The sequence below is a fragment of the Motacilla alba genome, chromosome 1A, assembly GCF_015832195.1.
Source record: "Motacilla alba alba isolate MOTALB_02 chromosome 1A, Motacilla_alba_V1.0_pri, whole genome shotgun sequence".
Taxonomy (NCBI): Eukaryota; Metazoa; Chordata; class Aves; order Passeriformes; family Motacillidae; genus Motacilla; species Motacilla alba.
In genome coordinates, this window is record NC_052031.1 from 70099921 (window position 1) to 70386333 (window position 286413).

Genomic DNA, 286413 nt, shown 5'->3' on the forward strand with positions numbered 1-286413 from the left:
TTCGCAGCGCTGCGGGGCGAACGATCGCGGGGCCGGGGCGAACGAGAGGGGCCGGGGCGAACGAGAGGGGCCGGGGCGAGCGATCTGGTAGCCGGTGCGAACGACCACGGAGCCGCTCTCCCGCCGGGCGCGGCCGCCTCGCTCCGTCCGTCCCTCGCTGCCCCTCGCTGCACATCGGATCCCGCCCCCGTCCCCGCGGGACGGCCCCGGCCGCCTCCCGGCGCTCCCTCCCTCACGGCCCGCCGGAACCCGCCTCCGCCGGCCGGGCGCGCCCCCGCGGCCCGCGCGCCCCCGCGGCGGGGCGGGGCGGGGCGGGCGCTGCGCCCTCCCCTCCCCAAGGTGTTGGCGGCGGCGGCGGCGGGGACGCGCTCGCCGCTCGTGCCCGCGCCGCCCCCCCGCCCGCGCTCCCCTCGGCTCTGCCCGGCGCTCTCTCCCCGGCTGCGGCGGCTCGGCCATGGCGGAGCTGAGCGCCGAGCGGCTGCGGGCGCTGCCCGGCAGCTGGAGTTACGGGATCAGCCAGGGCGGCCGCGTCTTCTTCATCAAGTGAGCGCGGGGCCGGCCAGGAGGGGAGCGGGGCCGGGCCGGGAGGGGCGTGCGGGGAAGGGAAGGAGAGGAGAGGAGGGGGGGAGCAGGGGGCGGCGGGGCTGCGCCTGCCTGACTCGGTCCGTGTGTCCGTCCCCGCAGCGAAGAGGCGAAGAGCACGACCTGGCTGCACCCGCTCACCGGCGAGGCCGTGATCACCGGGCACCGCCGCAGCGCAGGTAGGACCCTGCCCGGAGCCCTGCCCCGAGCCCTGCCCGGAGCCCCCGGCTCGGCCGCCCCCGCCCGCCGCTGCCCCGGGCGGGCTCAGCCCGGGCTCCCCGCGGAGCCGCCGCAGCCCCCCGGGACGAGCCCCGGTCGCGCTGTGCCCGCGCCTGGCGCGCTTGTTCCCCGCGGGGCGAGCAGCGCTGCGGCCGCCGTGCGGTCCTGCACGGCCAGCCTGCTCGCCGGCTTCTTCTCCCCCTGCCCCCGAGTTGTGCCTGTGCAATGTATCTGTCTCCGCTCTCCCTCCGTCGCCTTGTGTCACCCCTGCGAGGCTGTAGTTACCATTAGAGACCGCCTCGTTCCTCCCGTGCTCCTCGCTGGCTACCCCGCTTATCCACCTGCATAGCATCCTTCCCCAGTTTAGCACGAAACCACTCATCGTATTTCTATTTCCAGCAGTGCCTAGATTTAACCACGATAGGTGTACTAGAAATGTAGGGGCTGATTTCGCTAGTCACCTAGAAACCCTTTCTTCTCCCTGCGCTTCCATCCAGGCTGGGAGTCTGTGTGGTTTCCAAGTGACTGAGAGAGGTGGAATAGGTAGGAGGAAAAGGGGCTTGAAACATTAGAAATAACTTGGAGGGAGGAGGGTGGAATCAAGTCTTTGCTTCTGCTGTTTGTTCCACTCTGGAGAAGTATCAGCAGGAGGTGCTGGAGGAGGAGGATTTACAGCAGACACTCCGGAGACCCGGAGCCAAACTCTTGGCTGCTGGAGCTGCACACAGGCTGCATATGCCACTGGGAGGTGGTGGAGTGTAGGGAGTGTAGTAATACGTGCAGTTGTTTTTATGTATATAAGCACTTGGATAATCACGGGGAAATAATCTGCGAGTGAATTGGTCTCTATCAGATTATTTGCTTTTTATGTTGGGTTAATACTTATGCATTAAGGAATCCAAAACAGCCTTTTAGAAAACTGTGGGCAGCCTTACTTTTCTTCTTTTTTTTTTTTTTTTTTGTTTTTGTTTTTGAGTTGGGAATAGTTTAAAAACCACAGGTTTCTGGCTATTAGAACCCTGCAGTTTGGTTTGCAGCGAAGGTTCTGTTGTTTGTAAGAAGTCATTTAATGCTGGGAAATGGAACTACTGATTGCTATCAGGCTCCTCTTGCTCCTGCTCTCAGTGCTCAGATTGAGAGAGTGGCCTTCATCTACAGCAGTATGCATGGGGGCAGATGTGTGTGAAGTGCTTTTCTTGTTCAACACCGGCATTAGCTGAGTATTAATTATTTTTTTTAAACTATTCCCACTGTCCCTGTTGACTGATGATGATTTCCCAGTGATTTTCCGAGGGTCTCATTTGTTTCTGCTGTTAAGTGCCTTCTAAAGGAAATGCAGTTTGCTTTTGAGGGAGTATTGTGTGTAACAGAGCAGAGTTATCCTCAGGTAAATTAAACTTGTCTCTGAACACAAGGCTGAGGTATGCCCTTGGATACTCTGACCATAGTTCATCAATCAGATACCGAAGTGTCTAAAACCAAAATCTGTTCCTGTAGTTTTCCTCATTCATGTGTATGTTAATGAATCTCTCCACACACAGATATAATCAAACAGAATTATTCTGGGGTTTATCTCTTCCTCTGCTCTGACCGTTGTTCTGGAACCTAGTCAAAATATGTTCAGAATGCGTCTTCCCTTAAGAAACAGTTTTTGAGTGAATGGCACTTCTTTTGCAGACGTATATTATTGTAAAGCTCTCTGTTAAATAATTCTGTGAGGCATGTTCTAGACGGTGAGGAAAGCTTTGTCCTCCATTATGGCTTGAAGTGCTTTTTATTCTTGGAGCTATTCAGCATTGGAAGGGTATTTTTTGCAAAGTTCTTAGAGCAGCCATAAATACTTCTGCTGGAGACACTTCCTGTTTGCTGTACTTTGCCCCGTGCCGTTATCGAAAGACACCTTGATTTTTGTTCCGCAGAAGATGGAAGTGAAGAAAGAAAGCAGCCAGAGCAAATAAGTAATGAGGAGGATAAAAACCACCGCATAACCCAGCCTGATTCTTGTTTTCTTTAGGAAATGCATTCTTGCTTTTATAATTCAATGGGAGAGCGCTACATATCAATCATTGTTTTTATTGATGGGGGCAGACTTTTAAGGGTGGAGGTGCCCAGCATCTCCAGAGCTTCCATCACACCAGGAAACTGAAATTTTGACCTTTAGTGATGTGGGGTTTTTTTATATCTGGACTCCTGACTCTCAAAGAGTGGTAATAGAAAGGAAGAGATGCACCCACATCCTCCACTAGATTTACATGGAAAATGATTTTCATGTAAAATGCAACAGAGTTGTAAACACTGCAGGAGCACTTGTTAGTCACAACAGTGGTGGAATTATGCTAATACAATGCTAATGCTCTGTGGTGCAGTTGATATCGTGCCTCCTAAGGAGCTTGTGACTTGCATGGAGTTGAGCTAGAGGGATTTTTGCTCAGATCTCTGCCTGCCAGGTGAGCTGATGCTGCTGAAGTTCAAGGCAGGGAGATCTGGTGATGACCCTGAGCAGCTGGGCAGAGGAAGGAACCTTAAACAGGGGCACACATAAACCATCCTTGTTACTATCTGAGAACCAGAAACCCCAATCAGGTTTTCAGGTGTGTAGCTTCTCTTGGCTTACAGAATTCACACTTAGGCAGTCTTGGGAGCCAATGCTGAAATCCTTGTTTCTGGGACTAAAGGTTTTCACATGAGGAGTCAGACACGATATTTTAACTACCTTAGTGTTAGGGAGTAGATCAGGATGGCTGGCATCATTTCTCATTTCAAAAGGTAATTGGAGTGTTTTGCTGCTTCTTTTCCAGACTTACCCACAGGTTGGGAGGAAGCCTATACTTTTGAAGGTGCAAGATATTATGTAAAGTAAGTTGAATGTTTGTCACAATACTGTAATTTTCAATTAGCTTGTCTAAATGTTGCTGTAATTCTGCGTGCTTTCCATACTGGACATCAGTGTTGGGCTATAAATCCAAAAGGAGCATTTAAATTTGTCATAGGGTATGTAATCCTTTGTTTACTCAATTCTGCACAGCTGAAACAATTTCTTGACTGTTTGTGCTAATTAAAGCTGTTTGAGGATGCAGATTCAAGTGCAGTTTCTGCTGTGAATGCAACCATCTAGCAACAAATGTCCTTGCAAGCCAAGAAAACATGGAATTTGTCTGTTTGCTTGACATTTGTGTGTGTACCCTCTTGTGCCATAGATGCTTTCCCAAAGGCAAGATCGTACTTCATCACTGGCAGAAGAGTCTTGATTTCAGCCCTGTTCTCTAATCACATGGTTTGAAGCCACGCTGAAGGTTTAATTTGGCCATTTTCTTTGCAGACCTTCTGCTTCTAGCATTGATTTCCATTATTTTTTTGTGTTCTGGTTTTAATATATTTTGAGGAGCACATTCACTGTGGTAGCCTTGCTGTGTGTATTGTCTTTTTGGATGAGAGACATGAAAATCAAGCTCTTGTGTAGAAGTCCAGAGGGTGTATTGGTTGGATCTCTCCAAACTTCTTACAGGCTTTTCCTCTCCAGATAGTTAGACCATCCTCACCTGGAAAATTTTTAAGTGGCACCTATGTATATTTGGTTAATTTGCATATTTTTCTTCTGTTTAACAATTCATGGGCTTTTCTCAATTCATTCAGGAGTTTTTGCTCATTGCACTTTTTGGTTTGCTGTCTTTAAATTAAAAATGTCATTAGTGTGATAACTTTTATGAGTGAAGGTTACAGACAGAGTTTATAGGCTGCAGGTAGGTTTTTTCTGTGTTGCAGTGTTGAGCACAAGGCTCAAAGGTGCATTGTAGACGGTGTAAGGTGGATGTTATGTGTGTGTTTTCATGGTTTATTTTACCACGAGTGTGTTTGATTTGGTTCTAAACATTTAAAAACATATATTGAAGCATAATGCTCCTAAAAATGTGCCCAGAATAGGCGCTGACCTGTCTAGGAGGGCAGATTGTTTGTTGATAAGCAGCATGTTTGTTTTTCTGTTCTGTTTTCTTGCAATTGCCATTGCAGGAGCTCTGAGTAGCAATTGACAAGAAACCCACCAGACTGAGGACAGGGATCCATTGAGAGTTTTACCTCTGGAGTTCTGTGCAGATTGTTCAATGAAGACAAGTGAGAATTAAAGAAAGCTGTGTTTGTGTGTGTATACAATGTGAAAAAAATCCTTCTAGGGTTTGAGATGGAACCTTTTCTTGTAGAATGAGCTTGTGAACAGTGTGTTGGCCAGCTGTAGTAACTGGAAAATAGCAACTCCAGTTCTCCTGGAATAAACAAGTGCGTGAACAGCTGTTGTAGAGCTCTTCTGGGCAGACTTACTGAGTGCTGGGTTGTTTGTGTACCCTTGTCCTTCCAAGATCTTGTGTTCAAGGTGTTACCATAACTGTGAGGATGCACACGGAGCTGATTGCTTTGCTGATAGCCAGCACCAAATAGCTCCGTTTGTGTTTGGAAGTTGTGCTGTCTTTGAAAACACGTTGCACAAACCTTTCTCTGGGATTTGACAGATGTAGGAGGATAGCAGGGATGGTGCTGTCAGGCCTGCTGAAAGGTTCACGTGGTCTGACCAGTTTGGCATCCTTAGTTAAATACTGGTTTGTTGTGTAGAGTCTCGGGCTGAATTTGAATTCCTGCCCAGTGATAGCTTCTCCTTTTAAAGCTGTCTCACATTCAGCCCTGCTGGTGCTAGAGAGGATGTGAGAGCTAACGTAGACAGGGTGACAACGTTATAATCACCATCTTCTAATCCTAGGCAGTGTAACTCGGGGTGGTGTGCTGATTATGGTGATTCTGGTCGTCTGAATTTTAACTACTTCTGCATGAGGGGCAAACAGCACACGCTGTTGTGACCTCCTGCCACGCGAGCACCCCCACCTGTGGATTTTCAACCATAACCTGCTCATTTGTGTGTACTGATTTGCTGAATATTAGCGTTTGTTATGTCAATTACAGCGTAATAAAACCATGTCAAAACTATAAATATTGAAAGCTTGTTTGTGGTCTGAAAGAAACATATTTTATGTTTCATATGAATTACAGAGTTACAAGGAAATTAATGTTAATGTCATGTTTTTGATGCTTCAGCCACTGAAACCTGTCTGTTGGATTCCTGTGTCCAGTCAGAGTTAGACAAGAAGAGCAGTCAAGTTTAATAATAATTTGACCTAACTTCTGAGGCACAGCTTCAAATATGTGGGTTGAATAGAAATGTTTAACAACCTTCCTTTATGGTAAGATCTTATGCTAGACTGTGTTTGAAAATAAAAACCTTTTGAAAATTATTCTTCTGGTTCTTTAATAATAGGTCTTCAGTGCTCCAAGTGGGTGTGTTGCTGAATCTATTACTGTGCTTTTTTTTGGCTTTGATGTAGTAAACACTGTATAATCAAATTGGGATAATGTCGAGGAGATAATCGTCAGCTAAATCTTAACATTCCTTGCACTGGCATTTCAAACAAATGACTCAGGATACAGACTGCACTGAAATGTGATTCTTTTTAAAGGACACTGTATTTTTCTTGGGACGTGTGCACTCGGTTTCAGAATAAGTAAATACCAAACAGTGACTATTTTACGCATTTTTTTTCTCTCCCGTGGCATTGAATTTGTTCTACTTTTAAAGTGGAAAGATACACTTAAACAGGGACAGATAAGGAGTTGTTCCCATTGCATACTGTGGTTTTCTGTTGGTGTAGGGTTGTCATAGTAAGCTGATGCTAGCTAGGACTTTGACCTTTTTGGCATGTTATTTTTTCTGGGTTTTTTTGAGCAGTAGAATATTTGCTAATGACAGAATCATTTCCCCACATCCTCCTCACTCGCCTCTGGTAAACCCGAATGACAAAAGGTGTCGTTTACTATTTGGAGTTTAAAAATGTGCAGTGCTGGGATACCTTGTACGGGAGTGGTTACATTGTTTAGGGGTTTTGTCTCTTTGAGGATGAGGAGATCTGGGTTTATTTACTTTACATTACACCTGTGCACTGACATCCCTTCATTGGCACTTGGTGGAACTCTGGCAGTAAACTTTGCTGAAATAATGCTTGGTTTGGTATTTATACAACTAAACTTTTACCCAGAATGTAGGGCCCTTGACTGTAGGACTGATAACATTCAATCACAACATTTGTTACTTTCAGTTAAGTATTGAATCTTCTGTGTTATGAAGCAAAACTCCTGAGGCTTGAAAATAGCAGCAAGCTTGCCATTTTTCTATTGTCCTTCTTAGGGTCCTTCACTGGACTGGTTACTTGTGCTGAGTGTATTGTGCACTCTGAAAAGTTAAAGGCTTTCTCCCCGAAACACACCTAAGCTGGGCAGTAGTATGGGAAGCTTAAGTTATTTATGTTATTTATGAGTGCCTGAGGAAAAGGAGCCCACAGGAAAATCCCATTAGGATACTTCTCAGTAGAGAAGATACACCTGCTCGTGGGCCCCAGACTCCTCACCTGGTGAGATCATTGAGAATTTCCAGATTGATGTTTTTAGGACTTTGTGATGGCTTCATAATCTTTAGGACCATAAAATGACACAAATGTGTGTGCATTTATGCGTGTGTTTGAGAAACCCTTATCAGTGGTTAAAATGACCCAATGGTCTAAACTCAGGCATTTGCTTACTTCTCTTGCATTTTTGGTTCTCACTGCAGTGGTTCTAAATATATGTTCAATTTTTAATTTATTTTGTTTTCAAACAAGGGTTATGCTGTTTAAATTACTAATTTATGAAATAAGGTTGTTCTAAAAATCAATCCTAAGATGATATTTGGATTTTTGCATCACTCTGCCTAGGTTGGTTTCTGCAGAAGTACTATTAGGTAAGCAGTTTGCATGTTGAAATTTGCTTTTTCTTAACTTTGCTGTAGGACTGACACTTTTTGGTCAGTACAAAAGCTGACTGCAAAAGTTCTTAAAAACTCACAGAATTAAGAGGGTTGAAGTTTCATTTTTGGGGTTTTCTCTTGAAGTTTACCTTTTCCTGTGTTCATCAGAACAGTCTTTGCCTGTTGCTGGCTGAATCAAGGTATTGGCAAAACCAAGGTGAGTTCACTGTTGCATCAAATAGAGGTTTTGTGTGCTTTTATAGAGACTTTTTGCCAGTGCAGGTTTGTTTATTGTAGACACGCAGCTTGAAAATTGGGAAGGCAAGAAAAATTTATTAAGTGATTAAAAGGGATAAGATCTCATTCAGCTCCGAGTTTCTATTGTTTACTAAAATAAACCTGTGCTCATTGAGAATTCAGCTTTCGTTTGAACCTTTGTCTTTTATGTGCATTCTAAAGATCCTTTCCCATTCTGCTGAGACTTTCTCCAGAAAAATCAAAGAACAGCCGGTGGTGTTTGCAGAAAAGCCCTTTCTTGAAAGGAAAAATGCAATTTGAGAAAAATACCAGCAGATCAAACTGTTTTTCTCCAAGACTAAGAATTGCAGATTTCCTCCCAGAAATTTAGTTCTTTGCTTGTTACCTCTAACCTTTATTTTACTAAAATGAAGAATAAACTTAGTTCTTTTTCTTACATGGTGAGACCTGTAGGTCAAATAATGGTGTATGGGTGAACTGGAACTTTGCTACCAGCTACCCTGTGCCTTTTGTAGTGAGCAAAGCTGTTCAGATAAGGAAAACTTTTTTTTGGGAAATGCCTGCACATTTATTATCTGTCTTAACATTTGCTTCTTTCTTCCCCTGAAATATTCCAAGAACCAAAAATACCGCAGAGCTGGAGCTGGGTGTGGAGGTGGAAGGATTCTAGGCGCAGGAAGAAATGGGTGTGGGTCAGAGCAGAGGTGGGACTGCATCCAAAAAGCAGCTCCTGATGGGTTGGATGTGGAAGGACAGGGCTGTAGGTAGTACTGGGCTGCAGGAGAAGGCTGAAGGGGTGGGAGAGACAACCAGGCAGGAAGGAGCAGTCAGGAAAAGGAGTGGGAGCTGATTTCCTAGGAGCAAACTTAATGGGATTTCTCCCAGAGGGAAGGGTGGCAAAAGTTCACCCTGCACAAACAAGTTGTCTGACTCGTGTGCAGGTCTGGGAGGGCCCATTATCCCTGGCTAAGGAGCCTGTTTCAGAGTTAGTCTGGGAGGTGGAATATCAAATGTGAGCGTTAGGAATTGCTGTGCTTCTTAAGGATCTTTTTTGCCTGTGACGTCTGTGGTTGATATTTTGAGCTGTCTCTTTCCTGAAGTGTGTTTCTAAATTGGGCAATACCTTCAATGCTTCAGTTTCACTGAGAAAGACTTGAAAGCATGAGGGAGCTTACTGATTTTTTTTTTTTTTAATCATTACCAAGTTTTTCAACACTTGTAAGAATTAATGGATAATTATTTAAAACCACAAAAATACCTGTACATAAGTAGTTACATGAAATATTGAAGTCCGTGAGAAAGATATTGAAGACACTCAAAATTTTTGATATTTGTGACCAAATTAGTAAATTAGCCTCCATCTTTAGAACCTTGTTTTTGAAGTGGAAAGGTCTTTTCCCTAGCTTTGGTCTCTTTTGGTGATTAAGTACTAATAGAGATAAAGTGGATATACTCTACATTTACTACAGTGAAGTGAATTCTTACATGGTCTTTCATTTTTGGTATTCACATGTGAAGGATGGCGAAAAGCAAAGGAAACACTCATCAGTCAAAACTTTCATCTAGGTGGTTGCTGCAATGTTTTATAATAATAAAAGTGGTGCTTCTTTTTCCCCAAACCCTGCCCCCCTTTGCAAAAAAAGATAATTAATGAGAATGATTAATAACCTTGAGAATGATTTTGGGGCACATAGCAGTATTTCATCTTCCTCTTGTGTCTGGGTGCTGCACAGGTTCTCTTTCTTTTCCCCATCTTGGTACCCATATCCTGCAGCACCTGGAGCTGAGGGACACTTCCAGAAACACCTCACCTCTATTGTTATACAATACACCTCTGTTTGTTAGAACTTTCACAGGTCCAAATTCCACCTGGTGCCTTTTATGTCCTGCTTTTGCTTTAAAGGAGTTGCACCCACTTTCTTTTTTTTTTATCCCTGTGGTCTGACAGTTTTGGTGTGCTGATCAAACCTGGTGTCTGTTGTGGTGTTGCACCAAGCCTGTTTTTCCTGCACATGTTTATGTTACCCCAGCTCCTATTCTAATGAATTACACTTGAATTAAACCTGAGATACACTGGGGCTGGCAGTGCAGAGCACTCCTCAGTTTGCTCCTGTGAGAGGGAGAGAAGGCTCCTGTGGAGCTTCAGGCAAAGAAATCCTTGCTGGAAGCCAAGCTCCACAGCCCTGACTGCTGGGACTTCTGCCAGTGTGGTGCCTGGATGTGTGTTCTTTTCTGTGTTTCAGTAAGTAAAAACCTAAATTTAAACTCTTTCCCTCCTCTCTCTCCCTCCTCCCTTGCCTTTTTGCTTTGGGATGTGTGAGATAACCATGCCTTTCAGTTCTCCTGCATTTGGTTGAGGGGAAGGGGTTCTCTGACAGTGATGTTGAGGGGGGGAAGGAGCTGCATGAGGAGCCACCATCAGAAGCAGAAATTTGGGGGTGGGAACTTGACAGCAGAGGCACTCCAGTGAAACTCTGCTTCAGTGCTGGTCTGGCTGTATGCTTGGTTGTGAAGTTGTGTCTTTCTACTCCAGACCTATGAAACTTGAATTGAATACTTGTTTGAAATTGTGGGGTAGGGGAAAAAAAAAAAAGGCTTTTAAGACAGTATTTTGAATGCCTATGTGGCCTGTGATTGTGCTGAAGCTTTGTATAAACAACTAAAAAGACTTCTGCATATTCAGGAGGCTCCACAAAGTTAGTTCTTCATGGCTTTCTCCACTGTGATTTAGTAAGAACAATTATTTGAAAGGAAAGGTATATTGCCAAGCAACCTAACCTTTAAAATTGGCTCCCTGCTTTTTCTTCTTCCAAAATCTATTAGAAATCATGTTTAATAGAAACAAGTGCTTTAAAAACAAATTTTGTGCTTTATTAACTGGAAATGTTTCAGTGTGTCAGACCAGGCAAGAGAGGTCCTAGTAAGAAAAGGTGTTTGAAAGCAAAATGCCTGGTGAAAGTTCTAATTTCAAATGCCATCTTTCCATTCCAGTGTTTCCTGGAAGCTTTTATCATGTTTACTACTGACTGAATAAGCAGGATACTGTAATTGCACAAATCCTGCAAAAATACAGCTTTGGATTTTGTTCTGAGCTGTGCTGCTAGCAAAATTCTCTCATTCTGGTTTTTTTTTTATTCCCTATTTTTTATTAAATCCTGCAGATTATGCAGCTGCTGACCAATGCCTGTAACATTTATCATTTCTGAGAATCTGTTTTTGAGATGAGTAAAAACATGTGATGTATAATCTTTAAAATTTTTCAATGAACTTGGCTTATGAAAAGGACAGAAATCTCTCTTTGAAATAAAATTTTGTGAGCCACAAGAATAAACACATGGTGCTCTGAAATGCTTATGGTGAAGAAGAAAACCTTTTAATCTGATTTACTTGAATGCCTAAAAGGGGAACTTGGTTTCCTCATGGCTAAGACTGGAGGGGGAGAGTTTTGTTGTGGATTTTAGGTGTTGTTCACACCATTTCTTAGGGTTACTTTTGTATTTTTTGATGAACAAGGAAAATCCTCTAGATGAATATAAAACTCTGTTGTTGAAATCTTTTGTAAGGTTTGATGCAAAGGTTGAAAAAGAAAGTTGCAAACAAGAAAACATGTTTGAGCAATCAATGTCGTAAGAGCAAGTGTTCATTTTAATGATGAATTTTAATCAGAAGAATGATGCAAGCTAAACCTCATTAGATATTCATATCATCTGTTCTGATCTGAAATCTCTTGTGGTAAAAACTCAGATCTTCTCTGCTTGATGTGGGTATCAGTTGCTTACCTGGTCTGAAACATTGAAATATTTTCAGTTTTTAAAGCACAGAAATGTTAATTTCTTTTTTTTTTTTATTAATAACATTTCAGCTTCTGCTAATTGCTCCATCTTCTTTGTTCTATCAGCAGAGTTCAAATAATTTAACTTTTGAATCAATAAATTTCAAACTCGTTTAATTGAAACCTAAAGATATCCCTGTTTCAGTGAATTTTGGAGGAGTAGGTCACTAAAGCTACCCTAGGTCAGACAGGAGGTGGATGTGAGCCCTGTCCTACAATGAATGGCCAGCAGGAGCAGGGAGGTCACTCTGCCCTGTCCCTGGTGAGGGCACACCTCGAGTGCTGTGCCCAGCTCTGCCCCTCAGTTTGGGAAGGACATTGAGACACCTGAGCATGGTCCAGAGGGGACAGCGAGGCTGGAGAGGGGCTGGGAGCACAAACCCTGTGAGGAACCACTGAGGGAGCTGGGGGTGTCAGCCTGGAGAAAAGGAGACTCAGGGGTGACTTTATTATAGGACTCAGACCTTTCAACCCCCTGGAAGGTGCCTGTGCTTAGCTGGGCTCGGGCTCTTTCTCCAGGAACTGACAGAACCAGAGCACTCAGCCTCAAGCTGCACCAAGGGAAATACAGGTTGGATATTAGGAAAAAGTTTTTTACAGAAAGAGTGATAAAGTTCTGGAATGGCCACCCAGGGAGGTGGTGGAGTCACCATCCCTGGGTGTGTTGAACAAAGCCTGGATGTGGCACTGGGTGCCAGGGTTCAGTTGAGGTGTTGGGGCTGGGTTGGACTCGATGATCTTGAAGGTCTCTTCCAACCTGGTGATTCTGTGATTTTGTGAATTGGAAGAGTTTGGAAGCCTAAATATTTACACTCAGCAATGGGAGGCTTGTGCTGTGCGTTTGTGCAAAGCACTGGGTTGGGGTTTCTTACCTGGTTCCACTCCCATCACTGGGCACTGCGGCAGGATGTCCTGATCCCTGCCAGGCAGCCTTGGCTCCTGCCTGTGCCCCTCCTTTTGCTCAGCTCCAGGTAAAAATGAGCTGACAATCCTGCAATCTGCAAGGTCTCTTCATCAACCTTGCCTTGAAGTGCTGTGGATGAAGCTGGAAGGAAGCAGGGTGTGAACTGTGCCAACACTGCTGCCAAAGGTGCTTTATTTCCTCTGTACTGAGCCTTGTATTTCTTTATCTGCAACTCCTGTCTGTCTGACAATTCAATAACTAAATGAAAGAGTTTTTTCCTGTAAACTGAATTTAAAAGTTTCCTAGATTTAAACTTCCTCTGTAGTGATTGCCACAAAGAGGAGGGTTTAAGGAAAGTTTTTTGTTCTTAAGAGCAGATAAACTGACAACAAAACCATTAAATTTGCCTACTTTTCTAGCTGAATATATTACACAGTACATAGTAAAGAGCATAAAAGGTGACATTTTAGAATTATTTAGATGAGTGATGCCTGATGGTATGGTAAAGTGATATCTGTTGAAATGCAAATTTAATGAAAGCTTATCCTTTTGGTCTTCCTGTTACCACTAGTGTTTATTCCTTACATATATATATACTCACACACATATACAGAACACATTGTTCTTTATGCCTCTTGTGCAGACCACCCACTCCCACGTTTCTTACTTGGAATATTTTCATTTTGCTTCACTTTCAAAATATAATAAAAATCCGCACCTTTTCCTGAAGTGCTCCTTATTCTTGCATTCTAAGCCAGACACTTTGCAGTGTGCTTCAGAGTCGAGCTCACCCTGTGGTTTTCATCCAGCTTCAGGTGAGAGTGCCAAACCTGTCTAACAAGAAATTCGGGATTTCTGGTGCCTCTGATTGCTCATGTTGCGGTTCAAAACAACAAAAAGTGCTATCAAATTCAGCATTTCAAATGCCAGTGTTTTATCCTGTTCATTAGAATCTTTTGTTTGGGTGCTTGCTGCCTCAAAACACTTTCGAGTTCTGATATGTAAGTTCCTTGAAAATCTTGCTATTTAGTTGCTGGAAAAGAGGTGAGACACAAGTAGAAAGCAGTCTGTTGATTAAAGTGCTGCTGCCCTGTTAGGCTCTAAGTGGGGTTTGCTGTGTCTCACAGCCCTCGATGATTTAAGCAAAGATTGCATCAGGCTGAGGAGTTGGAATTATCAGTTCTTAAAGAAGAGGGGGAGGAAGCCTTTTGCTCGGTAATGGAGTTGTTTTTTTCTTTCTGACTTTTAGTGGTGCTGTTTTGAAGTCATTAGTGCAGACAGAGACTCCTCAAACTTTTAATGAGGATTGAAGGTACCATCGTTTTTGACAAGTATTGCAATAATTAACTTGGTCAAGAGTTTATGCTTTTATTATTTTCGTTGAGAAACTGCCTTGCACAATTGTAAACAGGGTTTAAAAAGACGTTATGGTAACTTTAGGCTTTTATTTATTTTTTCAAGGAGGTGAAGAAATGAATCTGGCACTGTTTCAGAGCCTGTGTGTCTCATACACTTTCTCCAGGCCTGGTATACAGGAGATTATGTTGCTGGCAAAGTGAATCTGTAAAGAACAAACAAAATGTTTCACTCGTTTGAAAATGGGTCTAAGAAAAATTGAAGTAGAATTTGTGGAAAATTGGCTCTTGTATTCCTGCCTAATTTCTTTGCAGCAGTAGGGACCTGAATTGTAATGAATGGAGGTGAATGGGTTTTGGATTTGATTTAACAGCTGGGTTCACCAAGTGTCTCTGTTAGGATGTAGAGGGAATGGTCAAAGCAAAGTTTATGGAGGATTTTATGGTTTGGGGTTTTTTCTGTCTGAATTTGACATAGATACGTCAACCACAACAAAAAATCAAATGCAATGCAGACAAAGCTGCAGTTGGCGGCTGTTAATTTGTTTTGATCAGAGGCAAATATTTCAAGTCTTCTGATCAGTTTATTTTCCTTGAGCTGAAGTAATTTGGTTTTTTAGTAGTCTAAAAGCCTCTCTGCACCACTGGTTTGGAAAAAAAGAATAGGGATTTATTTCTATCAGAAAAACAACTGTCTCCAGCTCTTTGTCTCTTCAGTTCTTCTCTTCTTCTGCTGTTCGACCTTCTCTTTCTCTTCCTTTTTATTTTATTTCTGTATACGTGCCCTTATTGTTCACCCTACTATTTTCACTGTTACTCTGCTTGCTTCTAGCACTGGTAGCTCAAGGAGTGTTAGACATGATCTTCCCCAGTTGGACTGCATGCCAGATTTTCCTAAGGGGAATGTAAATACTGCGAGGTCAGTGCAGTATCAAATGCCTGCAGCCTGAAATGAACCCAGCAGGATTTTCTGCTATTCAGTCAAAATTAAAACCTGCTCAGGATACCCTGCTAAATGTTGAAAAGTCAAGGCTTTGAATTATATATTAAGCTTTAGAGATTTTAATTTTTTTTTTACTTTAATTAAACTTAATTTTTTCCCCCTAACATGCAAGAGTGTGCACTAGGGACTACTCACTAGAATTGTGGTAATTAACAGATGTGTTAAGAAACCTCTCTCTGTACACTGATGGATTAGATTACTTGATTTATTTCTAAAAATGAGGAGGAGGAATGTGTGTGTGCATGCTCACCTGAAATGTATTTAATACAGTGACACTTAAACGTTCAGCTCATGTGCTGCAAATAGCAAATAAAATCTTCAGCCTGTCCATTCCTCCGTGTTTTCCTCACCTCCTTCCCTCCTCCCTTTCTGCCTGAAAAAGAATGGGCAGGGGTAAACTCACATGGCACGGCAAAACCAAATTGCTGTTGATGACTTTCTCCTGTGCTCCAAACAACCTGCTGGCCATTCTTTGAGGGAGAATTGCTCCCTGTGATCCCTTCAGCTCAGTGATGCTCTTTAATTTGCCATGTGATAGTTGGAATTGCTTGCATCTGTGTGCTGCCAGGGACCAGAACTTCTCGTTTTACAAGGAGGGGAAGTAGAGATTAGCAGCTGGACTCCAGGGGGTTTTGCTGTGTAGGGCTGCTGTCAGTAAATTGAAATACTTTTGCTCTATTTGCCTTTCAGACTGTTGTCCGTGAAAGACTGGCTGCTGTTAGTTTGGGGGAGAATGCATTCAATTGATGAAATTAGAAGAAAATAACCTTTGAATATTTATAGACAAGCCAGGAGTTGAGTTGTTCTTTGGTATTTTCTGGTGGCCACACCATGGCATGACCAATTCTTTCTCCAGGTCTCTTAAGATGTCATGGTAATGTCACTGTGAAATGACAACAGAAAAATACAGCTGGTGGTCAGGGAATGTTTGCTTTCTGTAAAAATCAAAGCTGTTTTATTTTTGTGAGGAGATAAATAGTGTTGTGGTTGGTAGATAAGTCCCTACTGCTCCACAATGTTTTTGTTATGTTCCTGGTCAAGTTTCATGGTTTTGTCTGGGAGACTTCATGATGCTGAGATGAAGGAATATTTGGTTATTGAATGCTACACTTTGATTTTCTCAGTGGATTAAAGTGGGTATTGAAAATAACTGTTAGAGGTATTGATGAAAAACTACAGTGCTGAACAGAGAATAAAACATTTTAAAATGAACAGCATTAGTAGCTGTCATGTAAGCAAAGTAATGTTAAGTTCAAATGAATACATAATGAAATACTCATTCTGAAGCAAAGATGAATGTATTACGGAGTATAAAACTATTTTTCAACAATAGCACTAAAATGCATTCCTTGAACAGCTTTATTAATACTTAGTTTTATGCCATTGGGCAGCATTTTTTACTAGAAATTATTTACTTGGGAGATGAACATTTCGTACCTTTTCTGTCTAAAAATGAAAAGCACAAACACTTGTGTGCTGGTAGGCCATTGCTTAAAATATTCAAGTAAAAAGTGAAGGAGTAGGAGCAGCTCATCTATCAGTTCTGCTCTTTTAAAATAAAACGGAAAGCAATTTTTTTACTCAATAACAGAATGTACGTGTGGGGGTTTTTTTGTTGTTGTTTATGTCATGATGTAATAGTAATACCCAAAGTCCATTTGAAATTTGGGGATTTCATCAGCAGGATTGCAAGAAGTCTGGCGTGTGACTAGCTGTGATTTGTGAAGTTTCATTGTTTGTTTTTACAACACTTTGCAGCAACGTTGTTAAATTTCTAAAGTCAGGGATTAAGGGTGTTTTAAACACCAATAAGTGCCTCACTTCTGCATCTGGATTGGTCTGGTTTGGGTTCTGGAGCTGCCTGAGTGGAGCACACAAAGTCCATTGAGCTCGTCATGGCATTGCTGGTTTTCCTGGTCCAGTTCTGTAACCCCAGCATTTATTTTGGGAAAGATCCAATATTTCTGGCTGAGATGTCTACAAGGGAATGTAGGGTTTGTTTGGGTTTCTTTTTTTCAATCAAGTAGAACACTGGTCTTTTTTAGAAGCTCTTTTTGAAGTGTTTAATGATTCCTCCTCGTGAGGTGTGATGATTAAACACAGCATCCCCGTGCATCATTAAGATTGAAAAAAAAGTGCTGATACTTGTTTTTTATTTCAGTAGCAAAGGGTGGTTGCATCTGCTGTCTTCTGCACAGCTCTGTGCCCTGTAAGACACTGTTTTATCCCATTGCTGAGTGAAAATAAACCACTCTGAGAGCAGCAGTGCCCCTGAGCCCACTTGGAGATGACTTTGGGGTGTCACCTCTGCAGTGTTGCCTCTCTGCGAGCCACTGGCAGCTCTGACATCTGCATTTCTGCAGTTTGTCTGCACCCCTTTTCCATGGATTAAGCTTTTCCCAGTCAGTGAAGATGGATTCTGAGTTTGGGGAGTAAGTTCTCATCTGCAGGAAGGCAGCTGCAGCACCTCTACTCCAGGTGTGCTTACAGGTGGCACCTGTTAGATTTTGTCATTTTAAATAATTGAATCCAAAAGCAGAGGAATTCGTTGGCAGCCCTAAAATTATGTGGAGCTTAGTGGCAAATGCTCTTTTCTTCATACACAGTTTTTTAATAACTATAAACCTAACTTTTTTTTTTTTTGGGGGGGGGGGGGGATGTGGGGAGATTAAACTGAACACAGATAATTGTTTCAAATCCTGATCACACCACAGACAGTAAAATCTTATGTCTGAGCAACCACTGGAATATAATCGTGTAAAAATTAAAGTTACAGGAAATCATGTTGCTGTGGAAAAATAATTTGCTTTATTCCCACAGGCACTAATTATCAGGGCTCTAAACTGAAACTTGTACTTTTCTACAAAGGATCCTTGTAAGGAAAACATCATCAAGAGCCACTAAAATCTCTGGTCTTATTTTTAGAGATAAATTGTGCTATTTCACTGGTTGCTTTCCAAGTTATCTATTGAAATGGTAAAACAAAAAAAAAAATTGCTTGACTAAATTCCACATAATGGTACATTCTTAGCACTCAGCACTCAAATAAAAGAGGTGGGAATGGAGAAGAATGTAATTTCATAATACATTTCCGTAATTTAGCAACTTGGGTTGACTGTGTTTTTAAATACTTCTTTTTTTTCCCCCATACAAAACCACTGCTCATGTTTGTTCACTTTTCAAAGCATCTCAGCTTTTCATGCTCTTTAGACCGTGTTTTGTACTGCACAAAATACCATGGAAATGCTAGTTCTAGAGCTCTGTGGTGACATTGCTTTGAGCTATTTCTGATTGCTGTTTTGGTGATTCTTTTGACCACCAAAATTATATAAGACCATTGCTAGTTTGTAAGCTATACTTGGATATTTAATAAATGTGTATATATTTACTTGCTGGAGGCATAGTAAAGAAGAATATATAAATATTGTGTGTGGAATGGTCTTTGAAGGTGGGATTTTGTGTTCAGTAATTTGCTGTACTCCTCTTCCAGTGTTCCTGCTTTATGATTCACCTGGTGCTGTGGTAATGGCCAGGGTAATAATTTGGGGAAAACTGACTCATGAAAAGCTGGGGAGGTGCAAGTCCCAAAAGAAGATAATGGTACAGCGTGAGAGCTGATGTGCAGCAGCAGCTGTAGGGATGTAAATATTTAGTGAGTTTCAGCAGTAAATAGGGAGCTCTGTGGGAACAGGCAGCATCCCTCTGAACGGACACATTTCTGCAAAATAAAACTTTTAATGGAGGTAAGAAAATATTTACAAGAAAGATTGTTTCTCCAAATGCTCAGGAGCAGGATTGATGTGCAGCCCTGGCAGCTGAGGAGAGAATGATGAACACCCTACATGAAATTAGGACAGGAATTTACATACAGGAGCTGCTTCCTTTGAGCTGAGGAGAACAGCAATGTTTTCAAGATATGACCTGTCTTGGCAGGAGATGAACTGAATAGTGTGGATTCATCAGGAGTTTATGTATCTTTGTAACCTGTTTCGAGGCAGCTGAAGTGGTTCATGTTAAATATTTTACATGGCTCAGCTCTCCCTTTTAAAGGATTCTTTTTTAATCTAACCAAAATTAACCATCTCCTTGTCGGAGATCGTTTTGCCACAGAAACGTATTAAAGGTTTTCTTTGTGGTGCAAGATGAATAGGTGGAAGAATATGAAGTTAGAGGCCAATTAAAATATTTTCTTGGTTACTCTGTGTAGGTAGTCAGCATTAAAAAAAAAATTGTGAGATGCTTAATGGCATTCTATAGAGAATTCATTTTGGTAAATATTTTTTCCTCTATATACTTGCTCATTTTGAGTACTTAATTGATTTTTTTTTATTTTTTTTATTTTCCTGGGGAGAGGGACTTTTCAAAATTAAACTAATAACCAAAAAAACCACACATCTGTGTAGTGTTAATACTGGTTCAAGGTTTTTCTCTTTTTAGCTGGCACATAGTGTTCATTCTTTAGGTACCAACTTGAACATTGAAATCCCTTTCCTTGCAGATTTTACCACTGGTTTCTTTAAATAATAAATTTTTAAAATATAACAATCTGTTTCTTATTTAAGATAATTCAGAAGAAAACTTTAAGTGTGTCAAGGTGAATACTGAATTCAGCAGTAGCACACAGTACAGAGGAGTACAAGCTCCATGTTCTTTCAGAGATTTTCAAATATATCCCAACTCTTGTGAATTGTGGTACAGATTTTTGTGAAGCAGGCGCTAAAATTAAAATTTAACTTGGAGTTGAATAACAGCCCGATGTGATTTGAACCTCTACAAAAGGCAATCTGCAGATAATAGATGCTATTTTATCACTTCAGCTTATGGAGCCACCAGGTCCTAAATTTTAGTGATGACTTTCCAAAGTTGGATTAGTTGGTTGTTTGGGGGTTGTTTTTATTTGTTTTTATTTTTTTCCTCTTTATGTCTCCTTTTGAGCCAGTATCTTAATTGAATCTTTTATTTCCACTTTGCTAAAATAAACTTGGAGCAAATGTTGCTTCTTGAATGGATATTCTTGTGGTTTGAGCAAGGAAACTCTGCATGCATTTTAAAAAAAACTTACATGCAGCTATATCAATTTGTTTCTTTATTAGTATTTCTAGTGCTTAGAGAGTCCTGAGCTGTTTAGGTGTGGGGTTTTTTAATAATTTCATTTGGGAAGTATAAAGGAGATAATTCTTTTTGATTTTTAGGTGCGCTCTTTTTTGTCACAACGCCACTGCTTTTCACTGACCTTTTCATGCCAGGATTTCTGTCTCTTTTTAACAAGATTTCCTTTTCCTATTTGAAAGGCAGCGCTACTTGCTCAAATTCGATTGATATCTTCATGATGCTAAGCTTATGAATTGACAGAATTGCATGCCCTCAGGATAGGAAAAAATGTAATCTATTGATATTTGGATTATATTTTATCACTTCCATTTAGGAGAAAAAGCAGAAGCTGTGGCCTTCATCCACAGTGCAGAGAAAACAGACTTCTTAAAATCAAATTGCAGCTGGAAAAGTGGAATTTTTAAAGGCCTGACATCTGAAATAATATTGTTCCAGTTCAGCATGTCTAGAAGTAGGAGCATAGTTCTATGCTAAAGTAGTACTGGTTGAACAGGAAAGTGATATAATGGAACTGGAGACACAGAGGAGTTTGACAGGGGTGCTCAAAGATGGAAAAACTTCATTTGGGGAATGCCTGGAATACCTCACTGAGGGCTGAGAGTGCACATCTCCAAAGTTAGAAATGGTAGAAAGGCAAGTGAGGAACTGATTTGCTGCATATTCCAATAAGAGAGCTACCAGGAGGGATCACAAATCAAGGAGAGTGGCCGGAGTTCCAAAGGTCTGAAAGAAATGCCTGTCGTTCAGGAAAGTGGCTGAAAACGCTTTCAGGACAGGAACAAATTTGCTGTATATTCCAATAAGAGAGCAACACTTTCAGGACACTTTGAGGACAGGAACAGATTTGTTGTATATTCCAATAAGAGAGCTACACTTTCAGGACACTTTCAGGACACTTTCAGGACACTTTCAGGACACTTTCAGGACAGGAACAGATTTGTTGTATATTCCAATAAGAGAGCTACCAGGAGGAATCACAAATCAAGGAGAGCTGGCCCTTGTGGCTGGAGTTCCAAAGGTCTGAAAGAAAGGGCTGTCATTCAGGAAAGTGGCTGAAAACACATAGAAAGTGTTTCCGCATGCAGTCATGGAACCCTGTGCTCACTCCTTTCATTTGGTAGCCTGTGGCATTGACATTCTCTGGAAAAATCCCTTCACCCAGGATTTTTCTCCTGGGAAGCTGAGAAGCCTCAGAGAAAAGGAAAACTTTTATCTCATTTGTTTCTCCTGTGTTTTGCTCATTTGGAATGTGTTTGGAGATTTGTTTATCCAACAGGTGATTGTTTCATTGAGTTTCTGCTGTGAATTGTTTTGACTCAATGGCCAACCATGGTCAGGCTGTGTCAGGACTCTGGAAAGAGTCACGAGTTTTCATTACTATCTCTTTAGCCCTCTGTAAGTATTCTTTCTGTATTCTTTGTAGTCTTTAATATAATATAGTATCATGAAATAATAAATTAGCCTTCTGAGAACATGGAGTCAGATTCATCCTTCCTGCCTTTGTCGGGGCACCCCACAAATACAATAGTAGCCCACTTCTGAACCTTGTCATGGCCAAAGTGAGGCATCCCTGTGCATCCCCCCCGTCCCAGTGTTTGCTGCTGATCCCAGCCCTGCTGCGTGGCTCCAGCCTGCTTCAGCAGCTCTGGAGAGCAGCATTCATCACCGGGGTATACATTTTAATTTGCCAGGAGTCAGTGAGAGGAATGTTGTTTTAATTATGGTGCTGCAGGTACTTGGAGAAGCTCTTGCAGAGTATCTCTGACTGGTATCTTATCACTAAAGCTTTGATGGGTGCTGTGTGTGCACAAAGCATGGCTGCATGGGAAGACTTAATAGTTTGCTTATAGTGATGTTTTGGCTTTAGTTTGTTTTGAAAATAAACTGTGTAAACATGAAAATCTTACTGATCTTCCTACTGAAGCTTTACTAGGCACAGAGATTTAATGAGAGCAACATAAAAGTTATGAAATCATTAGATACTGTCTGCTGGCTGAGTATTGATTCACACTGGTGTAATTGACTTTTTGCACAAGGGGGTTTGGGTGAGTGAGTTGGAACCTGGTAAAGAGATTTGAAAGCTGAATTGTTTTTCAGATTATAAATGGATTTGAAGTATTAAACTTGTACCTGCTTTCAGAAATCCTATAAGATCATTTTAGAGATAGCAGATTAATTTAGGTGATACAAGCTTGGGGAGGGTGGAGTAAGATGCTTACAACAGTCTAAATGACAAAATATTTACTTGAAAATAAAATCTTCTCTTTCTTTCTCCCTTTCTTCCCAAAAGATCTGTTCTGTCAAAGCACATGGGCTTTGAAGAGTGATTTTTCTTCAACTCAGTACTTGGATTATTAGGAAGTAGCTACCTTTTCTATGTTATTCTCACAAGAAGTAAGTTCTTTGGAAAATGTAGCAAGTGGGATACAAATGTAGTAGAGGTTTAATCATAATTTAGACAACATTTTTCTCTAAAGTTATGGATTAGGGGTTTTTTTCCATTTAACTAGTGAAATTAAGAATTTATTTGAGTAATGAATCCGGAAGCTTTTTTACATATGGATCTCAATGTTGATCAACTCTGATCATGAATTTCTGTTCTTCAAGGGCAATAATGTCAGAATATAGAGCTGCATATTCATAAAATCTGAAAGCCAAATACTTGCTAATAGTAAATCACTGTAGGTTGTATAAACACAACTCCAAAAGGGTTTGGAGGACAAGAACTCTCTGTTAGAAGGTTCTGTGAAAGGTTTGGTGTTGTGGGCTCAGTATTATCTCATGTTATCAAACAAAACAGAAAGCCTGTGGTGTTGTTCCTTTTCAGATGTTTGGAAGAATGGAAATATAGATTACTGGTCTGACACAAATGATGGGTTTTGCTGTTAAACTGCATTTATGGGTTGTAAACTCTCTCAAAGGATGGGAATCAATTCCTAAATTTGCTGGATGTGCCACTGGAATATCTTTAAAATATGAAGAAAATGCTGTAAAGAGAATTTAGCTGGTGAAAGCAGCTTAGTGTACCACCAGCTGGATTCCTGCTGTAGGATTTATCTGCTTTTAATGATTTCTCATTTGGGCTGGGAGGAGCAAGATCAGGAATAAGTTATCTAATAGCACTGGAAACCTGGGTTCTCATGTGATAGTAAACAAGGGAGAGCTGAGTAACAAGAATTTGGAAACTAACACTGTTTAAATCAAGTTTGTTCATTTAAGTTGTTCATCACCAGAAATTAGGTTGTGAAGTTTCTACCAACACTGGCTGAATTAAATCCTACCAGGTGTTCTGCAAGCTTTTAAATGCATTTGGTGGCTTTTTTTGCATGGTTATCCATTTCTGAAGAGAGAATAAGGAAATAAAACTGAAGAATAGTTGAGTGAGTTTCCAAATGCTGATAAAGATCTTGCCATGCTTTCCCAATTTTCAGGCTCTTTAATTTGGACTGGTTTGTGACTACTCCTTTATCCAAAAAGAAGTCAGTTTAAATCCTGAGAAACAATAGAAGAATTGTTTGGCAGAGAAGTCAGCAACCAGTATCTTGGCACTGCCTTCAGCTTTTAAAGCCAGGTTGCTGACAGCAAAAGCACGAAGAGAACTATGAAAAAAAAAATTAAAAATCTCCAGTCTTCCAGAAGCAAATCTAAATGGAAAATGGAGTCCACTCTAGAGGGACTGCAACAGCTTTTTATGCAGTTACTTTAAACTTCTTCTGCATACAATAATGACACTTGAAAACTATTTTTACCTAGAAATAGTTTTTGTTTTCTTTGTAAGCTTTTTAGCTCACATAATTACTTGCACCTAATCTACTGTAGTGGCATGTCCACATCAAAAATTATTGCGTTGCAGCTTTCTAATTTTCTATCTCTTACAAAAACTCTTGGGTCCTAATTCCTGCAGAGCTCTTTGTAATAGCTGAAGAAATTGAAATACAGAAAACAAGATGAGGAATTTGACGTGACTTAGAAGTTATGTCAAAGGCTGCATTTGTCAAAGCAGCATTTGCTCTCTGCCACTGTTTGATGTGGAATTTTTGAGCAGGCTGGAAGCAATGGTGGATTGAGGCCGCTTTAAGTGCTGACAGTATAAAGTATGTAAGCAGAATAGAGGAAAGATGACAGTGGATCTCTGCTGTACAATTTTGTATTGTATAATGCCTTGGCTTGGGGGGGACCTTAAAGATTATCCATGGCAGGGACACCTTCCACTGTCCCAGGTTGCTCAGGGCCCATCCAGCCCGGCCTTGGACACTTCCAGAGATGAGGCAGCCACAGGGCAACCTTTGCCAGGGCATCACCAACCTCACAAAGAAGCATTTCTTCCTAATATCCAATCCAAACCTACTCTCTGTCAGTGTGAAGTCCCTCCAGACCCTTAGAAATAACCCCTCTCCATCCTTCCTGCAGGCTCCCTTCATGCACTGGAAGGCCACAATTTGGGGACACCTAAGCCTTCTCTTCTCCAGGCTGAACAATCCCAGCTGCAGACACAGAATCACACAGAGTGGATGTGGGTTTGCCAAGCTCAAAGTCCATGGCTCACTCCAAGGAGAAAAGCGTTCAGGGGTTTTTATTTGCTCGTGTTTTCATGGTACCTTTGGAGCACTTTGCCAGGATTGGCTCATCTTGGCTGAGACTGGCTTGGAACTATAAAAGTTATCAGTGCCACAGATTCCTTTTCCTGTGGTCATGAAGTCTTTCCTCTCTTTCTGTATTTTTTGCAGCCATGCAGCCACAGGGCAAGTCTCATCAAACTGAACATGTGTCAGTTGTAGGACTAATTCACAGTGAGATATGAGCTGATGTGAACCTTTGCCACTTTCCAGAAGAGCTGCTGCAAATACCAGCTCCTCAGACATTTTCAGCTATTCAGGGAAAAGACTTTTATGCTGGCATAGGCTCCATCTGCCTTAAGAGGGTTTGTTAATGCTGAAATGTTTCTCACTAAATATCACATTGCCTGGTGCTGCTGTATGGGGGAAAAATTCTGACATGTAGATTTGCTTATAGTTTTTATACAGTGTTTTTATGTGCATACTTAAATAATGCCAGCTCAGTATTTCCCTGCAGTTCACTTGTGTTTCTATTTATACCTCAAGCTTTCTTTGATTAACTAAAACAGTAAGTAGGTGCTATTTCTAGCATAAGAGGCATATTGAAATAAAGATGTGAAGATATTCTTTGAAGTCTACTTTTATGGCTGCCTCCAAAATCAGCAGAAACTTTAGAACCCAGCAAAATTGATAACTCTGTTTATTGAGTTGAACAACTTGCCTGTCTGTTCACAGAAGTTGAAAAATTAATGTTGTTGGGTATAGCTGAAATGGAAGATGAGTCAGGTCAAAAAGTAACTGTACTCACAGGAATTCATCAGAACTGTAGAATTAACTGCTCTGGTTTAGCAGTGTGTGTTGAGACCTTAAATAGCTAGAACTCTCTGACAATGCTTGAAGGTACAAGTCTGAACTTTCAGGAACATTAAAGAGTGACTTTGGGACTGGGGTAAGGCTACTTCCCCTGCATGATTTCTTTTGACTGTCCTGTGTATGCATATGAAACAAATGTTGATATTTAAGTTTCAATATCAAAAATTTCTCTCTTGGACTTCTAGATCATATCTAGAGACTAAACTCTTGAAGTTAACATAAGCTGACTGAGCAGGTAAAGGTTTTTTTTTCAATCAAGGAGGGAAGCACCAAATATAAAATAATGGCAAAAAGAATGTTTACCTTGGCTACAAGTTCCTGGGGGAATTTGAATCTTTAGGTTGTCTTTGACTCATTACTATAATTGAGTAAAACTAAACAAAACAACAAAAGAAGTTGAGTTCAGAAGTGATTTAGCAAATCATTCATCACATTAATAACATAAGGGAAAAGACCATTCATGCAGCTGACTTGTTTGTAAGCACTGTTTTTTCTCCATTAATTATTTGATGTGTCTGCTGGGTTTAAAGGCAGAAAACATTTTCTGTATTTGATCCACCTGTTAGCACAGCATAGCAGTAAATGTATGGACCTCTGTGCCTAGAAATAGAGGGAGTATTTCTGACTGTATACTCAAAGAGTTTTGTCAGTTTTGGCAAGATGACTTCAGGAAATGATTGTGCTTTGAAAAATACTGTCAGAAACAGTTTTCAATGCAGAAACTCTATTATTGGGAATTGACAGCTGCTGCTGCTGTTGCTGCTAACTCTTCCAGGGCTATTTGACACAGCAAATACCATTTTGTCAGCAATGGCAGGGGCTTTTGCCAGCTCTTGATGATAAGGAAATGTAATTATCCTTGAGAGGAGCATAATCTGTGACCTGCTTCATCTCAGCTCTTGACCAGAAAGGCCGTGGGGGTCCCTGTCTTTGAAGATTGTTGAAACTTGACTGCACAAGGTTCTAATTAACCTGAGCTAGGTTTGAGGCTGTTCCTGCTTGGAGCACGGGGTCAGAATAAATGAGCTCCAGAGGTGTCTCCCAGCCTAAATCATGGGGTGATGTTTTGTCAGTGAAGCAGTGGCTCTTTGTAAGATGATAATGTTACAATATTTTTTTTCCCTGTGGACATCAGCTGTGGCTGAGATGGGGAAGGATGAGCACTAAGCAAAAATGTAACTGCAAACACAGGTCTCTGTTCTGAGAAGTCAGTGGTATCAGGGTGAGTGGAGGTTGGGTTTTTCGGATGCTTTTGTGGTTGTATACAGCTGTAGGTTACAGAGAGTTGGAAATGTCTCTGAAATTGCAGTTTGCTCAGTAATGATGAAAACTGGGCACTTTTGTGGGTCCCAGGACCAATGAGAGGTGATGTTCAGTTTAGTCCCCCTGAACTAAAAGAAAAAAAATCAAGACCCACCTTGAATGTAGACTTTTAAATCTTGGCTGTGTGTGTACCTGGGAGCTCAGACTGAGGTGTTTGACTCAAAGTTAGTTCAGAGCTGACTCTGGATTGGGATGAATACTGGGAGCAAGCACTGGGCCCAAGCTCCTCACAAAGCTGCAGTTTTATTTTATTTGCAGTGCTGGAGTTTGCTGGGATGTTAAGAGAATGCTTAAATACCCCCTTGTATAGATATCTGAGTGGATATCATGAAAGATCAATATTTGAAATGCAGAATAAAAGCTAATGGAAGTGGGTTAAGGCACCAGTGTGGTGAACTGTGAAGGAGAAATTTATGATGCTTTTAACTTGTTTAGTGTTTTTAGTGGATTTTATTATGTTTATAGATTTTATTAATTTTTTTTTGGTTTTTTGTAGCAAGGATTATTTCTACTCCCTTTTAGTTTGTATGTTTTGTTTGGAGGTGCTGAGTGCTACAGTAACTATTAAGGAATATCTTCTCTATACTACATTGAATTTGGAATAAAGCACTTTTCAATTTATTAAAAAAAAAAATTGAAATAGGTCTTAGTAATCAAATTATCTCTTCTTTTAGGATGCAGACCTGTCTAGGACAAGGCATTTTTCCTGAGCTTGTGCTTTACTGACATCTCAGGAATAAACAGAACAGCAGAGGGAGCTTGGTAGTGTCTTTAAATTGTCTAAAAACAGCACCAGCCAACCAACACAATCCAGCACTTGTGTATGTTCTTGGGAGAGCTTTGTGGTGCACACATAAAAATATGCAGTGAGGCTGCAGAGAAGTGTTGTAAGTTGTCTCATTTCTGGTTTGGTCCAGTAAAATATTGTGTAAGAGAGAGGAAAATCTCTTATGCTTTTTAAACACTTGAAGTCCCATGGATGATGATGATGATGATGAGATAATGTTTCTGTTTGGTTCATGTTGTTGTTTTTTTCCTTGTGGACAGACAGCAAAGAACTCAAACGTTGTTCTTTTATGCTCTTTTCTTAAACTTGTAATGTGTTTTTGTGCTTTTATATGTGTTTGTCCACGAGGCATTTGAAGCTAAATCATTTAAAATTAAATTGCAGGATAATTGAGTGTGACAGCTTTTCTGGATGTTATCACACAAACTAAGTTTGATTTGATAAAACATAAATAAGTTGTTTGATTTTTGTTGTTTTTGCTGTTCTTGTTTGGTTGTTTTTTGTTCTGTTTTGAATTCAGTGGCAGTTGAATATTTACTTATAATTGTTAAAGGCACAATGCTTGCCTAGATGTTTCTGGTTTGCTATGTGTGTAAAATAAATTGAATTAAGCAATGCTAATAAGAGTAGGGCTCCAAGCACTTTACCAGTGCAGATGTAATCTACCATTATATATTTATTATCTGAATTAACTGTTTGTTGATGCAGTACCTTCAAACAAACTGTATGTTATGAAGTCTCAGGTGTGTATAGGTTTTTAGGTACTAAACATCTCTCTCCATAACATGATTGTATTTTATACATATATATATATATATATGTATGTGCTTCAATCTTTTTTCTTTCTTCTTTTCGAAAAGACCTATAAGTCTAGAAACCAGTACAGTCTTATTTTTTACATTTAGTTTCAATTTATGTGGTGTAGCTGCGAATGTTACCTGTAAAAATGGTTAAAAAAGGCAGAACTTCCTTCAATTTGGGGAGCTTGTTGTTGGTACTTGCACTATTGAGGGGTTTTTTGGTGCTTTGAGTCTGTTGCAGTGTGTTAGAAGTAATCCTAGTTTAATTTATGCTTCAAATCTAATTTAAAACTTTACCAGTTCCCTCTGTTAAGTGGCAATCCAGAATGGGAAGACAGGAGCATGGACTTCTGTAGAAAATGTGTGCTGATGGACTCATCTTTACTTCTTTGTTTGTACAAGAGCATCCTTTATGGAAGCTTGATAACAAATGCACTTATTTTGGGAGTTTAGTTTTTTTCATTTTTACTGATTTTTCATGCCAGTAGGTGAATTCCATGATCTTATTCCACAGGTACAAGAAATAATTGTGGGGAGAAGCTTAGGGCATGTGGCTGTGGTCACACACAGGCTTGTAACTCAGTTGAGGTCACTTTTTTAGATTGACTGGGTTTGTGCTCTCTCTGGAAGCATCAGTTAGTGGAACTTTTCCTGTGGCAAATGCAGATCACCTCAGAGAAAAAACAGCTTTTCCTCTTTATGTGGGAGAAAAGCTACAAGTATGGGTACAACTACTGAGACACCTTCTTTGTCTCATTGCCTCTGTTTTCCTTGTGCCTCTTCCCTCTTGCCACTATTTAAAACCTCAGTTTCTCTTGTAGCTGTTGTCACCTGTGTCAGCTTGAGAGCACTGTAAGGTTCTCACTGGAGGAATGTTGATTTAGGTGGTGCTGTCCTCAGCCTTGATTTCCAGCCCAGGGGAAGCCAGGCAAGCAGGCACAGGGTTCAAATGCGACCACGAAGGGATGAATTTGTTACATGTTTATAATGGCATTTATCTGCTGTAAGTAATTTCAAACGTGCCTGCTGTGGGTTAGAGCTCAAACATGATTAATCCCTACAAGGTTTTGTGTAAACAGATAGAAGCATTTATTCTGTGTGGGGAAAATATTATGGAGAAGTTCAAAAATTAATTTCTGTGCAATACGCTAGAGAATCCACTACTTAATCAAGAAATCTTTCCTGAGTGAATTTTCTGGAGCATAAAAAGGTTTTCAGATTGTTTGTTTTTCATCTCTGGCATACTTCTGTGCTAGCTCCAGACCAAAGCAGCACTGCTGCATAGTTCTGTGTTGTGTGCAAGTATTTCCAGTTTGATGGCTGTCAGAGATTTCCACTGTGCTTTCACATCTTTAACGTGTCCTAAATTTCTTGCCATTCCCTGGTAGAGCAGAGAGAAGGCTGCCTAACCAGATGCTTCCCAAAGTGTGGTGTTTTCCAGCCTTCAGAAAATAGAGCAAGCATGAACTTTGGGCACCTCCTCGAGCGAATCTGTGTTGCTGAGCTCATCGCTGCAGTTAATTTTAGTTCATGTGTCTGGAAAAAATTTGGAAGCAGAGATGAAGAAGTGGTACCATGAGAAATAGATTGGAGGAAATTCTGACTTTTAGGGTGCATGGGCAACCCCAGCTGCCCACCCTATCATGGCAGTAGCTGCTGTGAATAGTGTAGGGGGAAATAAGTCTAAAAAGACACTGGGAAAAGTCAATTTGTCTGCCATGGTTTCATCTGGACAAGACAAACTATGTGCAAGAGTAACAACGACGCTGTAAGCAGCTCATTTATGGAGCAGGATATTGAGAACACCCTACATGCTGAGTCTGCAGCTTCTTCACTTGGTCAAACCTGTTTCTTTCAGAAACAGAGCGAATGTGAGTCATGGCTGCAGTTGTGTCACCTTCTGGGAGAAGCTTTGATCTTTTATCTAACTCATGCTAATTTCTTTGGCAGTGGTTTTGGAAGTAAAATCAGTGTACATTTGTTGTGGGGCTTTTAGGGGGTGGCTGTTCCTTGTGGTGGGTTATTTTTGAGCATTCAAATAGTGCTCTTCTGTTAGAAATGTTATTTAGGGAGAAAACTGCAAGAGTTTAGCACAGAACAAGGAAGCACTGACACTGTATTTAAAAGCTGTAAATTATGCAGGGCTGTTGCTGTTGAGGCTTAATGGGCTCAGAACCTTCCTTCTAGACACAGAGACTGTAAAATGAAATTGCACACACCTGTTCCTGGTGGGAATGCTGTCCCTGTCCTAAAGGAGTGATCCAGTTCTGACTGCATTGCTTTGGGTTTGCTTAAGTAGAGACTGCTCCTAACTTTGCAGCATGACTGCTTAAGGAGGGTGCTAATTGCCAGGATAGGCGTTCAGAACTCTGAGCAAGAGTAATTTGGGAATTTAGGACGTGGATTTTTGACTCATAGAAGCAGAAGACAAACAGAACTCAAGCTTCTTGTTGAAGTGACCCACATGTTAAACTGTAGCCCTCATAAGTGGACCACATGTTAAGTGTAGCCCTCACTTTTTCTCTCATAAGGTAGACAGGTTGAAATGAAGTGGAATAAACACTTGTATTTTAGACTAATAATATGCTTCAAAGCAAAAAGCAAGACTTTTCATCTGTGGGAGAGGGAGTCCTGTTATTATGTCTGTTGCGGCAGTGTGTGAAAGTGCCTAATTTTTTTGAGCTTCAGAGAGCTATCTTGTAATATTTTCCTCTCTCTGTTTTTATGGCATCTGAATGTTTAATCACTTTTCTTTCCAAATTAGGAGAAGATCCACCAGATATTTTTCTCAGACACCTGTCAAAACTGGGCAATCCTGTGTCCAAAGCTTCAGTATCTCTCTCATCCGACATCATGAAATAACAAATGCCTGTAAAACTTCTTCCATAGGTGCTCAGCATCCCTTTTGATGAGCATTTGCTCAAACATGAGCGCCTCATCTTTGGGAGCAAGAAGAGCAGTCAGTTGCTTTTGTGTGAGTCCTTTTTACCAGCACCATGTGGAACAGTGGAGGACGTTCATTAGCGAAGTTCATTTATTGCTTTAAGACCCACAATGATGTAGCTATCAGAAATGACCCAAGGAAGCTGTGCTGAACGTGGGGTTGAGATTTGTATTAAGTTTATTAAGTGTATTGCACAAGGTTGTCCATGTGATCGTAGCTCTCCTGGCTGGTGGTGCAGGTGATGAACTTAGAGTTTACAACAGTTCACAACCAGTTTAGGACCTCGTCTTTCAAGGGTTGTCAAACAGGTAACAGCAATAAAATGCTGGCTTAGCTGTTTGTGTTCTTGGATTTAAACACAGTGTCTCCTAAGCTTTTCACTGTTTTGTTCTACTTCTTGCTTAAAACATGAGTAATGCTGGGGTGGAGGAGCCTTGGCAATTAATTATCTTACCTTGATTACAAATGAACAAGGTCTAGCACAGAAGGAAAAGGTAAACATCCTTTCTGTACACCACTGCTCAATTGGAGTGTGTTCTTCCATGCTAAACTATGAACTTTATGGTTGGTGTGGTCAACAAGAAAAACTTGTTTTAGGCCCCAGGGTGAGTACCTGCTGACTGCTGTGAAGTTCTTCAGGATTTTCTATTCTTCTTGTTTTATATATATTTTTTTCTCCATCTTAAAATCATTTGGGATTACGCAAACTTCAGTGCTGGTGATGAGTTTTTTGCTTTGTTGGGAAATAGTGTGTTATGCCAATGTGAAAGAAGGAACAAGTGAGAACTGCGGGACTATATAAACACAGCTTTGTATAACTGGGATTTATAATTTTCAGACCAAAATATTTAAATAAATTTGGCTTAGAGAGATTAAAGTTTAATCTTTTAGGAAGAAGATTCAACACTAGGGCAGAACAAAAATCCCTCAAGGCAGGAAGTACTTTCATGAATGTGAGTGTGTGTTGATTTTAAACATGGAAAATGGTGTATCACATTGGTACCTACCATAAAATAAGTATAAGCTGAATTTATTGCATGACAACTCAGAAATTAAAATAAATGAAAACAGCAACAGCAAAACTAAGAAAATGAAAGGTAAAGAGCAGAAGGAATGACTCAATACAGTGCTAATAAAAGTTGTTCAGCATTAAGGATTTTGAGATTTTGGATTTGTTTCCTGGGCAAAGGGGCAGAGTCAAGCATCTTCCAAGACTTTTGGAGCTTAGAATTCACCAGTAGCAGTGATAAGAACATCAGAACTTCTGAAATAATGAAGTTGAGTCGCTGTCAAAAGTGGTAGGTAGTTCAGAACTCTTTTAAGTCATTTTTCTGGGTGAGGAGGTGCTTGAAGTGGCAGATACACCCCGAAACTTTTCTGAAGGGAGTCTCCAATCTGAATACAGCAGAAAATGGACTGCACTGTGTATGTTACATAAATAATGTAAAGAACCTATGCAGAGGAATAATGACTGGAAACTTGCAAGACATGGAAGCTGAGCTGATCCCTTAATGAGTCTATTTTCAGATAGACTTCAGGATTTTACAGGGGTTTAGGAGGTTTCCTTGCTTAGATGTTAAGAGGCTCCTTTACTTCTCCACTTCTACCAAAGGTATTTTTGTGTCATTCTCTTAGGAAAGACAATGCAGCAGGAGATGTTCCTGTTCTTTAATGCACATCATAAAGAAAATCTACAGCTTACAGTTCACAAATTGGCACGTATTTTAATGTGCCTTAGTTCTTGTACTGCCAGCGTGCATCCCTGAGCTGTCAATTATCAATTTCTAGATATTCTGAGGGGAGGGGATGCACAGAAGTGTGTTTCAAAGTCTTCTCATAACCTCAAGTAACCTGATGGAACTAATATTTCCATTTTTTCCCAAAAGTAGACAGGCATGAATTGTGTATATAATGTATGAGAGGATTTTGCTCATTTGTATTTTATCTTTAGTAGATATCAACTGGCATCTTAATCAATTAGTTACAGATCCTTATCAGCCCTTAATTCAAGTAGCTCTTACATGTGAAAATACTGAAGTGCCTCGCTTTTTTTCTTCTGAGAAATGTTAGGAACATAATTTTGCCTCTGCGAGAATTTCAAGTGCTAAAAATATAAAATCCTGGTAATTTTGAGGCTGGTAGCTGCAATATGCATGCATGTTATGGATATGATTAACAGCCACCTTCTTATCTTCCCATCTACTTTAAAGAGAATCTCTTGGAAGCCTTCTGTCAGTCAAAAAGTAATTTATAAATGAAGCCAGGATACTGAGGTCTGCATTTGAATTTTACTGCACCTTGGGGGCAAGAGGAAGAGCCCTTTTAATTTAAATCCACATCAAAGGGTTCTTTCACAAACTGTCCCGAGTCAGGATGGTCACAGCTTGACATCCACTCTTGTGACAATGAATAATTCCCTATCGTGGTTTCTTATGCAATTACAGAAAAGGAGAAGATTTAGCAGTGCTCTGGATTTTTAGCAGCTTTTAAACCCAGAAAAAAAAATCTTCTAAACTTCTTTTTTTTTTCTTTTTTTTTCCTTTCGCTTCCTTTTTTCCCCTTTTTTTTCTTTTTTTCTTTTTTTTTTTTTTTATGGTCTTACAGTCATGGTTACGCCTTAAGAATCCCATTTAATAAAAACTAGTGTTCAGATTATTGGAATCATTCTCAGCTGATTTGCAGCTGCCCACTGGGCTTTAATGGTCTGAGGGTCTGTTCATGACCTGTAAGCAGCCTATTAACTGGAAAATATTACAGATTTTTTTTTAAGTGCCCATATTCAGCTGAAATGTCTCAAACAAAACTAAACATCTTGCCACTTGCTTGTCTTAACATATTCTGGGTGGGGTTTTTTTTGTTTGGGTTTTTTGGTGGTGTTGTTTTTGGTTGTTTTTTTGGGTTTTTTTTAAGAAACAATGTGACATTTCCCCATTTTTATATAGCCTGGCTGCTGACATGTTTAAATTCTGCTTCCTGCAGAGGTGAGAATAAGTCATTCCATGTGGTTGGTTTACCTCTGAGTTTTATTTTGAGACTATCAAGTCTACCATGCAAGTCTGGCCAGCTCCCTCTGTTGGAAACTGGGGAGATTTCTGTGCTGTGCCGAGCATCTCTGAGCACCCTTTCTTCCACAGATCCTTCCTCCAGGAAATGAAAGACTACAGCTCAACTCTGTCAGCCAAGAGAGGCCAGGGAAGCAGAAATAATAGCTTAAATTTTATTTTCCCTGTGCTCATTTCAGGTGATAACCTATGGGAGTGATTTGTAGCTCCTCAGGTGTTTTTGGAAACAAAACCAAACCTACCTGAAATGTGTCATGTCCTTGGCACCAAAGGTTTTGATTTCAAAGTTCTCTTCCTGTTTCTTCTACTTGCTTCTGTAGTCAATTACTGCAAAACGTGCTTGTTGTGATCTTTGAATTGCTCACAGGATTTTAAAGGAGGCTATTGCTTCTTTATCAGCAGGAAATGGACAATAGTCAAAATAATAGAATCAGTTTCTGATCTGTTTCCCTGCTTGTTTTCCCATCTGTTCAAAAGCTTTCATTGACTGTGACTGTTGAGGATTGTAAATGTTTTGTGATGTGCCTTCTTTCAATTAGTGAATCTTTTAATTGACACTTCTTTTCTTTACAAAAATCTGATAGTTGTTGGTCTTGTAAGAGTGCCTTCCATGATGTAATCCCTTGCTGCTGCTTTCTGGTCAGAAATCTCCTAGTTTGGAAATGCCAATTAAAACAGCAAAGTAAAAATTCTTAATTTTTGTAACATTTACCTTGCAGACCATAAAAAATTTTCATGAAGGCCTGCTTTTTATCCCTTTCCTGTTTGAGTGGATCCTAGGGGCCTTTTCAGCAAAGGTGGTCACACAGGATGCACTGCAGTTACACAGTTATTATATTAAACACCGAATATCCATAACCTATACATTTTACACAACCTCTTGCTGGATGTGTTTGCTTCATTTGAATATTTCATATAGAAATGGAGAAGTAATCCTTTTTATTTAAGTGCATAAAGACTGCCAGCATTAGTTTTAACTGTAACTTCAATGGCAGAAGTGACTATTGTGGCACAGCTGCAAAAATACAGAACAAAAATATGAAATATCTCCTATTTTTTTCTCATTTCATTATGAACCGAACTGCTGAAATACATAATGCTGAAATATATAATTAACATAGAGTTACAGATATAATTTATATAAAAATATATGGTGTTCATAGTATATATAGTCCATAATATCTATGGACTTCTACTGTGCTTCACAGTAGAAAATATTTATTTGAGCCTTTCGATTTTGTAAATGAGAAAATGGATCTGTGTTGGGAGTTTTAAATGTTGAGAATTTTAAACTTTTTATGCAAACGAATTTTAACTCTTTAAGGAGCATTATATTTCACTTAAAACTGTGGGATAGCTTTCTAAAATTAATTAATAACACTAAAATTACAAGAGTGTAGCTAGAAGTGTGTAATAGTACAAAGTAAAAAAAACTTTGAGTTTAAAGTTTTAGAATATAGTAATAAATATGAAACAAAATAGAAGTTTTAAGGTAGAAATAAGTTGTTTTTATTTACTTTCATTTTCATTTTTTTGCCATAAGTTTAAGTAATATTTTGTAATTAAATAAAAAAGTCCACAGTGCGGACTTCGAAAATTTAGTTGGTAAATTAAAAGTAAAAATAATTTAAGTATCATTTCTAAATTAAACAGTTTAGCTTTAAAAAAGACTTGTAACAAAAAATAATTAGTTCTGGTTTCAGCTTTCTCGATACAGGAACTGGACTGAAATAAATCCAGAAGGGAAATTTCTACATTATAGCCCAAATACTGGATTTCCACCAATTATTTGCTTGTACTGTGTGCTCAGCAATTACTCTGTGTTTAAGTTTTCCCTGTAAACATTTGGATTCAGTGACTCTTCTGACAGGAACAGTATTTTCATCTCATCAGAAGTCCAAAACATAGGAAAGCTTAAAAATAACAATTCTATTAAAAAAAAAAAAATCTCATTTGCTAAAGATGTAGTTAAGGCACATAATCTTAAGAACTGAATCTAAGCTGCCTTGTTGTCTGGGGATATTTTTCTCTTTTTTTCTGCACAGGAATTAGAGCAGGCTTAAATGTGAAGAGTTAAGTTCAGGCTTAAATCTGAAACTGCTTAAATGTGAAGAGTTTGTTAAGAAAGGTACTAACTCATTGACATCTCTTGTCTAAAGCATGCAGGGAGATGATTACTATGGGTTCTGTAACTTTTAGAAATTTATTATTTTCCTGAAAATTTGTTCCCTCAAAAAAAAAAAAAAAAAAGCAGCTTAGTTTGTACTTCTGATCTTCAGGTGTATTGCATGTGCAGATTTCAACTTTTTAGACTTGGAAGGTAGTTGGAAATGTAAAGACATTCTGCAACCACATGGTGAATACTTTTATTTTTTTTAAAGCTTGGATATTCCTGCCAGGTGTTCGTCTCTACTTTATATCCTCAGTTATCCTACTATGGCTTCCCATTCACATTCTAAGCATTTCTCACATTTCCTTACCTCATGTGAGCCCATTTACTTCTCTGTAACCCCCAGATCTCCACATGAAAACACTTGCAAGAATGTTATTAGTTGTTAAAGCAATAAGGAGTTTATGAGGCTCACCTCATCCCTCATGATTTCAGTATTTATTCTTGCCAGCAAAACACTTTTTGTTAACTTTTTTCTGTGTTTTGTTTGTTGACTACTGGAGAATCACAGTAAATGAAAATGTCATTATTTGCAGGGTTGGGCTGTCAGTGTGTTTGGGTGTTAAACAGCTCCGGTTTGTTATAAATGGAAATTTTAAAGAAGTGATAAACTTCAAATGCATAGCAACTTGTAGTTGCCATGGTGCCTCAACTTGAAGTCATTTTCTCTGATATTAAAACGCTTTTGGGGTATCACCTTTGCTTTTAAGTAGTCACTGTTTAAGAAGGAAATAGCTCTGGGGAGAGGCAATGAGGAATTATTTTGGAATATTTAACGTGACATCCAGTGAAGACGTGTGAAGAAAATTCCTCAGTGTTCTAGAGTGTTTGGGGCCTGGCTGTTTGGGCCTCTGGGAGGCTTTTATGACACAACTTCACAACACCAAAGACTGCCCCCCAGTTAGAGGGGTCATGAGTCAAGGAACAAATCAAGGAACAATTCAAGGAAGAAATGTGAGGTTGGGTTTGTCAGATATTGGGTCAGGGACGGGGTCAGTCCCCAGCTGTCCTGTCCCCCCTCGTCTGACGTGTGCTTCTCCTCCTCCTCCCTTCCATCCCCTCTGTTTGCATACCTTTAATTCTTACTTCTGCCATAATCTAAAAGATGATTTCTCTGGATCTGCCACTTTGGAAAGACTTGAGACATCTCCCAGAGCTGTGATGCCTGGGTGGTTTTCGGTGCTAGAGCTGTTGAAGTGTTAGGCTTGGGTCCCCCATGTGGACCTGAGCTGCACTACGGCTCCCTCCCTGGGTTTACTTTTTCTTTTTGCTGCCTCTCTTTGTTTCAAATGAGCACCTTCCACATGTTCTTCTTGCATGAGACCTTTGACTTTTTAACGAGATAAAAATAACGAAGAATTCTGTGGCTTACTAATCATTTTGTCTTGTTCTTGGAAACAGCAAAGGCTTGCAAAAGCCTCCAAAGTGGTGCATGACTTTAATACATAAGTAGTAATAATCCCAAACAGGCAGTATAGAAACTAGCTGTAGATGAATTTGTATTGAATTTCATTTAAAGAGTGCAAATACTGAGCATTTCTCTCTGACTCTTCAGCTTCATTGCATATAAATATCAGTAAAATGTGTCTCAGGAAATAACTGCAGGAAGTTGTTGGTTTGGTTTTCATATTTTATTTTTTTCCCATAAAATACTTTCTATTTTAAAGGCATAACATTTAATTTTAAAAAAATAGAGTTGAAATCTGCTCCTCTGCTGTAGTCACAAAAAGATTGCAGCTGGTGGAATCTTCCTGTACAGTGAACAGGCCAATTAATACAAGTTGCATAATATGAACTTCAGATTGCAGCACTGGCTTCTTTAAAGAGCTTGCATCATGTTTATTCAAATGATCAATGCTGTGTGAACCAAACATGTCAGTTAACTCAACATGACCATGTTCAGAGTTAATTTGTGTTTTGACTGCTGCTGTATAGCTCAGAAATTCGAGGTATCTGCAGGAAAAAAAAAAAAAACAACACTGTAGCTTGTAGGTTAAAAGTCTTTAGTTAGGGTTCACTCTGATTCTTAGGGAATCGTCAGTAGAGAAGTAAAATAACTTGTTTTTCTAGGAGTAAAAATAGGTTGCCTTGGGTGGTTTTTGGGTTTTGGTTTTTGATTGGGGTTTTTTTGGCTTGTAAGCAACAAGCTTTTTTCTAATTAGTCACTGAAAACATAACAAACTAAATATAAACAGCACAAACTACATATAGCATATGGATGTTTTGAATGCCATTATTTCAGGCTGAGGCCTAGCAGGACAGTGATCTTCTTAACACTAAAAGATGACCTTCAAAGCAGCATTCTGCAGCTGTTCAAAGCTACCTAATGGGCAAAGCTGAAATTCAGTTGCAGCTTTATCCCTGCTCCAGGACAGCAGGGCAATGCATGGTTATTTACTCTTGCTAGAAAGCTCTGTGCATTCCAGCAAGGTTTTGCACAATTTCCTCTCAAAAACAGGCAATAAAAGTTTGCATATTTTACATCTCCATGTTGGGGAGCAATCAGAAAAGCTGTAGTGGAAACTGTCTTGTACAGAATGCCTTTCTGCCCCTGTCACATCCCTGCACTGCGGGCTGTGATGAGAACCAGAATGTTTACGTTCTGCTGCTCAGTCTAATGCTCCACCAGCTCAGGAGCTCTGTCCTGGTTTTTGGAGTCAGGAATAAATCACATCACTTCAGACAGCAGGTCAGTTTTTGAAATGTGCCTTCCGATTAGTCTTTCTGTCTGTCAGCAGTCAGCACAACTTAAGTTGCTTTTTTGCTCGATTAAGGTGACGTAAGCCAGCGGCGCGGTGGACGTAGCTGGGCAATGGGATAAGTTTGAGGTGATTTGCCTGCCAGCAAATCCTGCTGGAACCTCCACATCAACAACACTCAAATTGTTATTGTAAATGGGATCGTGTTTGGAGCCAGAATTCCTAAGGGGTTTAATCTTGTAGCTTCAGGCACCTCAGAAATTATTTCAAAAGGGATGCCTGTGTTGACACACTGTGGTGTAGTGATTCCTGGGCTGACTTTTTTAAGGCTTTGCTTACGCACCAAAAGTGGTTAAACCTGAGAGAAAGATAGAACTTGACATGTTTTTGAAGCTTTCTTCCCACTGTCTCTGCTCTGCTTTTACCTCAAAATCCTCTCTACAGTTCCTCACTGGTAATTCCTATGTTTTTATAGTTTCATGTGTTTTACCTCTATTGTGGCAGATTTTAGGAAAGGCAGTACAAGGCTCTTCTGTGCTGCTGCTGTTATGGTGAATGAAGCTCATAGTTATAAGAACATTTAGCAGCTCCTTCATTACCAGTCTGAAACTGTGTATTCTGCCCTGCTCAATTCTAAATGCTTCTGGAGCTTTTAGCAAGATTGCTTTGTGTCTTGCACAGTAGAACTGTAAATTAAATCAACTCTTTCATGTAGCTTCTCTAGTTGAATACCAGACTCATCCAAAAGGTGCTGCTTACAATGAGCATTTTTCAGTCTGTCTCTTGTTCCTCCTCACCAGCAGGTATCAGTGCTGAAACACAACCTAAAACTGGGAGACTTTGAGCTGCTACCAGACTGACCCCCACCTTAAAGCAGTAGATTTTACCTACAGAAATGTCAGCTAGGATGTTAAATCCCGTGAGCTGGAAACTGTGGATCTTGCTGTCCCTAACAGCTGTGTAACACCCTCATGATTGGATATTCTTTACCAAAACAATCTGCACTGTTTAGTGTGCAGTGTGTTGCTGCTTTAAAATCATGCAGAACTTTTTCAGGTCAGGAGGTGAGGGATCTCTTCACATCAGCATCAGAATCACCATCAGCTCCAGGTTTTCATCTGCTCTTTGGATCCCTGTGGCCCTCTTGTGTAACTTTGTGTAGACAGAAGCCTGTTCCCACATTTCCTAGGTGTGTTCAAACTGGCTTTTGAAATAAAAATGATGCCTTGAGGAAGCTGCTCCCAAGTGCCTCTAGGCTGTCACCTTGGATTCGTTCCATGTGAAGTAAGACCTTGTAACTGACTTAGGTTGATTTTTATTTGTTGTTTGTGAGGTTTTGAGGTCCCACCTTAGTGTCAGGAAAGGGAGATGGTTTTTATGAAAGTAGTTCCATTTCTCAAGTCAGCAGCAATCATGATCTCTTAGGAAGTGTGTGAGGAGTAATAGTCTTGATCTGTGTGAAATCAGAGGCAGTTTTGGATGTTTTCCAAGGAAGATAACTTTAAAATTAAGTATTTAATTCTAACCTTTATTTCCTTTGCAAGAAACCTGTAGGGATTGTTTGGATTCTTAATTTTTAATATTAGGGTGGTATCAAGAGGACTGAACCTGCTCTAAATGGAAGAGAAATAAGAAGAGGCAAATAAATGCAAGAGTTTGTGTGACACAAAAAAGGATGCCCTTACTTGGAAGAAGTTAAAGCAGTTGTGGAGACGTGCAATGAAAAGTGAGAATTCAGAATATAAGAAGAGAAAGTGGAGAAAACCAGAATGGAAGTGGGAATACCTGTTATTTTGTTAAGGTGACTCTTACAGAATATATAAAAAAACAAGTATTTAATATCTTACGAAATACTGGTAGGGGAAACCTAGACAAGGAAGTCTCTAAATCTGGGAAAGGTCTTTGAAGAATGAAATAATTGGTTAGTTTGGCTAGGGTAGCCCCAAAGTGTTCTGACAGTCTAATGCAGTCTGAACTAATTGGTAGTTTGTGAGCTTGATCTTTGTTCCAGTTGAGAGGAAGGACTGGCATTGAGTGAATTGTCTTTGGTAATGCTTTGAACTGCTTCTGTGACTTGCTGGAGCTCTTCCAGGTTTCCTCCAGCTTATTTCTTTATAAGTACTGGATCATTTTTTCATACTTGATCTCTTCCTCTGAGACCCCATACATTCTTATGACATTTGGTGCCTCAGCTTGGAATTAGTGGCAAGGCCAGGTTTGCCACTGGTGTAGTCTGGCACGTCACCCATTCTTCTCCTTTTGTGTTCATTTTATTCTTCTCTTGCTCTCCCTGCCTGGCATGTCGGGCAGGAGAAGGGCACAAAAGCTTTCCAGATGCAATGGATTGCTCAAACTCCAGCAGGGCCGTACTGTTGTCCTTTTGGAAGACTTGATCTGCTTCCTTGCTGAGGATGCTCCTCTGACATTCTTAAGAGCATCCTGGAAATTGACTTCTCTGGTCAACCTTGCTTACTGTAGAAGCTGATATCCAGTCAACTGATAGTGAAGTCCCATTAAAACCAGCCCTATCTGAAGTGCTTTTGGCAGCAAAGGCTCTCTCAGTGCTCCAGGGGTTGGTACTGAAGATTTCCATGTCTAATTTTGCCTTGTATTCTGGGATTATGAAGCACTCACACAAATATGCAAGTATACATAGGTAAGCTGTAAAATATTGCAGTAAAGAGGAAATAGCTCATCATTTAAGGAGATTGCAATATTATGTTGTTAATAATTTATTCATTAATGTGTAAATTGATCCTACGTTGTTACTCTCTCCATGGGCAAACTGTTCTCTTCCTTTTTGTTCCAAAATATTTCTTATTTTTTTTCCATACTGTTGCATTGGTAAAATGGACAAGTTGGATCAGTACCCCTGTTGCTCCTTTCCAAAAATACAAATTAATATTGGAAAAGCTTGATTTGTTTCGTGCTCATTACAGTTACTTAGTCTGGGATTGACAGTAGTTATATGGGGGGAAATTATTTGCTATTAAAATGTGTAATCAATGTACGTTCTAATTAAAAAGATACACAGGATGAGTAAAGAAATAGATATAATCCAATTAATGTTTTTGATGCCACAGTTAGGAAGCAGTACTTCTGTATAGAAGTTGGAAGCCCATTTGAGTGTGGACCATTGCCAGTCCATCACATGCACAAGCATCCTGGTGGCTTGTTTGCAGTTCTCCTGCTGCATGGTTCTTCATTCTCAGAAAACAGCAAGGAAGGAACCTCAAAAAGCACTCTGTTTGCCTCATTAAGGGAAGAATTGGAGCTGTGACATAAGTGGTGCAGATGAAGACACTCTTTTCAATGTTCATACGCAATGATTGTTGCTTTGGGGGGAAATTTGAGGCAAATTTTTGGGGCTTGTAGGATAGGGTAAGCACTTCTGTACAAAAGGGAAGTTTATTCCCAAGTTGTAAATACCGTAGTGACATGTTTGCTTTGGTTTAAAGAAAGTGTTGGTGTTATTCTAAAATCAACATGAGATTTTTCTATAAAACTCTTGTCCAGTAAGGTTTCCTGGTTGCAAGATCACTTTCAAGGCCATATGTAATTAACTGGCTTACAAAAGCATCTCTATTTCCCTGTCAGCAATGCAGTAACTTTATAATAAGAATTTGCTATTCTTCTGTCCTTGCTGGAGGACAATCTTGTTCTTGTTTTCTCTCTCACCAGGATTTGGTCATCCTGGATAGAACTGGTAACTGGATCTTGCTCTACAATTGATCTGTTTTATTGTGAGAGTGCTGCATAGGAGCATCCTCAGCCATAGAGATGAACTAAAAATACCCCAAATCCTTAAATATTGAAGATATGAAGTGTGTCTGTTGAGGATGAGCAGTGCTGGTGATTTCATCTGTGCTAGGAATCTTGGATTGGGAAATCCAGGTGTCCCCAGCTCTGTTTGTTAGAGTGGGACCATGGTTAGGGTGGATGAGACCCCTGTTAAAGGCAGTAGTGGCTTTCAGAATATGCACATTTCCACTTTCTTCAACAGTCACATCAGATATTCAGTAGAAAATAGTGAAAGAGTTGTAGGTTCATGGGTGCACTATGTTTAAGTGTTAATGGGGTGAAATCACATCCAGTGATTGACTGTGAGATAACCAAAAACAGGGAAGCACAACCTGTAAAGAGAGATGATGTGGTTTACAGAGCAAGAGGCTGGAAGGGAATGGACCTCCAGAAATACACTGACAGCTACAGCAAAGTGAGAGTAATTGCTTTTCTGTGTCTGGGAGTGGGGATGAGTACTAATGCTTTGAAGCTGGAGCTGGGAAAAAAACCAATGTAAAGGAAAGAATGTTCCTGATAGTTTCAAAAGCCTTGGTGGGACAGATGACAATTGCAGTCTGTGTTTGTAGTCATGGTGTTAACACACATTCAAAGGTTGTTTTGTTTATTAAACATGTGATGAAAGCATTCAAATATCTGGCTATAGCCTAGATTTATTGGCTAAGAATGTGCTGTGCATGAGCATTTTTGTTTTTATTCTGAAATTATGATGTCACTCTGGGCATGTGTTGAACTTGCACACTGATTTTTGAATTGGTGTTTGTTCAGCCTTGGGATGGTTTTATTTTGTTTTTTTGTTTGTTTTTTTTTTTTTTTGATGCTGCACTCTGCATTCTGGAAGACTTTATAAATGCATATTATTGGATGGATTTGTTAGCTTTCCAGTAGTAATTCATCAGGTATGTTCTGTTGCAGATTGTCTGCATTTTTGGTCTGCTTTTCCCCTCTGTGAATGTAAATCTCTTTGAAGTAAGAGGTTTTATTTTATGCTTTTATGGCTGATAAGGTACTGGTCCTTGACTGAGTTTTCCTGTGTCATGTAGTGCACAAATCAAAACACCACTGGGTTTCTGGGCCAAGAAAGGGATTTTCTAAGTTGAACCTGAGGCAGCTGCTGGCCAGTATGTGTTTGCAGTGCTATCAGGTATCAGAGCAGCTGTGTTCTGTGGTGTCTATTCAGTGGTTATTAAAGGCTGGAACCAGTATAATGTAATTTACTGTCACCTTTAGGAATCTGCCTCCTTTGTGTGCTAAACCAAGTGTTTTCTTTGGGGAGCCAATTTTTTTTTTATTTGCCTTTGTTCATCTGGTTACCAAGATTTTACAAGTAAATGCTCCTGCAGGGGAATTAATTTTGTCTTTTGGGAGTTAATGCTGTGTTCCTTTAAAATATCTGTGTAGCAATGGCTGAACAGGCTGCCTGGAAAACAAAAATAATGGGGGTTTTAGTGCTTTAGCACTCTGGAGTTGCTTTCTGAGATTGCTGGCAAAATTCTTGATGGAAGGTGAAGTCAGTTCACCTGAGTTATAATGTTAACCTTGCTGTGATGTAATGTAGGGATAAAAGGGTTAGGCTTGAAATTTGGTGTGATGCCTGAAGTGCCATTAGTAATTGAATTTGTTATGGAGTGTGAAAATATTCTTGTTGGGAGTAATAGATTTTTTTTATTTGTTAATAAACCAGTTAACTGGGAGTGCAGGTTCTGTGCTCTGACATTAATATTGATTAAACATATTATTTTTTAATAAGTGGAGGGGAGAAAAGCCCCGCAAGCTTCAGTTTGTTCTCATAAAGGATTATATAGTAGTTTCAAAACAATTCTAGTGCATTCCCGAAGTGCATATTCAGGGAGGATTTTATTGAAATCTTAAGTGTTTTATTTTATTATTACACTGATACCAATGTTCCTATGCAAAAAAAAACCCCAGAAAAACCAAACAAAAAACTTTAAGTCTGCCTTTGGGACGTTTTGTCCAAGTGGTTGAATTTTATAGCTCAATTTTAATTGTCTAGTAAATGGAGGGTTGCTTTTGTTTTTTGTTTTAATCAATGGTCATCTCGAGGATAACCTCAAAATGGTTGTACTAGGCAGACAGACCAAAGAGACCTGTGTGTGATGAATGTTGAGACATCTAGGAAAAAATATAATAAAAATAGGGTATCTGTTGGGGGTGTGGGTGTAGCTAAATGCTGCACCAAAGCACGTTGTGATATTTTAGTACTTTCATTCTGTATATGCACGTGGGTTTTTTTCTTGTCTCCAGAATACTTTGTGATGGGAGGGAAAGAATTTGTTCCATTTGTTTATTTGATGAACAAAACTTGCTTTTCAGTGAAGCCACTATTCCCATTGCCTCTCCTTCCACTCGAGAAATGATGAATGCTCCCTAGTGCAGGAGGAATTTTCAGTGTCACTTCCCGGGATTGCTCCAGTTTGGCTCTGTCTTTTGTCTGTACCGTTTTCCTGTGTGCCCACTCCCCACTGTCTGAGCCTGAGTCCAGTGAAACCCCTGAGTGAGTCCAGTGAAACCCCTGAGTGAGTCCAGTGAAACCCCTGAGTCCAGTCAAGCCCCTGAGTCCATCAAACCCAGGCTCTTGGAGACTCTCCCTGTTCCCTGCTGTCCCTCCAGGAGCACCCAGCTGCAGTAGGGGCACAAGGCTGGATCTCCGTGCCCGTGGGGTTCCATGGGGACACAGCTGGCTGCTGTTCCACCTTTTTTTGGGTTTTTTTTTACTGCTTCTGGGTTGATGCTTTTTGAAACTTGAAAAGAGTCTCCAATCCTTTTCTGAGAGGCAGCACCTCATCCAAGCCTGATCTTTGGATTAATGTCCCCCCTTTCAATTGCTATCTTGTGTCTCAGGCACAGGCTATTGTGGGTGTTCTCAGCAGCCCTCTTCAATCAAATTTCCCTGTCCTGAATAATTTTCTATCGAGTGCAAGTTATTCTATGCACTTCACTTGCTTTTTTAGAGGGCTTATGCGTATCTTGAGTATAATGGGTCTCATTCTGCATATTCCTGCCCCTACATACACAGGGCTCAGGGTTTGTTTCATTACAGTGAGGCTTCTTTAAGAGATCTGGATGAAGGACTTTAAACAAAAAAAATCACATTTTTACAGATAACCATGTGGCTCTGATTAATATGATTCCATGCAATGAATGTGCAAGGTGAGGCTTTCCCCTGCAGAGGTGATACCAGTATTTTCACAGTATACTCTATGCATTAAAAGTTCTATTAATTATGTTCTTCTCTGAATACCTGATGATGTTGTTCTTAATACCTGATAACCACCCAATACAGAGGCTGAATTTGGGAAAAAGTGGAGAAGTGAAGAGCAGACAAGATCACCACATTGTTCTGATAAAAATGTCAGCTCATATGCAAAGCGCAGCCATTATGTCCTACTACTAATTTTTTTTCCTTATTTCCTTAGAATAATTAAATAAATACTGATTTAACCAGGTGGTTTTACTGCAGTTCACTTACCAGCTCTCTAAAATAAAACTTCTGTAGTGACCTTGCTTTGGGACACTTTATAACTCTCTCACCTATAAAGAAACTCTTCAGTGCTTCTAAAGGGAGCTTGGTTTTTCCAGTGAGAAAAATGTGGCTGGCTATTTTACTGTGGTTTTGCCTGTCTTGAGTGCTCTTTCTGCCTCTTCAGATCAAACCTCTCCTTAAGATTCTAAGAGAATTCAGTCTGTTTGGAGCAAGCCTGGGTTCAATTTTTGTGCCATATGCCACAGGCAGTTTTTCTTGGCCTGCTGAATTGTGGCTTTACATTTTTGCTTTCCATGCTTGGACCGGGTTCCGCTTTCTGAAAGGTCTTTTTCCTTGTGGATTTTATTTAGTGGCTTTTGTGTTTTAAAGATTATGACTGGATAAGAGCTGGCTGCTGTGTTTACCCAGCAGCTGCCCTGCCTTTCCCCCCAGCTCCCGCTTTCCTACTGCCAGCTGAAACAGAAAACTCCTGAATTTCTGGTAGATGGCAGCATTTACTGCCTGTTCTCCTGCCCATCCCAGCAGGAGCTGGAGTCATTTGTTTCGTGGGCAAGGGAGGGAGATTTTTGTCAGCTTTCTCCCACATTTGGAGCAAGCACTGCCAAGGGTGCAGAACCTTTTGGGACGTGGTTTATGCCAGGCACCTTGGCTCAGGAGTGGAATTTCTTTTTATTTTTCTTGGTTGTGTGGAGTTTCTCAGAGGAGATGGAGTAGCTCAGCTTCTGAGAAAGAGGTGATGCTTCTCTGTTGCACAAATCTAAGTACTGGATGCAGTATGCACTAACTGTAAATACAGTGTGCATATATAGCATACTGCATTAAAGATTAATTATGCTACATTAAAGATTAATTAAGTTGAATTTGAACCTAAAGACTAGGATTATTCTAGAAAGAAACCTGTCATTAATATTGCCTTGCTTCAATAGCAGAGATTATTCAGGTGGTATTTTCAGCTTTTCTTTCAAGCTCTCAGTATTCCTTCCTACCAGAACACAGTTGATGTCAAGTCTTAACATTTTACTTTGGCATAAGCTTAGAAGTGGACTAAGAGGACAAAAAGCAGCGTTGGGGTGGGATGTGGAATAAAATACAACAGGACACAAGTGAGGATGGTGTGGGAAAAGTGGGTATGTCAAGGGTAAAGAGAATTGCAATATTTGGTGTTTTCATCTATTCTGTGGAAAAACAAAAATAGCATGCTTGGCTTCATTGGGTAACTGTGCTTTCAACCAGTTAGTTTATATATATATATATATCTAAAGGGGAGGGAAGTGTCAAAATATTTTTAAATGTTGCTTTTTATGTCCTTGAAATGATTGAATGTAGGGGAGGGAATGGAAATAGTTCATTGCATTATGGAAGTGTTGACTTTTGTGTCCAAACCCCTTCAAGGAACATATTGAAAATGCAGTTAAAATCTTTTTATCGTGTTCTTTCTGTTAACAAAAACATTTGGATATTTTTTGCCAATCGTATCAGACGCTTAAAGATCATCAGAGTATGGATGGAGAATCTCCTAAAGAATATGAAATTCACTGACTGGTAAAAGCATTAGCCTTTATGGAAGAACTTCATCATACCTGTGCTGTGAATGTTAAATAACGTGGCACTTTTCTAATGAAATCTCTCACTCACTGCATTTTTGGGTTATAAATCTGCTGGAACTGACCAAATCCTTGTGTGTTTTGAAGACACTGGTGGGTTACAAATATATCAGTGTGATTAAAACAAATCATTGATTCAGAGGAAGAAAGAGTGACTTTTGTAATGATAAAAGATTTCAAAGGTAGAGTAATTCTGTTATCGCTGGGAGCAGAAATTTGTGATTGTTTAATCCATTCTTGCTCTCTTTCCTTCTCCCTCCTCTCTATCCCAGCCCTGAGTAGATAGCCCAGAGGAAAAAAAAAAAGAAGTATTTTTCTCCAGGAAACTTACTCTTTTTATTTTCCATACTCTGAAGGTGAATTCTGTTATTTGTATAAAAATTTATGTAAAGGATTTAAGGGGATAAACCACAGCAGTCCTTTCTCAGCAGCTTTGAAACTTGAGATGAATTCTAAAACAAACAAACAAATGTGAGACTGTTTGAGTTTTGAGGGGTTTGGGGTTATTTTTCTGAAGAAATTTACCTTTTACCTGAAGAAAATTACCTTTTACTTCTTAAAAGGCTTTTGCCTAGGGTAAGACCCATTTCTGTGGAAAACTTCCTGCTCTTGCTGCTCAAGCCAAATGGATTTTTTTGTATTTTAGAATATTTTAGGCTTATTTTAATAAATGTTGACATTATGAGCTTCATTTTTTGGGGGGACAAGCTAAATATTTGGATGGAATTTAGTTTTTATTTGGTGGGATATTGTTTTTTTTTTTAAAGTTGCATTTATATTTTAGCTTACACTGGAGATCAAGTTACTCCTTTCACATGCTTCTGTGACTAAGCTATGTGTGTTCCACATTAAAATATTAATGCAGGATATATTTGACTCCTTGGCACGAGAATAAGATTTTCCAGGTGAAGTGACTTGAGGTTGCAAAAACCATGCCAAGTACTGCAGTGCCAAAGAGGACTAGTTTATATGTAATTATTCTCAGATGTACTTCATACAATTAATAATTACATTGTACTTACCATCATGAATAAAACCTGTTTTTCCAACTGTTTAGGTTATGCATGTCTGAATCACTTAAATATGGGCTGTTCTGGGATACTGGTAAGAATTCTGGAGAAGGAACTTGGCATCTAAGTCGAATTTCTTAATGGTTTCAAGAGTGAAAGGGGAGTTTGGGAATGATTTTTAGAATGGACCTGTTGCCTTTTGTGCTCATCCAAGAACAGGCATAAATGTCCTGTACACAGTTCAAAAGCAGAAAGCTGCTTTTGTGAGGATACAGGGTAGCAGCCAGCTCACCTTCCTAAAGTTGCTTCCCAACTTTAAAACTGGGATGAAATATTTGAGGGTTAATGCTGCTTTTGAGTTAATTAAATCAAAAGCTTTGGAGGAAATGCGTGACACAGGCAAGCATAAATGCTGACACTTCATGTTTGAGTAGCTTTAACCGAGGCTTAGAAGAGCAGAAATGCTATATATTGTCTTTAAAATAAAATCAGAGGGTTTAAAACTCATATCCAGAAGGAATAAATGTGATAATCATCAAAGGTGACTTCTGTCTTCGCACTCAACAGGAAATTCAAATGTCTGTCAGTCAACTTGCACAAGTCATTTCTCAAGCACAGAAAAATCTGAAACAGTTTGCCTAAAGAGATTAAAAAGAAAAGGGAAAAAGTAATATTCCACAATGTAACACTAAAGAATCAAAATACCCCTGCATGAAAGAAAAACAAGGCAGTTTGCAGTTCTTTAGTACATTCTTTTTAGTGCATTTGGGACATTCTATATCACGTTTGAAATGTGAAGTGGTGGTGCAATTTTGATTGATTATACAATAATGGCACTGAAATATCTGTATGTATGCAGTTCAGATACTGGTGTTTCTAACAAGCTTTTGGTAGCATTTTTTTTAATCTGAATGTGTTCTTTGGATGATTTTTATTTACATGGGTTGGCAGTGGTCTACTCGATTATTGCTTGTGGAGATGGATTTTTTTTTTTTCACCTCCCATTATAAAGCCTAAAGGAAATTATCATTCTAAAATCTGGGAGCAGGTAAGTAAAGGGTTTCTCTGAATATTAACCTATTACCAGCTGTATTAAAAAAAAAAAAACAAAACAACAAAAAACCAGGAAACAAAGTGACAAAAAACCAGCACAAACAAACCCTGCAACTCCTACACTTAAGTTATTTAGTAATACACTGAATAATACCAGCCAGAACAAAAACTTACTTTCAGAATATGGCAGTATTTTGCCTTAAATACATTTAATAGGAACAGTTGTTTTAAAACTTGGAGCAGAATTTGCTTTTTTAATACTGCTCATAGACTATGTTGATGTTTTGGTGCAATAAGAGCACTGTGAGTATCTTATTTAGGCTGATTTAATCTTAAAAACCCACGAGTCTGAACACACCTTGTATCAGAGAGAGGGATTAGGGTTCTAGCACATTAATTGAAACTTACTTTTTGGAAAAGCACTTTTTTCTTTGTCTATCAAACTTCCAGTTATGAGGAGATTACTGAATTTCAGACCCTGAGTGGGGATTGTTTCAGTGTGGAGTTTGGAACAGGGGTTGTGTTTTGTTTGTTTTCTTTACACATGTTAATGAATTATTCAAAAGAGGGGCAAGATGTCAATGAACCTTCAAGCCCTGCTGTGCAACCCTGTAAATCCTGATGGGCTGTGGTGTGACTTCCTTGGAGCTGGAAGCTGCAAGTGTGTGCCTCAAGGAGCTGCCCTGGTGTAGGTGGGCAGATAAAAACTCCATTAACACTCAATTAATAATCCTCAGTTAATAGTTGGGGGTTAGTTCACGCTGCTGTCTCATTAGCCCTTGCAAGTACAAGATTTGGCAGGTGTCAACACCTGTGAGACACCCTTTGCTAAGGAAATGAAACAAATTCTTGCTTTTCCTCCAGTGGCAGGATGCTGCCAGCCTATTTCAGCTCTGCTGGCATGGCTCTGCAACTGGGAGCACAATCATTCATTCTGTAAATACTGTAATAGCTCAGCATTATAGTCTTAGCAGCTAAGGATTTACCAAGAAAGAGTATTAATCCATAATTAATGCTCTTTCATAATTATTCTGCAGTGCTACATGTTTATATACAGAGTAAATTAGATTATTGTTTCAAGGGTTTTCAGATATAATTTGATACGTTCGAAGTGCAGCATAGGCTATTGCATGGGGATCTGTAGCTCTACATAAATTGTTTAAAAGCACTTTAAACAACAGAGATTTTTTTTCTTAGATGGAGGAATTCATGTGATAAAAATGTTAAACTTTTGTTGGTGTGGAGATGGTTTCCTGAGAATTTTGTAGCAGCAAGATGGTCCGAGAGGGTTTGCTGTGTGCGTGGTTGAGTTTGCAGGTCAAACCAACACGGGGACGTTGGTCTAGAAAACCATTGACTGCAAAACTGCACATTGCAGGCTTCTTTGTGTGCAAACTCCACTGCAGTAGGCTGAGCTGCTGTTGGGCAGAGAAACTTGCAGGCAAGTTGGAACAACCACATTTACAGGCTTTGTCCTGCTGTTTGCACACTGATGGTGTGCTTGAACTGATTTCTGCTGTTTGCACACTGCTGGTGTGCCTGAACTTGCACTGTACAAGCTTCTGTTTCTCAAACTGTGTTACTGAAAGTAATTTGGTCTTTTTATACCATTTTCTTTATTTTCAGTTAAGACCAAAACCATATTTTCTTATTTTACTTGAATTTATGCAATTGTTTAGGGGATTTTTTGTGAGTTTCAAGAAGTTTCCTTTGAAACCTTGAGTCACAAATGGCTTAAAAGGTGCAGAATCAGCAGCACTTTCAAAGCACAAGCAAATTTTGATTTGTTCTTCTCATCTCCACAGCAGAGGATTAAAGTAATCATGTTCTCATGTAATAATCAGTGTAGAATAATGCATTTGATCTTTCTTTTGTTTTTATGGTTTCCAAGTAGGATGTCAAAACTTTTTTTTTTTTTTTCACTTTCAATGCTGCTTTGTGACTGTTTGTATTTCGGTTTGTGTGTGTGTTTTTCTAAGCAGCACCTTAGTCCTAAGAAAAACCCATCAGAGGCTGCTTGAAAGAAAAAGTAAAGCTGTGAATGAATTGCCTCTGGCTTGAATTGAAGGCACACATTTTGGCTATCTTGCTCACTAATTTTTTTCTTTCCTTTTTGGACTAAGTGGGGTTTTGTAGTTTGATTTCAGCATGTAATATACCATGCACTTCACCTCTCAGATTTCCTGTGATTTTTCTTTTTTTAAGTTCTTTGGATGATAATGAGTCTTTTACTTACAGGAAGCCAAAGCTCCAGTATTTACTTTTCTGTTCTTAAAGGTACTGTAAATGCACATGACTGCATGTCAGTGAGAGTAATTTTAAAGATGGGTATTCTAAGAAAGTATCATCACCTTGCAAAATATGCTTGGTGTATACTACCTTAAAAGAATTTGGACTGGAGGGTTCAAAACTGAAGAGACTTTTATTAGTCATGTAAATCCAATTGAATTGTAGATTTTCTTCTTGTTTTGTTTTTAGTTTATTTCCTGTGAATCATGTTAGAATGGTATCCTGAGAATAAACTGTGTACTTTTTGAAGGACATAAAATATTGGAGTGCTAATGAAACTTTATCCCTGGGCTGCTGTCCTGAAAACAAAAGTCAATTAAAAAAGCATTTCAAGTGTTGCTCCCTCTAGTTTCTATTGATGTATGAAGGCTTTTTCCTATTGAGAAGAGTATAAAGCTCATTATATCAGTGAAATCTATTTTAACAAAGGAGAAAGCCAGAATATGATGATTTTCATCTGTGCTGGTTTTATTTGAACTGTCACTGTGATTAGATTTGCTTCCAGCAGCTTTAGGAGGTTGCTGTCTGACGTGGACTTATTGGGGAGGGCAATGCTGAGCTGGTGGCAGCTTGGACAGAAGGAAAGCCTGTGCTATTAGGGGCTAATCCACTCTGCTGGATCCAGTGATTCAGCTGACAGCAAAATTAAACAGCTACACCCTGGCTGGTGAATTCTGTTGTCCAAGTATAATAAATAGTATCCCTGTTTCAGGCATCTGCCTGTGAAAACCCCCTGACAAGGACTGGTATCAAGCATCTGATGGAAATTTATAATTACAGACCTGTGTTGTGTAGGGAAGTTGAACTGCAAATTAGCTGTGGATCGTTCAGAGTTTAATTATCCTGTTCACTGGTTTCATAATCTTTCAGTGTCTGTGGCTTGAGAATTACTCTGCTCTCCCTCCCACAATCCATGCTGCATCAGTTTCCAGGGAAATAGGGAACAGTGGGTAAAGCTCTGGCCTGCTGGGGGGAGAGGTTCATATTTGGCAGGCTTGTGCAGTTTGAACTGCAAGTCAGCTCTGTGCCACAGGTGGGTGGATCAGGCCCTACCTCGTTGAAAAGGTGAAGAAGCCCGGGGAATAGAAAAAACTGTTAGAAGTTAGTTTTAAGTTTGAAAAGAAAAACCTTAGTTTCTTATAAATTGATGCCATTTCACCATTCCTACTGGGCTTCTCTTTAGCTGAGAAAAGCAGCCAAATGTAGGAGAAACGACCTGCAGCAGTTGGACATGTGCTGTCTTCATGGTTTCTTGAACAGTGCATTCCCTGGGGTTTGCTGCATTTGCCAGAAACAGAGATTGCCAGAGGTGAGGATTTGTTTCAGAGGTTTTTTTGGAGAACCTGCACAAGAATTCCTGGCCGCCAGCTGTCTGTGGTTCGGTGACTTCAGTGACTTCATGTCTTTGTGTTTAGCTGCACCTGGTGGGTTTCTGTATTCACCCTGACCCCACACCAACTCTCCACGAGCTGTTTCAAGAGCCAGCCAAAGCTCTCTGTTGTTCTGCAGGTGCACACAAAACTTGCTGTGAGTTCTCTGAGATGGCCAGTCTACCAAACAGTGTCTATTGTAATGCTAAGGTTTTGTTCCGTGGTCATCTCAAAGCCCTCTGAATATTGTGGAATCCTGGAATGGTTTGGGTTGGAAGGGGATTTAAAGACACTTCCCGCAAGACCAGGCTGGTCAAAGCCCTGCCCAGCCTGCCCCTGAACTCTTCCAGGGATGGGATGTCCAGAGCTTCTCTTGGCTAATTTATTCCAGTGTCTCACCACCCTAGAGCAAAGAATTCTTTCCAATATCTCACGTAACTCCACACTCTTCCAGTTGGCAGTCTTGTCCTGTCCCTGCATGCTCTTGTGTAAAACACAGAGGGTTTTTTTTCATTTGTACCATGTTACACTGGCACTGTTAAATGTCATTTGCTATTTTACTGCATGGTTCCTAATCCTGTGTAACTCTGTGATCCTTCAGCTGGGCCCTTCTTCTGAGTGGCACCCTTGGTCCGGGGAACAGTGGTAAAGTTTAATTTCTGTGTTCACTCCTTCTTTGAAATCAGGGTGAGGAGTTTGTAAGCTCAAGTCCCTGCAGGTTTATGAATTTGTGTCCTTTCATTGTTGTGAGCCCATTGCCATCTCTTAACCTCTGGCACCTTAGTTTCTTTCAGGAGCTTTAACAAGTGACCTTATAGGCTATTTTCAGGAAAACCAGATTTTCTGTGAGCTGAGAGCTCTGTTAGATTCTTTTTTTCCCTTTTTCTTATTTTTTATTTTTTTTCTCTTTTTTTTGTGGGTTTTGTTCATTTGTTTGTTCGCTTGTTTGGTTTATGGGGTTTTTTTGTTGTTGTTTTACCTGATAGTTCTCTGAGCTATGGCATTCATTTTCAAAAGGTGTTGTGAATGTTTGGGGTTTTTTAAAATTTTTTTTGGTTGAAAAGTTTTCTGATTGTGAAGTTTGAAAGATGAGCTGTGTTAGGTTTGAGATATGGGCCTGTCTCTCCTTTTTGCTCTCTACACATTTGCAAGTGATTCCTCCCAGCCTGCAATGTATTTATTTTTTGACCTAGTTTTTGTTGAACTTTGTATTCCTTTTTGCATTTAAGCACTTCGAGAATTTTTCTTTGTTTCAGTAAACTTCTCTTACTTTGCTATTTAGTGATGCTGATCCGTATTTTGCTTTAATTTATTTTGAGTGTTATTCACATTTCCCTTGCAGTACATTACATTTTCTCTAATGCAGAAGATTTTTTCCTCCACTCTTTCACTGCAAGCATTTAATCAACTTAATTTTTACATATTGAGAGGCTTGGGAGATGAGGCAGAGATCTTGTGCTTGTTCAGATTGCTTCATGGTTGTAATTCTGCTCTGGCTACACAGTCAGCAAGTTGTCAGAATAGCATGTTCTTCTAAGTAGTTAATTTTAAATTCATTCTATTTGTTTTTATAAACTGGTAACTTTACAAAAGGGTATTTTTACTGCAGTTCCTGCCATTAATAGAAAGAAACAGCTTAATGAGCACATATGTAGCTGCAATTCAGAATGAGTTTAAGAATGTTGCAAAGAGCTTTGGCTGACTGGAAAGTTACTTTGAGAGGAGAACTGAGATATTTTCCAGATGGGATTGCAGCAGTTTTAACTCTGAATTTATCAGTTAATAAAAGGGGTTTGTGCTTTGAGACAATTATTGAATAATATGTGTAGGTCTTGCAGCACAAAAGAGCTGCTGAGCTTCAATGTTTCTTACACAGAAACTTGTATTTGATGGGTTGAAACTTTGATTTTTTTTTTTTTTGATGAAACTTGATTTGAAGAGTTGTTTCACTTCTGTGTTGCATCAAAAACTGGGAAATATTTTATAGTATTTTATGCTGCTTTGGTTGATGGCAGACAGAAGGATGTGTTCTCAGCTGACCAGCTCCATGGTGATGTTGCCCTAAAACATTTCCTTTGACTTGGACAATTCTTGCAGTAGCAACATTTTGTAGAAAAATTAATTGCATTGGGCATTAGGAAGAAGGGTTCAGATTGGATTCCTGAGGCCGTCAGTCTTGCAGCAGAAGTAAACTTACTCATATATGGAAGAGTTTCCTAGATTTATTTTAAGAAGAATTCTGGGAATCAGCATAAAAAGGAATGTCACCAACAGGTAGAATTTTAGAAGCAGCAACAATTTTACCTCAGCAAGTGCAGTTCCTTTGTCAGGGACTGTTATTTTCTTGCCCATATTGAATGTGTTTCCAAATCTAATGACTATTTTTAAAGATAAGCAAATTTATTAAGAGAATAGTGGGTGAAGGGGAATTGTGTTTACTCTGAGGATAGGCAGAGGGTTGGCTGGCTAGTTAGAGCTTGTCTTTGGGACTGGCACATCTGTACCTTGGATTTATTGAAAGGTGCTCAGTTCAAACCTGGTCTTAGTCTCAGACACTTTATAATATAAATATATATACTTAAACTTGGGAACCAACACTAACAGTGTGGGCAGCAGTGGCAGTTTTATGTGTTCTGGCACATTGTCTGATACAATTTTCCAGATGAATCATTATGGTCATATATTAAAGACCAACAGGCAGCCTGCTTTTATAAGCTGTGAACAGCAGATACAAACCTTATTTTTCCATTTTACTTCTTCAAGAGCTTGAGCAAAAGTGTTGCATCTTGAGCACGAACCTATATTTAGAAATGAAATGACAACAGAAATGGGAATGCTCAGTTCAATTGACAATTCAATCTAATTGTGGGCATTTGAGGAGTGAAAGACTATAAAGAATCAGACTTATCAGGAGATTGCAATAATTTAAGGAATAAAATCCCAGGCACTTATCAGCTGGTGTACTTTGTGGGTCCTTTGGTTCTGTTTGCCCCATGAGAGATTCAATATCTATTTCATTTTTCTCAGTATTGAAGACATTGGGACGTGGGTTAACAGGGAAAATATGAGAAAAGAAAGTTAAAGAAGGCAAAAATGACATGGGATGGAAAGAAAAGCTGCAGACCACGACAGTATTTTCAAGTGAGGTGCAAAAATAATCAGGCAATAACAAAAAAAGGGAATATACATTTCACAACAGAAGCACTGAAAAATGTAGCAGAGTCAAAACTATCAATAGAAACAATAATGTAAATTATACTATAGAAATAAGAAAAAAATAATCCTCTTTTGAACTTTGCATAATTTTCCCCCTGTGGTTGTCTAGACACAGATATATCTTTTTGTTTTGTTTGAAAAATGTTCTTTCCACTTGAATAGGTCAGCTGCTAGATAAGATATAATAACATAATGGCAAACAGATTTGAAATTGCTACACATTTCTGGAGACTGTAGCTTTATACAGAAATGGAACAATTCTTAAATATCTGTGATGTAGTGTTTGAGAGAGACATCTTGGGGTATTACTGCTAGTAACCAAATTCAGGAAAGCTGCTTGTGACATCATGCCAAGGCTGAGAGGAGAGCTGAAAGAGCTCATGTGTAAGAGACATCCTTGTGGAATTCTTTTTGGGATGCCAGAAAGTCTCCTGAAACTCAGCTGCATATAATTTACTGAAGAATTTATCATGTTTAGTTAAAAAAGTCAATTGCATAAGGCAAGGCTCTTAATAAAATCCATATAAAGCCAAGGTATAACCCTAAAAGTGCATCATATTTCATTGTGAAAGAGTGGTGAGTTTGATACTAAGACTGAAAATGAACTTAAATATACTGTGAACACCCATCTTATTAAAATGAGCTGCTCTGTTGTCAGAGCAAGTGATCAGAGCTGTTTGTGTGTGAGCTCTTGTGAAGAAGCTGTTGGTAAGAAAGATGTTTAAAGTATTTGCCACCTGATTTCTTGTTAAATACATTAAATATATAAATACATTAAAATACATAAATACCACCACCATTTCAGTCATTAGGCATTTTCCAACTCAGCTTCTAACTGTCTGCAGAGAGTTTATTGAAATTAATTGTGTTCCTGCACCACTCTCTGAGGCTCACTGTCTTTATGACACAGTGGTCTGGCATGGTTTTAGTGTTTTGTGTGGCTTGGTTTAGATATCAGTGCAGAAACTCCAGAAAAATGTTTCAGCTTCCAGGGCTGTTTGATTTTAATCCCAGCTTTGTCATGTTCAGATGAATTGTTTTCTTAGAAGTTCTGTGTACAGGCTACATTTCCCTACTTAGGCATTAATTCAATTATTTTTTTTCTTTCAAGACATGTTTATTAGATGGCAAATTGGCAAATTTACACTCGCTATAAAACTTCCTTATCAAGATTTTAAACTCAAATCTGTGTCATTGTAAAGGAACCCTTTCAAGGTCAGCAAGAGACTGCTTTGCAACTGTTCTGCATTAGTTGTGAAATCAAATTATTTTGGCTTTATGTGCTACTCATAACCCCCTTGCATTTCATTATTGTGGCTACAATTTGTAGGCCATTAAAACAATAAAATACAGATTCATCAACAGAAAAAAACAAAACTGTCCTAAAATTTCCTTATGCTTCTGTAAAGTTGGGCACTTGTCCAGGAAGTGCAGAGGATTTTGTTGGGGTTTTTGGGTTTTTTTTTCATTAAAATTTATCTTTTGGGGGAGAGTATACCCACAGAAATTGAACTTCGGAGCAGACCTTTTGAACTTGTAAACTGCTGTCTAGCTCAAAGAAAATTCTTGTAATTTGTGCTCAGCTGGATGGGATTTTGGGAAGAGAGGGGGAATGAACTTGAAACAAGAGAACAGTGTTTGCTTCAATTTTAATGTTTTTTTTTTTTTTAGCAGTTTCTTTCCCCCCTTCCTCATATTTTATGTGTATAAACTGCAAACTACGGATTAGGTAGCTGTGGATTTGTATAAGTAATACAGAAAGTAATACTTTCCTCAATAGCATTTTATTTATTTATTTATTTTGGTTTCAGAACGAAGCTAGAGCAATCCTGCCTGGATGAAAACATTTCTCATTCAGGAAGCAGCTCTTATGTCCGTGGCACTTTGCATTTTGAAAATAAAATTTAAAAATAAAAATAAACTTTTTTAAAAAAATAAAATTTTGATTTACCAGTCGTGAATCTACGTGGAACTTCAGAGAGCAATAACAAAGCAAATGATGAAAAGTTAAAAGATGAAGGAATAAAAGCTTAGGTAAAAATGTGAAATATGATTTAGTGCTTGTTTCTTGGAAGTGCCCACTAGCTGGCAAATGAATAGTGTAATTCTTATCAAGAAGATGGCTTTTCATTGCTAATGGTAGACTGCAGAATTCATCTGAATTTTGCAATGTGGACATGTGCTGTAGCAAGGATTCTTTTCTTAGTAAGAAAATTACCTCCCAAGGTATTATGTGATTAAAAATCAAGTGAATGCAGTTAGTGCTACATGACTATAAATGAACTATTTTTTGCAGTGTCTCTGGAATATGGACTGGGATGTTTGGGTGTGTTTATGAAATCAGGTTCAGCTGTGCCACAGCTCTGTTGTGCACCTTGACTTCTGGGTTTATGGCTGGGAGGAACTGCTGAAGTGGAAATTCTTCCTCTCATTTTGTGTGAATTCAAAGGAAAGGGGCAAGGATTAATGTTCAAATAATTACCTTAGTAAAGAGAATTTTTAAGCCATTGGAGTGAATGTCTTAGACTTGAAAACTCTGTGTGTGAAGTTGCAGATCCTTCTAGTAAATATAAGCATTTTTGGGTAGATACAAAACTTCAGTTTTTAAGTTACTTGTAGACATTGGTGAAGCTTAAGAATAATTTCCTGCTTCTCTGCCAACCATTGTATTCACCAACATCCACCATCCTGGAAATGGAGGATTTGATGGTAGAGTTTATTCCAAATATTTTTCTTATGCTCAGGTGTGGTACAGACCAGGAGGAGAGCTGTGCTGCTCTTTTATACAGCATCCTTTAAAATGCAGCATTTATAAAGTAGCCTGCCTGGCTCTGCTTTCAGCTTGAATGATAAGCAGGAAAGCATTTTAAAAAACCACAAGTGCCTGGGGCACAGCTTTTTTCTTCTCACAAGAGGAGGAAAACTTTGTGTATTCATTTGAAAGAAATGAATATACAATAAATATGGAAAGAGGACTGTGAGATAGAGAAAACCAAAACACGGAAGACTTCTGTTCCACTTGTCTGTGGGTGTATTAAAGGATGTTCATCTCCTGAGGGGAAAAGGTTTGAATATCTGCTTCACAGGATTTTTGCATGTGAATAACCTGACTTCTGATATCCAAATAAATTGTTTCATTAAGAAGCTAAGTGGTTTCTTTATGTATAAAGAGACTTTAAGTGGAGGTAAATGGCTCTGGAACATAAATCATTTGCTAGACTGTTCTCAAGCAGACACTTGTTAGACAGTTCTCCAGCCTTTTGTCTTGCCTCCCTCACCCTAAAAAAAAAAAAAAAAAATTAATAAATAATTAAAAAGCCTGCCCAGAAATCAGCAGGTAGGCTAATTCCTAAATCAATATGGACACTATTCAGCAGATCTGTGTCTTTGTCTGATTTATGAATTGTGCTGCTGAGTGTTCAAACCATATCCTATCCTGAAAAAGGTTTTCAGTCTACTGCAGTGGCATCATGTAATTACAGTGGAGCACATGATGATAGTGTTTAAGCCTCAGGATGCCCTTCAGGGAAGTAGTGCAAATAATTATCTGTGCATCAGCCCAGATTTAAAACAAAAAAGAGAGGGGGGAGGAAAAAAAATCAGTGCTGCTTGGTGGCTGAGTTTTGCGTATTCCAATTAACGATTTTAGATTTGACTTAAAGTTCTGAAATTGTTTGGAAGTAGGCCATCTCCTGCTGAGATGAAGCATCAGGCCATTTTAAATGAGGCACTGAGCATGCTCTCTCAGGTCCCCACTGTTTGAGATTTTGCAGTGTGTGTCTGGGCTGCCTGTGAGAAGAGCTGTCACTCAAGGGGGGTGGCGGAGAGCACAGCATGCCCTTTTGTCATCCTTCTATCAGTGCACATATGATTCCTCTTGGAACTGGCAAGTGGAGATGTGAGACAAGCCTTGCTGCTTTTGGTGAGTTGATATTCATCTCTCTTCCTTTCTGATGCCTTTAGATATCTCAGATAAAACTCAGCTTCACACTTGGCTCTCTGCTCTGATAATGGGATCTGTTTGAAATGGCTCTGCCGTGCTTCACTTCAGTGAAATAATATGTGTATTAATTTCTTTACTGCAGAAGAATTGCTTTTTTTAACAGGAATGCTGGGCTGGGCAGAAAAATGGGCATTTTTTTCCCCCTCTGACTTCAAATTAGCTAACTATTCTAAATATAGCAACAGTTCTTCAACCATCACTTCTCAGTCATTTTTCATTATATTCTTTTAAACCCATTTTGGTTTGAAATCTGGATTATTTTGTGCATCTCACATTTTAGAGGGAGCTCGAGTAGTCTTGCAAAAGAGGATTATTTAAGACAATGCTGAAAGATATTTACAGTAGTTGATTTCAAGACAAATTGCTCAACAGGGTAAGTTGGGTGTTGTCATGTTAGTTTTGCTGCTGTGCATGTATTCCCTTCTTTAACCAGCTAAGGAATAGAAAAAGGCATTTCCTAGTTCTCTGTTACAACTGAGATTTGGCACCTTGGTAAGATATAGTAGTAATTTCTGAACAAATTTGTAGTCTTTGTAGTAGTTAAGGTGAATGCTTGATACGGCTTAGGATTTAATTAACTTCTAATTAACTATGGGGAAGCAGGATTTATGATTCAAAGTATTATCAGGGCTTACTTCTTGCACTTGATTTCAAATCTTGTTTTCCTCCAAGAACGCCTGCAAATTATAACTTTTAAATTCTTTAATGCAAGGCATTTAAGCTCCAGCAAAAAAATCAGTTGGCAATATATTTTTAAAACCTCTAAACTGGGGTTGTAAGAAGCAGGGAGTGAATTGACAAACTGACACCACCCACTTCCATTCCCAAAAAAAAAAGTTGTTTCCTGATTTCACTTACCTGTGGGTGAATAAAGATGATTTTATGTCATGGCTGCACTTCATGTGTGTTTTGAGGTTTTGGTGTGACAGAGTTCATCCCTGGATTGGGATTGGAGCTCTTAATGCAGTCACAAATATTTTGGGGTTGGGAGAGGAGCTTGTTTTTACAAGTGGATAGCCTTTATCCTGTTGTTATTGTGGATATATACTTCAGCCTTTCGGATAAAAGATTTGAATTACAATGGGAAAAGCTGCTTGTCAGTGAATTTGCTGAGTCTGACAAAGAGGCTCTTGCCAAACACAACCCCTGTTATGATTCCAGCTGACCTGATTTATAGGAGTGGAATCAATAAGCCCTTAAGCTTCATCACCACTCTGACACTCCTGGTTGGAGGAGGGAGGGGAGGGAGGCTGATCTGTGAATCTTGAGTGCTTGAACATGAGTTTGCTTGACCCCCTAATGTGGGGTTTCCAGGGAAAATGATCTAAATGGGTGCAGGAGTTAAGGTTTTTGTTAAAGCCTGAGGATAATGCGTTTAATTGAGGCCTCGTGGTGGCAAAGGGCTGTCATAACCCATCAGAAAAGCTGTGCCTGGGCTGCCAGAACGGGATTCTGGATTGCTGCTCTGACAAATGATGGAAGAGGGGCAGCCGGGGGAACCGCAGACCTGTGCTGAGCAAAATCCATCACTCTGCTGCTGGTGGGGTCCTGGGTGCTGAGAATTGTAGACTTTCTGTGCTGGCAGACTCTGACCCCTTTGAGAGCACTGCTTTGGACCCGAGGCCGTGGAGAAAGCTTCCAAAATTAATTGATAGCGCTAAAATTACGAGTATGTACTTGGATTAGGAGTATGTGATACCACAAAGTAAAAATCTTAGAGTTTGGGGTTTTAGAATATGGTAATACATATAAAACAAGATAAAAGTTTGAAAGCAGAAGCTAGTCCTTCTTCCACACCTTCTTCTTCATAAGTTTACGTAGTATTTTATAATTGAACAAAAAAAGTCTGCATTGCTGACTTTGAATTATTAGTTATTAATTTAAAAACAAAAATAATTTGTCATATCTTAATTAGATAGTTTAGCCTTAAAAGACCTCATAAAAAAAGACAGTTAACCATTTTGTAACTTCTGTAACAAATGAATGTTCATTCCTTGTAACTTGTTAGTAAAATACTACAAAACTCAGTGCTTGTGACACTATAGCATAGATTTAAAAACAAACATTTAAGTCTAAACACAAAATATCATCTAAAAAACTTTCAATCCTAACCTCAACAAAAAAAAACCAACCATAAAAGAACCAACGTTTACTTGTTACACTAACTTCAAAGCATTACTTTCAAAGCATTATTAGTTATTTCTAATATTAACTATTATTTTTAATTATTAGTTATTTCTAATAATGAGTTTTCACTCATAGCTGGAACATGTTGTGTGATAGTGGTGGTGCCTTGAGCTGTGTCTCACAGAGATCTGGAGGAGAATGTGAAGCTACACAGATTTACCATAGGGCAATTTCTGGACAAACAGCAGTCCTAGAAAACTTCAGACCTCTCAGGAAGTTGTATTTCACAGGTTTTGTAAAAGAACAGTTTTTAGTCTAAGGGAAAGCAGAAATTTGCAAGTGTTAAACATCACAAGCTATTTTTATAACCTTGATCGTGTCTATTTTACTCTTCAGGATAATATTTATTCTTTCCTTTGAAGTAAGTGCTGACTCTGGTTAGTTTTCCAAAAAGCTAAACTCTTACATGATTGTTACAAAGGTTAGCTGAATTTTGTAGGTAAGATACTGTCTCTTCTGCAGAGCTTCTCCAATTTTATTGAACATTCAGGTCCACTTTGGGTCATGAGAACCCAAAGTTCTTGTGGAACTTTGGCTTGTGGAAAAACAGAAAAAAAGAGCATAAAGATGTTATTTTGAGAACTCAGAAAACTTGACAATATATTGCCATTTGTTTTGCTGCTGTTTTACTCTGTGCTAGTTTTGCTGGTTTCTTTATATTTCTAGAGGTATATGTCCATAAATATATACATATATACATACACAGAGAACATGCAGAGAGGGAGGTGAATGTGTGTAAGGGCTGCTGGCTGAACAAGATTATTCAAAATGCATTTAAATGGCACAGAATGGAGGACTGAAATTGAATAAAGTGATAGTTTCCCATGCTAAGGAATGTTATTATTCAGTCATTTTAGACATGTCAGAATTTTCTTATATTTTATTGTGGATCAATATATTGTAATTGGCAATAACATAGCAGGGTGAAAGGTTTAAGTTTCTAGGATTGTGGCATGTAGGTGTTCTGATTTTTAGAAACTGGAGGTCTCTGGAAGGAACTTGAGGAACTCACTCATGCGACTGAAAATGTAAGGCATGTAATTCAACCTGTTGAGTTATTTTTTGAAGAGCATGAAAAAATAATTTATTTTTTTTTACACATCAGTAAGAAGTCACTGACTTCTGTGGCACTGTTTCACCAGGAGAGCAGTGAGAATGTGGTTGTGGCTTTAGACCTTTTGAGGGAGCACCACTGCTGAAATAATGTTTGAATAAACTTTTTGCTGAATGTTCATAAATGTAATTGTTTTTATAGGGGGAAAAAAGGAGTTAAGGATGTGGTGAGAAGGGGAAGCTTTGTGTATAACCTTTGTATCACTTTAGCTGCCTGCCAGCTGTGTTTTGAATTATTAAAATCTTCTGGACAGTGAAGGCTCGGCCTTTTTCCATTCACACTGTGTTCTAAATAAGAGATTTTACTACTGCTGACAATTGCACATACTCAGTTGGTGTGCCAGATGGAGAGGATGGAGAGCCTGTGACAATTTTAGGCTGAAGGTTGTGTCTAAAAACCTTGTCAGCGTTCTGCATCAGATATTGACCTATTTTAGACAGTTTGCTACAATCTGATACTGCCATTTATTAGTTTTTGTGGATTTTTTTTTTTTTTATGAAGTGGAGGAAGGAGTGGAGCTATGTTTCACAAGCGTGAGCTAAATTTACTTATCCAGTGAAAAAGAAAATGTACACCAGTTCTCGTTTAAAATAATTGGCTCTAAAGTCAGCCATGTATAATTGAGTCTGAGATTTTATGGAAAAGTAAAGAAGGCATTATTAGTTCTTTCTATATGTGTCTGGTATAAGTTGAGAAATGGGTCTGTTAAAGTGAAAAATGTAAATATTTGGGATTGTGTTATTTTTAAAAGATTTTGGCCTTTTTTTTTTTTTTTTTTTTGTACCAAGAGAGTGGGAATAATTAGCTGGCTGAGTCCTTGCTGAATGAGCTAAAAATTGTCTTCTTTTTCAGTACACTGAGGTTTAAAATGTGTATTAAATACAGTCCTGTGAATTTTGGCAGATATTTGCCACGAATGCACTAGATCATTGCAATTCAACAGTGAATAGGTATTTATTGGGAATATCTGCCAATCAAAATTTAGCAAATGATTTTGTGCAGAGAAATTTTTTAGAACTTTAAATTTCCTAAAAGATGGGAAATAATTTCTTTTTGTAGATCAGAATTTCCATCCCCACCCCAAGAGCACAGAAAAGGGGAAAAACAAAAAGAAAAAAAAATATTTCTCTAAATTATACAAGTTTTAACAATACAAGGATATCCATACAAGTTTTAACAATTTTACTCAATAGAAATTTGTCTGATATGAGACATTGGTATCTTGCCTGGGAAATCTGTGTTAGAATTTTTTACTGTTCTGAGAAATAGGATGATTTTTTTTTTCCTCCTGGAGAAAATAGCCCAAGCCATCAAGGTTGTCATGGCAGAGAAGGGAAGGCATGACTTAAACAAGGCCACTTTTGGTAATGCCATCTGCTTCAGCCCACTCTGCCCAGTGCATTTGTTCTCTCCATGAGCCAAGACAAGACAGATATCCTTAGTAGCCCTCAAACTGAGGCTGTCAAAATAAGTTCTTTATTGCTGCCTCTGAAAGTGTCTCCAAGTGTGGTTCTGGCTGTGATGTGCTTCCTGCAGGAGCAGCTGAACTGAATTTCCAGCTGCCTAAATGATCAGAAATAGGTTGGGAATGTTCCCCACAACCTTCCACTGCAGCATTAGTATCTCCCTGTTGCATTTAGCTGTTGCATTTTTTAATGGTGGGGAGTATTTTATATCATGACAGTGCAAATTGGGAATGGAAACTGAGGCTTACTTAACATTAAGTTGTTGTATTTAACTGTTGCTTTAGTTGTATTTAGCTGTTTAATTGTATTTATCTGTTTTAATGGTGAGGAGTATTTTATATCATGGCAGTACAAATTGGGAATGGAAACAGAGGTTTAGTTAGCATTAAGTTGGTGTGTTTACCTGTTATTTTAGTTGTATTTAGCTGTTTAGTTGTATTTATCTGTTTTAATGGTGAGGAGTATTTTATATCATGATAGTACAAATTGGGAGTGGAAACGAGGTTTAGTTAGCATTAAGCTGTTGTATTTACCTGTTGCTTCAGTTATATTTAGCTGTGTAGTTGTATTTATCTGTTTTAATGGTGGGGAGTATTTTATATCATGACAGTACAAATTTGGAATGGAAACAGAGGTTTATTTAACATTAAGTTGTTGTATTTAGCTGTTGCTTCAGTTGTATTTAGCTGTTGTTTTAGTTGTATTTAGCTGTTTAGTTGTATTTATCTGTTTTAATGGTGGGGAGTATTTTATATCATGATAGTACAAATTGGGAGTGGAAACGAGGTTTAGTTAGCATTAAGCTGTTGTAATTACCTGTTGCTTCAGTTGTATAGATGTAGATAGATGTAGTTGTATAGACTGTAGATAGATGTATTTATCTGTTTTAATGGTGGAGGAGTATTTTATATCATGACAGTACAAATTTGGAATGGAAACAGAGGTTTATTTAACATTAAGGTGTTGTATTTAGTTGTTGTTGTAGTTGTATTTAGCTGTTGTTTTAGTTGTATTTAGCTGTTTTAATGGTGAGTATTTTATATCATGGTAGTACAAATAGGGAGTGGAAACAGGTTTACTCAGCATTAAGCTGTTGTATTTTATTTGCCTGTTGTATTTAGCTGTGTAGTTGTATTTATCTGTTTTAATGGTGGGGAGTCTTTTATATCATGGTAGTACAAATTGGGAGTGGAAACATGGGTTTACTTAGCATTAAGCTGTTGTATTTACCTGTTGTATTTAGCTGGTGCTTCAGTTGTATTTATCTCTTTTAATGATGGGGAGTATTTTATATCATGATAATACAAATTGGGAATTCAAACTGAGACGTACTTAACCAGGATGACAGAGGAAGCCAGGTGAAGCCAAAGGGCACATCCCTGATGCAATTAGCTTGATGATGACTGTCAGTCAAATGCCTCAAGTGCATGTCAGTGCAAAGCTGCACCTGGCCCCATGGGAAGAAAAGCCAAATAGCCCCAGAGAAACTTCTTGCACATGAAGCTGGATTGGTTTCAATATCTTAGCTACCAGCTTTGCATTATTCCATTTAGAAATTCTGTTCTGGTATCTTACCGTGGTATTGCCCTGTAATAGGAAGTTTAAGGTCCTAAATTTGTCTTCTTAGGGCCCAGAGCAGCAAGATGTTCTTGTCTCATTGTGTCCTGTAATGATTCACACTCACAGGACAGATTCAGATTGATAATTTCATCCACTGGATGCAGTTTTTTATTTCATTACCTTGTCTGTGTTGAAACCAAGTAAGAACAGTTTCAATTTTGTTAAGACAGGACTATTAGATGTATTAATCAGTGTGGGACTTCAACAGAATTAGATTTATTTAATTTCTTCATTTCATGTTATAGTGACATGTCTAGTAGAGTGGTAATGTGTCATTTTCTGACAACATTTTCTGAAGTGATGTTGAGAATCTCTGACTGCATTCCCCTTCTCCATTTTCACCCAAAACTTTATGAAAGCTTCTGCTGCACCTGTGTAAAGCTGGAACAAAGTCAGAGAACCATGTGGAAAAGCAATAGCCCAGCAGCCAAAAGCAGAGAAGCTCAGAAATGTCAGGGTCATGTGAGTGCATGGGGTGTGCCCATACCTGTACATAAGTTTAGTCCCTGCTTTACACTAACCACAACCATGTTGTAGTTCCTCTAACACTTCCAGACTTTCTGATCCAGAAAGCTCTTGAGCTTCCCAGGCTCAATTTTTTTTGTCTCTTGTTACCTCCATAGTTTTATATAAAAGATTAAATGAAAATGGCACAGCCGTTTCCTTGAAAAGTATTAGAAGAAAAATACTTTCAATAGTTTTAAAATGTTTTCCAGCTGGTTCCCTGCAAAGCTCTGATATTCCTGTGGCAGTGTTCAAATTTACAATGTGAACACTGAAGCAGTGGACCCTTTTTCACTGAAAATCATTTCAGTGTCTGCAAATTGCCTACACTTTCTTTACTTTTAACTTGGGGCACCTCATGCACACACCAGTAGCATTCTTACTGATAAAAATGTACACACTGTGACTGGTGAATGCACTTCCACCTCTCTGCAGCCTTCTCGTATTGAATGAAAATAGAAGAAACCTTTTAAATTAAAGAATTACAGTAATAAGGAATAATAATCAGTGAGACCCTGCTTCTCTTTATCTAGAAAAAAAATTGGTTGAAGACAATAGCTTCATATGCTGATTTTGTTGACATCACAGTCCTTGCTCTAGAGGCAGAAATTGTAATTTACAGGTTTAAAGTTATTTATCAATAACTTTGGCATGTCATCTATGTTAGAAACCCTGATGTGTAGAATAGAGAAGCTTATAACCTCTAACCAGATGTTTTTTCAGAGTGTAAGAAGTCCTTCATGACACTGGGGATGGTTATCAGTAATTCTGATTCTGTCCAAACACTGAATTCATGTTTTCTGACAGGCAGTGTCCAATAGATGTGGATCATCAGAATTCATTCTGCAAAGAGCTGAACTGTTTGTAATGTGAGTCTTGTTGTAATTATTGGGGGAAATGTGTCTTGTCAAGCTCAAGTAGTGAATATTTGATATTCTGATTATTTTTGAGATATCAAAATGACTGACCTAACCTGACTGGGATATGCTTACAGAAACCATGCCAGTGAAGCTAAGCACTGGTATGAACATTTGCAAAATCATTAAAAGACAGTGGAGAGAAATCCTTAGAAAGCTGCTTGTCACATTGTCCTCTTAATCCTCAGGGAAAGTCTGCAAAATACATTTGACAGACAAGCATGGAAATGAAATTTAGAAGCTGTTAGGTCTTAAAAACTCATGAACTCAGTGGTTTTAAAGCACGTAATTCTCTGGACCACTTCAGCCAATCCCACCGATTTAGCACCTTCCTTTTTAGGGAGAGGAAAAAAGGAGGAATAATACAGAATGAAATGAACAAGTCTTGCTCCCCTTTACTGGAGTCTAAAACTCCTTTTCTCCTCGTTGTTGTGATGAGCACACCTAATTTCAGCTCAGCAAGGTGGGTTTCAGCTCTCCTGACTCAAAGAGCAGATGCTGCCTTTAAGTTTGGGCAATGGCTCTTTGGGGTCACCCATTTCCAGCGCTGTCCGTGGATGTAATGAAAGATCCTTGGGCAAACCTTGCCTTGCTGGCTTCAGTGCAGCTTGTGGTAATGCTGGTATCAACGTGTCTTGGTTTGAAAAGCCAGGTGTCTGCTAAGGAAGGCAGGAGCCTCCCTTGAAATGGAAAATGTAAACCCCCTCCCTCCAAATAATTGTGATTTTGAAATTGAGGGGCTCTCAGGCAAAGATATGGCAATAGGAATAACAGTTCTTCAGTAGGAAAATTAAAAATACAAATGTAATAGTACAAACAATCAAACATAAAAAAAGCAAGAACCCACTGACAGAGTCAGAATAGGGTCTGACCCCCTGTGGGTCAGGGTGGTGGCAGCAGTGCCATTCAGTGGTGGCTGCAGCCCTCCTGCAGTGCCAGCTGTGGCTCTGCTGGAGCAAGTGCATGAAATAAAAAACATCCCTGGTGCTCTATTCTTATCATTCCTTACTGAAGGTAAGGAATCACAGGTGCCACTAATATAAACCAAAAAATATTTCAAGTAACGCCATTTATCAGTCAGTCTTTGAATATAGAAGATGTAAGATATATATCCTCAAATTACACTGTCAGAATTATTTTTTACATAGTCATTTGTTTCATCTTTCAGGAAATAGTATTCTTATTGTGCTCACTTTTTAAAACTTCTTGAAGCTTAAGAGAAAACATTAGAAGGCTGATCAGAGTAGGCAAGTGATGTCTTAGTGGCAGCAGCTTCCTGTGACTTTTGTTCAAACAGAAGATCGCTACTAATACTTGTATCAAAAATATTTTAAATTTTTTGTTTGTTTGTCATAATCCAGGAAAATTGCTGTCAACTTTAGGATTATAGATTAATTTTAAATGTTTTCATTACCAACTACTTTATCAATTCCAAAAACTTTTTTCTTTTTTCCCAAATCAAGGTAAATGTTGATTTAGGCTGTTTATTTTTTGTAGAACAAAAATCCTTTGCATACTGGAAATTTTGAAGAACCTCTGAGCAGTACTGTGTGAGTGTATGATGCTGCTTCAGTGGCCTCCTTGTGGATTATATTTGGGTTTTTGCCACTGGGGGGAGCAGAAGACTGTCACAGGCTTCAGGGAATGGAATAAGTGTCCGTCTTCCATCTCGGAAGGTTCAGGTCTTAATGCTGAGTTGTGGGAGACTGTGGGTCCTTCATGTCCGGCACGTGCTTGAAAATCTGTTTTCCAGTGAATAAAATCTCTCACCAGGTTTCCTGATTGCTGTTTTTTGAAGAGTTGCATCCTGGGTTAAACATGAAGTGCATTTTAGAAAAGCAAGGGAAGGAGCTAAAGGGGCTCAGAAAAAGGAGGGAGAGGAACTTACACGGGCAGAGTGTGACAGGGTGAGGGCAGTGGTTTTAAACTGAAAAAGGCAGGTTTCGTTGGGTATTAGAAGAAATTATTGCTGGTGAGGCCCTGGCACAGGGTGCCCAGAGAAGCTGTGCATTCTTCATCCCTGAAAGTGCCCAAGGCCAGGTTGGACAGGGCTGGGAGCACCCTGGGATCATGGAAGGAGTCCCTGCTCATGACCGGGGGTTGGAACCAGAGGATCTTTCAAGTCCCTTCCAACCCAGACCTTTCTGTGACTGAGTGAAGAGTAGGTTCTGACTGGTGTTTGCTTCAGCACTGAGCTAAAATTCCCTGAAACATTTTTGTTTCAGCTCCTGCAGCATGAGAGTGCAGTTTGCTTTAATAAAAGATGCTGTAGAAGTGTATATGTGTTAGTAAAATGAATGCATTCTTTAACCAGACATTTGCTTTAATCTTGGGTCTTTCAGCAGTAAATCTAAAAGTGCTGTTCCCTTCCTCTGAAAGCATTGGGAAGGAGGAAACATTCACTTTGCTTCTTTTCACTTTCAACGCATAAAATCAAAGGCTGTAAATAAACTATAAACATGTTATTCTAGAAAGACTGCAACTCTGAATGCTGCCTGGCTATTCCCAAGCTCATTTAAGGTTCTCTGTCAGTGTCTTTGTGTGTCATGTAATTGGGGAAAATGCCCCGTGGGCTGTTGAGGGCTTGCCTTGCCTGCTGAGGTTGCTGGACTGGTAATGTTCATGCTGCATGCACTTTCCATTTCGTGTCTTTGACGTCTTTGATGTTTGGGACAGAACAAGGCATTCCAGTTGCAAGCCAAGGTTGGGCTTTCCCTTTGGGAAAACTTGTTCTGTCTGTACTGTCGACAGCAAGCAGTCGAAATTCCTGCTTTCAAATTCATTATCCCTTTTGCTCGTGGTGTACAGAGCTTAAACTAAGCAGACAAGCTTAAAGAAATGTTTGGGTGACACCTCAGTGCTCTCAGTAGAGGGATTTACAGCAGGGTTGTGGGTACAGCAGAAATACCAGGTGGCAGCTCCCGGCAGATCCTGGAGCATTCCAGCAACCTGGACTAGTGATGTGTTTCCTATGGGGTCATTTGTTGTTCCACCTCTTTTTTTTTTTTTTGTTTGTTTTGACACATACAGGCTGCCTTAAGGCCCTTACCCCCTCCTAGGTTGCTTTTTGTTTTTCTGGTTTTTTTAATACGTCGTTCACTTTAAAATTATTTTTGACTGATGCTTGAAACAGCCCTGGATTCTCATTCTAGGAGCATAAACAGCTGAGGGTGCTGAGTGAGCTGACAGATGTCACCACGAGAGTGATTTTTATCAACATGGATAACCCTGATGGCTGCAAATAGACAAACATTGCTGTGTTAAAAAAAAAAAAAAGTCAAGAAAGAGAATCCAGGGAATTAAACACTGGCCAGCTTCACCTCTTTCCCTGAGAAATTAAAGAGCAGGTTCTCATTTAAACTGTTCCTAGGCAAGTGAAAGACTGGAAGGTAACTGGATAAGCCAGCAGAGATATATCAAGGAAAAATTGCCTGACCAGCCTGGCTAGCTCCTACAGTGACTGCCTCTGCAGCTGGGGGGGAAAACAGTGGAAATCACATAAATTCAGCAAGGTTTCTGATGTATCTTCGTGTGGTACCTTTGTGTGTGAGTGTGGGGTGTGGATGGGATGAACGGTGAGGAATTGACTGCATCAATGGTTTGAAGTTTCAAATCAGTGGCTGTTTGAAGGCAGTCTTCCCTGGAGTTGCTGGTGGGGTGGAACTGTTTTGTCACTGATCAGTTGCTCACACAGGAGTGAGGCTCATGCAGAAATGTCAGATGAACAGGAGTGTTGGTGGTCATCGTTCAGCCTCATGCTCAGAGGTAAATCCAGTGCCACATCAGATTGGAAAGGCCCTTGTCCAGTTGAGTCTCAAAAATCTTCAAAAAACCTTGGAATTATTCTCTGCTCAAGAAGCTGAAGGAGATTAATGTATTCAGCCTGAAGAGATGACAAAAGCAGGGACTTAACTGCAGCCTTCATTAGCTACATGGGCTTCATAAATGAGACACACTCTCTTCAGAACTGTAAAAAGAGCAATGGTCATAACCTGCAATAAAGCACATGCTAACAGATTAAAATAAAAATAGTAATAAAAAACCCAAGCCTCTTGAGCAGAGAATGATACCAAGTCTTTCTTGAAGATTTTTGAGACTCAGCTGGACAAGGGCCTTTGCAATCTGATCTGGCATTGGATTTACCTCTGAGCATGAGGTTCAGCTTGATGGCCATCAGGAGTCTTGTTCATCTGACATTTCTGCATGGGCTTCACTTCCATGTGACATCTTTTTGACCTAAGGTTTTTGCATATTATAGCTTTTGTACTGACTGTCCATAAGGCAGCCTCTTGAACTAATCAGAAGCATGTTCCCTAAATCAAATGTCTAAAAACCTTAGTAAAATAACTTAGTAAAGGTCTTAGTAACTTAGACATGAACATAAACCCCTAAATTCTGTGGAAAATACAGGTAAGATTGCCCTGTGGTTGCCTGTACATATGTGCCCAGAGGAATTTTATGTTCCCCTGCTCCTTGTGCTCAGTTATGTTGTTTTGTCTTTGTATTGGTTTGGCTGAAAAAAAGAAAATTTTTCTTCTTGAAAATAGCAAATTATGTTAAGTGGAACAGTCCATAACTCTCTAGTTCAACAGTGACAAAATGTGTCCTGTTGTCCTACTCTGATTTAGACTGTTAGGATTAGTTTTAGCTGTCTTGTATTTTTAGGAAGTTAAGCCCTGTTGAAAATTATGGTGCTTCAGCACTGACTGCAATCCCAGTTTGAAGGCCTTCAGAAATAGCTAATTTTTAAATGAAATGCAAAACTGGACAAAACCAGAAATTCTGTGTAATTAAAAATTAAGATTTTCTCTTTCAAAATCAGCCCTTACATTCTGGTAAACTTGTGTCTCTCAGAACTGGTAGATCTTTGTCTTCCAATGTCATGTGCTAGTGCTTCATCAAATCCGAACACTGAGCTCGGGGCTGGAGGCTATTAATGAAATTTAGATTCTTCTGGAAATAGCACAGCTCTTACAAAGAGAGGCTTTAACGCCACAGAACTAACAGGAGATTAATTACCTCTGTAAAACTTACCATGTGCTGTCAAAAAGAGGAGGAGAAGATTGCTAACTTCATTTCAAGCACTGGATCAGTGTTGTAAATTAAATGTGCCAAGCAAGAAAAGGAGGCACAGTCTCTAAAATTCTCTTAACACATATACTATAATATGTATAATACCTGTATATACCTGTATAATATGTATATACCTGTACAATACCACAATTTTGAATCCCACAATTTTAGTCCACCTATGGTAATTTCTATTTATTTAGGTCTGAAAAAAATTAATTTAAAATAAATATCAGATTAATAGAGCTTGAATTTATCAATCCATCCAGTCACATTTTGAAATACAGTGCATGGCTTCGCATTACCATAGACTGATGGTAAAACACTTATATTTTCCTGCTAATTTCTGCATTGTTAATACTTGGCTCAAGTCTCACATTCCATACTTTTTCGGAAAACAGCATTTCACAGGTTTTCCACTCCAGATTTTTGCTATTCTAAGTGTGACAGGTGAAATTGTTTCAAAATAGGTCACTTGCCTTCAGGGTTTAGCACTTGTGCATTCTGGAGCCAGCCTTTTTCTGACACAGGAGGGTTTGATGATCTCACCCATTAGCTCTGAACAGGCTCCTGGCAGGAGTGTCCTGGGCACTGGTTGAGCACTTGGCTGCTTCTCTTTAACCAGTTCCTTCCTGGCCCCCATGGCAGCTTGTACCCTGCGTTTATTTGTAGTTCATTCTGCCCCCCAGCTTCTGCTCTTGATGCTGCTCACACTGAAAATTGAGGGATAACTCAGGTTTCAATCCCCATTTGAAGCCTTTTTCTGGTTGCCTGCCACTTTTGGGGTGTTTTCCCCATTCCTATCAGAGGAATGTTTTCTGTTCTTCTCACTTGACTTGCCATTTCTTTGCTTTGAAGTCTTCTCTGCTCCCTCTAGTTGGTTACTTAATGCATTCCTTAGAATTTCTCATCTTGCACGTGTGGGATCATTTTTTTTTTAAAGCAGCGATTTATCTTGTGAATTTGATTTTTTTTTCCTGCAAGACTTGTCTCTCTATAGCTCACATATTTTCACTAATAAATGTACAAAAATCCATGCCTTCTGTGACAGAAAGGCTGGCACTGCCCTCAGTGCAGTTGACTGAAGGTGGTGCTTGCCCACACAGTGCCCCTGTTGGTTGCTAACCAGCTCTAATTTAGGATGGTGTTGGCTCAGGACTGTTGGAAATCTGTGGGCTGTCATATTTAAAGATGTGTGTGACAATAATTTGAAAATATTCATGAAGATAATCTCTGATGCTTAGGATTTTAGTATGAAAGATCTCTGCACTCTAGTCTGAAATTTGGGGTTTTGTAGAAGACTCCAGACATCCCTTCAAGGGCAACTCTGCTTTTTACTACTGCAAAAGTGAATTTTATGCACCAAATAATTTATTGATGTTCTTCATCTCCTTCTTGCTTTATGTTTCTAAAGTAGAGTATTAGTCCCTGGTTTTTCTGTCCAGTATAGAAATTTTCTGAAGTACCTGTTGTGATTATTTCTTTCCTTTCTCTGGTGTTCTTCACAGTGTTTATGGCTTCACTTGGTGCATTAGCAGTTTGGATACATCAAATTCAGTATTAGAAGTTCCTGGTTTTAGCAGGCATTAGGGTTTTTTGCCCATTATTAATTTTTTTTCCTTTCCATCCAAAAAAAATGTTTCCCAGTGGAGTTGGGCAAAATCCTGAGGGTTGAGCTTTCATTGTGGGGCAAACCTTGGGGCAGAAAAGTCAAAAAAGGGAGAAGAGTGACCTGTCTGAGGGCCACTCTGCCAGGCCAAGAGCTTCTCAGCTGAATTAGCTGGGGCTTTGTAGAGAGATGCCCAGTGCTGTGGTGCCAGTCTTTGCTCTTCCCCTTCATCTCATGGAGGGTTTTCTGACTGTTGCTGCCAGAAAGAAAATCTTTGCAGGTTAGAGATAATTAGAAGAGCGTATTTAGATAACATCTGTGGCTTCTTTTGTGTTTTGGGGTTTTTTTTTTTCCACTTTTTTTCTGACTGTAATAGTTTGTCTAAGCTGGAGATACGCTGTTAAAATCTCTGCTATTATCTCCTGCTGAAACTCAATCCTGTAGTTAAACGTTTTGTTTCCCATCATCTGGAGGATGAGATTTTATTGGTAGGAGAGAGTCAATAGTTTGGAGCTGCAGGAGCATTTCAGGAATAAGTGACATCACTCCGGGATCAGCTTTCTCAGAGCCTAGCAATCCTGACAGCTAAGTTGCTTTTCCTCTGGGTCAGGGCTGTGCAGTACTCACTGGGAAACAGCTTCCAGCAGAAAAGGGTCGTCCCTCACCTCCTTACGTGTGCTTTCCTGTTTGTGTGTCAGGTTATGCTAAAGAATTCCTGTCTCTGGAGACTGGTGAGTAATTCTTATACATTTTAATGATTGTTTTTTTCCTAAGACATAAAGCATTTCCTCCCACTTCGGAAAAAAATGCTCTTTTTAAGATTTTTTTTTTTTAATCCAGCATTCAATAACTGACAAAATATGCAAAGCAGAATACAACTTTGTTAGAGTTCAAGTTAAAATTTTAAGTAAAAAACTAATTGTGGGTAGAGGTTGTGTTTATTACTGTAACTGTGTCTAACTTCCAAGATTTTTATTTAGACTTGCTTGTCTGCTAAATCACGTCCTAGGGATTGAATGTAGCAGGAATTTGAGCTTTTTTTAATTAGCCTCCAGTGCTGGATGGGAAGTGCTTTCCACACAGACACTTGTAAGGTACCTGATGTTAACACACAGCTCATATTACTGGATGCCAGGTTTCAAATGTGATTTTGGAGGTTGTAGGTGATTGTGGAGGGCACAAAACAGAAAGCCAGGTACATTTCCAGTCAGTGTGTATATCTGTGTGTGTATCACCTGCAAAGCTGGGTCTTTATTTCTGTTGGGATGTCCTGTAATGAGCTGCAAAATCTGTCAGCATAAAAATTATTTCAGGAAAAAAAAAAAAACCAGCCAACCCACAAAGCAGTATCTGGTGGTAGCTTAGGATTTAAATAACTGAAAACCACTTCAGTTTCCACTTCATGCTAACTGTTTTCTCTTCGTAGGAGAAATATAAAATGCATGTCTTCTTTTCTCCTCCCTGGCAGTTAAAAGTCTAATTGTAAAAGTGCTGCAGTCCTGTGACACTTGGAAATCGTGTCAGATTCCAGTTTTGAGGTTTTTATTTTTTACAGCTAGAAAATTACAGCACAGTTATCTCCAGAGAGGCATTTAGCAAGGCAAGCCCAGGGTTTTGCTGTGTCACTTTGGTTTTGGTTTCTTCTGGTGTTCCTTTAAGGATGACAAGTCTTGATGGATGAATACATGCCAAAAAAAAAAGTCTTATTCGTCTGTTTGAAGATTCTGGGGAATACTGCAGCTCATCTCAGTAAAAGTTAGGTATTGATTTTCATCAGGAAATAATTCCAGACTGGATTTGGATGGTCTGAATCAGAGCTGTGGGTGGATGTAATACATCAGCTTCCAGAGACCTGTGCTTAGGGTAATTTCATTAATGCAGCAATTGGCAATTCTTGTGGTACAGTGGTGTGGTGGTGATGTATTGCAGATGCAGAATTGATGTAATATTTATGATTTACGTGATTTGGAAGATGACTGGTAGCGTTGAAGTTCCTTTGTAGCTCTGACTCTTCATGTAGGTGGTTTGGCTCCCAACCCAGAACTAAAAACAATGAGCTCTGGGAAAAGCTTTTTAAATTCTGTTGTCGTGAATAGAAAAACTATTTTCTGTGTCATTGTAGTTCCCAAATAAATTCTAATGTTGAATTTAGATAAATTTTAATGTTTCATTTTAGTGAGATGCTTATCTTACCAAGTTGGTGCCTTTTTTTTACTTCTCTTAAAGCTTGATAAGTTAAATTTTAATGCAAGTTTTATTACTGGTTTGTTTTGGGTTTTTTTTTTTAGTGTGATTTGGGCTTAGCCATAATAGTTTTTTATAGGCAGTTATATCAAACTGTCTTCAAAGATGTTTAAAGTGTGCTGTGCTTTTTGGTTTATTGAATGTACTATTAGATGGAAATAAATACAGAGGCTATGCACAAACATGAAGTGCTGGTAGCATTTTAGGTTTGGAATTGTACAGATTGAATGGCACAAATAGCTTTTGTGCTGTTCTGTTGACAGGAATTTAGGATTGTACATAAACTTCTAATTTGCTGCTTTTCTTTAGCAAAAAAAAAAAAAAAACCATGCAGCTATACATTTAAGTTAATCAGTTAAGCACATAATAATGTGCTTAAATTCTTTCCAGAAAAGAAAAGAGAATGGAATGAGGGACCTTTACTTAAGTATAGGTCTAGAAATGCTTACTGCATAGCTTGATCATGGCTGCTAATATGAAACTCTCTGGCTTTCTTGGTTAGCTGAATGGAGCCACAGTTGGTGTGGTGATAGCTGGAATTTTCCAGTTGCTTTTTCCAGCCCATTCTAGCTCATAAGTTTCCCATTTTCTTGCAGGATTTGGGTTATTGGTTTTTGAGATTCGGTTTTTGGGGTTTTTTTGGTTGGTTTTTTTTAGGAGAAAAGGATATTGTTTAAACATAAGCAAGGGTTTTTTTAAATCTTAAAATATATCTTCATTTAAATGTGTGGCTGCCTAACATAAGCTAGAAGAGGAATTTATTGATGTATTTAAAGCTTTGTGTCACTGAGCTACGTGACTGAAAGAACCTTCTGGCTTTGCCTCTAAATTGAGCCAGGTGTATCAGTCTGCCTATTTTACTGGTGAAAGGGGGTTACATGTGGTTCTTCTGCTATTGAAACTCCTGTTTTATCTAAATAATGTGATCCCTACTGGAACACCAGGTGTGAACATTCAGTGTCATCTGCAGATTCCCTTACCTAGCCATAGGAACAAATTTTTTTGGCAGTAAACGAGTGAAAGCTGTCAAGCAGAGAAAAAAAAAAATTCAAAAGCTATAAGTGTGGTGTTTATTTTGGGAGGTGGAGAGAGGAAGGGACAAATTTCTGATCACCTGTAGTTCAGAGCCATGATCATGGAACAAATTCTCTACCTCGAAATACCTTCTGCCTAATGAGGAAAAAATATGAACAACATTCATGGCAAGGCACTATTGCTTGTTCACACTTGTTTTTGGGGAAGCTGATGAATTCATTGCTTGAACTTAACATTTTTTTAAATTTGCCTCATACATTGATCTGTTTTCACTTTCTAGAATGTTCTTTTTTTGCAAAACGCTTATTTTGTGAAGACCATGTTTGCTTTTATAACAGCATACTACGAAATCAAGCTTTTAGCTTGGCATTAAATCATTAAAAACTTCAGTTATGAGGCAATGCCAGTCATTTCTCAGGGTCGGAACTCTCCAAACGAAAGTGAAGATAAATTTCATCTGAAGTTGTTTGACCAAGTTGTATTTTGGCTTGTGCATTTTCTGTTCCTTTAAAATGGATGAAGTAGGCTGAATGGTTTGGTTTTTGGGTGGTTTTGCCTTAATTATCTCCAGGAAGAAGGCATGAGGAGGGAGGAGACCATGGCAGATGTTTTTTGCTGACTTGTCATTGGCAGAGCATCCTCAGAGTCTCTGCCTGAGGCAGGCATGGATCAGGAGTGTGTTGGGTGTTAGCACACCCTATAAACAGCAGGCATGGAGAAACCTCCCAGCCCAAGGCACCAGCATGGCCAAACTCCCGAAATTCCTACTCCATGGAGGAGTTCTTCAAGTGACAGTTTGTTTTCAACATGTAAAACATACTTTAGCCCCATTCTTCACATGGAATGAGAAATTCCTGGTGAACTGATTTTTTTTTTTTCCCCTCTCCCAGCTTCTGCTGTTAAAATTCATTGCTTTTGAAATCCAAATTGCATATGAGGAGAATAATATTCAAAAATACTTTCAAAGGCTGTGTCTTCAAGGGACTCTTATTGTGATGCCCACCATTGAAGAGTAACATTGTTGTCCATACAGCTCTTGCCAATAGCCTGTTCTAGAGGTTTCATGGCCACCTTCATCAGAGCAGGATGCACAAAACCAGGCTGATGAAGAGTTAGACACAGTCTGTGATTCCTGTTCCGTGAGCTCTGTGGTGCCTGGAGCTCCAGTGGGCACCAAGAATCTGGATTTAAAGCAAAGAAACAAATAAAAACTGGTATTTTCAGCCAGGAACGCCATAGGTTGTTGGGTGTTTTCCCTCTTTGTGCCAGTTCTGAAGTATTGTGCTACTCCAAACCTGCTGGCCATAAATAAAAAAAAAAAAACCAAAACCAAACTTGCCAAGCTTTGGAGTTAGGAAGGAGAGTACACAATAGGGAGGCTGGATCCCCACAAAAAATGTAAGGAGATTTGGCATGCCAGAAGAAAACCATTCAGAAACAATTGAATATCAGAAGGTACATAACAAGTAGGACTGTACTGAGTATCTGGAGAGCTGTAAAAATTCTGCATAGCATAGTTGCTTTATAGATCTGGAACATCTCTGAAGTTGCTGATTCTGCAAAGAGGATATAAGGTGAGAGATACTGTAAAAACATATTTCTTTACAAATCCTCTGTTTTACAGTCTTGAAATGTAGCCTAAAATCTGCTTTCCTGATACAATGTGTAATCCAGAAATAAAAAAAGTGGGGGAAGGAGTTTTCACTTCTGGGTTTCATAGGAATATTCCCTGCCTTGCAAATCTCTTCCTTATGTTCATGTTTTCTGCTGGTAAAAGGAGAATTGAGTAATACTCCATATGGTAAACAGCAGTTAATTTGACTGCTTTGGATAGGATTTTACTAGTCCTTTAAAAGTGTTTCCAAAGCCAGATTCAACAGAAGAAAAACTTAAACAAGTTCCTAAAGAAGTCTGTAAAAAATAATGTTCCCACCCAATACAGAGGGTTTTTTTCTCTGGGGTTTTCTTGGCCATTTTAAAATCACATGAAATGACTGATGTTGAGTGTGATCCCAGTGTTCTTCTGTCCCTGACCCCTTGCTCTGACACAAATGAAATAAACTGATTTTCACTTCCCATAAGGAATTTCTCAATGAACTGAGTCTTCACCAGGATATTTTTCATTACCACATGGTTACACTCTTAGAAATGCTGGGTACAGATGAACTGCTCTCACATTCAAAACACTTAAAACACATTAAAAAAATCATTTTTGCCTGCTTGAGGCTGAGGATGTTCTTACACAATAGTCAGCTGTTGCCAAAAAAGCCAGTTCCATGTCACTTTGCTGTAGCCTGAGCTTGAAAAAAACACCTGAGAAAGAAAAGCAGCTCCCAGATCCTGGCTGTCACTGAGGTCTGAATTTAATGGAAGGTCATTGGGGGCATCATGTCTGTTCAAGAGGTGTTGTCCTGTAGTTTTCTCTGCTGCTGCAATTTAACCTTGGAAGGAACAACCTGGCATGCCATTTGCTGAAGCAGAATGTGTTGCTGGGTCAGCAAAAGTCTTTAATAAATATTAATTGTTATTTCTGTTGTGTTGTGAGATCAGGATCCAGCTGTGAGATGTAGAACTCGGGGACTACTGAATTATAATGTTTTTTGCTGGGTATTTTTCCTGCAGAGCTGTCAAATGTGCTGACAGTTCACTTGGTAAATAAAGTGTAGTTGTTCCTCTGCATTCATGAAGTAAAAGGATAATGCAGATCAGTCTGTGTAGGTGTTGAAATCGAAGATGTGAAAATACAAGGGGAGACAGCCAAGAAATACTTTTTGTCAAATGGAAATTTCTGGACTTCTAGAGCCAACAGTTTGATTATATGAGACCAACAGGCATCAAAGTGATTGACAGTCTGCATATAAGCAGTGGGTGGCAGACGTAAACTCTTGATCAGATGGGGTTCTAAAATCTCGTCTGGTAAATTAAATTATGATATCTCCTGCTACCCAAATGCTGTTTTTCTTGTGGTACTTACTTTGGCCAAGTCACCTTTTAAAACACCTGGCAAGAAGCACATTCTAAAAAGCAAATCTGTTTTTTTTTAATTTTTTTATTGTAGTGTATTTATGATAGCACTTTAAATAATTAGTTTGTGTTTACCCATTTTCCAGATTTTTGTTCTTAATTTAAAAAGGCCAGATTACTTTAATTAGAGAGAAAGTGTTACTCTTCATCTGCTCTGCTTCCTTACCTGATAGTGAGTATTGGTGTTGCTGCCTCTTCAACCATCTGTCTAAATTGTGTTTTTCATTTATTTTATAAGAACCTTGGCATTGAGATGGAAAGAAATAAAACACTACTTAAGGAAATTGGATTTAATCTTTTTGTGTATTCAGGTTGACTTGCTTTTTTTGCTATTTGTTAGGTAGACTGGTTCTAAAAATCAATTTATTTTCTCAAAATAACTTTTATTGTGGATATTTTATATAGGGGAGCATCCTTTTAACTGCTTTTCTTTAGGATTTTTTTTTAACTAAGTTTGCATTTTTGAGATAATTTTGGGGGAAGATGTTTGAGTGATGTGAAAGAATTCTGCACAGCTAGGAATCTGGAGTATTAGCACCATTTGATTAACACTACTATAATGTAACTAACTTTTTTCCTCTGTATTCTGAACTAGCAGAAGGAGGATCCTGCCAGTTCTGATAATGCATATAATAGCAGCTCAAGAGAAAGCAAACTAAAGCTGTATTTGAAAGAGGGTTTGTTATTTGAGTTTTTTGCATTTGTTGGTATGAATCTGACTGTTGCCTGACCTTGGGATATTTTCTTGAAGACCAGTGCTTCTGGACTGTAGAACCATAAAAATCACAGAACGGTTTGGGTTGGAAGATCCTTAAAGATCATCTAATTCCAGCCCCATGCCATGGGCAGAGACGCCTTCCAGCAGAGGCAGAGCTCCATTAGAACTGGCCTTGGACATTTCCAGGCATGGGGCAGCCACATCTTCTCTGGGCAACCTGTGCCAGAGCCTCACCACCCTCACAAGGAGGAATTCCTTCCTAATATCCAATCCAAACCTACTCTCCAAACCCTTGGAAACAGTCTGTCTCCATCTAGGTTCCCTTCAGGTGCTGGAAGCCTCGTCTGGGTCACCTAACACCTTCTCTTTTCCAGGCTGGGCAATCCCAATTCTCCCAGCCTTTCCTCATGGGGCGGGAGCTCCATCCCTCTGACCAGCTTGGTGGCAGAGCAGAGCAGAGGGGCAGAACCACCTCCTGTCTGTGCAGCTTTGGGTGCAGCACGGGATGCTCTTGGGGAGATGCTCCCAGCGTTCCATTTTGGGGCTGGTAACAGAGGGGAGGGCACCAGCCTGCAGTTTCAGGTGGAATTTGGCTCTGCCTGTTTCTGTGTCACATTTCTCAGCCCTTTTCTTGTCACATAAAACCGGGGGTGTCCACTGCTCTCCAATCACACACATCAAAGCGAGGAGTTGATGCTGCAGATTAATAGCATTAAGCATGGAATTCAGGGCTGGTTTTGCTAATTGCTGACACCTATTAGCACCAACAATTAATGCAGCCACTCACTTGACTCTGACAATCCGAGTCAAACTGTAGATCAGAAGGTGGGTCCGTCTGGGCTGACACTCTCTGCCTGATAAGGATTTGTGTTGGTGTTTGAAGTTGTGAGAGCACCACATCAAAGTATGATACTCTTTGGTGGTTTTCTGTGGTTAATATAAGGATGCTTTTCCTGAAAAGCAGTATTTTTTTTTTCCTCAAAAGCAGTTGATGCCTGCCTACTTTCTATAAGTACTTGAAGTTAACAAGATGAATAATTGGCAGTGATGACTTTAAAATGAAATAAAAGAGGGGATATGTGTCCTCTCTCCAGTTAGATCAGTTCTCAGAGTTCCCCCACGAGCCTGATTGGTGTCCACACCTCTAAATTAAAATACATTCTATCTGCTGCAGGATTGTTAGTTCTGATGTAGGAGCAAAGGAACATTAGGTGTGGATGTTTCAAGAAAACAGTGTAGGGTCTGTTTTAAAGGATGTGAGGGTTCCGAGAAAATCCTGGGATAATTTCTGATCTGCTTGTGATGTCAAATCCCAAACCAATTTGATTTGTTGCTGACTTTTTAATCTTTTGGAGACTCGTAGAACAGCTTGCTGCTGTTCTTCTAAGGCAATAATATTACTATTTTCCTGAGATGATCAGCTCCTGAAGCTGCACCCAAATGAACTGAAAGAAAGGAGAGCTCAGCGAGGCTCAGCTGTGCCCTGGGACCTTGGGGATGACAAGTGACACGTTCAGCGTTCCAGTTCAGTGCCACACTTTGTACCCTGTGTGTCTCTGGGCTTGAACTTCACGTCACAGGCAATGAATATTTTTAATAGAGTTTGTAGTCTTTTGTCTGAGATGAATGCAGGCCCACACATGGTGTAAGCTTCAATTAATTATCCTCTGGGGTCTGCTGCACGTATTTGCATATGCTCTATCAGTGGACCACCAAGATTATTCAATTAAATCCTCACAATGGCTTTAAGAAGGCCAGTGATTAAAGCCTTAGTGATGACTGTTCATTTATAAAATAATTATTTTTTATAAATTTCAGTCTCGGCGCTTATTTCTTGCAAAATAGGATCTGTTGGGAGGGGCAGCTTGAAATACAGGATGTGCCTGAATGGGTGCCACAGTCACAACTGAGAGACAGGTGGGTGCACCAACATTTCAGCTGCTTTCTCCTCTCAGGTTGCTAAAAGAAAGATTTCTAATCCTTTCCCAGGTGACAATGGCTTTGGCAGAAGTTCATTTTTCTCTCTCAGCAGACTTGGGAAGGGTGTAGTTGTGAGCTGGTGTATTCTGATGAAAGTGCTTGATGAGCATGGTTTTCTTTTAGAACTTCTGCTGAGTTACTAATAGAAATGTGGTTTTATTTAATAAAAATGGCTGTTTACCAGAGGTGTGATTGTGTGGTGACTGTGCCAATTCTCAGGTATCTGAAGTGGTCAAGGAATGGAAGTTGTGTAGCTGTCTGGAGACAGGGCAATGTTGTTACCCTTCTGTAGAACCTTGACTAAGTTGAGTAGAGGATTAGTGTGATTTACACCACGTTAAAAAAACACCAAATAAAAAAAAAAAAAAAAAAAAAAAAAAAAAAAAAAAAAAAAAAAAAAACAAAGCAACCCACCATTCATACAAAAAGAAAAAAAATCCCAAAAAGCAAACGTGCCTGAGTAATGATAACTACCAAATAAGAGAAAGAGAAAAATGTGACCAAAGGTAGAAAACTTAAGATAAATAAGGTATTTAACTACTTCTGTTAATTAATATGGGTTTTTTGATCCCAGTGTGCTTAGAGAGATTTGCAAAGCCACACTGCGGTTTTACCAAATGTCTGTTGAAATTCTGCTGTTGAATTTGAGGCAGTAATTCACTGAAATTATACATATTTTCTGTTTTTATGGAACTGTTAGATTTGTAATTCAATAAACTTGGGAGCTTTACTTCTTTGCAGTTCTGTAGGAGGAGTTTGTTGAACAAATGCACGACTGTTTCCACATCAATAGGCATTAAACTGCTTAAATTGTCTGCATTCACTTTCCTTATAAGTCTAGGTTTTTTTTTTCAAAATACAATTACTGAAAACATGTTAAAATTGATAAGAGGAATTGCTATTAAAATTGCTTTCTCTTGTAAAATATCTCTATTTTTCATACAGTGAAATAGAAGCATAAATAAAGCCTTTTGAATTCCTACTTCTGTTTCTAATGCTTGCTCAAGAGCACATCTCACTTAGGCTTTTAATAAATGAAATAGGCCCAGGCTTGCATAACTGACCTTAGTGGTGTGTGGTGAAGATAATTTTCTGTCTAGTGAGCGTTGAAAAGAGTAAAAGTTGCTATGTAGCTATAAAAGTTATATTTCCTAAAAGTTTTTTACTGAATTTGGATCTTGTTGTTGTAGAGGGGGTGACTAAGAGAGCTCAATTATCTCTAATTTACTTGGTGTGATGAATTTCCTCTGGTAGTGTTGTACAGTTGTGCTCATGCAATCTGTGTTCATTTGTGCCTTGTAATTCAAGTCAGGTTCATTTCTTGTTCTGAAAATCTCTAATATTGTATGTGTAATAAAATCCCAATTAGTGGTTTCTCATTAACCCCTATTAATGAAATGTCTCAATTTATTTGTGTGCTAATCTGAGTGGTCAGACCCCAGCAGCAAATACAGCTTTTTCTTTGTTTTGGAACAGGTTTTTGGTTTTTTTTGTTTGGGTTTTTTGTTTTGGGAGCATGTTTGTTTGTTTTAGGGGTTATTTTTGGTGGTTGATTGTTTTTGGTTTTGTGGGTTTTTTTAATTGAATGTGGCTTTTTGTTGCCCTCTCTACAAGTTAGCTTTTCCCTGTTCTACCCTCTCTACCCCTTCAGGAGAGGCTGCAGTGTCCCTCCTGCATCAGGGAAGCAACGTTTTGGAGAACATCTGCTGCCAGTCTGCCCAGAATGCCAGAATGCCACCATGTGGGCATCTGGTGCCACCTCCCTACCCAGGCAGGGTCATCCTGGGATGACCAGCAGTGTGTGCAGATGGTTCTGGAAGCTCTCCAGTGAGGGAGATGACCTCCCTGGGCAGTCCTGGTCTGCACAGTCCACAGGGTGGAAGTTCTTGCTCGTGTTCAGGTGGAACCTGGGCATCAGTTCTGCCCATTCCTCTTGTCCCACCGTTGCTGGGCCTCACAGTCCATGCTCTGAGCCCTCCCTGGAGGCAGGGACAGACAGGGATGAGGGCCCTCCTCAGGGCTGAGCAGCCCCAGCTCCATCAGCCTTTCCTCCTGAGAGATGCTCCAGTCCCTCACCATCCCCAAATCCCTCACTGGATCCCTGTCACCATGACATTTTTATGAAAATCCTTTGCTAGGATTTTTTTTCTCCTGAGAAGCCTCAGGAAAGAAAAGTAAACAACAACTATCTGCTGTGGAATGCAGCAGGTGCTTCTTTGATTGGTCCATGTGAGCTGTTTCTGCTTAATAACCAAAGATCCAGCTGAGTCAAACTCTCAAAGATCACAAACCTTTATTATTCATTTCATTCTATTCCTTTCCAGCCTTCTGATGAACCCTTTCTCTCTATTCTTTTAGTATAGTTTTAATACAGCATTTTTAATATAATATATATCATGGTATAATAAATCAGCCTTCTGAAACATGGAGTCAAGATTCTCATCTCTTCCCTTGTGGGAATTGCCTGCAAATCCCACAGATCCCCTCCAGGAGCTCCATGTCCCTCTTGTCCTGAGGAGCCCAGAACTGGACACAGCACTCCAGGTATGGCCTCACCAGGGCTGAGAAGAGCAGGATGACATCTCCTTCCTTCCTTCCTTCCTCATCTCAGAGATGATGATGAGTGTCCTGTCATCAGCAGGAAGAGGCAGCAGAACCAGACTGGAGAATCCAGTGGTGCTTCCTGCTCCTCAAACCACCTGTTGGACCAGGCTGCTCCAAACCCTTCAGGTTCTCTTCAGGAAACACATGGTGGGATTTCACTTCAGAATTCTTACTCTAGGTCTTGGAGTCTCTCCAGGGAGTTAACCATTGAAGGATCCTTGGATTCCAAGGCTGAGGCTTACAGACAGTTCTGCCTTCTAAAACCCACTTCACTATTCTCCTAAACCTAACCTCAGATAGCAAACAGGGTGTTAGTCATTTTTACTACAGAATAATGCTTACAAAATTTAACATTTTCTTCATCTGCAGTGCTGCTGTCAGGGTGCTGTATTAGACCCTGTGCCAGAGCTCAAAATGTAGTGAAATGTTGCATAAATTGATGGCACCTGGCAGGTGCATCTCACTAATTACCACAGTGGCTTTGTGGCCCTTACTGAGCCTCAGTATTTTACAAGTTCCCAGATATGTTACCCACAGAATGAAAGACAACTCCCACAAAGTTCTGGGAACCCTGAAAACAGCAACTTTTCCTGACAATGGAGTGTTTGACTAGCAAGAGGAGTTTCTTATTAAAACCTTCTCAATCTGTAATAGTGTGCTGGCTGTTTTAGCAAGTATTTCATCCTAGCATTCTGAAAAAATGGATTTTTTTTTTAAATGTTTGCTCTTGCTTACGTAAACTTAGTTTTCTGTTGGAAATCTGAAACGAGAGCATGTTAATCGTATCTGATCAAGTGAGAAAAGGCTGTTTTCATATGAATATTGTCACTGGAATATGAGCGTGGATTTAGAATGGTCCCATTGAGAGGAAGGCGTATAATTATGGGCCAGCATTGCTTATTCTTTTGGAAAATAAAAATAAAAGCTGGAGTACAGTCAGTTGTGTAGTAATGTCCAGATGCTTTCCACTACAGCACCAGCAAAGATACCAAAGCTGTAATAACTGACCTGAGGAGGACTTAAAAGGAAAGTCTACAGACCTGGCAGCTTGCCTGACAAAATAAACTCGGAGCAGCCCAGAAAAAGTGGTGGCAGCAGTAACTACAGTTTAGGTGTTACACTGTCTGCCAAGAAAATGAGTAGAATTTTGTCTGCACCTTCCCAAGAGCGTGTGCACACACAAAGGGTCAGAACCACTTTGTTCTCAGCAGCGTATGGGACGTGTTACAGGTCTGTCAGCACTTTGGGACTGGCTGTCTCCTCACCCCCACTTTTCCTGGGGCTCCCTGATGGTTCAGTTACCACACTCAGATGTTTCCCTGTGGAGCCACGCAGCCCCGTTTCCAAACTTGTTGTTGAAAAACCTTAATTGAAAAAAGGCTTGTATAATTCTGGGGTATGACAGCACAGGCAAAAAAGTGCTTGCATTTGCTGTTTGCTGCAAAATGTGGCATCACAGATTCAGTAAAATAGAAGTGGCAGCATAGCCACAGACCACATCCTTGCTTGCTGTTGTGTAGGGACTGCATTTACTTAATTTTTTTCCAAGTTCAGGCAATTCTTGGTTAGGTAACCATAACTGCATTTCTTGCTGTTAGAAATGAGACATTGTTGTGCTGCAAAGCAAGCACACAAGGTAGAAATGGCTGATTTCATTCAACCCCCCCCCAGCCCAGGTGAGGAATGAAGGTTTTCATTCACAGAAGCCAACAAATCTGCCCTAGACTTATCTTATGTTTGTTTCCAGTTGAACCTTACCTTTAAATATCAGTGAAGAAATTCAGCTTTAATGCAGAGAGAATGACTTTATTCCTCTGGTAATCTTGGTCTTCTTACCTTATTTGTCATCTTTTCAAGTATTTTGCCATGAAAAACGCATAAAACTGCTTCTCATAAGAAATATCTCTCAGCATATTTGTGCTATATAAGGATTGTGTGTATCCATAATAGAGATTAGATTGCCAGCCTGTGAATCTTAAGACCTAGAATAAATGTTAGGAAGCAGATATTTGGTGTAGCATCCTTCTGAAATGTGTTCTTCAGTGCTCATCTGTCAAAAGGAGCAATGTTTCTAAATTAAAGATGTGGAGGCCTCTTAAAAGTTGTGTCCTGGTTTGTGATTTTGTTTGCGTTCAGCCTTTGCTTTGATGGCCCCACTGACAATAAGCAAATGAGAAGGCCTTAGCACTGAGGAACACATAAATAAAGGCTACAAAGAAAGGGCATGAGGGAAGCTTTGAAGTGGCATCTAGCTTTAATTTGAGTGGGAGAAAACCAGATGTGTCTTTGGGAGCTCTGGCCCAGCTCTTTTTTTTTTTTTTTTTTTTTTTTAAGAGGACAGGGAGCTCAACCAAATCATTCAATGGAGAGACCCCAAACCAACTGTTTCCACCCCGGTCCTTTGATCTTTATTGCCACTTTGGAGTGAACTGTTTTGTTCCAGAGGAAAAAATGGTCTAACCCTTCATTTTAACTGTACAACTGGATTACATATCTCATTTTTCCATTCCAGCTGCAGTTATCTGAGTTAATTTCCTATGCAATATACTGACAAAGATGATGGTGAATTCAAAATGGCAAAACTGATCAGAGTTTTGATTTGGCTGACTTTTGTAATGTGTGTCAGAACAAAACATTGGTAACGCAGCATTTTGGGTCAGCAGTCCTGAAAACCCAAGACAGAAAACAAAGGAACCTGCTTGTGTAGGATTTCTGTTGGCAAGCTCTGCACCTGGAATGATGTGCTTAGCTGCTTCTTACAAATAGAATAATATCTCTGAATGATATATTAGAGGTTTTTTTTTTTTTCCAGTAGTCCTTGGATCACATTAAACCAACAAAAAGATTGCTGTTGACTGTACATTTAGTGAGTATATTAAAACTACACAACAAAGTTGGTTTTTTTTGAACATGTCTAGGAAATAAGTAAAATAATCCTGGCTTCTAAAGAGATTAAGAGTCTCAAAGGATGGGAAGGGGAGAGAGAGAGGAGATAAGAAGGCAAATAACGTGAGTCAAATTCAAGGTTGCTGTCACTTCTAACCTGAGCAGGATAAATCCTTTTGCTCTGGGGGCTTGTCCATGTGCCAGAACTAAGCTACCTTATAAATGATGCCAAAGCTTGCAGCTTTCAGAGGAAAGGATTGGAAAGGAGAAGTTTGAAAATTCTGGAGAAAAGGGGTCAAGTTAAGTTGGTGCTGTTAGCTTGGTACCAGTTGTCCTGCACTGAGAGATGTAAAAATGGAATTTCTACCCATGTGAGGCTGGTTTTTTTGTGGTTAGGCTTATGTGTTCTCACATTTATAGTTGGTTTGGTTTAATTTGGTTTTGATTCTTTTATGGCAGGTATAAAACCACTGCTGGAATCAAGCACAGAATATTATCTTGATACGTGCAGGAATTATGCTTTATTTTGCATTGAATTGCTTCTCTTGTGTCATCTTAGTGTAGATTTCTGGGGCCCAGCACATTCCAGTAGCAAATATTAATGAGGAATAGTTTGTGCCACATACCAAGTCTGGAGAATATGCTCATGAAGTACACAGGGAATTTTTCCTGTCTTGGTCTCCAGTGTTTAGCATGGCATTAATGCAGATCCTAAAATAGTAAGGGTCAGTTGGGGCCTTCAGAAAAAGTGCAAAAGACTTTGTGTGTGGTTGTCCTGTGTTCTCAAAACATGGGAAAAACTGGCAGGAGAAGGAAGAGGATGTAATTCTGCACAAGAGAAAAGTAACACACTGGCTGTGTCAAAGTGAATCGCTCTTGTTCCACATAATAAAGTACAGACACATAAATATGCAGGGTTGAAACTCTGAATTACACATTGGACTTGGTATAAAACTGAAATTAGAATTCTCAGTAAAAAAAAAAAAATAGGTTCTTGCTTTATTTCCCCTGAGATTTATTGATGATGTATTGATTATTGTAGTATAATAAATTAAATTCTAAGAGTTTGTGTGTGTAGTCAGAAATTTATGGATAACTGAACAGCTGTCTAAATTGGATGTTGAAGATTGTGAATATCAAACCGTAGCTTGGTTTGAATAAAACTCTCTGTGCTCTGCAAGATAGAGTTTGAAACCAATGCCTTAACCTACTGTTATGTGGGAGGGTTATGACAATAATTATCAAGCTTCACTACACCTTGCACAATTATTTTGTGGAGCCTTGTCAAAATACCAGGTAAATTACTGCCAAAAATGCAATAATTAGATGAGTAATGAAAAAGTTTTCAAATGGAAGTGTTTAAAATCTGTTCATCCTGTTAGACATATTTACAGTCATCACTCTTAGTTGCACAAGCTGAGTTTCCAGTGTTCACCCATGAGATTTCATTTGTGTCTAAGCTGAAGGGATAGAAAAACCTGTTTTCCCTTTGCCTTGAAGGGGAAAAAAGCCTGTTTTTTCTTTGTCTTGAAGGGAAAAAAGCCTGTTTTCCCTTTGCTTTACCCTTTTAGAAGGAAGTGACTATTCAGGTTTAGAAGGAAAGTGCTGTCCAATCCTCAGGAGCATGGTTCATGTCTGTGATGTGTTTTCTGCCTTTTTTATGTAATCTCAGCTACCTTCCATATATCTTGATATCTGTGTGACTAGTGGGGGAAACTGTGTTTTGTTCGAGGATTTTTTGGTGCTTTTGGAATGCTAACTTGATATATGACTCAAACCTGAAGGAAAATATTCTTGAGCATTGCTTCCTCTGCTCTCCTCTCCCACTTTTCTGCCCTCTCCCTTCTTTCCCCCAGATTTTGTGTGGTTTCCCCACTGCAGTCCTTGGGTGTGGCCTCTTCTTTATCATCAGTGAGGTGCACTCACACAGAACATGGGATGTGCCTCCTCTTGGGTGGACCTGAGCATTTCTGGTCCCTGAGCAGAAGTCCTGATCCACTTATTTCCACATTTATGGGTGCAGCTGGCAGTCACCTGTCAATATTTAATGAGAGCAAGAAGGCAGCATTTGGGCAAAGCATTTTGGCCAGCTCATCTCCATAAGTTTGTTGGGGTTTTTTTTTTTTTCACTTTGGTATGAGAGTTTCTGAAATGTCAGAGGAGGGAAAAAAGGTTTTGGAAAGGGAGAAAAAGAGGACTAACAAAAAAAACCAAAAACAACCTAACCAAAAAAACCCCACAAACAAACAAGAACACGCACAAAAAACCAACCAACCAAAAAAAAAAAAAATCTCAAAAAATCCCATCCAACCAAAGAAAACTGGATGCTTCCTCAGGGATGTTTTGGACCCGAATTCTCTTTAATCTGATTTCCTTGAGAGGCATTGTATGACCAAGGCAATTGGGAATGGCACAGACTGTCCTCAGAGTGTCTCTTTCCTGTCTCTTCCTTGTAATTGATCCATTTCTGCAACAGCAGCTCCTTCAGGGGCTAAACTTAGAAATCTGCTGAACTTAGAGCAAAGATAAAGCACTGGCAATTGCCAGCTCATCATTAAGCTCTGTAACACGGTCTCTCCACTTAGGCATTAGTTGGTTTCTAAAATCCCAGTAGAGGAAGTGCAAAGAATTGGGTTGTCTTTCTAATCTTACTCTCTAGGTTTATGAAGGCTTTTCCATTCATTCACCATTAAAGTAGTGTGATTTTTTTATTTGACTTTTGTTTGGAGGCAACTTTTAATCAATAATGCTCTGTAATTGCAAATTGTTATGGCCCGAAGAATTTTATTTTTAAAGTGGAGAATATTAAGATGGTCTTGTTAAATTCAGGTTGCTTTTACAAAGCAGGGAGGGTGCAAAGTGTGGCATTCATGAGATGAGCTGTGCTTCAAAGTGCTTGAAAGTTCAGATGGTTAAATGAACAGGCAGAAAAGAAGTAGGTGTTCAGGATGAAGTGACTCTGGAGATCATCTAGTCCAACACCGCTGCTAAAGCAGGCTCACCTGGAGCAGAGACACAGGCTGGTGGCCAGGCAGGTTTTGAATCCCTCCAGAGGAGCTTCCACAGCCTCTCTGGGCAGCCTGCTCCAGCGCTCAGTGCTTTTTGCTCACATTCAGGTGGAGCTGGCTGTGCTCCAGTTCGTGCTCCCTGCCCTGGCACTGGGCTCTTGTCACTCACCCTTCAGACATGGGGATGCCCTGATAAGATCTCTCAATCATCTTTTCTCCAGGCTGAACAGACCCAGCTTTCCCAGCCCTTCCTCCCAGGAGAGACGCTCCAGTCCCCTCATCACCCCTCAGCCCTGTGCTGAACCTTCTCCAGCAGTTCCTTGTCCTTCTTGCTCTGGGGAGCCCAGAACCAGCCCTCCCTTTCTCTTCTTCCTTCAGAGGCTGGAGGACTCAAGCCCAGACATTTCTTTCCTGTGTGGCAGCAGTTGATAGTTGTTGAATTTGGGCGATTTCTTCCAAGCTGTGGGAGCTGCTGTGATCCATCAGGATCTGCAGTTCAGGGGCTTGAGGTAATGCCAAGGGAGCATTTTTGTGCTGCTGGGGATGAAGCTCAGCCTGCCAGCCCCTAGAAGACACTTCGGAGCAGCACCCTGAATTAAAAAGTCACCTGCAAAAGTAGAACTGTGATTGCAGCCCCTCTTATTCCAGTCACTGGGTATTTATCTGTAATACTGGAAATTTTAAACTCGTACCTTCATGTCCTGAGGATGAAGACAGTTGCTTTTACAGTAGGGTTTTATCCTTACAGAGCAGTTATATGTGTCTCATGTTCATCTTGTCCCTGGTTTTGAATATAAAGTCATAGCTGAAGTGAATTATCTATGTTCATATATGAACTCAAAACACTTTTACTGGTTTTGTAATTCAGAATATTTACCAACCCAATGCCAGTGTTTGGCAGTGCTAATGAAGATTCTTCAGTAGTAGTTCTCATCCTTTTCCTTTGTGTGTGTGTATATTTATTTATTTGTTTATGCATTTTCGAGTGCGTACACTTACATTGTTATATGCCATCATGAAATATTCTTAATTGTTTTCACTGAACTGATACATTTGATGTACTGGATTTACATAATTGAGCTGGAAAGTCAAAACTTATTGCCTAAGACTTTTTTTTCTCTCTCTTTCACAGTCATAATGAACGAAAAGTAACCTGCAAACATCCAGTGACAGGACAGCCATCACAGGACAACTGTATTTTTGTTGTGAATGAGCAGTAAGTGCCTTCTGTTTCACTCTATAAAACACAGGTTTTAAAGCCCATTTAAAATGAAGTAAGATTCAATGATTACTAGTGGCAGTATTTGTTTTTCCCAAGTCAGATCAACATGTAGTTTTACTTGTTTAAATTACTCGAAAGTAATGATAAATATTTTATATTAATTGTTAAGATAGAAAACGTAGCTCAGATTAGTTGAATGATAGAAATGCTTCACATTTATGCACTGTATGAATTTCCTCTTGTCACTTTAATTACTCTGTAATTTTAGTCAACAGCCTAGATTTTATATAACAATCAAATAAACTTCCAGAAAGGGATAAATTTTACAATCACTTAGGGACAACCACAAGCTGTTAATCTGTAATGTTTTGTTTGATAGTTTCTCCTCAATTGGTTATTCCCTTGGCCAGTTGGGACACTCTCTGAATCATTGGCTAATAACTCAGGTTTGCTGTCTGTGCATTAGTTTTGTAGAGCAATACAAGGTCTGCGTGGTGCTCATGCCTGACCTCAGGATTTTGTTGGGTTCTGGGTTCTGGGTGTCCTCCCCACCACCACTGCTGTAACACATTTCATGGTGGCTCCAGTGAAAACCACCAGAACTGGCCAAATTTCACCCATGTGAAAGGGAGGCAAAGCCAGAGGGGCCTTTGGAGAGCATTTCTTCCCATTTCCATCTCACACTCATACCTGCCTTTTTCCCTCCCACCAACACCTGGTGCTAAGAGAGAAATTCTGCTTTTAAGAACATCTTCAAATTCATCTATTACAGGTTGGAGTTTAAAACACAGTGCAGGTAACTCTGCAATGAAGTGGGAATTGCTTTCAAATTTGGAAAAGTAGGACACAGGCTGTACAAAGCTACATCTCGGGGTGCTTTTTATTAGCAGGCTGCACACACAGCATGTTCTAGTGCTATTACATATTCTATTTTCAGGACTGCTGCAGCAATGTCATCTGAAGAAAAGAAGGAGCGACCAGTAAGCATGATATGTGAAGCAACTAACTATAATCTGGCATCAGATTATGCTGCTCATCCAATGAGCCCTGTGGGCAGAGTAAGTCTTTATGTCCAAATAAATTAGAACTAAAGTGATTCAGCTGTTCCACAAGGTGCTGGACAGTGCTGTGTGTTAGTGTTCCACTGAAAAAGAGAATCAAAGTTGATGTATTTTTCAGAGCACTCCTTCCAGGTTTAATTTGGAAACTGAGCTGTCTCAAATTGTCACTGTAGCTGTAATTTTTATCAGGTGTCTCAGGTCTCGTGACTTAAACTGACCTTTCTGATCTGTGTGAACAGCAAAACCCTGAGTGACTGATGAGGCATCTGGGCCAGCCCTTTTGCAGAAATTGCTCCATCAAAAACCTGGATTTGTCCAGGTAAAACAGAGAGAGCTGGGATTGTGTACAAAAAGTAGTTGTGAGAGAGGTGGGAGGTGACGTTGGGCCAGAAGCAGAAGTCCTGGCTTCCTAGAAAAATTCCTTTTTTAGGAGATTGTTTAGGAGAATCCTAGGGTCACCCTAATTTCTGTTTTACTTCTCCATTCACCCTGTTTCTCAGGAGGTTCAGGTAAATGCCCAGATGTTCTTACCAACTTCTAGGTTTATTGGATAAAGCTGATGAGCCAGTTTTGTGCATTTTATTTATTATTTTTTTTAATTTTCAGCTTTCCTGAGAGAGAAGTGCACTTGCTGCAAAATTAACAAGTGCCTTAAGTTTTCTCAGAGACCAGCTTTGATCAGTGATGACAGACGAGAGCTGTCATCTCTTCTAGCCAGTAGTTAACAGTTAAACAAGGGGGAAAACCCTGTACTTTAGCTAGTCATTGAAAATGTTAACCCTGAGAAGTGCTTTTTCAGCAAATTAATCCAGCCTGCAAGGGGAAAATAAACTTTGGAATGTGTTCTAACTGAGCAAATTCCTTAATGTCAGAAACTTGGATTGAAATAATTGACTTACCATGGGGTAGGAAACGTTGCAAGGTTCCTTCCAGTGCATTTTGGAAACTTATTTGTTGTTTTAAATATCTCATGAGACAGGCAGAACCTTTGACCTATGTTAGAAAACTGTTATTCAATGAGAAGAGTGTCTTAATCTATTAATGTTGCTGGGGGGAAAAATAGAGAGTCACGGATGTATAATGGACAGTGACAAAATCCATCTCAGCTTTCATATGATCATGTTTAAGTCCATGCAGGAAAACCAGTTTAAAATACAACAAACTAGGAAACCCCCAAACAACAACAGTAAAAAATAAACTCAAAACCAGCTAAAACAACCAAGCAAGCAAAAAACCAAAGGTAACTTCTTGTTAGAGTCATAACAGGGACATAGAATGCAATAATTACATAGCTAGCTCTCTCAAAATTCATTTTCTGGGAAGCAATCTCAGGTCAAATATGCAAAATTTATTACAATTTAGGAGCATGTGTCTTACTTTTTTTTTCACTTCCCTTTCAAAAGAGAAGTTGAAAATGCCCTTTTCTCTAGTGTTTGTTTCATAGACCTCGAGAAGGAAATTGAGATTTCTCTGCCCCAGTTACTGTGATTTCTTTTACTTTCATTGATTAATGGCACTTTAGTTTCCTGTGAAAAATAACAGTTTGAAAAAACAGATTGTTCTACTTTTCATTCCTCCTGTTCTAGTTATTTAAACGCGCTTAAAGCATTAATGTGATTATTGTGGCTGCATGTGTAATTACTGTGCATCAGTTTTCAGATGTGCATTTGTCTGAATTAGTGCAACACCATTTAAAAAGTGTTGTTTTTGGGGAGGTGAAGGCTGGGAAAGCAGAACCACAGGTAATATCAATCTGCCTTTTCTGGCAGCTGTTCAAGGGTAATGAGTTGAACCCTTTCTAAAGATGACTATAGATAGGGCCTATGGGTTGTACCTGGATACAAAACTGATTTTCTTTAATTTTTTCTACTCATGTCTTCAAACAGTAAATCCTGGAACTCTTAGCTTTTGAGTATAATATATAGTTTGTAGTATTGTGTGTGTGTGTATATATATATATATATACACACACTATAGAGAGAGAGAGGGAGTGAGTGTGTATATATATTAATTTAAATGTATATATAGTGCATATATGTATAATAAAATGTAATATATATAATTATATATAATATACATATATATGCATCCTTATATTATTATAATATTAGTATTGTGTATTGTAGCCCAGTAAAACAGGAATAAAAATGTTGGTGAGGGAAGTTACAGAGAATTAATTACAGGGGAGAAGGATGCTTCGTGTGGTTGCCAAACCAAATTTTTTAGGTGGTTTTTGTTTCCAGAGGTAACTCATGATCACACCTGATACTGGAATATAATGAGGAATGGAAAAAAAAAATTTGGGGTACAGCTGCATTTTCAGACAGTTAAGGGGTACAGGAGAAAGTTTTCCTTGCAGTAATGTTAATTGATTTCTGATAGATAAGGAACTTGGAGAAGTTTCTGTTTTGTGTCAGAAAGACTCTCTGGAGTCTATTGCTGTTGCTGACCAGAGGCTCACATGAGGTGAGGCAAGAATCAGCTCCTGCCCAGTAGAAGTCTTAATTCTAATCTTCCTTTCCCACTGTATTCATGAGGGGGGCCAAATTGCAAATTGCAGCTCTGTTAAGTGCTGCTTATTTCCTGTAGCTTGAAGTGTGTTTCCAGACATGAAGGCACTAGCACAGACCCCTGGCTGTGGAAACCCACAAGCTTCAGATTGCTACAGAAGTATTTATTTTCATCTCTCTGTGGCATGAAGAAATTGTTTTTGTAGTTGTCTTTTTTTTTTTAATCTTATTTTTCTCCCTGCTGTTGAAATCACTACCTAGACAAACAGGATTATGTGTCATAAATTGCTTTTTAATGCGTAAAGTCAGTCACATTTCCAGCCACCCTCCACAGTTCAGATCTGCTGCTCTTCATTGCTGTCCTGATTATCAGCAGAATAAGGTGAACACATTTTTCTCACAGAAAGTGGCGTGGAGTGTTAGCCCAGGACAGCTCCTGGTGACTCCAGTACAACTGGGATGTTCCCCAGTGCTCACAGATTAATCAGTTTATTAATAGATGTTTCAGTTCAGCCCAGCTTTGAATGGCTAGTGTAGGTGCAGCCACACAGCTCTGCTCAGGATCCAGGTTAGCTGGAAATTCTGATTAACAGAAATGAAAATTATTGTTTTTATTTATGATTAAAATTCATTAGCAAACAGCACAGTGAACAGGAGGGGTGTGAAGGGCATTCCTGGTGCTCAGAGCTGGATCTCTGCTGTGTGTTTTATTATTTATGTTCAGACCAGCCCAGGAGTGCTCCTTGTGCATCTTATATTTTAGTCCTGCCTAAATGGAATCCAGTTTGCTTTATTATGCAGACCCAAGCACACTGGGAGTGAAAGATGGGGAGGTTTGCTTCAAGAGCAACCTCCTGGCCCAAGCTGAAGTGCTGAGGCAGAAATCCACTCAGCTCATGGAAAACTGCAGCATTGGAAGGCACCAAAATTGCCTGCAAAATCCAGAAAGCAGCCTCCTGTTGTTTTGTGGTTTGGAAGATAATGGAAGCCTTGAACACTGGAAACATATTTTTAAACAGAAGTTGAAAGTAACCAAGATACAGATTTGTACTCTCTGAGTTTACATGGAGAAAATTTCCCTATTAGCAAGGTTCTCAACCTGTGTTTTTCAAATTTACATGCAATAAATTAATGTTAATTAATGACTTCTGTGCTAGTTCTGAAACTGGGAAAGAAGCCTCACATAAATTTAATGCTAATTAATTACTTTTGTGCTAGTTCTGAAACTGGGAAAGAAGCCTCACATAAACCCTGTGTTTTTCTACCAGCTAAGCAGTGAGAAAAGCCACTTGCAGGGTGCTGGAATGTGCAGCCCCAGATGCTGCCTGCTGTGTTGTCCAGAGTTCAAAACCCTGCTGGGAGTTGGTTTTTTCACCTTTGGAAAACAGTGAACATGGCAGGCTGGACATCCTTCTTTCTCAGCACTGGCTTTGTGCAGGGCTCTTCCCACAGGATCTGATTTTGCAGGGATCAGAGTTGCTGTGCCTTACAGTGGATCAGATGGTGCCAGGGGTGACTCTGCTTGCTCTGTTACCTTCTGCTCCTTCCAGCCAGTGATGAGTGGTTGGATCATTCCTTCACTTTCCTCTCTTTCTCTTTGCCTTCTCCTGGAGCTAGGCAATAATTTTGTCCTGTAATTTTTTTTTTTTTTTTTAGTGCTGTGGGATAAAAAGCACTTGAACCCTTCAGTTCTTTATTTTTATTTTTTTCCCCATCACAGTTTGAGATAATTAGTTATGAATGAAAAACCAGGGATGGCCAGAGATCCCAGGCATAACAAGAGGATCAGTAATCTAAAGTCTGAGAACCCCTAATCTATATACTCACCTACAGTGTTTCAGTGTCCCAAAATACTCATTGTCTTAAGGTTCAGAGTTTGTTGGGAAGTTATTCTCTTTATGCAGCTTGTGGCAAACTAATTACAAGTCATCTAAAGTGTTCTCTGTATTAACTAAAATTAGAAAGCACTTGTGATGCTGCATTTAATTGAAGGAAGTTTGCATTCTCAGTTGGTAGGATGCAACCCATTAAAACTCTGCTGTTAGCTCAGTGAAATTGGAGTCAGTATGGGTTTTTATCAGGCCCACCTTAGAGACAGCTGTCTAAATAATCTGAATTTGTTAGGCTTGACATAAGTGCTTGGTTGTCTACAGAAGCATCCTCACTGCATTAGCTATTTTTACAAGTGGAGGAATTCTGGAGCACTCTTGAGGGGTTTTGAACCTTCAGTACCTAATATTAGAGTAGGTGTGAGTGTTAGGAATTATTTCTGATCAAAGTGTTAGCACAGCTTTTGTGTGATACGCCAATACAGCAGTCATACAGGTTAACAGAGAGAGCTGTGGTTCACTTTATAACTGTATTTTTACATGTTCTTTGTTATGTATTCCTTTTTCACAGCTGGCTGTCATCATTCTCTTGGCTTCTTAGATATCTTTGTCCATTTTGCACTGATAGAACTTTTTCAGAAGAAAATGTGGAAGTTTTTTTACTTTTATTCCTAATTAGGTTTTCAGTTGCTTGCTTTTTAGAACTGAATCAAATTTCTGTATCTCCAAGGGAAATTAAAAGCACTCTGATTGTTTTTTATATTCCCTGATGATTCTTGCAAAAAAGAAATATAACATGTATTTTGTGTTGCAGGCTGTAGGCAGGCACACATAGCTTTTGTAATGTTTTTTTAGGGTTTTTTTGCCAAACAGTGTTGTACTTTTCAGTTAATGGCATCATTGACAAAAGCTGCACATAATTTTAAATCAAGTTCTCAGTTTATGATTTTTCAGCTACTGTGGGATTCTCTCTGAGGCATGAGTAAAACCCAGCTTAGTTCTGTGATGAGTGCTGAGAGAATTTCCGTGGAGAAACCCCACACCTCATTTGCAACAAAACCTGAGTGCTTGTCAAGCTTTCCTCCCTCAGGAATTTTGCATAACCTCATGATTAGTCCCAGCAGCAGAGAGAGGGAAGCTGAAAACACAGGATTATCATATTGTCTCAATCCAAAGGGTGGGTTTGAAATGCAGCTTTAAAAACTTACTTGAACTTGACTTCTTCTGCAGAGGAGTGCACTTTGCTGTATCTCACGGTGTCTGAGGCACCAGTTCTTACAGGGTTTAAAACACAAGTAAATGTTCAGCTCCTTTAGTTGCAGGGCAAACTTTCTAAATGTAGGTGAGAAGAATGAAGTGTGAATTGGCAAAGCACTGCAGGTTTCTTTGTGCCTTTTTCCAATTTCTTGTGGTTATTCAAGTAGAAGGAGGAAACCTAAAATGCTTTATTTTGCCTACTTAATCATAGGTGATCATTGCAAAATTGTAAAAAGTATAAGCAACAGCTGATATGAGCTCTGGAGTTCCATGGAGAGGTTTCTAAGTAGACTTTAGTGCAAGCAAGTAAAATAATGAATATTCAACCAAGACGTCACAGAACAAAGAAGGAATACAAAAAAATTATTTTAGGAAAGGGGGAATTATACCTTGTTGGAATTTGAACAAGTTTTCATGTGTTAGGTCAGTGTTGGAAGCAGAAAAGAATGGGATTTCTTGCCCAGGTGATGTCGTTTTTCATAATTAAAAATAGTTCTGAGAGTTTACTTCTCTTCCTGCAGCTCAGCAGACATTCTACCTACCTTAGAAGAAGATCAGATATGTATAAGTTGGGTTTTTTTCTTGTTTGAAAAAACCCCAGAACATCTTTTAGTACTTGTCTTGGGATTTATCTTTATATTCTCTGCAGAAGAAAAGAAAGAAATGCTGAAACCAGCAGAACCATTGTAGTAATTATTTATCTAAAAAAAGAATAGAGTTTGTGTTCTGCAGTCCCCCGGAGGGGCACATATAAGAAAAAGATCTTAGAGAAAAGAAAAGCATTTTGATTTTTGTACAGTTATTGATGTCATGGTTTCTGTAACGTGTTCAATTCAATTTAGACATCACGATCTTCAAAGAAGGTTCATAATTTTGGGAAGAGATCCAACTCCATAAAGAGAAATCCTAATGCACCAGTTGTCAGACGAGGCTGGCTCTACAAACAGGTACTCAGACCCTTCTCACTTCCTTCTTTTTTTTCCCCCCCTTTACTGTGTGGTACAAAAGACAAGCATTTCTATAAAAATACAATTCTGCAATAGAATGAAGCTATGAACTGTGTTCTTCAATTCATTAACTCCTTACTGGATATCAGTCTGATACAAATTAGGACATTAGACAAGTAAAGGATGTTGGTAGATTATATATATACATGATCCTCTCTAAAAAATCTAAGCAGATGTTAGTAATAAATAGCTGATTTCATTTCAGGTATGTAGAGATGATGGGACAAAAGGTGTATGACCCAGAATATTGGGGGTTTTTAAGTTTATTTTGTTAGACTCTGTATCTTTTTCTTTTTTCTAAAAGCAATATTTTCAATAAAAAATAGTAAGTGAAGCCATTTCTCCATATATTTCACATATGTATGTCTATTTGCTTTGTTCAAAGACAATAATGTTAAAACAGAGATTATTTTAGGTTTTCCCATGGAGTGTGAATTAATCTGAAGTATGTGCTCTTTAATACTGGGACAGTGTTCTAGCCTGCTGTATATTTGCTGTTCTGGTTAATATTACAAATCTGTTTTTAAAATCCACCGAGAACCCTTGAGAACTCATTAATTTAAATTCAGCTGAGACAAATGTGTGTATGTAATTTTGATCTACATTGTCATTTACTGTGCCTATGCAGATAGACTGGAATGACCTGCATAGATTTCTGAGTGCTGGTGATGAGTCAGTTTTTAAAAACTGCTCAGATATAAGAAGTCTCTGTTTAGTGGAAGGTTTTCCCAGTTTTAGACAATCCTGTGGCCTCTGCTCTGAGAGGGAAGAGAATTCTGAGATGTGAATGCTGAGAGTGAAAAATTCTCACAAAGATGATTTTGTTGCTGTTTTTTGGGGCACGGAATCACACAGTTGTCTTGGCTGGAAGTGACCTCATGATAATCTAACATGATTAGCCAGGCTCAGCTAGAGCAGGGTCATAGAATCATGGAATACCATGGGCAGGGTCATAGAATCATGAAATACCATGGACAGGGTCATAGAATCATGGAATATCATGGGCAGGGTCATAGAATCATGGAATATCATGGGCAGGGTCATAGAATCGTGGAATATCATGGGCAGGGTCATAGAATCGTGGAATATCATGGCAGGGTCATAGAATCATGGAATATCATGGAAGGGTCATAGAACCATGAAATACCATGGGCAGGGTCATAGAATCATGGAATACCATGGGCAGGGTCATAGAATCATGGAATATCATGGAAGGGTCGTAGAATCATGGAAGAGTCATAGAATCATGGAATATTGTGGGCAGGTTCATAGAATCATGGAATACCATGGGCAGGGTCATAGAATCATGGAATACCATGGGCAGGGTCATAGAATCGTGGAATATCATGGGCAGGGTCATGGAATCATGGAATACCATGGGCAGGGTCATAGAATCGTGGAATACCATGGGCAGGGTCATAAAATCGTGGAATACCATGGGCAGGGTCATGGAATCATGGAAGGGTCACAGAATCATGGAATATCATGGCAGGGTCATAGAATCATGGATTATCATGGAAGGGTCATAGAAGAATGGAAAATCATGGGCAAGGTCATAGAATCATGGAATATCATGAGCAGGGTCATAGAATCATGGAATATCATGGAAGGGTCATAGAATCATGGGCAAGGTCATAGAATCATGGAATATCATGAGCAGGGTCATAGAATCATGGAAGCGACCTGTCAGGATCATCGAGTCCAGCTCCTGGCCCTGCACAGGACACCCCCAGAATCACACCACGTGCTTGAGAGTCTTGGGCAGGACTTTGTCCAGCTGGGCTTTGAATATCCTCACAGATGAAGACTGCACCACAACCTCTCTGGCAACTTGTGACCATAAAATTTTTACCTCTGCTGAGGTAGAGTTTCACGCTTCTTAATTTGTGCCCACTGTTTCTTTTCTTGCCCTTGGCAAAAGTTTGGCTCCATGTTCTGTTTATACTGATAAGATGCCTGCTAAGCTGCTCTCTCCCCAGACTGAGCAGTCCCAGCTCTCTCGCCCTGTTTCCATGTGAAGATGCTCCAGTCTCTCAGTCATCTCCATCCTTTGCTGGGTTCCCTCCAGTGTGTTCGTGTTTCTCCTGCACCAGTGAGCCCAGAGCAGGAGCAGCACAGCAGCCAGGCCTCTGTGGTGCTGAGCAGAGAGGAAAGGTGTCCTGGCAGCACTGCTAATGCAGTCTGGGATGCTGCTGCCCTCCTGTGCTACAAGGTGCATGCTTGGCTCATGTTGGTGCAGGGGGTTGTTCCTCTCCAGGTGGAGGACTGAGCATTTCCCTCTGTTGAACTCCAAGACATCCTTCTCTGCCCAACTTCCCGGCCTGTCCAGTCCCTCTGCACAACCATCTGGAGTATGAGGCACTCCTCATAACTCTCTCTATGTGCAGACTGGCTCAGGGTGAGCTCTGTGTGCAGCTCATTAGTGAAGTTATTAAATTGTCTTGGCCCCGGTGTCGACCCCTGGGGCACGCCACGAGCCACTGGCCACCCATTCCCTGGGGCTGGCACTTCAACCAGTCTTTAATCCACCTCAGGGCTGGAGATGGTTTATGTGGGAAGCTATTTAAATGCTGTGATGTTTGAGTGGTGTTTGTAAGAAAAGGTGCTGCTGTGTATTTCCATGTTGGAGTAGTCATTGAGAGCCAATTTAGTCAATTTTATCAGCAGACATGATCTTCAGAAATGTACAGTGAAAGCTTGAGCAGGTTTCTTTCTGGTAGTAAAATAACATTTATGTAATCACAGAGAGTGGCAATTTTTGTTTAATTCAGGGTGTGCTGTCTCAATATATGTAGTGATTTTCTTCTGTCATTTTTCTGCTAATTTTTAAATCCAGAGACAGCTCCTTTTTTGGAAGATGTTTACAGTGAACATACTTTCTCTGAATAATGTTTCCTAGCTAATGCTTGGTTTATCCTTTCTACTTCTTTCAGCTCATTTGCCCCACCCCAAAAAGAGCAGAGCTTGAAATACAAGGCTAAAAGTCATCCTGACTTTTCTTGGGCTGGGAACTACCCCAAAAACAAACCCACCTCACAGTTTTCCATTAGAGAATCCCTGTTCTTCATTGTCACAGAACCTATTTACTACAAGAATACTGCAAATTCACACATACTTTTCTTCTTGGAACAGATTAACATATTTATTAAATCTGATTTTGCCAGGATGTGTGTGCTGCAGTGCTCTGGCTTATTTACACTGCAGCAGTGGTGGCAGTCTTTCATTCTGAGTTGTGTGGTGTGAATTGGTTATAAGCATAAAAGAAAATTAAATTGCTGTAGGAATAAACTTTATTTGGGAAAGAAATTTGCTCTAGATATATGAGTGGTAATAGAAGATAAAGTTCAACAGAGCGTTCTTTAGAAAACAAAGGAGGATGTACCTGAAGTGTTATCTTGCTCTTTAAGAGAAAAAAAAAGTGTAGGTTTTTTGGTTTGTTTTTTTTTTTTATTAGTTAAACTGTAGATTGTAATCTCTGGCATGCTTGGAGAAAAGGAGGCTCAGAGAGGGCCTCCCTACTCTCTACAGCTGCCAAAGAGGAGACTGTAGTGAGGTGGGGGCTGGTCTCTTCTCCCAGGTGACAAGACAAAAGGAAATAGCCTCAAGTTTTAGGTTGGATATGGGAAAAAATTCTTCACCAGAGGGGTTGTCAAGCAATGGAACTGGCTGCCCAGAGAAGTGGTCAGGTCACCAACCCTGAAGGTGTAATTAGATGTGTTAGTGTGGCACTTGGGGACATGGTTTAGTGGTGGACTTGGCAGTGCTGGGTAACAGCTGGACTCGATGAGCTAAACAGCCTCTTCCAACCCCAACAATTCCATGACTCCCTGTTCACCTCAGGATTCCTGGGTCACAGCCTTTGTTTGCCGTGGCAGCTCAGGATGAGAAGTCAAATACTTAAAATAGCCAAGAAATTGAGCTGGCAGCACACGCAGCACAGTTGTGTGTCGAGTTTTTATCTTCTTTTTGCCAGGGTCAGGATTAAATGTGTGAGATGGCATTTCTTGTTGGGACTCAGATGTTTATTAGTTCTTATCTATGTCACAGTCTCACAAACTGTGAGTTCTACAGCACTTCACTGTAACAAACTAAAAATGGAGCCCAGTCTCTCTCTGCAAGGCCTTTTAGGGATAAACTGTCCAATTAAGAAATGACACCTGAATTATTTTCACTTTTAACCCAATAACCAATCACTCGTGTCCTGCAATGTGGACTTTTTTATCCAATTACACAAAACCACTCAGTCCCATGGAGAAGAAGGTGAAGAGGGACCAACTTCCACCCTAAAAACCTCCATCTTGGTTTAATATTATTATTATGTTCTAAAAACCTTAAACTCTAAGTTTTCTACCATGTGATATTACACACTTCTATTCAAACTCCTCACCCACAATTCCAGTGTTACAAATCAATTTTGGAAGCTTCTCCATGGCCTCAGGTCAATGCAGTGTTCTCCTGGGGTCAGTGCCTGGCAGCAAACAAAGTCTGGAATTCTCAGCAGCCAGGGTTCCAGCAGCTGTGCAGTGCCTGGTTTGTGCTGGGAGCCAGAGCTGTCCCCAGTGTGTGTTTTCTGACCTGAGCCCTGTGATTCCTGCAGGACAGCACTGGGATGAAGCTGTGGAAGAAGCGCTGGTTTGTGCTCTCAGATCTGTGTCTCTTCTACTACAGAGGTAAGTTCAGCTCCTGAGAGCTTCCTTTGCTGGTTTTGCTGGGAGCAGATCAATTTTGACACACCAGTCAAATGTAAGAAATAAGCTGCTGCTTAACATAATGGATTAAAATAGTTGTATATCTGTCAATATCCAGGCCTGCTACTCTTCTTTCTTCCTTTTCCTTTTCCTTTTCCTTTTCCTTTTCCCTTTCCTTTCCTTGAAATTTCCTTGAAATTTCCTTTCCTTGAAATTTCCTTTCCTTGAAATTTCCTTTCCTTGAAATTTCCTTTCCTTGAAATTTCCTTTCCTTGAAATTTCCTTTTCTTTCCTTGAAATTTCCTTTCCTTTTCTTTCCTTCTTTCCAGTTTCACATAATTGCATCCCGCCTGCCAGGCTGTGCTCAAAGGGCAAGCCCATTCACAGCCACCTCTGTTGCCAAATTCTGGGTTGTAGTTTTTCTCACAGCCTCTGTTGCTAGAAACTGAGTACGTCAGGTTAAATCTGATTTTTATGTGAGTTAAGTAGCTGAAATGGGGATAGGGAAGGGATGTTGTGCAGGGCAGCTGAAACGCTGCCTTTAGAATGATAAAGAGGATATATATGCCTTTGGAAACTCTAATCAGTGTTCATGAATCCTTATAAAATGGAACGTTGTCCAATTCCATATGAGTCGAAGTCTCTGCAGTATTTGGAACAAAAGAACCTGTTAGTGACCTCATGTAGCTAGATCAGACTTCTTTTACATGGGAAAAATGATTCTGCTTTTCATTCTAGTCTGGAGTTACATGGGTTAGTGACCCCTTCACCCCTGCAGATTATGAACTGGAGTGCTCCTCCAAAAACAAGTGGGACTTGGGCACAGGGAGACATGGACAATCCTGAAATAAAGTGTACATTTGAGTGTAAAGGAGAGTGAGGAGGATTGTAGGGCATGGCACAATGGAGGAATGTAAACAGGGCCACCTGCAGCCTTAACTGTGGGTGAAGGGCAACACAGGGTTTCAGTTTGGGATAAAACTTTGGAATTGGTAGGACTGGTGCTGATGCTGAAAGCAGGGGCTGATGAATTTAAAATGGTGTTTTCTGAAAGTGCAGCACAGATCCAGTCAAAGACAAATCAGGTCTGAAACACAAGCCCTGTTTGCAACTGGTTTAGTTAGCAAATTCTGAATTATTCAAATACGATCGTGAGGCTTTGTTTCTCTACACCGAGTGGTAACACATAGTTGGATAAACCCCTGCTGGGTCAAAAATCAGGCTGAAATTCCAGTTGTGGAGGCATCAATTGACTGATGCAGATACACTGTGGTTGCCTAAGTGGTCATTATGTATTAGGTGCTTTTTACATGTTTTAAACACCTCTTCAGGCTCCTTCTTCAAAAAGCTGTAAAAAAAGTGCTACATTATAGCTGCCTTAAGAACAGATTAAGTTGGATTTAAGTACTGCACAGGAAGTTTGTCAAAATAAAACAAAAAAAAAAAAGCAATAAGCAAAACCAGCAACAAATAAAATAAATATAAACGGCTCTATTATTTTAATTTTCTACATGGCCCAACATTCTGAAGTACAAGCAGAGTAATCTAAATTGTTTTTGTGATAAACGTAGCTTTTAGCTACCACTCACTAAAAAGTAGTTCAAACTGTTAAACTGGAATTAAATGTGTGCAGTGATAGTTCAAAATGTATTAGAAGTGGCTGATGAAATACAAAAAGCTTTTACTCTAAACCCTTTTACGTTTCTGTTCATTCTGGGGTAGTGAAAAAATAGGAAAGGGAGGGTCATGGGCTTGCTCCCAGATCAAGCCACAGACCTGTTTGTGGTTGTGCAGTTGTGGTTGTTGGGTTTCTTTGGTTTTGTTAGTAAATCTTACTAAACTTCCAGAATTGTGTTACAGTGTTAGCAGCTGAAATCCAATTTATCGATGAAAAGAAAAATCACGTCGTAGTATTTTCTCCCAGCATAGGGAATACTCTTTTTCTGTTGCCCCAAGGCATGAAGCACCATCCATTTTCGTACTGGAAGGTTGTTGTTGTTGGCACAAATAAAAGCTCTTAGAACTGGACAGAAGATCTGCTCCTTTTCTTGTGTACTGCTCATACACTGCACCCAAATAAAGATAATACGGGGCAGTGGGATGTGTAGATAAAAGCAAACGTGATTGGGAACAGATTTTTAAAATCTGGAGCTGGAATGTGGCAGTATGTCTTTAACAAAGACCAAAATCCTCCAGACATGCAGCTGTTGAGTGGAACAAAAGTGCTGAGTGCTGTTAGGTGGCACTAGTGGGGGATTTACTCAGCCATGAGTCAAAATATGATCTAGGAAAAGAGAACTTTTCCCCCAAACAGAATTCCAAGTAAAGTAAACCCCAAAATTTGCCATATATGTGTTTGGGGGCAGGGCACATTTTTGTGTGTGGCTGGCAAGGAGTTAATACTTGAAGGGAAGGTGGGATGTTTTCAGTCATATTTAAAGGTACTGTTGAGTTGCTGGAAGTAAATCCACTCCATTTCTTTTCTGCCTTGTAATAGGAATGAATTTATGCTCAGCTCCCAAAAAAAGCATAGTTTTTACATTTATTCTGTCATTTGATGCTAAAGTGGCTGGGCACAACTTTCCCCATAGAAATAACTTAAATTAAGGTTTGGCTTCTCAAAATCTAGGAGTAAATGAGAACCTGGAAAAGATTCTAAAGTCCACACATAAGCAATAGTCCTGGCATGCTGTTTAAGTGTATTTTAATTGTAACTGTTAATTTTTTATTGAAACTTTGCCATGCCTGTTTTCATCTTAATTTCATAGATTTATTGTGGGTACTATCTTCAGCTAACAGCTATCTTCAGCTAACAGAAGTGTTATGGGGGACAGTCTCTAAAATACTGATTGTGAATAGAAATTCTGTTCATGAAATACAATTAAGAGAGACTTTATGAATTGCATCCAATTATCCCTTTATTAAAGTATAACTGGATTTAAAAGCTGATTGTGGCTTTCAATTAAAATGTCAATTTTTTTAAGTATGATCTGTTGATCTAAAATTTTATGTAAAACAAGGCTGTGGGAAAAGGGTGTTTGTTTTGGGGGAGAGCTAGAGCTTTTTTTAGAAATTATCTGAAACGTGTGCATTCTTACAAATGGGATGTAATTGAGTGTAAACTCTTTGTGGGAATTAGAACGATAATTCATAATTAAATATTATAATGGGGATTATGTAGCATAATATGCCTGAGATCAGAAGAAGAATGTGCACATTTTCTCTAAAATGCCAGCAGTCACAAGCAGTGTTTTTAACCACTTGTGTTGTCAGAGGTGTTTTTACTGAGCAGGCAGTAGATGTGTGCTGTTCTGGTTCCTTGCCACTGAATTAGGGGCTTGGCTTCCTGTCACAGACATATTTTATGAAAATCCTTAGCTGGGATTTTCTACTCCTGAGAAGCTGAGCAGCCTCAGGAAGGAAATGTAAACAACTCTCTGCTGCTGTGGGATGCAACAGATGCCTTTTTGATTGGTCCATGTGAGGTGTTTCTACTTAATAACCAATCAAAGGTGCAGCTGGGTCAGACTCTCTGAGAGTCACAGCCTTTGTTGTTCATCCCATTCTATTCCTGTCCAGCCTTCTGATGAATCCTTTCTCTCTATTCTTTTAGTATAGTTTTAATATAGCATTTTTAATATAACATATATCATAATAAAATAAATCAGCCTTCTGAAACATGGAGTCAAAATTCTCATATCTTCCCTCATCCTGGGACCCCAGCAAATCTCAGAACAACTTCCATCTGCTCTTCAAAGTTAGGCTGGATTTCTGGTTCTTAATGCATTCTGCTCTGAGCTAAACCTCCTGCTCGTGCTCCTGTGTGGCTGAAAGACTTTCATGGGGTGTCAGAGTGCAAGTGCTGTGTGTCCAAGGGCAATTTTCTAATGCCAGTGTGCATTCCCAGATGAGAAGGAAGAAGGAATCCTGGGGAGCATCCTTCTGCCTAGTTTCCAGATCTCTGTGCTGTCTGCTGAGGACCACATCAACCGCAAATACGCCTTCAAGGTGAGGGGAGCAGCTTTTCCATCTGGTTTTGTGTCTGAAAGCACAAGAGCCTGGCCACAAAAACTCATTTAACAGAGTTGGTAATAGTAAATCAGTAAATAATAAATAGTAAATAATGCATTTGTACCCTGGTTAGTTTTGTTTAGTTCTAGATCTAAATTATATAATCGCATTCTTCATTCTCTGTAAGAAATGCCTGGGTGACTTCTCACAACAGATGTGTGGAAGTCTCTTTTATTAGAATTTGAATGGTTATTAATAAACTATATTATTAATAAATAAAAATGGCTTTTTGGGTGATAGAAATTTCCCTGTCGTAGCGGGGAGAAGGTGTCATCACTCATAAAAATTCTTTTTCCACTTAAAATCTGCTCTTGAAATTGCCCTCTCTTCTGCATTTGAGGACTTCTCAGAACAGATGCATGGAAGTTTCTTTTATTAGCATTTGAACTGATTGACAAACATCTTCTGAGGCTGATTTTTACATAATAGAGCAGCAAAAGTTTCAAGTGCTTAGCCTGATGTAAATGTAGACAGAATTACTAGAGTGGGGAAATGGATGGATATCACTTAATAGCAGTATTTATTTTTTTTTTTTTTTTTAGTTCATGGGTCTTAAATCCTGTGTGGTGAATTATAATTTAGAATTATAAACCAGCATCTGCAGCTGAATTTATCCCACTAATGAAAGTTCATTCATTATTTAATACAAAGTATCTTTGCCTGTAAATTAAAATAAAAATTTATTATCACTTAAATCACAATATTACATGAATCACTCTTAGGAGTGTTTCGTGACAATCTTAAATCATGATATAAATTACTTTACTAAGCATTTTGTCCTGACTTTTTTTTATTGTTGTTTTATGAGCTCCTTTTGGCACTTTGTTTGGTCTCCTAACCAAGACATCATTTATTTACTATGGTAAGTACAAATTAAAACTTCCTGTATCATTCAGACTGCCAAAATCTATGCTAAAATCTTATAAATAAGAATTATATTAATCTACATTAATGAATGCTCAGTATAATTTTTGGTAGATTGAAGAAATTTAAGAGCTTTTTGTTTAATGTATTAATGAAGAAGCAGCTGTAATTGGAAATTACAGGCAGTTAATTTGAAGATATGAATGCAGTGACCAAGAAACACTGTCGTGTTCCTTTTGGGTTTTTTTTCTGAGCATATTATTTTAAGAAATCTTCTTAGATAAAGCTTTGGAGTGACTATGCAGTAACAATATTTGCCTCTCTTCTTTTACAGAATCTTACATTTTTATTGCAATGACCATGTCATTTCCAATCAGGCAGCTCATCCAAACATGAGGACCTATTATTTCTGCACAGATACAGGGAAGGAAATGGAGTTGTGGATGAAAGCCATGATAGATGCAGCACTTGTGCAAACAGAGCCTGTGAAAAGGTAGTGTGGATTGACAAAACAGTGGGACAGTGTATTGCTTTCTCTTGTTTAGTTTGATTTGTTTAATGAAAGACTGGTCCTTAAAATAGAATGTGAATTGGCTGAAGTGATTTCTCCTTATATTGAAGACCCCTTAATAACTGGACAGTGTAGGATAAAATTTTGAAGTAGCAAAAATAAGCTAAGTTCTGTTCTGAATATTGCTTGTCAGGGGCTAGGAGAAAAAATATGAACTATCCCTTCAGCCAGTGGCATCAGAAGAAGTGCCATGACAAATTCTGTGTGCAGGCATGTTTGACTTCCCTGCCCTCCTGACTGAGCAGCAGCAGCAGCTCAACTGGTGGCAGCCTTCGGCTTAAAGCTGTCACAATCCTCAAATTCACAGCTGGAGTTTCTGGCTAAATTAACCACTTGTACCTGTGGGCAACCTGTGGGGAGCCACTCTTGTTCATCATTAAGCTGTCACCAAATTTATGCTTACCTGATCTGGACCCTCACCCTCCTGTGCGCATGTGCTGACAGTGAAAAGCAAATTATCACCAGAAGCTTTGTGCTCTCAGAGACTGAGCCCTGTCTGCTGCTGTCTCTCCAGTGAGAGTCATTTGCTCTCAGAATGTGGTCCCTGGGGTCAGCTCCATGGCATCTGTAATGGAAACCTCATCAATTGAAAGTTTAAAAGCTCCTCGTTATTGACAGCGCTGAAGTTATTGCTGATGGCTGCTGTCACTTGATCTGTTAGTTCCTGCTACCCTGGAGCTAAATAAAGTCAGCAATGCTGAGGAATTTTGAGTTTAAAAAAGTAATAGGGAAAAATCTCATGGACACAGGTACCAGAGAAGTTCAGTAGTAATGGACTTTATCTGAAAAATCGGGTTTGTATTGCGGATACAGTGGTCATTTACATATGGAGAAATTACTAAACCAAATCAAACCCACTTCACTTCAAACAAAAATGACATATCAATTGTATAAACACTTAGTAGAGGAACAAAACTGAAGGGGGTCATTCTCAATCTTCTGAACTGGTGAAATGACCTTCATTTGATATTTGCAATACTGTGAATATCTGCCTGGATATCACAGGCAGAACAGACTTGCCAGCAGCCAAACAGTTGTCAAAAAAGCAACTTATATAACACCATCTTGTTGTTTTGATTCAGGCAAGAAACCTCAGAATGAAACAGAAGTAGATGTGACCTCTTTGAAAACTTTATTGGTAGCCTTGAAATAATTACTTCAGAGAAAATAGATTTCAAGACCAAATCTCAAAAAAGTTAAAAATCTGTTAGCTGTAATAAGGAAGAAAACCCTTAAGACATCTGTTTTCTAAAGAATCCATCTTTTGGCTGTTTTTTGAGTTCCTGAAATGAAACACAGCAGGATATGATCTTATGTAGAAGAAATACTGTTCCTTCCCTGTAAAAATCTGTTAAGTATTAAGTGTCTTATTACCTCATCTCTAAGTAACCTGAAGTTTGGCATAGATGGAGCTTAAGAATAAATGGTTTTGGTTCAGTCAAATTTGGCAGTGCTTTTTTTACTGAGTTCTGTTTTTTTCAGAGGTTCTGACATTGCACTGAATGCAGTTTCCTAACAGACTAGATACTTGCAGTACAATAAATGAGTGATTAAGAACTTGCTTCCTTAAATATCCATGTAAACTGATGTTGGGCCACTGTTAATTGCCTGTTAATATAAAATGCCCAATGATAAATCAAGAGGTTTTTACAGGGTAATTCTTTAAACATAGACATCAAGATACTTAATCAAGATATTTCCAGAGTACTGCTTAGGGTACTCTGCAAATCAAATCCAACTGTCTGTTAAACTGAATATTTTAAATAATTTTAGCACATTTTTTTGTTTCTGTTTTTCTGGAGATGTGAGTTCCTTGGAGAGGATAAAGATAAAAGGAATATTTGAAACATTAAGTTGGTGGGAGGGAAGGGGTGCTGCCAAGTTTTTTCGTAAACTACGCTTTTATTTTCCACACATTGTTAGCCACATTAACCACAAATGAGATACTGAAGTGAGAAAGTAAAAATGTACCCATTTCTCTTAGAACTGGTCTCTGTTAGCAGCAGGAATGTTCCCTTCTGATGTTTAGCTGCAGGGAAGGACAAGCACTATTTGGCCCTGTTGACTCAACTGTAATTGCTCCTTTCTAAACAGTTTTGATTTTACCTGGATAGTACATTCAAGTTTAATAATGTACTGAGAGACCTATTAAAATAATTATACCAAGTACTTTAGTCAGTGAGGAGCTGTTGAAGCTTATGACTCCAAATATGATCTCAAACCCCCTCTCTGAGTGCTTGCCTGTGTTTGTAGATGGTGGTGTCCACCAACACACTCATTGACCATTTTTCCCTAAATGCTGATTCTCTGCTCTCCCAGGTTTGAGTGCCATTTTCTGCCCTTTCACTGTCAGCTTGTGTGCTGCAGCCTTTGTTTCTTCTCAGTGATGCAGCATGTACTAAGAAAAGATGGCTTTTTTCCCTCCTGTGTGGTTACTTTCCCTGAACAGCATAAGCCAGGCTGCCAAAAAAGCACTTGTTAGCATAGAGACATCCACGGTGGGGGCTGACTGACGTCAGTGTGCTTGGAAAAGATGGCTTTTCCTTTTCAAATGCTTCTGCCTAGCTTTGTTAAATCACAGCCCTCCTGTCCATCTGATCATTAATCACATGCTCCCCCCTCTCCAACCCTTTCAGAATTATTTCTTTATATAAACCAGCATAAAATGGTACTTCTCCTGTACTGCATATTGTACATATTGTTCCTTTTTGGTTGCAAAAAATATATAAATTGCATTCAGCATATGCTGAAAGGCCCATGTTCAATGCTCATTCTCTTCCCCTCTCCCTATCCCATCCTCAAACAGCCCGCAGGCTTTGTTGAATATGTCTTTGAGAGCTAGTTATAAATATGGAGCCAAATATACATATGGATTTATGTTTCTTACATTTGTTTCTGATAATTTTTTCCCATATGGATCCTTCAGTGTGGAAAGACATCCCTTGCTCGCTCAGAGTTGGCTGCTTTGGTTTCACCAAGTCGAGAGAGCCCAGCAGGCTGTTTGAATGTCAGCCCTTCAGCCTCTACACCATGCCAGAGAGTGTAAAATGTGAATGTTTGGCTCTGTATAACCATAGTAATGAGGGATACAGCATGAGGCTGCATGGAAAAACAACTCTGTGATTTTGGGAGTTGCTGGTTTTTAATTAAAACACAGTGGAAAGTATGAGAGTGTGAACTGAGCACAGTGCCAAGGCTTGACTTTGCCACATATATGATGAGTGTCCTAGAGATGCCACTCTGCCTCTCCACCGTGGATTTTCCACCTTTTCCTCTGCTCTAAAGCCACCTGAGAAAGATTTATAATAAGTTTTATCTTATATAATGGGGTAGGTGGTGCTATTGAGACATGCTGCAAATATTAATGCTCACATTCAGGATTATTTGCAAGGTAGTCTTTCTATTCATTTGTAAACTCCAGAGTGCTGGCTGAGAACTGAAATCTTAACACCCTTTTTTTTACTTGATAATTGTGGGAAATGGAGTTTTTAATTCACATTCCTGTTGGGAAATTCCTTTGGTTTCTGGTAGAACACTGGGTAGTACAGTTTTGAGGTGGGAGTGAGGAGGTGATCCTTTTCTTTTCCATCACCTTGAGAAGGAACCTAGGCACAGATGTTTGGTCTTGGGAACAATTTAAGATCTTGGGGGGAAAAATGAATGGCTTTTTTCCTGATGGGGTAAGCAATAATGCTTACAGCTGTGTGTGTAGTCAGTCTTCTTGTGCTCCTGGTAAGTTGTGTGTGTGATGGCCCTTTTACAGGCACTTGAACTGCATGCACTTATAAAGATGAATAATGCATTTGTTGGAAAAATCAAAGATGCAAAACAAAACAAGAAGTTAATTCGACATCCTCTTAAAATAAATTGTTGTTCTTAGTTTGGTTTTATACAGAGATGTAATCTTAAGAAATTATATCTCTTCCTCTTCTTTCCTCCCATACCAAAAAATGTAGAGCAAAACATTTTCAAGTGGTGGGGTTATTTTTCTAGTGAACTAAACCCAAAAGTCACTTTTTCAGCTGGAATTGAAATTCAGGTCCTCCCAGTATGGCAAAAGATAGAGCCTCTTGACATTTTGGAATTTTAAAAAGAAGATCACTAATAGAACTGCACACACTGAGTACTTGTGTAAATACTGTAAAGCAGTAGCAATTCCAAAAATATCATTATTTCTGTGCTACAGTTCCTTAAGTCAGCAGCTGTTTTCTCCCCTTAGAATTAGAAAAAGCCACAGTCATTTTCTGCAAAATGTGTGCCAGCCAAAGTGATAACACACCAGAGAAACCTAATTGATACCAGTGACCATGAAAAGTCATTTGCTTTCTTGAAAGCAGCTCATTATATGCTAAATTCAGCAGTGTTGTGAATCACAAGCTGACTTTGAAAACCATCTGAATTTCAGGCTGTTGACATTTGGAAGCTGTAGCTCTTGGAGAGCCACTGAATATTTTCACCCTTTGAATTTTCAGCCCTCCAGGAGCTGAACATCCATTTTTTCAGACTCTGGCTTTATTTCCTGTTGTGCACATGTTTTCTAGGGGGTTAATTGGCTGTTGAATTTTTAATAAATTACCTCATGTTATAATTGTTTTTAAAACAGCACATAAAGTGAAAAGTGTAGAAGAAAACAATACTCACGCTTGCCAACCAGAAAAAAACCCCAAATCAGCTAACCAAAAACCAAACCCATCAAGCACTACCACCAATCCCCAAACAAAATTAAAAACAAAAGAAAAAGAACACCAAAACAACACCAACATAACCCCCCAACCTCTCCTTGATTATTGTGAAAACGTCCTGATTTTTTTTTCTCTCAAAGTCAAGATATTGTTGCAAAATAAACAGTCAGGGGTTTGCTGAAATAACTTCCAATTTTTAATTGCTATTTGTAAGAAACATTTTTTTTTGGTGTTATAACTTGTCGTATGTTCCCTTCCAGAATAGAGAAGTTCACTGTTGAAAATACATCACCTCGAGAGGCAAATAACATTTCAAACCATCGGGTGCTAATTAAGCCAGAGGCACAAAACAACCAGAAGAACAGAGAAGTGAACAAAAACGAGGAGAAGAAAGCTTTGGAAGCTGAAAAATACGGATTCCAGAAAGTCGGGCAGGATAAACCATTAACAAAAATTAACAGCGTGAAGCTGAACCCTTTGGGATCCGAGTACAGGACTTTGCCCATAAGCACAATTCCAGGTGGGCACTTCAGGCCTGTCCATTTGAATGGATCTGAGAGTAAATCCATGGGAGTTGTGCTGGCGGATGCTGGGGATGGAGCCCATCACAACGCGCTGCCGGCGCACGCGGAGTCCGAGCGCGTCATGCAGAGAACCAACTCCATGCTGCAGCTGGAGCAGTGGATTAAAATCCAGAGGGGGAAAGGACAGGAGGAGGAAACAAGAGGGTGAGTACTGGGTAATTTTATTTTTAGACTTTCTAGTAAATAATGCATTTGTACCCTGGTTAGTTTCTTTAGTTCTGGGTCTGTATTATATAATCGCATTCTTCGTTCTCTGTAAGAAATGCCTGGGTGACTTCTCACAACAGATGTATGAAAGTTTCTTTTATTAGAATTTGAATGGTTATTAATAAACTAAAATATATTAATAATAAATAAAAATGACCCTAAACCCTTTTTGGATGTTAGGCATTTCCCTGCCCTAGCAGGGAGAAGGTGTCATCACTCATAAAAATTCTTTTTTCTCTTAAAATCTCTTATTGAAATTGCCCTCTCTTCTGCATTTGAGGACTTCTCAGAACAGATGCATGGAAGTTTCTTTTATTAGCATTTGAATTGATTATAAATTAAAGTGTATTATTAATTTTTTTAAAATGGCCAAAACCCCTTTTTGGCTGTTAGAAATTTCCCTGTCCTTGCAAGGAGAAGGTGTAATCACTCACAAAAATTCTTTTCCTGTTTAAAATCTGTTTTTGAAATTGCCCTCTCTTCTTCAAGGACTTCTCAGAACAGATGTGTGGAAGTCTCTTTTATTAGCATTTGAATTGATTAATAAACTGAAGTATATTAATTACTCAGTAAGTAAAAATGGCAATAAACCCCTTTTGGCTGTTAGAAATTTCCCTGTCCTAGCAGGGAGAAGGTGTCATCACTCACTAAAGTTCTTTTTCCTCATAAAATCTGTTCTTAAAATTGCCCTCTCTTCTGCATTTTCTGCTCACAAATTCTTTTAATAATATTTTATTTGAAATTTAAAAAAAAAATATTCCTGGGAGCTTTTAAACTTTAAACTAGCTTTAAATGAAGAGAAGGAGAGAAGATTTATCTAAAAATAAGACCCAGAATCTAACTTGGTGCTTAAAGCTTCTCTTCTCATGAAATTAGCTATCAGCCAGTTATAATATTGAGCTCTAGTGCTTATTCATGAAGCTTTAAATTGATGTGTGAATGATTGGCAATATTGAATGTCACGCCAATAGCAATTTCTCTGTCTGACAGAAGGGTAGGGACGTTGCTTCCAGGCTGCCTTACAGACAAGCAGCTCTAGCAGGAAAATGCAAAAGGTTTTTAATATCACATTTGATGGGAAGTATGGAGATGCTATCACAGGAGATCCTTTGAAGGGCTGGAAATTAGGGATTTTGTGTATAAATGGATGGCAGAGCAGAGCTTAAGATGAACCAAGTTCAGAAAATGTGTTTCCCCCACAAATTTTGAGATGTGTACCTGGGGGCTTCTCAGTTTTTGCAAGATCTTGGAACTTTTCCATGAACTTGGCTTCCACTTGCCATGCTTGAACATCTCCTCACTGCTTTTAGCCTTTCATTACATATAATTAGGAATTGTTAATGTTTTATATCATGAAATGCTCATCATAAGTAGTTTGATCACGTTTGAACTTGTAATAGAGACAGGGACTTGCACACCCTGACATTTATCTTATTATTCAAACTTGCACAATGAGAACTCAGAAGGCTCTTTGATGCAGTTAATTTTTTTAATTGGACTTTAAAACTTGCAACCAAACAGAAAAAACTAGAATAGCTGTGCTATTTTTCAGTTCTGAACAAGTATAAAAACCCTGAAACTGATTTCATAGTGGGAATCAAATAGAGGGAAGTGCTACTAACAATATGTTACTAATTAACAATATTTTATTCTTGAGTATACGGAACACTTGTTTGCCTAGATAAGGGTGGCACTGATAATACAAATGCTTTCTAATGCAGTTCCACATAAAAGTAGCAAACTGAAGGAGAATTTGCCTTGAGCTATCTTTTTTGCTTTGCATGGAAACAGCCTTGAATAATGATCCAAATTTCTGATGTATATAGTGATGTCTTTTAAATGGGGCTTCATTTAAATTTAAAATTTGATTTTTGTTCAGGTTGCCAGTTTCTGGCTGGAGACAGAAATTTAAGTAGAATCAAAGTTGGTGAATGAGAGTAGAAAAAATGCTCACTAAAGCTTAAGCTTGGGGTGAGAGGATCCTAAGGCTGTTTAAGACCTGTTAAACTCATAACTAGAACTTTTGAAAAAACTAGTCTTTACTTAATGGGGGAAAGTTGCTGACTCTCCCCCAAGCTGCTTTCCAGTGCATCTGTATCATTTTTTCTGCATTAGAGAAATCATGGAGGACCCAAGTGAGTATCTCTGGTGTGTCAGACTGAAAAAAAATTGGGAGAAATGGTAAAATGTTAACAGAGATTTTCAATTAAATGACTAAATATGAAAGAAAAGAGGATCTCTTAGCTGTCCTCAATATAGAATGAAAAAGGTTCACTATACAGCTGCTAATTTTTTAGAGGAACAGTCTTGACCCCTCAGTAGATTGATTGCACAAATAAAGTAATGAGTAAGACAGCAATGTAGATTTTAATTCTTGAAGCTGTTACCTGTTGATTCCATCTAGATCTAGACATCGAGTTTGGCAAAAGCCACATGAATAAACTGCTGCCTTAAGGAAGGCAAACCTTTTTAAAAGCTGTCCAATACAAAGTGGGAATAATTCTTCAGTAATTGCTGAAAAGCTTCAGAAACTGTAGCAGATTTTGTACATAAAGCTCTTTATAGCAGTTTTCATCTTCAAAATGTTGCAGATGATCGTAAATACTCAGCTTAACTATTTTCAGAAAAGCGGGCTTCACCATCATCAATTTCCCTGATAGTTATTCCATGAGGATCTCACATGCATAATGCTAGTTTACCTTGCCATTTGAGCTGCATAATTTCTTTAATGGCTTTTTTTTGTGGCACTGAAGTAATTCAAAACCATCTCCAGGTTCTGGTGCTTCGTGGTGCAGGGATTTTAGTTGGGATTAGCGTGGGGTGTAGCTGGAAGCTGCTGCCCTCTCATGGCTAAATGAGGTCCAGTTTGAGCCTGGTTTTGGTGTCTGTGAGCAAGCATCAATCATATGCATGCTCTGTAGCAAAAGAGGTGCTCATTTACATTTTAGATAAGGGATGAATAAATCAATGTTTATGACCTAGATTTTGTCCTCTGAAATAAATGAGCAAGAAGTGATTTGTCATACTTAGGCATGCATCAATCCTTGGCATAGAAAATTTTTTTTTAGTATTTCAACTCATGATGAAAGTTGCTGAATGACTGTAGAACTCCAGAATTTTAATGGGGCAAAAAATTAAGGAAATAAGCCTTTGAATTCATATCTGAGCTGAAAAGCAATAAAATAGTATTATCAAACAAAGACATGTATTGCTCTTTGTTTCACTTGAATGGCTGGTATGGAATGGCTTGTCCTTGACAATTGCAAAATATAATTTCTTCAGACAATTACTGCAGTTTTCCCATGGACTGCTGTTAAAAGACTCTTTTTTTTTTTTAATGTCCATAATAATTGCTCAGGATTTTCTTAGGGAAACAGGATTTTTTTTCACTTTTGAAAAAAGCGAACATTTCAAATGGAAATATGGAAAGCATATGGAAACAGTGTAGAACTTTAAAGGCTTAAAAACTTTGACCTATCCAGCATATAGACAAGTTCCAAGATTTGATCAAAACTTGAAATCAAGTAGTAGGGTACTAGACTGGCAAACTGGTAAAAAGATGAAACATGGATTATAACAGCAAGAGCTAATCAGAGAGAAAGGATCCACTTTTGGCTGCTGCAGTGCATTCAGTCAGCATCACTGATTCTTGAACTGTTGCCTTTAGTTTCTTGACCTTTTTTTTAAATGGCGTTCAAAGCATTATAAAAGGTGAGAGCTGGATAAACCCAACCCACGGCGAACAGCTTCCTATTGCCGTAACATCAACGCTAACAAAAGAAAACTTGTGTTCCAGCATCATCTCCTACCAGACGCTGCCGAGGAACATGCCAAGCCATCGAGCCCAGGTGCTGCCCCGGTACCCAGAGGGGTACAGGACACTGCCAAGGAACAGCAAGACACGTCCAGAAAGCCTCTGCAGCGTCGCTCCCTACGACAGAGCCGTGGGACCCGTGAGCGCCGAGGACAAGCGGCGCTCCATGCGCGACGACACGATGTGGCAGCTCTACGAGTGGCAGCAGCGCCAGTTCTACAACAAGCAGACCACTCTCAGCAGGCACAGCACCCTGAGCAGCCCAAAGACCATGATCAACATCTCTGATCAGACCATGCACTCCATCCCCACGTCCCCCTCGCACGGCTCCATCGCGGGTTTCCAGGGATACTCCCCGCAGCGGGCGTACCGCTCGGAGGTGTCGTCGCCAGTGCAGAGGGGAGATGTAACCATCGACCGCAGGCACAGGACACATCACACCAAGGTAAAAAAAGCTTCATCTAGAAGTTAAAACTCTCATCTACAGGGCTCCTCAGTAGAATGTGTCTGATCACTGGAAAACTCATGTTGCACTGGAGTAGGTTTTATTATAACGGATATTATTACGTCACTGTTTTCGTGCAGAAAGGTTTGGTTTTTGAAATGGCTGGAAAATGTAGGGGTAGTAAAAAAATGTATTTTTTTAAAACACTAGAAGATGAAAACATGTCCTGAAAATTGCCCATGATATTGTGTTTCCTCTATAAAAAATAAGGAGTCAGTAGGCAAATTATTCAGAATACCTCATGTGTTAGAACTCTTAACTCCTTTTTGGCACCAAGAGGACTCAAAATCCCAGGTTTCTTTACAGATGCTGCTTTCTGTCCTTCAGCAACAAGTTTGGCTGCCTTGGGCTCCAGCAGCAAATCGAATTTATTGTTCCTTTTTATGCCCTTGAGCTCTTAGGGGGATCACTGAAAATCAGTCTAAATGCACACAACCTTAGTGCTTGCCCACTGAGAGGGAGACATGAAGAATTGTGAACTTGGGTGCCACATGTGCCACTCTGCTACATCCAGCATGCTTGTGTTACCATGGGTTATAATACATTGGAAATAATTAAATAAAAATTACTCCTTCAGTTGGATGTAAAATGCTTCTGAGCATTTTTCTGGAAACTTTATCCTTGGATGTCTTTTTTTTGATGCAGGGAAAGAGAAAATCTATAACTACAACTTAAAGCAATTTGAACAACTTAGAGTTGTTTATCAGGTGTTGAATTTTAAAGTTATTAGATCCCTATCACCAAAGGTGTAATTTTGCTTTGGCATCCTTTATGTCTCAACTGCTCTGGAAATACAATAATCAATGCTTCTCACCTATGTGAGAAATACCACTGGGTCAGTGCTGCAGAGTGTGTATTGCTTGTCCTGTCAGCCATGTTTTGCTTCCTGATGTTTTTGTTTCTTGTTGAACACTTTATGCTAGTCTTTCATTTAGTATTGAGTATCTTCTATACAAACTTCCTGTTTCCCTTGAGGTTTTTTTTGAGTTTTTTTGGTTTTTTGAGTTTGTATTTAATTAGTTACACAACCAGCTTTTGCCATTAACTTTAAAAACACCCCTGTCTTTAAGAGGTGGGTAATTAGAAGACTGCTTATTTGAAATCAGTAGGGTAAATTTAATGTCTAAACCCCATCTACATAGAGGTCTTAGTTTTTTTCAGAGGTTTTCAATGGTTGGCTTTCTATTTTTAGGTTCTCAGAATTCTCCTGAAACCCCTCTATGAAGTGATTTGAAAATGCCACACTGTGTCTCTCCAGAGCTCAGTTCTATCTATGCACATTAAGCACTATCCCAAGTTGAGAGGTGGGATGGATTTTCCTCTCCAGGGCTGTATAGCCAATATTTGTCATATCCAGTGCTGCACTTCTGCATAGATAGCCATCCAAACAGAACATTCTAGAATTTATCCAATATTCTGTAATTCTTCTATCATTAGAAGCTAAAGCAGTTTTCCTCATAATATGTCTGTTGTTATAGGCTGGAGCATTTACCCACAAGAAGATCAGTTTTTGTCACCAATATATTTTTCTCCATGTGCTACAAGACTGTAATCTCATCATCCCAGGCTGGACTCTCACATTTGCAGAATTCCTGCTAGCATTTGTTATCCTTTTAAGCCATTGCCTTTTTTAAACTTGTTCCCAAGTGATGAGTTAGAAAGAATCTCTGGAGAAGGACATAAAGCAACTCAAATACTCTTTATTGTGTACAAGACAGAAAGGAGACTAATGTCCACTTAGCTAAAATCAAATTGTTAGAGAACAAGGCTGAACTTGCAGGAGCTGCCTCGTGTGTTGGGATTGGAAAGATGAAGAAAGTCTTTTTAGCCATCCAGCAGTTTTATAGGAAAGTGGACATTTACTTTGAAGAAAAGGCCACTAAAGAAAGCTAAAGTCCCCTAGGAGGAGAGAGGGATGCTTTTGTGAGTGGGACTAGAGGTGTCTTCCAGCAGAGTCCAGGAGCCCAAGCCATGTGTACATTTATCCAGGCATCCTCCTCAAGCTGGGACTGTGTGCCTCAGGAGAAGCTGCATTGTGTGCCCAAGCCAGGTCACTCTGGCAGGCAGAGGATGCTCAAGTTGAGCTGCTTCCCAAGAGAAAAGCATCCAGAAAGAAGAGCTGGGGTTTCGTTGTGGCTTTTGGTTTTGTTCTGCTGATCCTTTCTCACCTCAAGGGATGAGCAAGGGTGGTATCGCAGCGCCTGGCAAACATGAAACAGTTGTGCTCACATCCACATGCCCATTTGCACAAATCCCCTTGTGTGTGACCATTTCAGTTTGAGAAGTCAATGAAGGCATGGTTTGAGAATTCAGGAATGAGAAGCATTGTGAGCAGATGACAAAACTTCCTATTTTTTATGCTGCTGTTTTTTGGGGTTTTTTTTATGTCCGTAGTAATTGCTCAAGATTTTCTTAGGGAAACAACAGGATTTTTTAACTTTTGAAAAAAATATTTCATTTTGCAGCACGTGGTTTTGAATTTACTGCTTGTATGTGTTTAAATGGCATTGGCTACTCCAAAGTAGCCACCCTGCAGCTTAAAAATTTTATTTGTTATTTCTTTTCACGTCAGCTAGTTTTCTGTCCTGTGTTGTGTCTTTCCTTACTATTCCAAGACCTTCCCTATTATTCTGGAAATGGAAATGACATCTGCAGCCCCAAGAATGCTGCACGACACCCACAGAATTTACTTTATCTAGCAATCTGCCCCTAATATTTTGAGAGAACAGCAAAACAGAAAAAGACTACCTCCCCAAACTGCTGTTGTTCACCTGTCCTTAAATGAACTGTGTCATACGAGTTCCCTTTGCAACTCTGGTAAAGGAAAAAAGTCCTCAATGTTTTTTTTTTTTAATCACAAATCATTGTAGATACACTTTCCTAAGGCTTTTCATGGCTGTGGACTTTTTTGTGCTAAAACTGTTGTTTTCCAGGCTTCCTTAAAAATGGCTACAAAACATTTCATATTTGTGACTGTTTAATATTTTTCAATGTTCCTAGCTAATGTCTACGTTTATTTAACATACATTTAAGTGATAATCATGTACATTTAAGTGATAATCATGTACATTTAAGTGATAAACATCCACTTTGGGGAACATTACAGGTTATATTGCTTATGCTTTGGAAATAGAACTGTAGTGGCAGGCTCTTGGTGTCATGACTGGCACAAATCATAGCAAATTTCCATGAGGAGGAAGTTGGCTTGACTTTTTTGTGTTAGCATTTAATTTAAAGTTTTTGAGTCTTTGGAAATAGCTGTGGGTCACACTGTGCTATTTTTCTTTTGTGCAGCATGTCTTTGTGCCTGACAGAAGGTCGATGCCAGCAGGTCTGAGTTTACAGCCTGTTACTCCTCAGAGCCTCCAAGGCAAAACAGTGAGTTGGATTTTTATTTGGTACATCAGGGGGTTTTTTTTAAGAATAATCCTTTAAGTATGAAGAGGCGACATTGAAATTTTATTCTAGTTAAAGCTTGCTTTAAATGTAACCTTTATTTAAATTATCAGGGGAAGGAAGTACTCTGTGATTCCACAGAATTCTAAGAATATCGTGTAGCTGCTGAGTCAAGGTTTTCTTTGGGAAATACAGATGTATTATTTTTTAATCATTGTTGATACATTGCTGAAATTCCTGGGAGAGGGTAGACTACATCACCGAACACTTATTTCTCCATTAATTATTTAGTAAATCCTGGGAGTAAAGTTTGGCTTTTTTGGAAATGTAAATGTAAAAGGATGTTATTTCTGACACTGTTACTGTGGTAGAGCTGAAATCCTCATTGAAGATATTTCATCAAAGTGCTCTTGGTGAATACTCTCCACTTTCCTAATTGAAATATGACTCTCAGCCAAAAAAATTGCCCTAAATTTATGTCCCTTCTTTACCAGTTTTTGTCTCCTTTTTTTGTCATCTCTCTGTCCATCCGAAAATACCAATTGAGAGAGCTATGAACTAAGAAAACAGATTTTGATTTTTTTTTTTTGGGTCACACTGTGGGCAGCCAGTCCTTCCACTGCCTGGAGCCCTGTTTCCTGCACTTCCCAGCACACATCTCTGGCACCTTCGGCGACTTTTGGGGTTGGCCTTTGGCAGCTGGAGCCTCCCAGACATTTCTTGGGGTTCGTGGCCCCCTCAGCTCTGCTGGGCTGATCTCCAGAGGGACAAGCAGGTCCAGGAAACCAACCAGAAATCCACAGCAGAACAGGGCAGGGGCCAGAGGAGGAAACCTGTAGGTAACCTCTGAAAAGTTGGTGTTATGGTTGCTGCAAGAGTCCCAAGACCTGCATCAAATGCACAGCACCTGCAGCAACTTCATGAATGTCTAGAGAGGGGTAGGAGTTCTGGTTTAAGGGCTCCTCTGTGGAGAGAAAGTTTGGGTTGGAGTGCCATGAAAGAGGTTATTCCTAATGCACTAAAATTGGGCTTTTTCAGAATGTACCAAAAGGAGTTTTGATCTTGAAAAAGTGGATCATTGCTCCCTTTGCTTGAAAATGCCACATTTTGTTCTCATGTTCCTAAAAATGAGACTTCCTGTGCTTTGAGTGGATGTTACTTTCCAGGCTGAAAGCACTGCTGCCTGTTTTTGGAGAGAGCTCCAGAATGCCTTGTGTGGCAGTCTAGATTCTTACACTTGCTCTCTGGAATTGAATATTTTAAATCCAAGTATTGAAGGAGAGCCATAAGAAGGAAAACTGCCATTGGACAATTCGTGTTTGGTGTTGGTTTTCCCTCAAAAGCAAATGGTTTTGCCACCTGAAGCTGTGTGGAAATCCCTTGCTCCCTCTTGTGGGCTCCTCTGTTCTGAACTGACAGAAGTGCTGGTGCCATGCTGCCTCTCAGGGATTTTTCCTCTTTATTCTGAGAAACTGGTCTTCACTTTGAGCATTTTTAATGTGGGGTTCTCTGGAGCTCTTTACCTCTTTGCTTTGGGGAGGTTCTGTGGCTGTGGGAGAGGGCAAGCAGGGGTTTAGGAGCTTTTTGTGTCTGGGCTTTGTTTGACTCACAGGGCTTGTGAGAAAATCAAAATGCTGGATGAATATTTAACCTCTTGAAAGGCTGACTTCTGGAGAAGTGTAAGAAACAGAAGCAAACAGGAACATAACAAAAATACTTATGAAACTCATGGTTTGTTTTCTTTGGAGTATCACTGATAGGAATGGTTCCCAGGAATGGCTCAGGTAGAGTTTCCCAAACTCACCTAAGCTGATCTGTGTGGAATTACCTGAAAAATGCCCATTTGAGGTGGATTTTATTTCCATAATACATATAATCTATAATAAGTCTTAAATGCTTTTCTTCATCCCTTCCTAAGGCTGTATAGTACAGCTTAGTCATAAAAGTAAAGCAATAAAATAACTGGAGGCCTCAGACCTGTGAAAGGTGGGATGGAAAATTATTTTTGTCATGCTTGTGCAGATTTATTTTGTGGAAGGTGATAATTTCTGAGGTAGTTCAGTAAACATGGGATTGTCATCATTTTTTCCTCTCTATTTTGGCACATACATTTGAAGAATTATTTTAAATAATTGTCTGAAGAATTATTTTTAAAACTCCATTTTCTTGAGGGCATGTTTTGATTCTTTCACCAAGCTCAAATGGCTGCCCACCTACAGTAGGTAAAAACATCCCAAGGGCTGGAGTTGTCTCCCCCTGACTTCAGTCAATATTATCAATTTGATATGCACGTCAGGAAAATCTGAGGACTGCACAGACTTTGCCCTGCAAAATCCTCAATTATTTTTGTCCTTAATACAGAACATTTGACTTACATGGCATTTGCTGGCTCGAGCAGTCAAAGGCTAACCCTTCATTTTATATTTGTAAGTGTTCAGTTGGGGGAAATGTTTTCTCTTGTGTTGTATCACTGCCAGAGTTTCTGCACGGCACTCGGGGCGTGCACCTTACTTTACTTTTTAGAAGCAAACCTTTTATAAGGCGTGCCTTATTTTTTTTTTACTGAGGTGTTGTCTGGGGTACCAATTAACCTTTTCTCTGCTCTTTGGCTTCTCACACTGCACTCCTTCAGCCGGAGGAGCTGACTCTGCTGCTCATAAAGCTGAGACGGCAGCAGGCGGAGCTGAGTAGTATCCGGGAGCACACACTAGCACAGCTCATGCAGCTAAAGCTTGAGGCCAGCAGCCCAAAGGTCAGCCACCCAGCAATGTGTGTCCTGCTCCATCCTCACTAACCCACAGTCATTCATTAACCCAAGTCTGCTTTGTGCAAAATTCCCTGGCTCCTGTGCGAGTGGAGTGGAGTGGCGTTAATCCTTTGTGTGCGTGGTGCTCTGCTATCAACCCTTTGAGGTTTTGGGTTTTGAAGTAAGCCGAGTCAAAATCACCTGGGAATATTTTAAAGTGCCTTGTGGCTCGCTGGAGTTCTGGGCTAAACAGACAAAAGCATCATAAAGTCACCCCAGGACATTCAGGTTCAAAATGAAGTGGTTTTCATCTGTCGTTTTGCATTACAAACAAAATTAGCCGGGATAGATTGAGATTAATCTGCTGTTTCTACAGCCTCCAGTCGGATTCCATCTTATTTGTGATATATCTACGAAAAGCAGGACATGTTTGGAACGTGGATTTATCAAAGGGTTCATAGTTGCCTGTGTAGTGGACGTTGACATAAGCTTACTGTGTTTTATGTGTAAACCAGAATGAAATGTAGTGGTTCGCGGTCTGATTCCTAGCAAACTTCCATCATTTCTGTTTCGGGCTCAAAACTTGTTAACAGTTCACTAAAAAAGGCAGTTAAAAACAGCATTGCATTTCTCCGTAAAACAGAACTGTCTGTCACTGTCTAGTTTACATCCTTTCAAGCTCTTTTCATGCATTCTGCACCTTCTGTCCTTTTCCTTTTCCCCTCTGACTGCTGCCTGCTAGAATGAGATTCTTTCACATCACCTCCAAAGGAATGCCATATATTTGGATCACCAGGTGGGATTTGAAATCTACTTGTGCGTTTATATTTCTTAATGCTTTTTGCCTGCTCCTATCAAAGCTGGAAATATTTGGGGAGAAGGATTTTCAGTGCTTTTTTGTGAAGTTGGATGATGCCCACAGCATCGAATATCTCAATTGATCACAAATTTGAGCTCTTATGGGGAAAAAGAATCCCTTAATTTAAAATTTGTCAGAAAAAAACAGTAGCCAATCACCAATTCATTTTTCTGTTCTAAATTATGTTCCTAATTTCCTTTTCATAGTAACACTAACTGTAGCATTTTACCTTCTTTAACCAGTCCTAATATGTTTCCAAGCTCATATGACACACATGCAATTTATAAAAAATGGGTACTTCTGAGAATTTCAGTTTTTCAAATTAAAAAGAGTTAGATGTTTGTACAGGACATTAAATGAAAAGGAGGTCAAACATGAAGAAATATTTTTTAAAAATCATAAATAAATGGCTCCTTTTCTCATTTTTCTCAGTTCATTCTGAAGGATTTATATAAGAATAAGGTTTTAATTCTTTCCAATTTCTGGTATCTTACAGAGTGAGGGTACAGTTCTGTCTTCACTAACATAATTGACTGCCAAGTGAAGAATTGCAATACCTCTCTTTCTGACTTCGTTGCACGACCAAATGGGATTTCTGTACAAGTTGTGTTTGACAAGTTTTGAAGTGGATTTTGGTTGGTTTTTTTTGCTAGCAGTTATAAAAGACAGTCATAAGTGCTTAGAACTAAAATAAGGAGCTGGATGACCATTGGTTAAAAATATAAAAATGGCTTTTTGTAAGAATCTTTTATATTTATTATGTCTTTTATTGAAACTTTGAGCCTTACACTTAAAACCAACTGTTAGAACTTGTATATTTTTCTCTACAGGGGTTTCAGTGAGTCATTGAAAACCCCAACAGTGCACAGAGACACACAATACACACTCTCACGTGGGCTTGGTTGACTTTATTTTCCTATTACCTCTTGAAAACAGGGTGGGAATTGTGACCAGTTTGAGGAAAATGCATTTCCAAACATCTCTGTATTGTTTTATTTGAGGGGCTGCAGCAGGTCCAAAACAGTAGGGACACACTGCTTGCTAAATCAGACCAAAATATTTCATCCAACTCAAATATTTCCAGTCTATAATGTTTTGGAATAAGGGAGTGATTCTGTCTTCAACAGTGTAATTCATTGTCAAGAAAGGATAACTGTTGATGTCAAGTGTAAAATTGTTGTTATTGCTTGGTTAGCCAGGCTTGTGAGTATGATGGGGGGATTGGCTATGTACAAGATGCAAAACAGTAAAAATTATTTTCCTTTCACTTGCACCAGGTAAAATCTAGAAATGTGATGTTGTAAGCATTAATTTAGGGAAGCGTGTAAGTCTTATAGTTGTGCCACACCAGAGATGCAAGGAATCAGTACAACTTAGAAATCAAGTCTAAAATCTATTACCTTAATCACAAAATCAGGGAAGAGCAGGTTGGAATACTCATTTCTCTTGTTTCATAGTACTGTCATCTACCTGTAGGACATAAATCTCCCTGAAAGTCTTTCTGCTTTGAGTACCACTGCTTCTAGGAGTGGTATCACATTCATAGTTTTTCATTACTTTGCCAAATATCAATTTCCCTTTATGTTAAAAGCATTAAAAAAAATCAAAATTTCTTCCAGTGCAATTGAGGCCTTTCCTCCTTGTTACCAGCATCTGTAACCAGCGTGCATTAATCTCCTACCCTCTCTGGATTTTAAATGTCCTGTGTACTTAAATTAGGTATTTCCACTTGTGTTTAATCTCTGTAAATAGTGTCAGAACCTACTTTGTTTACAGCTCATGGTGGGACTCCAGTCCCTGTATCCTCAGCTCTCACCTTCTTGGTCACAAAGAGCTCAGTACTGCACACAACAATAAATAGTACATTTATTTAGTTACAGGGTTGCACAGGTGACTTTTCAGGCAGACTAAAATTCATGTGTAGGGAAGGTAACTTTTATTCTGCTGCAATAAGCTGGCTGCTGATTAGGTGGTTCTCTTGTCAAGAATCAAGAATATTCAGTCACCTTTTTGAAATCATGCTTTGTTTTTGTACTGCTGTTTCCTTTGGCCACGCTCAGTAATTCTCACCTTACACTTTCTGATGGTTTTGTATTATGCTCTCAGAATTTTTGTTGTTGTTGTTGGAGTTCAGAGAGAGAGAGGGGGAAGAAAAGCCTGAAAAGACTTGGCCCACAGATATCCAGCCATATCATTTTTTCCAAGTCCTAGGGCTAAATAAATGGTTGTCCAGAACCCTTTTCTTTTTAAACCACTCTGCTGGCTCAAGGTTTGCAGAGTTGGGAGATTCAGGTGCATTTTAGGAATTTTAGGAGTTCTGGGCATAGCTAGCAGCCCTAGGCAAGGATGATTTGTTCAAGCATGGGACATTGAGTTCAATAGGATCTCAGTCTTCTGCATTAGCAGATTTTTAAGAGTCCCTTCTTGCGTGCTACTAAATGCAAGGCAGCTGTCTCCTTAATTTATTTGTACGCAGTAATTGCAAAAAGAGTAACCAAAGCATAAGGTTGGGGTTTTTCCCCAAGTAAAAGCTAGACATTCTCTTTTACAAATAGCCATGGCAGAAGGTCCCACTTGAACCTTTTTGTTCAAGAATTCCAGCACACCAGTCTTTCATACACTTCTGAATTTTTTCTTGATAATAAAACTTCCCTTTGGCTGAAAAACCCTTTACTATTGAGCTCATGTTATCTGTATAAAACTCCTTATCCCAGGCTGATTGGTCACAGAAGCTTTACTAAATTTAATTTCATTTAGTCTTTTGTTTTGTTTTGTTTTTCTTTTTTTTTCCCATTTTTAAAAATAAATATTTATTTAAATAGTTTTAGATGTTTAGGAGTTAAAATAATTCTGCTGGGACTTTAAATTTCAGTCCCTTTCCATTTTCAAAGTGTGTCTAAAAATAAACAGAACTTGAACAAGAAGTTGTCAAACAAAGGAGTGAAGGTCCCACAGCCAACATCCTCACAGTCTTGGTGTTTTGCTTCTATTTTCTGCTCTTCATCTCCCTTTTTCTGAGATGCTGAAAGTGGCTCTGGGAACAAGTAGTGAATTAAGGAAGGCTGAAGTCATACAAGGAGGTTTGGATGGAGTTGACGTGCTATTTTGTGTTTCAGCCTAAAATTCTATGTCCTGTGTTAGCCCCTTATAGGGTACTAGTTTTATTTGTATTTTCCAGGTTATCTGGAAAAGGTGAAGTGGCTTTTTTTTTTTTTTTTTTCCTTCCTCAAAGGAAGAAGGAAGGCTCAAGGATAGGGAGTCTGGGGTGAAAAAAAACTGCAAGGAGAAAGGAGAAGTGCTTCCTCCTTTCTTGCTGGGACAGGGAACGGAAGAGCAGAGGGAAGGTGGTGAAAATACATGAAACAATTAATCTGAGTCTTTTGTCACCCAAAACAAGCAGTGTCACCTCAGCAGTGAGGTTCTGGTAGGCAGCCACTGTCCCAGCTGGTCACTAGAACATTCTGGGATGTCAGCTGTGTCACCAAACATGGAATCCTGGAAAAGGCAGGAAGAGGAAAGCTGCTGACAGCTTGGCTTTGCAGCTTAAACCACAAAATACCCGCTCAGAAATAAAGCAGCTGTTCATATCTGCACCAAGAATTCACATAACTAGCTCCAGTTACTGCTAATTAGACCAATTCCCTTAATTCCTCCATTACATCTTCCTGCATTTTTCAGTTAGCTCTAGTAAGAAGAGCTATATAATAATAATTTATTATTAACTATAAATTATAATAATATTTATGAGTTAGATCATATTTTGTTATTAATTAGAAATTATAACAATAATTATAAGAGCTATATATTAAAATTATTATTAAATAGAAACATACTTGATCACATTACAAGTACTGAAAAGTACAGATCAGTGCACTGCTACTTTATTCTAATTAAAACCTTACAATTAGCAATCTGGTAGACTAAATAAGATACCTGAAGCTACTTCACTGTGCCAAATCTGTCCACCAATTTTGGAGCTTCTGAAGTATTTAAAGCTTTTTCCCCCCATCCTTTTGCCATGCAAGACCTGCACAAGTCAGACAAATGTGAATTACAAGGGAAAATTGTCACGTGTCAAGGAGGTGGGGGTTTATCTATTTTGTTTGTACTACATCAGTACAAAAAAAAGGAGAGATGAAACATCACTTCTTCAGAGAAAGAGATTTACTTGAAGCAGGAAGTGATAAAGCCAAGACTGCTGTATTTTATTTGGATTTGTTGCCGTGTGGCAGTTAGCACTTCTCTTTGCTTATGCAGACATTAATTCCAATTTTTGTGGCTTTTCCAATTGGAGAGAATCTCTGAGTATAACACTTTTAGTGTTACATGGAGGGTCTAAAATCTGTCCTTTATTGTAAATTTTTCTTTTCCTTAAATAAGTGCAAACCAAGGCTTGCCTCTGTTATGAGCAAGCCAGCAATTTTCCCTGAGCCATTTATTCAGTGTGAGTAGTGTCCAGCTTCAGTTTGGGAGTAGCTTTATGATCATATTTGAAGACCACAAAATAGGTATCCTCATCATCTTTTCCAGCATGGGACTTGCCACTGTGTCCCAGGTCACTCTGATTTATCTGTGCACTGGCTTTACCTTTTGCAAGGTTTGTGACACATAGCTGCTCCCTCAAGATCCAAACTCCTCAGTGCTCAAATGTCACTATTTTTCTGGAAACGTTGATCCCAAAGGGGAAAAGCACTTGTTGTATTTATCTGCTCTTTGATTGGCAGTGCTTTACCAATTGCCTGCTTTTTGATCTTTGTTCCACAAGGGGTTAAGGAAATCTGACTTTTCCTGGTTATACCTGGCCTTTGGAAACAGGGTTAGATAAGTGTGGTTAGCATCAGCAATAGTAAAAATGTTGGAAGAACTCCTGTAAATCAAAGTTGGAGCTTCTGGAAGACAAAACATTACTAAAAAATGTCTTTTGAGCAAATACACATTGCTTGTTTTCTAATCTGGATTTAAACTTTGAGCAGTTGAACAGAAATTAATTCTGGCACTGTCTGTTATTGGTCAGAAAAGAAAAAAAATTGAAATATTGTAGGAAAGGTATTAGGTAGAGGATATGGAGTGGTTGAAATCCTGATAATAAAAATGCAGACAAATCTGTGTGTTCCTAATAAAATATTTGAGCCTCAGAGAAATTTTTCTATTATTAATTTATCAGTTGGCTGTAGTTTAATTGCTTGGCTTTGGGCCTTATTTTTGCTCTTCTTATTGAGATCTCTCCTAGTATCACCACTCTCTGGAATGCACCCACTCTGGGGACAAAATTTGAATGTAGAGGGAGAGCAACTTCTTGTGTCAGTTCTGGTTTTCTTTTTACATGTGCTGGAGATGATGGAGTGAGTGCTAGGGGCTGCTTGTTTAGGGGCTTTTCCCTGCCTTGAACATCATAAGCTTCTTAGGGAACCTTTTATTGGCTGATTAACTTACCAGCTGATCAGACTTTGCAATGGATAAAAAACAACAACAACAACAAAAAGGTCCTCTGTCTACAACAAGAAAAAAATAAGATGAAAAAAATACTCCTGCAAATGTAAAAGTTAGGTTTTTCCTAAATAATTTTGGGCAAGAAATGCTAGAAGGCATCAGAAACTCATTCTGTTGTATTTCCATCTGTGAAAGAAAACCTTGCTGTGCAAATTCATGGAGAGGGCATATAAATACCAAGTGAAAGATCATGAATGCTCCTTCACACACTTTGTGTAACCATACCTGAAGCAGATATTGCTGAAGTTTCCAGCAGGTCCTAAAGTTTCCAACAAAAATAGAAGGAGAATTGTGCATCAAATTACTTTTCAGTTTTCTTTTAGAGAAGAAAACCACCTGTTTTCCCCTCATTGTTAGGAAAGTCTCCTTTTAAAGACCAAAATCCCATACTTTTTTCCTGTGTTGCAGACTTTTCTGAAACCCTAAATGTATGCAATGTGTAATAAAATACCTGATTTTGACATTTGCATGCTTAGCAATAAATACTAATCATTCTAGAAGATGTCTGGCCAGTTCCAGAATAGTTTCACTCCTGTGTATGGGGGTGGATAAATGCAACAGGCAATGATTCAGAGCTCCAAAGGATATAAATCAGTGCAGTATATAAAGGCATATTGTGATACGTGACATGAGTCTGTTCACAGGCTGGGAATGCTTATATCTTTTTAATGTACACTGCGTTATTAAATCTATCATTTAAAAGGTTTTCTGATAAAGGTTTGAGTGTTCCTGCTGCAAAATCCAATAATCCTGTTCATTTCAATACTGTGCAAAGCCAAACTTATTTTAAGCTGTTTTATTTTTAAAAAAGGGAGAGTGTTGGTGGATAAATATTACATTGGTGTTGAGCATTTATGTTACTTTTGATATATTTGTTTGATACTATTAAACTTTTCAGATGTTGCTATTACTGAATGATGGAATATATAAAAAGCATGGGTTAAAATGTAATCTACTGCATTATTAGAAAGAATTAAAGTAGAGGCTATATTTTACAGTGTCGTCTTTCAAATCTAGCCATGCTGTAAACTGATGTTTGCTGTATGCTCCTCCTGATTTGAAATAGATGAAAGAGAATGAACCTTTAATCACCATGGTTCACACTATGATTGAGAACTCGGCGCTAAGACCGCAACTGTACCATCAAGTAAGGTCTTGGAGAGTGAATGAAATTGCTTTATCATCTGCCAGAATTTTCCTTAGTGACAGTTTTGGTTGTCCCTCAGATTTATTCATAACATCGGTGTTTCTCTCCTTTGCTTTGGAAACCCACAAGTCATCCATGCTTCCCGAAGCGCTGCAGTATCGTTGGCATGGCTTCCGCTGCCTTTTTGTTGTTTACTATTCAGTGTACACTTTGGAATAACTTCTCTCTGTCTAGACAATTCAATTAGCCGGTGCTTTATGCAGGCGTCCAGTAAAATCCATGAATCTTCCAGTGAGCTTCCAGCATTTGTCTTAGCATGATTCTCTGCAATTAGTGTTCAAAGGTGCTTCTTTCTTTTGACCACTACAAAAGCATGTGAGCGGTGTTTTCCTGGTCATTTCTGGCAATTCTGTTTCGTTCTAGGAAGTGGATTTACAAGTTTTTGTTTGCACCTACCGGGCCTTTATAGCCACTGAAGAAAGAAAGGATCAAAATTACTTTGATCTGGGGCCTGTAAATCCAAAAGGCAGTGTGTCTGTTCATAAAGTCACAGCAGACTTTACTGTGCACACTTACAGAGCACCTGGTGCTGGTTGGCAATGGTAAGATGGAAGAAGAATCAGAAATGTGAATGGAAATATTGTCTGGGAGTTGAGACCTGCACTAACTTATGAGCATGGCCAATCCCTCTCCGTTGGCACCACGGTCTCTGTCGGGTGCTGGGGCTGAACTGAACAGCCCCTGTCATGTCAGGGGGTGTTTGAGAAGGTTCTTTTGCCTCAACTACAATGAAGGTGTTGTTCTCACAGGGGAATATCTGGCCAAGTCCCTTGCATTTACATTTTTGCCCTTGCGAGCCAAAATTATGCATAAAGGTTGCACAGTTTGAAGAAAAGGAGATGTTCTGCCATGTAAAACAGATGTTTATTACTGCCGTGTTTCTAAAATTGCTGCAGCTTAATCGAATATTTAATTTATTTTTTTTAAGCAATTCCACATCGTAAGTTTGCTGCCGATCCAGAAATGCTGCCAAAAAAAATCTCAGCTTTCCAAAGGAAGTTGGGATGTGAGTGACTGATTTCATGACCATCCAGTTTGTGCTCCAACATACAAAACAGGAGCTTTAACTTGGAACCTGGAGAGGAATTGGAATATTTGGAGGGGAATGAGAGAAGTAAGGTGCCCTGGAGCCCTAAATGAAATTTTAGGGGTTTATTGTAATTTTTTTAAGGAGCCTGAGTGTTAGAATTTTTTTAAAGCAAGTCAGTTTTGTGTGATAAAAAGTATGTAAGACAAATAAATCAATGGGTGTATAACGAGCAGAGGTGTTTTAGATATGTCAGGGGAAACTAGCCCAAGCTTCTAATATTAAATAGACATTTTTGAGGGATAGCTGTGCCTGGGCTAATCTGCTCCTGCCTTTGGGGATGCCAATAAATTCCCAAGTGCTGCCCTGGCCAAGCTCTGCTGCCAGCTGCAGTGTCTGCCTTCACCTTGCAGGCACATCTGACACTGAATAAACATCTTTTTTGGCATTCTTGTCAGAGAAGCAGTGACTCTAACAGGTCCTGAGGACTGAGTAACCTGTTGCCACTGGAGATGTGGTCTCTTCGGGTCAGAGGGTTTGTGACATGCTGAAGGCTTCTGCAGAAGCTGCCTTAGCTGAGGAGTCACAACATCTTCTGCATCCATGGATAAAGTTTTCCTATGTGAGAGGTGGCATTAACTGACTTTCAGGAGAGGCTAAAAATACACTCAAAATTTCACTGCCTAAATAGTCTTCTAAACTTTTGTAATGCAAAACCAACCCGTTTAAAATCCTGGCAACTTTATTTAAATTCTAAACAACGTATAATTTCTTATTCAAATGAAATAAATTGGTTTAACAGTCATCTTTCCTGCTGCAGTTTTAAAGACATGTAAATAATTGGGAGAAGCCTCTGTGCAAGTGACTGAAACTTGTTTTTGTTGTCAGGATGCTAAAATAGTTTGTGATGACTGCAGCCATTCCCGTGGATAAAGAAAAGGATCTTTCTCAGCTTCAGTTTATTCAGTTCAGTTTTAGGTCTGAGCTCATTTAGAGTTAAGCAAAGGAAAGCAAGAGAAGTTTGTATTTAATTTGTCTTGCTTCCTTTTTGTGATGATTAATGGTTCTTTAGCAAAACAGCAAAAGCCTCTACTATTTCAAATGTGTTATTTATAAGGCACTTTTGCTTGTGATTTGTTACATCTTCAGAGTTATTTAAATCACTTGAGTTACATCAGTCTGCTCTGCAGACTGTGCTATAAATTCACAAGTACAGGCCATGGAAATTATTCCATATGTAGAGACAAGAAAAAAAGGATTTTTACAGACTAGACCCATTTCTACCTTGTTTTGGGGTCTTTTGCTTCTTTCTAATGCTAGATGAGGAATGTTAATCTTGTTCTCCAATCTTTTTCTCTAAAGCAGTACAGGCTGACTTTAAAAAGCAAAATTTTCCTCAATTCCCCTTATATGTGTGAGTTCCCTTAAGGACGAAAAGTTAAAATCTGAGTGCAACAAACTGACATCCAGGTCTTGCCATGGAGAGTTGTTCTTAAGACTTTAAAAACCCAGAAAAATAGCCCTTAAGTTCTTTGTTCCTGTAAGGATAGGGAGGTTTTGCCTATGGTTTGTTATTAGTGTTATAGGAACTGCATACATTTAAATTGTTATGCATGTTAGATTTTGAGATGTTTCAGGTTTTGTTATGAACACAAGGTGATGGTGTTTGAGCTAAAAAGCTTGTCTTTCCAATTTGTATTTGAAGTGTTTTAGGACCTTGCTTAATGGGGCTAAATGCCCATTTGCTCTGCTTCTTGACAGCAAGAAGTATTTTGAAAAGCAAGAAGTGAACAAAAGAGCCTTTTGGAAGTCTTGATTTTAATCTTGGGCTCAGCAAGAAAATGTCCTAGGTTGTCCTGTTTTGATTTCCTAAGTGCAGCATCCTGCAGAGGTGCATAGCATGCTTTTGGGCTGTGAAACGTCCTCCAAGATATTCATTGAATCAAAACAGCTGGTGGAATCTGAAGGTAGCTTACAAAGTCATGAAATAATGCTGCCACTTCGAAGTTTTTCATATCAGCTACTTAAATAGTTCAACCACTTGTGTCCCAGGGTGTCCAGCACAGAGGATCTCTCCCTTTCTGGGAATCATCTGCTGCTGGTGTGTGACAGAGGTGGGGATTGTACAGATGATTACAAATGATTCCTGAGCCAAGAGGGAGATTCATTTAAGTCATTTTGCTTTTTCACACGCAAGATGAACATATTTGCCCAAACTCTGCACTTGCCTTTGAAAAAATGCTAAGTTCTGTTCATGGCTGTCAGGGTGCTGCTCCCTCAGGACTGGGAGGTTTTTGGTGTTAAGAGGAGTGGGTTTGGTGTGTTTGAGCAGGCAGAGGGAGGCCAGCAGCAGCTCCTGTCACGGGTTCAGTAGATGGCACTCTTGCTCCGGAGTTCCTGCCCTGGCAGAGCCTTTGCAGGAGTGATTTGGCAGGAAAGGCCTTGGTGGAACGGGACACGAAGAACATTTTGATAACTTGGTCGCTCTTCCAGTGCGTTGTCCAGGGTTGTGAGGCTGTTGTTTAACAGGGTTCCGAGGCTGTTGTTTAACAGGGTTGTGAGGCTGTTGTTTTCCAGGGTTCCGAGGCTGTTCTTTAACGGGGTTGTGAGGCTGTTGTTTAACAGGGTTCTGAGGCTGTTGTTTAACAGGGTTCCGAGGCTGTTGTTTAACAGGGTTGTGAGGCTGTTGTTTAACAGGGTTCTGAGGCTGTTGTTTAACAGGGTTCCGAGGCTGTTGTTTAACAGGGTTGTGAGGCTGTTGTTTAACAGGGTTCTGCGGCTGTTGTTTAACAGGGTTCTGCGGCTGTTGTTTAACAGGGTTGTGAGGCTGTTGTTTAACAGGGTTTGGAGGCTGTTGTTTAACAGGGTTCTGAGGCTGTTGTTTAACAGGGTTCTGAGGCTGTGGGCCTTGCCCGAGGTGTGTAATTGGGTTTTGTCAGCCTCAGCTCCACCATCCCTCCAGCAGGACGCGATCCATCCCGCACCTCTCGCCCCCGGCGCGCGCTCCCTGACGGGCTGTGAGAACCAGAGCTGCTGTTTTGTCAGGGATGGATTATGTTATTCATTCTATTTGGGGCGTTTTTGTGCTAAGCCTGGGCAAAATGTTGGCAGTGGAAATGTTAGGATGAGGTGGCTCTCCAGCAGCGCCTGGTGTGTGGAGCTGGTGCTGCTGACCCAAGCAAGAAGTGGGTAGCAGTTTGAAAAGTATGATAGGATTTTAATAAGAAGAATTAGCACGGCTAAAGTGTTCTTTGAAAAACCGTTTTTCCTTTCCTTATAGGAGTTCTTTTCTATTTCCTTTCCTTTTCTTAAGGAATACTTAAAATGTATTCCTTTCAGGAGGTGCAGAGGGGTAGGGGTGCTGAATTGGCAAACTGTTTTAAACTCGGCTGTAATTAAGGTTGAAATGTCAAAAAAAAAAAGTCTTTCTTTTAAAAAAGGTATAAAAAATACTGGCTTGAAAAAGCAATATATTCTTCCAGCCAAGCCACATAAAGTGCTGAGCAGTGACTTGGAAATGTGTATTTATCTAATAGTGGATAATCTTCTTTCTGTAAATCTTCCTGTTGTGGAATATAACTAGGTTTCCTCTGTAAGTTCAAGACATTTGGCCATGTTTATGAGTTTTATTTAAATATTTCCATTCCTCATTTTTCTCTCATTGTGATCAAATCTACAGAAAAACAACACAACTCTACAATAGGGGGAGCTTAAATAGCTACCTTAATTTGTGTGACATTCATGAGGTGCAAAAGTGCTGTGGCTTTTTTCATATTCCAACGTTCATTTTCATGAAATGTCCATTTCAAAGAAAGTTATTCTGTGTTTTTAATACACTATTCACACTTCGAAATTGTCACCAGGTACATTTGCATGAGGTATGTGGGCATAATATTGTGAAACTAAACACTTTAGTGTGTTGAAGGTTTATTTTATGTTTGGAATGCTTGTCTCATGAACCCTTCCCTAGTCCTTTTATTTATAAGTGTCCCTTAACATGGATTTGTGTCTCAGTCGCCTTCCTTGTACTATTAAGTCACAATAACCTAATTCTGACAGACACATGGAAGGAACGCATCTCTGTTGGGATTCTGTACACATAATTTTTTTTTTAATTAAATAGAATATGAAGGTTGATAGTGTTACGTCCTTACTTGCTGTGTAGGATATTAAGTAGTTACTCTGTGTGACAGTTCACTCTAAAATGGGGAGCTGCCTTTTGCCTTGTTAAATATTTTTAAATCTTGTTCCTGGTCATTAGTAGATTGAAAAAGAGCTTTATGTGAGGAACTGTATGAAAGTAATTTGTGGTACTTTGCATCCTGACTAGCACAAGGACACAAGTTTGCCTGAGATAAAATAGAAGTTTCCATTTGTGGCATTTCTAGTGGTACTCTGTTGGAGGGGAGGAAATCCTAGGAGAAGTAGGAAATCCATATGAAAATCTGTGTGAAAAGTGGTGGCACTTATTGGACTTAATCTCTAACAAAATATTTACATATATGTTGTAAACTTGGGTCATTCTGCTCTGGTTTTGGCTTCACCTCAGATCACCCTGCTTGTGAAACACCTGACCTTAGTGGGCCTAGAATGGTTAATTCAGAGTAGAATGAGCCCCTCTGTTTAGAATTCATGTGACAAAACTTGGGCACAATGATGCATCATTATTTAGATGTACTCTGGCAATTTCATCTTCCTCCATAATCCATCTCTGATTGAGTTGTACATCTTTGAAACTGCAGTTTGCATTAGAAACAGCCTGTTAATTTACTGCAGCTCTGCTGACAGTCTGCTTGACATTCCATTTAGTTACCCTCATTAATGTATATTGGCTAAATATGTATTGTTCAATGTGGCAGGTTTACCTTTCAAGCAAAAGCTGATTTCTGTGTTAAAACTCTTTAGTAGTTTTCATTTTCACAGCCCAACTAAGTTGTTTTATGGCAATATTATTCTTCCTTATAGTTAACACAAGAAGAATGTAGGGGTACACTATACAAATATAGAACTGAAGAGCTGGACATTGATGTAAGTCATTTGTATTCCTTCTTCCTTGTAAATGTTGGTGTTTGTCTCTTTCTTTTGATAATAATTTTCCTCTTGGCTTTTGGGTTTGAAACCCCACGTGATTGCCAACAGAAATTGCATCATGACATAAAGGGACATGTGTCTGTAATAAGCTTCTGACTTGCAGGAAATATAAATAACAAAATTACATTTTAGGCTGAAATTTTAACTATTTGATGTAATCACCTGAGAAACCACGGGACAGGCTGTGAATGTATAAAATCACCTTTGTAATACTAAGCAATGTATAAATTAAAATGGAATTTAATACCTGTTATTAAGTTATAAAGATTTAGCTGTAGAATCATAAATTACATGTTTTGAGCCATGCTGCTTCAAGCTATAATAGCACTTCATAGTTTCTTAGGAGGATTTCTGAAGTAATTTGAAAATGCAAGACTGATGCCTACATACTTTTAGAATACTTATTTTAATAACATTTTCTGTAGATTTGTGTAATGATTTGATCAAGTTAGATTTTGATTACTGAAGATGCAAATCACAAAATGCCAATGGTGGTGATTTTCTGTTCTGCCCTAGGCTAAGCTTAGCCGTTTGTGTGAACAGGATAAAGTTGTGCAAGCACTGGAGGAGAAGCTTCAACAGCTACACAAGGAGAAAGTAGGACAATTGTATTTATTAACCTAAAGTGGATGTTATTTTACATGCTTATTATCAGAACACTGATAGCTGAAATAAAAGGAAAATCAGCCCAATGATGCAGCGCATTAAAAATAATTCTTTTTATTACAATAGTACACGCTTGAGCAAGCTTTGCTCTCAGCAAGTCAGGAGATAGAAATGAATGCAGATAACCCAGCAGCCATACAGAATGTAGTCCTGCAGAGAGATGACTTGCAGAATGGACTGCTCAGCACTTGTCGGGAGGTATCCCGAGCCACTGCAGTAAGTACCACCTTCTTTCCAGCAAAACTTCATCAACTGTGAAATTATTTTGTTCCTAGTCCTAATTGCATTGGTTTTGCTTGTTTTTTTTTTTTTACTGAATCCCAGCAAAAACTCTGCTGTCTTTTACTTGCTTGTGTTTTTGTCAAAGGTGGATGGGAAGTGATTTTTTCACTGCATTCATCCAGTGGTCTTTCTCTAACTGTAGTTTTTTTCTGACCAGGAATGGGTGTATACTGTCTTAAATGGTGTGGCAATTATCATCTTTGAAATATGAGACATTGATAACAGAATTGATAACAATTTCTTTGTTATCAAGAAATTGATAACAGAAATTGATAATGAATAATGCAAATAAGCTATTTCATGTGCTGGCAAAATAGTTTCAAGCACAAATTGTATTCAACTTATTTTAAGCAAAAGCAGCTGCAGGACTGCCATAGTCTCTCTCTAATATTGGGCCATTACATTTAAAAGGTCTTCCAAATTATTCACTTCCAAAAGTGGTTTTTTTTTTAAAGGGATAGGGAGGAAATTGCTGTTTACTGTCCTTTTCTACTTTGTGATGACAACGAATCGTTTTTGCCTACTCACAGATATTTCCAAAGAGGTGTCAAATTCACAGTTACACAGGGGGTAGCTGTGGTAAAAGCTGTCGGGATGTCAGCCCTGAAATCCTGGTTGTAGCCTGAGCGTTGGACTGCCTTGTAGCAGGAATTGGTTGGACACAGCAAAGGGAACCAGAGGAAAGGAAATCCTCCAGACACACTTCCCCTCATTAACTTTTCAATTTATTCTAAATGAGTAAATTGCTTGATGTCGGCTGCAAAAGTGAGACAGTGGGGCTGACCTCAAAGAAGAATAATTTTTTTTCCACCTTTTCCTTGTGTTTGCAGCTGCTCTCGTGTAGAGCAGTGGTGTGTTGGCAGCCTTGCAGGCAGGGCTGGAGGAGTTGCATTCTTCCTGCATACTGCACTGCCTGTGCACACACATGCTGTGCACTCACACATGTGTATTCTGGGTGATAAAAGAGACAAATTTGCATCCATTTTTGTGGCTTTTCTGCCTCGCTGGAAAGACAGCCTAAGATCCACGTGCCTGCTGAGTATAAAGGCATTTTCTGAAGAATTTGCCTTTGCCTGTCTTTTTTGTTAGTGCTGTTTGTTTGAATTTTCAAAATGCTGTTTGTTTGAATTTCATTCAGTATCATTAGAAAATCAAAAACCTGTTTACACATTGCATTCTCTAAATTGTGTATCTGTTTATTTATTGCTGCTATCTATTTATGTGTTACTTCCTGAAGTTTCATGCCACTGGAAAAAGAAAAAAAAATACTTTTTTTTTTTTTTTAATTGAGCTGCATCCATAATTCTTTACATTTGTTCTATACTTAGGAACTGGAAAGAGCTTGGAGAGAATATGATAAATTGGAGTATGATGTAACTGTAACAAGGAACCATATGCAGGAGCAGCTCGATCGGCTTGGAGAAATTCAGGTGTGGCAAAGATCTTAAAGTACACTCAATGCACTTGGACTTCCTATTTTTGATTTGAATAGTTTCAAATAAAATTGGATTTCAAATAATTCTTTTTAATTTGAATAGTTTCAAAACTATTCAAATTTAAAAAGGGGGACAAATTGTCAGCTAACTTACAAACTTTTAATTTCTTTTTCTGTCTTGGAAGTTCTGAAGAAGTCTTCAGATTTTCCTTTTTTTTTTCATTATAACACTGATATTCCTGTGTCTGGGAGCTTCCTTTTTTTATTTGTTTCAGTGAGCAGGTTTGAAACAGGGTGGTTTTCTCAGACCTTAGTTGCTCTGACAGTCCTAATACATCTTCACACAAATCCTTCCATTTCACTGAATATTTTAAAATTAAAATATTTTATCGAAAGAAATTATTACAGGAAATGCTGTAGGTATTGCTTCAGGCCTTACAAACCAAAGGTTCTGCTGTGTATTTTAGCACTCAGGAATGGGTTCTGAATTCCCAAGGAGAGCTCTCTGTGGCACTCTCACAGAGATAGGGACATGCAGGTGTGCACAGGTGATCTGGGATGGGCACACGGGTGTGCTCTGCGCTGCAGGATCTTTGCCCCAGGGGTTGATTTTCTGTGCAGCTACAAAAGAGATTGCAGAGAAGCCCAAAATGTGGAAAACTTGCATTGATTGGTGCACTGTAAATACATTTACATGCAAACACTGGGTTCATCTCCACCTGCTTTGGTTCCTTTTCCATGGCTGTGTGTGGGTCTCCTGTGCAAAGTCTGCCTGCCTTTCCTTTGGACACCGTTGCTGAAATTCTGTTCTTGAAGTGAAATTTGTGTGAGCAGATTGCTCTCAAATTGACTCATTATGAAATGAGTCAGTCTTTCACTTTTTGTTCCAGACAATATCTGAATGCTTCATGGGAGCATAATCATTAGTGTATTTTATTTTCCTTCACCGTGGAAGGATGTGCAGTGTAGTCTGAAGAGAGAGAGAAAGGTTTTCCCTTTTTTTGTTCCCCTTGCAATGTGTTCTAATGTCGTGGCCATACATGCTGTTTGTTTGCTGCCAGACTGAATCAGCAGGGATACAGCGTGCTCAGATTCAGAAGGAGCTCTGGAGAATTCAGGATGTCATGGAGGGTTTACTTAAACATAAACAGCAAAGAAGCTCTTCTGAGGCAGGTGAGCAGCAGGGGATGAAATTGGATCATATAAATTTTTTAATATAAGCTCCATCATTGCTTTTGTATGTTTGAAAAAATGGCAGAATGACTGAGAAGAGAACAAAGCAAATGCTACTTTAAGTTGATGCTTAAGTTAATATTTGGTTGATAGCAACAGGTTAGAGTTCATACTTTAAAAGCTGTTTATTGAAAACCATTTTTCTCTTTTTTTTTTTCCCACACCTTTCCCCAAACAGGCATCATGGTATCAAGGACATTTTCTTCCATTAAATATAAAAATGAGGTATGGTTTTAGCATATTTCCTATTTTAGCATTATGGAAGTTGTAACATGGCTATGATGAAAAGAAGTGTTATTGTGAATATTTTAAGGATGTCTGAAGGATGTATTCAGTATGTTTCTGTAAAAACACCTTATTATGAACTAGTTGTAAAGCCTGATACCTCCACTAGTAATTCTAACACTCATTTGTACTGTGTCTCTGTATTCTCACTGGTATTTCTCTTTTCCATTTCTTACCTTTTCCTCTCCCTAGGCTCTTAACATAGAAATATAAACCCTGATTTATGGATATGTTTTCTACCCACCACTTTTCATGGGAAGAAATACATTGCTTTATATGTTTATTCAGATATTGAGCCTGGTTCTCAGATGGCCAGAGCACCCACAAGAAGAGCTGAGACTGTGGGAGCTCCCAAATGTTCAATTCCTCTGAAAATCTGGCTAGAAGTTACAGTTTTAAAGGGACATTGTCATGGTTGTCTAAAGTGTGTGCAATATACATCTGGCTTACAGAACTTTCTAAAAGTCTCATTTATGTAAAAATCTTTCAAAAGATAATGGATTTAATTCTTAAAAGCATGATTTAGAGAGTTTGCATGTGTCCAGCAGAAAGCGCAGGTGTTAGATTCATTTTATTGTTTTTTTTTTCCTTTTTGTTAAATATGACATTGTCCCTTTAACTGCAAGATCTATAGCTGCTGTAGCCATGGTAATATATTTTTCTTTTTAAGTTATAAATAACTGTACCAGGTGCACACGTCTAAATAAGGTGACTATTCTACAATCTTTAGGAAGAGGAAGTAGTCCCACCTCGTCCTCCACTCCCTCGGTCCTATGACTTTACAGAGCATCCTCCCATAATCCCCCCTCTGCCCAGTGATAGCAGCTCCTTGCTCTGTTATAGCAGGGGCCCAGTACATCTGACAGAAGAAAAGAAGATGTACCAAGTTCAAGGATATCAGAGAAATGGATCTTACTGTGTAAGTGGCTTAAACTGCCACGTTGTTCTTGAAGCATCCTCCCTCCTTTGCACAGCCACCGTTTTTGTTTACTCATCTGGCTACTTTTGTGTTATGGTTTCACTTTTATTTGGTTTTGTTCATAGCTGCATCATTTGCTCTTCACATTCTCCTGTCATCTGTTCTGTGCATATATAAAATGTCTTAAGACTTAAATTTCAAAAATTTAGATTCTTCTCCCTGCTAGTTCTTTAAAAAACTCTGGGCTCAGCTTTTGAAGCTTATACCAGTTTGTTTCCAGAAGATCATTAAAAAGACCCCACAGCTCTGCCTTTTCATGGCAATTTTTCCCTTTAGTTTCTGATTGTCTGCAAATGTTGTTACCCAAATTAACTACCAGGAAACACTTCTGCCATACCGCTTTAAGGATGGAACACTCTTCAAGCGAGAGCAGAGTTATCACGAAATAATTGCTTTGAGTCTTAAGACATAAATACTTGGGGCAAAGTGCCTGTTTATTTACCTCATGCCTTGCTGTTCCTCAGGGTCCTGATTATAGGCTTTATAAGAGTGAACCCGAGTTAACTACAGTAGCAGAAGTGGATGAGTCTAATGGTGAAGAAAAAACAGAACCAGTTTCGGAATCAGAGTCTTCTGCTAAAGGTTTGTCCCCAGGCACGGTGTTTGCAAGCTTTCAGCTTTCTCACAGGGAGTGCAGAGCTCAGCTGTGTTGTAGAAGCTGCCTCATGGTTTGTGCCTTTGCGGCCTGTCCATTTCTCAGTTTGATGGAACAGCTTCCACAATAAAATAATGATTTAATTATATGACGAGAGAAATTTCAGTCAATTACACCGCAGAAAAATCAAACATTACACTCACCAACAAGCCTGAAATCCTTATTGACACCATGTCTAATCACATCACTCACATTCCCCACACACCATTCCCTTGAACAATTACCCATTTTATGTTCTTGCCCTTGAACAATTACTCAGTTTTTGAATCAAGCTCCCGATATTATGTCGCTGGAACGTCCAAAAAGGCAGCACCACAGAATTTTCAGGCTCTCATAAGGCAGGGAAACAATGTCTTTTTCTTTTTTTTTAATCTTGTAATTGTTGAATTGCCTTCTGTCCTCTGATATAATAGGAATAATGATCGTGACCTTGGAGTGTACAGACAATAAAGGTCTTTGCAATTGCTAAATGCTTTAGATTCTTCTCTTCATCTAGCTCCCATAAAAGCTACTAATTGCTTGGTAGAGTCTTTTACCAGGAAGTGCTTCTCAATTCTGTTTGTTAAAACACACAGAATAGTTTGTTAAAGGTGACTTCAGGAAAATGCTCAGCTTTAGCACCTCCCAAAAACCATATTAAGAGCTTTGAGGAAAACTACCTAAACTTAGGTGGTTTTTTTTTTTTACCCTAAGGATTGATGTTGCCAGTGGCAGCAGGATCACTGCCTCCTGTTTTGGTGCTTTGAGCATTTACAGGGCAGGCTGATGCAATGGTAACAGGATTTAACCAAGAATTATGCTTATACAAAGATATTGTTGTCATCAGAATGGTCATAGAGGTTTTTGAAACTAAAGTTAGCATACAGTGGCCCTGTGATATAATTAAGCTTGCACTTACCACACAGTTTGTCAGTTCAGATTCTCTGGGGTGTTTGCTGAGATACAATGTTGAGGCACATAATTAAATTGCTGTTAACTTGGTGGCAGAAAATGGAATATTTATCCTGAGATTTGCTAATCATCAATGACCTAAATTGAGAAACTTGTCTTTCTGACAACATGCCTAGGTTTCATTGACCTGTGATGTTTTTGATAATCCACAGTAATTTATGTCAAGAGTTGAAGTAATGATGAAGACAAAGTGAGAAAAATCTACACTGTAAAGAAACCCAGCACTTTTTAAGCACCCTCATCTGCTTTCTGTCTCAAAGACAGGAATTATTTTATTCTGTCCATTTGTAGAACAACAGTCCTCAGTCAGGGAAAGCAGTAGTGCAAATTCCTCTAAGATAAATAATGTTTAGAGGTGTGGAACAGAATAGCTGCAGTGGTAGCAAGCAGTGAGAGGCTCTGTACATTCTGGAACTCCCTTCAGTGTGTTGTTTATCATAGCTGGGTTTTATCATGTGAGCAGATGGATGTTCTAACACACATTTCTCGTTCTGGGCATTCACTCATAATAACAATCCCCGTGCAGTAGGAAAAGGTAACCATTTCTGATTCTTTCATTTCTGTTACAGTGTGTAAGCCACGACAGGAAACATTTTAATGCCATTCTGTCTTAAGTTTTTAAGCTGATGAGGAAAAAAAACTTGAAGGCAGCTCATCTCTGAGTTTTTTCTGCCTTGCTGTTTTAAGAAGTACCTCAATGTTTTAAGAACCACCTCAACGATGGTAGTTTCTTACTGAGGGTGGTTCTAAAAATAAATATTTTCAGAGGAAATTTTAAAAGGTTTTTCTAGTGGTTGTGCACTGTGGTTGCAGTACTGAACGCTTCCCATGCCAGCCATTCCCCTCTCTTTTCAAACATCAGCAATTAAAGAGAAACGGGAGCATGTCAGATACGAGAGCAGAGGAACATTTGTGACCCGTGTGGCACATAAAGGCGACACAAAAAGAAAACAGAATTCTGCTGCGTTTTATCCTTTTTTATTACGTCTAAAGGAGAGCCAAACTGCTGCTTTACAGCAGAACATCCTCAGCTCCTCTTTTCCCTCAGCAGCTGGGCAGGCTCAGGGCTGGTTTCATTCACACACAGGCAGGAGCATGGCTGGCACACACAAACCAGGCCATCCAGGAGCTGGCTGCACTTGCAGTATCTGCACCCACCGACTCCCAGCACCACCTTTTGCAGAAGAGCTCCCAGGGCTGACAGCGCGTCTTTTCTAGAAAACAGATCAGCAGTTTCGGCAGTGTTCTGCACAGCACTCAGGTTGCTTTGCTGTTTTGCAGGCTCACATTTCCCTGTGGGAGTTGTGCCACCCAGAACCAAATCCCCAACGCCGGAGTCCTCAACAATAGCATCCTATGTCACTCTGAGGAAGAACAAGAAGATGGATCTAAGAACGGTACTTTAAAATGACCTTTGAGCGTTGGACGTGTTCATGCCCAAGTTTGGGAAGTTGAAAAAAGAGTTGAAGTTATTGCAAAAAAAAAATTGAAGTTATTTGCATTATCTTTACAAAAAAAAAATGAAAGAAAGAAATAAAAATCACTGTTCTAGAAGCATTATTTACTAGATTAATTGATAAATTTTTAAGTTTGGTAGTTACTCCAAAAGTTGAAGTTGTTTTCATTATCTTTACCCAAAAAAGGAAATAAATAAATAAATAAATAAATAAATGAAAATCACTGTTATAGAAACATTATCTACTAGGTTAAATTATTCATTTTTGAGTTTGGTAGTTACTCCAAAGGTTGAAGTTATTTTCATTATCTTTAGAAAAAAGAAATAATGAAAGAAAGAAATAAAAATCACTGGTATAGAAGCATTATATACTGATTAATTGATACATTTTTAAGTTTGGTAGTTACTCCAAAAGTTGAAGTTATTTGCATTATCTTTACCAAAAAAAGAAAATGAAAGAAAGAAATAAAAATCACTGTTCTAGAAGCATTATATACTAGATGAAATTATACATTTTTAAGTTTGGTGGTTGCTCCAAAAGTTGAAGTTATTTTCATTATCTTTACAAAAAAAATTATGAAGAAAGAAAGAAATAAATAAAAATCACTGTTCTGGAAGCATTATATACTAGATTAAGCATATATACTTAATGAATCATACTGGTTGGATTCTTTTGGGGTTTTTCGTGTGGGTCAGGGTTGGGATTGAAAGCACTCGAGATGGTATTTTGTGTTTGGACCCAGATGTTTGTTATTTCTTATCTGTATTACAGTCTCACAAGCTGTGAGTTCTACAATATTTTGCTAATTTGCTAATTAAACTACAAAATGGCTCTGTATTTATCTCTACAAAGTCTTTTAAAGAAAAGCTTTTTAATTAAGAAATGACAATTAAATTGTTTTTACTTTACTCAGTAACTAATCACTTGTGTCCCACAATGCAGACTTTTCTAATTGCAATATACCACTCAAACCCATGAAGAAAAAAGTAAAGAAGGTGAAGAAAAAAGACCAGCTACGACCTTAAAACTTCTATTTTAACTTTATGTATATTACTTTATTCTAAAACTTTAAACTCAGAGTTTTCAACTGTGTAATATTACACACTTCTGTGTAAACTACACACTTACAATCTCAGTTTTATCATTCAATCTAAGAAACTTTCCCCACAGCATCAAGTCAAATGTTGTGTTCTCTTAAAAGTCCATACCTAAAAGCACAAAAAGTCTAAAATTCTGAACTTGGAAAATTCTTACAGAGACAGCTACAGAAAGAATGATAAAATAAAAATGCATGTTCAGCTGCATGGAAACCCTCAGACTGGGAAGGAGCTGAATGGGAAATGATAAATCTTCTGAAATTCAGGCTTGGAAGCACATGAAGCATCTTTCAAGCATTTCTGTTTGGCAATTGAACCAGCCCCTTTGTAACAAACACAGGCTTATATTGGTTTCAGTGCTAGAACAGTTTGGGAAATAGCTAAAGCAGAGCCAGGAAATAAGGATGTAGTAAGCAGCGTGCAGGTAATGAGCCTGACATTTCAGATTGGACAGTTCTGTAGTCTCTGGGTTAAAGACACACATTTGGATGTAAAAGTTTGTGCAAAAAAGAGGAAGACTTTTGCCAGAGTTGCAGCACAAATAGTAGAGGAGAAGGTATGAGAAAACATGGAGAGGGAAACCCCCAGATTGTCGACTGGAGAAAGAATGCCACTTTTCATAATCAGATCAGTTCCTGTAAGTGTCCTGAATGCACCTGATTAGCCTGAAGTCACTTTTGTCTGTCATAAAAAGTACAAATCTGCCTGAAAACCAGTGAATTTCAAGAAAAGATTAGGTAAATGGGTGTTATTTTGGGAAAAATATAAGGCTTAGAGTTACAGATTTTTAAGTGATAGTAAATTCACTTCGTTTCAGCCTGCACTTGCAGTTAAATGATGCCCAGCTGTAGTTTTTCTTGAAATAAAAAGGCAGAAATTACTATTAGATCAACTGGTATAAATGTCCTGGATCATTAAATTTCAATTATGGTTTTGTCTCGGTCAGATATCTTGTGTTTGCCAGTTTTATAATGTCTGGTAAATTGTTTCAGCTTGAGAGGGTGGCTCAGAGAGCATCTACCTATTCTCCTGATGTTTGTTGGTGGTGATGGCAATGTTATTGTTCAGAAGAGCAAATCATTCCTTCCTTTTATTTTGAATTTCAGTGTTCATTTATTGATAATTGGTATTTGTACATTTTTTTTTTCCACATACATAGGAGGTCTTTATTTGCCCACTATTTTTCTGCTCTTTGGTAAATCGTTAGGTGATATTTTCTGGCAAGTTACCAGTCTGAAATCTTAGTTTTGGTGAAACACACACATATCTATACAGATATATTTTTTCTTTTCCATTTCAGGAAAGACCAAGGAGTGCAGTGGAGCAGCTGTGCCTTGCAGAAGGCTCACGGCCTCGAATGACTGTGGAGGAGCAGATGGAAAGAATAAAGAGGCACCAACAAGCCTGTCTGAGAGAGAAGAGGAAAGGACTCAATATTATTGGGGTGTCAGAGCAGTCTCCCTCCCAGAGCTTGTCCTATGTCAGGGATAACCCACTCAAACTGGCACAGGTGGGTCCTACAGCAATCTAAAGCTTTGATGTGTCCAGTTGAAAACCAGAGGAGTTGATTTGAGACCATTTGTGGGGTCACAGACTCAAAAGGACAACCTTCATGCTTACACCTCATGGTGGAAGCCACTTCTTTGCCTTTTTGGGAAGCAAACAGCAACACTTCACAAAAATGACCTCGGGGCTATCCCACGGGTCAGTTTAGCCAAATTATCTGTTCCTGACATGGGAACACCAATTAGCCAGAAAATACCTTTTCCTGACCCAGAGATGGGGCAACTGAGAGGCCTTTTAAAAACTTCCATTCCATTTTCAGTCTCACGAGAAGGGTGAGACACTACAGATGTTATAATTCACACCATCACAATCAGAGTCCAGCCATTCCTAATTACAAGACATCATCAGTGTTTCTTGGCCTATCAGCTTTTGTCTGATAAAGCGATCTAAAGCGATCTAAAGCTTTGATGTGTCCAGTTGAAAACCAGAGGAGTTGATTTGAGACCATTCGTGGAGTCTCAGACTCAAAAGGACAGCCTTCATGCTTACCCCTCATGGTGGAAGCCACTTCTTTGCCTTTTTGGGAAGCAGTCAGCTCAAACCCACATCGATTTGATTGTGCACTGCGATGTTTGGGAACAGGGCGGGGTGTTTTGGTCAAATTTAGCAGACAAGGTGAAATGGCAAGGTTTGGGACTGAAAACAAGACCAGAGAGAATCGTGACTCTGTTGATGTTGAAATGGAGTCAGTGCTGATTTTTCTGCCTGTGATGTGTTCAAACATTTTTAGCTAGGAATGTATATTTATTTATGATCAGAGCTCCTAAGTGGTGCTCTTCTGCTGTGGTATTTGAGCCCATAAATAGAATTAAAATAGAACCCACACTTTTGTTTTCACCATTCTTAAACTTGTTTATTTGCCTAAAAAGTTTATTCAGGGGTAAAGGATGGGGAGAGAAGAGGAAGATATCATTGTCATTAACCAGGAAATATTACTCTGAATATATAGCTAAAAAAACCCCAAACAAACAAACAAAACCCAAAAAGCCAAACCTACTACTTTCTAGATATTTAAAATTAGTTTTCTTTTCCAGTAGCTTAATGGACTTGATTTTTGGTTGGTTTTTGGTTTCGTTGGGTTTTTAATCTTCTGAAATACTTTTTTCTTCAGGCCACACTGTGTAATGGCATTTTTTATTATTATTATTTGCTTTTCTACTGGTATGGAAATGCCCTTTTTTTTTTTTTTTTCATTTTGTAGGCATTTAAACATCTGATTTTCCAAAAGCAGATTCAATATATTGCAGTGTCAGGAAATCAGGTATTCCCAAAGATGGTTCAGCTTTGCATTTTGGGCTGGGTTTTTTCCCCTCTTGGCATGATAAGCTGCTACAGAGCTGTACAAAAGTTACTTTTTCTTCAAGAACTTTGCATCCCCAGAAGGCTCCAAATTCCAGTTTAGCCTTTGCAACAGAGCATCTGCCTTTGGGCTGACATCAGGAATGCTGCACGGGAAGGGAGTTCCTACAAATATTTCTGTGATTAACACTGCCTTTCTCTTGAAGAGGCCGTGCCAAGCATAGCTTTGCAGATGTTTCTTTCAGTATTTTTTACTGGAAAGGAAAGTTTAAGCTTCGCCTCTTCCCTGTGGTGTCGTTCCATACCTGGGGGGCAGGGAGCTGCAGTCCTGTGTGTCACACCTGGGCAGCAGAGTGGGGCCAGATCTGGGCCAGAGCTCAGAGTAATTCTGTTCATTGCACCACGTTCCTCAGTCTCCTCTGCAAAATCAGGCCTCTGTGGATGAGAAGAAATTTATAGAATAAGTGAGAAGGTCTCTGAATTGAATATTTAGCTAATAGTCCACGTTACAAAGTCACTTTTTCTACCATATCTTTAATTCCTCCAGAATGCTCCTCGGCTGAAAGCCCCAGGATGAGGCATTAAGCTGAGTAATAGCTTTTATTTCTAAAAGCATCGTTTTTATGTCTATTGATTTTTAGAAAAATGGTGCAGTGGCATTAACTGCTGGAAGTCTTTTCGACTGTGGTTTGGTTATTGAAGAATTGAAGGGGGGAAAGGATTTTATAAGTGGCCTGCTGGGTAATTTTGAAGTGATTACCATAATCCAAAAGGAAGTTGCTTCACAACTGTTGCTGGGACGAGCAGATGATAAGGGGTGCACACTTTAATTCAGGAGAGCAGAGACACTGATTTATGAACTGACTTAGGTGGAATTTCCTCTTAATAGGGTGCATGTGTTAGATCACAGGAGTTCAGCTCCGAGATTTACTGCTTCCACGGCTCCTATTTTTCTCAGCTCCAGTTCTGAGATGAGCTTCCCTTCAGCTCTGCCAGTATCACGTTCCCAGTTCACAATCTTGAGTCACCTCTACCATCCTTCCTCAGAATTTTTATATCATCTTCTTCTCTGCACAATGGATTATTTTTTTAAAAATAAATAATTAATATCCTCTGCCATTATCAGATTCTGTGTTGTCCTCTATTAAATCAGTTCACACCACAGGCTTGGAGGATACCCAGGATAATTGGAGGAAGTGCATGCAGGTGCACTGTGGATTTTGTGCTGAAGGCAGATTTTTATCGATTTTTGTTCTTAAACCAGAAGAAGCTATTTTACAAAAAGAGCAGCACTTATGAATGCAAGTAGGAATGCTGCTGAGCTGATTTGTGACTGAGCTAAATATGAATGAAATTTCAGAAGATAAGGGTGACATTGAAATGCTGGAGAGGAAGGTGGGGCAGAAAATACAATAGTCCTGCAGACAAAGAACTGTTAGGCTGAACTGTTTTGAAAGGTACAAAAATGAGAAGATTCTGAGTTCTTAATGATTTCCATTTTCCTTATTGCAGTCTATGCTTAAGATTTTTCAAGTATTTTTTTTAATCAGTCAGAGGGCAGCACAAGGCTCAGAACTGTGATAACTTTAGTAACAATATGTCCGTGTACCAATTTTGTTCCTCAGAGTCGGAAAAAGGATGATACAGTATCTGGTAACATGAAGGAGTTAGAGAGCACCGGTAGAGAAAATAATTTGAACCAAAATAATGGAAGTCCTGGAGAAGAAATAGCACAACTCAAAAATGATGGAGATCCAGAACATAATTCAAGTTTTGCTAAAGAGGTACAGAACTATTCCTTATTAAACTGCTCAGGAATATAATTCAAGTTTTGCTAAAGAGGTACAGAACTATTCCTTATTTAACTGCTCAGGAATATAATTCAGGTTTTGCTAAAGAGGTACAGAACTATTCATTATTAAACTACTCATCAGCTTGTCTTGCAGTAACAAACTATTTTGAGGCACACACAGCAGAGGATGGAAAAGTGAGCCAGTTCCTTTTGCTTGGAAGATAAAGACTTCTTGTTGAAAATACAATATTCTATAGAGAATCACAAAATACAGTGGGATCTGTCTGTAGCTGAGACATTGAATTTTCTTGAATGTGGTCTTTAAATAATAATAATCATTGACATATTCATTGCTTAGGCTACCCCAGTGGAGTTTTTGACAGCCATTTAACGTCCCTGAATGTTTGCTTGGTTGGCTGTAGTGCATCAAATGGTTTATAGAGAGCAGAATGAAGCTGACACAACAAATTACACATGGAAGTGAAGTAGGCAGTACCTGTGCTTTTAGGTATTTTTCACTGCTTTGATTCCTGCCTTGAAATCGTTTGAAACACACTTGGCAGGGAATTACCTTGGTGTTTCTGGTAGTAAAGTGCCCTTAACATTCAGCAAAACCAGACTGACTGTGAAGAGTGGATTACTAGAGTTGCTTCTACATAATCATATCCTGTTTATAGTTTAATGTTTGTTTAAAGTATTGTGTAGAGGTTTTTGTCCTTCTCCTGTATCCTTATTCCTCAGTTAATCGTTCTTTTGTTTAATCATCCTTTTGTTTTCCTATTTTATATTTAGTTTTTTAAATATATCTATCTGATGGCGAATGGTATAAAATCAAATAACTAATTACTATTGATATCCATTGGAAAAACTTCCTTATTGAGAGACTGTTGTTTTGTTAAATATGCAAATATTTCAAAAGGAAAATGATGTCATACACTCCAGTTGTTTATATGTAATCAGACCTTAAGAGCAGCATTGAGTCTTACCAACAAAATATTGCAGCATCTGGAATTTTTGTTGGCATCATGAAGAGAGGGATAGCATGAAAAAACAGGCAGGCTGCAATCCAAAGAGCTCAGAGAAGTTCTGGAAGTTATTAAGGCAAACCCTGCCCCTGGCCTCTGCTATAAGTTTTAGGATAACTCTATTAACCTGCATGGTATTGATAAAAATTTCTTAAGTTATGTAATTCTGAGTTACTAAGTATACATGATGGCAAAATTTGTCTGTTAATAAAACTGTTTCCTGGTACTGTATTTCTTATCTGCCACTTAGTGTGTGTTACAGCTTTTTGTTTCATGATTTCAATTTTTTTATAGCTGTCAAAAACTGATGATCTTTTATCAGATGCACATGTTGTATCTGACTCAAAAGAAGGGAGTAATGAAGAGAAAGCAGAAAAGAAAAAGAAATTGGAAGAAACACATGATGGTGATACAAGGTAAAAATCAAACAAGATGTTCAGAGGCTATTTTAAACTTGCATGCTGTATTTATTAGCTGAATGGACCAAGCAGTTGCCATAAATACTGGAAAGGTTTATTTATATGGTTTTGAGAGGTTTATATATGGGGAAATCTAGTGAGAGGCTTGACTGCTGCAGGGGTTCAGTCACAGTTGATGACTTGGAGGGTGAAGCAATGTTTATTTCCAAGTGTTGTCCCAGCTATAAACAAAATGCATTCATAATCCTTGTCTTGGCCTCCAAAATGTGTTTAATAATGTCAGTTCAAGCTTTGTATCAGTTTATTATGAGCACTCCAGCCAGTGCTTCCATAGCATGCTCTGTATTGCTGATTAATTTAGGAGCAAACTAAAGATCCTATTCTACATCTGCTGCTTTATTTTTTGCCTGTCTGCTTTGCAGCATTGCAGAATTAGAGGGATATTCTATCTTGGATATTTCTCTCTCACAATTGGTGGCTTTGGTGTAAGTTGCACTGCAGGTCCTGAGTGAGTTCTCACATTAGGTCACAACTTTGTCACAGGACCCTGCAGCAGTAGGAAAGGAATTAAATCCCAGGTGCTTTTTTAAAAGTGTGACTACACAAAGTAGAAGGGTTTCAAAATGCCTGCTTAATTTACGCTACCCAGACTTGCAAGTTGCAACTTTTTTTCTTTTAACAGGAGAAAATTAAATTACAGTTCCTATACTTAGTGGTTAACACCTGAAATTAAGCTGGAGCAGGTTCTGAATGCTGTGCTTTTTTTAAGCAGCTTGCAGAGTGTGACCACAGTTGCAAACCACAAACCCAAAAGCAGCTCAGAGGAAAGTGAAATACTCAGTGTTCAAGAACAAGAAGGGATTGTGTCTTCATTTGAATTAGCAGCACAGCCTTCAAAAGGAAACCAGGCAGCAGCAGGTATGGAAAAGAGTTTGGCTGAAGCACAGCTTATCCAGTACATCTGTAAAACTTTATTTCATTTTCATTGTGTCTTTTGATGCTCTGGAACCCTGGTGAATTGAAGATGCTGAGCTAGCCTACATGTGAAGTGTACAGTTTTATAATGCACAGGAAAATAGTTTCCCAGTGGACAGCTACAGAAACTCCATTTTTCTGAGGTTTTAATATAGCTTTTATAGTTGCTAATTCAGGGATTTAAATAACTGCTGCCAGAAATGGAGTCATGCTGTAGTTGTTGGTGGGAGCAAATCCTTCCTTTTTCATCTCAGTCCTGGATATGTGTAGACTTTTTACCATTGCTCCCTGCTGCTGAGTGACCTTAGATATGCCCAAAAAAAAGTGGAATTATTGAGAATTTCCAGTGTTTTAAAGTAGCAAGTAAAAGACCCCAGTTTGGCCACGTTTTGAGGAGTAAGAAAGATGAAGAAAACAGAAAACAGCACCTGACTGGTACAGTGACTGGTGGTGGCCTATTCTGCAAGAAGAGAAGAGTGGAATAAAGCAAAACTGTGTGCAAAGAAGGAAAAAAAAAAAGGAGGAGTGAGGAGGGAAGGAGGAAGGGAGAAGATAGAATTCTAAGACATTATTTGCTGATGGGAATGGTTAAGTAAGCCAAATGGTTCAACTTATGGATATAAAAGGTGATCTGGACCTTTGTAGTGCAGTCAGCAATCCTTTCTGTGACTTGATAATCAAAACCAGAACTTGTCTGTGCATTTTGCCCTGCTCAGCAGAATGGGAGAGCTTAGTTCATCTGAGCTGGGATGTGAGGGTGGGTCTGGGCCTATCCCAGCTACTTCAATTTTACTTTTTTCCCCCCTTTCTTGGCAACAAAACATCAGCATTCCTGTGTTTGCTGTTATTCCTAAGCCTGATTAAGGATCAGCTGTGTTCTCCCTTGAAGCTGTGCTTTTTGTGCTGGTCAGATTTTAAGCCTTTATTTGTGGAGCTCTCATTTATTTCTGCTTATATTTGCTATGGCTTGAACTGGTGCTTTTCCAAGTTGATGGCTTCTGTAACTTGTACTCTTCTTTCTTTTGCTGTATGACTGGCAGTGAAAAGCTTGCCTTCCTCACCAGAATCGTCCCTGTCACCAGCTCCATCCACACAGACCCAGCTCACAGAGGGATCCCATTTCATGTGTGTATAGTTGCAGAGAAGTACGTGCTTTCTTTCCCCCCTCTCCTGCTCCTGGTATTCTTCCAGGTTATTTGTGTGCTGTTGTTTTTTGGGAGAAACAATCTCATAATCAGCAAGACAGGGTTACCTGCAGTGTTGAATATAAATGAGTCAGAAAATAAATAAATTTGTGTATTGATTTGCTTGCAAGGAGTGCATTCTCTGTCCAGCTACAAAGAGAAAGGGCTAATTGGTTTATCAAGGGCTAATTGGTTTATCAGGCATGTTCTCCACAGCTGGCAGGGTAATAGCCTTGGAATTAACAGCCTGAGCTGCTCCCAAACAGGGAGTTGAGGCATGAGCATCCCTGCACAGGGGCAGATGAGTCCTGATGCCTCAGCCATGGGCAAACTGGGCAACCAGAGCTCAGAGCTGGGGATGCACAGGAAGGAATGGGCTGATGGCCTGAAGAATTCATGGCTTAAGACACAGAAACAACAATTACAAAACTTTCTATTTCTTTCTTTCTATAGAGAAAGCTCTACACAGCTGCTCTTCCCTGCCATAGTGGGTGATTGCTTCTAGGAATCCAGCTAGAAAGCATGAGTTAGGCTAGAGCTACATTTTCCTACCTGTTCCTACCATTGAATGAATGGCAATGGAAATATAAAGTGTGTGTTTGTTTGGGCAAGCCTTTAACAAAATTAGTAGGATATCAGTGTCAATGCTTCAGCACTTTACCAGCATTTAAATCAATCCACATTTCTTTGTTGTCAGGAAGTGTCTGTTTAAATAAGCTTTCTGCTAACAGAATGAGCTTTGTTCCAATGGCAATGCTAAAAGCCATAGTAAATGTAACTTAAGAAAGCTTTAAAATCAACAAGGATTTAAAATTGAGACATTTTCAGTCATTTAGCATGAGGAGATCTGCAAATGCATTTTTTAAAACTTCCTGTCTCAATCTCAATTGCCAAGGTTTCATTCTAGCAAAGTTAGACTTATTAGTCATCACAGAGACCTTTCTAATAGGAACTCAGGGCAAGAAACTGTTTATACTCCTTAAAAAAAAAAAAAAGGAAAATTATTAAAATATTGGTAAAATATTTTCTCATTTTGAGAAAGTGGAAAATGCCATCTTCACATTCAGTCCTGACACTGCTCCTGCCTTCCTGATGGGTGTGGTCTGCCATCATTAGATTTAGCTTGACTTTTTGTACTTTTATTCAAAATGTTTATTACAAAACTATTTTATTTTTTTAAAAAGTGAGGGACTTTCCTTCTGGAAATACTGATTTGTGTTAATGCTTTTCATGTTCATTGTGTAAATATAAATATGTTTATATATATATAAATAGGTTTATAAATAAATTTATATAAATATATATAATAAGTCTACAGTATAAATATACACACATTTATCATGCATCTCCTTTTTAAATGGGACAAGCATTCCCCCCATCAGCTGAGTTTTGGGTCAGTAATGAAAGTGAAACTGCACTGCTGGATTCTGTCTGTAGGCACAGGGCACCTGCCAGGAAGGCAGGATCAACCAGAAATCCGTCACCAATTGCATTCAGCTGCTTTCAGCTCAGAAGATCAGATCAGAAAACTCATTTCCTTTAGGATTTATGCTAAATAAAATAGAAATGAATAGGAAAAGGCTTGCTGCCCCCCAAGTGAGGTGTATCCCCACAGCCAGTTCTGCAGGTGAAGCGTTCCTGTGATCAGGACAACTCTACCCTCAAAAGCCCCTCAAGAGGCTTTAATTGCTTTAATTTTATGACAGAATGGTCCACCTGGAATGGCACTTGTCAGTCTGATTCCCTGCTTGCCTCACCCTGATGGAGGAAGGATCCCAGAACTTCAGACACATCCCTTGTGGCTGTTCAGTGTTTGGATTGAGCTGGGGAAAGCTCTTAACTGGGTGCCCCTACATTCCTCATCGCTGCACCTGATGCCTCTGTTGGTTGTTTCCTTGAAATTCCAAAACAAATTTGTGCCATGAGCTGGGCATAGCATGCAGAGGAGGTGGATGGAGCACAGTGCTTACTGCCCTCTGCCTTCTGGGGCTGTGCTTCCAGTATTCCAGTGCTTTGCTGAGGGATTTTGGCACATCTTTTGACACACAGGAATTCAGCATCCCTCATTTTCAAGAAGTCTTAAGTGGCAAAGGGAACTTCCAGGCTGTAGGATCAGCCCTGGTCTTACGCAACCAGATTTTTCAGGCAACATCTGGAAAATGTATGGTAGATTTCAGGGAATGAAGAGGTAGTGCCTGTATTTGGCTTTTACAGTCAATTGGAAAAATTATACTCTTGGCACGACGCTGGGGGAATTTGCCACAGGAAATTGGTGGCACAGGATATTGTAGGACTAAGGAGAAACCCCTTAACACAAGGCTCCTTTTTTGTCACAGCCCTTGTTCTGCAGAGACAAATCTCTGTGTGTACCACCAGCCCTGTTAGATTTTAAGCATTTTTGCACTGAGTAATGGGGGGGATAATGAAATTTTATACAGCACCTGGGTTCAAAGCTCAGGAGCATTTCTGCCAGTGAACTGTTAAAAGTTATTTCTAGAAGTCCTTGCAGCAGTCACCAAAATGCAGCAAGTTCTGGGTAGAGCATTTGAGCTGCACTGCCAGTGCAGTGTAGCAGCTCAGTAATTCTGCATCCCTCTTCAAAATGTGCCTTGCATTTCTAAGGCTAGTTAGGATCCTTGCTGTTATTACTGGTTTTAGGTGAAGAGCATTTGGAGGTGAGCATGAGTAACAGGATAAAACTCTCAGAGTAAACAGACCTTCATTCAGAGTGGTGTAAATTTGAAAAAAAAAAAAAAAAAACAACTTGGCTTTGCTTCTTTCTGTTGAAATAACTTGACAGCAGTATTGTTCATCAGGAAAGCAGATTTTGGAAACAGCTATTTCTAAGATAGTTAATTATGTTCCACACCTACATTGCTACGTTGAGGTCAGGAGTTCTTTGTTCTGTTTAATCCCCTGAGTTCTTTAGATGATATTCTGTTGCTAAAATGGAGTAACTCAATCTGTGTCTGTCTTCCAGCACTAACGACTTCCGTTGAAACAATTCATGCCTGAGATGTATGGAGCTGACCTATGAAAATAAGAGAAGATATTGTACAGTATATTTTAAATCTATGAAATTCATAGTTCTGATGCTTTTGGCCACAGAGCATCGTTTTATCACTTCCTGGAAAATGTTTATTCCAAGAGAGCTTTAAATGGCCCACGTGTACACTCAACAACCTTCAGATTGTTCTCCTGATACCAGCTTGCTGCTACGATTTCTGTGCACATAAAACAAAGGCTCTTTTTAATGTGCAGCCTACAGTCAGAACTTTATTTGCTATTCTTCAGAAGTTAATGTTCTTTTAATGACGGATCACATAAGTTTACTTTTTTTGCTTCTTTTAGATGCATAATTCGGTTAATTTTACATATCACCACTAAACCTTGTTTTACACTTTTTCAACATTACAATTTATCATTTTAACAATTTATTTGTAAAATTTTTATATATATATACATATAGATATATTTAAAATGTGCCATTTTTATTATTGCTTAGTAAGAGATGTCCTGTTTCTGCTGTAATGATTTCTTGGTCAGGTTGCAATGTCAGCAGTTACTGCCACACTTCTGTCAACATAGACATTAATGTTAGTGGTTCCTTTTTCTTGACTAAAATGGAGTGTAGGTATTTTGAGGTACTGGGCTTTTCCTTGATGGGGTTGGGGTGTGTACAGCAATAAGCAGGTTTTCAATCCAGTACTTAGTTTGTGTACAAATGTAATTATGTTCATTGTGTATATATTATACAATGAGCACATACGATGTAAGTATAAGAAGCCACTTATTATTGTTCAAATAAGAATGTTCATATCCCATTTCTTTTATATCATATTAAATAAATGTTGATGTTCTTAAGGACTTGTATGGTTAGTATTTCTTCCAGCAAACAGATGTCACACTGTGTTCCACCTTTTGATGTGGGGAATGCAACAATTCCTACCCCACTGGCAACATCACCTGTCAAGCAGAGTAGCAGTGACAGACTCTTAAGAGATCCCAGTCTTCCTCTTCAGGAAAGAATTCAGGCTGCAACACAGAACAAAACAGACAACCTGAGACTGAGATGCAAGAAATACAGGTTCAGCTCCTGGCTCTCTCAGACTTGTGTTGTGATACTGGAATAATCACTTAGTCATTCTGCTCCTCCATTCCCTGCCTGTTTACACGGGAGCTAATAGCCTGTCTTAGTGGGGTGTGGCGAGCAGTAATTCAATATTTGCAAACGCTGATTGCCAAGTTCACTGGGGTTAAGGAGAGAAGTGTGATGATTCCTGGCGGCTTTGGCATCTGCATAGCATCTTCCGGAAACTGAAAGAAAACCTGAAATAATCTGTCAGGTGTTGTCACACTGCAGATGTTACCAGCTTCGCTGTTCCGTCTCACACAGCTGCCTGACTGCCTCAGACAAAAGAGGGTTAGAAAAAAGCTAAGAGAAACAAAAATATTTCAGGGAAAGCTTTTGAATCTTAAGATGTAAAGCTAAGGAATCTTTTGCAGGTTCAGGCAACTGCTGTGTGCTTCAGTGCATGTGTGTTCCATAAGTGGTAAGGCAAGTTTCACAGGAAGGCAGCTGCCAGCTCCTGTTGTGCTTTTTTTTAATCATACAGATCATATCCTGATCAAGTTAATATTGCTGTTCTAGAAGCTATGTAATTCCTTGTGCTGTTCCACAGAGGAGTGCCTGATACTGTCTCACAGTTTGAAATTACTTTACCATTGCCCCTCTCCCCAAGCAGGAGTTTGTGTCGGTTGGATTCTTCTGGCATTCCCGGCTCTGCCGCCGGTTCTTCCTGGTGCTCTTTGCCACAGAGGTACAGAGTATGTTGTCTGGCTACCTGTTGTTCTGCCATTTTCTCTGAAAAGTAAAAAGACAGGGATCAGAATTCAGCAGCAGAGCCTGGAGGGGTCACAGTGGAAGAGGAGGCTGAAGGAAAGATGAATGATGATGCAGGCAGCATCGAGCTGAAAAGTTACCACATTGCCCTCTTTTTTTGGAGCAGCAGCCCTAAATTAGTGCATCCTTCCATCCAAAAGACAGAGCAAAGAGGAGGAATGTGATTTTATTGCACAACCAACGGAGGCTTGAGTGTTCAGTGGCATCACTGGAACACCTGAGGCCAAGCAGATAGGACACACCCTGTTCTCTCCCTAACCCTTCTAGAGAGAGCTGGTTTTGCTGTCGAGTTTTGCAATCTCTTTCTGCCCTTGCTGCCAAGAAAAGAATTGCAACCAATAAAGGAAAGAATGACTAAGTGATTTCTGGACTTTTACAGATGTTGCCTGTGTCTAAAGCCATTGTTGGTTTGGTATATCTGCAAGGAACATGCAGTTTATAATGGAGCTGGGCAAGTGGGGGACAATGAGCAAGTTTTGCTGGCAGAACTGTTGGCAAAGACAGCAGAGGTGAATGATGCAGGAATGTAGTAATGATCATAGACTATAATTTCACTTCCTGTGGGCACTTGCTGCAAAGACTTGGAGTTTCATTAGGTGCTCTATTTTTTTGTCTTATGGAAAAAATTAGTAATAAATGTATGGCTCTGTGTTATCACAGAGCATCTACTGTTTCTTACCTCATCAGAATAACTCATCCCAGTGATCATACTCCTGAGATATAGAAATATCAGAGTACTGATATGGTCAGCCTTCAAACATCTATTTTAAGTTTGTATCTAGGATATTTTTATATTTCTGACTGATTGCTTTATTGGCTATTGCACTGACACTTGTATATATAGAACGTGCTTTTTTTTCAAAAGCAAGAGTCCTTAGGAATAATGCAACACATTCTCTACAGATGTTCATGCTTTTCAGAACCAATTACATCTATTTTTGTCTTTTGTTCACCATTTGCATTGTTCCAAGGCTACCAGAGAATGTGAATCTTTAAAGTCCCTTAATAAAGTGACATTACTCAAAAAGTTATAGTTGGTGTCTTGGCAGTTTTTGTATGTTGTGGACTGGCTCAAAGGGAAAGACCTCACCAGGCAGCTGAAACCCAAACTTGTTGATGTTATCACTGAGGTGGAAAAAGGAGTCTTCAGTTCACATTTCCTCAGAAATATGCATCAGAAAATGAATCCAATAAGGTTCTATTTTCAGGAAATAAAAATAAAAAATAAAATAAAATAAAAACTTGCACCTTTCAATCTAAATCACGTTAATTGGACAGTCTGTGACAGAATTCTTACCCACCCCATTGGATCCATGGGATGTAGCAGGAAGGCATACATGAAAAACATTCAATTACACTGGCAGTAATAGATTTATTAAATTCTCTAGGACGTAGCCTAGTGGATTAAGTTGTACCCTGGGTGAGCAAAGCGGCAGAATAGAAGACCTTTAATCAGTGGTGCTCTTGGATAAGTCTTACCTCAAACTTTCCATTATATTTTAAAGATAAGGTGGAAGAATTTTATTTTTCCTCTTCTAATAAACCACAAGTAGTACTCATTCAGATCTCAGAAATGGCTCATGATGTCTTTTCTACACAGTACTGTTTTGTCCCTGTGATCCTGGGTTGTGCTGTAATTATTTTCTGAAGTTATTCCAGGGTAGTTTAATCTTATATCAGTTTGAATCCTAAGTTAAAATGTTATTTTCTGTCCTTTAGAAAGTTGACATTTAAATGGCTGATAAACAAATTGCCTGTACCTGGCATTGATAATATATCTGAAACAACTTAATCTAACTTTTTTAAGGATGCACGTGGAGATAACAAAGCAACATCTGGCCTTCATTTCTTCTAAAGAACATTCTAAACGCTTGCTGGTATATCCTAGGAGCTGTTTGGCTTGTCCATATGGGAACACTGAAGAAGCTGCTGCAAAATAAAGCAGAATATACTGGTGGCTGTGAACAAATGCCTGACCCAAAATGAAGGCTAAAAGCAGCTGCTTTCTGAACTTGACATGCACAGTTTGTTACCCAGCTGTTCCAGATGAGTCAGCATTCAAATGGTGCTTGTGGAATGAAGATTTTGGGGGTTTTTTTGTGGCGTTTCTTTGTTCTGTGGTATGCCGAAGAAAATGTTTTTTAAGGTCTGTCTAAATATTACCTGGCTGCTGTGGTGAAAGTGCAGGCAACTCTTAATTGCAGCTCTGGGTAAGTGACATCAGCCCAGAGGTTGCTAACTGCCTCGTGTGGCAGTCTGGCTAGGGATGTGTTTGAGAGCACTTATTCAGGCTGGATTAGGTTCTGTTTGGGATAAAAGTACAGCTGTAAGCAAACAGTGCTGTTTTCAGTGGGCTGCTGTGGAGTATATCTGGACAAAACCAGATGTGGGATCATTAACTTCTTTATTACTGAAACCGAAACGAAAATAAGGAATTAATTTTTTCTTTTCGTCAAATACTATCCAGATCCCTGCTCTACGGAACGGGAATACTTCAAAGTATTTCAGACTAAAAATGGAAACACCCTCTTGCTCTTTTGAAGGTGAAATGAGTACTGTTTAAAAAAAGAAAAAAAAAAAAAAAGTGGACTTTGCATGTTTATATGTAGAACAAGGAAGATTTACTTACAGCCTCGAGGTTTGCTGAATGAAAACTTTCAGGAAAATACAGGAAAATACCTCATCCTCCTCTGCTGTTATCTGGTCTGTGTCACAGTGAAGTGACTGGACTCTCTTCTGAATCTTTAAATCCATTAGAGCCCAATGTGTAAAATACTCTGCACTCCTTATCTGGAGAAAAACTGCCTTGCCCACACCCCAGCTGTCTGTCCCTACATGAGCAGCTGAATCCAGGCAATGGGTTTCTTGTTTGGAGTGGTGAAAGTCTGCAGGTGCTTATCATCCTGAAAGATTGAGTCAAAGCATGTAATGAGAGATGCTCAGTATTCCCAAGTAACTTGCATTTAAATCTCCTTTCTTTTCAGCAATGGATTCTATTTAGAAAAATGCTTTTTTTCTAAGCAATAGTCACCTTACTAGAAGTAAAATAATTAGTCGGTATATAAAAAAATACCTAAGAATTTATCTGAGAAAATTGTCATTAATTGACAGTACATTTCAAAGCAATTGAGGGGGGAAAGAGACTGCAAAAATTCAGCAACTCGACTCATAAATCACCTCTTTACAATGTGAATTTCTGCTAAGTCTTGACACTGATTACACATGTAAGTTGAGTGCTTCATACTGTGCAACTTTCTTCTTGGTAAATTCCCAAGTCAGCAAGAACATGGAGGCGGTTTCAGATGTTTTAGCTTTAAACACCAACGTTTTTTTTTTTATATATATTTTTTTTAGTATGCTCATCCACCAGTCTAGGAAACAGCTGTAAATGGCTGTTGGGTTTACTCTTTTTATATGAAATGCTCATATCTAGACAGGGGAAAAAAGACAGCTGAACTTTCTGATGAATGTTTCCTGATGTTATTTTGTGTTTGGTTTTTGGCTACCTGGAGAATGTCTCAGAGTTTGTACATGCAAGGGCTGGTACTGCAAGGAAGCCAGCTTGTAGGAGTCAGGTCTAGCTAGAGGTGTCATTTTGAGCAGGGAAATTGCCTGGAATCCGAAATCACCTTTGAATAACATTCCTGGCTGTTTTCTTAGCCTGTGCCAACAGACCCATAATTTTTTGTAACTACTGCTTCTAGTATATATAGTGCCTACAAATAATAAATATTTTTTAATAAAGACAAAGTGCCTGGATAATGTGTGAAATCCTGGCCACTATTTACAAGGTAGCAGCTACAAATTAACCAGCCTCAGCCATTTAGGAGATTGCCTTAGTGAAGAGGAACTGGTTAATATTCATGGACTACAACCCTGGGAAAACCACACTTGCTCATATAAACTGATTTGGGGGTATAACTACTCTGACCTCACAGCTTTTTATTTTAAAACTTTTATTTCATGATCTTAAAGCTATTCCATTCTGTGTGATCAGCTAAATACAACCTAGCTAAGCTCCACTTCATTTCCATCATCCAGATTTTAGGACAAGGGAGAACAGAGGTCGTGACATTTTGATCATTTTTGCCTCATTAAAATCTCGTGGACCCCAAGGAGCACAGCTGGGTCATGTTTGTAACTCTAAAGCCTTGCTTTGAGCCGTGCCTGTTTCACAGGAGCGCTTCCCATCCATCCTCCCCTGGCTGGCTGTTCCCAGGCTGGAGCACTGCAGTTCTTTCACCTGCAAACAGAAGCCCTGACTTTCACAACATTTTCAGGCAATTAATCAGAGGCGGTGTGTGAATTCTAAGAGCTGATGGCTCCAAACTCTTCAGGGGATGCCTGTGTTCGGGAGCGGATCCTCGCTAAAGCTTTAGCGCTGCAGACTCTCCAGCGATTCCCAAACCCTTGGGTGCTGTGCCTGCATCTCTGAACGCAGCGAACCGGATTGCTGTGCGCTTCAATGGATGGCTTCCTCCAACATCTGCCGGAGGAGCTGGAGATTTCCAGGCTGCCCAGCAGGCTGGATTGGTGTTCGGAAAGTGCTGCTGGCCATCAGAATCCCTGCAGGAGGAGGCAGCCCTCCCTTTTTCCTGCAGCTGGCCGTAAAAACACCATGATGTCATGTCAAAACGTCATGACCTGTTGGCCTGGATGCAGAAGCTGGCGAGCTTCCTTCCAGAGCCTGCCCTGAAGCTGTGCTAGGAGGGGAAGCAGGAGATGAAGGGCACGGGTGTTGCCAGTCCAAGTTCAAGAGCTCACCCAGAAGGACCCCGGGAGAGCAAAGTTAGCCCGGCTGCAGCTGCTGCTGCTGCTTCGTTGCCTCCCTCTCCCCCTCTGCCGGCCCTTTGTCCCCACGGCGTGGCTGCCATTGTGTGGGGGTTTTAGGGGATGAAAGCGAGCGATCGCTGATGGGTGACATGATAGCGCTTGGAATGGGAATGCAGATTGCTCCCGAACCACGCGATGGAGCCAGGCGGACAAAGCCAGTGGCGGCAGCACAATAGGCTTAGGGTGATGGCCATGGCCAGAAGTGACTGACAAAAGGAACAAATACCGAGATGAGTTTAAAAAAAAAAAAAAAAAAAAAAAAAAAAAAAAAAAAAAAAAAAAAGCCCAGGAGTGTCTGGACGTTTCTCAGCCCCCGTGCTCTGAGAAACTGTGTAGCTGTGCCAGCTGGCCAGATGTGGCGGGCTGCAGCTGACCTGGCATCTCAGGGGTATTTAGTGTCCCTCTCCCTTCCCTCTGGGAATCTGGGTGCTGAGCACGCGCAGGAAATCGGGGATTACAAACTTGTCTGAACTTTTCACTGCCAGACATTAACATGCGGATGCAGCAGCCTGCATGTAAATGATGTTATCTGAGCTGTTTTATGCATGTGTTTCCAGGATAAGAAAGGAGATTATTTCATTGTGTGAACTAATTACCTGTGAAGAAAAAATTTAGAGCCTTTTTAATGTTAATGCCAGGCTGTATTTTTATTAACCTTCCTACTCAATGATGCAGTGTTGTGTGTTTATTGTGCATTTTCAAATGTTAAGGACTTGATCCTTTAACCTAAGCGAAAGAAGTTCTTGATAGGGCTTTGCATAAACAGGTTTCTTTGCAAGGTCGCAGCCGCATCTCAGAGCCTTCCCTTGCCCATAAAATGGACTTGCTTCACCAAATGGAAAGAAAAAGTGACTTTTAAGTATCGTGATGTTGCTGCTTAACGGTGCACAGCAACAATTAAAGATAAGAAGGGGACAATCGTATTACACCGGAACTGCAAGACAAATTACTGCAAAACAGAGAAAATGTGTTCTTGGCCTAACCTGCAGTTGCACATAACCAGGGCAACAGAATTGGTGTTGATGCAGCAGATCTGGGCCCTGATGGGAACAGCCCTTTTGGTTTCAGGTGAGCACGTTGCATGATTTAAACACGCTCACACTGCAACAATTATGATACAGGAGAGAATTTGTGTGAGAATCTGATCTCTGGTGGTTCCTACATCTCAGATGAAGTTCTGCGTGTTGCTTATTAATAGTATAATTAGATAAGGGAGGAGGGGAGTAACTTCCAAATGCTTCGTGTTTCAATATTTATATGGCTCTTAAACCAGCATTTATTTTGTCATACTTTGTTAAGCATGATATAAACTGAGTTGTTGAGGGTTTACTGTAGAACATCAGCTGATGAGAATGTACTGCATGTAATGGAAAATAATATGCATGCAGTGTGCCAAAAGGAGTTACCATAGCGCAGTGCAGGTGGTGGGCTGAGATCACTTACTGCAAAATAAGAAAGTCCCAAAAACTGACTGTATTCATATCCAAAAGACCTCCAAAGTATGTACAGTTATAAAAAATCTGAAACACAAGTGGTTCATGGACATTGGTCCAGCACTTATGTTTTGTTGAGGATGGTGAGGAGAATATTTGGGTTTTTTTCTGTAAAGTCCCATTTCAAATTGGCTGCTTTGCTTCCTCTCTAGATGAAACTTGGGCTTGAGAAACTGGGATGTTAACGTGTCTGTGGCACTTTTGTGTAAGATCAGGTCCTCAAGATAGCAAGGAGAACAGAAACCATGGCCTGAAGTGGTGCCAAAGGATTTTCCTTGGAAGAAACAAGGCAGAAGTAGGTCATGGCTCTCTGCAGAGCTGATACCTTAATGCTTTCAGTGCCTGAGTTACACTTTATAATGCATCCCTCTTTGTTGTACCTCTTATGCACTAGCACAGCCTGAATCAAATAGCTTCCTCAATTTAAGAGAGCCCAGTTCTATGTAGGCGTGGACTGTAAGATTCGCCACATTTAGAATCAGCTCCTTCACCTTGCTCTGAAAAGTCTCCTTATTTTCCAGGCTCTAAATAGCCAAATCCGCTTTTCACTGAGATGAAACAAATGCTTAGCATTGCCAAACCCAGACGGAAATTCAGCTGCAAAGATGATGGTTCTGATAAATTATCCAGTTAAATGCAATACAAAGCCAAGCTGCTGCTGACATTATGCCTCTATAGCAACAGCTTGTCAAGAATATACAGTGCCCCTTTTCCTACTAAAACTTCAGTGCTATATGAGGTCGTTTTGGGGCACTGATCTGCCTAGAAAATAGGATAGTTTTTGTTAGGATAGTGTTTGTCTCTTAAATTTGGTTGCATGTGTCACTAGGCAAAAATCACCGAGCACAAAATGTTCACCTTGACTAAAAAACAAATCAGTTTTAAAAGACTGACTAGATTCAAAAGCATTATGTCATTAAAAGTCAGGCCTGTCCCTGCTGAGAAAAGCCCTGTGTGGGTTTAACAGCAGCTTTCACTGGAAGGCTTCAAAAACAAAAACCTGCACCTTAGAGCAGTCCTGGGAAAGAGACTCTCTTAAGCATATCCTAACCAAGATGCATAGATTTCTGCAGAACAACATGCTAAAATGCTTTGCCCACCCCTGTGCAGTCAGCTGTTTGGAGAATCTGGGAGCAGCTGAGCTGGGAATGGAATTCAGGAGAGGGGAATCTCGCTGCTTTGCCTGTCAGAGGACATGCAGTGCATCCACAGGGGCATTGAGCTAATTTAGGATCTACATCTCCCAGTTCTGCCACATATTCCAGGCTTCCTGAGAGAGTGGACCTCTGAACTGTTGAAATTCTGACTGATGGAGGGTGAAATTCTGAATACAGTGCAACTTGGGCTCTCCTGTGCTGTTGGGGCCAAGTCCCCACCTCCTAGCAGCCATCAATAATATCAGGATGTCAGGATTTGCTGTGGGTTCCTCCAAACTCCTTAGCTGCCCAGCTCTCAGGCTGAGTTTGATAGTCTGGCCCCCACTGAGGTCAATCAATACCAGAGACGCCAAAGTTTCAGACAAAGCCTGTAAAATTCCTCTGAGGGCACACATCTCTGGGCATTTTGTTTGCAATACAGGTGGCTGCTGCGAGATTGGGTGTAAAGCACTTAATCTCAGTTTTCATTCCATCAGTGATAACCAGTGAGGGCACAACACAAGTTTCCAAATGTTCTCATTTCCCACTGCTTCAAATAAACAGCACCAGAACTCCATCAATATGTGCACAGCCAAAAAGACCTTACTTTCTCCTTCCTTGTCTAAATTACGAGGCTCTCACCTATGCAGCAACCATTTTTAGCCATTTCTGTAAAATAAAACTCCACTGGGAGTGGAACAGTCTTGCAGTTCTCCCAAAACTGGTGCTGGTGGTGATTACAGTGAGCACAGACACCTAACTCGGTGTGCAAGGCAATGCATTGACTTGGAGTGGCCAGAGCTGAGCAGGTGCCATTGCACCCCTGCCAAGGGTGTGACCCCAAGCAGCAGATCCTGCCTCAGAAATCCTCAGCCTCTTGCCCCCGAGCTGCCAGGTGAGCACCGGAGCACCCATCACGCTGCCCCCTCGAAGATGCAGGAGTGGCAGGCATTACATCGATGGATGGAGCTGGACTGCAGAATGAGCTGGTGTTTGGCTTTTTTTACAGGCTACTGCTGGCATTTCTGTGGAGAAAGGGAGTGCAAGAAGGCTGGGTGCTGTCCTTGTTGAATTGAACCAGAGAGAGAAACAGAAAGCGTGGGGAATATTGAAGGGGAAGGAGGGGGCAGGAGAGATCCATTTTTGCCAGATTGCAGCTGTATTGCAGCTTCAGAGGCCAGGAGCGGGGAAGTTTGCAGAGTAAAACCACAGAGGTTTGACAAGCAGGCATTCCCCTGGCTCTGTTGTCAGCCAGCAGACAGGCAGCACAGTTCCTTTGGCACAGCATTGCTGCAGTGAGCTGATGAAGATCTTTTCAGTCCCTGGGCTTCCCAGTGCTGTCATGACAACAGCTACTTTCTCGGTCCTGCTGAAACCCCTTTTCACATTCAGTGAATGCCACGCACAGAAAAGTAGGTTGTTCTCATCAGTCTCCCTCTCTCTCTCTCAGATTTGATTGATTGAGAATAGGGAGGGGTGCTGTACTTCTACAAGCTTGGCTTATTTTCCATGAACATGATGGATCCTTCATCTTACAGGAAAGGTTTGAGGAGTTATGAATAGCAAACGGGGCTTTAATAGCTCAAAAGACAAATACACTATCTGTAATAAACATTTGTCATTAGTGGCAAACGACAATGAAGTCATCCTGCTGGTTTTGTAATTGTTAAATTAGTTTTGATTAATTTGAGTATGACTTCTCTGTTCAGTGAATGCCCAAATAATGGCAATTCACATCTTTGGACACAATTCTGAACTTTTCTGAAATTCATGTGTTTGCTTGTGCTCAGGCCTACCAAATAATAAAGTCTATTTAAATAAATTAATTCTGTATATATCTAGATGTTTGATAAATTTCCCATTACACAGATTTTTCTTGTAACATAAGCAGAGCAGTGAGGAGAGAAGATGAATTGTCCAGCTGTTAAGGTTTTGGGAAATCTGGAGTTTGACACCTTCTCCAAGACAGTACCTTGCCCCTAACTCTCTAGCCTGCCAAGATCTGGCAATCGTGGAAAATATGTAATCTCACTTGCTTGTCATTTCTAATCTCATGGCAGGACCCTAAATTTGGCCAGATTGGGAATTCTGAAAGGAGCCATTCAGGCTGCATCCAAACCCACCTGCAGGGACTCAGGGCTTGGTCCCAGTCTCACAGCCCAACTCAGCTGTTGTGGCTCCCACCAGGACTCCCTTCCCACCTTTACAAAGCATTCTGCAAGGCAGGAGTGGCTTCAGTTATGATTTTCATCCCCACACCAGGCTGGGGCAAAGCCAGGTATATGGTGATATTTGGGAATCCAGAAAAATACTGGCTTTGCAGATCCAGCAAAGCCTGTGTCTCTGTGTAACATGGGAACACGATCTCAATTTTACAGAATCACGGAAAAGTTAAGGTTGGAAGGCACCTCAGGAGATCACAGAGTCCAAGCCCCTGCTCCAAGCAGCAACAGCTGGAACAGGCTGCTCAGGACCACGTACAGATGCGGTTTTAATAACTTCACAAACAGCAATGCCACAACCTCTGCGGACAATCTTTCCCACTGCTTGAAAGTGAAAAAGTTTCTTCTTACATTTGTAGAGGATTAATGTTCTGCATCTCAGTTTGTGACCATTGACTCTTGCCCTTACCAGACACCACTAAGTGTGGCTCCATCTACTTTACTTCCCCTCTCAGATATTTATACCTTGATAAGATCCCCCTGAGCCTTCCCTTTTTGGGGCTGAACAGTCCCAGCTCTCTCAGCTGCTGCTCATCTGACATGCTCCACTCCCTTCATTTCTTCAGGGCCCCTTGCTGGGCCCACCGCAGCATGTTCTGGGAAGCTGAGAACTTTGTTTGGAAGGACATGTGTTCACAAGGGTTTGATCTTGGAAGGACAGGAGATTCTTTCAAGAAAAGAGGGGGAAAAAATATAAAAAAAAAGCACATAAACTTTATAACTAGATATCTGCAAGGGGATTTTTTTTTAAATTTTTTAAACATTAATTTAAAGAAATCTAAAACCATTCTATGAAAAACCCGTATTCTGCTTACCACCACAAATTGAAGAAGGGGAGTTTTAAAGTAATCCTAGAACAAGGAAGAGCTGTTGTAAACTTGTACTCCTTCCAAGCTGCGATTTGTATTTAATTAGCATTCAATTAATTATGCGTTTCTGTTTGGTTGTAATGGTTACACACCGGTTTTGCAACATGCAAGATCTTGATTACTTTTATGGTTTTTGAAAAGAATTTCCATGTGTGCAAAAAAGCCTCTGCTCCTGACTTCACATCCAGATTTTTAGGGAAAAAAATGGGATTTACTGCCAAATGTGCTTGTGCAGAATTGCCCCCTCAGCTGGGATGGCCTCCCCTGGTTTTACTGTGAGGTTCTGCAGCAAATTTATTTCTGCAGAAAATAAATGGACATCCTGGTGACAACCCTCTACATGTGCTCAGGCACACACCTTCATTTAAAGCTGGAATCCAGCTCTGTTTTGCATAAGAATGTTGAGAAAACCAATTCCCCAAATTAACAGCATGTAAAGACTGTAATCTGGAAGCAAATATTTTAATTATCTCTGGCTAAAATGAATCTAAATTACAGCATTTAAGGATGTTGATTCTTCTGAGACTTCAGAATTTTGGCTGCCTTTACTGAAAAAGAGCAAACTGTGCCAAAAAGAAAATGTACACAAGGAGGTTTGGCATACTTTGGGAGGAAAAGAAAGTATTTCTGATAATTTATGTAGATCTTTTAGTCATAAATAAAAATATTGACAATACTGATGACAGAGAAAAGATGCTCTATTTGCTTTTACAGTCCTACATATATCACTGTTTTACTTGTTCATATGATATATTGCATCAGTTATTTAAATTTTCCACTTGAAAAACTTTCCCAACAGTTTCAAAGAAAAGCAGAATGCACTTTTACCATGGACCTATGCAAGTCCCTGGAAGTCACCAAAATTGAGAGACATGGAGTGGCAGGATTAATATTCAGCTACATCAGTGCCAATGTACTGAGAGTAGCTTTTGTTTCTGAAGCAAATTCCGAGTTCATTCTCAGTGGTATCTCTAATAATTAATAGGATATCACAGCTGAATAGTACCTACTTGAAATTCTGTGCTTATCTTTCAGGTTTTGCAGCAACCTGTAGAGCACACCAATGCCCCATATCACAAGGCCTCCTCATGCCTTGAACTCACAGCTTTTTTATCTTTCAAGAAATTGTCAGGCTTTATTATTTTGCATTTCCCGTTTTCCTTCAATATAACTTGACAACAAATTGAGCATCGATCAGTGTGCATTTCAGAGGTTTCATCTATTTGTAAGGTGTCTGATTCCTTTCAAACACATCAGAATATCTATGGAACACGGCGTTTCTTCCACTGTTGGTGTTTATAGATGGCTTAAGGCAGAGAGGCCCTCATCTCCGCTGGGCTGGCTAGAGTTTACCACAAATGCAACTAGAATGAATGTTAGGATGAGCTTTTGGATGAGCTCCAGAATGACAGAATGGGGTTTTCCATTCCTGAAGTAACCCCTGGTTCTTCATGTCACCTTAGCAAGTTTTTAATCTTTTTTGTTCCTCTTTTCCCCCATCCCTAGAGAGTTACATTTGACTGAGCTGTCTGGAGCTTTCTGAAGCTTCATGACTTAACAGGAACAGAATGCCATTTTATTTTTTTTTCCTCCTAGTTACCACTAAAAGCAGTTCCCTGCTCTAGATCATGGCAGGAATTTCAGGGACAGCTGTGCTGGCACCAGAGAAGAGGCAGCAGATCAGCGTGACACAAAGCAGGGGCAGGGCAGAGCGGGAAGAAGGTCCCAAGCAGTATCAAGAATTCATTTTGCTGCAAAATGTTTTTCAAAGCCAGTTACAATCCCTGAGAGGGCTGAACACTCCTGAGGAGAGAAGAGGGACCCTTTCCCAACATGCATTCCCTGCAGCCTTCTTCTGGTTGGCCCAGCCTAAGCGTGGCTTGTAGTTTCTCAGAGTCATGGTTTCTAAGCAGACAGCACAGACAAAGATTAAAGGCAGCTTTAAAAAGAAAAGAGCATGGAAGCTGAGTGTGAAGGGAGAATTAACTGGGTGCTGCAGGAGAGGGTGGGGTCAGAATTGCATCACCAGGCAATTTCAGCCCAGTCTGAAGGGAAGGGTGAGAACCCAGCGCTGCTCACTTGAAGCAATGACAGACGGCAGCCTCTTCCTGCAGACCTTGAATTGGGATGGGGAAGGGTGGGGCAGAAAGAAGGGAAGGGTGCAGTTTCCAGAGGCTGCTGAGTAGGCAGAATACTGAGCAAGGTGAGTCATGAAGTGCAGGCAGCAGGAATTTCCTGCACTGCTTAAGACATGCATGGGGAGGCAGGGGTTGGAGAAGGGAGCTCAGGGAGCAAATGCTGGGCTTTACAGAATCTCTCCTGGTATCCTAGCAAGTGTAAGATTGGATGTCACCTTCCCTGTACCTCAGGCCTATTTAATTTTCTTCTCTCTTTATAGGCCTTTCTTGCTGTAGTGAAGTGTTTTGCTTGCATACTGTATAACATAGTACTATAATGCTGATCAAAGGTAGGGAAAAAACCTCAAGAAACCTGCCTTATATACATCTTCTGGTGATCTCACCTAAGTGTCCTTCAAGAAAACCCCACAAAACAGCAAAACTGCTGTGAATCAAGAAAAGAAGAAACTACTCTGGAGTGTGCTTGTTGCTGATCTGCTGTCAGTGTGAATGCCCTGCACCCTGGTGTTCCTGAGGTAAGAGAATCAAATCTGCATTTCTTCTCCCTGCTCTGCTGTGTCTACAAGTTGTTTGTTCTTGAACGAATGGTCCTGCTTGGAATCTTTTGCCTGTGAATGGGCTTCTCCTGGTTTATCTACCGGCTTTTTAAAATGTATTTTATTATTTCGTACTTTGTTGATTCCTCAACACAAATGAGCTTTAAAGCATCGTTGTAAGGTGGTCATAGCAAGCTAGACTGAGCACATCAGAAACCCTTTTTTATGTGAACGACAGAGTAACATCCACCCAAGTGAACGAAGTGTTTTTTCTCCAAAGGATTTCCTAACAGGAGTCTCCTCCTTTGAGCTTTTATCACAGCATTCAAATGTAAATGATCTCGATGCTTTTGCGAGTTGTGGAATCACCTGTTCTCTGACAGATCTCTTTCAAGACGTTTGGCAAGTCAAAAAACCTTGGAGAAAAAGGAAATCTAGCTTCGGTAAGCTGCGTGGGTTTGTACAGAGAAAGCTCAGTGAGCAATAATCACTGCTGCTTGCACTCGATTAGGACTTTAGTACAGCACTCAAGGGCCGAGCCTGGACGCAGAATTTTGTGTGTTTGAAAACCTGAGTGCAGGACACCGAGAGATTACCACGGAGTTTTTCTTTGATGCCTGCCTGCTGCAGCCGTGACCCCGTTGGTACTGAGCGCTCGCTTAAATGCCCAGTGATTTCCATCAGGCGATAGAAAAGTGCCGAGGTTTCCTTCCCTGACCCTCTCTGAATACACAGATTACCTAACGAGCTGGCGTCTCTACCGCCCTGCTTAGGAGAGCGGAAAGGGGGAGGTCGAATCACCCTGCTCGCTTTCAGTGCCAAACACAGGGAGCCTTTGCGTGCACACAGCACCTCAAGAAACCCAGAGAGACCTGGGGGAAAAAAAGACATTTGAGCACACAGCGGAGCCCATCAGGACAACCGACATCAGGGTACACAGAGTTCCGTGGGATGACTTTTCTCCCCTTTATCTCATATTCATCATTTGTGAAAGGTGTTTTTTACTGAAGCCCTTCATGTGTTTCTGGTTTCTCGTGACCCGATAGCTCCCCGATCCTGTCCCTTGCTGCAGCACAGAGCTGCAGGAGGGCATCGGTGGGTACTAGAGACAAATTGAGCATCGATCAGTGTGCATTTCAGAGGTTTCATCTGTTTGTAAGGTGTCTGATTCCTTTCAAATACATCAGAATATCTATGGAACACGGCCTTTCTTTCACTGTTGGCGTTTATAGATGGCTTAAGGCAAAGATGCCCTCATCTCCGCTGGGCTGGCTAGAATTTACCACAAATGCAACTAGAATGAATGTTAATAACTTCAGCCACTGCCGTTTCTGGGCCGAGTCCAAGGCTGGGTTGTTTTCGAAGCGTCACACTGGGTGTTCGATGAGAGCAGTGACTGCAACACCCGCCCGGAGCCCCACGCCTTGCTCCGCGGGAGCAAAGCGCAGCTCACGCTGCTACCAGGAGGAAAGGCAGAACGGGGTACAGGAACTCAGCGTTTGCTGTTTTGGTGGAGTTAGGAGACCTGCAATGCACATCTTGCACAGATGAGAAGCAGCATTGCAGCTGTTCTTGTCTTCCCCCCCCCCCCCGGATTTTTTTTTAAAGCATTCTTAGCATTTCCACTTTCTAGCTGAGGCTGGCTTCTAGAAATCTGAGGAATTATCGCCGCTTTTTCATTGTTGTTGGTTTCCAAAATTTGCTTATGCTCCTCTGCAGGCTAAATATGTTGCTGGTTTGTTTTCAAAGATTAATCCAGTGCTGAGTCCCCAGCCCCCTGTTGCTGTTTCAGCGCTGTGGCTCTCTCTTTTGGCTGCTGCACCACAGCTTGTTCTTGTTGCTGCTCACAGCTACATCTGTTGATGGGCTGGGAGCCATCACCAGCTATGCAAATACAGGTCCTTGGAGCACCTTCTCCAGATTTTAATCCTACGCAGTTAACTTCTCCTGGAATCCAGGATCTCTGTGGACATGCCAGGTATGCCTGCTGTAACTTGAGTTGGTGATGTTCTTCCTCATGTGCAGAAGGCACAATGCTTTTCTGGACTGAGCTGTGGTTCTGTGTTTGTTTTTAAACTTCACTACCACAGCTTCATGATTTTTGTGTTAAATGTGGCAAGCCCCGTAAGCATTGGCTAAAGACTGACAGATGCAGGATATTTAAAATTCACAAGGAATAGCATTTTATTACCTTTGGTTTATTTACCTTTGATTGAACACCTTTCATTACTCTTCTCATCTCTCCAATAACTTGTCAAACTACCTGATTATATCTCTGTATTCATATTCCACCTTTCTGTTCTAATGCCAACCCCCATCCTATGTACTTTGTAGTAAACTTTATCCCATTTTACATGCTCATTAAATGGCCTTAATTTTCAAACTCTGTTCTGAAGGCTTCTATCTGACTGACAGTCATCCTGCTGAGATTTCGCCTTTCCCCTTTTATACATCCATAGGTTTAGATTGGGTATTAGGCAGAAATTCTTCCGTGTGAGGGTGGTGATGCCCTGGCACAGAGTGCCCAGAGAAGCTGTGGCTGCCCCTGGATCCCTGGAAGTGTCCAAGGGCAGGTTGGATGCAGCTCTGAGCTACCTGCTCTGGTGGAAGGTGTCCCTGCCCAGGGCAGGGGTTTGGAATGAGATTATCTTTAAGGTTCCTTCCACTCCAACCCATTCTCTGATATTTCATAGTCCCCTTTGGTCACAGGGCTTTTCCCCAGGAGCCGGGAAGCCTCTTCCCAGCCAAGAGAGGTTTCAGGCCAGTTTGTTCTGGCTCTTTGGTGTTTTTGACTCCTTTCCCAGCGGCGCTGGAACCCTTTCCCCGTCTCCTTCCTGCCTCGGCCGAGCCGTGCTGTAGCACTCCTGCCCGGCTGGCTGCTCGGGGCCCTGCAGCTCTTCCCGAGGAGCCTCGCTTCTCCCGTTCCGTGCGCTCCGTGTCTCGCTTCCCCACCGCCGTGCCCGTGAGGGGACGCGCCATGCCCGTGAGGGACCGGCCGTGCCCGTGAGGGGGACGCGCAGTGCCCGTGAGGGAGCGGCCGTGCCCGTGAGGGAGCCCGCAGTGCCCGTGAGGGACCGGCCGTGCCCGTGAGGGGGACGCGTAGTGCCCGTGAGGGGGACGCGCAGTGCCCGGTGCCACCGGAGCCCTGCCTGCCCCGCCCTCCGCCGGGGCCACCCTGCTCCGGCTCTGCTCCTTCTCCAGCGCCAGCCGGGAATGTCCCTGTCCCGCTGTGGGACACCGGTGCCGCCGGGATTTGTCCTGGAGCGAGGCGGGAGAAGCGGGAGCGCTTCGTTCCCGGCTCCCGGCGGGTCCCGCGGCACTCCCCGCTATCCATGGAGCCGGGGGCTGGGATCACGCCATTCCAGCGGCCCGGGGGATTCGAACCGGGATTCCCGGGGCATACCAGCCGGGATCCCTGCGGGGTTCACGTTGGGATGCCCGGCAGACTCCAGCCGGGATCCCGTCGCTCGCCCGCCGCCGCTCCGCCCTCCTCCGCGTTGTTTGTCCCGCGGCGCGCTCCGTAGCGCGTGCGGCGGCGGCGGCACGAGCCGGGCCCCGCCCCTCCCCGGCGGTGCGGGTGCGCGAGGAGGGCGAAGGAAGGAGGGAGGGGGGAACGGGCGGCGGCGGCGGCGGGAGCGCGCACCGCCCGCGCGGGCGCGCACGGGGCCGCGCGCGCACGCCCCCGCCGCGCGCACGCCCGCGGCCGGCCCCGCGCGCGCGGCAGCGACTCGCAGGCGCCATGGCGGCCGCTCGCTGCAGCGACATGGCGGAGCCCCAGCGGCGCCTTCCCGGGCAGGCGGCGCCCGCCGAGGAGGAGGAGGAGGCGGAGGTGGCGGCGGAGGTGGCGGCAGCCGCCGGTGGGGTCGGATCCTCCTCGTCGTCGTCGCCGCCGCCGCCGCCGCCTTCGTCCTCGGCCGCGGCGGAGCCGGAGCCGCTGCTGCTGCTGAACGGCGAGGCGGAGAGCATGTCGGAGCCGAGCCCGGAGAGCGCCAGCCAGGCCGGGGACGGGGAGGACGAGGACGAGGAGGAGGAAGAGGAGGAGGAGGAGGAAGAGGAGGGCGGCGAGGAGGAGGAGAGCAGCCTGGTGGGCAGCAGCAGCAGCAGCACGAGCAGCGGCTGCTGCAGCGACGAGACCCGCTCGCCGAGCCCCGGCGGCGGCAGCGAGGCCGACGCCAAGGAGGAGCCCAAGGGCCCCCGGGGCAGCCAGGAGGACGGGCCGGGCCGCGGCGGCGGCGGGGGCGGCAGCAGCTCCAGCAGCGTGTCCAGCGGCGGCGACGAGGGATACGGCACCGGCCCCGGCACGGGCGGCGGCAGCAGCTGCGGCAGCGCCACGTCGGGCGGCCGGCGGGGCAGCCTGGAGATGTCCTCGGACGGCGAGCCCCTCAGCCGCATGGACTCGGAGGACAGGTCAGTGTCCGGCGCGTCCCGGGGGCCCTGCCCGGCCGCGTCCCCGCCTCGGCAGCCCCCGCTGCCCGGGCGCCGCCCCGCTCCGGGCCGCGGCGCTGTCACGGCAGCCACAGGTTTCTCCGGCCAACTTGTGCCGGGCCCCCGCCCCTGCTCCTCGGGGCCCCGGCTGCCCGGCCCTGGCCGCGGAGGAGGGGGCGCTCCCCGGCCATCGCCGCCCATCCGTGAGAGCCCCGAGCGGCCCCGCCGGGCGCTGCCGCCTCCTCCTCCTCCTCCGGGGCCTCTTTCCTCGGAAGCTGCGGATTTTTTCTCAGATGGTGCTTTCGGGGTTCTTCAGGGCTGTGTCTTGCGGCAAAGCGCAGGTGGGGTGTACTGAAGCTTCGGGATGGGAAATGCATCTCTGGATGCGGTTTTACCTGCGCCCGCAACAGGGTCTCTGCTCTAGAGGGAGAAAACCGAGTGAAAGGCTCTTAAAACGTGAGGGGGGAAAAAAAACGGGTTTGCTGAAATAAAAAGGAGACCAGCCTTTCCTGCGTTACGTGTGCACAAGTAAAAATCGTGCTCGGTGTGAAGTGAGGCCCAGAGTCATCTTTGAATGAGTTCTGGGATTGTGAATTTCAGAATCTGTCTCGATGAGTTCTTGAGTTTTTGTATGTTAAAGCTGCACATTTCATTTTACCGAGATTCTAGCTCGGTTCTGGTGAAAAGCCACAACCGAATTCTCTCACACATGGTTGAATTCGACCATTCAGGTCTGTTTCAGCCTTCAGCCTACTGAGTCAAGCATTTCAAAGAACATGGCTTGTGTAGCAGCTCTCTTGGATGTTGCATGCAACAGTTTACTTGAAAAACTGAAAATAGGACGGAAAAAGGACGTAAAAACATTGTCCAAGTGCTGTGTGCCCCTTGCTAATTAGTCCTTTCAAACAGTTTAAGAAACTTGTACGATTTTCCTATATGTTCAGCAGAAAAAGTATCAGGCTTCCCTGCTAGAGTTACACTTAAGTAACAATTAGCATTTTATTTGTATTTTCTTAAGATAGTTTCACTGTTAAGCGTGGAGAATTATGTGGTTTGGTCCAGAAATGTACTTTGAATATATGTTAGATGGAAATCTTTGTAACTGTACAAGTCCCCATATTTCAGAATGAAAACGGGGCATGGCTAGAGCTAACCTCGAAGATTAAAACCAGCCCAGCAAAGCCCTCGTGAGTCAGTTCCCCAAAACCATGTAATTGGCCTAAAAGACTTAAGAAGACAGAAGAAAATTCAGGTCTTTGGTTTACATCAGACTTTTGAGACTCACAGAAATCACGTTTTCTTTCTTCTGAACTTGTGCGAGTGGAAAGGGGGTGTGGATGTTGGGGTTTGTTTGTAGGTTTTGTTTGTTTTCTGTTTTTTTCAAAAGCTGAGATTTTACGTGCAATTGACTAAGTATGGGAGCAGACTTCTGGAAAAACACCAGGTACATAAAAGGAGCTTTAAGATAACAGTTTCTTGTTTTCCATAGAGTGAAAGTCTAAATCTAATCCTGATCTCATCCAAGCGTGTGTCGGGGTTGAGGAAATAACAGAAATAACTTGCAGGGGTTTTCTGGAAGTAGCGTCATTGTGCCTTGCCCGGTGCCCTCCAGAGCTGGTTGCTACTTTCTTTCTCTGTCATTGTTCTCGTGGTCCTCTTGCTGTAAGTGGTTAAATCCACGTGTGTGGGTCCCTGCTCCTTCCCTGTACCACCAGGAGTGGGACTCTTTGTGTTCAGTGGTTTAAGTAAGGACTGTGCCTTGTTTATAATCTTTGCAAAGTTTTCTCTTGACCTGCCAGGATGAAAGCTTGGGGTGTTGAGAGCGCATTTTGTGCTGTAATTCCAAGGCCTGCTTGTTGAGTTGGTGGGAGAAGAGCAGTGCTGCCAGGAGTGCCGTTTGTTATTCCTGGGGTTGCAAAATTTCGTTTGGTGTGCACTCATTGCTGCAGCGTGCTAGAATCTTTATTATTTTTGTCACTTGTAGTCCAGCGAGTTGCTCGCTTGACATTGTGATCCAAATGATTGCTGCTGCTTGGAAGGCAGCCACAACATAATCCTGTGCCTTTCAGATGATCACCCAGACAAGCAGAGTGTTCCAAAAGGTGGGGATGTGCTGGAGAGTCAGAGTGTGTAAACTGGAATTGTGAAATACCAAGGGAGAGCTGAGCTGGGAACAGTTTAGACTCAATATATTGAAATCCTGAGAGAATAAATCATTCGTTGATTTGGTCACCTCTGAAGTAAAATGTTAAGTTCTGTGAGTATTAGAGAAGGATATTTTGTCTATTAAGTGTTGTTTTATAGGGGGTAGTTTATTGTACAGTTCTTCATGACCTTTGCTAACTCCCTGTGTCTCCGAAGTCCTGAGGAACTCGGCGTCTGACTCTCAGTGTGTTGTAAAGTAAGATTCCCTGGGGAAGGAGGAGAGAGAAGAGGGAAGAGATGGAACTAACAGGCTTGACTTTTCAGACCCTGGGTTTAGCCAGAGGAAGCTGCTAGGGGGAGTGTACTGGGTAAAGACTCTCCTGCTGTCAGCAGGTTTGGTAACATTCAGATATGCCCCTGGGCTTGGGATTTTTTTTTCTTGCTTCCTCTTTAGAAAATTTGAATGAATTAAAGGGTGTGGTAAGAGGGCCTGAATTCCGTGAGTGATCAAATTCCCATTTCCTTGTGCATGTTCTTTATCGTTCTCCACGTCGTGTTATCTCTGATTTTTCCTTTAGTGATATCAAATACAAATGAAGCAGATGAAGAGGAAAATCTTGCATATGGTCAAAATAGAGCTACTGTTCAACAACTTCTATTTTTAACATTTTATTATATTTTGAGAATATCTGCTGACAGAAAAAAAGAACTTGTTGGAAATTGGTCAGTATTTGTAATAACACAAGAAATAAATAAAGAGGTCACTACCGATGCCCTGAAATTTAGGGTGACTTTTAACCCTCCATTTCCATGCCTTTGCACTTTTTTTGGGAGGGAAAATAAGCATGTTGTAAAACCCAGAAAGGAAAAAGCAAAGCCCAGACTGACACCTAGGATAAATAACCAAGGTGGCATTTTCAGCTCAGCAGAGAGTTCAGTGCATACCTCTAGGACTGGCAGGTATCTCGTCGATCTGTAGTAGTTCTGTTTTTTCCCTGGGAATTGTGCTACGTTCCCACTGCTGCGCAGGAGTTTGTGACTTCTGCGAGCAAGCTCAGATCAGCTGGCTGAGTAATAATAGTCTGCATTCAAGCCTGGTGATCCTCTGGATTTACAGTTGGAACAAAGACTATTATCAGCACGTGAATGCTGCTCATTTTCTTGTGCCTTTCCCCAACTTGAGACCTGGGCTGAAATGATGGATGTGTTCCTCCAGAGTCCTCTGTCACTGCTAGTCTTGCTGCAATGCTGAGAAACAACTCACAGGACTTGAAAAGAAAAAATAATAGTTCAGTTAACTATAAATACTGAAGCTGGACATAAGCAAATGCGTGGATTTGGGTATAAACCAGCTGAGCTGAGTGTGGTGGAGATGCATCTGCAGCTCCCTGCTGTTGTTACTGCTGAATGATGATATTTTCTTACAAACACTTAGTTTACTGAAATAATTTAAATATTGTTTACTGGAACACTTATTATGGAAATATATTTAAATCTGAAATAGTTTCATCATCGTATTTTGTTTGATTTAGAAAGCAGTGGTAGGTCTTGCAGTTTGAAGTTGAGGAGAAATTCGAGTGGTAAATCTGTATGAAGAGCTTTTTCATTCACCCTTGTCAATTTGTCTTGTGTCTTCGTACTGTCACCTAGAAGTTACCCCTGGTTTACTATTCTTACATTATCTCTACCCCTCTTAGCAGTTTCTCCTTTGCTCCCTCCTCCTCCCGGCTGGGCCAGGAGCATGGAAAAGGTGCATTTAAGCTGCAGGATCAGCTGTTCTGCTGCGTGAGCTGGGAGTGCTGATTGATGGGCTCCCAGGCCAAGTGTAACAGGTTGGACCTGTGCAGTAATCTTTCCTTTGGCTGAGCACTAAATAATGTCCATCTTACTCACAGGCAATTTTCATGGAACTTGTAAGGCTTTATTTTCTTTTTTTTTTTTTTTCTTTTTTTTTGTTTGGGTTTTTTTGGGAGGGGGAAAACATTTTCATGTTTTTTGTTATTCACCAACGAGTCAGTTATTGCGAGGCCCTGACTCAAGGAGTACTCAGTAATACTCCGTGACAATTTATGTTCTTAACCACATAAGACTTGCAAAATACTTCTAGAAATGTTATTATTCTCTCCCTATTTAATAGATGAGCAGTTTGGAAAACACATTTCAGATGAGTTTTTCAGTAGTAAACTTTGCTGTGCTTCAGATGATGACATTTTTTCATTTTACTGGGTGAAATGACAGTGTGGAACTAATCGGTTGAAAGATAAGAGGTTTAGACATGAAAATTCCAGGCTCTAGTCTGAGTTTTTTTTAAATCTCATGTAAAATGAAGGCTTTGTCAACCTTTAAGACGTATGCTGATTAAAAGTATTAGTTTTAATTCTAGTCTTTATTTTGTCTACCTTTTAAAATCTTAAAAGTGAAGAACTTTCAAGATTGACTGGCAGCGGCACGGAAGTTGTATGAGTAACATTTCTGAAGGCAGAACCCTAAATTTGAAATACAATCCTGAGGACATGTGGTACTAATAGGTGTGTTCCATGGATCCATGTGACCAGATTAAAAAGTGCTGCGGGCCTCTCTTTGCTGCATAGTCTCACTTGTTCCTGTGCAGGAAGTGAAGAATCATTCATTAGCACTCATGGCAAGGTGGTTAAGTCGTTAATTTTTTTTTTCCCAAGTGTGTGTAATATTGCCATGTCACAGTGAGCTATACAGAAGTTTACCCGAGTTTCAGAAATTCTGCTGAAAATTGTATTTGCAGTATTTCTAACTGCATTTATTGTTGCTGTAGTTATTTGCTTTCAAATTGCAAAATAAACCCCTTGTTCCTGTAATGGTTATGTTCAGGCCTTTCTGGCACGGGAGAAAATAGCTTTTGATGGGTAGACAAAACAGCCCAGATATTTTGTATGGTGAGTATCTTTATTACTGAAGCTGTTGGTTGGTATAATTGAGTGGTTAACATGAGGTCTTTTTGTGAACTAGATGAAAGAGCTTGGTATAATGAGCTGTTATAGTTATTGTAGTAAGATGTAAATATACTTCATAGAATTTGAGAAAAACATTTTCCTATTCAGTGTTAGACAGAATTGGTTTTGCTTTTATGTAGGATTTGAACGTCCACACCGGTCTGTGTGCATTTTGTGTTAAGTCTGTGACATCATCAAGTCTGGTAACTTCTAAATACAAGGTTTAATAGGTGGGTTTTTTCAGGGAATTTCCTAGGCAGTAATGGAAAAAAACTGTCTTGGTTTTCCCTTTTTCTCCCCCCCTTTTTTTTTTTTTTTTTTTTGCTTTCCCTGTTTCATTTCCAGTGAAGTTAAACAGGGTGTCACACACGGCCTGAACAGCCGTTTGGCAGAGATGTGACATCACGTTTCTGGAGCTGGTCACAGATAAAACCAACCCTTGGATGATGCAGTGGGAATGTTCTACCATACCACTCGTGCTCAGACCTTTCCACGGTTTAGTACCTTTCATATATTTACGTGTTTTTTTAAAACCCCGGCCCAGCTGGAGAGGAACGGTGGGGGAATGAGCTGCACGGAGAGCTGGCGTGGAAGCTGGCAGTGTGGAAATCCACCTAGAACCCCTTGCCTTGGGGTGCTTGTAGAGCAGTCTGGTGTTGGCTGGGGAAGTGGTGCACGGCAGAGCAGGGAGATGAAAAGCAGATGGAGCTTTCGAGACAGGAATCGAGGTTTCTGGCAAGGGGATGATGTGAGATGCACACAGAAAACTTCTGGGATGAGAGGGAATGAGATATGTCTAATAGCCTGAGGGGGAAAAAGAGAACTTAACCCAAAGAAAGTGAAAGATTGGTCTCTGCTGTAAAGGAGCCAAGTCATTGCAGGGAGTCATTGAGGCAGGTGGGAATGTAATCTCAAGTTGTGCAGGAGACAGAGCAGGAGAGGGTAAGGAACCTCTTTATATGAACAGTGAGTTTTATCCACTCTCCCCGTTGCTGTTAAAAAAATACAATGGCATAACTTGCAGAAATACAAAGTGGTAATTTTGTAGGATTCCCTGAGGTAGAGATTTCTTTGGCTATCTATCCATGTAACTGTTTCTTTTTTATGACTATATGCTTTCTGTCTGGGGTTTTTCAAAAAAATACTTGTTTTAGAAAATGGAATATAAATATTCCATGTTGTGCTTGCTGCTTGCCATTGGTTTTGTGATACACAAAGATAATGATTACAATTGTGGTTTTGCAGCATTCAAAACCAACAAAGAACTGGAGGAAAATTTTGAAACCTTTTGAGATGCTGAAGTACTTTTCCCCCCCTCTTAAGAATGGTAAAATGTAAAGCAAGAAAGACCTGGGATTTCTTTTCCCCTATATAATTTTCTTCTCTCTACTAGACTTTACATTCTTAAATAAATTTCGCTGAACTTCTGTTGCTAATGTTTAATGAATACTTTCTTTTATTTGATAGAGGTTACTTAAGGTATATGCCAAGATATTTGATGGAGAAAAGCAAAAGATTTATGATTTTGAAAGTCCTGTTGTCATCCTGGTGCACCACAGAGGAGTGCTGTAATTCAAACAGCTTGTGTAATGTCAGAGGGAGAAAACTGCACCTTGGTGGTTTGAGTTGAGACTTGTAAAAAACTTACTGTTGGCTCATAGAGTGGTATTATGATTTATTAAATATGCCTAAATAAGATCCTAGCATAAAGAATTTCCACTTACTGTTAGTGTCATTCCATGTAGCCTTTTGTACAAATTACGAGCTCCCCTGTCAAATTGCAGTAAAGTTCCTTATTTTGAGCATTTTAGTTTATTGTGCTGTTGTAATGACTTAGGTTCCTAATGAAAAAAAAATCTTAAAAATGCAAAGAAAACGTTTTCGATTTGTGCAAACAAAGAAATGTAAATATTTCTTTTTCCTTTGAAATAAAACTCCTTTTGGCACATCTTTAAGTAGACTTCCTTAGGTTGACTTGAATGCTAAATTGCAGCTTAGACAGTTGGTACAAGTAGAAGTTAATTCAGTGTCCCACAGAACAGGAGTCAAACCTTCATTTGGGACCTTTTTGTTAGGAATTTAGCCAGTTAGTGGAGTTGTACTTTGCTGGTTTCTTTGCTTTTGATGCATGGTTAATAGTTGAAGGAGCGAGTATTCATTGAGGTAGAAATAGACAAGGCTGCTAATTTATACAGCGCTATCCTAGCTGTGTATTTTTTTCTGTCTTAAGTTGAATTTAACACGATGGTAACTCAAACTTTTTAGATCTGCTCTGTGAGTTTGCATCTTCCTTTGCTCATTTTGTGTCCCATGTGTTTTCTGTGTTCTGGGGTTGAGAGAATGGGAGGGTGATACCTACAGCAGATGAAATTTCCTTGACACCACACCTGAAGGCTGTTTAGACAACTTCATAGTGATTACGGTTCTCAAAGTGGGAAGCACTGTTAAAAGAATAAATCCTTTCTGGTGGTTCTTTAGTGAGTGTTTTTTCTCTTTTTCTCAGCTTCTCCTAAGCTGTGCTAGTAAACACACTCCTTTATCAGTAAAGACTGAAAATTGTGAACCACTTGTTGCTGTTCTCTGACTTTTCAGGGAGATTATTGAATCGAAGATAACATGGTTCCCAGAAATGAAAGGCAGTTTTATTTGTATCTTTAAGGCAGAATTGAGTACAGTTTCTTGGTTTGTGTAATCCTTTTGCAGAATGTCATCTTTGTGCTGTCATATCACAAGGCACATATGTTTAACCTGCTCTATTTTTGCACCGCTCCTCGGATATTTTGGCATTCCAAATTTCCTCCTTGTGTTTCCAGTTTCTCTGTGTGCTACAAACCCTGTGATGCCCTGGGTTTGTGTTATGCAAGTATAATGAGCCCAAATATTCTAGGAATAACAATCCAAATAATCAAATTAAGTGATCCGGGAGAGTGGAAACAGCTCTAGAGGTGGTGAATCATAACACACTTTCTCAGTCTTGTTTTGTTTCCTGTGCATGTTTGTTATTTTAAGTTCCTTCAATTTCTCTATCTCCAAGGGCTTTCCTGTCTTCCCTGGTTTTATATTATCAGGCTGAAGCATTTGCAGTGTTCCCTTTCCTAGGTGTTTATACCTTATCTAGACGTAGCTTTACTCTAAAATAAGCTGCTGCTTCAAAAAGAATTTAAAAACGAGTTTTTAACGTTACCATTTGCCATGCCATATAGATTTCTCTCCCTTGACTGTTTTCTGCTGTGTTGCTTGCTTAGTAGTTGTATAACAATACATATATTTAATAAAGAATTTTGCAGACTTGTTTTGAAGATTGATTTATGAACACTTTTTGAGTCTGTTCATTGTGAGAAGTTTTTGTTAGAGTAACGCAATCAGTGTAAATTGATTTCCAGAAAAATGCTTCCATGATTCGGAAGCACACGTGCTTCCAGGTGAGTGGTTGCTTTCTTCAGTCATGCAGCCCTGGAAATGATGGTCTTTTTTCTTTATGTTGCCTCAATGTTGCTTTTACTTATTTGTGCCCATCCTGCTTTGCCTGCCTTGTGCAGAGCTGTGGAGTCAGTTGTCTGTCTGTCTGTCTGCCGTGGGTCTTTGTGAGTGTGACGTGCCAAGAGAAGGTGCTGCCTTTGCAACACAGTGGTGGACTTGCACTTATGTAGTCCTGGCTTGTGTTTTTGATCCAGGTATTCTGATTTCTTGCTGCCACGTGAGTAATCTTTCTCTTTGGCAGCCGTTTAGTGTTCTGCATTCTCTCTTTGCTCTGTAGTTTTTTTTTTTTTCTTTTCATGATGGTTTATCCACGTACACTATTTTTTTTTTTTTTACTGGTGGTAGGTTTTCCTGAACTCAGCAAATGATCATTATCAGTCATGAAATTATTTTGGATACTTTCTGTATAGAGGTTTAAATTTAAATGGTTTTCTCAGCAAAATCAGCCAAAAAACCCCCTTAGATATGCAGGTAGCTGGAGTTGCTTTCTGTCTCCTTTGAAGATTCTCTCTGGGCTGGTTGCTGGTTCAGTGAAAAGGAACTGTAAGCTCTGAAGCATAATGGTATTTTCATGCCACAGTCAAACCACATCCATTAAAGTAAGACAAACTGTTTTGCTTGTGAAACATAAATGTTTGGTTTAGGGAATTAAATTGATAAATTACTGGAATTTAGTAGGAGGAGTTTATCTGTTACCAATCTAGATGTATCATAAAATACCAAATTTGCCAAAGATGGGCAGAGGAACAAAAGAAAAAAAAATCAGGCAGATCTCAAACTTTGCTGGCTCATGGTGATTGCTCATGTTTTGGGAGCTCTGTTTTTCTTAGGACCTGTTTTAATCTTACTTTGAAATTGGCATGATCATTTGGAGAACATACAGCCAAAAGATGAACTGAAATCTCCTTGGCCACCTGCGTGTGATTGCCTGGAGCATTTGATTGTGTGCTGGTACCCCCATGCAGATGTTCTGACTCTGTCTTTACAAAGACATTGGCATTAAAGTTTGCTTAATACTCATTGAATATCAGCAAAAAATAAATCTTACTCCAAACGCATAGGAATTTATTCTTCCTCTGCTTTTGTTTAGGAGCCAAAAATCTTATGTTTACTAATCTAATCTGTTATTAATCTGTTGTACCCGTGGCTCCTCTCTTTGGAATTGATGGAGATACTTTAAAATAGGACTGGTGGAAGATTCTCCTCTGAATTATGAGAGCTGAGGGTTAATAATTAGATAATTTTGAGGTTTTGTGAGGATTTATCTTTGCTGGATCTTTGATTGCATTAGGAAGTAGTGAGCACAAATTGCTTTGAATTTGGTGGTGTTGAAAAGCTGTTGTTTTTGTGGAACTTGTCCATTGGCCAGAGCTGCACACCACAACTTTCCACCTCTTATCATGGAAAGTAATAGGAGTAGTGGAGAAAATGGTGAAGTTTTTGTTTTCACTCTCGAGTTTTCTTAGTGAAATGAAAATAACGAGGTGTTGGGGGATGTCACTAAGCATGTCATTATTATTTTCTTTCAATGTTTCTGTTTTGACTTGGTGTTTGTAATTGAATGATTGCAGTTGGTGCTGTTTGTTTTCTTTTGGGATTAGTACCTAGTTGTGATTTAGTCTTGCAGGTGGTAAAAGCTTTTCTGTTGATTTCTAGGTTTTAACCCTTGAAGTTGCTGTGAGGTGGGACTGACTGTCATTCACAGTGTTCCCATTATTCTGAGGTGGTTTTATCCGACTGTAACAGTTCAGCTTTCTTTCTTGAGCTTCTCTTATGGATTAGACCAATGTAGCTGCGGCTGTAAGAGGAAACGACAGAAAAGAGAAAGAAACTAGTAGGGTATTTATTTTTGTTAGTTTTTATAATCCTTAACCTGTTGACTTATTTCCAGTAAGCTTTGTAGCGTTTGGTTTCGGGGGCAATCTGCTGGTGTGATGTTTCGTGGCTGGGTTACCAGTGTATTTTAGAAGAAGCTGCTCTCAGAGCTTGCAGTAGTGTATGTGAGCTGCATGGCTGCTCAGCAGTGTTGCTTCAGCCGCTCTGCAGCGCCTGCTCGCTGCAATCGCTGCTCGTTTTGAATTCGATGCTTTCCGAGACGAGGTTTTCCCGTATAGGATCTGTCAGGACCGTTTGGTGTCAGCAGAATTCAGCTGGCTCCTTTGGTCCCCTCCCGCCCGGAACATCTGGGCGCTGGGAGCCGGCTCTCGGTGGAGGTGCTCTAAGCCAAATGAGCTCCTGTTGATCGGGCTGAAGGGCTGCTTGTTGACCCTCGAGGGCACGGTGTAAGGCCCATCTGTTAGGGCTGCCTTTCGCCTCGGGGAAGGTTACTTCAGTTAAGGTCTACAGGGAGTATGTTTAGCAGACATTAAAAGTATAATAGCAAATTGATTGGGCTTTTGTGCATGTGTTCCGTGCCCGGCTCTGCTCTCGCTTCAAGTGGAGGGTTGCTAATGGGACTTGGTGGAAGCTAAAAATGAAATTATTTTGCTGTTCTTCCAGGATTTTTGGTGTTATTCCTTCTCCTCTCTGTTGTTCTGAAAGGTTAACAAAATGAGGGAAAGGATAAATTTTGTGCATTTCATTCATTAAATTCAATAGGAGGAATTACTTGCAGTAGTGAGGAAAACAATCTCCTTGGAGAGCCAAGTGTGTGCCAGCAGTGATGTGCAGTATACCATTTTATTTAATGCATTAAATCGTAGTCTCGTTATGTTTTTATTCACATTTAAATGTACACAAAAATTAGGGCCCAGGTGTATAATACGTAGTTAAAAATTTGTACATTTTAATTTGCGAATAATTTAGATTTCGTTTTTTTCCCTATAGAAAATATCCACATTTCCAGAACTCCAACAGTGGCTTAATTTTGCTCAGATCCTTAAAGGAACAGAATAATCCGGAATTTGAAGTGCTTGAAAAACGCTTTTTGTTTTCTGCAAAGTGAAAATGACTAGCAGCTTCTTACAAGTTTTTAGGTATTATTTTTTATTTCAGGATTGTTTTAAATAGAGTTTGAACTGAAGTAACCAGCTAGACCCATTTAATTGTGTAAGCACTAACCTTTTAACATGAAAGTGCTGCTAAAAATACCGTAATGTTCTTGATAATGAAGATCGTATTATTTCTAGCCACAGGTAAAATAAGTACAGTAAGTACAGGTAAAAATAAAGCCTGAAACAATGCCTCTGAGATAATGATTCCTCTATTGAAGCTTGCATGGTTTTGCTTAATGAACACATTTTAAATGTCAGTATTGTTTCAAAGCCGTTGATCTCTTGGTCGAGGGAAAATTTGTAGGAGGAGAGAAAAATGTGTGACCCCTCCGAGAAGATTCTGTGTTTCCAGTTCTACCTTGCTGCGTTTGGCAGACGCTGCCAGTGTTTGCAGACTTGGTGAAATGAGGTGAGGGTTTAGTGAGCCATTTCAGAAAGGCATTCAGTTCTTGCCTCTAGACCTGTGATTTCTATGTCAAGTTGATTCAGGTGCTCGATTAGGTTGAAAATAGGGACAGCATAAGCTCGAAGATCATGTTGTGCTTGCTGTAACAGTTCTAAATTTTAGTAATTAGTCAGTCTTTTGAATGGAGCTTCTTAAAAACTGCTATTGTGTGTGCAGGCTCTCTCCAGCAGTGACTGTTTTTGATGCTCTATTGTTTGGGATGACCCCTGAGCTGAACTCTCTGAAACTCAAATGTCTAATGTTCTTCATCAGGCCATGGTCTATAGATCCATTACAATGGAGCTGGAGCCTGCCTACAGCTTGGGAGCAAACCCAGACCTGTCTGTCACTGGCAGGAGGGGAATGCCACAAGCGCTTCGGTTCTGCTCGTGTCATTCTGCTTTGATTCTGGCAGGCAGGCTTTAAACAGATCTCCTGCCTGCGAGAGAGGGGCTTAGCACAAGGCAGAGAAACTTGCTTTAACTTAGCTAAAAATCTGTTTCGGTGTCTCTGTTCTATTACCAAGTTGTCTGTGTTTTTCTCACTTTGTTTTCTCCTCTTGTGCACATTGTTATTTTCCACTTACAGGCTTTATGGATTTCGGGTGAGAAGGCAGAAGGGTGTCATTTCCATTACTACCTTCCCTTTATAAAGGAACCTTTCCCTCTGTCAGGTCATCCCCAGCAGATAGCAAGTTGTACTGGATTGAAAAGCCCCAATCATAGACTGAAAGGTGCACACACTTTCTGTAGCCCAAGCCCATCTTGGGCTGAGTGTTTGTGCACGCATCTTATTTGCTTGTGTGTCCTGTCCTCATGGCCTTTGTGAAATTCTGAGAAACAAAAAAGTGGGTGAATTGCAGCTCTAACAGACACAGTGTTGCAGTTACATCTTCAGAGACTTAGTAGCAGCCACAGCTCTGACTGTAAAACTTATCTTTCTGCTTCATCTCGAAATGGGCAGGTCAAGAGACCGCCCAAGTCAGTGTCTTTGATGTTACATATACTGCAGACTATTCTCTGAAAAGCTTCCTGATATTTTCTCAGTGTAAGAAAGACAAGAGAAAGCTACACACACTTGAGCTGTGCTGGGCACTGGTCTTCACAGATTCTCTTTGCAGCCTTTACCTCTTTAGTGAGGGACAGAACTTGCTGAGTGAGACAGAAACTAATTCTAGATTTCTTAGTACTGGGAGGCACCTGATCACCTGAAATATGCTGGTTCTGGAGGCACAGGAGAGGAAATAAAAAATGTATGTTACATTTTTATTTAACAGATACTAGAGAAGGAATGGCTAGGGCAGTGAGTTTCTAGAAGGAAGGAGGGCATTTTGTCTTAAATACTAAGCTGTTATTGCTTAGCTGGATTTGAGTTATATTTTATCCCATTTTTAGAAAGGATTTTGAACAGCTTATAGAATCATAGTTCAGTGTAGCACTTCATTCTCCGTTTCCAAATTCTACGTGCTACTGCTTGGTTTAAGTGCCGTGGGCAGCCTTTTTTTATTCCAGTTCCTGTGACACAAAATTTTGATACCGTGTTAATCTGTTAGCCCTTAGCAAACACTTAGGCTATTAAACCCAAACCCAGCAAACATTTAAACAGTAATAGCTAAATTAGCTTGTTACTGGTTTCTTATGTCATTAATAACCCTACTTGTCACGATAGCTTTTGCTGGGATCAGTTGACTTGTACATATTTTTCTCCAGAAGAAGGTAGGACAGCTTATAAAAAAAGCCACAAAGCCTAAGCATTTGCATTCCTTAGGCTGCAAAATTGGAAACCTGTGATTTTGTGTCAAGGTATGTTGCACTGCACTGACAATGTGAACTAAACTGTCATGCTTTTGGTTGATAATTTTCAGGGATTTTTTTAATCTCTTCTTAGAGGAATTACGTGGATTTCATGCCTGTGGAACAGAGAAACCACACACACACACACACACACACCTGTGTGATGGTGCACTTCTCCCCTGCCCCAAAATGCTTTCACAGAACTTGTTCAGGGTTATGTTTTCTCATTGCTTTCCCACTTCAGACCAGACTGTAAACCCAGGGAACTGTTAAATACCCTTCATACTCTGCCCTGTGGTCAGCAGCACCACACATCCCCTGTCAGAAGTGTGCTTGTAGTGTTTGTGGGGTGTGTGAGAACAGACCTAACGCTGGCTGTGGCTGTAGAAACTCGTACTGCCTGGAAATGGCTTTGCAGCTTGAACTCCTCCTTGGAAGTGTTTGGGAAGCAGTTTCCTTTGGTACCTTTCAGCTGTGGGAAAGGCAGGGTTATTTATGGACCTGAGCTGGTGTGAGGCAGCTGTTGCACGAGTGCTGTGTGTGCAGTGCTTTGCCATCCTTGGCTAAGCAGCTTCCTGTCAGGGCCGCTGATCCGTGTAACAGCGCTGTCTGTGGCAGAAGCGGTTGGGCTCTGTGCCATGCTGTGTGTCCAAACCTACTTCCAAGTGTCATTCTGAGAAAGCTGCATTTGGGTAGCTTAAACTGAGGGGGAGGTGAGGTGGTGGCACAATTAACTGTAATTATTATTCAATTTTTCTGTCATCGTGGGTAAATTTTGCTTTCACAGTGCAGATTTACAGGCTTTATTTTTGGGATCATTTTTTGGCCTAGGCATCAGTTAAGGAAGGAGAAGATGTCAGTCCCATAATTGCATCTATTGTGAACCTGGCACAGTGGAAAAATTAGGATTACTTGCAACAGGTTTTGCAGATAAAGCTTCTCACAATTTCCTACAGGGACCCTAAAATGCTGTTACAGTACCTGTGCTTAGTGGCTCCTAATGCTCTTGGGGCTGGGAGCTTCAGCTCAGGGCCAATGGAATACTTTTTTACTTGCTCGTGGCAGGTTGGGAGATTGTATGTCATAAAAAGAATCAAGATTACTGGGGTAGGAAGGGAGACGTGGGGAGGGATCATGGAAAGCTCTGTGTATTCAGGGTGTAGAAAAGGGAAGAAAGTAAAAATAGCGGACGTGTGGAAATTTGCTGTGCAGCAGCAAATAGCCTGTATGACTTCCGTGGATAGCAGCTAGGCCTGCTAAATTGTTAGACCTTGTTTGAAATTGGGAGGTGGGTGGAAGAAAGGCATGTGGTGTTTGTGTAGCATTTAGGAGCTGTGTTTTTGAGATACCTTCATTAAAGCAAAAAGGTGTTGAAAAGGTGTCTGAAACTTTCTTTTTAACTTGGAAGACAAAGGCCTAAAATAGTTGGTCAGTTTTAATAACGGAGCAAAATGAGCTGGAAGATGATTTTTAAGGGTTCTGTGATTGGGATATGTTATGTTGGTGGTATCTCTTGATAAACGTGTTCATGAAACCAAATTACTCAGGGTAGTTAAATCTAAAGCTTATAACTGGGAGCATTGCTAAAGGAAATCTGTTATTTAGACTAAGGCAAGTCACTTTTTATTGATAAGTGCAGTGGAATCTACATGGTGGGTGAGAATGGGCAATCTAAACAAACCAAATATCTGATTATTTTAAAATATCTGTCACAGAAAAAAACTGCTAGCATAGTAGTGATTCAGAAAGATACAGATGATGTGAAAAATCACGAGTAGAGACTCGTCCAGCAGAAGAGCAAACATGCTCATGGTATCTTCAGGTTTTGACTGATGGTGTTTTTTTCTTTCATTCATCTCAGTGTGTAATAGAACAATAGTGGGCATGTAAACAGTGATGGTAAAAATAAGGAGCAGCACCTGGACCTTAAAAGCTGAATGGTTTAACATATGCCATACTGGGAGGATCTGGTGGAGGCTCTCCGAGGCAGTTAGGGTGCTGAAGCAAATCCAGAACACGGAGAGGCTCAGTGCATGTGTTCCTTCAGTTTTGGGAGGAGGAGGGCAGGGTTTTTCTGTGTCCTGTGATCTGATAGGGAGGTTTAACAACAGAGGAGGCAGAGTCATCTCAGCCCTGCAGCTGCCAAGGATGAGAGACAAGAGACAGAAGTTGCAGCGCTGGAAATTCTGATGAGATGTTGGGAAACTTCCCCCCTCCCCCAGAGCAAGGTTAGTCAGCCATTGAGAAAATTGTTCAGAGGTAGCAGAAATGCCAGCCTTTGAACACACCCATTAGAGCTCCACTGGACAGGACCACAGGCAAGCCGATCTCACTCGTTCCTGTTTGAGCAAATTTGACCACCTGGTCTTTGAGGTTCTGTCAAAGATGAGCTGTTCTGTAACGCTGTGGCTTTGTGGAAGAGAAAAACTTAAAGGCCCACATGGCAACTGAGCAGGTTAACAAGATAAAAAGAAGGTGTATCAGTAGGTATTTAGTGAGGAAGAACATCCACCTCCATACTTTTTGCTTATATAGGGAAAGAGCATGATGTCTGCAAGTTTTTTGCAGCTTGTCTGTGTATGTGCCAGGGTACAGAGCAGAAGGGCTGATGGAAGTGACCCCTGCTGGCCGCACATTTCCTCTGCTGATTCTGGCCTCTCTGGAAACGTTTTGCAAAACCAAAACAAGCAGCGTTAGTGTAGACCATGCACACGAGGCACGCTATGCTGGGGCCATGTGGGAGTGCCTTAAACCCTGGGCAGAACTGAAGTGTATTCTTTTTAAGGCTCTAGTGTTGGCAGGGGATGCTGGACTCCTTATGTGCAGGATTTTCCATTCCTCCCTTTTGTTCCCAGTGTCCAGAAGAAGTTACACTGTTGATAAAAGTAGCTGTTTCCTAACTCTACATTTATTAATAAAGCAATGAGCCACAATAAATAATAAACTTGTGCAAGGTTTTCTTTCCAGCCTGTCTAAATATATGTGAAACAAAAGAGCTGCAGTTTTGATTTGCTCTGTTAACATGCAACAAATGCAAACTTTGATTTAGTTTTGGGGTTTTTTTTGTCTTGCAGCATAAGCAGCACTATCATGGACGTAGACAGCACAAAAGAGCTGCAGTTTTGATTTGCTCTGTTAACATGCAACAAATACAAACTTTGATTTAGTTTTGGGTTTTTTTTTTGTCTTGCAGCATAAACAGCACTGTCATGGATGTAGACAGCACAATTTTGTCTTGCAGCATAAAAGCAGCATTATCATGGACACAGCACAAAAGAGCTGCAGTTTTGATTTGCTCTGTTAACATGCCACAAATGCAAAGTTTGATTTAGTTTTGGGTTTTTTTTTGTCTTGCAGCATAAGCAGCACTGTCATGGACGTAGACAGCACAAAAGAGCTGCAGTTTTGATTTGCTCTGTTAACATGCCACAAATGCAAAGTTTGATTTAGTTTTGGGGTTTTTTTTGTCTTGCAGCATAAGCAGCACTATCATGGACGTAGACAGCACAATTTCCAGTGGGCGTTCCACGCCAGTGATGATGAATGGACAGGGAGTTGCTGCCTCCTCTGCCAAGAGCATTGCCTATAACTGCTGCTGGGATCACTGCCACGCCTGCTTCAGCTCCAGCCCGGACCTGGCGGATCACATTCGCTCCATACACGTGGATGGGCAGCGAGGAGGGGTTGGTGTTACCTTTGGGTTTTCCTTCTTTCTTATTTGCCAATATTTTGCTCTTGAATGACAGCGCCAAATTTTGTGTTTCAGAATTGATTTTTTCTAGTGGCAGCAAAGTTAGTAGCCTAACTTTAAGAAGTCAGTTCTTCTCAATAAATTGTTTGAGACTGCCAGGGTTTTGATAGTGTGTTGGTTTCTCAACATCCTGGAGCTGCTGGTATGTCTTGAAGTGCTTACACTTGGAATTAATTTTCTAAAAACTCTTAGTGTACGTGTTCCTGCATGTGAACTCAGGTGAAGTCACATCTTAATTACTGTTACCAAAGGAGTCTCACTACAGGTAAAATCGATCCAGAATGTACAGGAGGGAAGATGTAAGACCGACTTAAGAGTACAAAGTCTTCACAAAACAGCTCTGTGTGTAATACTGATGGCAAGGTTGCCTTCTATATAATTGCATCTAATTTTTTAAAAAATTGAGTTGCATATATAAACATGTAAATTTCAGTCTAATCCCTGGTCAAATGATAATTGGTCTCAATTTTAATGTTTAAAAACATCTTCTAGTAGAGTAATTTCAACTTTGTACTTAACTACCTCCCATCTTCAAGCTCCCAAATTACCTCTGATGTCTGGAATATATCATGTAAACTACCTTTACATCCAGCACAAGCAATCTGCCTGCGTTAGGCACTGTGTGTTGCAGCTCTTCAATTTCTGGGAGATAATATCAGTTCTCAAAGTAGAATAGTTGTTATCTTTTGACTTTTGCCCTGTCAGTTCTTCAGAAGGAAAATGTTAGGCTGTTGCACTTTATCTTCAGTGAATAAGAAACTTAAATAAAATGCTAATTTGCATTATTTTAAATAATTTATTATGTAAATATGTCACTGAGACAGCTGTGACTCTGGCTGTATTTAGATAATATTTTTTGGCATGATTGAACTTTTCAGCTTCATATTTGATGGCTTTTTTCAGTCCAGTGTCTGAGCAGACTCATCCATCCAGGGTAGTGGCTTTTTAGCCACCCATGAGATGATTTCTGAGTTCTGTCCAGAGGTGTGTAAAGGTGTTACATGGAACTTGCATGAAACAATGAAATGAATAAGGTGTGTTTGGATCTTTGTTATCCATCCATGACTCCTTTACATTTCTTAAAAAGGGGCTGGAAGATTTTGCAGATTTTGGTTTGGGTTTTTTCCCCTGTATTTTCTTTCTTGTCACTTATATTTCACGTGACATGAGTCATGGATATTTTTATTTAGAAAATACTGGACTGTATTTGTGTATTTAAAAGAGGAGGTTGTTGGAAGCACGAGGTGTCTAATAAGTGTTGCATTGTGTCCACACTTCTGAATGCCCCTGCTGGAGTTTATTTTTTGGGAAGTTCCAAGGCCGTGCTGTGGAAGGGGGATGTGTCCTGGCGGGTTTGTTTCAGGGATTTGTCTGCCACCTGCCGGTGAGGTGTTCAAGTGTGTTGGAAATTGTCTCGTGCTTTTGATGGCATTTCAGGCCTTACTTAACTGCAATGGCTTAAATTTGGAGAAAAATGTGGGTTAAGTAATTGCTTATTGAGAATGGAAAGGAATAGGATAAACATCTTTGCATGGTAAAATGTACTTTTTACACCTAATACTGAGGTCATGGATCCAGTCCAAACCAGATACATCCATGAAGAGCCTGGGAAACTTTTTGACAAAACAGTTTTGCTTTAAAAGATGTTATTTCAGAAATATTTTGTGTTCAGCTTTTTGACAGGGATTCCCAAGAAGTCTTGTGTAGACGTGGTTGCAAACCCAGGTCCTTGGATTTCCCCCATCTGGAAGTTCCCAGTAACACCTTTGCCAAGTGCCCCGCAGTCTGCAGTTGCTGCTGGAAATGCCAGCACACTTACGGAGCTGCTGCAGAGCCAGAAACCTCAGAAATTCCAGTTCTGTGTCTTTGAGGGGATCTCAGATCTGAGGAGTGGCAGACCCCAAAGGTTCAGGGGCTTGGGCCTTGTGTCAGTGGGTGTGGATCAGTCCCAGACACTGAGGGGTTTCCAGCTTTGTCTGAGTAAAGCTGGGTTATGGATCTATTGTACAGCAGGAACGTAGAACTCCCGTGGCTGCTTTTTCATTTTGAAAATAAAATCTTTTAAAGGTTGAGGGGGTTTTAGTCTCCAAAAGAGAACAAAAACTGAAATCCAATTAGTTTCCTGCATTTCTGAAAACCTGTGTTATGAACAGTGCTGTTCCTGGGAACTTTCTTTTGCTGCGACAAATTAGAGCTTTACCTCCCTTCACCCACAGACCTGTTGAGGAAATTCTAATGAAAGGCAAGTTCATTGAGCTTTTTATTCCCTCAGTTATAGATAAACACAATGAGAGGAGAGAGAAAAGCAGCATGAGTGAGTTCTGCTCCCCTTAATGCACTATTGTGCAAGTGATTGTTCTGTACACTGGAATCACAAAACACCCATAGATTTTGAATCCTGTGAGCAATGGTTGCTTCCTTCATCAGGAATTGAATGTAAGGCCCTAACTAGAAGTATCTGGTATTGCACAATACAAAACTCCAGTATATAGACTGCATTGCAATTAAGAATTTTTACTGTTTCATGAACAAGGAATAAAATTAATCGCTTATGAGAGCAAATCATTTTATTTCTATAACTACTATCCAGAAAATGCAAATTTTTCATTTAAGAATGTTTTGACTCCATATCTGGTGGATAGAGTTACTGAGTACAAACACAAATGCAGCAGACCCTGTTGCTCTTAATTGTGTTTATCTGCAGGAGCATCTGTCTGTTGGTATTTTCTTCCAGTGACCTGTTCTTATTGAATACTTGGTGTTGTAATTATTTTTTTCCTCGGCGAGATATGAGAAGTGTGTTTCAAAATAAATGGTTATTGTTCAGAATTCTTTGAAGCGTTGTGAGATGTTGTAAAAACAGCCTTCTTTGTTAATGTGCTTTTTATTTACCGTTCTCTCTGAGCTGTGTGAACTTACCACATTTCTACTCTATTAGGTGTTTGTTTGCTTGTGGAAAGGTTGCAAAGTATATAATACACCTTCAACAAGTCAAAGTTGGTTGCAGAGGCATATGCTGACACACAGTGGGGACAAACCTTTCAAGGTAAGGCTCACTGTAACATACATTCTCTCATTTGTAGAAAAATTCTCTTTATTTTTCCTAATACGATATGTCAGTTGAAAAATACCATCACTGGAGTGAGCTGAAGAAAAGCGAGCTGAGCTTTCTTCTTTGCAGTAATATGCCCAAAGGTCGTGTTCTTTTACAAAAGCAGGTGAAGAAACTCTTATTGCTTCTCTATCCCTGTTTCTTTTAATCTATAAATGGCAAGGAGCGTAAAAGTAAATAGTGCTAAAGTTCAGGGGGTTTGTGCATTTCGAGGTTGAGCTGCTCACACTGTAACAGTGAGATATTTTCTCTCATGCTTTACACTTCCACATTGAGTTTTGAATCATGGCTGATGGTGCATGTTCCTGCCTGGGTAAGAGCTGCTTTTGTTAAACTCCGTAGAAACACTGGCAGTGACTATTTATGGTTCATTCTCTGAACAGAATAAGGAAGTCAGAAATGCAGGACCATTGACCTGAGTGTATTTCCTGCACAGTATTTTCTAACTTTCTCTTTCTTTCTCCCCTTAATCTGTACCTGCAATTCTAGGTATAGTAGTGTTTATCATTCCCATATCCACCAATCCGTTATTAATGAGTTGCTTCATCCTCTTATGGATACAGTTGGGGCAGTTCATAGCTGTCAGTCCTGGATCACTTGATGGTAAGTCCCACCCACACTACTTCAGACTGAAGTTCTTCCATGTAGGATATGAAAATGAAACAGGATTTGGGGGTTTTTGAGTTTAGGTACCAATTTATGCCTCCTTCTCTCCCACCCCTAACCTCACCAAGTTTTAGTCCTTGTCTTTTCCTCTCTTCTCTTTCTCCTCAGGTAATATCTTCCACTTTGTAAAAAATCCATTTTAAGGCAGCTTTGTTACTAAAAATACTTTTCTGTTACAGGGGTTTCTTTCCGTAGTTACATTTTCTGTATAGGTTTTAATAATAGTTATGACAGAAAACAAAACTAAATTAAACTCAAAACCAAGAGAATAAAAATAGTGCATTGCATGTGAAAAAGATTTTTTTACTAAACAGATTTTCTTCCATACTGAACTGTGTAGTTTAGACTGAAAATTTCTGACTCAACCACAGGAAAATGCGTTTTAAGGTTATCATACCCTGTGTTTAAAGGAATGAGTTTCTTGGAGGGATAGCATAAGGATCATAGATCCCTGCAAGTTTGCAGATATAGTTGTTCCAGGAACTGATCTAATCTTAAATCCTAATCTCTGATTATTATTAATAATAATAATAGTGGTAGTAGTAGCAATAGCAGTAGTAAAGAAAGCAACCACCAGTTACCAGAGGAAACTTGTACCTTAGGTTTTCTCTATTTTGGAATTAAATATTTTGTCTACCTCAAAGTATAATGGCAAGCTTTGTTCTTGGATGAAAGTCTTCCAGTAGCTTAATCTGTGCTCTTATTTGGTCTAGATGAAAGAAACTCAGTTGTAGAGACATTGGGTTGAAGAGGTGGGCGTAGCTCAGAAACACCAGTAGTGCTTCTGAGTCTGTCAGCCTTGCCTAGCAAAGGCAGTTGGTACCTGAGTTTTTTTGGCTAGGCTGGTTACAGCTAGAGCCCTAAAATTATCAGCAGTTGTTTCTGATAATAATCATCTTGTGTTCAATATCTGTTGTTCCACCAGCTGATTTTCTGTACTTTCTGGTCCTGCTGAGGGAGAGAACAAAACATTCAAGGGTTGCAGTAGTTAATCATCCTGGCTCAATGTGTGTCACTGCAGCATTTTTTCATACTGTTGTCTGGTGTCCCTCTGTTTGTTTTTTATCCCTGTATTTCTCAATCTGTTCCTGGGAGCTTTGAATGGAGGATAATTGTGGTCTGAGTAGAATTTTGTAACATCTTTTGTTCCCCTGTCGTTTATGCTGAAATAAGCTTCGGGGCTCACATGAGGTAGCCAAGTATGTGAGTGTCTGTGATGGCAATCTATTAATTAACTGGCTCCTTTCCTTCATTTGCTGCTGCTTTTTTTTTTTATGCTGACTTCAGAAATCTAGTCTCTGAGACAAAAAACACTTGAAGTGTTGGATATTAGTCATGACCAGTCCAAGAACAGCCTTTTATTAATTGTTTTGTGGCAGCCAGTCAAAAATGGAGCCAATGTGTCCATTTTGTGCATTTAGCTTGTCTCATAAATCTTAATTGCTCACCTTTCAGGGAAAGCCAGATTTTTTTGAAGTCAGAGTTGCTTTAAAGACCTGTTCTTGATAATTACTGCAGACAAAATATCTCCCAAAACCTAAATTGCAAATGAAAATTCAGTTGCCTCATGAGAATATACTTGAATGGTAACATAAAAGGAAGGAATCTGTCATTTTAGAAAACTTACAGAAAGTAGTCATTCAGTGTTTTAGTTAAAAATAATGCTGGGGTTTTTGAGGAAAGATGTAAGAAGCAGTAGTGGAAATAGTACAGCTCTATGCTGTTGTCTGAAGAACTTCTATTTAGAATGTTTTAAAGAAAAACAAAGAATCTTAGCTAGGAAAATGACAACTAAAAGTGTGGAAATCTTAATTTTGGAAAGTTAGATCAAACAGTGACCAGAAGAGAGTAATAGAGTATATTACAGATGGATATATTCTTACATTTCTAGTGAAAGCAGAGAGAAATGTAGTTTCTTAAATGGAAAAGCATTGGCACTGTCTCAAACATAACTCTTTTTGCATAGAAGGATATATCCCTGTCCAGCTCCCCTTTTGCTTGCAAATGGGCTCATTTTATGTAGTTGCACATTTTGGGTTTAATTATCTGTTTTTGTGATACACATGGAGTTGTCTTTTGACTAAAAGCTCCATTCAGCTCTAAATGAGCTGTTCTGCTTTCCTGTTGAAAGGTCTTTGTGGGTTTTACCTGCCCTTTCCATTCATTCCTGTTAACCATGTGACCGTGCAGTTCATTTGTCACAGAAATGAACCCACTTGTAAATTGCAAAGGCAAAATGGTTCATATTTTTCATAAGTTTATCCTTTTTTTTCCTGGTTGTGTGGCTTAGTGTGTCCCTCTCATCATGAATATTGCAGTACTTGTGTCACAGAAAAGGTAAATTTCCTTATGGATACCTATTTTTGAGACTGTTGTTAAGCTAGCTCCTTTTTTCTGTGGGGCAGTATCTTGGTAGTGTACATCCAGCTCCTCTCTGAGTCATTTCCTTCACAGTCTGATTTTAGCCAGTCCTTTTCATATTTTTTTTGTCATTGTAGACATTCATTGGATACAGGTATTCTCTCCAAAGACATTCAGTGTGCTCATCTTTGTGTATGATTTTACAGACAGAGTTGAGAGAGCAAACCCTCAACGTTATTCTTTTTTAGATCTCTTGCTGCACAATTCTGCAGCTTCTTAGAAACCAGTGGAATATTGTGGATTATCATCAGCATGCAGGGCTGGTCCTGTTGAGGCTTCAGCAACTTGGCTCTCCAACCTTATAGACAGGATGTAAAGGAATAATCTGCTGAGTCAGAAACATCCTGGTTTCAACAAACTGCCCTTGGCAACTTGAAAAGATATCAATATTAAGATATTCCATCTTTCCTGTCCTAAACTTGGCTGTTACATGTAATAAGTATTGGAATAGTTAAAGGAGTTGTGACAACCTGCATTTTCCAGCATGGTTTCTGGTGTGCAGAGACAATTAAATTAATCAAATATTACTTGGCACTGAAGGTTACTTGAAGACACATCAAATGAGCTCTTAGATGTTCAGCACAATGACAGGGCAAATGGTAGATGAGCACGAAATAGTGGGAGATTTTAGGCAAAATAATTGCATAAAATAAAAATAAAGTAATAGTGATTGTATATAACATTAGGATTGAGGTTGATGATCTCAAAGGTCTCTTCCAACCTAAATGAATCTGTAAGGATGCATGTGGGAGTGCTAGCAGCTGTTTCCACCCATGGATTCCAGTGGATGTGCTCTTCATATTCAAGAGCAGTCAAGCAAGGTTTGCTCCTGTGGGTTAAATGTTTCTAGTGACAACAAATGGTTGTCACTAGAACATTTCATTGCAGGCTTCTCCTTAAAATGGGAGAAGAAAGTAGTATTAAAAATGAAGTTTGGTGCTCCCTGTAACTTCCAGAATTCATCAAGTGGTGGCTGCATTTGATACAGCTCTCAGTAAAGCTTGGTGAAATGTAGAAAACACAGGCAAGCAGCTCCAGTCTTCATTGGCAATTATGTTTGTTACTCTCTTGGCAGAATATTTTAATATTTTCTGTCCATCAGAGCATTGCAGATGTAGAATGTAAAGGCACTCTGCCCAAACACTCAGATGTTGAGACAATAAGAAAGTTCATCCAGATGTCTAAATTATTTCTGTTACATTTACCAGAAGGAATTACACATTGAATAGGAGATTTGGTTTTGAATTTAGAACAAAAACCTGCATTGCTAGATACTTTTATATCCTGTTTGTTAAAGTCACTGGTCATTACTGCCCATTAATAATGGTGGGTATGGGTACACTGGAGAAATTAAACTTCTTACATGTTCACTTACTTTCTCTTGAAGTAACATATCCACCAATCCGGACCCAATCTGTTGTATTTCAAATTCAATGCAAAATTTTGAGATTTAGGTTTTGGGGGAAAAATGACATGATTGCTTCAAAGTTGTGCATAATAGTTGAGTTTGATGTATTAGAAGCCCTCTAGAGCTATATAATTATCTGGTGGGAAGCTGATTTGGTGTGACTTACCGTCCAGAGATCCTGAAGTGACAGCCTGAACTGCTCCTTTATCTTTGGAGAGAAGAGACTTTACCCATTAGTAACGGATTGCTGGATATATTATTTTAGAGAAAAAAAGAACAAACAGGTAAGATTTTTTCATTCTCCTCTTCTACTATTTCCTGTCTACTGCGAAGGCATTCTCTGTCATCTTTGATCTGTCAGCTGTTGATTATTTGAAGATATTATCAGGTAGTCTCAAAGTACACAAAATCTGAATGTAATAATTTCTGCAAATATTTTGTACTGTAGCTGTAGACTATTAATACTCTTTCTGGAAAAAGACACTTTCTAGTTGCAAGTAGCAGATATTGAGGATCTAAGGATGTTGGTTTGGGGATTTTGAAAGTAAAACTTGGCTAGAGCAAGAAAAGTTAGCGGTAGTTTCTGTAGATAATCCATATAGAGTATTTGGGATTGTTTGCTCTGTACGTGACAAGAAAAAAGTTATGACATCATGAGTCAACCTTCAGTTTGTCATAAAACAATGTTTCCCATCTGACAAGAAGTACAGTTATGGTTTGAAAAGTTTTGGAAGAGTGCCTGACACATAGTTTGTGGTTTTTTCCCAAAGGTGTTGCCTTTGGAATATGGTAATGCATGCACTACATCAAGGCTTTAGGTTATTTTTGACCTCTAGCAGGCATTGGTAAAACTAAAATTTTAATTTCTCAGTGTGGCTGAATTTCAAGACATGAGCTGGTTTTGAGCTATTTTTTTTTCTGACAGTATTTGTATGATCAGAAAGAGCTGGAACCTGAAGTTAGGAGCACATTAGTGAAAGTTAATCCTAAATTTAAATTTTGTATCTTAATTTCGTGAAGCTGCTTTAATGGGCAAGACAGCAATATCAAGGACAAAAAAAAACGAGCAAAAAATGTTTAAACTGGTGCACACATGCATTGTAACTTATCTGTTGATTGTGAGTTAAATAATCTTTCATGAAAACAGGTGGTTTGGGTTCAAGGTCAGGTTGAGGGGTTTAGCAATCTAATTTAGTGGATGCTGGCCTTACCCACAGCAGGGGGCTTGGAACTGAATGACTTTTAAAGGACGCTTCCACCCCACCCCACCCACCAAATTTGTGATTCTGCAAATTTTAATGTTCAGTATGAATTTAAAGTCAGGAAAATCGTGTTGGAGTTATCACAGTGTGATGAGATCAGCATCCAGAGTGTGTTGGGACTCACGGGTGTGCTGGGATTGCTTCCATTGCAAGTCACCATAAGGAGCCAATATTGCTGTTGTTTGAACATGGGGAATCTTAGGGCAAGGTAGAAAGGCATAGGGGGGATTTTGGAAGAAATCTTCACAATTCTTAAGATGCTTATGAGTGGGGGAGACAGGGAGGAACAAATACAGTGTGAAGGTTCCTCAAGCTTTTTGTCAGGGAATTCTACATTTGAGTTAGTTCAGTACTTAGAGAACTTTCTCTAACTCCCTCTAAGAATTCTTTCATTTAAAAGAACACAACAAACACACACAAAAGAAGTTAAAAACATCCATTCATTTTTTTGCGTTTTACTGTCTTGAAATCTGTGTATATATTTTTAGTCCTATAGCAAGTATTAAGCACAGTTTTTCTCTTAGTGGACACTGTATTTTACTACTGATCATGGAAAACCAATTGCAGTCTGAGACTTCTCAGTTCTGCAGCCGCTGTTAGAAAACAACACAGTTGGGATTTAGGGACAAAAAGTGGGACATGTGGAGTTCTAAAGCTGTTTTCTTGTCTTCCAATCAAGAAGAAAAATCAATCATATGCATACACAACTAATTGTAGCCAGTGATGAAATGCATATTCTAAAATTACTTTTCTATTACCCATGTAAGCTCAGAGCACAATAGAAAAGGGTTGTGCTTCCCTCTCCAATGGTATAATTTAAATACTTCTTTTGCAAATGAAATGATTGTAAATATGAATCAGATACTTATAAAAACACCAATAATTGTAGCCAGTAGAAGCTTAGTTGCTGCTGTCATTGTTTGTATGTTTCTGCTTGATTATTGTTGGATCTTATTTTTCTGTTGAGAGAGGACATTTCCTGTAAATGAGAACTGCCTTAAATGCTCCTGAAGTGATAGCAGCATCCCAAAATGAATGTATAATTGTTACTACAGCTTTGCTGAAGTTAGTTTTCGACAGAACTGTAAGGCATGACTTTTTATAGCTTTTACACGGAGCATTGAGCAGTTTCAAATTTCATGTGGATAAGGATATTTGTTACTTCTGCCTTGTCACAAGAAAGGGTTGAAACAGTAACACTATTTTGAAAGGCAAGGGCATGTTGGTCTGTGAAGAGGGAAGTTTGCCAGTGCTGTGTTTGAGATTATTTTTATGCTATACATTATAAAATATAGTATGGCACAAAAAATATTGTATCATGAAATAACTATTGAGAGTTAAAAACTTCAAACAAATTATTTCAGAATATGGTTTTGCATTTCTTTTTAAGAATTGCATGGTCATTAAGAATTAGGTTTTGCTTTAGTGTGTTGGAAGTTGAGGCAGAAAAGTCACACCAAGGTGTCTGAAGCTCCTGTGCCACACAGGCTCTGAAGCAGTTGTTCTCTTTTTTCTCACTAGTGTGTAGTTGGTGGGTGCAATGCCAGCTTTGCATCTCAGGGAGGACTTGCCCGTCATGTGCCCACACACTTCAGCCAGCAGAACTCTTCGAAAGTCGCCAGCCAGCCCAAGGCCAAAGAGGAATCTCCATCGAAAGCTGGAATGAATAAAAGAAGAAAATTGAAGAACAAGAGACGACGATCACTACGTAAGTGTTCCGCAGAAGTTCTTGAAAGGCTTGCCTTGGAGGGAAAGTTCCTCCTCACTCTGGTGGTTTCTCTGCAGATTTGAATCTGGTAGGCTTGGCATTCCTTGTGATGGGAAGAAAACAGTTCCAGGTTCTGTTTGTGTTCCTTTTCAGGGTAAATCTCTGCGTGTCAAGGAAAAAAGATCAGATTCCCGTGAGCAACAATTGGAGTTGCCAATTGAAAGAAGATTTCATTTCAGAGTTGTTTTTTGTTTACTGACTCTATTACTGTAGGAAAGGGTTCTGTTTAGTGCTAATGAGATCTGAAGTTCAGACAGATTGCAGATTCATATAAATTAGAGATAAATGCATGTTATATAAGCTCTTTTTTGAGCACAACATTTCATTAGGTTAATGACAGTTTTATGAGCATAACCAAGATCTAATTTTGGGCAGAATTGACTTGCTATGTTTTTTTAATCTGTCTCCACATAGTTGATATTCATTAATTTTATATGAAGCACTGTTGCTGAGAGGTGTGATTTGTCATTTAAAGTGAGAACTGTTTCCTCTAGCAAGAAATCATCACTTGCCCAGTACTTTTTCTAGTCCATTTGGACCTGGTGGTTTGATTCCTGAGTTGTCCAAGCATTAGACTAATACAACATCACATTTCTATAGAGATTCTAATCTACAGGAATAGTTAGGAGAAATTAGGCAACTGTTAAAGTATTTCACTTTGGGCCACAATTGCTTTGGATGCAACTCTCCAGTACCAAATTGACCATTTGCTAATATTAAAGTGTTACTCTGCCACGTGCATTTTAGAAGAGACATTAAAAAACCCATTTGCATGTTTTTCTGCTGGTATGTCAACAGCTGAAGAAAAAACAACATCAATTTTTACTTGTGGTGCTAAATCCATCTTACAGTATTGGAACGTAGCACAAGATACCTTTTTTTATGAACCACTGGACCTTTTCAATCTCATACTGTCCACAGTTTTGTTTCTCCAAAACTCTTCTGTAGCAGAACATGTAACTGTGTCCATCTGTCTCTCCCTGTGAAGAAATACAGTTTCCAGTTATTCAAGTGGTACTGCAGCAGTGGATTCACATACTAGTGGTCTTAAGTGATTATTCTTTATCACATGATTGTGATTTATTCTCAATACCTCACCTGTGTTTTAAGGAACTTTATGGAAACTTGTGAAGCAGTGGTCGTGTTTCTGCCTTGCATGCAGACAAGCATGGCCTGGGGAGTTACATTATCCTTTGGAATTCTGAAAAGTTTCCTAAAAAATTCTTATTATTCTTAAAGTATATATGAGCAAATTGTATTGTGAAACACATCTTAATTCCTCTGCTTTTGGTTCAACATTTAAGGAAATCAGAAAACTGTTTCTGTCCTTTTCAGAATTTGATTTTCAAAGAGCTTTCCCTTTCCCCGTGGAAATCTGGGTAAATGAGAAGGTTGCAGAAGGGAAGGCTGATCAGTGAAGGGTTATGGGCTCGCTTTGCAGTGTCTTTTTGCATCTTAGATATAATGAGAGAGACATCTTGAGATAATTCCATGTTCCTAAAGGATCATCATGATTTGTTGACTGTTACTCAAAATATAAATGTCTGAGATGGGTCATTTGAAAATTCTCGTTTTCAGAAGTTCCTGAGTTGCATGTTAGCTTTCTTCCCCATAGTGATTTTGTTAGGTGGCTGATTTAATGCATCTTAATTAATTTTCACCCCAGTATATGCAGAAGTAGTTTTTCAGGTTGGCATTTTATTAGTAATTGATAAACATCATATTATATTATTTGACTTACAAATTTCAAATCAGAGCTTCATAATTAAAACTTCAAATCACCTGTTGATATGCTTTAGTCGTAATAAGAATTTGCTGCAGAAGTTATGAATGAATTCATGGCAAAAAATGGAAATAATAAATATTGTGGGAATGTTAAAGACCAGGCTGCAGTATTTGAATGGTCTGCTGTCTTGATCAAGTGTTGCACAGGAAGAATAATGACAGCTGCTTGAGCAATTTCTTATCTTCTTGCCTCTTGAGACAAATGCAATGCTGGCTGTAGACTTCTGCCTTAAGGCAGAAATCATCTCTAACTGAATTGGGAACTGACTACTGTAATGTATTTCTCCAGAGGGTGTGTGACCCAGAAATGTATCCAAAGTTGATGGCATTTTCTGAAAATGCTGAGTATTGGCAGCTTTCCTTTCAAACTTTGGGTGGATTATTGTTGGTGAACTGAACGTGACAAAGGGCTGATACAATCTTGCTTGTCTTTCTCTTTCTTAGCTTGGTTTTAGTTAGAGAATTAAGTGTGCAAGTCTGTGTGTTTTGTCTTTACAAGAAGAATGGGGGAAGGCAAAACTTTTATCTAGGAAGCCAAAATAACACAATTAACATCATTAAGTATTTTCAGTTTGGAGTATATAAAGCTGAGTACCTAAGAAGGATTTACATTTAGATATTTTTAAGTGCCCAAAAGGAGAGATGTTTGACACATGTACCAGGTTCTCTGCAAGCAGGGTTACAAGGGCTTCATGCCATGGATGTAAAACAAAATGCCTTTTGATAGTGGACAATCTGTTTAAATCACTTGCAGATCGTAATTTGACAAAAGCTGGCAGTTTTTCAGCACAAAGCAATTTGTCTCTGGAAAAAAAAAAAAAGTCAGTATGTTCTTTCTACCTCATGGTTTTATTAGACCCTGGCTTTTTTAAAAGGTGGCAGTGGATTGCTAAATATTTATTGACAATTAATGGCTGAAATATGCTGTTACTGAGGCACCCTCATGTATAAATTCTTAACAGTTTAAGTGCAGCTAATTTATACATTTACTGCCTCTGTTTTATATCTGAAGGTAACACCCTTCTTTGAGAGAATGTATAATGGAAAAGGAGACTTTACTGTGGCTGTATGTGATGAGACCACAGTCTTCTAACAGACACTTTTTAAAGAGAATTTCTATTGTTACTTAATTGGTTTTTTTAAGATCTTGCCATTTTAAAGTGTTTTCTTTTGTCTTGTCTTATGTTTTTATGTTCTTCTAAGTTTGAAAAACAGCCTTTTATCATAAAAACTTAATTTACTGGTGGCACCCTTTTAACTGGTCACATTCATGGTGCTGTAGAGATCTTATTTGTGTGAGGAATTTTGGTGTAGAATAATTCAGGATTAGAGTCCATGGCCTGCTTTCTCTTCTGGGTGGCCTTTTATGTGTTCTCTCACTCATGCAGAGGGGCTTTTAGAACCAAATGTATTGCAAGTGTGCACCTCTGAAACAGGTCACAGTATTGCTGTTCTGAGGCAGCCTTGACTCCAATATTGTCATTTGCTTTTTCATTGCAAAGATGACACTGTAGTTCTTAACAAGCATGATTATCAAGTCCACAGGAGGAATATAGGAGAGATGAGGAAGCTTTCTGTTCATGCAATTTGCTCTTAAGACTCTGTTACTTATGTAGGGCTTGCTTTTCATGTGGTGGGTTACTGATGTGATGATGTAATTTATTTGACTTAAGGAACTGATGTGTTCTTGGAACTTGCATTATTAAGCAGGAAGGAAGATACTTAAATCCATTTCCTCAAACCCATTTTGGGGTAAACGTGCATAGAAAACACTAACACTTAAGAATAATTTAAATAATTCACACACTTTTAAAAATTGTGCCCTTTCTTCTCAGTCTGCTGAATGTTTCCCACGGTAAATCCTGGAGAAATTTGTTGCATAAACCTGAAAGCAAAAATTTGTGGTTTTTTTCCATCCTTCCATCCTCACTCTTTTTTTTTTCCCCCTCAGATTTATTTATCAAATATTTATATGCTTGCATCACTGAGCACCTGCAGCACAAGCTGTGGTCCTGCATTGCCACTTAGAGTGAGCTGATTGCCTAATTGGCAGTGTCCAGCTGAGATGGAGCAGGGACAGAACAGAATGTACAGCTGAATGCTTACCAACAATCAGCCCCAGGAGTGCAGCAAGTGCTAGCTCCGAGTGGGATTTGTAGTTCATTTTGAAATAATGGATACAGGAATAGAGAAGCTGCTTTAAATGAAGGCAGCAGAAGTTTGAATCACTGTTTGTGCAGGTTTCAGGGTAATACATAGTTGATAATGTAACACCAGTTCCTATCCTTAGTTTTAATGTCAGTGTGTTATTTAATGAATTGCTGCTCTCAAGTAAGGCTTAAAAATGTGAATATTTTCATTCTGACTTTCCTGCTGACGTAATGTTGTCACAGTTTTATATGGTATATTTTAAAACTTTTTGAAAGTTTCTAATATTATTAGTTTATAGTATTTTGAAATTTTTCTTAATACAATGCAAATATGTTCTTAATAGCAATTATTTTTTAGTTTAAGTACTTTTAGTGTAGAATTGATGGACTGGCTTTTACACCCTAAATCAAAATTCAATAATCTTCTACTGTTCAAGAAGCACTTAACTATAAAAATCCTTTTTTCTAAAAGGAAAAGGTCTTTGTAATGCCTACTGCTTTTATACTGGTTGTAAAATCTCAGATGGGTGTTAGTTGTGCTTTACTCATTATAAATTGAAGGTTAATATGTGATGCATGCAGCTTGTGCTTCTTGGGTAGAAAATGTTTCCTAATAGTCCAAGAGCATGGAATGACAACTTGTACATAGAAGGGTGTAATGGTGTGGAGTTTTCCACCTGACTCTTCAGCATTAGTGAAGCTGAAACGAGTGGATGTGGTTGCATTTTTGGAAATAGCTGTTCCATTCACAGGGAGCGTGTTTTGACCAAACGTGAATTGTGCTTCTCTAGGAATAATTTCTCCCTCTCAGTGAAATTAACATTTGCGGTTCTCTGACAAGGTAGTGCTGCTGACAGAAGGGTAAATGATTTACTAATGACATTCAGACCTATTTACATGCTTGAATGTGTTTGAATGCTTTCAGTGTGTTGAACACTAAGGATCTCTTTTCCTTTTTTCCAGCAAGACCTCATGACTTCTTTGATGCACAAACACTGGATGCTATAAGACATCGAGCCATCTGCTTTAACCTCTCAGCACATATAGAAAGTTTAGGAAAAGGCCACAGTGTTGTATTTCATAGTACTGTAAGTATTTATGTGATGAATTCTGTTTGTTTACCTGTGTGTCTAAAGAATCTAATCTTTATGAAATATTTATGTGTTCCTCTTACTGCTGTAGACATTTAATCAGATGGAAGCAATAGTGGCTCTTTGGTGTTGTTGTTAGTAAATGAACTTTTAAGAGGTATTGGTGGTAGCTGTTCTAGCTCACAGATTGAGTGGATTGCAACATTTCCTGTCTGATCCAGTTGGGGAATATCTAACAGCAACTTTGTGTTGCAGAAGAAAATCGGTTCATCTTCTGAATAAGAACACAGTTCAGATGGCATTTCCATGGTCATAAGTGACAGTGGTCATTTATCACAAAAAGTATTTTTGGTATATAATTGAATACGTAAACATGCTGATCTTAAATATGTGTTTATTCCCTTTTCCCCCTCCAGTTTAAAAAGATATAATCCTGAATAAATTTATTCCCATTTCCATGTTTTCTTTTAATAAACTTAGCACCGAAATATTGGGGAGTTGTTGGAAGAAGGCAAGAACCAAGTGGGAAACTTGTGTTTGGATGGGAAAGATGTCAGTATTAATTTAGAGGAGTTCAAAGCAGGGATAAAATACTGAATGGGGTAGAAGGATCAGAAGTTGAAAAAGTTGAATAACCTCAGGTTTTCTTAAGCATGTTGGGAGATGGAGGCGTGTAAAAGGTGGAGACTTGGCTGAAGAAAAGAAGAAAGAGATGGGACAAAATGGGGAGGGATGGTTTTAAATGGGTAGAATAGTCCAAACAAGGAGTGCTGGCTGGCCTGTCTTCAGCTACAGCTTAATCTTGGTATGGGATTCAGACTCTTGAACTACCAGTCTCCCACCATAAATAAAAGATGATTTTGTGCATGAAGCTTATTTCACCTTCTTCTGCAAGGCTGATGATTGTTCTAAATACCTGTGGCCTGTGTTGGAAATCTTGTCCAGATTATTTCTGCTGAACTTTATGTACATTGTGCACCAGCTGCAAGTGGAGATTGCAGGTGGCTTAGCTGTTACTGTATTTAATTCTCATTCTAGTTTCCCTGGCCAGCATGGATTTTAGAGTGCTGTGAGAAAAGCAGGTTCTTTTCCAATTCACAGCTTGCTTTAATCTGAAAGGTGATCCAGTCAGTCCACTCAGTTGTGGAAGAACAGCTCTGGCTATTGGAATAATTCATAAGGAGGAGGAATTAGAGGGAAGAATCTGCTCTAAAACTGCTTCCCATGAGCTTGAAGGAAGTGGTGAAAATCCTTGTAGCTCAACTGTGCACGTGTTACTCGAGATGGTGGGAGGTTGATTAGATCTGGAATTGCTCGGGCCTCAGTTGTGGGAGAGCTGCTCTAGGGTTCCAGCTCCATGCTGCACCTGGCTGCTCTGTTTTGGGGTGCTGGCTTGTGCTGGACTTCAGCTTTGTTGTGAGACAGCCCAAAATCAGCTTTAAAAAGAAAAAATAGGCAAGGAACTGTTTTGTGGACTGTTAAACTGAGGTAACAATACCTCAGATACAAACACTTAGTCATTTTGCATCACTTAAAGGCATTAGGACTTGAGATTTGAATGGTGACTGGCTAAATGGCATAATAAGTTTGTGTGGTCCACCATCGGATAAAGAAAAAATGTGTAATTATCAGAGACATTAATTTGAAAGGTGAAAAATAGGAAGATGAAGTTGCCATGCTGTCTGAAAACAGACATAAATTATGTGGCTTTATTGTTTTACTCAGCATAAGAATAATGTCAGCACAATGCAGTATATTTCAATATATTAGATATATTATATTATTTCTAAAAAGATGAAATACATTTTGTATTTAATATAATATATAAGTATATACAGTATTACATTATTATATTATATTACATCATATGTCATATTGTAGATTTCAGTATATTATATACTGCATTATGTCAGCATAATGCAGTATATTTCCAGTATATATCAGATACTGTAATATAAACAATTTCTAAACAGTCACTGTAGCTACCTTTCATGTTCTCTGTAAAGGTACCTCCTTTCATTTATATATACTTTTCTAACACCTTTTCTTTGTAGATATGGAGGCAGTTATTAATAAAACCTTTTTGAAGAAATGTGCTTGCAATCCAATACACCTTTGATTTGATTATGATGGGTTTTTTCTGCTTGCTTTTTTTAATTGAGTCAAATTCTTTGTATTTTAATTCTCTGAATTAATTAATTAATTAAATGTCTACTTAATCTAATTAAGCATGTCTGCTTAAACTAAGGAACAGATATTACACTGACTAAAAAATGTAACTTATAGGTTACCCTGTCGTGCCACCCTCAGCTTTTGAAGTGGCTGGAATTAACTCTCTAAAACATTTCAACACCGAACTGTTCCCTGGTTTTAGCTTTTTTAGGTATTTCAGTTCAGTGGCCACATGTGTTTTAACTAGTTACATAGTTGCAATATATTGAAACCTTGTAAGCAGGAAATGAATCCAGTGAGGTGCCTGCAATGCACGCAATTTACAGTGTGAAATTGTTTTCTTTTTCCAGAAGAGGTCAGCAGATCTCCATGTCTGATTTGAGACCACTTTGATGCACGTTTGCGTGGAATTTCCATTCTGTTTCTGGGACAGTGCAGGAAATGTAGAAAGTGTAGTAAGAATATTTCCAAATAAAGATGTCCAAACTAAGTGGACATCTTCTGGCTGAATTGTGGTTTTCACTTAAAAACCTAAAAGGACTTAAGTTCTTTGCAAAACAGTTTTAAGTCTTGAGAGCATATTTATTGCAGACACACAACTTTCAAGGAGTATAACAGTTTGTTTTCTGTGAATGTCTACTTGGACATGAATAACAACAACCTTTGAGAAAAAAAAATCTGGTAATTTGGTTTTAATTATGACTTTGTCATTATTATAGGTAATAGCTAAAAGAAAAGAAGATTCTGGCAAAATAAAACTTTTGCTTCATTGGACACCAGAGGACATGTGAGTATATTGCTAGTGATGCATTTTAAAAGGGGAAGGATTTCCAGTGGGATCAATGAACTGTTATTAAATTATTTTGTGCCTTAGAATATTTGAGTTAAAGTTAGTATTTTAAAAATGCTTTTCAAAAAGTAATTTAGATGTTTAGAAAATAATAAGCAATGAGTTTATTGATTTTTCCTTTCACTTTCAAATCTTTGGGCTCTACTACCAGTTCAGTTAAATTTCCATCTGTATTTTTAATGCATTTTGTCACAAGTTTCAATTCATCGTGAGAGAAGAAAGCTCAAATATTCTTATAAAATAGGCAGGTTTTGGATTCCTTTTAGGACTGATGGTTGTATTATATCTAACAGCATTCTGAAAATTTTCTTTTTGAAATGAATAGAGATTCTATTATTTTACAGATAAAGACAGTTAATTTTAAGATAAGCATTAAGAAATATGCAACTGGGAGCATGAAAAATAAATAAATTTTTTTTTAAAATACAGAGTTGAATGATTTTTTTGCTCATGCAGGTGAATTCAGTATTAGAATCTCTGCATTGGAGAGAGGTTCGTTCATGTTAAGACATTCTCAAGGGAATTTAGATTTGGTTGGTTGGGTCAGAGGAAAAATATGTTTTATATTGCTGCTTGTTGCATCTTGGTCGGGTTAGATGGGTTAGAGAGAGTGTGTATTTCAGGCACTGAATGATACGGTTTTAAATTACTCAGTATTCAGGTATTCAGTTCATCTTGATCATTCCGTGTAAGCAGAGGAAGTGCCAAGCTATCCTGGCACACACCATCAGTCTGTGTTACCCTGTCAGGGCACTCACCCTTCAGAAAGTGAAATGCACTCAGGGTGCTTCCTTTCACTCCCCTGAGCTGCCCATCAGCCTTCCCCATGGAGCTGGGAGTAGTGATTTAACTTCTGCCCTGATCCTCTGGAGAAGCTGCACAAGTTCTCCAGGATGTCCATATGTTCAGGGACAGGTCAGGAAAAGTAAATACAGGTCTTTAAGTCGTTTCCTCTTCAAGAGGGAAATAACTTCCAGTGAGCTGGAAGGGTTGGGGTTGTTTTGTTGGTTTTGGTTTTTGTTAAGAGCAGGAATTTATTTTTTAAAAAATCAGCTTATTGAGTTGTTGTCTTTCTGTAGATTTCAAATCTCTGCATGTTAAAAGTTTTCTTTTTTGCTGTTAGTTTCTTGAGCATACAATTGCTACTGAAAATGTCTTCCCAATGTTGGTTGTTCAAAAACTGATTTTTGCCTAATGAAAAAAACTGATTTTTTTAAACAAAACTTCTATGATGTTTTTCTACCTTTCATGATCCATGAGACTTAGTGAATAAATGGATTGCCTGCTGAGTTCTCCCTCCTCCTATGCCCTGGTGGTTTTATTTCTTTTCTTCCTCCTTTATCTGAAAGGTTTAATTGGAGAAACTCCTTTTCCTGCTGGGTTAGAGGTTCTGGCTTTCATTTCATGTTTTGAATAGCTTATCCAAAAAATTGAATTTGAGTTGCAGCTAACTTTCAGGCAAAGTGAAATCTTTGCAAAATACAGATTCAGTGAAATAATTTGCGTAAGTCTGAAATTTGGCTTTGCAGAGAAAGAGCCACTACAATTAGTTTAAGTATGGACTTCTCAATTTGAAACCTGTTTCAAAGACTTAAACACCTTAATTGCAAACTCCTCCCCCAACCTCAAGTTCATCTTTGGCTTCTAGGACATGTAGAAAATTTTTAAAACCCCACCAAAAACCCAAAGAGGATAATCAAACAATTAACTTCAGCTAAATTGGAGCATTTTGTCTTGGAAACCTTTGAGCTTGGAGCAAGCAAATGAGTGTAACTCAAAGCTCAGTGGCTGCAGTGTATCCTGTCCTTTAATTGAACAGATCAGGGAATTTCTGCCAGTGAAATAAATGGTTTTCAAAGGTCTGGTTGTTTTTTCTGTTACTCATTTTCACATGAAATTGTTACAGTGGAGAATGTAGTGCCATTATCATTGTACACTCAGAATATACTTCTGGAATGATCTAAATTCTCTCCAGTGTCTTTTCAAACTGAAAAACTTCAACGTATAATGTGTAAAGATTGGCTGCCTTTCCTCACTGTGGTGAAGGTGCTTTTTAACCAGGGAAATGTCAAATTTGCTTCATATGTGCTAGTTTACCACATAATGTTATGGTAAGAAAAACAGTTGATATTTTTTGAATATTTTTATTTTATTTATTTATTCATAGTCTGCCTGATGTGTGGGTAAATGAAAGTGAGCGACATCAGTTAAAAACTAAAGTAGTTCATTTATCAAAACTACCAAAAGATACTGCCTTGCTTCTGGACCCAAACATTTACAGGTAACATCTTCATTTTGCAACTTTCTTTACTTGAATGTAATCTTAAGCCTCACTTAACTTTTTGACGTTGGAAAATCAGGATTGCTAATGTATTATACACCAGATCAGGGAGCCTTGGTACTGTACACGTCCAGGAGTTAAGTTCTGAGGTCTTAAGTTATTTCAGAATTACTTCTTGAACTAAACTCTAGTGCCTGAGAAACGGGGAATGTGTGTATTTACCAAGTGTATTTTACTTTTTTGTGCTTGGTGTACAGAAATTCTAGTAAAGGAGGTACATACAGTGGAATCCTGAAAGATCACTTCTGTTAAGATCACATACTGGTTTGTATACCAATTTTTTTAAAGTCCAAATTTATCTTTCCATATTATATTCAGCTGTAATACATGCAGTATTACCTTGAAACTTGTACTTGTGTTCAAGTACCGTTATTTTTTTGTTACAAGATTCTTTATAGGGGGACAAAAGGGAACAATCCATGTTACTTGTCTTTAAGCTACTTTCACATTTCTGTTTTTAGGCCCTCAGATTGGCTTCTAATCCATCTGGTTTCTAATAATTTCCTGATTCTCCCCCCACCCCTTTGTTACTGCTCTCCCATGATTGTCAGTACCACAGTTCTGTGTGTACAGTTTTTAAAGGTAATCTGAAATGCTTCATTCATTCTGAAATTTTGAGCATCCGTAGATCCATATGTGATTATATTAAAAATCCATGAAAATGGCTTTTGGAAAGAAAGTTTATCATAACAGAAGTTCAGTGTTCTGATGTTTCTTCCTTAACATCCACTGACCAAGAGTCTCAAGGAGAAAATAAAACACTAATCTGAGGTCTTTCAATGCAATAAGCCTTTCAGTTCACCTTTAATAATCAGTGTATTTCACTAATCAAATTAATGAAAACTTGCTTAATGATATGAAAACCAATCCTGCTGTATTTGCTATCTTTGTAAATGTGTTTTAAGTACTTACCTTAGCCTATGAATCATTGCTGTTCATGGTAAAATCATAGAAATGTTATGGTGAGATTGGATTGTGTGTTTTAAAACTGCTTAACACAGTGATTTTTATAATCTAATTGAGGTGTCAATAATTTTATATTGATTACCTTTGCTGAGCTTGATAGATTAGTTTGCTTTGAAAAGAAAATAATAACCTTTTAAAATAAAAATTTAATGAACTCTGGATTAAGGTCTTGGAGAAAAATTAGCAGACCTTTCTATCTCTCCCAAATAAAATTAAGGTCCCCACATGTAATGCTGTACTCTATCTTTAACAGTATGGATCAGTCTGTGATTGAAATGAGCTTTTGGGACCAGCTGAGGGAGCTTAGTGATGTAAATTTAAAAACCAAAACGTCAGAACCAGACTTTAAAAACCAAAATCTCTTTTCAAGAGGAAAGAGTTGTTAAAGAAATTCAATGGCAGCTATTAATGTGATGCTAAAATGTCATACTTAAATAGAAAGTTTGAAATAATTATCTGAAATGTACACTTTAGTGAGATCATCTGAAATGGCTCTTGGTTTTAATCAAATGAAAGTAGGTTTTGTATAGTCATGATTTCATAGTGCATTCAGCTGACCAGTGTATACATCACAGAGTCTTAATGTAAAGCTGTACCATCTTCTTTTACAGAACAATGCCCCAGAAGAGGTTGAAGAGGTAAAAACCGAGCAAGTGGGGACACCTGCAGTCTTAGTCACTGACAATGGATTTAGAAATAAAGTTGCACATTAGTCAAATCCCATCTTTTTTTTTTCTTTTTATTTTGTTTTTTCTTTTGATTTCTTTTTTTTTCCTTTTTTTTTTGTTTTGTTTTGGTTTTTTTTTTAGAGAAATATTTATGCTTAGTGTAAACATTCTGTGAATGAAGTTGATGCTTCTGTGGAATATATTAATATATTACTGTATATCCACATTTTCATGGAATGGTACAGTGGGAGACTGAGCAAACACTCTTCTGGCAACTTAGTGGAACAACTAAAAGGCTTTGCATGCTTGCTTCTTTAAGCTGCTTTTTTCTTTAGTGAATACAGTAGTCTATATTTGATGAAAAGAAAAAGTAACCATCACCATTTCCTCCCGATTCCCAGGAGAACTGTTAACAAGCTATTGGGCTTCCTGTCAGTGTTAAGTAAACCTAACACATGCCAGACAATAGAAGAGCTACCAAGGGATTATCCTGTTGCCCTTTGAGTATGGTGGATAGTAATCATTCGTCATTTGTGATCTTGTGTCCTTTTGCAGATCCCTAAAATATGTTGGATTATGGTGTTGAAACAAATGTTGATGGAATGCTTGTCTTTTCCAGCCAACTCTGAATACGTATAGTAGGGTGGCAGGATGTTCAGAGTGTTGCAGTCTGTCTGACCCCTTTGCAGGAGTAGTGTAGTGTGTTCATCAGATCTGCTTTGGTGTGATCCGTATCCATGGGCGGGTTTGGGAAACCTCGGTGTGAGCAGTCAGTGTTACTGGTGATTTATTTTGCTTTTTTGTCCCTCTAGGATCCCCATTCACTTGTAAAGTATACTTTATTTGGCCTAATGTTTTCTAGATGTAAAGAAAATGGTATTTTTAAAAAAAAAAATTAATCTAGAAATTCAATCCTTTATGCACCAAAGTTGGCTTTGAAAAGGAAAGTAAAATCATTTTCTTGCTTAATAAGCAAGGAGCCGTGGATTTTTTTTAACTGACAAATAGAGATGCGTCTAACCTGTTAGTCTTTGTATGGAGACAAAAATGTTGCATATAGATAATAGGACATTGCTTGTAAATATTTCAGCAGATTTGTAATATATTTTTATATTATGAAATGTACTGTAGATGTTTTTCTAGAGGCATGAAAGTTAAAATGTATATATTACGGTAGAAATAATATTGAAGGATATTGTAATTCACTAGTGCTGCCAGAAGAATTGTTTTAAAAAAGCACCTTCCTTAACAGTAAAAAAAAAACCTTCTTTTACATACCTAAGGGATTATATACTACTGTTAGTATCTGTTGTAAGAACAAAAATACATTGAACATCCTTCCCAGAAATCTTAGAGGGATGAATAGTACCCATAATTAATTCATGGCACTCCTTTCTAATAGTGAACACAGAATTAGTTTTTTCCTTACTGTCGGAAGGAACTAATATGTAAAATTTGTATGGATATATGCAGTCAAACTGGAGAGTTAGTCCTCCTTATTGGGGAGGAGTTTACTACAGTGAAACTAATAACCAGCAGTTTTTACACTAAATTTTTATTAAATAGATTAAGACTTAAAGTAACCCTTTGGTTGCAGAAGTGAGCACATCCTAATGTAATACAAATGCGTTCTGCATTGGTACTGACACGAGTCTTGCTCAGCTCCAGTGGGTTAAAAATGTTACTTATATACACAAAAAAATAATCTTATCAACGATATGAAGTGCAGATTAAAAGCACCACTAATATAAGATGTTCTGGAATGGTTGTTTAATAAGGGTATTATTCATAAAATCTGTAGTGACGTGACTTTATTTTTGGAAGAAATGCAGTGTTTTGGTTTTTTATTTTTTTTTGCTTGAGCACTTCACCTACTGCTTTTTCTGTACCTATAAAGTAATCCGTAATCTTTGTTTCTTTTTTTTTTTGAATTTGTTATAAAATTGCCAAATAGAAGTGTTTCAGATATAGTTTGTATTTGTATTTTTTTAATTTTATTGCTTCATGAGTTTCTTGTAAGTCATTTATAATTGACAGATGATTGTAGACCTTGCCTGAGTATTTTTTCTAATAAAACAAAGCAAACAAACCTCATAAGCTTCAAAATTGTACGATTTCAATGGAGTTTTCAAAAACAAATATAAAAACGATGCTGTTTCCTCTGTAAGTTGTAACACACACCTTTACAGAAGGGGTAGTTCATGGATGAATAGTAATGTGATACTAGTCAAGTAAGTCAAGTAATGTGGTGTTCATGTAAAATGTGACTTCTCCTGGGTTTGAGAAAACTGTTACCTGGTGTTCTCATGGCAGAGTTTCTGCATTGGAAGGAAAATCAGTTTAAATAACAAACATCTGTGAAGAAATGGATACACTGGAGTTAATTAAACTTTCCATAATAGTCAAAAGGTAAGTGGACATTTGGCTGGTTTTTACCTTGTAGTTATGGAAGTGAATTGCTAAAACTATTTATGCTTGAAAGTTATTTGCATTCTACAAATTTTGGAATTACTTGGTGGTGTTTTGTTTCAAATGCCAGTCTGTTCTCCAAAGCTCTGCTGCAGTTTTTTGTGTGCCCCTGGGTAGATTTCACTTTTGTTGGAATACCAGGTAGGTGGAACTGCCGCTGTGTGCTGGGGGGCACTGATCATGTTTTTGTTCTGAAAATAATCTTATTCTTACTCTTGAGAAGTGTTTCTGAAATAATTGGCCTCTCCCTTTATAAGTAATTCCATGTGCTTTGTTTTGGGATGTTTGGGATGTAACATTTAAAGGTTCCTCTCTGTCTTTCTCAAGAACATTTTCCAGACATCTACAGATTACATTCCCTCCCAGCTTGAGTGTTTATTTTCTCTGTAGAGAAATGTCAGCTCCTTGAAAGTCACACTTTTCAGGAGTTGCAGTGCACACAAATATCTGTGTTCAAACTCCCATTCTTTTGGAATGTGTTGGCTTGAAATGTACAGTTTTCTGAAATGGAATAACAGGAGTTTTGAGTGAGGATCGTGTTTTGGGCTCGAAGACCAGCTCTCCCTGTTGCTTAAGTGGGTGGAAATTCTTGTCTGGGAAAACTTGCTGGCATTTGTGCCCAGCACACAGCTGATTGTTTGATACTAGATCTTAATCTGTTTGCTAATGCAAATAATAATCTGTTTATTAGAGACAGAGCAGAAACAAATTGGTATTTTTATTACACTTACTTTGAATATAATTTTCTCCAGTTATTGTGGTCTTTCAGATTTTGGCCAAAATGTGCACTATATTTTTCCTCTGTAGTCCATGGAGTAATTATATAAAGTTGAATTGCACATTAATTCTGGACTAGCTTCATTTGGAACAAACAGGTGAATTGTGTTCAAACATGCATTGTTTTTAATAATCAAAATTCAAGTGGTTGATTTTTGTGCCCTTCAGCTTTTCAGTACTGTGTATGAGTTAATTAGTGCAGAAGACTGGTCTTGTTTAATACTTCAGTCTGAAATTGATGGTTTACTCTCACTTAATGCTTTCCTGCCTTGACATTTTGAATTTGTGGGTGAGCCTATCCTAAGTATTCCTCTTGTCATATTAATGTATGACAAGTACAAGAGAAAAAAAATCCTATAATAGGAAAGTTGGCATTTAAAAAAAGCAGTGAATGTATGGCTTCTTTCAGCCATTGGTGTTTATTTATTCCAGCAAAGAATATTCAGGTAAACTTTGTTGAATCAACTTTTACTAAAAATTCTGTATTATGTTTTGGGGGAGGTGGAGATAAGCACACCTGCACTACTGCTGTGAGCAACACAAAGCCTTAAAGTCATTTCATTTGTAATTTCTGAAATTACTTAAAAATAGGTACCGATTCTGATATTATAGCAGCTTGCTGTCCTTTCAGGGGTGATGGCAGGATTGGGAGTTATTTGTCATTCACAAGGCTCCTGGTGCTGAGCTGTCCTCGTGGAGTGACCCAGCCCTGGAGTCAGTGTTATCTTGGGTGCAGACTTGGATAAAGAAGGGAAGAAGGAGATGCTGCTGTGAGTTTTGTGGCTGTTGGGAATTCATGATACTGTGCTCAGCTCCAGACTAGAATGAACTGTAGTCTAGAGATTTGAGGCTCATTTCCCCTTCTCTCCCACATACATCCATGCATTTATGTCTAACTCTTACCTAGAGAAGAGTTAAAAATCAGGATGTGTCTGATGTGGTAATGTTGTTTTACAGTGGAGTAAGGAAATGTAGTTCTAAGAGTCAAGAGAATAAAATGGTGTTGATTATGTACAAAAAGTGGGCTGTTGGTTGTCAGCCAGTTGTGGATAAATTCAAGTCCTGCAGTTGTTTGTGAAGATTAATGTGCTGTGATTGATGCTACATTATTTGTTTTTCCTAATTCTAAAACTGGCCCTTTGAACTTTTGTAAATCCTCCTCGGTAGTAAAGCAACAAACACTAAGTAATACGATAAATCTGTTTATTTCTTCCCAAATGAGAGATAATTGCTGATAACATCCCCTTGGCTTGGCTTGTGTACAGGAGATTTGAGTCCTGTCTGTTGGATGCTGTTCAAAAGAATTGTCAGAGTTTAATATCCTTGGTGTTTTGCCTGTGTTTGTATCCTCAGTGGAGGATGAGACAGCCCCACAATGATTACTGTGAAGAACTGCCTCTGATTTGAGACAGTCAGTAGCCCTTCTGACTAATCAAGGGTTACTGACTGCCTCAAAGGGTGAGACTTGGAGAAAAAGATAAACTTGGAGACCTTGGGAAATGATGACAGAGTATCCCTGTGGTCAGTTGGGTCAGCTGCCCTGGTGCTGTCATGGGCACTCCCAGCCCACTCCCTGGCAGGGCAGCATGAGAAGCTGACCTGTCCTTGACTGAGTGTAAGCTCTGCTCAGTAAAAAATAACAAATCAGGGTGATACCAGCACATTTGTCATCCCGAATCCAAAACAGTGCTGTACTAGCTACTAGGAAGAAAATGAACTCCATCCCAGCCAGAACAAGGATACAGGGCTGTGGGGGGATAGAATGGAGATGGTATCTAAAGTAATCCCTAAGGAGTTGCAGCTGGGCTAATTATCAAAATGAGGAGAAGGCCTAACTTCAACAAGCCACAGCTGTAACTAGTAAGAACAGTAGGAGCTATAGAAGAGTGGGTTGGCTTGTCAAGAGGACACGCCCTGAAGCAGGAAGGGACCTGGAGTCAGTCGGTTACCTGGTGAGAGAGGGAGGATGTGCTCAGAGGAGCTGCTCACCAGAAAACACCGAATAGGTATGAAACTTTTGTAAGAAAGAGATGATAGCATAAAATTCCTGTTACATGTATGCATATATGACAATACAGGGCTAGAAATTGAATGCCCCACCCGGACTCTGAGATCTTTTTCTCACTGTCATCACTCGGTTGTGTTTTTGGCTTGTTTCATCCATGAAACGTTGTGTCTAAGCTCGTGTGGCTCAGTGGGATTTGCACAGACATATGGAGTCTGACCAATGCCTTGCTGATTTTAGGATGACATTGTTATGAATATTTGACTTGTCTACCTCTGTTCACATCTCCTGTATGAAGCCCAGATTGTGAAATCAGGGGGAATGGAACATGATGTTGCTCGTGATTCGTTTAAGCCAAAATACTCAACATGAGCCACTTAAACGTGTCTAGGCACTGAAATATACGTTTGGATTTACATAATTTCAAGGCCAAAAAATTGGTAAATGTATTGTTTTGGGAGCAAAGCCTCGGAATGTGAGATTCAAGACTGCCCCTAAGCAATAAAAGCATTTTAAACAGTTCTAATTTTAAACACTTTGCAGTTTTTACTTCCTAGTGAAAATGAGGCAGGGGCTTGGTCCCTGCTTGCTTTTTCTTTCTTCTTGCCATAAATATTCTCTCCTAGAGCGTGGAAAATAAGTCAATTACACTTAAAACTGTTTATTGCAGAGCAGATGTGTGCATACAGCAACTGTAGCTGAAAGCCCAAGTATTTAATTAGCAGTTGCCTGCAGCTGGATTCTTTCTTTTTAAACAAGTGAGGAGGTAGGAAAGCAGAAAAGGATGTCAGGAGACATTCTGCTGACAGTGAGCAAGTTAATGTGTAATTACTTATTAAAAATTTTCCTCTGCCTCTGTCCTCAGAGCCATCATGTGGTGTTGCTGCCTTTTCATTGTGCTGTGCAGCCATCCATGAATTCTGTGTCCTCGCTGGCCAGACACCTGTGCTGCCTCAGTCAAGTAACATTTGATGGGGTTCTGTGGCCTTAAGAAAGATCTGAAGGTGTTTTAATAATCCTGTGCTCATCTGGTAGTTCTGTTGTAGCTGTTCCCTCTGCAGTTGTTGGGAGTTTGCCACTGATGTGGAGACTGAAGATTTATGTTAGGGTCAGAGCTCAGAGTGGGGACAGACTTTGCTCATGGGCAGAGCTGTGTGGAATTGCTGCTGGAGGTGTCACATAGGCTCTACAGGTCAAATCCATGCTGGTGGTAGTCCTTTGTGTGGTTTGCATCTCTTTGACTAGTTACAAATAGCTTTTAAAATGGGCAGATGCAGATAAATGTGTGTATGTTGTAAAAATTTCAGAGAGCTGGGTTGTGGATAAAATGTGGCCTCTGTCTTAAAATAAGCTGCATTTCTTTTTCTTCAGAAATGAATTGCTGTGGAGGAAAGGTGCAAACAAAAGCATACCTTGGCTCATGCCTCATCTGGGTAATTACTACAAGCTGTACAAACTGCTCACAGTAGTTATGATGTATTTATCTCCTTGGACTCTTTTTTTTTTTTTTCCTTGGCTAAAATATTTGTTAATTTTAATCTTAGAAGGTATTTAATAATTTAATAACTATTACATGCATTCCAGTGGGAGCTGATTTCAGCAGTAGAGGATTCAAAGATATTTTAAGCTGGAAGACAGTAAATATCAAGTAAATACCAAGACGTGCAGCCACACACTGTGCAGTTTACAGAAAGTGCAGATGATGTTCCTGTCCCACCCCACTGCTCTCCCAGGTGCTCAGATCCCACATGTCACTGTACATTTCCACTGTGTGTGTGTTTCAGGATCAAATCTAATTTAACAACGGTCTGTAACCAAAAGGTGGCAGCAGCCTACCACATTAACTGTGCAGAAATTAATATATCCCGTGGTGCTGAGACTGCTGAAGGTGTTCAGTTGCTTTTCTAAGCCAGCCTCCTTGTGTGCAGTTTGGTTTCTTGGTCCAGGATGTGTTGGGTTAATTAACTACAGCTCTCCTCGCTGCTCTTCTGGTTGCTCTGTGTCTCTGAGATGTTGCAGAGGAGAAGAGAAACTGCCTTATCTTTTAATAAAGCTGACTCCCAAGACTGAAAATTCTTGAAAGAAGTTATGTTATTACCCAAGTACTGAAAAGATTGAACGTTATCACATTTTGTAAAACGTCTCTAGATAATTATGGTGCTTGGGTGCTTTCTGATTACCTTTTCTCTGCCAGTGATGCCCAAGATTGCACCAGATTGCCCAAGACTGCCTGATTATTTTCCTAAAGGGGCATGGCAGGAATTCTGTATTTTTTGTTCAAGTAGGTTGTATATCAAATGCAATTGTTTAGATAATCAGGTTATTGGTGGTTGAGCTTTTTTCCCTCCTGAAATGAAAAATCGGGCAATTTCAGCATGAGCTAAAAACAAACAGACCCAAACCAAACAACTTTTATGTTCTTGTAAATTGCAAAGCTTTTCAGATTACTATCCACTTCACGAAAAATGCTGCTGGAATCAGAACCATGGTTTCTTCTTTATCTGAGTAATCCTTTCACAGGAAAATGAATTTTTTTTTGTCTGTAAGATGGGTAACCATGTACAAGGCAGGATTAAAGCAAACTTCCAAAACTCACAGCTGCAGTTGCCTTTAGAATTGTCTAGTAGTACTTGTAGAACTCTGGGGAAAAAAAAAAAAAAAAAAAAACAAAAAAAAACCAAACCAAAACAAAACCAACTTTTTCCAAAAAGTGGTGTTACTTGGTTTGCTTTCTGCTGTATTTCTTGATTGGTCTGAGGTCTCTAATGGCATCTGCTGTTTGATAGCAGTGACATAACCTTTATCCTTCAGTGAGTGAGAGAGAGCTGGTGGGATGTGGTTCTGTTCCCAGTGAGGAAGGGAGTTGGTTTGCATTGCTGCATGAGTGGTGCAGGATGATGCAGTGAGCACAGAGCTGTTGACATGCCCAGGGAAGTGGGTGAGTCACCATCCCTGGAAGTGTTCAGAAAACATGGATATATTACTTGGGGCATGGTTTAGTGATGAAGAAGGCATCTCTCTGTTTTCACTTGGATCTTGGAGATCTTTTCCAACCCTAACTATTCCACGTTTCTGGGATGTGCAGTGTCTCTCTTGCTTATGCTTAAAGCCTGAAATTCAAGCTGCCACCTCAAAAACTGTCTGGCATGGCTACAACAGGAAGGACACAGCAGTGGATAAGCTGTGCCCCACATCTAACCCAGGAACTGCAGACCCTGAGCCTTCTCTCATCCCAAACCCTCTGGCTGGTGCTCTCATTGTGTCATTGAGCCTGGAAGGTGGCCAGGTTCTCACCACCCTCTGTGGCTTTCCAGGGATTCCAGTAATGTCATTGCCAAGTTTCTGGTGCACTCGTGGTTAGTCTTGGGCTCTTTCCATTTTCAGGTGGAGCTCAGTGCACTGTGTGCAGTGGGGTGATACTTTTCAGTTTCTGGACAACAGTGAAGGCTAAAAATACATGAGGTTAATGGCAGATAAGTGTGAAACACAGGCAACCCCTCAATCTAGACTTAAACCTCACTATTGCTATGGCAAGGACTTGCAAGGGGAAGGTGATAAGAGGAAGGTTTCTTACACAGCCTCTTTACTCTGCCTGCAGGTCCAGTTCTTGATTTGGTGGGGAGTGGACAGGTGTTTGTTGGGGGCTTGGTGGGAAGGGTTGGCAGACTTCTCAGCTATGGAAGAATTTATTGATGGAAATTCAGTGTTGTTGTTCAACTCAGTAGTCATCCAGAATGGGTGCAAAACACTGCCAAAGCAGAAGTATAGAATTTATTTGCTTGTTCTGCCATCATGTGAAAGGCAAGGGATGATTATGAATCTAGAAATCATGGGATGGGGTAAATGAGTCACAGTTGAAAACTGGACTGAGATGTTCTGGGGGATATTTTGCAGTGATAGAATTTTTTTCCCCACATTTGTGCAAAGTAAGGTGCATTCAAATGATCCACATGGTTTTGAGGGTTTTTTTGATAGTGGCAAGGTGCTCAGCAGAAGTTGCAGAAGAAATGAGAATGTCTTGTTTGTAATCTATGGTGCAAGTTGTTTTTTCTTTATCTACAAGCTTTCTAATCAGCATCTTTGTCTAAGAGGAAGGTGCATTTACTCTCCGTGTGGATTTCCTCCCTGCCCCCAACAGCAGTGGCATCATCTAATAATCTTTAGGGTTTGAGTTCTGTAACTTGGGTAGCTCTTTCAGGTTCAGCCCTGAAGTGCCTCCTGAACGTGAGTTCACAAATGCTGAGGAACAATCACAGATTGCCTGTGTACCACAAAGCCAAAGGTCAGCTCATGTAAGGGGTGATTTGAGTCATAATAATGTGTGTTCTATGGTCCTTTGTGTGTTTCATAGGATGCACTGTGACTTCGTAGTGAGATCTGTTGTTTTGTGGCTTGCACAGCCAAAAGGAGCACATTTTTCCTAATTTTTTTTTTTTTCTTTTCACAAACAAATCCACTGGTTGTCATGCTGTACACATGACAGTAATCTGGCAGGTGGTGGCAAGTATATCACCAGATTCTGGCTGTGTACTTAGGAAAGGTTCGAGCTTTCCTGGAGCTTAGGAAACTCTTGAAATTACAAGTCAGTTATTGGTGTATCTTTTTTGTGCATGGTCACCATTTGTTTTCAATTACAGATAACTTTTTCCAAAGCTGATTTCATTCCAAGCAGTGCCTAAGCATGAGGTCAGTGAGGAGAAATGATTTCTTGGGCAGGTTTTATCTTTCCAGTGGTTAATTTATCACTTCTGTAAATAAAAGATAATCTGAACTCTGCATACTTTTGTATTTCATTGTTACACTCGAGCCGTGCCAAAGAGTAGCGACAGGCAAGATATTTTGCAGTCCTATAAAGAAAAAAAAAATTGCCAAGTGATAATCCCATTTTTTATTCCAGATGGATGAGGTGAACCATTTCATATCCACCATAATTACAGTTTATGAAGCAGCCGACTCAATACACAAGCTGCCATCTGCACTTCATCAGTTTCTTTTATAACAAGGGACAAAGTTTTAGCTGTCAGTGAGACAGATGATGTGCATTTTGAGTGATTGTGTATTTTAAAAGTATAAATCCAAAAGTCAACATATCCTTCTGTTCTTGTATGCACTTTCTTCCTCTTTCCTCTTTTGAAAATCAGTTGGCTTCAGTTTGGGAGCCTTTTTGTGGTCATACCACAAAAGAAGCTGAGTCGATTTGGTTTTGGTCTGGGGCTTTTTTGTTGGTTGGTTTGGGGTTTTTTTGGCAGGAAAGGAACAAATGGTTCACAGGGAAAAAGCATGAAAGGTGCCCTGGCATTGCCAGTTTGCTTCTATTCTGACCTTTGTTAGATTACAAGTGGTTAAACATCATCCTTATCTGGAGGCTTTTCAGGACAAATCGGGGGTGGTGGCAGAACAGAAAAATCACTTCATATGCACCCTCTGTTGGTGTCCAGCAATTTCTTCTTTGTGGGTTGTCATGATGCAATATCTACTCCACAGTTTTCCATTTTTGCCCTGCAGCTGCAGTCCTGCGTGCTTCCTCTGACTCCCTTCCTCCGGGGCCAGCTGTGCTGGAACTTCCCAGTGAGCACCAGGGCTTTGGAGGCAAAGACCTGTGTCCTGTTCCTGCAGGGTTTAATGAACTCGCTGGCACTGATGCCTTGTGCAGGCTGCCCTAGAGCAGAGGCTGGGCAGAGCTAAAGAATAAAGCAGGGATTCATTCAAAGCATCTCCTCAATGGATCCACCTTGGGCAGCTCAAGAGCCCAGCCAGGGCTGCACCCAAGATGAACCAAAATGGTCCCAAAATGCACCCAAGATGAACCAAAATGGTCCCAAAATGAACCCAAGATGAACCAGAATGGTCCCAAAATGCACGAGCGCTCCCGGGGTCTCTGCCTTGGCTCAGCTCTGCTCCATTTGCACCTTGCAGGTCATTGTCCCGTTCCAGCTTTAGCCCAGGCACTCCCACCCTGCTTGTTTGTCTCTCTCCAGCCCACGCTGTTTGTGCTCCTGGGCTGAGCTTTGGATCATTTGTCCTTGGTGCCCAGCTGGAGCAGGAATTGTTTTGTCTCCCTGCTCTGTGCAGAGAGCTCAGCATCCCCTCATGTGAAGCTCAGACCCACACACTAAAGCAGCACAGAATCTGAAAAATATAAAAGCTAAAACCTGAGGCATCAGCAGTAGGTTTGTACCTTTTCCTGGTGCTGGCAATCATAAGGAACCTCACCTAAGCATGACATGTTTACCAAAGTTGATGGAATTTGGTCCTGAGGTTAGCATCACCGACTGAGAATGGGGAGAAAGGAGGAGTGAAGGAATATGTTTCTTACAACCTTTTTCATAACTGCTTGAAACTTTAATTCTGCTGATCAACACTGAATATCAAAATGTGTTTTCAAGCTTCGGTTCCATACCAGCACAAGTGTTACACTATAACAATCACAAAGACTCCCTGCTGCTTTTAGAAATTGTTACAAAAAAGTACCCACACGCACTTAACAGGTGTTGAAATGCCTCAGAAGTGTGATGTGGGGATTTGTGTGAGTTGATGCACAGCTGGCTTCAGAAATCTATATAAAAAGTAAATCAAGACACAACACTTGGATATTGTTCTGATGGTCTACATCTGATCATTTTTATTTCTATTGATTAGCATACACAGCTTCCCCCCCTCTATTTTCTGAAACGTTTTGATGAAAGAAAATCCATTTTATCTCAAGTTTCTACAAAGGAAAAGGTATTTTTGTTTACTGTTCAAATGAGTTTTATCAAGAAGTGACTAGACAAACTTAGGGTTTTTTTCCAAGACAGAGGTATAAAGTGTATCTGCTGTGTACATGAGACCAACTTTCTTTACTGTCTGGTTAACCTAATCCCACCTGAGAGAATTAATGTGTCATCATCTGGGTGCTCTGTGGTGAATTTGTTGGACAGGTGGTTTCTGAAGATGGGCCTCTTTTGTCATTGCATCTGGGTCTAAAAGAGTGAATTTTCCCAAGGTCTTCCACTGATGCAAGATGTGAATTCCTGTGTATATTCTGTGTATTCCTGTCATTCAATGTGTAGTCGGTTTTCTGCAGTGGCACCAGGGTTTTTCCTCAGCCAGGTGCACCTGAGAAAGAACATTATACCAGACTGGGAAGTGGCTGGGATAAAAATACAGATCTCCTTGTGCTTTCTATGCAGACAGGCTCTGTTTTTCTCAGTGTAAAGTCCGCTTGTAGTTCTAAAGTATTTCACCAAACTGTATTGGATGTCTTGTTTGGATGCATAGATTTTTTTTAAAAAAGAACACTTTTAGAGTTAAAGGAGGAAAAAGTAAAGGTCTAAAGCCTAAATAAATCTCTTTGATTTCTTCATCACTGAAGAAATTCCCCCTCACTGAGGGAGAAACATGCCCACAAACCACGTTGAAAAGGCAGCTTGTCCTGCTGTTAATGCCTCGTTCTGCCCCTCGTTTGTCCTACTAGTCAGGGGACTCTTGGTTACCTCTGCATGAACTTCTGGCTTCTGGCACGATTGCTGGTTTTGCTGCATTCCTGCTCTGTTTAATACTGCTAGATAAACGACCCCAAATGACTCCAGTCTTCTGGACCTGTTCACTATTCTTAGCAAGGTTCCATGAGAAATCCAGGGGCTGATGCATTAAGCAAGCCCTTCAGTAAACACAAGTTATCGGAAAGTCCTGTTTTAGCAGCAGAGAGTACAGCATGTCTGGGGCTGATGCTTGAGCTAGCTGTGCTAGTATTTCTAAATTAACAAAGTATTCACTGTGCTACGCCTGTTTTATCAGGCAGCTGCCTTTGAGATGATTAGGTGAAAGGAAAAAATTTGGTAAGGTTTTTTTTTTCAGCTCAGGCTTTGTTTTGCAGCCCTGAGATAGTGATAGATTAACTAGGCTTAGCCTGGAGTGTGTGTGTAAATGAGAGACAGCAGGCTCTCATGCATGAGTAAGAGTACACGTAGTAATGGCCAACAGGCTGCTCCTGGTTGTAACACAGCAATGAAATAAAACATGAGGCACTGGAAATCGCATCTGCCTGTAGTGCACCAAACCACAAGGTCAAATAAGGTTTGAAGCCAGGCTGCAAAAGAGAAGCTACACTCCAGCATGCTGCTGTGAGAGAAATGTCTGTCCCTCCCTCCCTCCCAGGGATTCCTGCCTTATTGATTGCTCTGAAAGCACAACACAGAGCTTTTTCTTTTTCTAGGTTCTCAGAAGGAGGCACAGGGTGAGTGGGTTTGGAAGATGCAGGCACATTAATCCTGCCACAGAGAATTCGTGCATCCAGCTGGAATTTTGTGCACCTCATCTTGTGGCAAGCATCAAGCTCCAAACTGCTCCTTTTACTGTAAGCAAAATATGAGGAGCTGGTGCAGAATAGTGCCTGAAAAGTGTGAGACTGGAGGTAGCTGGATGTCACATCAACATTTATGAAATCAAGAGCTAAACCGAGGAGAGTGTTTTCAGGTAGCTGGGTTTCATCATCCTGCCAGTGAGATGACATTATGTGTTATTTAATGGAACATCAGATGTGCTCTATGCTACTGGGATTTCCAAAACAGCCATAAATCCTTAAAACTGCTAACAGGTCTCTTTATGGGTCTCTTTAGCCTCACTGTGTAATAGAATAGAGAACAGGATATTCTGTCTTTATTTACATACAATATTAAACATATATCCATTGTCTATACAGAATACATATGCTGTGCTCATCAGTGTCTTTTCAGCACTTTGATTGCAGCATCCTATCCATGTCATAATATGGAGAAATTCAGAAAATCAGTGAGAAATTAAAAAAAAAAAAGGTTGAAAACTACACACTGCAGGAGAGTCAGCTGTGCTACAAAGGAAAACCAAATTTTGTATGTTTGACTTTTCATAATTCTTATTTATTAAGAAGCTGTGGATTTGTTTGGGTTTTGAGGTTGTTTGTTTGTTTTGTTTTGGCGGTGTTTTTGGGTGGTTTCTTTTTGGTTTCTGTTTGTTTGGGCTTTTTTGTTTGATTTTTTTTTTTTGTTTGTTTTGGTTTTTAATTTATTTTTGTGGTTTGGGGTTTTTTAAGACTGCAGTTTAGTGTAGACATCTTACATACTACTGGGTGCTGTTGGAACAGGACTGTTCCTAAATGTGATCAAATCCAAGCTAACAGTGTAACACAGCCTTTTCAGCATTGGTAGTCCACAGCTGCCCAATTTGTTGTGAAGCCTCTTGCCATGAAAACCTCATTGAGTGGAGTTTTCCTCTCTCCTGTGTCTGCTGAGTAGCTTTCAGAGAGCCCCAGGCTGCAGTTGTGTGTCAGACAGCTCAGCCCCAGCCTAGCTGCAATCCTTACTGGTCAGAGTCCATGTTTTTCCTGATTTCTCTATTTTCCAAAGTGTAAAGCCATTGCTCTGTAAAAAGGAGCAAGAGGAATGTTTTTAAATTAAGGAGATGGCATGATGTGATGTCTTGGATAAAAAGTACTTATTTTTCTGGTCGAGTATCAGAAGTTTGATTTTTATGCTTTTTTTTTTTTTCTGTGCAGCTTCACTAGTAATGTTTTATGTAAGCTTTTGAATGATGTAATTTTATTAGTTGCAGCTGATCTGATTGTAACCAGGTGGGGGTTTTTTTGGGAATTTTTGTGGAGAGGCTTTTCTCATTGACACCTGAGACCTAATCTGCAATGAGGCTTTAGGATGGGACAGCAGGATCTTCACAGGATTGTGTGGCTGGGGAAGGGGAGATGGAAGTGAGATCCACCAGAATTCTCTCTCTGATAGATGATGACTTGAAGCAGCTGAAAGCAATTGTAATGACAAGTAGACAGGGTTTATTCCAGACCAGGGATACAGCAGAAAAGGTGTAATTGGCAGGCTTGTGGCATTTAGTCTCACGTGAGTTAATGTGAGAGATAAGCTCCTTGTAACCCTGAGGGCTGCTCCTATAAATCCAGCTGAATTTGCAAGTCAAGGTCTGAACATTAAAACTGTTGTTCCTGTTTTATCTGAGTGACTCAATCCATCTTCTGCAACGCTCTGGGATTAGGTTTTGCTCTGTTACAGTTTTTAGCTGTGGTAGTGGGAGGTGAGCCTCTAGCCCTGCAGTGAGAAATGTGCTCCAGGGACCTCTGTAAGCAGGCTCAGAAGAAGGATGTTACCATTTTTATTCCTAATGATTTATTTTTTAAATGTATCACCAGTAACAAGTGGGGCATCAGCAGAGAACTGAATGTTTAGGACCTGCCTGTGTTCTAGGCTTTGCCAAGAGTGTGGTACAGATTCCAGAAATAATTGCGTGGAGCCATAGGCAGAGTTCTCTAGGTGTCAATGTTTGTTCTTACATGCCTTGGGGATGCTCTCATTTTGGGCTGTCCTGTTGCAGGTGTGGGTTATTCCAGGGAGGGCTGCAAGCCCTTGTTCAAGCAATGGTGGTAATGAAATCATCATGGTGAGCCCAGCCTGAGCCTGAGGAGCAGCATCACTGCAGCCTTTGGCACCTCCCCGCAGCCACAGCCGTTTTTCTGGAACTCTGTCAGCAGGAAATGTCTTTCTTTTCCAGAGCATGCCAGGTGTTTGACGCTTGCAGATCTGCAGTAATTCAGATTCTCTAGTGGGGAGCAGGAGAATGTCCTGGCCGATATTATTGTAGGCTTGGATCTTTCAAAAAATAGAGGGGGAAAGTGCCCAAAAGAATCAAAATGCACTGGGGTATGCCCCTTTGCCCACAGCAAGCTTAAATTTAACTGTCTTCTTTCATTCAGCTCCTTCCTTCTTGAGTACTGCACTTGCTTTCACTCTTCACGTTCTGTTTCTTTTTCCTATCTTTTTGGGAGCGATATCCAGTTTTCATGAGCATGATTAAGTGCTTTCTACTGTCATAAAAATAAGGCTGGTTTACAAATTGGGCCACCCAGGTGTGGACTGTTGTGTCAAATACAATGGTGCGGGAGGTCTGGGCTTGCTGCTTTTATTTATTTATTTGTTTATTTCTTTATTCATGGCTTTGGAGGTGAGTGTAGCTCCCAGGAGATTGCCAGAGCTCTGTGGAATGGGAAGTTTGTTTCAATTCACCTCCAGCCCTGGTGGATGCAAGCCCAAGAGCTTTGGTTGCTCTTGATCCAACTGTGACTCCAGTTGTTTTTCTTTCAGTCTAGGAATTATTTTTTTTTAAGCAGCTCCATGACAATGATGCCTCTGTTTCCTTCTAACAGGACGTGCCAATAATTCCATTCTTCAGATGCACAAAAGAGGCTTTTCAAGAAAAACAGCTATTCAAGTAGAAATTGGTGTAGGTGTGCAGAAGCCCCGACTGCAGTAGTGTTGTGTTCTTCTGAATATTGACCTCTTTTGGAGTGCATTTGTCTCCCTGTGCTTCTGGTCAGGATTTGTGACCTTTACTTTTGACCCCAGTAATCTTGACAACAAGCTGGAGAGTCTGAGTCTGTCTTCTGCTGCTCTTTGTTTCTTCCTCAAACTTATTATGATTTTTTTTTTGGTTTTGTTGGGGTATTTTTTGGTTTTGTTTTGTTTCTTGTTTGTTTTGGGGGTTTATTTGTTTTTTGTTTGCTTTGGGGTTTTGTTTGTTTGTTTGTTAATTCCAAGTACTCCAGAGAAACAGGGGTACAGAGAGTGAGATACCAAACAAAGCACTACATTCATTATGCACCACCTCCCAGGGCAGAGAGAAGTTTGTACATTCATTCCCTGCTCCAAAAACAGGGTCACATGTTCCTGTTTGTGCTGCTACAGTGTCTGGAGAAAAGGTAAATATTTGTAAAAAAAGCTAAAATGAATAATGACTCCAGCTGTGGCTATAGAAGTCATCTGGGGAGCATCCACCTACCTAAATATTGCCATTTTCTAATCTGTGGGGTATTTGCATAAAGGCAGTGCAGATCCTGTAGGAGACTTTGCTCCTTCTGTGACAATGGCTGAAACCCACGTGGGTCACGCTGCAATGCCTAGAATTTCCTGGCACCTGGGTTTTGTCACCAGAAATTGTCCTCTGATAACACCTAGGGCTGCAGGGGAAGTGCTGCAAAGGAATAAAGATTGCTGAGGATGGAGGAACGCTCTCCTGGGAGCAGAAGGAACCTTCTGGGAGCCTCAGTGGTGTGATGGATGAGATGCTCCCCTTGAGGGCACTGCTCACAGCCCTGCCTCTGTGCTGCCAGGTGTTGCCCCCAGGGGGATCTGTCATGAGGTGTTTTACCTCTCACTTCCCCGTGGAGGAGTGGCTGCTCATCCTTTCTGCCTGTCCTCCCTTTCCAAAGGCAGTGTGTTCGGTGTGGGATGGATGGGAAGCCCATGCCAGAGCTGCCTTGGAAACAGGACCTGTTCTTCCCATGGCAGGAAGATACAAGTAGTATTTCTACCTGACTACTCTGTTTTTCCATGCTCTGGAGGAGTCTGGTTCCTTTCTCTCTGCTTTTTAACATTGTTTTCCTCAAAGCTGGCTGTTTTGCTTCATTTCAGAGGGAGATTCCACAGGAGGAGGTTATATACATACTGAACATATACATTTGAATTCATCCATGTGTATGTCTGACTGAAGATACAGGTACAGGGGTGATTTCATGTCACATATCCTCAGGAATGTTTTTTAACTCTGAGCTTCCAGGAAATGCATTTATTTTTGACAATGACACAGCTGCAACTTAGCAGAGAGCAAAATTATTATAACCAAGTGTGTCTCTGCAGCTACAGGAGCAGGTGGTTGGCAGCATATTACAGTGTGAAACTAAGTAAGATGAATTTGTGTTCTCACCTGCTTTTGTCTCAGGTGCTGTGTAAGTTGAGGAGACAATTCTCTCACCCTTACAGCTCCTTCTCTGTTCATTCACCAGATATCTTCCTGAAGGAAAACCAGTGAGTGGGGAGGAAATAATTCACACTCAGACCTTGACTCTCCGGGACTCTGTAGGAATTTGTCCAGACCTGAGCAAAAGGAACCACCCTGCTTAGCCCATGGTTTGGAAATGTCCTCGGGAACCTGCAATAGGCTGATGTTTGTTCTGTGGTGTGAGGGAGCTGCACAATGGGAGCCAGAAGCAAATCAGCTAAGGATGGTTTATTCCCATTACAACCATTCTCTAAATTATGCTGTCAGCTGTGACTGCAACAAACTGGTCTTTCCTTTCTAATCCATCTGCTTTTCAGACTTCAGGATTTGTCAGTAGTAGTAGAGCTTGGTCTTGGTGTGGTTCTTCTCTTCCAAACTGTCTCGTTAATGCAATGGTGTGAGCACAACCTGGTGCTGTTCCTTGTGGCACTGAATGTGACACCTCAACTCTGCTGGTGTCCAAAGCGGGGCTGGCTTTTGTGACCATAATGTGCTCCAGAACATTATGGGGCACCAGCTGGAAACCTCGTGTGAGCTCTCAAGCACTTCTGGGGTCTTCCGTGTAACACAGCTGAAGTTCAGTTCCTCAGCTAGCTATGGTGTGCAGCCTCTGAAACCATGTCTGCTCTCCCTGGACACTGCCCAAATATTTTGGGAGCTCAGTATTCTTGGTGGTTTGTGAAACTCTCTCCATCAGACTTGGTTGGTGTTCTTGGTGTACTTCTGTGAAGAGCTGATATCAGTTGTGTAGAGCGTCTCTGTGGGATGACACAATCTGTGCTGCTGGATCAGATAATCCATCCACGACTGCATCTTCCATCTGCATTTAACTGTGCAAGGCTCCCCTGGCTCTGAGGGGTCTGTGCTCCTTCTCAAACCATCACCATTTACTACAAGGTGATGGAATTTTCTGCCAAAACCCAGAACCTGCCTCTGCTCTTGCGCTTCCAAGCACGCTGAAGTTTAATAAAAGAAGAGTCAGTTGCTCTCTTGGAGCCTCTTTCGTGGGAGGAGGAGACAGAGGAGGACATGTGTTTGCCACGTGATGGACAAGTGTTCTCAACAGATTTTGGGCTTCCCCAGTGTGAGGGACAAACATTGGTGGTGAGATCTGTGCTGGCTGGCCTCTCAGTGTTATTGCTGCTGAGCTAAGTGACCTTTCTTTACTCTGCCAACACTTGGGGCACCGTGTATTTTGATTCCAGACTACTGGAGTTCAGAGAAAATAGCATCTTTTATGGGGTTTGTAGGATTTACTGACATTGTTGCAACTGGCCTGCAAAGCTGCTGTTATCCTATTTCTCAGATGTTTCTGGGATCACTGTCTTAGCTTTAAGCACAGTCACCAGCTGGGTTAGAAATTGGTAACACCTGAGTACACAGAAGGCAGGGAAATGCTGAGATGGGAGAAAATGTCACGGGCCTGATCCCGCTTGGTCTGGGATGTAAGCCAGTTCCAGTGGGGGTGAGCTGCTTGCAGGATCAAGTCCTGAGCTGTCCAAGAGCATGTGCAAAGCTTTGAAGGGGCGCTGGTGTGGGCTGTTCTGTTCCAGGGTGGCTGCGGGGTTTGTGCTGTGGGGTTGTGCTCCAGGCAACGCTACCAGTGAGGATCACAGGGAAAATCTGCCTGCAGAACTGTGGGTGTACCTGGGCCTGCAGAGTGTGAGGCTGAGCAAACACCCCCTCTGTCCAAGCAAAACATGTCAATCACTTGGAAATTTTAATTTTTTTAAAATAAACCATTCCTTTTCTTCACATCCTCTTGCGCAGAGGAGCTCAGGGCAGCAATATTGGCTGGAGACCTTATGGCTGCGCAGTGGACAACCATAAAGCAGTGAGCTCATTGAAGTTTGGGCAGCAGTGGAGGTGGTAAGTAAAGCTTTGTCAGGACTATAAATCTAAAACCCTGTGGATTTTCCCAGCCCTGGAATGCCTGCTGGATGCTCTGGGCTGGGTGGTGCCATCAGCACTCTTTGCAGTCCCCAAGGAGCTGCACGAGGAGATGGGTGCTGGCCACAGCCCTCGCAGCACATCCCTGCTCTCAGCCTTCCTTCTGAGCTTGGCCCAGCTCTGTGTTCTGTTTCAGGTCTCTCTGCAGGGCCCCAAGTACATCAGCCCTTTAAGGGTTCATTCGTTAAGGCCCCGAGAGCCTTAGCCTAATTCTGCTTTCTGATCTTTTGGCAATTGTAGAATAACAGGAAATTTTGAAGTAGAGCTGCTGTTCTCCTGGTAAATAAGAGTGCAGGCAGTTGAGTTAGATCAGTGTCATTTCCTCTGTTTCCCTGCATCCAAAAGGACAGCAGGCAGATCCCTTTTTCAGGCTGGGGAATTAACCTCATTGTGCCAAGCTCAGGGCTTGACACGTCTGTGTTGTAAGAACTTGACAAGCGCCCCTGTCTTAGCAGCATCAAGCCCTTGCTTTTTGACTTGTATTGAGGGGAAAACAGGGCCCCACTTTGGACCAGTGGGGATGATAGCTGTTCGTTGTCATGTGCTTTATTTGAGGGGTCTCTCCTCTGGCTCAGACCCTCCTGGAGCCTGGATGAGAAGCACCTGCTGTGTTTGCAGGTGCCAGAAGGACTCTTTGGGCTGAAGTGGATTTCACCTACGTGGTCTGTGTATCCTCTGGCAACAAACCCCCCAGTTAATCAGGCTTTTCCTCACCCTGTCCTGCAGTGGGTGGATGTTTGGCAGCAGGCTGTGCTTTACACACCCCTGACCCTGGAAGCTGATGGGAGCTGCAGCACTTTGGGATTGAGTTGTTATTGTCTAACTGGCCGTGTTGATTGGTTTTTCTTGGACCCTCAATCAGCTGCAGCGTTTGATGTGTAGATGACTTCGGTTTGCTTTGAAAAAATGGATGTTTTGAATTACCTATTATCTTGCACAAAGTGAAACTATTTGCCCAGCCCCGTGGTTGCCTTAGAGACTTGCTGCAAACAACAGATAGAAGCATGAGCTTAATGTGAGGAATGTCCAGAGGACAAGCACGCGAGTGTTGAAACCAGAAAAATGAAACAACAGGATTGCAACATCTGTCAAAGGGTAGGAGGCTTTGAAATATTTCAATTCTCTTGTATACTGCTTACAGGCTTTTGGAACCTTAGGTCAGCACCTGGCATTTGTGTTCCTTCCTGAAGGACCTTAAGTGTTTCAGTCCACATTTAATCCATCTCTTCGCCTCAGACTGCCTTGTTTGAAGGCAGGAAAAATCTGCTTGTTTCAGGCAACATGGGGAAAAAATTAGTTCTTAGCATTTGGGAAATAGAAACCCAAACCCTGGAGTTCAGCCTTGGATTTCACTTGAAATCATGGTTTCTAAAACTGTAATTGCTTTAGTAGTTTAATTATTTGTATGTACAATTAAAGATCAGAGTTGCTGTTTAACTTTCATTTAAAAACAGTTAAAAGTGGTGATCTAGCACATCCTGCAAGTTTACAGAAACAGGGTTTGTTGTATAGGCTTGTAAACCAATTATTAAAACATCTGTGAATCATTTGATGCTACATGTTGCAAACAGAATATTAATGGATACAACAGTGTGTGGGCAACTTAGGATCCCACTCCTTTAATAAACTTTGCCTAGATGCAACTTTTATGTTCATGCATTTCCCTACATCTCTAGAGAATTCCCCACAGAATCTAGGATCTGCTGGCAAAAATCTATTGAAGTGGAGCCTTAGGTGTTGGGTTTTTAAAAAATTTTCTTTTAAAGGCACCAGAAAGGAGATTTTTTTTTTTTTTCTCTGAGCCATAATAGGGATGGTACATAACCTTCTGCTTATTTGTGTATGTGTAAAGTTGTATTTTTCTGCTGGATTCCATGATTAAAGCAGTTGTAGTAGCTGTTACTCTCCACCTAATGAGAATTTTGGGGTTTTCAATCCAAGTTAATTCTGCAGGCTCTTGCTCTTCCATCCCCACTGATCTCAGTGCCCTAGTTTCCTGTTGTATGCTTTGTTTTCTTGTCTTTCATTCCATTTTAAGTGTAGGTTACTTCTCATGAACGTCAGGACAAGAAGTTTCTGGGCTTCACTGGGGGAGGAAATCAATGGTTCAACTTGTATCTCAAGGCAAATAATTGATACCTGTGGAATAATTTCACAGGTATTATGAATATTCTGGATTTTGAGCTTAAAGGCCTTCAGAGTAATTCACATGGTGAATAATTGGTGCCAAACAACAAAAAATTGGATTTTTCTTCTGAGCAATTTTGTTTTTCTGTGTATTAGGGGCAGTGATCTGGTTATTGTTATATGACATGCTGGACCTTCAAAATGAAGTGAAGGTTTGTTGTGTTGTCAAGGCATCCAGTCACTGGTTAGGAAAGAGAGCAAAGCAAATCAAGTTCTAGAGTCAGGAAGTTTTTTGTTACTGCAGAGGCCTGTCTATGCTTGAGGGTCTGTCCTGTGCAAAGCCAAATTGCTTTTTATTTCATCAGTGCTGCTGCAAAACTCTGGAGTCCTGTTGGCACACAAATGATTGATGTTTTCAAACTGAATTTCGTCTGCCCTCTGTAAATAATGGCTGTGCCCTTGCAGATGAGAACAGAGAGGTCTGACTTCCCCCTGCCCTGACCCACCTGATTTCAAGTGGGATTTCACAGAATGTGTGTCCTGGAACCATCAGGGCTTGGAACTGCCGCAGTGCAGGGGCAGCACCTCCAAATGTGCTTGGGCCACACAGGGTCTGAAAGGAGCTGAAGCCTGTGGAGTTCCTTCCCTGCAAGTGGAATTCCAGCACGTTTTGCTGACTATGAAACACTCCCTGCCCTGCCAGCACTCAGATGGGAGGTTGTGTACCTCTTGTGTGAGGTTTTATGCCCAGCTCTGTCCAGAGCTGCCCACTGGGATCCCTCAGCACTGTTTCTACAGCAGTGCTCCTGCTCAGTGATTCCTCACTGAATTAATTATCTCTGGGGGAAATGGCCCTGAGGCATCCTGGTGGAACATCCTGTGGCCCTGCAGCATCAGCTTTCATGTGCAGGATTTAGAATTGTAGAATGGTTTGGGTTGGAAGGGATCTAGAGCTCACCCAGCTCCAGCCCCCTGCCAGGGGCAGGGACACCTTCCTGCTGCCCTATCCCCAGTGGATCTCTGTTTTTATGAGCACCATTCCATCCAGCCCTTCCCTGATAACAAGTGAGAATTCAGTGAATTACTGCACAGATGCAGAGCTCTTGTTTTGAGAGTCAAAGTAATCAGACAAATGCAGAGCTGCTGCAGTGGAAAATAATAATATTAAAAAAACCCCAAACCAAACAGATGTTTGGTCTGTTCTGTTTCCTGCTGCTTCCCAGATGCAATGTTTTCTTATAGGATACTCATCTTGGAAATCTTTGACATGTGCACACCTTTTTTTTTTTTTTTGCATAAGGAGTGAGCATGTGAGCTAATCCCTTACATTAAAAAAAAAAACAAACCTAAACAACCAACTTCACTATAATTTATGTGAGACAATTTTGTATGTACATGTGCCTTGTTTCTTGAGAGAGAGAAAACAAGACCACCTGGTAAGCAAACATTTTAAAACATTGAATTCAAACATCTCTGTACGTGTGTGGTCATAGATAATATCCTTTAAAAGCTCCAGAGGCCTCTGTATGCATATATTTAAATAAGAAACAAACTGACATTCAAGTCAGGAAAACTTCATAAATCCAAGAGTGGTGTTAACCTGCCACACTCTGTGTTTTGTGACTATGCACTTAAAACCATAGGCAAGAGTCTGCTATGATGTGAAAACCAATTGAAAGGCAGCACCATGCTGTTATAAAATCTTGAATTTGTCCAGTCAACAATGGAGATTTTTTTTTTTAAACTCTTAATTTCAGTCTTAAACTCACTGAATTACAGAAAGTTTATGGGAAAAAAAAAAAAAAACCCAGCACAACTCATCATAAATCTCTAACCCATCTACTCTTGGCAGGAGAGCTGGAAACCTGCGTCTAGCAGAGAGGATCCCCGAGAGAGAGCTGGAGAGAGCACGGCCAGCACAAAGGTACCACTCAGGGAACTTCAATTTCCTGCCCAACCCCAGGCATGGCACAGCCAGTCAGCCTGGAACTGGGCATTCTGCCTGAGATGCTTTCCTCAATGAGTTATGTGGCATTCACATTCTCTGAAAAAATCCCTTCACCCAGGGTTTTTCTCCTGGGAAGCTGAGCAGCCTCAGAAAAAAGGAAAACAATTCTTATCTCATTTGCTTCTCCTGTGTTTTGCTGCTTTGGAATGTGTTTGGAGATTGTTTATCCACAGGTGATTGTTTCATTGCATTCTGCTGTGAATTGTTTTGACTCTTTGGCCAATCAAGGCCAACCAGTGTCAGGACTCTGGAGAGAGCCACGAGTTTTCATTATTATCTTTTTAGCCTTCTATAAGTATCCTTTCTGTATTCTTTAGTATAGTTCAGTTTAGTATTCTTTAATATAATATAGTATCATAAAGTAATAAATGAGCCTTCTGAGAACAGGGAGTGAGATTCATCATTCCTGCTTTGGTTGGGACATTTCCCAGCAAACCCAATAGAGTTAGAGGATGGCAGCCCCACCCAGCAGGCTTCTCTGGAAGGCTTTTCAGACCTGAGGCCACCTTTGTGTCAGGCAGGCTGTTGGAGCTGTGTATCCATACATGTGCCAGTCTTTTCTGCACCCCCATGAGTGCAGAGTGCATGAATGAATTGCAGACACCATTCATACGTGGTACAAATTCATAAATGGGAGAGCAGCTGAAAAAAAAAAAAAAAGAGGGAGAAACATGAATGGCTCAAAGAGCTAAATACTACACTAAAAAAAAATAAAAAGGAAGTTGATTCAACCTCAGGGCAGAAGAGAGCAATGAACTGTGGGTTTTGCACGCTTCCTTAGCTCGCTGTGCTCAGAGGATTGCATGGCTGCCCGAGCAAATGCCACATCAGAGGAGCTATCTGTGCTCTACATGACATCTCCCCCAGCACAGCACACGTGCACGGCCCAGTCACGGGGCTGGGCTCCCTCAGACGTGTTTGCTGCTGGCCCAGCTACAAGAAGCACAGCATTGGTGCCTATTTTTGTGGGATTTAAAGCTGTACAACACTCCCTTCCCCTGCCTCTGTGCACATAATTTTTTTTTTTTTTTGCATTAGGAGCGAGCATGTGAGCTAATTCTTTATGTGAAAAAACCCAACCGACTTCACTGTAATTTATGTGAGACAATTTTGTGTGTACATGTGCCTTGTTTTACTTTAAGTAAAGTAATATTTACTTTAATTTTACTACCCTGCCTCAGCTCTTTTGTGTTTGAGGAGAATTCTTCAGTCACTGTATTTTCTTTCTCCTACTGCTCCCTATTTCCCTGCCCCTGTTTTCTCCAGTATCCATTCTTCCGGCATCTCTGTTTGGTTTACAAATTGTGAAAGCCTCGGAGTGCTCAGATGTTTCTATTCATACCTAGTGACCTTTTCATTCATCTCTTTCACTCCCCTGATCAAGCAAGTCACTGTAGCCTCTTGGTGCCTTGCTCCATAATGTGTTTTATTGCCCACTGGGCATTGGGCTGCTGTTATTTCCACATTTACAAGTGGATAATTGTCCCCATCCCAAAATTTATATGTCTTTCTGCTTTCAGATTTTATAGGATATATCTTGCCTGTAAATGTGTCATTACAGTTTGGGATTTTTTTTTTATTAAGACCTTTCAAAATCATCCAATTCATGTAGAGTGGCTTGTGGCCTTCCAGGGTTGTGCTGGAGCCTTTGGAATCTCATCTTGTTCCTGAGTGGATTCTTAAAAAGTGATTTCTTTTGCTGGATTATTCTTCCCACCCCTGCTCAGAGGCATGGCAGTAGCAGAAGGTTTCTGCCCCAGCCTTGAGCCTCTGCAGATGTGAAAAGAAGAATTTCCACGGCCGCCCATTCCTTTCCCATATTAGTAACCCCCCTTCTCCAGGGACCCTGCCCCTGCCCTTGGAGAACAGTGCTGTGCACTGGGGAGCTGTGCAGAAGGAAAAATGGCATTACAGTGCTTGATTTTTTCCGGATGTGCTTTATTAGGTGAAGCCCTGACTGGCTTGATGATTGAGGAATCACCAGGGTGAAAGTGGAATTTCATCCTCTGCTCCTTGTGTCAGCACCCAGCATCTTCCATGGGCTGCTTTTCACCGTGGCAAAGGACCGTGTTGAGCGAGCACCACCTGAAAATGATGAGCCAAAGTCGTTCCTGACTCTCTTGCAACTCAAAGCACACTGCAGGGGCTGTCCTGGAAACAACCACCAGTTCACCAAGCTGTGTTTAAAACAGTGGAGTACAGACAATATATTCCATCTATCCCATAATTCAGTATATCAGCAGGGAAAAGTGAGTACAAAGTGTACAGAGTGAATTTATTTACTTTAATTTTAGTACCCTTGCTTGGCATTTAATGCAAAAATGGTAATAAAACCGTGGATGTGGGGTGGGGTTTTTTTCCAGACAGAGATTTGGCAGTAAATTTTTGCTGTATCTCTTAACTGGCTTGTCCCATAAAACTGTGTTTCAGGTTTATTCCTCGGACGTGAGCTGCCACTCTGATGCACGTGAGATGGAGCTCCCTGACCCACCTCAAACCTGGATCAGGAGAGACATCTTGCACCAGCAGCACTTGTTAGGCACTGCTAAGGGGCTACTTCAGCTGCCAGCTCAGAAATCAAGTTATTTTTGGTACAGCTCCCTGAATGGTGCAGCTCATAATTCAATGAATTAATATTAATATTTTATTAAAGCAAATATTTTAATATTTGCTTAATATTTAATTAAAGCAAATCTTTTATATTTTTCAGCTGAGAGGGTGGTGATGCACAGATCAGGAACAGGCTAGCAGTGAATGCAGACCAATAGACAGAAGTCAGCATCGCAGTGAGAGATGAGGCTGTGCACTCCTGGGTAAAAGAAAATAAAAAACACACGCTTCTGCTTTTTCTGAATGAGTGGAAATATCCACCCTAAGATTCTAAATCAAAGTGTGAGGCAGCAGCAGTGGTCATTTAAAGCTGCCAGGTGTAAAAGCAAGGTAAAGGGATGTAAAGAAAAATGGCTTTGGTGTCACTTGGCTCTCTGGGGTTAGGCTGCAGCAGCAGCAGGGATGACAAGTGCACTGAGACTTTACACCCCGGTAGTGCCTGGAAAAACCTCTCTCACCAATGAGCTCCACAATAGAATGACTGTGTAAAAAGCAAGAGAAAAAAAAATAATACAAACCCAAAATCAGAGAAAATTAGAAACAATGAAAAGAGTGTGTGTCAGACTTGACAGGCCAGGCCAAGTCACAAACACCCTGATAAGCCCTGGCTTTGGTAACTCACAGGCTGTGAATTCTGTCTCCTGGGCCCCGTAAGAGCAAAGAGGAGCTCTGGTTTCTCTTGGGTGGGCTGTGGGAGCTGTTTTAACCAGGCCCTGTTCTCAGAAGCTGTTTGAACCCCGAATGAACCTGCTGAAGATGAACCTGGGCAATTCTTGCCTCTGCTCTTCTCTTCCCCCAGAACTTGCTTCACTGGCAGAAGGGCTCCTGGGTGCTGGCCCAGTGTCTGGTCCTTTTCTTGGACTCTGGACTGCAGCGTGTGGAAAACAAGAGGTTCTGGAGTAAGTGTGATGCCCTTCCTATGCTTTCACCACAGGAAAACACCTTGACCATGGGAGGTGACCAGAAAAATCCTTAGGAATGATGGGACTGGAGAGCAAGACAGCAGGATTAGCAAAATGAATTTTTTGACTGTAGCCTGGAAAGCTTTAGAGGTCCCAACAGCCCTTTGGAAAACAAGGAATGGACCTGAATGCTCTGCCCCTGCCTGACCTCACCCCAGAGGCTTGGTTCAGCATCCTTGTGCCTGGCAGCTGTCCTTGTCATGTGGGCTCTGCTGGTGGTCTGGGCTGGTGCTCTCAAGAGCAGTCATTTCTTGAAAATGAGTTTTCTCTCACCTCTGCCAATGTCTTGCCACTCCCTGACCCAGCCTTACCCAATTTCTCAGCAGAAAGCTATTCAAATCAACAACAGGGCTTTAATTGCTTGTAGGTCCAGTGGAGGAGACTTAAATGTTGGCCTGAGTGATTCTCATCTGGATGTCTTCTTCCAAGCACGTGAAATGCACAAGCAGGGCATCAGAATTGACAGATATTGTCAAAACACAGCCAGTTCTCAGCAGAAACTGCATCTCTCAATTCACCATGGGGGTTAAAATGCAGAGTGGATGTAACAATTACAATGAAATTCATAAAGCAATGAGCAATTACAATCTGACACAGATAAAACTCTTGTCTGAGGTGTTGAGCACAGGAGCAATGCAAATGTGCCTAAGCTGTTCAGGTGGGTAAGAACTGCTGTCTTCCAGCAGCCTCTGAATGCTCCAGACATTTCTGAAACCAGGGCTTAGCTTTCCACGTCACTTCTGTACTCTGAAATTGTGCTGTGCTTTTTGAAAGAGCTTTAGGAGAAGGCACTAAGCCATAGCTGAATATTGCACAGGCTACTTTAAGGTGCAAACTCTTGGGAAGTTCAGATATTCTGTCTAAGGTAACAAGGAAAATACCAGATGTGTTAATTTTTTCATGAGACTTACAAGGGATAAAATTAATATGCTGTAAAGATAAAAAATATTGATAGCTTGCTTATTTTCCCAATAAAACAGTGCAAGCATGTTATTTGCAGGTATCTCAAAGTTTTGCAGGTAATATTCATGTTCAATGTACATATTTTATCAATACATATGTTTTGATTTTATTGATATGTATTTATTTTATCAATGAACATGTTTTCTCAGTGTTTAGGTTTCCAGATGACTTGTGGGACTCTGGGTAATTTTACCCAGTCAACTTCAGTGAAAATAGTGTTAGAAAAATCTCTTTTCTTAACAGAAAGGAGCTCCCTTGATGGAGCATGGATCTTAAAGAGAGGAAAGGGGGGAAAAAGTGCTCTCCTCTTGGAGAGTAGGTAGAAACTACAAAAGGAATGGCAGCATTTGAGTTTTCTGTGAGGGAGGTGGATTCCAAGGAGGTGACCTGGAGCTCAGGTGCCTGGTGTGTGAGAGCTGTCCAAGCCTTGTAGGTGCCTGCCCTGCCCGTGGGCATAAAATCAGGATTGTCCAGCTCTCTCTGAGCTGCTCTTACAAGCTGCTGCTGTGAAGCAAAGCCCCTGGCTGGGTCTCTGGTGGCTGTGCAGTTCCATGACGTGGCTGTGACAATAATACACCGTGGAAGATGAGCTGGGAGGAAGCACAAGGACAAACCAACTCCGAAGGCGAAACTGCTGCTGCTGGAGACAGGGATATTTCTGCCATAGCTCTGGGAAAATCCCCTCTGCGGGAGCTGGAATGTTCACCAGGGGTGAGCAAGGAAAGGCTCGGATGCAGGGGAGGAGTGTCAAAGCTTTCAGGTGGTGCTGCCTGTGTGGTTTCTCTCCAGGACACTGACAAAGGAAGTGGGAAGAGTCTAGCAGCAGAAGAGAAACAGAGCTCATGCTGTGACTGAAGACCAGGCAACTGTGAAGGACAGAAGCATCTGAAGACAAAATATGTGATAAAATCACCGACTTAAGAGAAGCCAGGGACCAGGAGAGGTCTATGTTTAAATAGATGTTACCAGGATGTACCAAAGGGAGCTATGGCAAATACTTGTGTGGTGTTGCACAACTTTCCAGAGAAGAATTGACCTAAGTTTCAGCCTGGATGAGCATAAATTGCATGAATTTCTCCTGTAAGAATCCCTGCACAGGCATCAGAGCGGCCATCCAGCAGAAGGGAGAGGAAACCAGCCACACAATTGCAGGTTTTCTTTAGAAACTTCCACCATAATCCACCGAGGAAAGTTGTGCAGCGTCATGTGCCAAGAAAAATAGCACAAAGGTCTGAGGCTACTCTCAATTATCTGCTTCAACAACTGATCCATTGTCAGCATCCAGATGAAATACATTCTCTCACCTCCAGTAAATAGCATTGTTAATGACTTCACGATGAGGAAACTCACAGATATACCCTGAGTCATTACATGGTTTGATAACCAGACACTGGAATAACTGCATGTAGTTTGGGAATATCTTTGATGTGACAAAAGTTCAGTCAGGAACAAGCAAACACAAGGGAATAATCTAAAAAAAAGAGGGAGTTGGTTATCTTTATTTTTTCTTTTTCTTTTTAATTTTTTTTTTCCAGAGGAGAGCCCTACAAATGGATTAAGTGAGAAATCACAATCTGAATTCTAGAAGACAAAGACAGAATAAAATGACTCAATTTACATATCTTGGCAGTTATATCCTCATGAAAACGTCAGAGGCTGGCTAAGGCAGGGCTGGATTTGGCAGCTTGAGATTTGTTTTTGGGAAATCTGCACTTTAAAGTGAATCACTGAGTCGTCAGTATTCCATGTTAATAAGTGCATTTGAAAGTTTCAGGACTTTTAAAAGAGCAGAAGGCGATCTAAAAATGTGAATTGCTACAATAAATTTCTAAGAAACGCTGGGATTCAGCAGCTGTCAGCAGCCCCTTAGGTTGGAAGAAATGTTTAAGAGGAGAGGTTGGAAAACTGTTGAGAAAGAGTGTCTGCTTTTAAAGTCTTAAGTAATTGAGTAATTGCCAAATAATGCAGAGAGACCAAGGAACCTTGAATGCATCCGGAGGTACTAATCAGAAAGTGGAAGGAATATTCTCTGGGACACTAGAAAAAAGTCTCAATATGGAGAAACTTGATGAATGCTTCTTTATGAACAGTGAAATCTAATGCACTGAATTTTAAAGTTGGCAAACACACAGTTATCTACATTTACAGAGATTCTTGGTGTGTCTTTTAAAACGTATGCACAATGAGAACTAAATTCTACTCCAGGCATCTCTGATATCCTGGGAACTGAAGATTAAATGTGTAAGTAGAAGCTTTTTGCTCTGTGGTTTAAATAAAGCACCTGTTTCATGTACAGAACAATGCTGCTCAGCTGTGAACATTCTCAGTGCCCTGCTGAGAGACGAGGATGAAATTTTGCTAGAAAATTTGGTGGATTCTGAAGAGAACTTATTTTAAAATAACTTCAGTTTGCTGGTTAAGGATCCTCACTTGAGTGATGAGCACAGGCAAAGGATGCTCGTCTTCCATCTGTGACAATGCCAGCTTGGAGCTTAAAAAATTGTGTATTAAAGGTGTGGGTGGCTTCTGCCAGGTGTGGGAAGAGACAGAAAGGTCATTGCAAGAACAGGCTTGTTTCCTGCTGCAAGGAGTAAGCTCTGGTCTGGCTGGTACTGTCTGGTACACAGCCAGCACCTTCCTTCCTGTGACACTTTCCTCTAGAGCAAATCAATATCAATGCTGGTCCAGAGCTCTGGGGTTTTAGTTTTTATTCAGATTGCCTGCTTGTACATCTATTTTTGTTTATGTTTTTTTTTGGCAGAATATGATGAGCAAAGAACTCCCAAACAAGTGCAAGACGTCTGGGAAATAGAGCCAGCTGTGAAGGCTGGACTGGGTGTTACTCCTCAGATCTGCCACCAAACCTGGACCAAGAAGGGTAAGGAATGTTGAATTTAAAACCTTGCACTTCATTTATGTGTCTGGAGATGCCTAGAAATAAACCAGCAAGGCAGTGCAGAATTGGGGCAAAAGGGCTTTTGGACTGTGGAGAGCTGACCTCAGAGTGGTGGTCCCAGCACTTCACAACAAAACATCATGGCTCTCCTGCTTGTGAATGCAGCTTTTGGCTTTCCTTTTGCCAGGGTTTTCTCTCCCTGCAGCCCAGCTGCCAGAAAAGAGCCCAGAGGTTGCAGCAAGAGCAGCACAGGAGCTCATCCCATTTCCTGTGTGCTGCCTCACAGCTTCTTGTGTTTCTGGTCCTGGCTGAGCTTCCATCACCTCTCGCTGCTCCCTGTCAGCCCCAAAGCCAGCTGTGCCCACTGCCCCCAGAGAACAGCTCTTCACTTTCAAAGGGTGCATTAAAGCTCCTCACACAGCTCTGTTTCTCCAGCCCCAGCTATCTGACAGAATGGAGAAAAACCTCAAACTCCAGCAGAACAACATCCAGCCCCAGCTGCAATATTCTCATCTTCTCCTGGCTTCTACAGGGAAGTTTAAAATTTTCCAGAATTTAATGAAGTACATGGCAGAAATCTTAGGCATTCTCTAGAAGGTTGTCCAAGCAAAACAAGAAAACTCTTGGAAATATTGTGCTTGTCAACACAAGGAGTGTAGCCATGCCCATCTGGCATACACCTGTATAGACCTTCACCATGTCCAAGAAAAGCAGAAGGAAGACATCAAGTTCCTGCAAAAGCTTTTTTTAACATGTTTTTTTGCTCCTGTGCCTGACTTGAGGGAACCAAGTAGACCCACCCTTGATGCTCTCTGTGGGGAAAAGACATCCTTGAGGCATTTGGTGTCAGAATGTTCATCCTGCACTTTAAAAAATGTTAGAGGTCAATTAGGTGATAATGTTTTCATTAGAAAATCTACCTGTGTAGCTCCTGGAAGGCTGCTGAACTCCCTACAGCTCCAATCAAGTCATCTCCCTGCCTTACTTGTCTCTGGGTTACACTAAACACAGCTGGCACTCCAGCACAGGCAATGACTTTTCATGGATGCCATCCTGAGTTTAGCATTTAGGATTCCTCTGAGTGATCAATGTAACAATTGAGGACATCTGTCTGAGGCTGTTTTATCAGTGGTGTGTGTGATGCCTTCAAATCATAACAGGCTCTCAGGCAAGTTCTGCAGGGCTTCTGTGTCAGGATTCCTCAGAAGCCAAACCAAAGCAGCAGAAACCTTGTGACAAGGAGCATATTTCAGTGTGATGCTAAAAACATCACCAGCCACTAAGACTCACAGATTTAACGTGGCAGAGCCACAAAAGGCACCCTGTGCTTTGGATGAGGCTGCCCACAGGTAGCAGGTTTTGCTGACAACACTAGGCTAATTTGGCACTATTTTTCCATTCTACTGTTCTTGAGATCTGAGGAAGATTTCACCTTCATTTTTGTGAAGTTCTGTCAGGCCTGTTGATCTTTGCTTTGGTAAAGGTCAGATAAATCTGCACAGCTTAGTCCTGCGAGCCCTTTGGCTGCTTTACCTCTCTCTTCTTCTGGTTTCTTTTTAAGATTCTCTTCACAGGAGGAAGTTAGTCACCGTGTGTGTTTGGACCTTTGATGGAGGCTCTTTTAAAGTGCAGAGGTTTGTCTTTCATCCCTGATGCTGTCAAAGGAGCCCAGGGACTGCAGCCACACCCACGACTGCCAGTGTTTTATGCTGTTTGTGCTTTCACATTTTGGGTGATGATGTCAGCCCCATCCTGTGTATCTCACCCTCATGCTGGTTTGTGGACCTGGAAGATGTGAAGTGCCTGCCTTGCTGTTCCAATCCCATCAGTTCACCTCCTCCAGTGACTCAGTGCTCGAGAGGGAAAGCTCATCTGAACAGCCTCCTAATTCAGGGTCTCTGAGCCACTTGCAGAGCCTTGCTCACACCTAAGTGTTCTCAAAAACCTGAACCCTTGGCTGCTCTGTGGAGTTTGCTTCTCCCTTCCTCACAGATTAATTAGTGATGCAGGTGGATAATAGCATATAAATGCAAGTAACTAATAAGCAAGAACTAAGAAGACAGCCCTTCACTTTGCCTGGGTCCCTTTTGCATTCTGCCCCAAGATATCTCTGTACCTATGCATGTTTCTTTTAATTGGCAGGAATTTTTCCAACACTCTGAAAGACTGAGTCATCAAGGATCTTTGAGAATTCCCCGTAGCAGAGGCACTTGAATTAGAAGAGTTGTGACCCCATGTGCTGTGTGGGAGATGGCTGCCTTTTCTTTTGTGCGTCACAATTGCTCTACAAATTGAATTCTGAGAATCCTGAGAAGGTAAGGCTGGAATTTCTCCATCATGAGACAGACAGTTCTGGTATTTTGCTCTGCTGGTAATTACAAACTAATTGGTGGCTTCACATACCTTACCAAATAATGTCTTTCAGAACCATGAGAAAATCTTGTACCTGGTCTCTTGGCTCTCATTTTATAGCAAATTAGTTGTTGCTGGACTGAAGGTCTGATAAGAGTCCTGTACTGTTCTGGAATTATGGAATGAATCATAGAATCACAGAATGGTCTGGGATGAAAAGGAGCTTGAAGATCATTCAGTTCCATCCCCCTGCCATGGGCAGGGCCATCTTCCACTATCCCAGGTTGCTCCAAGCCCCATCCAACCTGGCCTTGGACACTGCCAGGGATCCAGGGACTGCCACAGCTGCTCTGGGCACCTGTGCCAGGGCCTCACAGGGAAGAATCTCTTCCTAATATCCGATCTAAACCTACTCTCTGTCAGTTTAAACCCCTTTAATTCCCCCTTGTCCCACCACTACATCTCCTGGCAAATACTCCCTCCCAACTTGCTCATTCCTGCTTGAGAGCACCACACAAGAGAGCAAATACAATAATAACTGGCCTTCTCTGACCAACACAGAAGTAATGACAATATCTGGGGAAATGTTTGAAACCATTAATGGATTTAGAAGGGATGAAATTAAGGGTTTCCATCCTTCATGAAGAGCGTGCTTTGATTTCTGTTACCAGTTACTGAGCTCAGGTAAGTGGTTTAGAGACCTTAATTTTATATATTTCTGGCAGTTTTGAAGAAAGGGGTCACAGGGAGCTTGTCTGGTCAATTCACAAAAAGCATGTTTCTAGACAAAAAGGAAACTATAGTGGAAGACACAAAAATTTGAGTATCTGCAAAGGGTAAAATAAGTGGGTTTCATCAATGGCAAAAATTGAACACAAAGGAAGGGTTGGGCAAATTACTTGGACCTGGGAAACCTTTATGACAGAGGCTGCTTTTATTGTTCTTTTCTGTATCTGGCACAACGTGAGCCTATTAGAGCAGCTCTTCAGTTCTCCCATATTGCAGATAAAATAATAGTAGCTGCAAACAAAAAGAGCTCTGGCAGACTGTCAATGCAGATAAGAGCACGTAGGGATAATGTAATCACAGTGGTCAAATAGATAAATATTAAAACTCATTTACTGTAAGCAATGCAAGCGTGGAGTTTGGGTTATGGAACAGATGATTTGCTACATGAAGGCAGAGACTAAAGTCCTCTGTGCTGGTGGGATGTGGTGGGCAGGTTGATTCCGAGGATTGGTTTTGCTCTCCTAGGGTTCAGAGGTAAATGGAAGGGGTTTGATGGGTGAGTAAAATAATTTTCTGGAAGAATCCTATAACTGCAGTCGATGCAAGATGTCATGGAGGAAAATATACCTCCCATCCTGTGGAGAAATTCCTGCCTGAGGGGGTTTTTTAGCTGTTCTCATCATTTTTTCCCTTTCACACATGAGCTGTTCCCTCAGTGTGTGTGCTGGTGCTGAAAGCCAGGGCTGCTCTGTATGGTACACTGTAAGAGCAAGGTGGGTTTGCACTTTGAAAAATTAACCTGCTTTGCACATAAATCTGCTAACCTGTTAATGGCGTTACCATGCAGAAACAAGGAAAAGGCAATAATAGTTAATGCTCTGATTAATTCAAGAAACTGTCTGAATTTTGGTAGATCCACATTGTCTGGAGCAGGGTCCATTTTTAAAGCTCATCTATGAGAAGTGGAAAATTGAAGCACTTGCTGGGCATCCAGTTGTTCTCTTTATGGGTTCCTCTGCATGTGCATCACCATGTGAATGTGTTTTCATTATCAGCCTCAGAAATAATCCTCAGAAATAACTCCTTCCTTCCTTCCCATGGCAGTCCTGGCTAGGAAGGACTGGGGCTCAGACAAGCAGCAGTGCCAGTGCCCGAATGCTGATTAGCAGAAAAGCTGAAGAGGTAAGAGAGATTATTTGTTGGGGATGACTTTTCTTTTCATTCTAGTGGCATCCACAACTTTCAGCAGGAGTTGTTGGAGTCCCAGCCCAGCAGACCAGGCAGACTCCTTGGGAATGCTCCAGCCAGGAGTGCTGCTGCCTGCAGGACGTGAGGGGCTTGCCCGTGAGTTGGAGACAGCAGTTGTGACCAGTGCTTTCCTTTCTTTGGCTCCTGCTGGGCCTAGTTAAGTTATTAGTACTTTCTTCAGAGGAACGAGACTCCTGCAAGGTTCCCTCTATGCCCTGCTTTCAGTCCACAGCCCTGGCCTGGGATTAGTGGTTTGCTTTCACACCGCTTGCACGCTGGAGTTGTTACAGCTGTGAGCAATTGCTGTTGGCCCTGGCAGCCAGGGCAGAGCTATTCTTCACAGCTGAAATGAACAGAGATCCTTTAAAAAATCTTGGGAGAGATCTCTGAGGTCGGCTCTGAGTAGTTGTTTGTCCTGACTGTGAAAATAACTGGATTGTAAAAAAAACATTTATGACACTTTCAACTCTATCAGGCAGTATGTGTTGTCAAGATTATTTTGAAAGATAGAGGATAGACCGGGGACAGAAATATGCTTATTTTACAAACAAGCTGAGATTAGAGCAAGCATTTACAGTTCTGCAAATCAAAGGAGCCTGGGACTTGCATCTTTGGAGACCCTGAAGGGCAGCTCTGTCAGCCAGAAAGGAGATTTGCTACATCAGAGAGCACAGCCCCACTCTGAATCCTCATCCTGTGGTGACAGGATCCTGCTGTGCTGAGCTGCCTTCGATGTGTGCCATGGATTGCTGCCCCTGGGAGAGAGGCACAGCCTTCCTGCCCTGTCCCTGTGCTGGACACAGCCCTGCTGGGATGGAGCTCTGCACAGTCACTGCTTGCCCAGCTCTGGCTGCCCTGCAGCCTTCTCTTGGGTTTATTTTGAAGCAGGTCTATTTCCTCCAGTTCCCTCATCCCTTCCTTTGTGCCTTTGGAGGATGGGTTCACAGGCTGATTCACAGCCTTACTGCAGACTTTGACCAGTACAGACTTGACCAGACCCCTTTTTTAGGCAGGGGAAGGAAGAGGAGAAAAAAACAACCACCAACAACCACTGTTGATTCTGGCTTTGGTAGTGTAAATACCACTGTGCTGCAAAATGAAAAACTAAACATGCAGCCGAGATAGCTGACTTTGAAATGTGTGCTGGTGGTAATTGAGTTTATGGGAGGTTTTTTTCTATTTCCTTTTTTTTTCCCCTTTGAACGTGATTCAATTAAAGAACCTTTTTTGACCAAATTTGGAGAGAATTGGGTTAAGGCTTTTGAAGAATGCCTTTCTGCTCCAGCTCTCAGTGAAATCCATCCAAATATACGAAACAGAAAGGTTGTTGATATAGTTTCTTTGGAAGCTGGGTTGTATTTTCTCCCCAGTTCAGGCTGTTTCCTTGAAACTTGATTTCTGCCTGTTGCTCTTCTCCCTGAACCTGAATCCAAAATAACAAATACTATTAAAAAAAAAAAAAAAAAAAAAAAGAAAAGAAGAATTTCAGTGTCTGTTTTCAGTTCCCTTCTGTGGCTCCCAGAAAAGCCCTCTGCCACGATTTCCAGTGAGCACTGTGTGCCTGGACAGCTGCAGAGCAAGCTGGGGCAGGAGAGTCCTGTTACAGGGCTGCTCAGGAGCCTTCTGCAGGCTCAGGAACTGGGGAAATTGGTCCCAGCTTGGCTGTGCCAAGCTCCGTGTCCCTCAACAAGCTGCAGGATTTCATTCCAAGGTTAATATCGAGTTTAAACAACCATTCCTCAGCTTCTACCTTATTTTTTTGCCGCTTTGGCTTAGAAGTTTGTTGCTCCTTTTCGTGTCTTTGGTGGCAGCACCATCCCATTCTCTTATACCTCTTTCTGCCTTTTATGGAAAAATCCTTCAGCTGCTATAAAGTGGGCCCTTTTCCTGTCCTCTTGCTATTCTTGTAAGCCTCTTCTGAGACATTTCAAGCACCAGTGCTAAAAAGTTCAATAAAGCAGAACAATAGTGGCCTTCCTTCTGTGTTTCCCTCTTGCCAGTTGTGCTCAGGGTTGCCAAGATGAGTCTTTAAAGCCAGTCCTGAATCTCACCAATCCCTCCATCTGACATTTTGTTCCAGACAGTGTGTTGTGGTTTGGGACTATATATTGTGTGTCTCCTTGACTTCATGACTAATTGCATCTCATAAACATTATTAGTAGGATAGTTTTGACAGCATTCCATGAGAACACTCTGCTAGGGCTTCCCATAACATAAGAAATGATTTACTAGAGATAACTGATCTGGATACTCTTTTTAAGAGTGGCCTAATTTTCTTTCTTTGCTTCTTCACCTATTTTTTTTTTAAAATTACTTCAATTGTTTTAGAGATTGGCAATGTTTAGACTCAGAAAAATTTCTTTATACTAAAGGATTTCCTATGTCTTTATGGTTCTGCTTTAGCCTTGTCTTTAGTGGGGTATCTTCTGCCTGACCTGCTTTTCTATTTCAAGGGTTCCTTGTGTGAATTTTTTTCCCCCAGTTCAGACTTACCTGAAATTTGGCTTTTTAAACTTACATGGTTGGCTTTTTGGAGGGTTGGATTTTTTTCGTTAGATCTGTTGTAGATGTATGATCCTCACACAGAGCAGTAGAGGAGTTTTTTCACATTTTCCATTAACAAGTCTGTTCCTGGGGAGCAGCCACCTCTTCATGATGACAAGTCCCTGTCCAACAAAAACATTACCTTGTTAGAGCACCTCTTGTGAGCATCCTTGGCTGCTGTGGGAGTCTCCAGGTGAGGATTTGCAGGTGAAAGGTGGATTAGGTTCCTTCCAATGTAGCCTAGAATGGATTAGAGCAACAAAATATAGATTTGTTTCCTGCCAACAGTTCGAATTCTAAATCAATTTGTTTTCCATCCACTCCTGCTGAATAGAGGTTGTGACCAGCAAAGCAAAGGAGTTTTAAGAGCTGTTAGTAAAAGGCTGAAGAGCCTTTGTCTGAGCACAAAAAAAAACCTAATAAATTCACTGCAGGGAGCAGAAATGACTTTGTGCTTGTGTCACAAGCACAAAATATTGCCAGCATCCCTCTTTCACCCCCAGACAAAATCCGGTACGCTGAGAAAGTAACTGAATTTCTTTCAGTGGCACCTGGATTCATTTTTAGGTGAATAAATGGTGCTGGATTTCCCAAAGTTCTGTATTAATGTCCAGATAGAGATAGCTGTGTCTAATCATGCAGGTTTAAAGCTGCTTATTGTAGTTGCTAACCCATATGTGACTTTATTTGCCTGTAAAATCACAGTTGTGTGTTCTATCTCCAAAAATTTCTCTTGTATTACTTCAGAGTGTAACCTGGGTGGGATAAAATCTTTGTCTTGGTGTCTATAAGGTGCCTAACAGGATGGAGCCCTAACCTTTGCTGGCATCTCTAAACTGATACTTTATCTATAATAATAATAATAATAAAAAAAAGAAATAAGCTGATACTTATATATGATAGAAAATATGTATTTGGGGTTTTTTTAAACCTTGACATTGTCAGAATGCAAGATCAGAAAAGTTACAGAAAAGTTAGTTATTGCTACAGTTTATTTTCTGTGATTGTTGTGATGTCATAAAATCATCTAGCTCCTATGGCCACTATCACAAGAGGGTTACCTTGGGCTGGGTAACACTGAATTTATTTTAAGGCATGCTCAGCCTCATCTGGTGGTGCCAAAAAGCTTTAAAGCTTAATTTTCTTCCATGCATAAGAAGCAAAAAGCTGTTCTTGTGCTCCATTTGTTGCTGCCTGCTGCAATGGGAAGAGGTAGGAAACTAAAAAACAGCAAAGGTGCTGTAATAAAACTGCAGTTCATTTATACCAGCACAGTATTTTTGAGAATGAGAGGGAAAAGCTTTGGAGATGGGTTAACATTTCTTCCATGTGCTGTTAGATGAGGTTTGGGTTTTGTTTATCAAGGCTGAGTTCCCCAAAGCCATTATTTGTGGGAAGAGAAATGTAGTCAGAGAAAAAGCTCTGCTGAAAAAACACTGCTGCTCTGAAGGAAGCAGAGTTGTGAGGCTGTCAGCAGCCTTGTTGCTGCTCCTGGCATGACTGCTTGCTGTCATTCCTCACTGAAAAGCACACTTCTGGAATTTTTAGGTGGCATCTGCAGAAAACGCCCCGAGGCATAATGGACAGCATGCCCAGAACTAATTATCTGCCACACAGAGGGAAGCTTGCAGCAGTTCCACTCTGAATTAGCAACTCCAATTACTTGGGGACATTTTTAAAGCACTGGCACGTTTGATAGAGGGAGGGGGGGAACCCGAGCACAGCTTGTCAATGGGATCTGTTGATGCTGGCATTCAGTGGTGTGGATATTAACAGTGGGATAATACTTGTAACTCATTTAGCTTGAAAAACAAAAGCAGCCAGAGGAAGGCCAAGGTTTACAAAAAATGGGTCCCCAAAGATAAGTTCCTCACTTGATATTTATTCCCTTAATAAGGACAATTGCTTTTTGAAAGTTTCAAGTACTCACCAGCTGCTATTGTTAGCAGCAGAACTGGTAGCAAAGGAAATAACTAAGAATGGTGCCACAATCATTAGGCTGGTTTTGCTCAAGGTAACCTGTGCCTGTGCTCAGAAGCAAGCCAAGCCTTCAGGCTGTGGGTTCTGGCCCAAATGAGCCTGCTCTCTGCTCTAAACTAACACAAACCCCAGAACTGTGTGCCACAGACAGCAGGGTAACAAGGGCAGGAGGAGGAAGAGGGGTCAGCTGGAGGAGATGCACATTTCTCTGATGGATGGAGTGTTGTGCCTGAGCTGCCCCCATCCCACAGGCAGCAGGGACAGCAAACACTGCCTGGGGAGGGTCACCTTCATTTTCTGGAAGAATCCTATAACTGCAGTAGATGCAAGATGTCATGGAGGAAAATATACCTCCCATCCTGTGGAGAAATTCCTGCCTGAGGGGTTTTTTAGCTGTTCCCACATGAGCTGTGTGAAAGGGGGCACCTGTGCCCTGTGCAGGAGGGGTGGCACAGGAGGTGACACTGAGGCTCCCACGAGGAGGAGGCAGGAGATGGGGACAGATTGGACACCCACGGCCAGCTTGGTGTGAGCTCAAAGGGCAGGCTTGCTGTGAGGGGCCTGAATTAGTTTCAGATGACATCATACACGATGAGTGATTATATTTAGAATGTGTGGTAATATGTTCTGAGACCTTCCATATGTTAATTATGCATGCTTCAATATATGGCTACAGGAAGCTGGTGAAATCAAAGCAAAATTGCAGGTAGGGGAAAATATTTTCTCTAGATGAACTTTAAACACAGCTCTGCAAAAAGGTTTTGCACACCACCACCAAATTTATTTTTATTTTCAAGTTGGTTGTCTTTAATGGATGAAAGACTTGCATCTTAAAGACTTGCTTCATTAAGACTTAAATATTCAGGCTTAATTGGTAATTTGGGACAAGAAAGTATTTGGTCCATATTTATCAAATGTAGTGGTTTTGTTGGAAAGTAGAGAGCAAGCATTTCTAATGTATTAAATTATAAAATGGGTTTATGGACTCAAAGACCTCTGTGGAGTTTGTTAGCCAATGTTGAAAATATTGCCTCTGAAATATCACAGCAGCTTAGCAGATGTGGATGAGCTGTTAAAAAAAATCACAAATAGCCCTGCCCCTCCCAAACAACAAAAAAAAAACCCTTTTGTAAACTTGCATTTCAGTGTAAGTAGCTTCTTATCCTTCTGCCCATCCTTACAGGGATCTCAGCTGCATAACACCAAATACTTGAAATTATGAATGCTCATTGAGATAAGCAACTTTGTGTAGATGATTGGCCTGGACCCTTGAATTTAGGATTAAATTAATTAAAAGCACATTATGAACTTAACTGTAGACTACTTTTAGGACTTTGCTTTAAAAATCTTTGTGAGCTTTACTCCCAGTAATGCATGGATTTCAGCTGAGCATCTGTGGGACAAACTAATCTGCAAATCCTTATTTTTGGGGAGGTTTTTTTTTTTTTTGCTTCAATAGAAAGCCATTTTATTTTACAGAAGGGAAGGTGAAAAACTCTTTCCTGAAAAAACTGAACAGCTTTGCCTGTGGACTAAATAATTTGGTTTGAAAACACTGCAGAAAGACTCTGTTGGAAGTTGTAGATCAGTTTTCTTTTGTTCCCAGTTTGCCTGGACAGATTTCATCATAAAAATTGTGAAATTTCTGCATAGTTAGATATGGTTTGTTTGAGGAGCCCAGTTCAGATGGTGTGAACAACAGCAAGGTCCTGAACTACAACAGGTTATCAAAAGAGATTTCCAATTTGGGATGCAATATGTATTTTTCTCTAGCAAGTCTACACTTTTTTCTCTACTACTCCTCCCCAGCATTTATTGGAAAGCCTAAACTTCAGCTGAAAAAGTCTTTTAACAGAAAATATTTGACTGAACAACTTAAAACTTTTTGTTTGAGAGAAATGGTTTCTACAAATCTGTTTAAAGCTGTGATTTAGTGCTGGTCACGTGGCAAGGTGCCAGGGCTGAAAGATGTTTTGAGGAAGAATTTCTCTTCTTTGGCTCTTGATTAAGCATCTGCTCTCCCCCAGATAATTTCTGTGTATGTGTGGGACTGAACTACTCCTCTGGCTGCAGACAAGAGTGCAAATTCTCCTTGGAATATTTTATTGAAGTTGTTTTTGCTGTAAAATCCAGCGTGGCAGTGTCCCACCATTCATGTTTGAAATGTGAACTGCACCCAACACAGCCTTCTTTCCATCAAGGACTTTCAAATGTCTGACTTTCAAATATCTGACATTTATTTCACTGCCATGGTGATACAAAAGCCCCGTGGCAGCCCTTGCTGTCATTGGAAGATTTGGGACTGTTTCTTCTGAGATGGCAAATGAAGAAATGCAAGAAAGCAATTTCATCAACCTCACACTTTGGTGCTCTGCTAGTTTTGAAAAAGAGAACTTTTTTTTTTTTTTTTTTCTCCCCATGGGTAAGGCACAGAACAAAACTTTTCCATAACTTTTCCAAGCCAGATCACAGGAATGCTCTGGAGTGGGCCCTTGCCACACTGCTCAGGCAGGAGGGGGTGCTTGGTGAATGTCCCTCCAAGTCCTCTTTGGTGTGAAACACTGGAAAAGACTGAAATAGAAACATCAAGGGGGGTGAGTAACCCAAAGAGAGGCATTTCTGCTGGTGGTGGGGAATGTGAAAAGGGCATTATAGGGACAGTGCACACAGAAAAGAGCAAAAACTTGGACTAAAATAGATGTGAGGGGTGTTTGGTCTTCAGTTGAGGCAGGTGGCTTTGCACCAGGTGCTGGTAACAAAATCTGCAAAGCAAGAGGGAAGAATCAGTTGGGATAATGCTGGAATAACCTCAGCTGGACACCATCACTGGGGCTGTTAGAGAGCTGCAGCTGGGAGTTGTTATGTGAAATTCAGCTTCCCACATTAAAGAGAGAGTGTTGTAGAGTCCAACAAAAACCAGTGCGGTTAATGATGGCTTAGGTTTAGTTTTGGTGGGATATTAAAGGCCCAGAAAAAAAACAGGCATAGAAATCAACTTTGAAAAATACCTTGGGACAAAATGATTGAGCATAAATGCGAGAGTTATCATAAAACACATTTTCCTTCATTTCACGACTGCATTGTTGCAGTGACTGGATGGATTACTTTCTTTACCAATATCACATTTCTTCTCTGCCTGTTTTTGTCAGAGTTCCTCAAGAGCTTGCCCAGAACTTCCCCAGGGTGCAGTGTGACCTCTTGCTCTGCTTTAAGCTCTCCAGGGGAGTTCAGTGCTGCGCCTCTGTGTTCAGGTTTGCTGTCTGTGTGAAAATAATGTGCTCAGAGTTGTAGAGCTGTGTATCCTGTAACCCTGCTGCAGCTCTGGTGTTTGAGATGCTGGAAGCTCATTCCTTGCCCTAGGCAGTCAGTGTCTTGTTTCTCAGGAGACAGGTTGGGAAGGTTTGATGCTTTTATTTTTTAACCTTGTTTTTGTCGTCTTACAAAGAAGGGATGCTTATGGGAGCAGTGTTTTATAGTTTTGCATGTCTGAATAAATAGAAAAGCCAAGAGATGACACCTTGGGCAGAGGTAGAAACCCAAAAACTCTTACAAATTCAAGCGCCTCCTGCTACAGGCCCATCCACTGCCTCTATCTCTAATAATTTTCTTGTCCAGATCACGACACCTTTGAGCACCTCATGTGATGCAATACGTGATATATCTTAACTTCTAAAAATAGGGTATATACACACAAATGAAGTAATATATACATATAATTTATATACAATATATATGTAATGTTGGATAATGAGCTGAAACAGACTCTTTCAGAAAATCCCTTTTCCTGTTAGAGCAAGGAACAAGATTCTCTTGATGTCTGTGTGCAGTGCAGAGGGGAACTCAATACCCAATTGCTAGTTCACTGCATGACATTTAAAATCAGTATAATGATACCAAAATCAGCAATCAATTCTATATAACAGTGACCTTTTCTTTGCTTCAGAACTATTATAAATATTCATGGCCAGGATCTTGCTGAGAGGAAGCTCTGCAGAGGATGGGGCTCTTCTCTTGTTGCTGTTTGCTGGACAGTGAGTTTCCCCAAAGAAGGAGATAAAAATTGGTGCCCCTCAGAGAAGGCCACAAAACCTCACTGCAATGCTCACCTGAGAACAGACTCACCTGAAAACAAGCTCACCTGAGAGGAGAAGAGAATCCAATATTGCAAACTACCACCACCTGCCTGTTATCTGCAAGGAGAATTGGATATTGTCAGGAGGAGAACTGATGGCTGAGGGAGTTCAGTTCCATTTCCTTCCCCCTTGTGGTGCTGGGATAGCTCACTGAGCTCTTTTTGCTTTTGCCTTACGAAGCCAAATGGTCTGACACTGAAAAATGACCAAAACTTGGTCTCTGCTTAGGCCCCCAAATGTAAATAATAGCACTGAGGAGCTCTGAGGATTTGGGAAGAAACTTGGCTTGGCTGCAAGGACAATGGAGGCAACAGAAGAAGCAGCACATAATGGGTTCTGATAAAGATGGAGATCTTTCTTTATCTGATAAAGATGGAACAGCACCTATGGCAAAGGCAGCAGGGAGAGCTGCTGCAGTTGTGCTCTGCCTTTGGACTGGAGGGAAAACTCCTGCATTCACTGAACATCCAGGCACTCAAAGGTGAGGAAACACCTTTTTCCTTTCCTGGAAACAGCATAAGTGCAGCTCCAGCCAGGTAATAAAAATCTCCCCCCAGACCCTGACCCTAAGAAGTGCCACAGCTCTGATGCATTAAGGCACTGGATTAGCTGGACAATGCTGTCTTCCTGTTTGTTTCCCAGTGGACAGGAATTAAAGTTATTAATTATATTAAAGTTATTAAAGCAGTTAAATTAAACTGAATAATATTAAAACACACTTTTAATGCCCCTCTAAGACCTGTTTGGATGGCTCTGGCTGGAGGAGCTGCTGTCTTGTCATTCTTGTGTGATCAGAGCCTTTTTTCTGTTACCTCAAATTGTGTGTCTAATGCACACAGAGCAAATAGGATTGTCCCGTGGCAATGCTTGGTGTTATTTTGGGTTTGAAACTCCTGTTATTTGGCGTTTTAGAAAACTTGAAACTCTCCACTTTGGGCTGGCTTTGTGTTGCTTGGTGTTCATGTTCAGTTTCAAACGGAGGTTTGGCTAAAGGAGACAGTGCATAACTGTGTGCAGAGTCACAGATGTGCACAGTTGGGCACGATCTGAGGCTTTCCCAAATGTGCTTTCATTCCTTCCTCCAGTTCATGTGTCCAAATGCTTCTTGAGAGAAGTCTAGCACCAAACATAAGAGGAAGTATTTTCCCTTTTCAAGTTTGAATCTCTGAATGTTACTGCTCTCCCTGAGGTTAGCACAAGGTTTTTATTTCCCTGTTCTAAGCAGGACAGAAAATTGCCAGTATCCTTTTTTTTCTCCCCCATCTTCACAGGATTTATCCGCGTGCAATCACTGCTGATTGGATTCTCCCTCTTCAGGCACCCAGCTGTGCTGCCTGAATGCTCACCCCAGCCTGCTTGCCAAATTTAAATGCTTTACAGGGTCATGTTTTTATTCAAGCCGATCTGAATTGCACATCACTTCAAATGTTCCACTTCAAAACAACAACGAGAAAAGATCCACACAAAAAAAAAAAACCTACACCAAAAAAATCCCCCAAAATCTAAATCCACCCTGTCCCCCAAGCCCCAGCCTCAGATGCTCTCAATCCCTGGGATATCCCCCTGGAGAATGGTATGTCTGTCATGAAAAGAGATGCAACTGAGCAGGGATCAAGTTTAGACTCTGCTGAGAATTTCAGGTGTTGGGTTGCACTTTTTCTCCTGGAATATCTCCCCTTTTCTGACGTGGCAGAACACTTTTCTCAGTCTTCACTTTTGGAAGCTGAAGATGCCTTATGGTAACAAATTTCTTCCGACCACCTTCTGCAGAAAATACAAAAAAAAGGTTTGTCATTATATATAATGAGTGAAGTTGCAGAATTCTTTGCCCGTGTTGAATGCTCCATTAGTCTGCACAGAAGCTTTTTCTGTATAAATATTGTTCCTCCATTGAACTGGAAGCTCAGGTACTTTGGTGAGCCAACCCTTTAGGAACCCTTGGGTGAATCAAAGTCAATTTTGTGGCTCAAGAGGACACTCAAGGTATCCACAGGCTCTTGAATACAAACCGGGGAAACTGCAGCACTCTTAATTTTAATTGCTGTGGCTCAAGTTGCCACATCTCTCTCTTGGAAGATTTTCTTCAAAGTTTTTCTCCCCTTGCTGTGTTTCAGTGACAGCCTGATGTGTTCTGATTAGGCTGCTGAGGCTGCACGATAACAAATGTATGTTTGCAGGAGTTGTCATTGTTGGGTTGGTTTTCCCTTTTGCCTGAAGGCATGTGACGTTTTTGTCAAAATCAACTCTTAAACAGCCTCTGTTAAGAAGGCTTTAGGCTTCATCAAATACTAAAACTGATCTTTGAATAATAACATATGTAAACTTCAATTCAAAGACCTGCTGGAAAGCTGACAAAAAGTTGCCATGGAAACCACTAACGCCTAGATATGGGTGTAAAAGGAAGCTTTCATTCAGAGACCACAATTATTTGCAAATGAATCTGTAAGTTTCTGAAACATTTTTCTTTTACTCAGTTGTAATGGTAGGGCTGCTTTTTCACAAATGTATGTGTGGATTCACAAACATACACAGATGAGGAACGCTGTGCTTTGTGCTGGATGAATAAAAAAAGTTCTGGAACATGAAATTGCTGAGAATCAATGAGAGATTAAGGGGAAGATTTTGTTGGCCTCTTTTGTTTGATTATAGCTTATCCATTTTTGATAAAATCGGTTTAATTCTTGTTAAACTGAGCTCAAAAATATGCATATGAAATAAATTTATGGGCAAGATGTGGAACAGAGAGAAAGTACATGACAAGCCTGGCTAATTAGGAAATAAAATGGCAGCAGAAATTAACAAGAAAGAAAGGCTGAGTTTACAGCAGTTAATGTAAATGTGTAGTACATATCTAAATATGGTCTTATGCAACAATTTTTTTAAAATTCAGATTTTTCAGTTTTCTAAAGAGTGTGCTGGACCATGATAGGTCTGTGTCATTTAGGTAGACTTTTAAAAATGTCACCTTCTCTGTCTTTACAGAGCTCTTTCTGATGCCTTGCACAGGCTGCCCTAGCACAGAGGCTTGGCAGAGTTAAAGAATAAAGCAGGGATTTATTCAAAGCATCTCCTCCGTGGATCCACCTTGGGCAGCACAAGAGCCCAGCCAGGGCTGCACCCAAGAGGAACCAAAATGGTCCCAAAATGCACGAGCGCTCCCGGGGTCTCTGCCTTGGCTCAGCTCTGCTCCATTTGCACCTTGCAGTTCATTGTCCCGTTCCAGCTTTAGCCCAGGCACTCCCACCCTGCTTGTTTTTCTCTCTGCAGCCCACGCTGTTTGTGCTCCTGGGCTGAGCTTTGGATCATTTGTCCTTGTGCCCAGCTGGAGCAGGAATTGTTTTGTCTCCCTGCTCTGTGCAGAGAGCTCAGCATCCCCTCATGTGAAGCTCAGAACTGCACACTAGAGCAGCACAGAATCTGAAAAATAAAAAAGCTAAACCTGAGGCATCATTTCAAGGCAGATATTTAAGTGTTACAGTATTTTTTGGAGCACACCAAGCTGACATTTCTGCACAGAAGTCACACTGTGTTCTCAAAGGCCTCTTACTGCCACTGTCCCTGTCCAGGGCAGAGCTTTTAAATGATGCTGTGCTACTTTCCTCCCTGATACTGAGCACTGCCAGTGGGGCATTGTTTACTGTTCCATGCTTGCTCTTGGCTAGGGACTGTGATGCCACAACCTCGCGTCTTAATTAACCAGAATTCACAATTCTGCAGAATTTAGGCTGCCACTCTGCTTTCGTGTCAGTGCTGCGTGACTCAGTAAAAATCCCAATCCAACAGTGAAAAATCTTAATTGGCAAGATGCTCACTCTTGGTTTAGCGTGACAGGCCCTGGGGACAGGGCTAATGAATAAAGATGCAGGCCTCTAGGTACATGGTGGGAGCTGCTGTTGACTCATCTTAGTGATTATACAGAAATGTAGGGTTTCTTCTGCATTCTGAGTTTCCCAATGAAAATCCAGACTGAGCAAGAATGACATAACTGGGCCAGACCCAGCCAGGGCTGTGTGTTTCCTGACAGAGACAGCAGTGGCAATAAAAGACAGCAGAGAAGAAGCAGGCAAAGTCACAGCTCCCAAGTCAAAGGTGGTGCCTTGGGGCTGGAAATCCTTGTGCCTGCAGCCTGGGCAGCAGCTCTGTGCTCATCCTGCCCCACCTGGCCCCAGGGGGGTTTGTCAGTCCCTGCAAGGTGCTGCAGTGCTGGTACCTCCACCTGGGCACGAGTCAAACTCTCACCCACAGGAGTCAAATGCAATTCCTTGTGTTTCTCAAACTTGGATTCTGGTTTTTCCTTGAAATGCTAAGGGCCTGCATCAAGCCTGTGGTAGCAATCAGTCTTAAAAGGCTACTTGACTACTCTGCCTTGTTCTGGTGATGCTGGATAAAACAAATAGAAGTTTAGTAAGGGTTTCAAGCAGATAGTCCACACTGCTCTTTTCCCATGAATGATTCTATACTCATGTCTATTTAGCTGTTCATTGCCTTGCCCTTTGGCGCAATTGCTAACTGAAAACTAATTCATTCCTATTTTTATTAAAGCAATTGTAATGACCAGACTAAATCCATGGTGGAAGAGAATTACAGCTGGAGCCAGAGGGGTTTAGGAGATCAACATAACATTTTTGGTGGAAGAGAATGATAGTTTAATAAAATATGAAGCAGGATTAATGCTGTAGGTGACCTTAAAATACTGACTAGCAAGGAGTAGAGTGGCAATTGCACATACATGTGTAGCTGTAATGTGCTTGTGTTTAAAAGAGATGATCAGAATGTTATAAAAGACTTAAATATGGATTGCCTGTGTTCATATAGTTTAAGGTGAATGTCAGCTTACCCCAGAAGCAAACAAAACAAAGCTACTTCTCCCAGTCTGTGGAAATTAAATGAATTGGTTTTGAGAATTGAAATTTGTGATAGCAAATGTCACAGTGGGTAGCAATGGTGCTGTAACAGACTCAGCAGCCTCTTGGGTTGGTGTCATGCTCTTGGAGACTGTCAGCCATGGACCGGTGCTGGGGAATGCAGTCTGCCTCCAGCAGATTTTTCCAGACCTGTAGGGGCAATAAATGACGTTTTTCTCCAAGACCTCGCTCGTTAACTTTATGAATTCTCATTTTTTTGGAGATAAACTCCAGCAATAATTTCTCATGTGCCTTGGTCCAGCTGAGGTGTGTAACAGGTCCTTGCTGTGGCCTTTTGTGCTAACCTTTTCAGTTATTTCACAGTAACACTGAACAAAACTAATCAGGTGGTGCTGAGATGTGCTTGCATCAGCCAGTGTCAACAGCATGGCATTGTAAGAATGGTGTGAGACTGAATTGCCCCTCACCTTTTCTTATTCTTGAGCCTTGGGCTATGTCCATTGAAATCTCACTTCCATGAGTCTGGATAGTTTAAAAAGACCCTATTTAATGCATTTTTAATAACACGGTGGCGTATTTTATGATGGTGTTGGTTTAGTTTTGTTAGAAATAAATCAATTTTTATTACACGCTTTAACACCAGTGGTACCTAGACTTGTGCTATCAGGCATTTCATAATAGCTGTGCTTTAGCCCTGTGAGTGTTTTCATTTCTTGTAGGCCCACCAAGTAATCATATGCCCACAGGCATTAAGGCTTTGTTGTGATTTAATCCCAAAATGTTTTCCCTAAGTACAATTATTTTGGTGCTAAACTTGCAGTGCAAGGACAGAAGCCTTTGGTGCTCACTTTGAATGCAGGCTGGGATCTGGTAAGACTTGTCTTAGTTTCTATGAGAGATTTTTAACCATCCTTCCAGAAAGCTCAGCATCCTGCACAGCTGAACTTTGCCTCTACGTGAAGAAAATATCAATTTTCTTTATAAAGAAATGAATAATAAATATCCATTTCCTCTGTAAAGAAATCAATAATAAATATCCATTTTCTTTGTAAAGAAATAAGTAATAAATATCCATTTTCTTTATCTCTTGATGAAGAGACTGGAGGTTAAGGAGCTGCTGCAGCAGTGCACTGAAGGACTTGTTCAAGCCTCAGCTGACAGGCAGTCCTTTTGAAATCTGAAGATTAAACCAGTGGAGTGAGTAGCAGACTCCCACAGACTTCAGTGAGGCAGGATTTAATCTGATTTCCTAATTAAATGGTCCTGTTCTTCAGCAAAAGCATTAGAAAGATAAATGCTCAGTAATTGCTTTGAGTCTTTCCAGTGAAATCTATTTGCTTAGGATAACACATTTCACATTTCAGTGCAATAACTGCTTCTGTGGTTTCAAACTGTGCAAGAGATGAATATGAAGGTGAGGTAGTACATTTGTGGGCTTTTCTCTCAAGGTAATGATTTTGGACTCCCTTGCTGGGTGGGGTGAATAATTTCCTTCATGGGCTCACTTTCCTGTCTCAGACTGTTGAAATCAAAGGTGGCAAAAGGTATTTAAAACACTTCTGCAAAATCAGCTCTTATACTAACATTCTAGTCTTTTGCATTCAGGCCTAAATATAATTATTTAGAAGATAAAAGCCTGAGGAAGAAAGATCTGTCTCTTGTGAACCATTTCACCATTATTCCTTTTGATCTAATTGGCCTGTAGCAAAACTCCCCTATATTTTCCATTAAGAGGAAGAAAAAGGACTATATTTCTCTGCTTCAGGGAGAAAAAAACATGATTTGGCAGCCTCTATTCAAATAAATAGTTGTATTTACTTGGCAGTTGTATTTCTACTTTTGCCCTAGAAAATTATTTTATGTTTGCAAAATTTATCCTAAAGATTTGAACAAGTTTTCTGAATGGGATGAATTGTGTGTTTTAAATAGAAAATCAGAATATAAAAAAAAACCAAAACCAAAAGTTGCCTGAGCGAGTCCCATTGCCACAAAAGAGAGATCCCATTGTCACTGAGATGTGGGTCACAGCAGGATATGCTTCATATGTTTAATTGAATCTTTTTATGAATGGCATGCTTTCATGCATTTCTTATTAAAGGAAACGTAGTGTTTTCATCTACTAGGAGCTGGCAGCAAGGCTGTATTAAAGAGATTAAAGGGTGTGATTTATTCAGCACCAGCTGCCAGTGCTTCTGACCTGCGAGATGATACCTTGTGAGAGGGATTTCTGAGGGCAGGAGAGCTGGGGTTCATCTCGTGTCCTGAGGGAACATCTCCTCCAAGGACATGCTCTCCTGCTCCACAGACATCTCCACCCAAAGGCCATTGAGGGGTGGGAGTGCCATTTGAGCCCTCTCTCTGGTAGAGCAGCACTTGAAGGGGGGTTTCTCCTTTTCCATGTCTGTACAAAGCAAGGGAGTACAGCCCAGAGATGTGGTTGTAGTAATTGCACGTCCTCCGAACAGAGAAAGACAAGGTTCTCCCAGGAAAATCCTGGGAAGCTGTGTGAAAACTGTAGGAAAATTAGAAGAAAAGAATTGCAGCAATTATTATCTCTCTTTCTGTAAGCATTGTTTATAGATATGGTTCTCCAGAGTGTGCTACTCATAGTTCATCAATGGTGTGAGAGGAGATTCCTAAAAACCAATCAGGTCTTAAGTCCACCGTTGTTTTGATAAGAACTGTAGATTTCTGTGGAAACCCAGGGCACAGGGAATATTTCCCTGGCTGCTCTGGGGTGCCCTGACCCCCAGGGCAGCACTGACCCTGACCCTCATCCATGGAGAAAGTTTCCCAGACTTCAAGATAGACTGGAACCCACAAAAGTGTGAAATGGATTCCAGAGAGCAGTGTGGGTGTGTCCCTGGGTGGGAAATTGAGGGTTTGGGATTTTCAGTTGTGGGTGGGAGCAAGCTGGAGGGCACAGGGTGTCATCCTGGGTTTCTTCTTCATGCTTCTCCTTCCTCCTCCTCCATGGGTTTGGGTGGCATTTTGTAACTGGGCAGAACAGTCTGCACTGGGGCTCTGTGGGATCAGTTATTGGGTTAAAAGGGGAAATAATCCAGGTGTCAGCTCTTCATTGGACAGTTTAGTCTGAAAAGCCCTTGGAACAAGAGATTGTTGGCCATTTTTGTGGTGCTTTTCCCAGTGTGCTGAGCCTGGTGCGGACAGAGTGCAAAGCCCTAGATAAGATAACAATAAACAAGAAGCTGAAGACTGAAGAGATCCAGTGGGTCTCTCTTTCCTGACACAGAACCACTCCAGGAGGGTCTCCCCAAACAGGGGAGCCCCTTGGGAGGGCCCAGCCTGGGATCCAGAAGTCGAGGGATCGGCAACAGGTACCCCGACAGATTTCTAATAGTGAAGTGTCTTTTCATGCCTTCTGATTTTGGAATCTGTGTATCCCCTTTGGCTGTCCCCAGTACCCCCTCAGCAATACCTGGAGCTCAGGTGGGTGCTCCATGCAGAATTCCAGGTCCCAGCAGAGGTGCTGGCTGTGAGCAGCTCCCACGGGGAGCCACCCCGGGCATCTCTGTCCCACATTGCAGTGCCTTCCCATTGGGAACTCAGTGGGGTTTTACTCCTCCCTGGGGCCCAGAGGGAAGGCAAGGCTCCAGCAAGACTGGCAAAGATGCAAAAGCAGTGCCCTGATGCTTTTCACCACGGCAGGGATGGGGTAGGATGATGTGCTGGCTGCTGTCTGTACTGACACAGAGTTGTGAGGGCATGCTTTCAGTTTATTTAGATGTATTCCCTCTGGTGGTAGGACAACTTCCTAAAAGGAAATAGCATCTGATTTGGACAGATGTCTGCCATTGTAATTAGAAGTTTTCAAGTGGTTAATGACAGCAGAAATGGTCAGAATCAAAATATTTAGGCTGCCTCCCATGTGTGCTCTAAATCAGGCTGAGCCCTTGCACAGAAATGTGAAATAAATAAGCACAGCCTCCCTGGGGGCTCATGCACACAGATAGGAAACCATTCTTACGAGGGGAAAGTAAACTGTGCTTGCTAAATCCAGAAACTGAATCCATACAAAATTGAGGTAGAAAATGCATATATCCCCCTTTGGAACACGAGCATGACTACACTATTTCTTTTCCAGTAACATCCAGAATTGGGCCACAGTTTCCACCCTGCACTCCTGATTTGAAACAAAAACAATAACCACAGAAGGGTTTTACAAAGTTAAGGTGTTTGATTTCAGGATCTCAGCTCTGCTGCTTTCTTGTTTTATCCCTCTTCACAAGGTCCTCAGCTGGTGCTATTTCTTATCGTGGAATAATCTCTTCTGTGTCTTGCAGGGGAAGCATAACCTCTGTTGTCTCTGTCAGCCAACTCTCCAGCAGGAAGAGGGAAGAACATTTCCGGAGGCTCTGGAGCAGATTCATTGCTTCTGGAGCATTTTCTTCTCCCCAGACATCATTCCAGGCAAGCACTTTTCCCTCTCCAAGCCCCTCTCATTACCCAGGACTCCCTTTCAATACTAGATTCATATTAGTCAGTGTTTGTGCAACTTTCCAAGTGTTACAGGAGAAGGGGCAATTCTTTGCCAGCCATAAATCTGGGATGTGGACACACATGATGGTAATAGCCCATCACATGAGCTAATTAGTAGGTGATTACTTTAACCTGGAGGGAAAACATACTACAAAAACCTTATTGTATTCCACTTGTTCTCACCATGCACTAAACCTGACCTGAGTTACTTCCATTTTTTTTTTTCCCTTCTTGTTAGGAGGGTTTTATCCTGGGGTTGCTAAGTCTGCTTTATTGTTTTTCCATATCTTATTTCAAAATGTGACCTGACACAGGATTGAGTTCATCAGTTAAAAACCAGGCTTCTCTCCAATCATAAATACATAAGTTCCCTAAATGAGGTTTATTCTGATCTCTCTTGTAGGAGAATTGTTTATGCAAGCTCCTCTAGCCTTGATACTGAATTCAGATTGCCTGCCAGTACCTGCAAAGTCTGAATTAACACAAGAGAAACCTTTTTCACTTGACAAGTGAATTTTTTTTTTGAGTTCAGGGTTACTCCTCAGCCACACCTACAGAAGGCTGAACAATTTTGGTGTTTCATGTCCTGCTTTCTCATCACATCTTCAAAGCTCAAGCAGCACTGGCTCTCATCCTGCCAGAGAGGGTTTGGGCAGGCTGATCAGGTCACTGATGAAAATCCAGATCTGCTGAGCCATGAGGAGGCAAATTGCTTTTGTCCTACATGCCATGCTCTGATTTCACACCTGTCTTCTTGTCATGGTTGAAATGTGGCCTGCAACAGGTAACAAATCTCCCCAGTTATGTAGTTTCTACAAGAAAAGTTATTTCCTGTGTATTCATCCCTTGAAAATTTGATATCTCCATGTTTGTGACAGAGCAAGGAGCTTGGGTTTCTTTATTCCTGTTGGAGTCAAGCAATGGAATTTTCTGTTTTGATGAAAATGTAGAGGTTTTGAAACTACACCTGCATGCAGCTAAGGTTACTCTCTGTTTTGAAGAGTTCATCCTGCAGCCAACCCCAGCCAGCTCAGGTTCCTGTTTCATTCAGGGCTTGAACACTCCAGTCCTAATTCTTCAGTTCCTTAAATTTCACCCAGGCATTTACACCTGTAGGAAGTGGGTTTGACAGGCTTTGCAGCTCTGGTTTTATGCCTTTCTTTGTACTTTTCCCAATATAAATAATACTGGAACAGTAAAAGCAGTGGAACAAATGCCTAGGAGAGATGGCATGCAAAAGGAAACCAAGGTGTGATTAATTTTTCAAAGTCATGATCTATTCAATCTGGTTTCTAGGTTCTGTTCACTTGCTAAGGGAATAAAGTATACTAAAAGATCTTGGAAAATCTGTTCCAGAGAGGAAAATCAAGGGTTGCACCTGCTGGCAGGTGGTTTGGTTTGCAGACACCCATGGTGTGTACCAAGTGCCAGGAGTTGTGATGAGTTTGGTCAAAAGTTTGAATGTCAGGGGGGAATGGCAGGACAGCCAGAGCTCTGCAGTCAGCTGAACTCAGCTGTCAGGCTGGTGCAGGACAGCACTTATCCTTCCCTCTCTGTCCTCAGGTGCTCTGAAATCCAAGCAAGGTTTTGTGGCATCTTAGGGAGCTCATGCTCTGTTTCTCCACACCACAAAAATCAAGCAGAACACATGAAGTTAGAATAATTAGAGACTTCCTAGCAGCAAGTTGTGGCTCTTGGCATCACTGTTAGTGGAGAATATGTGCCCATACTGCTCCCATGATACGTTTCCAGAGCTGTTCCTGGGGCTTAGGCAGTTGGCATACTCTTAAAACAAGTTATTTGTGATAGGGAATTGGCTGGGCAGTCACTTCTCCCTCAGGTTCTCACTCTCTCAGTGCAGCTGAAGTGATATAATAAGCATTTTAAATAAGGCAGGGCTTCAACAAAATTATTTTGGTTCAGATGACCCTGTGGAGGGAGATCAGTTTATGCTTTATGCACTCATGGCAGCTTGCCTCACCTGAAAGGCTGAGGTCTGCAGCTGTGAAGGCTTCTGGTGGAGTTCAGGGACCTCTTCAAACCAAAGTGGGCTACGGCAATTTCATCTTGAAATGAATAAAATTGGAATAAGCAGTGTCAAGGGCTGCCCTGCTCAGGGGAAAAGTGCACTCTCCAGGTCATCCTAACACTGCAGAAATAATTCAGTGCCACAACTGGCAGCCAGAAGTGCAGCAGCAGTGATAAGGCACATCAAAATCCCTGATCCAGAAAGCTGATGGGAGTGCCTAGAACCCTGCCCTGTATAAACCAGAGGTCTGCAAGAACAACCTATTTCCTCAGTGGTGGCTGACAGAACTCCTGTCAGCCTTTGTCCAGGCCTGCTGGAAGCCACAGCCATGCCCCAGCCCCATCTGTGTGCTCTGAGGATGAAGCCCACGTGTTTGTGGCATCCACAGTAGGACCATGCTGAGATACAGCTCTAACAAGGTAATCCAGCTCTGAGCAGAACTGGGAGCAGCTGATGGACACCTGCATTGCTTTATTGGAGAAAAGGGTAGGCCTGAGCCAAAGGGGTCTGTCTGGGGTCTTGGCACGTGTCCTAAAGGTCAGACACTTTTAGGAGGGACATTGTGACAAGAACACCGCCTTCTTCTTGACTCCAAAGCACATCAAGCAGCCAGCTGAAAGTTCTAAGGTGTCTGAGTGTACCACTTGGTCAGTGGATGAATGGCTGTTGAAGGGAAGATGAGACCTGTTCATGCCTAATTAGAGCCCTGCCAGCTGTGCCTGCATGGCTGAGGTCTTGTGAGACCCAGGAACATCTGGTCCTCATCAAGCTGGGAGCTTTTGGCTGATGAGGAGCATGCACTGCTCATGTGTCTGCGAGGCAGATGGCAATAAGTGATGGTAGGGGAGCTCCTCTGGGAGCCCCTGGTGAAGGGAAGTGTGTCAGAGTTGGTTTCTGAGCACTACAGGCCATGTTAGCTGCAGGAACTTTCTGCCCAGTAAATTGTTTCCTGAGGCAAACTGTGTCTGAACAAAATAGACTTTTGAGGTAGCTTTTCATCCTGCCTTGATGAGATGGCTGGCATGGATATCCACAGAAATGGCTCTGAGGTTATTTTCTGCAAGGGATAATTGGGGCTGAAACACTGGCCCTGGAGCAGGGAACCTTAGCCTTTTCTCCAGCTTGTTCAAGAAAGGGGTTGTGATTAAAATAATGAATGAAGGAAAAGAACTTGGACTTCCATTGCAGTGTTCTGTATTTCACCAGACCCATTAATGCACTGAGCTTCAAATCCTGTTCCTGCTGGAGTGCAAATAGCAGACCTTTCACTAGCTGTGGGCAGCCCTGGCTCCCTGGAGCTTTGATAAGCAGAGAGGGAAGACTAAAAGTTCAGCATCTGGGGAAAGAAACCCGGATTCCTTTTCTGGTGAAAAATAGCAATGAGGTAGCATTGTTCCTGTGTGTGCACCAGATCGTGGAAGTCACACAATATTCCCCTTGCACAGCATCATTTTGCCTGTCTGTCCTCTCAACCTGACTCTTGCAGCTGCCTGGCCCAAATCCCAGCCCTTCAGCAGGAGCAGAATGCTGCAGTCTGCCCTTGTCTGTGCGTCAGGAAACGTGAGCATCAGCCCTGCTCTCTAACAATTACGCTGGCTCCCATCTGCTTCAGGTTCCAGCTCTGTTTACAAACCCTATTTGACAATCTGGATATTAGCACAAAGATGCTGCTCAGCCTGCTCTCGAAAACAAAATGCAAAGAGAGGAAGGAATTTTGTTGAAATATATTAGTGAATATTAACAAGCTGGAACTTGTTTCAGCCACTGTGTTCTCCGTGCATCTGACAAAAACAGTGCCTGGCTTATCTATTACAGAAAACCCCTGTGATCAAAATGTGCTTCAGCTGCTGGAAACCATTGTAATTTTCCTACTGCTCACTATTTGCACCAGGAGAATGAGTCCTAATTAATTTTTGTTAGGTACTTACTGTGATTGCTCAGCTTTCTCAAGGGAAGACCGAGGTCAAGAATCAGAGTTTGTGGATAGATTTGCTTTTTTTTTTGGAGATGCTTTCCAAAGGTTTTCATTGCACCTGGAATTTGTCAGCCATATCCTCTTGGGCTGTGTGGAGAGAGCATTATGCGTGAACTTTTGGAGCTAGTGAAAGAGGATGCTCCAGGATTAGAGTCTTAAGCAGTCCCCCAGGCTTTTCTTCCTGTTCCCTTTTCCCTTCAGACCCCTCCCGGGTCCGACCTGCATTTCTGTGGCAGAGATGTTGGTTTGAAGATAGGCAATGACAAGTCTGTGTAGTTAAAATGTGAGTATCTTCTGAGACAAAATTCACAGCTTTCCCCTGATCAGTTGAGATTAAAACTCTACAGCTCAACTAAACTTAAAAATATTTATAGCTTTCTCCTTTTGGCCCAGAGACCACCTTATCTAAAACAGATGAGAGCTTATCTTTGTCTTTAGATTTCATTATTCCTAAATTTTATGCTTGTAAATGAGCTATCAGAATTTAATGAAATGAACCCCCTTTTAATAATGGAGTAGTAAGAAATAAAACTTCCCATTAGTGTTATTCAATGAATAGATAAGCAGCAACTCTTCTAACACATTGCAGTGAGTTTAACGAAGTGGAGATTTTGGTTATGATCTTTGGTTTTTCTTTATTTTCTTTTCCTTTCAATGACATTGGAGTATTTAAATCTTGGACTGCTTGGAAAACAGAAGTTTTACTTCTTATTTGGCATAGAATTCAAACAGGGGGTAAAGCTGTCAGACTCTGGAGGTGGATAAAACATTTCCCAGATTTTATAGAGAGCTTGAACTCGGGATTCTGATTTCATTCATTCCAAGGAAAGAAGCCAGACAAAAAGTTGTATGCATAGAAATATTGTAGGTGTATTAAAATATCTGTATGGCTCTCATCACTAGTTTCTGAGTGAATAGGTTTGGACCTGAATTTCAGTGCAGTCAAGAGTCTGGATCAAGGCTTTAATTTAGGGCCATCTTTCATTCTAAATGGCTTCTGTGGGTTTATGACCCTGCTTCTTTTATTTTTTTTTTCCCCTATTGGAAACTCAATACATTTCAGACAATTCAGGCAGCACAATGATTTAAATTGGCAAAATATAGCAGAGCTGTTTGCAGATAATGAACCTGTGGATATCACGGGGAGCTGACACCTGTGATTGTCAGCCTTGACCTCCAACTATTTTTGCTTTAAGTAAAATCTTTGTGAAAGCTTTGCCTGGTCAAAGATCTCAGAGGAAAGGCCAAAACATAAGTATATTACTAGTGAATGCACCATGGAAGCTTAAAAATAAAAATTGATTTCTAATTATAAAAAAAAAAAAAAAAGGAAAAATAAATATATGCCATCTTAAGCTTCAGGATAAATTGCTTGGGGTTATGGGAAAATCTGAAAAGGCAAAAAGTTCTGTGTTGCTTCCTGACATTTGAGCAAACAGGTTTTTGCAGCTGTGTGTAATTACAAGAAGTTAGAGGACTGTTTATTTAACAATGATATATTTATACATTTACTAGGAAATACAGCATTAGTCAGAGAGGCATTAAAGTATCTGTTAAGCTATCCATTATAATATCTGCAAACTGAGCCCTTAAGAAATAGTATTCTTCCGTAGTGTTCTTCCACACAGCCATTTTTCAGTTTCCTGTAAACACAGCTAGAAAGGCATAATCCAAGGGGGAAGTTCATGGAGGTTCACACAGAAACAGGGATGTGCATCTTTAAAGTTTATTTCTCTCTCTGATGTAAATTTAACACCTGTTTGCACGTCAGGACTTCAGGATTCTGGTGTGTTTGTGTCACTTGTGTTGATAAATTGTGGTGTCTCCATTCCCTATGGGGAAAAACATGAGCTCTGGCCTGATCAATTCAAAAGGCAGAGGGGAGATTTAGATGCCCAGACCCAAGACTGACCTGCCCTTCTAATCCTGCAGCCACATTTGCAAGGGAAGAGGTTTTGGTCACGTGGAGGTCCTGAGTGACCTCTGCCGTGTTGTGGAAGATGAATTTGCTGTTGTGCATTCCCCCTGTGGCCTGGCTCCTGCCAGGGCTCAGCCAGGGTTTATCTGTAGGAATCAGCTCCATGTGGAGTGCAGTGACAGCCTCAGCATTCATGGGAAAAACGCGGGGAGAAGGAGGGGATGGTGACACAACTCCAGTTTGCACAACAGTCCCGTGCTAAGGAGCCTTTGATGGTGATGGGATGCAGTGCCTTCCCCAGGGGACCATAACCCACGTGCTGTAGATGTGCTTTTCGTGAAAAAGCTGCCCCAGCTCACAGTTGATGTATTGAAAATTTCTATCCCTCCTTTAAAAGCTAAGCTCTGTTAAGGAGCCTGAGAACTGCAGCCAGGGTTTCAAAGTCACAGGCTAGTATCGTATGCATTCACATTGAAACCAGAAGATGGAATTTAGTTTTAATATTTTCCTTGGGTAATCTATCTTCTTTCTTCGTCTTCTTGAATTAATTTAGCAGTGCTGAAAAGTTCTGAAATTATTTCCTGGACTAGATTAATTATTTAAGACAATGGGAGTTGTTTAGTTGACTTCACTGTGAATTAGAACAAGTCATTTATTTAAAGGCAAGATACAGCATGAACAAGCAGTGAAGTTAACTCTCCATTCTCTTGTTCCTCCTGCAAGACACACTTGTGAGCTCAGCTTTGACCTCTAATCATGAAAACAGATTGTTCTCCAGACCTTTTCATTTTATGGTGCATTGAGAAGGGGTTGCTGGTGATGATATACACACCTTCCAACTGAAAACTGGATTAATATCATGAATTCTTCTCTACAAGTTTTATCAGATGAAAACCAGAGTGTATCATGGAGTATTTTGAATATTTGAATAGATTTTTTTTTCTGGTTTGAAGGAGTTACATGGTGTGACATTCATAATCACAGAAAACTAGAATAATTTAGGTTGGAAAAGACCCCTTAGATCACCAAGTCCCCCCAGCACTGCCAAGTCCACCACTCTCATAATGTTTAAATTGCTTCCTTTTGGGCATGCCTGTGCTGTGGATTTTAGAGGTGGGGAGCAAAACAGTGGCTGTGATCAAAAATGGAGAACAGTGGGATGAATTTGTTGTACTGCAGCATCTTATTCTCAATCCTGCAGTGCATCTTGCCCCTGCATCAGTAACACATTTTGTCAGGGTGGAGAAGTGCCATACTGCCCTGGGCCACAGCTAATAACCTTATTTCTTATTTCTTTTGATGCCAGCAGTTGTGGTTAGAAAACCAGCTCTGAACGCTGCTGTGACACTAGAGGGGAGAAAACCCAACCCCCTGACTCTTTCTTTTGCTCGTGTTTTTTTTTTAAGATTTGCTAAGGAGGGATAAAACAAATTGGAGCCAATTTTATGGGGCATCTTTAAGAATTTGCCTTAAGGTTTTTGCCTCTTTCTGCTGTGGCAGATGTTATTGGGAGGGGACAATGTTCTCCACTAGAACACTCCTAACTTCCCAGTGACCTCGAGTTTCATCTTATTCACTCTGTGTTTCATCTTATTCACTTTTTGTGCTTCATCCTATCCACTTATTCACAGTGTCTTGTGCAAGCATGGTTGAGCTCAGACAAGGTGGTTATTCAAATGGCATGTTCTGCCTCAAAACTGTCTGCTTTTTCTCCTTAACTACAAACATTAAGATGCCTTACTCAACCACTGCCCTTGCCCTGCAAATCAACCTGAATCTGATTTCGAACTCTCCAGCAATTTTAATAATATGTTCAATTTAATTTTAAAAATAATATGCTAATTTGGGTTGGACTTGATGATCTTGAAGGTCTCTTCCCACCTAGTCATTCTGTGAATTCTGTGGATTTTCACAGTGTTGAGAATCTTTTGATCTCACTCTGTCTCAGGATGTGATTTTCTTCATTGGTCTAGTTCTTCTCCCACTGAAGTTAAAAAAAGGCCTCCATTGAATTCAAGAAGAGACAGAATTTAATCCTTCTCAAAGCAGCACCTGGTTTGTAGACGGGCATGCTGCCTGGACCCTCGGATGGGAAATTACAATTGGGATTTTATTTTGCTAATAAACCTCTCTGGCTACGGTAACCCAGAGGACAGTCAGCATTTCAGTCTTCATGGTAAGGAGGGATCAGCTCCCTATTTGTCTGATGCTTAAATCTTCTGCAAAATTAATTTATTTTTCACTTTTAAAAGCAAGAATGCTGTTTTGCAACTCTTTCTTCTCTTTATTGCTCCCATCTCTGCATTCAGTGCAGAAAAATACTCCTGTATAATGACTCCAGTCTTCTTAAAGTAGTCCTAAATTGACTCTTATTACTTCTCTGTGTTTTCCTGGCTGTATACCGAAAATGGAAATGTAGAATATGTGGTGGACTGCGAGGTTACCCTGCTGATAGCAATGTTTCTCTAAAGATGTATTTTTACAATATATTGTCTGATTCCACACCCCAAATTCACAAGGAGGACATATTAAACTGACTCTTCCTGTAGATTCCAAGAATCCTTAAAATCATGGGCAATCCTAGCTTTTCAATCCTCTTTGGTGCCCAGTGCTCCTGCACCTTTTACAAACAGTTGACATTATTATTGCTTGATCTTGCTGCTTCTTTCTGGCTATTTTAATTCTATGTGTGCTCCACAGCTTCCCTTTAAAGACAGGGGATGAGTTTTGCAATTGGCATGCTGTGATGAGACCATTTGGGACCCTAATGAATATATTCAGCAGGCTGGGGGAGATGAGAACTGTTTTGGATTTGTCTGAAGACATCTTTGGAGCCATTCAGTGAAAACAAAACAAAATGAGGGGGGGAAAAAATTTGTTTTCAGCGCTTCAGTTGCGACATTGTTTGCCTCAAAATGAAATGCTCCACTTTTAGGTGACTTAAACTTCAGGCCCAGCTCCAGAGAGAAAACATCTTGATTGAGGAAAGAATATTTTAGCGAAACCTTTTGATTATTTTGATCCACTGTTCCTTCTTTGTGCCTTTTTCCTTTTCTGTGTGCCTGCAGCTGCCAGAGTTGTGGCACCAGAGCTGCAGGCTGACCTCTCCTGTGTGCCACTGCATTTTTTTGCATCGTTCAGGTTGCACTGTCCTCACATCACACCAAAGTGGAAGAAAGCAGAGCACGGACAGCCAGTTTCCCTCAGTGCCTTCACAGACCTTGAGTCCCATTTGAAGCCACCTCCAAATGAAATAAAGATGAAGGCTAACAGAAATTGCACTCAAGAAAATTGTCCTGGAAGAGATTTAGAAATTCTGGGCTTGAGAATGTGGCCCTACTGTAACTGTTGGAGAAGAAGGGGTTAAAACTCTTCTGTGCTTGTTTTTTGGTTTCTGATCCTGCCTCTGTGCAGGTCACTGAAGGCAGTAGGAACACTTAAGTGGATAGAACGCTGGTTCCAGCTGCTACAGCCCCTTCTAAAATCACCCCTCTGCAGCAAGATGGTTATAATTAACTGTCCTTTCTGGTCTTTGGGAGGATGCTCAAATAAAACCCCCACCACCACACAAGAACAAAAGGCTATCAGTGGGGAATGCTGATGAATGCAGTTACTGGTTCAACGGGGCACTTGTGGGAATTTGCCCAGGATTAATTTTGATTTCCCAGCACATTTGCAGGTGAAACATATTCTGAAGTGAAATAAGAGGTTAATCATGAGAAGGCAGCTGACTGCTCTAAGCAGCAGCCTTTCTCATCAATGCCTCTGATGCAAATAAAAACCCCAAACAGCCCTAAAACTAAATATAGCATGAAAGTCCTCAAAAGCCAGTCAATAAATAGTAATTATCTCTCACAGCTGGAAGCGTGTTTTGCTTTGAGTGCAACCAACAAACTGTGCTTGACTGTGTGCTGATTATTTCAATCAGGTTATAAAGGAGAATGCTATTTTGGAGCCCCTCACTTGGAAGGTGTTCTTGTAAATGTGTTCTATTTCCAAACCCCTCTCTTCCTGTCCAAGCTGCTGCAGACCTGGATGAGTGGCAAAGCCCGATTTGATCCCAAAGCTGGTTTGTGATTCAGACATTGCTGAAGGGCAGAGCACCCCCAGATCTCCTCCCTGAGCTCCCCCTTGCTGCTCCTGTGCTGCCCCTGCTCTCAACAGAGCGAGCAGAGCAGGCATTCAGCATGGACCAGTCCTGCCAGGTTCCCCTGGAAGAGGAACGCCCCTGGGGAGGGGGAAAGCTCAGTATTTTGGGAGGGAGAGAAAGGAAGGGAAGAGACAAGAGGCCAGCTCTTAAAAGGAGTTACAAACCAGGCCTGCCATGTTTCATGGCTCAGTGGTTTGTTTTTTTTTTTTCAGACACTTCCCCAGCCCTGGAGAGTGGCTTAAACTGTGAGATCCTGACTGACTGATCCTCAGGACTGGCTCTCCAAAGTGGTCAAACTGAAGGACAAGTTTGGATTTACTCTCAGAATTAGCATGTCAACAGTCAGGTCAGGAAATTGAAATTTATAACGTTCCTGTGATGCACCGTCCTCATTCCAGGCAGTGAAATTGTGTTGCACTACCAAACATCCCAGAGAAAGCCTGGGCTGGTGGGGATAATTCCCTTTTCAACAAGAGTCACGCTTTTCAGTATCATCTA

The 286413-nt window shown here is 40.4% G+C and overlaps 2 protein-coding genes and 1 long non-coding RNA gene across 28 annotated transcripts; all 3 read left to right on the top strand.

Annotated features, from left to right (window-relative positions):
• The first annotated feature begins 314 nt into the window (after window positions 1-314).
• Window positions 315-165055, top strand: PLEKHA5 (pleckstrin homology domain containing A5). Of its 24 annotated transcripts, none has more exons than XM_038155349.1 (30): window positions 315-543; window positions 685-761; window positions 3600-3657; window positions 94266-94349; window positions 95293-95413; window positions 101855-101959; window positions 106617-106689; window positions 110615-110715; window positions 112020-112135; window positions 117156-117623; window positions 121483-121945; window positions 125300-125383; window positions 128034-128153; window positions 128890-128943; window positions 135563-135643; window positions 141696-141758; window positions 142338-142418; window positions 142554-142703; window positions 144098-144199; window positions 145266-145377; window positions 145616-145662; window positions 146453-146641; window positions 147166-147283; window positions 149589-149704; window positions 152162-152371; window positions 155352-155510; window positions 156838-156959; window positions 157732-157880; window positions 158978-159062; window positions 162102-165055. In XM_038155349.1, the coding sequence occupies exons 1-30, from the start codon at window positions 455-457 to the stop codon at window positions 162118-162120; spliced, it is 3816 nt and encodes a 1271-aa protein (XP_038011277.1). In that variant the 5' UTR covers window positions 315-454; the 3' UTR covers window positions 162121-165055. The 24 variants fall into 24 exon arrangements, 23 of the variants coding, with proteins under 23 accessions (XP_038011277.1, XP_038011278.1, XP_038011266.1 ...); XM_038155350.1 differs by having other exon boundaries at window positions 157735-157880; XM_038155338.1 differs by having other exon boundaries at window positions 317-543; window positions 158978-159082.
• Window positions 165056-180882: 15827 nt separating this feature from the next.
• On the top strand, window positions 180883-224006 carry AEBP2 (AE binding protein 2). 3 transcript variants are annotated; one of them, XM_038153690.1, is made up of 9 exons: window positions 180883-181658; window positions 198977-199184; window positions 202191-202298; window positions 209643-209829; window positions 214788-214912; window positions 217807-217874; window positions 220105-220218; window positions 220476-220542; window positions 221856-224006. In XM_038153690.1, the coding sequence occupies exons 1-8, from the start codon at window positions 180991-180993 to the stop codon at window positions 220528-220530; spliced, it is 1533 nt and encodes a 510-aa protein (XP_038009618.1). In that variant the 5' UTR covers window positions 180883-180990; the 3' UTR covers window positions 220531-220542; window positions 221856-224006. The 3 variants fall into 3 exon arrangements, with proteins under 3 accessions (XP_038009618.1, XP_038009619.1, XP_038009620.1); XM_038153691.1 differs by lacking the exon at window positions 220476-220542; XM_038153692.1 differs by lacking the exon at window positions 220105-220218.
• Window positions 224007-248792: 24786 nt separating this feature from the next.
• On the top strand, window positions 248793-276297 carry LOC119707977. Its single transcript, XR_005258921.1, has 8 exons — window positions 248793-248874; window positions 249471-249570; window positions 252132-252837; window positions 253358-253474; window positions 255635-255807; window positions 266289-266959; window positions 274492-274681; window positions 275648-276297. It is a non-coding gene; the product is annotated as an uncharacterized LOC119707977 (long non-coding RNA).
• Window positions 276298-286413: the final 10116 nt, after the last annotated feature.

What these genes read in the sequence shown, in the direction of transcription:
- PLEKHA5 (XM_038155349.1), top strand. Translation starts at nt 455, where the DNA reads ATGGCGGAGCTGAGCGCCGAGCGGCTGCGGGCGCTGCCCGGCAGCTGG. An exon ending in GGCCGCGTCTTCTTCATCAA is followed by an intron (nt 544 to 684) that starts GTGAGCGCGGGG and finishes CCGTCCCCGCAG; the next exon opens with CGAAGAGGCGAAGAGCACGA. An exon ending in AGAGAAATGGATCTTACTGT is followed by an intron (nt 146,642 to 147,165) that starts GTAAGTGGCTTA and finishes GCTGTTCCTCAG; the next exon opens with GGTCCTGATTATAGGCTTTA.
- AEBP2 (XM_038153690.1), top strand. Translation starts at nt 180,991, where the DNA reads ATGGCGGCCGCTCGCTGCAGCGACATGGCGGAGCCCCAGCGGCGCCTT. An exon ending in CAAGAGACGACGATCACTAC is followed by an intron (nt 209,830 to 214,787) that starts GTAAGTGTTCCG and finishes CCTTTTTTCCAG; the next exon opens with CAAGACCTCATGACTTCTTT. An exon ending in CTGGACCCAAACATTTACAG is followed by an intron (nt 220,219 to 220,475) that starts GTAACATCTTCA and finishes CTTGGTGTACAG; the next exon opens with AAATTCTAGTAAAGGAGGTA.